This window comes from Parasteatoda tepidariorum, chromosome 10 (genome assembly GCF_982258835.1).
Source record: "Parasteatoda tepidariorum strain Cologne lab strain chromosome 10, Ptep-v5.0, whole genome shotgun sequence".
In the NCBI taxonomy this organism is placed as follows: domain Eukaryota; kingdom Metazoa; phylum Arthropoda; class Arachnida; order Araneae; family Theridiidae; genus Parasteatoda; species Parasteatoda tepidariorum.
The window spans coordinates 100,483,152-100,729,340 of NC_141764.1; the positions used below are offsets into that span (position 1 = coordinate 100,483,152).

The window sequence follows — 246,189 nt, forward strand, 5'->3', positions numbered from 1 at the left end:
AATTCACTGCAAAAACTGAGGAAAGTAATTATAGAAAATAACAAATGTCTTAGAATATCTCGCAAAAAGAAATGATCCAATATTAGTTAGAGCTAGTAAGGCCAAACGCTCCGTTCTTGAAGTAAAAGTGCGAGCTTTGCGCCAAAGTGACGTTACTAGAGTGACGTTGGAGGATCGGCGCGGCAAGAGATACTTCAAAGGAGTGAACCAGCCCTTCTATTCTCTTTAGCCCTGACCTCAGTCAGTTGTTTCCTTAACTCTTTAAAATCTTTATACGAAAGATTTCGTAATCGTTATCGAATTTATATCGAATTTTTAATAAATTTTATCAAATGTATATCAAATTGATATCGAATTTATATAGAATTGTTATCAAATTTTATTGAACTGTCTTAGAATTTAGATTGAATCGTTATCTAATCTTTATCGAAATTATAGCGCATCGTAATGAAATATATCGAATCGTTATAACATTTTATAAAATTTATATCGAATTTTATCGAACTTGTGTCAAATCGTAATCGAATTCTTATTAAATCGTTATAGAATTTTTTATTGAATTTAGATTGGATTTCATTTAATTTAACAGCGTCTCACTTCATTAACGATCGTAGGCAACTGATTTTTATTGGATCTAAGGTTATCACATTTCACCATTTGTGCTTTATAATCTAACTCAAAAAACAAGGGTACTCCTGGATGAAGCATTGGAGGACTTTTGGGGGAACTAGCTCGTGTTAAGAAGAAAACCTGCCACTGTTAGCCTGAAGGCAAGGAGAGTCTACCAGTGAGAATATTTTACGTCAGCACTGTCGTTGGTTGCAGTTAAGAAAACTTCGAATCGACTGTGTTTCCTCATTGGTCATTCTATTTCTTCAGCTATCCATCCTGGGGGATTCTTCTAAACTGATAACATCAAACTTGATATTGGTGCTATAAATAACAAACAAAAAAAATCTGTTTTATTTATTTATTTATTTTCGATATGACAGACATTTTTCGAAATGTTTCTATGTTAATCAATTTTTATTTCATTTTCATTTTGCAGTTACAACCCCATCTGTTGACTAGAATTCAAAGCCCTACTAGTGAAAAGTCTTTTTTTCTCGTTTTTTTTTCCAAAGGACCCAAACTTGGAAATAAAATTTTTAAATTTTAAAAAGGTGTCTATTTCTCGTTCAAAGAGTGAGCTTCAAGGGATTTAGTTGGATGGTGTTAATAAATGGAAATTTGCAAAATACATCAGATATGTTTTTTTAGATTTTTAATCAGATTCTTTTCAGATTTAAGACAATTTGCTTACTTTTTGGACATCCTATACAATTTTAGTAAATTGTAATCAGTGTATGTTTTTACAGTATTTTAAACTTATTTTTAAGCATCAAGTTTTAAAGTATGTGTGAAATTGGCCAAATTGTTGAGACAATGTTTTCCACTAATGTTGCTAACCGTACCCACCGTACTTAGACTGCTATAAGTATGAACCCATAAAAAATTTAAGTACATTTTTGAGAGAAAGCACTTTCATGCGTTAAATTATAGTCATTTCTTACCATTATTAACGTCTATAGAACTAGTTACGAAATAAGACGCTAAAACGTTCTTTCTCCAAATAATTTCTGCCCCTCAAAGGTATCTGGGGAAAATGTTCCCAATAATTTGGTCAAAAGAGCCGTAAAAAAATAGTAATTTTACTTTTTTCATATTTCACCACATCTCATAAATTTTTAAAGTGAGTCGAAAAAGTTTTAAAAACAATTATACAGTTTGTTTATCTAAAGATAATTCGAGAAAGAATAAAATAATTTTTAAAAATTATATATTTTTTGTTATTTTATTTATAAATGGTCGAATAAAATTTCAATTGTAAGTCATGCTAATTTTTGAATCATTTTAAAGAATGCAATTTTATTTTGCAAAATGCAAAATTTGAACAAAATCGGTCTTTTTTGAAAGTTCATTTTTCCGCTACTATTAGACTAATTTTGTTCAAATTTTGTATTTTACCGTATAAAATTACATTCTTTAAAAAATTTGAATTTTAAAGTATAGAATTTTTTAAATCACTTTGAAGAATGTAATTTCTCATGGCAAAATTCACACTTTGAGCAAAATCGGTTAAATAGTTAATGAGAAATTGAATTTTAAAAAAACTGCTACCTTAAAAAATTTTCGAGATATGGTAAAATACGTTAAAGGTAAAATTGAAAATAAGGGGTCCAAACTTTTGACCGCTCTTCTAACTATTTGAACCCTATTTTCCCTAACTATTTTTAAGGTCAGAAATCCAAATCGGTCGAAACCAAGGTTATGTTTCAGAAAAAGTACGATTTTGTGTCTGATTTCGTAACTTAAAATACCATATACACTAATTAGCATATTTGAGACTACCACCCCTCCAAACCATTCAGATTTAGTCCTTGTATGTGAAGATACGAACATTAGATCAAAAGTCATTCTGAGAAGTTATTTTTTGTTTCTTTTTGCGCACTATACAATAATCACTTTCAGGAACATTAAAGTACGAGTAAAATATTTTTTAATACACCAGTTGTGCAAATACTATTAGTTCCGTTGCCTTTTTTTATGGAATTCAAACTGTAGAATTTTTTAGCTCTCTTGTAGAGCATTTCGTAGCTTTCTTCTAATTCCACAGAAATGTTTAGATTTAGTTTGAGGTATATCACACCTTTTGGTGATCTATTTAAATCTATAAGGGGTAAGTTTTTTCAGAATAAATAAAATAAAATTATGAATTAGAAGTAATGAATAAGAATAAAATTAGAATTAATGAATTAGAATAAAAGTTATGAAATAAAATTAATGATTCCGAATAAATATTATGAAATTGAATAAATGAATTTGAATAAAAATTATAAACTAGAACTAAATTAGAAGTAATATTATGATTTAGAATTAGTAATCAGAAATAAATATTCTAATTCCTATAAAACAAACAGTATACAATTTTGTTTCATATACATTTTTATTTAATAATGCTGCTATTCGTATAAACTATTTTTGACATGGATGCAGATCTTTCATGGAATGCTCCTACTTTTCTAGGTGATTATATTTGAGTATTACAATTCTAGTAATAATTTCAGATGATTTCTAGCAGTTTTTGGCAAACTTTGCATTAGCTACTTTCGCAAATAATTTCCCGGAGTATATCATCTTTCACTATCTTAAATTATATTCCTTAAATCAACTGTTTCTCTTAACCAGGAAATAACACTCTTTGAAAAATAAATTAAGTTATAACTAATCATTTCCATACTCATGGATTTTGAAATTAAAATTTTATCTCTATTGTAGATAGAATCAATGATGATCTCTTTAAGTATCATTAAGTCTTTATTTACGCTTAATTTCAAAACAACATGAGAGCGAGCGCAAGGACGCAAACAGTTTATTTTATTTAATAACGGGCGTTCCACAGCCTACTCATTTTTTTTTTTTTTTTTGGTTTAAAACTATCGAAGTTTAGCTCCTTGTAATTTTAACCCAATCTTGAGGACAAGGAAACACTTTGATTAAGCATTGGGACAAACTAGCCTTCTTGGAGGACTGTTTGGTGGAACTAACCCTCAGTTGCGTTGAAGAGGCAAACCACGTAAACTTGCGCGAGTAGCACGATGGCATTATTCGCCTACCACTGAGTTTATTTTAACTATGATCAGTGCGAGTGATAGAGATCAGAATTCAGATCGACCAGCCATAGCTTAAATTTGAACCTAAGTCAGCTGAGGTGAGCGCGCCAACCCTTGAATCACTGTGACTGACGGAAACAGGTAAACTGATACAGTTATGAGCCGTTTTTAAGTAATAATCTAAAAGCTTTCTCATCCAAAAAATCATCCTTCCTTCTCAGATTATTAAAGGACCTTTCGCTGTCAGTCTGATGGCTGAGGGATCAACGGTGATTCATTGTGCAACGGGAAATTGCTCCGTTCCCTGTGGCATGCTGTAAAAGTGACAACGGCGGAAACAACCCCAAGAATCCTGTCAAAAGAGGCATTTCTATTCAATAGAAGACAAAAGACAGTAAAATTTTAAAAACCATTATTTTTATCATAAAGTCAACTTTTAATGAAGAATAAAATATTATTTTTAATCAAATTTAAAGACGAAGGTTTATAATATTAAAATTTAAATGCTGTTTACATTTAAAAAACTGAAAAAAAATTGTCTTAAAAATCTATTTTTTTAACAAGTATTTTTTTCTTTTTGCCTTCTCCAGAGCGTTATGCATATTTTCTTACTTTTTTCCCTAGAGTATCTAATCAAAGTGTTTTCGCCAGGCATCCATGCATTCCTTTTCGCCTCTGTCCATCTGTAACGTTGGTCTAGTTTATGGATAAAGAGTTGATAGAAAAAATGGAAAAACTTTTCTTCATTTTCACTCAATTTGGTTAAAAAAAAGACAAGAAGTTTCGTATGTGGTAAAACTTATTTCGACAAAAATTTATAATGCAGTGACAAAAATATTTGTCAATAGAATATTATGACACTGATTTAGATTATAACTTATCACAAGCCGAACTAATTCCATTTGAACACTTCTGATTCTATATATTAAAGAACTATTTTTTTTAAAAAAAAAACAAGAAAAAGAACAGAATTTTTCGGAAAATCGCTATTAATAAAGGAAATGTTATCTTTTTATTCGTAAATTCAAAAGATAAGTATCTTTAAGTTGAAAAGCTGCAAGTTAAGTTGCTAGTAAGTTAGTTTAAGTTGAAAATTTAAGTTGTAAGGTGGAAAGTAAATTAAGAAGATGTGCAAATGTATCATTTGCAATAATTTCATGTTCATAAATATTTACTATCCAGTAATAAGAGACTTCCGATGTATGTGTGCGTGTAGGATATTGATATCAAGCTATTTTTTTATAATACTTTTGCACAATTTCATTATCTTTAACAATTATGATTTCATAATTTTTTTATTCTCCTTTTATTTTATAACATGAAAAGTAAATTCAACTAAAATATTCGTAACTTTAATCGAAAACATAAGAATATTAAAATTTACAGTTTGCATTTACTTTATGTTAATGTAAAACATTTTTTAGTTATTCATTTTCAGTTTATGCATGCATTAAAATCAAATGAAGAACTCGACTAGATGCCGTTACAGTCCTATGAATTCAACTGTCTGCAATAAAACACCAATTTTAAGACTAATATTGATAAAACGACTTATTAAAAAAAGTTTCCTTTTTCACTCATTCATCGAATATTTTTAAAATAATTAATAAAATTTTGATCGTTACACAATTTCAAAATAATTAAGAGTCTTCCATTAATTAATGTATTCAAAATTGCCGATGAAATTTATTAATTGAATCTTGGGGTTCTGCCAAAAGTGCTCTATCGTTTAGGGTTCCAAAAGCCAAAAAAAAAATTTGGAACCGCTGCACTAGATCATTGTTTCAACAGCTGGATCGCTGATTTAAATTTATATTAGAGGACTAAGCCAGCTGTTCTCAACCGTTCACCAACCCCAATGATTGCTTCGAACTAATTGTTGTTTATTTGCAGAAAACAGTTCTTCTACTAAAGTTAAGATTATTCACTTTCATATATATATATACTAAAAGCAATTCTGTTTGATTACGCTTGTGCTTTCCCTTACTACGTCCAAATATTAGTATTATAAATAGTTAGATTTATTGATAAACAGAGGTAATTTTTATAAGTAATCATTTTTTTAAAAATAACATTTATATTGTTATAACAATATGTTGTTCAAACAAATGATCGATGAGTTTTCAAACAAATTTCGTAAATCACATAATTTAATCACTAATGTATAAAATCACGTAATTTAATATATTCGCTTACCAAATAGGATATATTAAATAAAATTTGTGCATGAAACTGATCGTTTAGTTCAAATTCACCTAACAGATCTTTATAACTGTTATTTATAACAGTGTATTAATGTAGTTTTCACTAAAAGTAATATTTGTAAAAAGGTAAATGAGATTAGACCACCTTTCTAAATAACTTTATCTTAAAATGTAACGAAGAATTATATTATAATAATAAAAAAAAACTATTTTCTTAGTTTTAAACTCTTGAATTAAAAGCTTAGTAATAGCAGTAAGTAATACTAATACAATACAGTGAAACCTCATCTTACAGACACTCCTAAAAAACGGACTACTCTCATATTTTTTATTTTCCTTGATTCTTCTATAAATATGCACCTTTACCGCAATGCGGACACTCCCATAACCGGACAGTCTGAACCGTTATTTTTTATCTCTTCCAACGGGATACCAATTTTTCTAAATTTTGAGACCAAAAATTATTCCTGCTTTAAATTCTAAGAAGAAAAAAAAAGGAATGTATCACAAACGGGTTGGTCGCTATGGCCTCCGGCCACGCACCAACCAACCAAAATCACCATAGTGATATTTTTCCTCCACTTGTTGCTGAGGGTGGCAACGGGTGACTGAGATGGAGGGGGGCATGTGTTTTAAAAATGTAACCAAGTAGTGTGTGTTTTTTAGAAGGGAGAAACTATCTCCTATAATTGTACGATGTATAAATTGTGTTTTAACATTTTTAATAAAGTCTTATAACTGAAGCTTTTAAAAAGTGTTATAAATGTAAATTGTTTGCCTTATCCATCACTAAAATATTGTTCAAGGCAGAAGAATTAATCATTCTATTATCACCTTCCTCTATCCTAGCAATGAAAGGAGAAAAAATAATACTACTCACATGAAATATTTCAGACAGTGGCATCTCTTGATCTGGAAGGTACTGGTTATGCGACCCCCCCCCCCCACAAGCTGAAATGACCCTTTAATGGCTTTTAACTCCCCCACATAAAATTTCTTTCTACTTCTAATCAATTTGAAGACTGTTTTTAACACAGCTAGGTGAAAAATAAAAATAATAAAAAACAAGAAAACAGAAATCTAACATTATGGCGTTTATATAAAGGGAACATTTTTTCAGACATTTGACTGATGATCAATTTTGAATTAAACAACTTCGCGTCATGCCGTGCAGTTATGCACTGCTGCTTTATTTTTTTTCTCTGCATAGTGGAGGTTTATCTTTAAGGAAGTATTATCAAGTGATGGGAAGGTGATTGGGGGGTAAAGTTAATAATTAAACTGATTGAGCAATTGACATAGGATTCAAAGCGCCTATTCGGTATTGACTAACTTCATTTTCTGTGTCACTAAGTGAAACATATTCATTTCTCTGTAGCTACATCTTAAACCAGGGATGGGCAAACGTTTTTGGCCGAGGACCAAAAGTCGAAAAAAGAGATTAATGGGCCAAGTGAAAACTTTTGAAATTAAAAGAAACGATACACAATTTTTAATTTAAATATTTAATGAGATGAATGAAATTGCGATATCATTTTTAAAAGTTCCTTATATGGAGGTTCGATGTACTTATTTTAAGGAAGGAGGAAAAATGTTTGTCAGTTAGTCTACTTCTGAAATGATTTTTTCTAAGATTCATAGTTGAAAACACTTGTTCACATATATAAGATGAAGTAAACATAGAACTGATATTCTGGGCATGATATATTAAAATTGGGAAACTAGCTTTTGGTAATGATTTGCAAAACTCAATCAGTACTTTATTAAAAAAAAAAAAAAACTAGCTTTTAACAAAGCAGACAAGTATGTATAATGTATATTGTTTATATTTGCCACGGATCGGCAAATTAAAATTCTATCCGCGGGCTGGATAAAACGGCCGTTGTTTGCCCATCCCTGTCTTAAACTATCTTTCATTTTCATCACATTTTTTAATTTATTATTTTTGTATTTAAAAAGTAATTTTTTTAAAGTTTAAATAAATATCATTACTAATAGCTGTTGTAGATTATTTAAATACTCATTGCAATTATTCTAGAAGCAATTTATGGTGTTAAACTTAGTTATTAGTTTACCTTTCCCATAAACGGACAACTCTCATAGAAGACAATTTTTTCACCCCAAGAGTGTTCGTTCAACAGAGCTTTCACTGTATATATATGGTACCTATTGAAACTGGATCAATTACCGTAATGCCTACTGCCAAAATAAATGAAGCATCAATTGGAACAAAGCATCATCAGAAAATAGTGTAAAGAATCGTTGTTACTTTTCTCCTAAGCGAATTCTTCATTATAATTTGCTTTTTATAACAGAGCTTATTTTTTATAGCAATTTTTTACGATTCCCCTAAATGAATAACTTCCTTTTTTCCATTAATTTTGCTTTTTAAAACATATGTTATTCTTTTTAAATACAACTTATTAATATCAAAGTTAATTAAGCGTCGTTAGTGTGAATAATAGTATGGCAATTTTTCATGCTCCTATTAAATGAATTAATACCATTTCCAAATAAATTTTGCTTTTTAGCACATACCTTTTTTGATTTTATCATTAGTTTTAAATTATTTAGTCTTTTAGAAACACATTTTAAACTTCTAACAATAAACAAAATAAACATGTGGTTTTAGGAAACTTGTGAAATAATTTGGTGTCATAGCATACTTCCAGCTTAAGTTTATCCGACATGGTAAGTCTTGGTCATAGACGCCTAATTTTTAGCACTAAAACATGTTGTTTTTTATTGCTATCTTTAGGTTTTTGTAGCAAATGAATGTTACACATGAATGTGTATAATGAATGCCGGACTTTTAGATAACGTATTCATTTTAAAAGGACAAAAATTGGATCATTTTCAGATGCAAAATTTAATTTAAAAATATAATTTTCATGTCATTTATTATTTTTATTGTATAACTTTATGTGATTTTCATATACGTTAAAATAAACTATTACACTAATAGTGTAACAATCACATTGCGAAAGAGTGTATTATACTTTCTAATTTTAGTTGAAAGAAAGAGTTTTGGCGGAGGACGAAATTATTCAGACAAAAAAAGAAACTATAGAACGAGGAACATCACAGAAGTCGATATTCCTAAAATAGTCGAAATCCGAAAAACACTGAAACTTCACGATTGCACGCCCAGTCTTTATTCCTTCTATGAACTGGATCCTGAAGCGATTATTGTAGCTGAAGATCGTGATGGTAAAAAGTGATCAACCTCACGAATTAAATAATAAAATGAAAATTGTGAATCTAATTCCAATTTCTTTCCAGGTAACATTATTGGAACACATTCTATGTTAAATTTCGCAAATGGATTGTATATATCCGGACTGACGTATGTTCACCAAGACTACAGAAAAAGCAATCTTGCACTTGAAGTAAGAGCAATACAACAACAGCAATTCATATATATATATATATATATATATATATATATATATATATATATATATATATATATATATATATATATATATATATATATATATATATATATATATATATATATATATATATATATATATATATATATATATATATATATATATATGTATATATGTATATATATATATATATATATATATATATATATATATATATATATATATATATATATATATATATATATATATATATATATATATATATATATATATATATATATATATGGTGCCAGCTCCTGTACACAAGGCTGTAATCTAATCTTAGTCCTCAGATCCGTAAGCTAGAAGTACCGCCAGTCAATGTAAGCCGTAAGCTGATCCCTGTGCACGACGAGGAAGCAGTGCAAAAGCATGCCTACTTACTTTTAAAGCATATGTCTGCCAGGCAGACTCTAATCTGAGATGGGCAAAACCTCGAGTTTCCTTATCGTAGTTTTTATTTTGACAACCTTAGTTGTGGTAAGGGAGACCTTAAAAAATCGTGGTGAGAAAATTCGAGACCACAGATGAACCCTTCACCTCATCAGTAAGTATAGGGAATACCGGGCAATGATACAGAGCAGGGGCACTTAACCTTAAAAAAAAGATCAGTGCTGGTTAAACCGAGCAATGGCTCTCACATCCCCTGATAAATAAGATTATTAAAAAAATGCACTTAGATTATTATTGTCAGATGATTATGTTTGATGTTGCATTTGGTGAAAAATTATTTTGGTGAAAGACATCACCTTTTAATGAAGGAGTACCTATTAGAAAACTTAAAGAGAAGAAAAAATGTGCCCGCGTAAACAAACAAAAAACCATTAAATTTCAAACGATGAGATTTAAAAAAATATATATCAAATTCAATCAAATAACGGCCGGAATACGCAGTAGAGAAATAATTTTTAATGTCGTGCGATAGAAAGATCACCTTAAGTGACAAATATATAATTCGCATTAAGATAATTTCCTTAATTGTAAATATCATTATTATTATTTCTTTAATTGTAATAATATTTCGAACAGTTTCATTCATTGCCTTGCATATCGAAGAGAGAGAGAGAGAGAGAGCGAGTCAGCAGTTCTTAAAGTTATTGATCCGTGGTCGGAAGTAGCGAGCTAAAACTACTGCGGAACTACTGTAAACTACTCTTTTTCTCGTTGTTTGTAGAGTGTAGTGCTCTACTTTTTAAAAGAAGTAGTGTAGTGAATGTAAAAGAAGTAGTGTAGTGTCTCAAAAAAAAAAATAGTAGTTTGTCGCGATGTCTGGCAACTACTTTCAGCGTTTGTTAAATCAAGTAACATAGTGAGAGAAAATATCGAATCTGATTGGTTCATATTCTTCGCGGGTCCGTCAACGTACGCAATGAAATAAGAATGCCACTGTGGCCGAGTGTTAATAAAATCTACATCTGAAGCTCGGGAAAATCGTTGCGAATTCGGTCGAGTTGTTTCTGAGAAATCGAACTTTAATTTTTCTGAGTTTCTCATAATTCGATTTCACAGGATTCAACTATAGGGGAGAGTGGGGTCAATTGTAACAGGGTACGATTGTAATAGAGCAAAAATTTCGAGTGTCGGGTTCTAGATTTGGTTCCTAGGTAACGCACAAGGTGTATTTAATAAATCTACATGTACGTTCCTGCTGGCAACCATTTTCATGTACTTTTGAAAGAGTTACAACACAAAAGATATTTTCACGCTACGTAAGTACTTTTTTTGGTATTAGAATATTATATTGTATCAAAGTAATTTTGTTTAAACAAATAAAAATTATTAATCGAATATGTAAGTGGACACCTTAATTAACATTTCTAGAAAAAACGATTGGTTTTGTTTATTAAGTAACATTGTTTTTAACAAATGAAGCTGAAATGGCGTCTTGGGGACGATTGTAACAATAAGTAAAGGGACGATTGTAACAGCTGAAAAATAATCTTATGTTTACAAACCATTACTTAACTCTTTAAGAAATACCAATATTTTCGTATGTCATTTATAGTATGTTGCATGTGCATTATTCTATTTGTCACCTTTCACAGCATAAACTGAAATTTTTAACCCCTTAAAGTTAAAAGTTTAACCCTTTGGGTCTCTGCTCATTATTATTTTTACTCCTAAATTGTCACTACTATTTTGATCAATAAAAAATGTATCACAACTATGATAATATGTATAATTAACTATGTTTTAGTTGAATTTATGAACTGTTACAATTGACCCCGTCAGTGGGGACAATTGTAACAAGTGCACGACTGTCAAAAATTGTTAATAACTAATATAATAACATTTAAAATAAGGTATTTAGTTTTTTTTCTAGTAGAGGATAGTCTACTTTACTTGTCTGTCAATTAATACTAATAATAAATTGAATTTTTTGTTAGTTAAAAATAGTTAAGTAAAAAATGTTACAATTGACCCCACTCTCCCCTAAAGTACATTTTTGTGTCTGATTTCGGAATTTAAAATATCGTCTGCATTCATTAATTAGCATATTGGCATTCACCCCCTCAAACCATTAAGATAGATAAGCTTGTCTTCTAAAAGTAGCGAAGTAGTAACTACATTTCGAAAGTCGTTTGAAGTCGCTACATTTAAAAAAAAAAAAGTAGTTATAGTTATCTACAATTGTAATAAAGTAGTTGCAGTTAACTACAAAGAAAATGTATAGTTCCTCCTACCATTGTTATTGATGATTGATTTCATCAACTGTGTTGATTGTTTGATTATAGTAACTTGTTTTTTTTAGAAAAGGAAAACTTACAAAATTAACATTATGTTAATTTAAGCATATAAAAACGTTGCTGGTACGTACTAAAGTAATATCTTATTTAAATATTAACGAGACCCTAGTAGGTTATGTGTCGATTTCCTAGATAATTTAAGAAATGTATAAAATAGCGATTTAGCGGATCAGCCTAATGAATCGGCACTTTAATTAAATAAAATGTGGAATAACTGATTTATGCACTTTAATACATTGTATACACAAAATCAAGCTTATTTTATGAAATTGTATTCATTTTACATCTGATTCCTTCCTGATATTAAGCATTTTGTTTACATGTATGCATTTTCGTGTCTTCAGATGATTCGTAAAGAAGCAGTACGACACAGACTCGAAAACAGGCTGCTCACCACATTCACCTTCGAAGGATGGGCAAAAAATTCAGAATATATTGTAGGATTTCAACTCGACACCGGTTTCACTATTAAGAGATTCATTTCAACACAAAACCTAGACACCAATCTTCTCTCTCACGATCTACCCGAAGACGTTTCAATTCACCGATTTGACGCAAAGCTCTTGGAACTTGTGTATGACTATGATTTGCAAGTAGCTGGTTATGAGAGACGGGCCTTTCTGGATTTGAGTTTCAAAGAACCGAACAGTAAAATCTTGATTGCATTGAGGAAGGGTCGATGTGTTGGATATGGTGGCATCAAGTTAACCTGTCCTGGTGCTAAGCGAATCGGACCACTCTACGCAGATGATTCCAAGATTGCTGAAGCGTTGCTGAAATCACTACTCAAGGGATTTGAAGAAGGAAAAGGAGTTGTCATAGTAATTCCTACTCCTAATTTAGAAGCTCAAACATTAGTAAGCAAATTAAATATGCCATTCAAAGACGGATTTTATCAACTTATCGAAAAAGGTTTTCCGCAAGGAGATGTGAGAAAAGCATACGCACTATTTGATTTGAATGGCACATCCATATGAAAATATATTTATACAACTCATAAAAATGCAGAAAATTATAATTATTAACTAGAAAAAAACGCGTTGCTTATTTTTTGCATTAATTACAAAATAAATCAAGTTTTCAATTGTGTTGTTGTAAATGTTTGAAGTCAAATTCTCTTAATTTCTTTAATTTCATTAAAACACTTTTCATCTCCTTCAATTTTATTAAAACATTATCACATATGTGCAATTTCACGATAATGTAAGCATCAGAACAAGTTACTTTGTATATGTTGGTCCATTATGAATCATTCCGAATTTCCATTCATTCCTGATTATTCCAACAATTGATTTCCACAGTTTCATGAGGGAAATTCTTGAGGGTCCAACATGATTAAACCATCAAAACAAGTTGTTATTCTTATGTTGGACCATCACACAGTGGGCCAGCATCCAAGGTTTCGTGGCCAAAATTAGTATTTCGATAAAATTTGTTTTAAAATTTGTATTTAGGGGTTTTAATGTGCAGGTTAATTGAATTCATAGTTGAAATTTTGAAATACACTAAAAATACCCGAAAAACAAACAAAAGGGAGGCTGAAATATGGCGAGCAAAAATAAAATAAAAATATTGAACCTTTAAATAATTATATATAGCAGTGGAAATATAATAATTTTCGTAATTTTATATTAAAAATGAAAAGCATATTATATTTTCGAATAATATCTATAATAACAATGGCTTAAAACAATTAATTTTTTATTAATATATAAAAAATATAACTCAAAATTAGTAAAACAATGTTCGGTCATAAAAATTAAGCAACATAATCAAGAAATTATTTATTCGTTGATTGTTTAACATAAGAAATGAAATATTTCACTGTTTTTGCTATCAAAAATATAAAAAAATGTGATTATAATGCGATATTTAAGTAACCAACATTCAACCTCCGTCATCTTCGTCTTCAGAAGCTGTTAACTCCATATTATCTGTCCAATTTTCTACTCCATCTTCATCTAGCAATTCTGCATCGCAATTTTTTTGTGGAATTTTAGGCAAATCCAATTCAGCTATCACCTCAGGAGAAAAAATTTCTTTTTTTTGCTTTGAAACTCGCTCCTGCAAATCCATACTTGATAAAATGGGGTCTAAACAATCCATTGCACGATTAAAAATATCTTGTAGTGTTGCACGACGACTACATTGTCTACTATGATGTGCTCTGAAACTTTTGTAGTTTTTATTATTTCCCTCTAAGGCTTCTTCTGCTAATACACCTATTGGCAATGTACATGATTGAATGACTTCACTACTGTGAATCAAAGTTTTGTGCAATGTAGCTGACATTGGAAACCATGGATATAAAAAAAACATAAAGCTTAGCAGTTGCTAAACAATATCGTTCAAAGGAATCTGGATTAATAGGTAAATGACGAGATAGAGACACTAAAATGTTTTTCAAATGGCACAATAATTTCTTATCGATATCGAGACAAGCAGCAAGTTTTCAGGATCATGAAATGCTCTGCGAGCGGTATTGCCATCGTTTGTGTTCCCAAAACCACCAACTTTGGGTTTGTCGACTTTCAAGCCCAGATTTTCCCACAGAATTCGCTGGATGTCTATCTTCCTCTGTGCAAATAACTTTTTATCAACACCAGATCTGACTTGCCATTTTTTAAATTGAATGTGGTAGGAGATGTGTAAGCAACACTCGAATATTCTGATCCAAGCATGTAGAGGACTTAATCCATGTTGCAATGATGATGAACTCGTAGAAAACTTGTCAGTATTAATGTTGGATAGATCATTAAAATATTTTGGGGTAGCATGACAAAACGGACAAGATTGCACAGATTTTGGGTTTGTTATTGTATTCAAGACCTTGCCATCAATCAAAGTTAAATATAATTTAAAATGCCCATGAACAATTTTGTCTTCCAAAGAAATCGTACATTTATCTAAATTCCTTATTTCTTCTTCAAAAGCGATCTTGTTTTGCAGAATAACTTCTTTAGATTCTTTAATAAACTGAAGCTTAATGGGACGACAAAATCTTGTGGATTGAGGTGTTCTATTATACCATAATATCTCACCATTTTGGTTTGATAGTTGAAGAGTAATTAAAGTAGTTACGAATAAGTGCTCATCATCTAAGTGATCAATTTCCTCTTTATGTAATTGCTTGTATGAAGAATATCCATTACTTCCGTCAAAACCCCATGAGCAAAATAATAAAACTTCTGTTTCTGCTGTATTTGCTGTTTTCATGAGTTGAAGAATCACTTCTGACTGATAACTACAAATTCTGCTTACGGTGTGGTTAAATAAACCTTGAAGTGATACTTCTGCAACTGTCTCAGTTATAATGATTGAGCTTGATGGTGGTCTACAAATAGTTTTAGTTTCTCTGATAATATTATAAGCAGGCCACATATCAGCCCCACTTTTTATGCTGACTAATCTCATATTTGTATACTGAGCTTTAGAAAGTGAATTGTTTAATAAAAAAAGTAAAGCTTCTTCAGGTGTTTTTTTTTTTTACTATTAAATTCCTGGGATCATCAAACATTTTCCTTGTTTTTGCTGACTGTTCTGGATCTTTTACAATTTTGTCTACAAATTTCACCATACCTTTATCTCCCGATTTTTTAGCAGCGTAGTGACACACTTGTAATAATTTATTTGGATCATTTTTAAGTTCTAAACTTACTGTAGCAATTTCTCGCCTCTTCGATCGTTCCGATTTTTCATAAAATTCGAGACTTGGTCTTCCTGGACGTTTTTTCTCGGCAGAAGTAGACGTTAAATCTTTAATCTTGATTCTCAAGCTTCCAACTTTAAAAGCAGATTGCAACCAATTCGGATTTTGTTTGAGAAATCTGTCTTTCATCCGACTTGATGCATCCCATTTTTGTTTGAATTTGCATAACAATGTATTCACAGACTTCGTTAATCTACTTAAGTCATCAGACTCTACCATCTTTATATCTACATTTCTTTTTTCCATAAGATAGTTCAATACTAAATTTGTGCATTGTGACGCATAACTGAATCTTCCGTGGACTAAATCAACCAATTATTGTTTTAAAATTATAACCTCAAAATCCGAGTTCATGTTTGTTTAGATCTACCAATGGAAATATTGCATCATTTCTATGCATTTCACCTGTAACTCACCTGTGAAACGTATTTATTCAATACATTTATATACGATAAATTATAAATGATGCTAAATCCAAAAATTAATAATTAAATCCGAAACTTAATGAGTTATTTTCACTATAAACATAACATAGTTGTTTAGAAGAATCGATATCCTCCATTGCATTATCATAAAATATTAAGGAATTGAAAAACAGCGCCATCTATACAAAAAAAAAGTGAAACCATTGTGTAAAACAAATATTTCAGACAGTAGAGGATGCAATTTTTACAATAAATAAACTTCATTTAGAACAATAATAATATTTTATATGAATATCTATACAAAAGAACGCGAAAAAATGAAAAAAAGAACATTTTTGTTTTTCGGTATATTTAGTCCACCTTCGCAATATGGGCAAAATGGGGCAGGTTTTTTCGAAAGAAGAAACACCAAATAAGACAACAAAAAAAAGTTTAGCTAATTACCTAGTGGAACTTTTTGGAGATAAGTTTCGAAAGTGAGTCAAACATTGTAAAATGTCAAATGATAAAATATAAACTATAAGTTTGTCAAGAGTATTAACTAATTCAACAAATTGAAAAATTGTACTAAATTGTAATTGTAACAGAAAGGTGAAATTTATATATATATATTTCTGAAATATAAATTTATAAGTTCTATTAAAAAAAAAATTTATATATATATTTTTCACTACATTGCACTCTTGTCGGTCCAAAAGGTAAACTAAAATGTTTGGAATGATTATGAATACTTAATTTGGGCGATATTAAAGCTGACTAAACATGTCTTAGTTGAAATTTAATTTTTGACTTTTGGCCAAAATTCAAGGTCTTCTGGCCCACTGTGGCATTGGGGTGATGGTTATTCATGTTGGTTCTAACAATAGATTTCCAAGAAATGCTTGATGGTCCTACAATAAATTTCCAAGATGCTACACTGGAAATTCGTGTTAATGCAGAGACAGACCATCAGAACAAGTTACTTTTAATATGTTGGTCCATTATGAATCATTCCGAATTTCCATTCATTCCTGATTATTCCAACAATTGTTTTCCACAGTGGCATGAGGGAAATTCTTGAGGGTCCAACATGAATAAACCATCAACCATCAAAACAAGTTGTTATTCTTATGCTGAACATAAGAATGATAACTACATTGAATAACAATTCCTACATTGGGGTGATGGTCACGTGTTGGTTACCATCAAAAAATAGGATGGCATATTATGGAATTACTTGATGGCTGCCATCATGATTATGTTGGTCCAACAATGGAAAACCATAAAACATTTTGACTTGAGATGTTTTAGCTTTGTATCTCCTCTTTTTCACCAAAAAAATATCATAAAGCCGTGTATTTGTAGAAAGTAGTTCCGTTTCTTATTGAGAACTTGGTGCTATTATACATTTTTTATCAAATTGAGATCCATTTTAGAAAATAAAAATTAAATAACTAATGAAATAAGAGCTAATTTCTCGTCTGCCGAACAGTCACAATTCGTATATAATAACAAGATAAACTTTTATTGCTAACTTTCTATCGTTTTAGCAATTCTGCAATTGTAATTTGATTTTATAATGTGAAGTGCGTAAAAAACTCTCTGAAAAACTTTTGATGCTAAGAATCGAATTTTCACGTATATTAAGACTCAATCTTAATGTTTGAAGGGCATTCATTTTAAGTATACTCATTAATTAAAGCAGACGATATTTTAAGTTACGAAATCAGACTTTCTCTGAATGAACAGACATTTCGTTCGATGGATTTGTATTTTTAATGCTCAAAATACAACGGGGGTAGTTGAGATCTGGGAAAGAGGGCCTCAATAGTTTGGTCAGGAAAACGGTCAGAAGTTATGGCCACTCTATTTTAATTGTACTTTTTGCGTATTTTGTCATATTTTTTTGGTGAAATTTTCAAGCGAATTTAAAATTTTTTGGGCACAATAATAAAATTTGTTTATTCAACGATTATTCCACTCAAAAATGATTTTAACCTGTAATTCATGCACTAAATATTTATTTCAAATTTATTATTTAAATATTAAATATTTGCTTAAGACTTATGTAGAGACTTACATTTTTTTATTTTAAATTTGAATTATAGAATTTAAATTTAAAGAATATAATTTTAACAAAGTAATTTTATAGGGCAATATACAAAGTTTGAATGAAATCAGATAAATTGTTCCTGAGAAATTTAAAGATATATCTTAAAAATTCGATTTCCCTGGAACCATTCAGAAAAAAGCAGGCAAAAAGTAAAATTACCATTAAAAGGGGTCGAACCAAGAGGTTAACAACATTATTAGTTATAACAGATACCCCTACACTTGGAAAATTCTTCATTCTTTAGGTTTTCACATGGAACTTTTAGATCCCTTCCATTTAATTATTCGACAATCTTTCTTTGAAATCTCATTTTAAAGAAAGTTTTCAATTACAAACAATAGATGACGCCACCACAGCTTGTAAAATCTCTCAAGATCAAAAATCACGCTACTTTCAAGTCCCTTTTAATCGTTATCGAACAAAGTGTGCTGTAAATGAGTAATAAAATTTTAACTGAAATTGCGCATGTCTATACGTATTATTACGGAACGTCGAATAAAAAAATTTTTGTCGCAAAAACGGGAGAAATAAGTAAATTTTGCAGTCAAAAATCAACAGCGCCGTGCAACAATTTATTTTTATATATTTCATGAAATAAACTTTTTTAACTTATAATTCAGGTATTAAATATTTATTTTAAAGTTATAATTTAGATATTAAATATTTGTTAAAAATATATCTACAGATTTATTTTTTTTACATTTAAATTTAAATTATATCTTGATTTATTTAAATTTTTGAACTTTCTTAGTTATTTTCGAACATATTATTATACTATAGATTTAAAGAACTTTTTTTCACAAAATTTTAAAGTTTTTTTGAAATGCTTCAATGTTTTTATTACGAGATATAGTTTAATACTGCATAAATAATTTCTGTTTGGACGTCCCCCCCCCCCTAATCTAAAATCTTATTTTGAATTTGAAACTTTTGTTCAAATTTTAATTTTACAGAATTTTGTAAAATATTTTTGCCAGTATTTAAGTTTTATATTAATAATAATAAACATTTTTTAAACGAAAAATCTATAGTAATACATTATGATTGAAAAAAAAATAATTTCAACGAATTATATTTCATCCTTCAATTAGTTTTCTTTCTTAAACGCTTAAATAAAATTTTAAAATTGTATTATTTGCTAAAGTTTTATTTTCAAAAGCATCTGTACCTACATCGTCAAAATAATACTAATACCAGGAACGCTAAGGGGGTAAAAATGGCAAGAAAATTGAAGGGTTGTAATCAAGTTTGAGAAGATTTTATAATACAAAATTAATTCTATAGTGAAACCCCCACCCAACCAAAAAAATTTTTTTCTCTATTATTCTTATTAAAATATTAAGTTATATCAATTTCTTATCTCGATAAACATTTTATTTTAACTCATCCTTTGAAATGTACGATTCCTTTTTTCAAAGAAGTAAAAAGTGGTAATAGTCGTGTTTTATTAGTAGGAATTATTTTTTTTTTTTTTTTTGAGAGAACAAAATTGTTCAGTCTGTAATGATATATATTTGCATCTGAAGTCAGAACATTTTTAACGGTAAAACCGTAGATAAAAAGGGAGGAATATTTTATTCACACATAAAGTTTGTTTACAAAATGCCACTAGATGGCGGCACATTTCAAACAATCCTTTTCCGCTATGAAAATCACTTGAATGATATTTTCCAACGAAGTGGGATAACAATACTCTTAAATAATAAAATAAATATACTTCAAAGAGTGGGGAAAATAAAATTTGTTCTTCAATATATTTTCGTTAAAAAAAGCTTTTTTTCTGTATGAAATTAATTATATTTTATTATATCATTTTATTTTATTAATTATATTATATTAATTATATTCTGTATGAAATTAATTTTAACGAAATCTATTGTTCATTTTAAAAAAATATATGATTTGTAGTATTAAAATAAATAAATTCAGTTTTAATTTAATAAGTTTATTACATGACTTAATATTATCTAAGAATGCAAAAAACCAAAATTCAAAATTAAATTAATAAGGTTGTTTCAGAGCAATTACGAAGATGCAATCTGTAATTAAAAATAATTTTAACATGGTTGGGGAAAGGGAGGCCTGATTGAGGCCAAATGCAATGCTCAAAATACCACTTCCCGGTACGCAATATTCCAATCCAGCGGCCTTTAACAACCAGCTCTGTTGTTTCGCGTATTAATAAATAAATAAATAGTAAAAAAAAAATTTAAAAAAAAAAATACTAATTTTAGAAGAAAACGTGATTTGTTGCTTTTTTTAAAGTTCAGGTAAGACATTTATTACCGTCCTTGAACTGAGATCCAATTTTGGGTTTACGACTACTAATGTTCAAGTCCATAGTCTTCTAATTTTGAACCCAATCCAGAAGACAAGGGAACTCCTGGATCAAGTATTGGGAGAAATTTGCCTTCGTGGAAGACTTTTTGATGGAACTCATCCGCATTTTCGTTACATGGTGAAGAAAACCACGAAACCTCTCAAGCGGTAACCCATGATCCGTCCACCATATAGGATATTTTAAATCAGCACTGTGGTCAATGCAAATCGGAATTCATATCGACGAGCCATCGGTGGGATTCGAACCCGGGTAATCTTATTAGATGTGCTCAATTCCCTGAGTCATCATAGCTAGGAACACATTTTATATAATTGGGACAAACAACAGCCGGGAGGAGAAAATCTCTAAAAAAGAATCGTTAAAGGCTGCTGAATTCCAAATTATCAATTCTTGCAATAAATTAAAATTATAATACTGTTTTGTTCGCAACAAATTTTACCCTTTCATATTTATCCCATGCCGTTATTTTCTTCCCAGATATTTGACAACCGATCCTAAATTGAAATCACTTTTTTTTTTTTTTTTTTTTTTTTTAAAAAAAAGTTATTCCTGAGAATTATTCTGTTGTAATTAATTTTTAAATTTATATTTTTTTCGTGACAAAACACGTGATTTCAGAAAACCTAATACATAAATCGTAATGGACCAATCAACATAAAGGGAAACAATACGAATTAATAAATATTTATTACATATCTAGAAAATTTCCGTAAAACTAACCGCTTTGTACATAAGGATTTCTTATTCAAAAAGGCTAAGAAAAAGGGGTGAGGCCGCAAAGGAAATGATGTTTCAAAAGCACTTAAGTAAAAAATCGCTTTTGTCAAGTGCTTCTTTCCTCGACAGAAACAGACATTCACGATTATTGACATTTAATTTCACGCTTTTAAAACATCTTTAAAAGTACTCTTTTGGTCCGTGAAAATGTAATAAAAGGTTTCAAACAAAAGTTTCAACAGAAACAGAGGTTTCGTCTGCGTTTTCTTCTCTTTTAGAATAATGCTACAAATTGAGAAGAAAAAAAAATACTATTACCGGATTTAAGTAGGTCAGCTTGTTAAGAAACGAAACATTTTTAATGACCGAGGAATAATACATATATTATACTTCTTTAAACAAAGATTTAATAAAAATATATATATATATAATTAAAAGTTAATGTAAATATTTTAAACTTTACGTACCGAATGGTGAGGTTACTTTGAGATGTTTTTTTTTTTTTAAATTGAAAATGAAACGTAGAACTCTGAATATTGTACAATATCTACATAACTTTTCTCTAATATGATAAGTAAAACTAAAAGATGAAGACATCTTTTAATAATATACATACATACATATATATATATGTAATGTTAAAACAATTATATATTAAATATAATCCATAAATAGAGCATTTATCTAAGGCGCAAACGTTTAAGAGCCTTTCCCACAAGAAAGTAATAATATTGATCTAATTATCTCAAAAAATGTGATGATGTGGCTTTAGCAGCTTGGGAAATTGATCAGTCCCACGCTACTGAGACCTATTAACATTTAAATATATTGTCCAGAAAGATATAAAAACCCTCTTTCCAAGGTCAAATGTGCTATTCTCTACCTATCCACCAGCATGTAAGGTTGTCATTCTGGGGCTCTGGCCCTTACTTTAATAAAATTATATTATGATTCCTGTATTTTCCTGTATCTTTTTCAAGAAGCACCGGCCACACTACGAACTTACAATGTTTAGGCTTTCAAAGCGTAACAGATAAGTCGGCAGTGATAGTTTCCTGTCGCGAAAAATTATTATTGAAAACTGAAAATGCTAATTAATTTAACAATGGAATACATCTTTTGATAATCGATTTTCGCTTCTAAAATGATTCGTAACCTTGGATTAGAAATTCGAATGCGTGGGCGTGGTTAAGAACGAGGACTGTTATTTCTCTCTTTGTTTTGTCTTCTTCTCGCTTTAATCACCGATTAGAACTTTATTTTGATGACTTTGGAATTAAGAAACAGAAAAATTAAAAGAATAATGTCTGATTCAGAAGAAAAACAGGTGGATGCTCCAGCATGCGTTAATATTTCTCCGTGTGAGGATAAAAATAATTTCCCCAACTGGATCAAGTATTTCAATAAAAAATTTGAAATTCTACATTTGGAAGAAAACTGGAAAATAAATAACATATCTGATTACCTGAAAAAAGACTTATTTACCTTCTAAGTAAATGAATGCATAGAGATAGAAGAATAGACCTACTCCCCAGCATCGGTACAGAATGGAGCAGCCAAGGCAGTGGATTCCCCAGCATCGGAACAGAATGGAGCAGCCAAGGCAGTGGATTCCCCAAAATCAGTACAGAATGCAGCAGCCAAGGTTTGTGAATTCTTTTAATCGCTATGGAGTACCTCAGCATGATTCCCAGCTTCCGAAGCCCAGTAATAACAACAGCTGTCCATCAAATGACTATTTATGTGTGACATCGCGAGTGACAATAAGAATTTACTAACTATATTGGACACAGGATCCAACATCACTATAATTCCGAAACATTTTATAGACAATCAAAAAAAAACATTTGAACTCTACTAGGATTTTAATTTCGCAATTTCAAGGAAATATCAAGGGAAACCTCCAAAAGGTAAGTGTTAAAATAGGAAACATTACAAAAGTAATAACATGCCCCTTTATAGACACCCCTCATTCTGTAACTCAATTTCCTCCTGCTTATTTAATGTATGGAAAATTACCTTGTGATTCTCTTGTAAATCAAAATATTTATCCTCCAGTTGATGAAGCAAGAAAAATAGCTGCTCAAAATACCCAAGAGTTTCTTAAGAAAACCAAAATTCGTTATGACACTCATTTTTTGGAACCTAATTTTAAAGTTAATGATTTAGTAATTTACGAAGAATTCCATTATCCTAACACAAGGAAATTAAGTTCACCATATTCTGGTCCATACAAAATTTTAAAGAAATTATCTGAGGTGTCATTTGAAATTGATAAACCTAATTTTCTTACTAAGAAAGAATCAGAAATAGTACATGTAAACAAATTAAGGAAATTTTATCCAAGTCAACAGTTTCAATTGTATGTAAAAAATTCACAATAGCTTTTCAATGCTGGTATTTTCATATGTTTTTCATTTTTATTTTCTGCCCCTATTTTTGGAGTCCCGTTATTTTTTTTTAATGCATCTATGTCTGAATTTTTTATTACATGATGTTTGAGAGTTACTTCGGAAAATTTAGATAAATTTCCTAAATTTTATTTTGCAAATGAAATATATAGAAATGGTTTTTTGAACCGTGGGACTCCTCACATAGAATGTTTCTTTACTGATGTTTTCTCCTCAATTAAGGATCAAGCATGAGTAAACAAACTTAAAACCCTATTTTTTTCCAACTAGTTGGGAATATTTTACCCAACTTAGACTATCAATTGTTATCAATGGATAACGCTTATATTTTTATTATTTTGGAATAAAGCATATCATTTTCTACAAAGATTTATTATGCACTTTGTATGTAAATTTTTATGCTATCGAAGAATTTAATTATTATGTGGAAAAGTAAACATTTTAAACTAGATTGCTTATATTATTTGTATTACTTGTATTATTTTATTTGTATTGATTTCTTCAAGTGTATGTCATATGTTGTGAATAATTCTACACAATATTTGTGAAAATACATAATTACTAATGAGAAAGTAAGAAAAACTATGTAAATGATAAGTGAATTTTAATGACTTCATGAATAATAATTGTTTTAAGAATGAAACAATGATGATAAAGACTGCAAACATTCTTTTCCTCTTCTTACATGGACGAATAATTCAATAAGTTTAGCAAACTATACGTCTGAACAATGGATCCAGTTTATTTCAAGAAAAGAACTTTTCACAAGTTGTGAAATTTTGGTTTGATTTATTTTTATTTTAGATATGTCATGGTATATTTTGTTTTAGATGTTCTAGAGTTGTTTTGATATTTTTATTCCTTTCACAAGGAAAAGGAAAAATGTACATAATCATTATTAATTATTATAAAGTTATTAATTATTGTTATTCAAAGTTATGCAGAAATATTTAGTTACTTTTATATAAATGTTATTGTTGTAATACTTTACTTATAAATGTATAATATTGGACAATATACCAAAAATAATAAATTTTAATTTGAAATCGCGTGAAGGGAGAAGTTCTGACCAATAGGCTAGCATATTGATCAGACCTTTCTTCAGAGGGGGGGAATATTATGTAATGTTAAAACAATTATATATTAAATATAATCCATAAATAGAGCATTTATCTAAGGCGCAAACGTTTAAGAGCCTTTCCCACAAGAAAGTAATAATATTGATCTAATTATCTCAAAAAATGTGATGATGTGGCTTTAGCAGCTTGGGAAATTGATCAGTCCCACGCTACTGAGACCTATTAACATCAGTGTTTTCATCTCAGAAAAAAAATGGGTGAGAATTTCTCACCCTTTCTCAAAAACAGGGTGAGATTTCAAAAAGTTAAGTGAGATTTCAAAAATTAAAAAAAAAAAAAAAAGAAAAAAAAAACACCAAGAGACTCGAAAAAAAATCATTTCTTTAATTATAATGCATTTTTAACATCTTCTAATTTTTAAAGCATTGAATATTTTTGCTGCATCATCATATGGAAAATGTTCTGCATCTACTTTTTCATCAGCTATTCTCATTAGGTTGCTCAAATGCGTATTTGTTTCGTTTTGATCGTTTCTATCCACATTTGCTTCATTTTCATTTATCCGTTTCGAAGTAGAAGATATTGACTTTACAAGGTATTTGTCCATCTTACATTAACGAGCAAAAAATTTGAACATCTTACATTAGGAAATGGTAAACACGTGATTGCAGAGAAATGCGTTCTGAAAGAGGTTCCGTGGGATGGTGTTCTGTTGTTCTTATAGGTTCTGAACAATACTGGTAAATAGGGAAGCTAGATAACGGGGCAGATGTTGAAAATAATAAAAGATCCAGGAAGAAAAGTGAAACGGATTTTATTCTAAATGGCGCAAATGAGAAATTTTTTACAAAATGCGAGAAATTCGCGAATTTTGAAATTGGTTTATAGAATGCGCGAATTTCTCGCGGTAATCATTTTTTTAATGCGAGAATATAAAAAAAATATGCGAGATTCTCGCGCTGTAGTGAAACATTTAAATATATTGTCCAGAAAGATATAAAAACCATCTTTCCAAGGTCAAATGTGCTATTCTCTACCTATCCACCAGCATGTAAGGTTGTCATTCTGGGGCTCTGGCCCTTACTTTAATAAAATTATATTATGATTCCTGTATTTTCCTGTATCTTTTTCAAGAAGCACCGGCCACACTACGAACTTACAATGTTTAGGCTTTCAAAGCGTAACAGATATATATATATATATATATATATATATATATATATATATATATATATATATATATATACACTGAGTGGCCAAATTATTATGACCACCCCTTTAGTAGTCTGCTTCCATACCCTATACGGCGCAATGTGTGTCGAACAGTACGTTCAGAGACGTTCACAGTTGCTCCTTGATTAAGATCACTTGCAATTTGTCGCACTTTTGCTCTCCTGTTGCGCTGCACAACCCTGGCCAGCCTTCTCTCTGATCGAGTATTCAGTACCCTGTGACGACCACAAGTCTGACATTGAGATCCGGTTTTTTGCTTGATTGTCCATTCTGTGTACACGTTAACAACTGCTGCTCTAGAACACTTCACAAGTGCAGCCGTTTTGCTGATGCTCGTTCCGACACATCTCGTACCCACAATCATTCCACGTTGAAATTCAGTTAAATCACTTTTCTTTCCCATATCTGAGCAAGCAACACAATATAACTGATGACTAACTTGTCCAGCATTCCCGTGTTACGGTTATCTTGCCCTCTAGCGGCAACGCTGTGACGCAATAACTCATTTGCATAAAACTCTGAGGTGGTCATAATAATTTGGCCTCTCAGTGTATATATATATATATTAGATGATAGATAACCTTCTTAACGAATACGGATTCAAATAATTCTAAAATGTCTTTAAAGACATCAACATCTATTTTTGAATAATTTTATGGGAAAATTAAAGGAAATCTGAAAAAAAGTACTGAATTTTTAATTGTTATGAGTAACTACAGTTGTAACAATTTTTTATTATTAACAATATCATGATAATTACAATTATTAAATCTATTGGTATTATTAGTTTTATTTTTATTACTTATCATCTCGTTTTTATTATTACTTATCATTATAATAAAACCTTTAATATCAACACGTAAAAAATTAAATTTTATTGGGAGGGGGGTATCTTCTTTTGATTTCCCGAGTATTAAAAAAAAAAATCAAGTAGTCGGATAATATATTCCTCTTTTATTGCCTCAGTAGAAACTGGCGTCCTCTCAGAGTAAAGTTTGCTAATATACCTAACTAATATCGATGACAACATTTTGGTGTTTCATTATCAGGTCAGGCAACTTTAATTATCTGAAATTATTTCACTGTTGTTTTGACGTCAGAATAATCATTGTGTAAAGCATGCACAATACATTTTATAAAAATTTTCATTAAGTCACTACATGAAAAGATTTTTTTTTCCTTACAAAGTCTGTTTACATATTTAAAGTGTGCTACATTTAGGAGAAGTTCATTTGCTTTCATTGATAAACATGTGACGGCTAAAGTGGCAGTTTTTGTACAGACAATCTAGCTGATGTAAATATTAATTAGAGGAAAACGTTAAAGTACCGAAAAACTGTTTCATAGGTAGTCTGCAAACAACCCAAATAACCTGCTTATTAACTACAAGGTACTGGTAAAAGTGGAAACAACATCTTTGTTTGTTTCTGTATGCATAAATTAACATATGTCATTTATTTATTTTTCGCTTTTTAAAAAATTCTTAATCATCATCATATGATAATATGCATCGATTATGCATTGTATGATCATCAACCACTTTTATAATATGATAGAGGGAATCAGACCGGGATAGACTGGTTGGCAGGGCGATGGACTCACGTTATTGTTAATGGGAGTTCGAATCTTTACGTTCAGCCTTACTTTCTACATAATGCGATTTACAGAGAAATATTCACGCATGCGTTCTAAACGTCAAATATCTTTACCATTGGAGTAAGAGTCCGAGATAGCCTAGTTGTTAGGGGGCTGGGCCCATGTCCAAGAGGTCATGTGTTCGATCCCTGTGGGCTGAAGACTTCCCGTGCAGTAAATGGTGACTGATGCACGTTAAATCTGTCGAGTAACAAAGTCCTGCATGTTTTCATAACTAATTATACCTCTGGGGGTACTGAATTGGAGATGGATCGTTCTCTGGTTCATGTCAAAATTACGATTTGAGGCTAAATGAATGGGTGCATGAATCGATTCTCCCTATAAACAGGTGTGAGGTATGGGTGTGGTAGAAGTCTAATTCTTGGCCATAGATGGCGCCACTAGAAAACAAGAACAATCTCACCCCCCTCTGATCTTATGGCAGATGACAACAATAACAGTACAAGGAATCAGTTAGTTTAAATTGTTATTTCAATTAAGGACATCAATGTCATTTATTTATTTTCAAAATCTAAAGAAACTAGGCAATAAACTCAATCAAACAATCAATGAATAAATTAACTTTTCCGATACGGAAATCATTAGTATTCACATTTCCCATATAAAATGATGAACAAACTTGATTCCGCACTTACTGGGCTCTGATTTTGCTAAACGGAATTTACGCGATACATAGAAAATAAAATTTTAAAAAATGCCTGTTTCACTTTCATATAAATACCAAAATAATGGTACGCCTTTTTTAAAAAAAAATATTCAGATATTTCTTTCTTTCTTTAGCAGACATTTCCTTTTTTTTCTCCTCAAAAAAGTGAGGTATTACGCGAGATGAAAAACTTCTAAAACAGTAGAGAGACGAGGACTTTAAACGATTTAAAATACAGAAAGTTCAACCAATATATATAGTCTAATTTAATATCAATATTTCGTTTTATAAAAAATTAAAAAGTTTTTTTTTTATAAATCGAAAAATAAAAAGACAAACAACAACAAACATGCAAGAATAACGAAAACGCTAAATGTCTACAAGCTTTAATTTGATGCTAAGCCCAGGTATATTTTTTATTGTCAAAAGAAAGCAATGCCTAAAATGTAGTCCAAAATAATCATTAAAGCTATATAGATCATTTAAGTATGAAGCAAAATCAATGGGAGGGGAATACCATAAGGAATTAAAGAATGATTAAATATGATAGTGAAACAAATGAAACTGCCCTCGAAACGTGAAAAGCTATTAACGAATTCTTGAAATTCATTCATTGTTATCAAGGAGCATTCATATCGTTGATGTCGAATGGTTTCTCAATCGTTTCATACTATTGAGAGTATTGATGGCGGTTAATGATGTTCGGATAACTGACATACAACGGCATATTACGAATTCACCCTTTTACAACAAATTTTCCAAAACACCGTCAAAATCTTAAGATTTTTGGCGAAACAGGTTGCGTGTATTCTATCGATATTTGAAATGCATCAATCGTCAATGATAAAAATAAAAGAGAGAAGTGCCGAATTCAAGCTTAACTTTAATAACAATTAAACAACAAAATCATGAGCACCATCATACAGGATTCCAGACCTCGAGCATAAGGAAAAGTGGAAAAAACGAAAGATTTCTTTATTGAAATGAGATACATTTGCAGGTTTGTGTGCTCAATTTAGGTTTACAAGCCTTTGTCCGGCAGAAGGAAAGATAGAACAATTTAGAGAAGGACACGAAGAATACATTCAGGGCTGCGGCAGGATTCGAACCTGCAACCTCCACAATTCACACAGCGTTTGGCGGGCAATACTACCCCGAAGCGAAAGATCAAACATTTGCATTAGTATTTATACATATTTTTATTAATTTGAATTTAGTTCAGTTCGTTTTAGTTCTTTGTGTAGAAGCTTACAGGTTCGTCAGGTACACAGGAAATGCGGTACTTGAACCTAGTATGTTGTTGATTCTACTGCAGAAATTTTGGTACTTGAAATTATGTTGACTACACTACAGATTAAAGAATTACAAATTATTAGCTTTCCACCATTATCACAAAAAAGTTATTTTCAGCATTTTTACAGTTTTGTAGCTATGAGTTGCATATGCAAAGAAAAATAACCAGCATGAAAAATTAAAGTTTTTCCTCTGATGCTCCTACCTTGTAAATTACGAAATAATTGGACAAGAGGTTCTTACAATCTAAAATAATCAACAGGCATGAAACATCGCAGTTTTCTTTTTGACTTTTCTGCCTTCTCAATTAAGTCCCGCAGTGGATTGATCGTTAAGACACGGTTCCCAGCAGATCACCGAAGTCAAGCATCACTGGCTACGGTCAGTGTGCGGGTGGGTGACCACTTGGATCAGTCTGCGTAGGGACCGAGGGTGTGCGGTATGGGTCCTCGTTAAACTGTGCTACAGTAAAGTGCTCGACTTCGCGTGCAGGTCGTCGGGCTACCGAAGCGGGGGTGCCATCCCCTCCGCAGAGGAGCAAAATTGTGATGGCATGTCTTCGGATCATCCTCCGGGATGTTTCCCAATAGCCCATTGTGCAGCTCTAGTGTGACGTAAATTAACAACAACAACAACTTCTCAATTAAGTAATAATTTGATAACAGTTTAAATTATTCAACCAGAATGAAACAGTGAAGAATATCCATTCCATTAACTCTTTTTTTCAAATTCACCAAAAATGTATTAACAATTTAGTGCAAATCAAAGTAATCAATAAGCATTAGAAACTGCAGTTTTATATCAGAGTCTCCTGTCATGTAAATTAAGAAATAATGTGTCAACAATTTATGAAAATGTAAATTATTCAACTAACATGAAATATTGCAGTTTTTGTCTCACTCTTCTGCCTCTGAAATTAAATCACAGTTTGTCAGCTGGTTCTGTGCATTCGTTTAAATCTCCGATCTGTAAATAATATGTCCTACAGTATATTCAATTGCAAATTTCAAGTTAAGAAATAATTTTTTAACAGTTTCTTTTTTACAATGCATCATTACAGTTTTTCATCCGACTCATCTTGTAAAGAAATAACTTGTTAGCATATTATTCAACTAGCATGACACATAACAATTTTCCGTCAGATTTTCCCTTCTTGTAAATTAAGAAATAATTTCTCAACAGTTTCTAACACTGAAAATTAATCAACCAGCATGAAATAATGTAGTCTTTTACCAGACTCTTTCGTCTTTAAAATTAAGAAATAATTTGCCAATAGTTTCTTACAATGTCAATTAATCGACCCGAATTTGCAGTGTTTTATCTGTTTCTCCTTTTTGCGAATTAAGAAGTAATTTATTAATAGTGAAGTGCATTTCAAATTATTCAACCAATATGAAACGTAGCAGTAATTTTTTCTCTCCCGTCATTTAAATTAAGAAAAAATTTGTTAGCAGTTTCATACATTTAAAATTCTTCAAACCGCATGTAAAATTGTAGTTTTTCCTCCTACTCTCCTAAATTAAGAAATAATTTGTAGACAGTTTCTTATTGTGTGATTGTTGAGTAAAGAATACGATTTATCTTTTATGTTGACAAAATGACACACGATGAGTCACGGAAATGTTTCTATTATTTATGCATTTATCACTAAGCTTCTTTTTATCTATTGTTAAGATAAAAAAAAAGTGAAAGAAAAAAATGGCGAAAACAATACTATATCTTCAAATGCAGGCAAATAAGATATTCAAGATATTTTACTTCCTGTGAACATACATCCTCGTATCAGTACAAATAGCCACATTGTTTTCTTCCGAAAAATTTCGTTCCGATTTTATTTTTTTTAAGAAATAGGTGTTTTGATGGTCCAAGCTTATTTTATGAACGCTTATTCAAGTAAAAAATCGAAGTAAGAATTTATTTAGAACTAGGAGAAATATTATATGAGCAGTCATCCAATTTTCTCAATAATAAGTTCATTGCTGAACAACAATATAAATACCTTATGCAATAAAAAAAAAATGACAGAATGCCTTAAATAACGTTTGATTTGTAGAAATCCGATTTTCACGAACGTAAGACTCAATGCATCGAAATGGGTTAAACAGTTCGCGAGAAATTTTAATGTTACGACTTTTTATGACTCAGATACTATTTGATCGATTTTCTAATCCAATTATATATATATAAATATATATACAGTCAATTCGCTATAACTCGAAGTACGATAACTCGAATATTACTATAACTCGATTTTTTTATGAGGTCCCGACCCTTTTATCTTCAATTTCATGTTAATTATTCTCGATTACTCGAATTTTACTCCCTTTAACTCGATTTTTTTTTTGGATCCTTTAAAGCAAGAAAAAAAACTTACGAGCTGATACCTTGCCCCTTCCTTTGCAACACACACACTGTCATTCGCACTCTTCATGGAGAAGCTAAAGCTGTCCCTCTTGAAGTATGTGAACAGTGGTTAAATGAAACGTTACCAAATTTACTTCAAGGATACAGTAAAAATGATGTTTTCAATATTGATGAAATGGGTTTATTTTTTAAATGTCTTCCAAATAAGACTATGATGTTTAAGGATGAAAACTGCTCAGGGGGTAAAATGAGCAAGGAGCGTTTGACTGTCCTAGTTGGAGGAAATGCGTCTGGGACAGAGAAACTTCCCTTACTTGTTATCGGAAAATACCGAAATCACCGATGTTTCAAGAATGTAAAAACGTATCCCTTGAATTACAAGTCTAACAAAAAGTTTTGGATGACATCAGTTTTATTTGAAGACTATGTAAGAAAATTGGATCGGAAATTCTTCGCTAAAAGAAGAAAAGTGATACTCTTTATGGATAAATGTACAGCAGACAGTGATCTACCTAATTTGAAAGCAGTAAATTTGCAGTTTCTCCCGCCAAACACAACAGCAAAGTTGCAGCCGATGGATCAGGGTATCATAAAGTGCTTCAAGCAGTCTTATCGTAAATGGCTTGTCAGAAAAATGATCTTAAATATTGTAAGCATTTAGAAAGTTTGTAATTAATAAGCATTAATTAAATAATGCGACAATATTTTGAAAGTCCAAAACCGAAACTAACGGTAAGTCGAACTTCCGATATGTCGAAGTTTTTCGTCAGTCCTATCAGATTCGAGTTACCGCGAATTCACTGTATATTGTTGGCCATTTAAAATTGCGTTCATCGAAACGTTATTAAATTTGTATGCCTTGCAAATTAAAGTTTTTCCGACTATTATTAACTAAATTAATAACAAATAATTATTTAAAATTATTTTTCCGTCTGGAACGACGGACAAATGAATTTTGAAATTGCGTGTGAAATTTTTTTAAGGGAGTGGTCTCAAATATCCTAATTAATAAGTGGAGATGATATTTTTAGTTACGAAATCAGACACAAAAACGTACTTTCTCTGAAGAAACACAACTTTTTTCAACTTATTTGGATATTTGACCCCCAAATTAAAAGGGGGGGTAGCCGTAATCTGAGAAATATAGTCCCTATAGTTCGGTCAGGAGAGCGATTTAAAGTTTGGACCCCTTAATGTTAATTTTACTTTTTGCGTATTTTACCAAATCTCGAGAACTTTTTGAGCGAATTAAAAAAAATTGCACACAGTTATAAAATCTGTTTATCCAAAGATAATTAAATGTAAAAAATAGATTTTAGTAAATGTTTATTATTTTTTATTATTTTATTAAATAATAGTCGAAAAAATTTGGCTTGTAAGGTATACAATTTTGTACATCATTTTAAGGTATGTAATTCTCAGGAACTATTCACCCGATTTTCTCAAATTTTGTATTTTGCTATGTAAAATTATCTTCTTCAAAATGAGGCAATAAACCTTATAACTCAGCATTTTTTTCGATCATTCTTAAATAATAAATATTTACTGAGTTATTTTTTACATTAAATTATCTTTGAATAAAAAAAAATTCATAGTTGTGAGCAAAACTTTTTCAATTCGCTTAAAAAGTTCTCGAGATATGTTGAAATAAGCCAAAAATGAAATGAACGTCAAGAGTTCTAAATCGTCGACTGCTTTTTTGCCTAATCGATTGGGCAACTTATTTTCCAGATTGCGGCTAATTGAGATTCAAAAATCCAAATTCGTGGAAAGAAAGCTATGTTTTTTGTTCAGGGAATTCGTGTTTCCAGTCTGATGTCGTAATTTAAAATTTCGTTTGCTCATATTGAGCATATTTCAGATTAGATCTTCGAAGCATTAAGGTTGTTTTTCGAAGGCTCCGTCATCCTATAAAGTGTTGCTTTTTTGCAAATAATATGCAATTTTTATAACTATTGTGAGCTAGCTACACTTACTCATGATTGTTCAAACTAGTTTGGAGCTAGCCTAAAGCCAGCGCTGTCCACGCTTATTCTGAAAATGGCTCAAGGACGTCAATATGGAGAGAAACAGTTTGGCAGGAAATTAAAAGCGTTTTTGGTCTATTTTTTTGATATTTAAAAACTTACTCCAATGTTGCATTATCTGGGTTCATAAAAATTTCCTAAATCTGAGAATAAGGCAGTGATTTTGACAATTTTCATGTCGCCAAATTGGCGATTTTTAAAAAAAGCTAAATAACTTTTTTAAATAATTAAGTTATTTGTCTATTGTAAAGCTCAGATAGTTCTTCACTGCAATGTGATATACTTAGTTTCAAATCATCTCATAACTTCAAGTGTAAGGGACCTAAACTGTGACTTTTTTTTTTATATTTTCCTTGGCGACAGAGCTTCGAAAAACCATGTTAAAATTGAGTCTTCGTATGCCGAATTTCGCAGGAAGTCAAGAAGATGATAACGTTGGGGAGATATTTGCCCTTGTGCGTTATGCTATCGTACTTTTGAAGATTTCACATCGAATTTATTTGTAGTTCTGACAAAGAATTTTAAAAAAAAGGCTTAATAAAGGGTTGATATATAGGTATCTTTTTAATTTGTGTTTCTAATTAATCATTTAAACGTGTTTTTATTTGGCGGCGGTAATTATAAGTAAATGCTACGCATTGTTTCAAAATCGTTTGAATAACAAATTATTAAAAATTCTCTACAAAAATTTTTTTTTCCATCCTACAAGTGATACGAATATGCAAATACGTTTTGAATAATTAAAAAGAAAAGACAGTAGTCATAGAATAATTTAAGCGATCTTCCATGTGGAACGAGATTCAAAACAAAAACTATTTTTATAATCGTCTGCGTCCACTAGATCGATAAATTAAGCAGAAAAGGAATCTTATTATTTCTAAAGGAGATTTAACGGTTCGTAATAAATGCTTTTCGCAACAATTTTTCAAGAAATAAATAGTTTTTGAACGGTTTTGATTCGCTCTACTTCGTATCTAATTTTATTTGTCCCGAACTTCTCATAATGATTGTGAACAATTATAAACACCCGAGAGCAATAAAAGTTAAACGGCATCTTTTTTTTTTATCTCCTTTACCTGAAAAAGAAGATTATATTAATGGAACTAACCGCCCGCGTCGACCAGGTCGGCCAACACATAAAACTCATCGCTTCGCATCTTGGTTAAAAAGATGTTAGCTAATATTACTGGCTAATCAACCCAATAATTACAATATACCCTCACCTTCCAATGAGATGAACCGAGCTCAAATGTCCGTGATGTCTGGACGATATGAATTCCGCATCCGGTTAACACCGACCACGGCGCTGACGTGAGATATCCTCAGTGGTAGACGGATCAAGGGTTAGAGTCCTCTTGTTGTCAGGCTAACCGTGGGAGGTCTTCATAGTTTTTCTCACCATGAAACGCAAATGAGGGTTAGTTCCATCAAGGAGTCCTCCATGAAGGCAAATTTCTCCCGATACTTGATCCAGGAGTTCCTTGTCTTCTGGATTGAGATTAAAAGGCTACTGAGTTGAACATTAGCAGCCGTAAACCTAAAATATTAGATCGGCTGCTCAACGAAAAATGAAATAAAATATATCTAAATTGATCCTTTTTTTAAATTTTTTATTTTTTCTTATTATATCTCATGAAGAACACATGTACCAAATTTTAGACTTCTATCTTTAGTTAAACGCGTTGTTTAAATTTACGAACCATTAGGCTATTTTCCCCGATGATAACGTTGAACGGTATAACATCGATTGACCGATTATAGCATTACATGGTATAACATAGAGTTTCGGTCCAGTGGGATTGAGATCTTAGTACCGCAAACATTAGTGCGAGATCCCGCATTATCCCGCGGAATTGCATTCCCCAATTAGAGATATACGCTAGCAAACATCACTGGTGTTATCTTTAAATTATTTGACAAAACTAAATAGTCTGTCGTTTAATTTAAAACAATTGCTTTCGCTATACCAATGAGCAAATTCCGTTTTTTAAATGTCTCTGAATGAAAAAATCTATTATATATAATTCTCTTACGTGGCTCCCAAATTTTGGCTGTATTTCTTTTCCGCCGGTGGCAACTTTTTTTCTTTGTTTTGAAAGCACCAAAGCATTCTGCCTTTTAATGATGTGTTTCTGATCTAATATATATAATTCTCTTACGTGGCTCCCAAATTTTGGCTGAAGTACTTTGTACAACTAAATAAGATTCTTTTCACAACAGTTAAATATTTACTTTATTTTCTTCATTCATAGAGAAAACAGTCGGCAAAGAATTCTGTTAGGTTAAAAAACATTTCGCTAAAAAAATAACGAATTCTAAAAGAAATAAAAATAAACAACTTAAAAAATAAAAATGCTGTTGCCAGCCATAGAATTTTTTGAAAGTTAACTTAGCAACATAAATCAAAATGACATAGAAGCGCAACTAGATCAAAATCTGATACCTGAGCGCTTGACGTAACAAATCCTTCAATTCTATAAGTGTTGTATCGCCAAATGCCCAGATTATCAATTGTGTTTTTAAAGAAATTCTATAAAAAGTTTTAAATAAAAAAAACTTCTATCCAGCTACTTCTACAACTGCTTCTTGAAGAACTTGGCTCATTGATTAAAAATATTGTTTTAATTTTACAGTACTAACTTTACTTCTACTAACATTATTGCTATGACCCTCTTTCATTACATTTTACAACTTCATGCTAAATTTGAGGACTTTAAGTTGTTTTGTGGCTGTATAATACTGACATTTAGAAATGTGTACATAAAAAAAATAATATTTAGAGGTTAAGAGTTGCCTCAGAAAAATTTGAATTGTTGACACTGAATTTAATAATAGAAACAATTGTTTTTGTGAAAAATTGAATTGTATTGCTGACATTAAAACTAAAAATATTGTGTTTCAACTTAACAATTCTACCTTAATTTTACTGACATTTTGAACAAAATTAAGGTTTAGAATTGCCTCGGAGAAATTTGAATTGTTAACAATGACTTAAACAAAATGTTTTATTTTAACTGACAAATACTATATTATAATTTTAACTTTTTCTATGACTATACTGATTTTCGTACTCTTTTCTTTGTTTTTAAACATTTTAAAAATAAAAAACTTATAATTGTTCTGCTTCTGAACACTGATGAAAACACAAAATGATGGGCTTCATCAACAATCAAAAATATATACATTTATTTTACAAATTCCATATTATTAGGGTGGCGCCTTTCAGAGAATTAGAAATACAAAATTATCTTCATCGAAGCCGATGCTTCACATCAGGCGCTCAGTGACAGACTACTATTTCATATTGTTTTGCAACACATGGCTTTAGCCCTCTGGTGGGAAAGACTATAAAACAAAACTTACAACAGTTACTTTTCTCAACAACTGAAATTTAGAATAGTGTGATTAAGAAAAATATGTGAACTGTTTGCAATTTCAAATTAATGTTGAAATGTACAGGTTTAGAATTTTCTACAGTGAAAAGTTGTCGGAACTTCAGTAGTCAAAAAAGTATACAAAAACTAGACGTTAAGAACGTATCCAATGAGCGAGCAAAGCGAGCATTGGATTGCGAAGCAATCCGAAATGAACTGTAAAAGCAGTTCCGGGGGTTGGTGAGCGCCAGCGAGCTGGGGGCGAAGCCTCCTAGTTTAATTAAAAATCGAAAATCGGTTTTCGTAATTTGTTTAAAAATGTACTCCAGCTTCACGCTGGATGTCGTATTTTTTGTACCTATGGTATCGAAAATTGCGTATTAATAAGATTATCTAATTCCCATTTGAACTCTTAGTTTCTTTATTTTTTTTAAATATTTCATATATTATAGTAAAATTTCGTGACAGTGTAAAATAAGTTTGTTACATTTAATATCCAGAATTTGAATAAGAATTCTCAGAATATTTATAAATTTTTGAATAAATCAGAACTCATCTATTTTGTTACTAAAAGTGACAAAGCTCCCATCTACTAATTATTGACCGTTTTATCACAAGTCTTAAATTCAAAGCACATGAAAACTGATATTATTTTAATTATATCTAACTATATTTAACCCATCCAAACTTTTTTTTTGAAGAGTTAAGAAGAAAAAAAAAGAGTTATATCATATTATGAAAGACGAAATGAGAAAGTTTTAACTTTCAGATAAAGCACTATTTTTCCTGAATGGAATAAAAACAAAATATATAATTTTGAAAAGAAAGAAAAAAGAATTAAAAGAAAAGATAGTAAATATTTAAGTTATCTTTAAGAATAATAATCAATAAAAAGTCGCGTTTTAGAATAGAAACTCACTATTTCTACATTGAAAGTTGCAGTCACAGGAGAGTTGTAGTCACCAAGATGGCGGAATATATAAGTATTCAGAGCTTTAGTTCTAACCGCTTCCAATTCGGTTAGATCTCAACATTTTTTAACATTATTTTTAACTTTTTTTAAAAAAATTGTTTTGTTAAATGACATGATGCAGTGGTCAATATATTGTGCTTATCGTTTTGAGTGATTTATAATTTGTGTTTCCAATAATACTATTTTCCAAGTTTAAGAAACACACTTCTCAGCTATATTTGTCTTATGTATTGCAATTCATCACTTCTTCGAAATGCGTAATATAATATACAAAAGTAAATAAAGAAGTCAGAATAATCTCCTCCTATTTCAAATATGAAATTGAATTAAAAGATGAAAGTACTCTTTTTTCGACGAAGGCAAACAATAATTCGGAGCAAATAAAATAAAATAATTTGCTGGATAACGAAAAAATATCATTAAATTTTATCTGAAGTAAAAAAAAAAAAAAAAATGCTATCAAATTAAATATTCACTCTCTCAATCTTATGACAATAAATTAATAATCGATGATATTTTGAATAAAAAAGAAATGTTGAAGACAGAATAAGGGGTATATCATAAATCCCAATTCATATTTCGCTTCAAACAAACGCATTTTAAATGCAATTTCGGAGGCAAATATTTGCAAAGGCGTTTAAAGATAATAAAAATATTCCCCTCTGGCATAATAGTGCTCACCAAATAACGTGTGAGCATTTGAGACATGAAAAATTAGAAGAAGTAATAATAATGGTTTTAGAATGCTGGAAAGTGCGTTAAATGATTTTAATTCTTACTTCATTTTACGATGTTTTAAAAATTTGCTTAACTGTATTTTATTGAGAGCGAAATGTTTTAATTTCTTGCGGGAGACATTGAAGATGCAGTTTTCTTTTCCTTTTTCCTCCATATAGCCAAACAAGACGCTATTTAACATTAAAAATGATGATTAAATGTAATAAATAAGGATAAAAAGAAGATGAAAAGTTACAGTAATACACTAAATTGAATGCTATATTTTAGTTAATTTAATTAATTGGTTTTTGAAAGCAAGTTATACCTAAAGTAATACATATAAAATAAATTCTTCCCAGCAACTGAAAAATTAAGTTAATTAATTATTAAATAATTAACTTAATTAATTAATTAATTAATAATTATATTAGTTAATTATTATTAAATCACTAAGTTATTATTTAAATTTTAATTTAATTTAAATAAAAATTAATTATACTAATGTTATTACTATTTGGTAAACTAATTTGTATCGCCTGATCACTTTCTTAAACGGGCAATTCAAGGGGAGTAATTGCAAGCGACGTCACACATGGGTCAGCCTATCGGGTTCGATGCACACGCGTCACGTCACTTGTGGATATCCAATTAAATTTGATCCAAATGATTCAGAGTAATACTAAACCTAAGCCTTAAAGATGTAATGACTAGCACGCCATACACAACTGCGTGATTAGACACAACCATGTAATGGGGTGCAAGTACCCCATTGTAAACGAGTCTGCCTGAAATGAAGTAAGTTTTGTCTACCGCCTCAACTGGAGACCCCTGAACTGAGATATCACCTAAGCAGCTGATTTAAATCCGCCCTTTTTTTTCAATGGAGTTTTTATGTCGCTAAAGACAGACATCATTAGACCTAGATGAGTATGTCTGAGTTTAATTAAATGAGTATGTATGACATCCTTGTACATATTTATATTGAATCTGTGATTAATAAGTGCTAATATGAAAACCTATGTGCAACCTTTCCGTTTCTTAAACATTACAAGACTTTGTCGCTCCAATTACAAATAAAAAAATTAATATCTTAAGTAAACAAACTCAAGATAAGCTATGCATTTCTTTTACACGGGGTCATAGAAAGTCCTTATTTCTTTCTTTCACATTGTTAACAAATAAATGAAATATCAAGCGTGTGAGCTGTCAAAAGCAGGAAAGCGTAAACGCACATATTTACAAATTTCTGAATGAAGATTCTTTTTTCGCGTGGACAGTGAAAAACTGAAACAAACTGAGCCATAAGTTGGGACAAATAAGGTTCAGAATAAATAGTTTGTACGATTCATATCAATAAACAGAGCTATAAGCTAACGCAAAGAGCTCGCCCTACTGTTCTACAATCAATAAACAATGTATTCTCCATTACATTTTAATTATAATCAGTCTTTTTTTGTGTGGACAATTAAAAGCTGAAGCAAACTGAGTTATAAGTTGGGACAAAGAAGGTTAAAAATGAACAGTTTGCTTGGTTCATATCAATAAACAAATTGTTCTATATTACGTTTTAATTATACTAATGCAGGTTCCTTTATAATATTTTTAATTGTTGTTCATTGAAAAATGAGCATTATACGTGCCGTTACGCTTTTTAAGTGTAATAAAATAAGCGTATACAAAGAGCAGAAAGAAGCGTTCAGTAACTTATTTTTGACCAAAAATTTTAATTTTTTAAAAAAAGGAATTATTTCTAAAATTTTTAATAACTGATTTAAATTCGTGAAATTTTTCTCTAGAATACATTTCAATAGGTTTCAACTTAGTAGCAAGCGAAGCAAGTATGGTTTGCAAAGCAAGTCATATAAGATTACATTGCAGCCTTCGGGGAATAGGGAGCATCAGCGAACAGATATGTGTAGTCCATACTAATAGCCATAACATGTAAGACTACTGTAGCACTTCTACCGTTACAATTATAGAAATCCACTAGTTTCTAACTCGATTCTATCTCGGAGTACCCTTAGGTAGAAGAAGGTTGATATGGTCGATAAGTCCTTCCCCACATTAGTGATCCGGACGGGATCTGACCACGCCTACGTCGTCAGTGAGTCCCACTTCGATTTGAACACTCCTACCTCGATAAATGGTCCGCATTGAACCTTTGCCTCTCTAATTGAGACTGCGACATGGTCCTCATCACCCTGTTGCTACTCAGTCTCGATCACCCGCAACGTCAGCCTTTATACACTCAACTATAAATGGCAAACCAGGAGCAACCATGACCGTTATGTTAATACTGATCTCACGATCAGCACTCGAAGTTCGGTGATCTTAATTCAGCTCTGCCGGCTTCTCACAAGACAGTTCATCAAATTCTACCGCATATAAAATTCTGGTGGTCAAGTACTTTAGCCTGTCTACCGCTACAATTATTAAATAGCAATTCACTAATAAATAAGACATGTTAACTCGATTCTATCTCTGGGTACCTTTAGATGGAAGAAGGTTAACATTGTCGATAACTCCTTCCCCACAACCACTATGAAACCAGCGTAGCTAAATTGAAACATTATTTTTTAATGGTTAAGAGATGACGTTTAATAACATGAAGATTAGAAGCCTTGTTTAACATTTGGCCACAAAATTTTGTTTCATACTACATTTATATTACTTGATTTTGTCTCTGCAATCGAAATTTGACTTTTGATTAGCTAGATTGATTTTGATTCTCCGATTCTACTCGAGCTCCGTGTCTGATGGGTTGATGACCCTACCAGCTTCAAACACTTCCTGACCGCTATAAGCAGAAATTTGCTCCGTATTATTGTCAATCCTAATTTACCGTCAATCGAAATTTCGTTCACTGTCCGACCAAAACTGGACTGTAACTTTATAAAATAAAAAGATTTAGCCATTTCTTGGGGCAAGATTTAACAGTACTGTAATTAGGATTTCAGTTGAAGCTCCATGTCTTGAGCCGTTGTAAAAAATTGCAGCGCCGTGGACAAAACATTTTATGAAGCCTTTTAAATATATATCATTCTGTAAGAATGATTGGATACTGAATCGCTTAGATCACTATTTGATTTTAATGTAAGTAAGTTTCTTTCTTTCCCGATGTATTCCAAAAAACGAACAACTTTATTTATTTATTTTTTTTTAAATTTTATCGATAATATTTTAGAAGCAAAACATTTAGCATTTACGAACTTAGTACTTACGGAAGTCATTGCATTTATCATAAAAAAGTTTTGCAGATATTTCCGATTTCTAAAATTTTATTTTCGTGTATAATTTCTAGGAATCTGTAGTCTTCAGAAACAATGCCTCAGTTTTTATTTAATATGATTAAAATAGTAAAGAATGTTTTTCCAATTTTCTAATCTTAAAATAAATTTAAAACAGATATTAAGGAAAAAACTCTTTTGAACTCTTCTATCCGCATTCAATGCCAGAAGAAATATATATATATATATATATATATATATATATATATATATATATATATATATATATATATATATATATATATATATATATATATATATATATATATATATATATATATATATATATATATATATATTGTGTGTGTGTGTACAATTGCTTACTTAGAACCGTGATGGCTCAGAGGATAAAACGCTGACACCTTCCAATGAGTTGAACCGGGTTCGAATCCCAGAGATGGCTGGTCGATACGAATTCTGCATCCGTCTTACACCGACCCTAGTGCAGACATAAAATACCCTCAGTGCTAGACGGATCATGGGTTCAAGTCCCCCTGCCTCCAGGCTAACTGTGGGAGGGTTTCGTGGTTTTCCTCTCCATGCAACGCAAACGCTAGTTAGTTTCATAAAAAGTCCTCCACGAAGGCAAATTTCTCGCAATATTTGATCCAGGAGTTCCCTTGTCTTCTGGATAGTGTTCAAAATTACGGAGTTGAACATTAATAGTCGTAAACCCCGAATTGGTTCGGCTGTTCAACGACGGTTATAAAATAAAATAAAATAAAATTGCTTACTAATAATGCAGGAAAACTCTATCGCCGTTTTATTGCCAATCTGTATTTCTGAATCGCCAATCGAAATTTCCTCAACTTTCCAATATAATAAATATAACTGACGAAAATATTTAATCAAAAATTTAAAAATAAAATAAAAATTCAAAACAACGCATTCGTAAAAATACTGAAAGGGAGAAAATAATTTCATTTTTTTTTTCAGGTTCAAAATGAAAATTCTGATAATTTTTCCGAAATAAACTTCTAACACCACTGGAAATTTTCTGTAGGCATTTTATAAGTGTTGCGAGTTGTATTTGTAACTCGTCAGGTTTAAAAAAATAAAATTCTTATTTACTTTTTAAGCCACATGGTAAACGTTGTTTTGAAAATAGTTATTTTATGCGTTCTTTAATTAGAAAAATATCGCTATGATATTATTACGTTAAAATTTTTTTATAGTTTTAAAAATGGGAAAAATTAAAGTCATGCTTAAAAAATAAAATAGTTCTTAAAGGAACATTTTTTTTCTCAACTTCTGGGAAAAAATTTCCCTAACGTTTATCCGACTTCAGATTCATTATTTTAAAAGGCTAAAAACAAAATGCTTTTAAATGGAAAAATATCGCATTGTCCAAAAATTCCATTAAATGCAAAGAGAATTACATTCGTGGGTGAACATTCCAAAGATGCATTGTTATTTCAAACAGTTTCTTTTTTTCTTTTTTAAAACAGACCCACTTTTTTCCACTTTACGGTATCTTCATTCTGTATGGACGCGAACGATCTGGTGCTAGATTTTGGCAATTTATCGCTCTCAGAAATTGGCGACAGAATCAATATCGGAAATAATGAATTATGTAACGAAGTAATGCAAACAAATTCTCATATTAATACCTTTATTTTTTTTACCAACAGACGAAGATTTCTTTACTTTACACATTTCACGAAATGATAACAAGATAAAAATGGGAACTAACGTAAATAGAATATAAATTTTAAAAAAATCATGTGTATAATAAATAATACATAAAAATTTATATAATTCTTATGACTTTTCGTGTAAGAAATATAAATGATGAAATTAAAAAATAGCTAAGGTTTTTTATTTCAGCTTGTTAATTCCCTTTTTCAGGACCTTTCTAACAATGTATTGTAAATTCCTGAAAATTAATCGTTACTTTTAAATTTCATCTGTGTACGCATTTAAATAGATGATTTTATTTTTCACATTAGTTCAGAAGTGTTTTTCATTACCCAAAAAAGAAACTGTTTAAGTTGTTCTTTTTTTATTAAATTATTATTATTATTATTTTAGCTATCAAGTCATATTTAGATATTTTTTTAAAATGAAACAAAGGATTTTTATATTGAAATACACCGTGAATAGATGAGGAGTGTGTATAAAATGTTAATAGGCCCGAAATTCATGCAAAAGAAGTGCTACCTCTAAATCTCGAATTCCGTTAATTTAGACATTATTTAGCTATTCTGCTGATTAACTAGGGTGATCCGTTAAAGTGCGGAATTAAGTGTTTTTCGCTATTCACATATTAACGATTTCCGTGTCGTTTGTGGGAGAAGGATCTTCCGATGATGTCGACCTATCAAAAAGTATCCCAAGATAGAATGTTCTATATACTAGTGAATTGATGTTTAATTATCGGATAGGTAGCCCCCATACTCTCCCACCAGGATTTTATCAGGGACGGAATTCGATGAACGGATACCACTAGTTAATTCAACGCGGTTTTGCGAAGGACCGGGAGAGCTGTATTAAGTTCACTGAGTTTTGAGCTTTTGTCGTGAGAGCTGCATAAAGTTGCACGTGTGGTCTCTCCCGTGTTGCTATTAGCAGTAGAGCGCGGTCAGGATCTCGTTGTGTGTAAATGAGACTGAGAAGCAACAACGCGAGGAGGACGATGACGCAGTCACAAATAGGGAGTCAAGTGTTCAATGTGGACCATCCATCGATGTAGGCGAGTTCATATAGCGTCCGGGTCACCCATATGGGGAAAGGATCTTTCTACTATGTCAACCTTCAAAAAATACTTAATAAAAGTTCATCAAAAGATAGCCCACGATTAAATCTAATTAACATGTCTTATGTACTAATGAATTGATGTTTAATTATCGGTGAGGTAGCGAACACCACACGTTAAAATTCAAAAGATTGTTTCTCGCGTTCAACTAATTTGTTGATCATTTGGTTGTATTTATTGTCTTGATTGTTTAGGTATTGCAGAATAAATAAATGACAATATGTTAATTCCTTAATAATAATACTATTTAAAACCGTTGGAATCTTTGATTTTAATTCTATCAACTAATGTGTTGTTAGTAGTCATATGAATTTTAAGATAGCGAAAAAAAAATTAGTATAGAATATTTAGTATATATTTTTAATACCGTGTTTGATCAAGCAAAGGTCTTATTTTCACTTAAATGAATTGCCTTAGTAAAAAATGTGCAGACTATCTAGGTAGTTCACAAATTACCTAGGTAATTTGAGAGGCAATATTGTGGGCACTTTAACGGATTGCCCAAGGTAATCTGCACATTATCTCGATAATTTAAAAAAAAAAAAAAAAAAAAAAAAAAAAAAAACTCATTTCTTCACTTTAGAGATAACTACAGCTAGCAATGCAGTTTCTTCGTGCAAACAATAGAATTTTAAAACTTTTTAATTTATTTTGATAATTTCTTGTAATATTCACACGAAAGAAAAAGCAAACTTTAATAACACGATCTTAAGTTATTCAAATCAGTAATTGATGCCTCGTTAATTTCGACTCAAAATTTATTTGATGATTTTATAAAACATTTTGAACATTGAATTTTCATACACGGTCAGAATTTTCATTATAAAATTACGGTAAAATAACCGATAGCAATTTTTACATCCGATGAACTGTAAATTTTACGGTAAAAAATATTTTTATGGTTTGAAAACCGTTTACACCTAGTAGGGTTAAGAAACCATAAATACGAAACTATAGTTTCTTTTAACCATTTCCGACTAGCAAGGTTTCAAATTCGCAAAAAAGACATTTAATAGGACATTGGATCTTGGCTTTATGTTAGTTGTGTTTCATTAAATGAACCGTGAAATGTGGTTTAATTAAGTTACCTGGTTGTTTCAGTAATTCATTCGCTAAAGTAAAGAGATGTAAATATGACACTTTTTAGCGTTAAGCAGCTCATGGTGCTACCATCTATGTGTGAATAAGAGTATTTGTATACCAATAGTCTAGTCACAAATTAGAGTCCTGAACACTGGAAACATTTCAAGTGTTGAAGGGAAATATTGTGGTGGTTAAAACTGGGACTAGAACCCTAGTTATTTCGGTTGTGAGATTGACAGATTAGCGCTCTTGGCTATAATATGTACCCAGCTGCGAGGAACAAAGTGACTTCATCAGGTGGGCCAAGTTGGTGCAACAAAATTCCGGTTGTTTAACAGTATTAGGTGAAAGCAATTAACAAAACAGTTTTTCTCACAGTTTACAGTTTGAATACTACCTTATTTGTGGTTATTGGACTACTTTGTTTGAATATTATGTAATAGTTTTTTCCCGGGAAATTTCCAGCAGTGTATAAAAAAAGAAAGAAAAAAAACCGAAAAATAAAGTACATTTTCTTATATAACCAAGAGAAAAACCAACTTCTGACATGCTAAAGTCAATCTGTGGAAAGCTGGAAATTCGCACTTCATTATGCAATGATTAAAGCTGTTCCTTTTCATAAAAGGGCAGTTTATCTTGAAAATATAAATTTTAAAAAAAATTTCTCTTCAACAATCCCGAAAAATTAATGTCATATTTTGTTCAAAACTTATATATCATATTTTATTCCAAATCAAAAATTCAAAATTTAGAAATAAATAATTTTTATAATAATAACAAAAAATAAGAATAAATAATTTGCGAATAAAAATAAATAATTTTTTGCTAATAAAACATATGGTTTTTAATATGCTAATTTTAAAATTAAAAATATTTCATTTTAATATGCTAATCAAAATAATTAATTTCAATGCTTCTCTTTGAATTATTATATTTAATGAAGCCATTCATATCACATATTTTTGAGGGGCAGGAAGAACCTTCTTAAGTTTGGCAATTTTAAAGGCTTTTTTAGTGTCTTTATTATTTTTTTTAAATGCAAACTTACCCCCAATCGTTACATTTAGTAAACTTATCCCCAATCTCACTTTAAGTTATTCCCAAACTTTACAATAAGAGCAATAGACTGAAAATCATTTAATCAAGAATGAATTTCTCCGTCACTTCAGGTTGCTGGATGCTCGGGGCAAACTCGGGCGATTACAAGAGTGAGAAAACCTTATTCAAATAAAAACCTTTAGAAAAATATTTATTTATGAAAATTAAAAACCATATTTTGAATTGAATTATTATGCAATTATTTGCAGAAACATATCAATAGTAAAAAAAAATCAATCATCCTCAAGCGAAACTTCTTTTCTCATTCTTAAATACTCCGCAGTGGACTGAAAGTATAGACACGGTTCCCAGTCAAACACCGAAGTCAAGCATCACTGGCTGTGGTCAGTAAGCGGGTGGGTGACCATTTTAATCAGCCTGCGTAGGGACCGAGGGTGTGCGATATCGGTCCTCGTTAAACTGTTCTCCAGTAAAGTACTCGACTTCGCACGTAGGTAGTCGTAGAATTATCAAAACAGGGGAGCCATCCCCCTAGCAGAGGATCGAAATTGCGATGGCAGTTCTTCGGATTATCCTCAGGGATGCTTCCCAATAGCCCATTGTGCAGCTCTAGCGTGACATAAATAAAGTACCTACCCAAATATCAAGAGTATTTCAATTTTATCGCACTTCTTCCTTTTTAGTATTTTAATATTTTAAAACCTCATTATACTTGTTCAGATTTCATATTATTTTCTTCTTGAAATTATAAATTTAAAAAAATTTTTTTTTTTGTAATAACAGTTCATTAGTCTTGAATCATTCAATTTCGTCAACTGGATGTCTTCTTATTGGCTGGGTGCCTGGCCGATTGTTTCTCCCCTCTTCTCTGCATCCCTCTGTTCTCCATCCCCTATCTCTCCTAATAATGAAAACGAATGGAACATCGTTTATGTGCAAAATATTTAATATAAATATTAAATAGCAAATAATCCTTTCAATAATCCGACTATAATTTTTCGCTTTGACGACGAAAAGGCAAAATTCATTCCTGGGGCTGTAATGAATGTGAGAAAAAGGGGTTAGAAACATTCCTTTGTCACTAACAAACCGGGATCACAATCGCTCCCAGGAAAATGTCACCTTCTCACCTCACATGATAGGACCGTGAATGATCGCCAAATTTCTCTCGCCAAAATCACCGGCAGCAACTGAAGGAGGGCAACCTTCTTCCCTCTTCACGGATCAAACATTCTCTTCCGAAAGAGAAGAAAACTCAGAGCAAGCAACGCAGTCGAATCGGGGAGTGTGTTTTTTCGAACGATTTTTTTATATTTATTATTCTACGCGATTGTTTTGAAGAAAAAAAAAATTGATTTGCCTCCACAGAGATTACTCGCGTGGTGGTGATAACTCTGGATTACACTTCGACACCCCCCCATGCGTTTTTGAACAATGTAAATATCTTCACTCTTAAAACATTAATTTTCTTTTGGATTACACTGAAGGAATTTGAGAGATGATTTCTAAACAGGTAGGATAGCTTTGACTCTAGTGATGCATCGTTATTTGATTTTAAAATAATGATCGATATAGCTCTGCATATATCGATATGCGTATGATTTCTCATTTGAAATGGTGTTATTCGAATTTAATAATGCCATGAATGTCAGACATTGATTTTGAGTTGTGCAAACGGTATTATGTGCCGTTTGTTTACTAGTCCGCTACAATTTTTAACAAGTTATTTTCAAATGAAGCAATATAATTTTTTAATTTTTAAAAAAAATGAAATAAGGAATTTTCGCCTAACTATAAATTAAAGAATATCTGTTTATTAATTTATGCTTGTGTAAGAAATTTTTATCTACTATAAGAAATGCACTAAAATATATTGTAACATTTTTCATAATTTACAAACAGTCTCTGTAGATATCTTATTTTTAACTAATATATTTTTACCTAAAAAACATGTTGATAGTTCTAATTCCAATAGAACTAAAGGTAAAATTGAAAAATAGAAAACAATTTGGAAATGCTACCATTTAATAAAATCGTTTACTCAAAGTAATGTGTTCTTTTTTCTCAGTTAATGAAGCACTATATAAAGTACATTAAGTACTATATGCAGTATTTAGTATCTCATTTGACACGACTTAAGGAATGTAATTTGTTACAAATAGGTTACCGAAAAATCAAAGTATTTGCTCTATTGAAGCTAAAGTTTAAAATTGAAAATTAGAAAACGATTTCTAAAATTCGCCATTTTATGGATCAAAGAAGTTTTTTTTTCTTTCTCCGCAGTTTAAATAAAGTAATATTATTACCATATATAAGTCATTTATAACAATCTTTTGAGCAATATAAGTAAAAAAAATCATGCAAGCGTTAAAGAAACGAGTTTTTTTCCTCAGTTATAATTATTATCTTCGAATTAATAAAGACATAGCATAGCTCGTTTTGGCTTGCGAATTATTTTAAAAGAAAGAACACTTTGTAAATTCAAAATTTGAGAACCCACTTCACCATGTTGCTTATAACAGGAGATTAAGCAAAATGTATTTGCTTTCAGAAAGAGATATGCTAAAGACATTTAACTATCATATTCTACGCTATTTTGTTGCACATAATATAGTTTCATCATTATAACTTTCTAACAACTTATTAAAGAAACGTTTAAAGAATCTGTTAAGATGCATTTACAACACTTTTTTGCAACTTAATATTTTTTTTTTTCTACAAATTAAAAATTTAAAAACAAATCTGTAAGGAACATATCCAAAAATTTGAATGTTTTGAAGGAAAAAATTCGTTGCATTTACACATCAGGAAATAGTGTTTAGCACTCGATTGTATTTGAGCCAAAACCGAGATTTTAAATTATTTTATTGGTTGTTTAAGTTTCCAAATTTTACTCTTAATAAAACGTGAATGCAATGAACTGCAGTTAACATCCAATGACATAAATGACACGATTCTAGTGTACTGATAAAAATTGAGGAATCTGCTTAACCACAATATTTACTGCGACCTTAAAAGGTTTTTAACTGAACACAACGTTTCCGATCAATTTAAGCCATTTTATCGGGTAATCTAATATAACTTTATATGGTTGGCAAGGGCACTTTAATATGGTTGCATTTTGACACCATATTACTTCAAATTCACAGGATATTATGGTTCTGTGTCCTTTAAAGTTTCTAATTGTATTATACAACCGTTAAACTATAAGTAAATATTAAATATATTTTCACTTAAATGAAAGTACACAAAGTAGTGCAATTGCCTTTTAAAAAGTAATTGTACTACTTTGAATTGAAAATGCTTTCAGTTCATCAATGTATGTCTTAATAATGTAAAGGACTATAAGTAGACACAATGGAAATTAGTGTTTGAATGATTATATCTAATTATAAATAAATGAAAAAAATATGAGGATATTCTTCGGAATCGATTCTCAAAAATTGTAAAAAGCCGAATGAATTATTGAACTGTCCAAATCTTTTCTTTGCCTCTATGCAGCAGAATTCTAATACAAGTATGACCATAGTTCTTTATTTTGCTTCTATCTGTTAGAATTCTAATGCATGTAAGCCCATAGGTCTTTTTTTTGCCTCGATATTTCAGAATTCTAATGCATGAATACCCAGATCCCGGTTCGCATCTACCAAAATTTTAATGCTTGTAAGTATGCCCATAGATCTTTATTTCGCCACTATCTATCAGAATTATGATAAATAAATATATCCAATACACCTACACATTAAATATGCATATATAGTGTCATAACTTATCATTCCGCTGAATGTCATACTCGAGTGAAAGTAACAAATCATTTATTTTTCACATGACTGAGTTCGAACATTTGTATCCAATCCTTTTCTACATAATATGTAGTGAAATTATTCGAAACAGCTTGCTTTTCAAACTAATCAACTTCCGAATGGATGTCATTGCAAAACAAATTACCACCTATATCCGTTTTTTTCAATTCCGAGTTGGAACAATGCTTTTTAATATATCTGATATATAAACTGTCAAAATAGAATTACTTTCATTAACGAAATTGTATTTCTTATCGCAATTTTTAAACTCGGATACCAATTTTTCAATTATTTTTACTGTGTAATGTTCTTTCGAATACTAAAATAATTACGGCAATTTCGTGTGCGTATCATATTGAATGCATTGAAATTGAATCATTAAAAATCTTTTTCAACTCACAGGGGTATTTTTTTAAAAAAAAGTTATATATAAGTGAAAATACTGATTAAAATTTAAGAGAAGATTCATATCACCCTAACGAGTTGGAAAAGTTGTTAGCAATGGTAGGAACAAATATACTAAAGCAATAAAAACGTTCGCATTGTAAGAATTATTGTGACAACTCAACATAACATGAATATGAGATAATTTTAAATCATTTATTTATTATGTAAAAGGTATTGAAAAGTATGTCTTTTTGTGTATTTTTTTTAAAAAAAGAGGATTAAAACACATTTTAAAATTATGATTTCAGAATAAAAAAACGTAATAATAAATAAGGGTATAAAGGTTTTCTATTACTCTGTGTTCTCCCTAAGTATTCTTAGAAGGTCGGCTTACCCTTTGATCTTTATAAATGAGCCCTCTTTGCCCTTATACTAAAAATAAGCCGTCATCTCTTAAAAACATTGTCTTTTATTTATATTCCGTTTTTTAAAAAATTAACTGTTACAATAATAACTACGCACACAAATTATCTGCGTTTATAGGTTTAATTCTGATTGATATATTACAAATATTTACTTTGTTAGGGTTATTCTCAACTGGTTAAAGTTTTTTAAGTTACTCTTTTTTCAATTGGGTACATTAATATTTTAGGTGATTTTAAATTTTTTAGTAAATACCTTTATTTTAAAAAAAAAATGCACCTGCAAATTTTTATTTTCTATTCATTTTCAGTATAAAATATAGAAAAATCTTTTAAGGTGCTTATCAAGAAACATTTTTTTCAGTTTACATTTTCTGAAAAAACAGATGTATGCACAGAGATTGTCTCTTAGCATGTCTCTCATTATCATTTATGAACTAAATTTTTTTCTCTTATTTTAAAAATGAGTGAAAATTACTTTTTGAAATATACGTATAAAATAGTATAAAACAGTAACTTAAAAATTTTTGAGGATCAAATTCAGTTATATTGCATGATATTACGCATTTTGATCAAATGTTACGGTGGTAATTGAGTACCTCTTTCAAAACTCAAATTGTCCTTTTGTGTGAGGAAGCACCTTTTTCTTATTTATAGGTAGAACTATGTATTAAGTTTTTATTGACTCGCTTTTGTACCCGTGTGGAATCTTTTAATCACAGCTAGACCAGCTAGAGTGCTCAAAATAAACTACCAGAATACTCTTACCCTGTGAAGTATGACAATGCAAGTTTAAATCGTTTTCTGACCAAAAAAGAGTAGAAATTAGAACATTATCGCCCAAAGAAATTTAGAGTCCATCAAAATTTTAGCCAATATCCTACTAGCTAGGGTGCTTTGATTTCTAACCTAAATGTTGTACTGGATGATAAGACAAGTTTCGACCATTTCTTGACTTCTTAAAACAGAATAATTATCACTAAACAGAATGATTCTCAATCGAATTTTTTTGATAAATTATTGGCAGACAGCGAAACAAAAATAAAAGCAAAGAAAATAAAAACGGAACTCTTAAAAAAAATCGAAGTAAAAAGAAGCTGAATATGCTTGTAGTATTATTTTACTTTCCCACAACGGGGATTTCAAGAACCAATAGTTATAAAGCATAACATAGGGCGACATTAGAAAATGTTGCGACTGGCCAGTGGGCAGTTGTAGTATTTTTTAGGGTGGCCATTTTTTCAGAAATAATTTGTTTTTAATAGTTTAAAAAACTGTTTATGTTAAGTATTTTTAAAGCATTTCTCAAAATAAGGTAACTATTACAAAAACCCATTCTAAAATTTTACGAAACAAGCCTGAAATTAAGTAATTTTCAGAATACTGTAAATTATTCATAATAATTTCATACTTATTAAAAAAACTGATGAAAAAAAATGCACATGGTGAACATTTTCGAAAAAAAAAAGGAAAATTTTTAAATTTACATTTGTTCTATTTAAACGCCTTGTAATCGATGGTGATCGTTCATGTCCCTCTATGAAGTATAAGTAATTATAAATATTCATTTTAAAAACTCCCAAGTGATTTTCCTTAAATGTTTGTAACATTTTATAAGGAAATATTTATCCAATGTATGTTTTTCAATGTTATTTCGTGAAAAACATTTATTTTTACCACTTTTAAACCAAAAAAAAAAAAAAAGTTTTCAAAAAGTACCGGTTTTTCAAAATTGGAATTTCAATTTTCAACAAACCCCATGTTTATCGTAAAATGTTTATGTATAGAACCTTAACACTACTTCGTTAACATATTCATCATTTGAAGTATTTTTTGTAAAAGCAAAATGTAAAAGACGTTGAGTATTTTTCTTCTTCTCAAGGCTCGCATATAAATTGCTATTTAATGCTTGGAAAGAAATAGGTGCGCCAATGATGTATTTCGAAACTAGGCACTTTGTCGCTGATGCATATGAAAGAATTGCAAAGAATTGTAGGGTCCATAAAAAATGAAGTTAAAAAGCTATTTGCCCTATACTTCTTACCAAATACCAAATGAAAATTCGTAGCAATAATTGCCGAAAGAAATGATCAAAACGCTACGTATATTTATAATAGAATCCGCATGAACTGTGAGATATAAAGTGAAGTTTAAAACTCGTGATTTAAAATTTTCACGTGCTAATGACATATTAAAAATATTGAATAGTTTTTATTTCAACCAAATAAAAAAAGGATAAATGTACCTCAATGATATATTAATTCTACTGCTACAGATCTAAATTTCTCATAAAATCACAACTTACAGTCATATTTTATTAAAATATAGAATAAAATGTTCTAAAATACGCTTCAAAAGTGAACTCTTTTTTAAATTTTCTTTAAAATTTTCCCATTTCAGAACTATTTTTTATAATAGCGATTTGAAACTCTATCTAAATTCTGTCATAACGGATTTTTTTATTTGCCAACATGTTAGAAGGGCATCGTTTGAGAATAATTCTTCAGAAAAGAAGGGGAAAAAAATTCGAAATCAAATTTTTTGCTTCCCAAATAAGTGTCGCAGCGACTCAGTTATAGGTCGCAGTCAAAATCGGATAATGAGGAAAATACAAGACTAAATTATAATTGATATTAATTTAAATGCAAATACGAAATCAATTTTATTGGGAGAAGATGAGACTGTCTTAAAATCGATATTAATTTTAATGAGAAATTGAGTTAATTTTAAAGAAGGATTAACAAGACTAAGTTAAAATCAATATTGATTTGAACTTAGGAATTAAAACTAATTGATTTTAACGGAATCGAGTATATTTAAATGAAGGAAAAAGGAACTTAGTGCATCAATTTTAATTTTAATGCAAATACAAAATGGAATATACTTTTGATGTTGAAAAAGCGAGATGAAGTTAAAAGCAATTTATTACCATTAATAGCTATATGATTTTTTTTTAAAAAGGTGGATGCATGACATCGTTTGATTTATTTGAGGAAAAATGTTTATTACGAGAATGAAGACACTTCCTAGATAAGTTTGTGAGTCGATTTTATTTAGGAAGCTTCTAAGTAACCTTACCTTAGTAAGTTTGTAGAGAAACTAAAGAACAAGCGTGCAATTGCAGCATTTTTTACAGTTATGTAAATATTCGTGGAATACGGGTAAAATTGCGAGACTTTTCAAAAATTATAATTATTCTTATTTGAATCTAAGAAAATCCAAGCTGTATAAATCGTAACTACGTAATTCTCTTTACGCAATGTTTTCACAATTGAGAGATAAATTGAAAAAAAAAAGAAAGAAAAACGAATTTTTTGCGAAACTAATCGCATTTAAATTGCGTTTTGACGCAATTACTAAGCATCCGTGCCCAGAAAAAGATCATGCATGCCCAGTGCATGTGAGATCGATTCAATGGAAAGAGAATTAAAAGTAAATTGCTACGCCAAGAAAGGTTGGTGATGTATCATTGCTTTAATAGCGATGTAGACCATTTTTCAGAAAAAAAAGTTTTCAAAACTGCCACCTACATCAGCCTGCACGATTAATGGAGGCGAAGTTTAAGGAAGAAAACAAAGCAGTTTTCTTCACTGGGATGGCGTGCCAAAACAACATTACATTACTGAAAAACTACCACCGGAGTTGGAAAACAAATAAAAATGGCTGGACAACACTTAGAAGAGTTTAAGTTTTTAGACCTTCATTCATAACGTCTAGTCATTTTTAAAGGTGATAATAGACCTACTAAAAATAAATTTGCTTCAAAAAACAAGGAACAAGTAAACAATTATAATTTAATAATTCGGATAAATAAAATATGCACTACGTAGGAGTTATCTCTGGCATTTGGTTTCAAACAAACGATATATAAAAAATTTACTATAATAGCAAACAAACAATATAAGAACTATCTACGGCGTTGGGTTTCAAAAAAACCTTACATGGGTGTTATCCGTTTTGTCTAGTTATCAAACAAATAATATAAGAATTATCCTTGCTGTCTATTTTGCAAACAAACAATTTAAGAATTATCTAGTTTCAAATAAACAATGTATGGCGTTTGGTTTAAAAATAAACATTGTGATAATCATCTGATGTGGGGTTAATCCAGATTTTTTCAGAAGAATCTGTTTTTCTGAAATTATTAAAGACTACTTTTAATCTAGTAAATGTGTCTAAATAGATTCTTGATTTAATCAAGATGTTTTTTGCCGGTACACGAATTTTTTTTTATTCGGCGACGTTTAACAAACTGCTTTCCTATTTCGCATTTTCTTAAAAAAATTTAATAAATAAAACAGAAAGGAAAACTTGATTCTTAACTGTTTATTAGTCCAAGTAACAAATTGACCTTAATAATACCTTATTTCACATTAAAAAAAACAAGTTTCTAATACAAAAAATAGAAAAATAAGAAAAGAGTCTATAAGTTTTAGGTATGCAAACATTGTATTAGATATTTTTTTTAATTACGGTAGCCCCATAATTTTAATCGTGTAATAATTAGCAGCAGTGTGATTTTTAATGTAATACAATTCTTGGATGAATTTCCGTAGTATCAAACTATGGAAAAATAAATGAAAAAAATATTCCCAGTGGCTTCTTATCTTAAAAGAGACTAGACAGGTTAATAATTGCAAAATACAAATTCCATGACTTTAAAATCCTAATTACTCATCATTATTTGAGTCAAAGATAAAAAAGCTAGTTATGAAGGGGCGTTGGCGAAATAAAATTCTTCGGGCACACCCCAAACGTCCTTCGTACTTTATAAGTAAAAGCCAACATAAAAGAAAAAGAAATAAAAGGGTTAAAGTATGTTAATAAACCTAATCATTTATATTTAATTGATATAATTACCTGTGTTAAAATATTTAATAAGATATAAAAGGTGTGAATTCCTGCAGTAAATAATTGGTTAAACCAATATATATATATATATATATATATATATATATATATATATATATATATATATATATATATATATATATATATATATATACATACATACGAAAAGGAATAAAAAGAAAAGAGAGAAAAACAAAGAAGAAAATTTAATAAGTTTTTTTACTGCTCATAAGCTGCAAGTATATAGAACTCATTATTAAGAAAATATTTTAAATCATTCTTGAAAGATTCATTTGAATTCACTACTCGCTTTATGGATTACGCTTTGTGTCTTGTTCAGTATTTTTCTTATATTTTATATTCTGTTTTTCGCTTGATATATTTTATTTCGTATATTTTTCCCTTAAGGTGTTTTATTTTATTTCAAAAAAATTTTGAGTGCTCCTCACGCTATTGTATTGATATATTTTGCTTTGGTTATATTAATGCAATATTAGAAAGCACTTCTTTCTGCGGATATAGTCGTGTGAGCTGATAACGAGATTATATCTTTTCTTTATTTTGCTTTCCGGTTTTGTAATAATAATTTTTTTCAAATAAATAAAATGCATGCGCATATATGTAAAGACAAGATGTTTGCATACATATTTATTATATGTAAAGACAAATGAGTTGATACAAATATCTATAGTTTTATTCATATATATATATATATATCAACAATATTTTTTAACGCCGTATAAGACGTAAAACATTTTCGTATAAATTCTTACACCACTTTTCAGCTTTTTATTTGTTTATTAGTTAATGAAGCTTGAAGAATTTTTTTTTTGTTGAAAGTTTGCAATTTGATTGATGAAACATTTTCTGCTTACTTAAACATGTATTCATACTTCCTTGTTTATGATTTTTTATAAATAAGAAAGTGGAGTTCTGTGATAAATAATAATATATTGAAATAATTAGATTAATTGAGAGTTGTAATAGAGAACGGAGCTTATATATTATGAAGAAATAATAAATATGAAGAAATAAATTTTATAGAAATATTAAAGTAAAAGAATGTACTGTAAATGAAGAAAATAAGGAAACGACTTATTTCCACTGCAGCTGTGTTGATCGCAAGAGTTTTTTAAATCTCTACTGTTTTCTTTCTTACTTTTTTCTTACGAAAAAAAAAAGGTTTTGAGATTTTCTGCTGTTAATGCGTTTCGGAGTAGTATATAGGTACCCCAAACAATATGGCTTTTCGGTTGAAGTCAAGGGATTGACGAATAAAAATATTTCTTACCTAACTTTGATGCACAAGAAATAAGAGGATAAGAGTACATTAAAATAATAAATAAATTGTGGAAGAAGAAATGATCTGTATACATAAACATTATATTAATCAGTAAAAACGGTGCAAAATTGCTTTACATTTTAAAAAATTACTCCATTTCAATTAAATTCAAAATTTTTAATGAAAGTTGTTTTCAAGTTCTTAAACTATCGTGACATCCATTCATTAGAAGCTAGTCTGTTTTGATTCGTAAACTCACGCAACTAAATGATTTTAGAGGTAAAATGTGGAAGAAACCAGTTAAAATTGTAATCATCATCAATTAAGTGTGTTTCAAAAGAATGTTATGTTGCACTTCGGTAGTTAAAGGGAAAGTAATTAAGGTATCCAAAATAGAAATGGTTTAAAGAGGTAAAAACTTTTCAATAGACTACGGAGTATATTCTTGATTAATTATACTTTTCTTTACCTTAAGCTTACATACTGTTAACGAAATTCCGTTCGTTCACTAACTATCCATTTGTACTAAATTTACAGAATGTTTTGAAGCTGTATTTTTCGGATCACAGGTTATCGGTATAACATCCAATCAACTTAGACAGAGGATTTCAGCTTCAATTTATATATTTTGAGAGCCCCCCCCCCCCTCAAAAAAAATATATTAACCTAATATCGAAGGTGAAATGTTGGCTTTATGCCGTAGAATCAAATCTATTAAATTTATAGAGAAAAAAACTGCCTTTACCGAAATTTAAGATATTTTTGAGGGTTGTTTTGAGGTATGAAGGTCGATATGAGGTTGTTGATTCACGGAGGTTGTTTTGAGGTGTCAAGGTCGATATGAGGTTGTTGATTCACGGAGGTTGTTTTGAAGTGTCAAGGTTGATATGAGGTTGTTGATTCACGCTTTGAGGTTGATGGAAATCTACTTAAGATCAACCCAGCTTAGGAAGTTTTCTTCTTTCTTTTTTTTTTTTTTTTTTGAGGTGTACGGATTATTTTTGCTACACTTCAAGCAAATACGTTTATTTGAAATGTGAATAATTTCACCCGATATAAACTAAATTCTTTCTGAGTTATGAGGTTGAATTTGTGAGGCGTAAATGAGATTGAAATCGAGGTTCATTAATGAGGTTATTTTTGGTGAAAAACATAACCTCATTTTCTATCTCAGGCATATTTTTTTACTTTTGTTAATCTCAAAATAAAATTATTTTTTTGTAAGGGTGGCAGCTGGTTTTAAACCGTTTATTTCACTGAAAAATACTGTTATTTGAAAACAGATACCTCTTTTTTTAAACAGAAAAGTAATGTTATTTTAACAAAAGACCTCCGTTATTTTAACAAACACACTCTCTTATTAAGAAGTACTGTTATTTTAACCAAAAACTCCGTTATTTTAGATAACAAACTTTATTATTTAAAAAAAAAGCTGTAAATTAACTGGGTCTGCATCGTGGTCTGTGCGAGCAGCATTTGTATGACCAGTCGAAACTGGGATTCGAACTTGGGTTACCTCATTGGGAGTAGAGCTCTCTGTCTTCTGAGCGATCGCAGCTCATATGTCTCAGTATGAAGACAAATCTTAAATTGTTTTTAACTCTTACTTATTGAAATAATTACGTTTTTAGCTATACTGATCCGTTTTAAATTAGAAAAATAGTTGGCAATTTAACTTTAGCAAACAATTACTTCTAATGCAATATGATAATCAGGTAGAGTACTGATTTGACAATAAAATCGAATCGATGTTCAACACTATAAAAATAATTTCTGAAAATTATGAGGAAGTATCAAAAATGATTTGAAAAAAGGTAGTTATCGCGCAGTAAGCAAAACCTAGAATTTGAATTGACGGTTTAATTTCGATTATGATTATGGAGTCGGGCTCCATTGTTAGGCGAGCACTGTTTCCCATGAACCACCTCGACTTTTATCAAGGTAATTTGCGTTTAACAAATCATTCTACAGAAAAATACTAAAAATTCAAACTCTAATTTAAGTAGTCTGTAAACAAAAAATTTAAATTCCTTTGCCTAACTAATTGAAATTTGTAGTTTACAACAATCTTTGAAGTTTCTTGCTTACAAAATATGAATATTCCCAATATGAATATTCATATTTTGTTTCCCTGGATATGAATATTCCTAACCTTTTTTTAAAAAAAGTACAGTTATCGTGGACTTCTGAAAAATATCCTCATAATTTTGCGAAATTGTGAAAATCGGATGCAGTTTTTGTGAATGAGTATAAAATCTACTCATAAATGTTTGAATCCATAATTACTCTAGAATGTTTTTTTTTTCTTTTTGAAAAGGTCCTGTTTTTGTAAAGGAAAAAAAACTTGCCCCTATTAATGGTTTAAAAATTGGTAATTTTGAATCCAATAATCTTAATTTCAAACCAAATTGATTTAAAACTAGAAATTAAAGACGGAATCGACTGCATACCATTTTAACAGTCCCTTTTTTGTTATAAAATATTTTATAAAGGATCCATTTTTATGTTGAAATATTTTGTGTAGTCCGTTTTACGATTTAAAAAAAATTGTGTGAAATTTCTGTTTTTGCTAGAAATATTTTGTAAAGGATCCGTTTTCACGATCAAAAATTTTGTGAGGTTTCCGATAAAAGAAAAAAACTTTTTTATTAATTTCTGATAATTGTTAAAAAAATACTACAAGCAAGAAAGTCTGTTCCGATTTGAAATCTTTTTACAGACTTATGCGCGTATGTACGTACAGACTTTCGTATGTTGGAATCTACATGCAGACGTTGTGTAAATGATATCCAATTTTCAATTCATACGATATAAGGAAACTGACAACGAAATTAGAAATGTAGTCTTTCATTTTATTATGTTATTTGAAGGGACGATTGTTCTTTTTTTCCAATTTTTTTTTTTATTTTTTATTTTTTAAAGACATTCTCTTCAACTTGTTTTTTTTCTTTTTTTTTTTAAAGTACAGTTTTGTAGAACGTTTTGATTGTAAAACATTTTTGGTGGATCCGCTTTAGCGATAAAACATCGAACATTATATCATAAAAAAGGTTCAAAATTTCTCCTAAAATGATTACATTTCTATTTCAATTTAATGGTTATATTTGTCCTTTTATACCGTTCTAATAAATATTATAATACATGCTCTTCAGTAAAAATAAATAAATCGATTCAGATGTGGAATTTTTTACATACTTATAAGTAAATTACACATTACTTTTCAAATATTTGAAAAAGACTGATTGATAACGAAATTAGAAACACAAAGAAAAAAAAAATTCGTAGAATTTTTTTTTTTTTTATATATAAATCTCACTGTCCAGTAAAGTCAGGAATAAAAATGATATAAGTCTGGCAACATTATTCGACTTTTGAAGAATGTTTTACCGTCTATTTAGAATCTTTTCGAGTCACAGTTATTTTTGGAGAGAGTAAACATTAGTGGCCGATAAACTTTCGCCTTTTTTGAGGACAATTGAATCGACCTACTTCGACCCTCATTACGACGGTCGCTTGGCGAAATTCAATGTCGGTAGCCGAATAAAATATGAGTTGGCGGTCGTTTTCTCTATTATTGTTACTTTTACTGGCGAATTCTTTTCTGTCTAGTCTGGGGATTAAATTTTAATTTATTATGCTTATTTCAAAATAAAGTTCTACAATAGATGTGAAAAAAATTTTAAAATTTTATTTTATTTTATGCTGAAGCTTTGACAAGTTTTAACGTCGCATTTTTTATCATAACAGCTTTACAAATATTTGATTTGAACTTAATTGCATGTTTATACAAGAAAATTTTTATAAATGCAAAACCATTTATGTAACATGTCTGTTATAATAACAATTATACTTATACAACATATATGTCCCATTATAATTATATTTATAATTATATTTATAAGTATATTTATATTATAGTTCTATTCTTACATTTCTATCATCAAATTTACGTTATTATATTTATATATTTATAAATAATATAATTATGCATAATATATAATTTTATTTAAAATTATTAAAGTTCCATGAAAAATATTTGTTGCAATTCTTTTTGTATAAATAATTTCTTATAAAAGAAATTACATTTATATGTTTTAGCCTAGCAATTTTTTTAATGTTTTTATAAGCATGTGCACAATAATGAAGTAGTATTTATGTGGCCTGTATTTATATTGTTATTAATATTAGTGTACTTAAAAGCGCATCTATATTTACATAATTTTACATAGAATAATTGAAAAAATATGATTATATTTTTTAGCACATTAGCTGAAATACTATTTATACATATATTAAAAAAACTCATTATAAGTAAAATTAAATTTATATGGCATATTATTATTTTTTAAAAAAAAAACAATTATATTAATAAAACACATTTATACAAAATGAAACATTCCCGCAACAGCCTGTCGTGAGCCAGGGTGTCCGTGAAGCTTTAGGCTCCACAATTTCGTGACCAATGGTATGATTGTGACAATGTAATCATCACAGCGCACAGTTTGCTTTTACTTCCCTGATAAGCTAGTACCCATCGATGTGAAACTGAGTGAGCTTCAAGCTGTCATTGGCTATCGAGCCCCAGTTCTTCACACCCACAGTTTAGAGCCACTGAGCCATCTCTGCTATCTATAAACTGTGGAAAATAACTGTAAATTCTACAAAAACAAAGAACATATTTTTTTCAGAAAAACTGTTGAAAGATAAAGACAGATTTAATCATTGCCTGCGTGTTGTTCCCGTTATTTTTACAGAATTTCTCCGCATTTTAAAGCTGTTTTACACAAAAAAAAAGTTTTTCTAGCGACGCAGGGCTGTAAGATAACTTTTCATAAGTAACTTAGCGTAATTTATTTTCTTCAAAAAATCATTTTAAGATTATTTTCTATACTTGCTCATACTTTTGAGAAATTATTTTATGGTTTTGAACAACGTATAAATAAAATTACTATTCGACTTCATTGTCATATTGATACTCTACCTGATTATTATCTGTATTTAGATAAACTTTGGGTAAAATTTTGGGAATCGAAATTTTTTTTATAAGGGTGCTCCAATGTAGTTATAGACAATTTTTACACTTAAATATGGTTTTATTAAGTAAGACTTTTAAGATAAAGACAGTTTAATATTTTCTTCATAACCAAACACTAGAGCTGCTGTGGCTCAGGGGCAGAGTGATCGCCTACCAATGAGAAGACCCAGGTTCGAATCCCTGCGTTGACGGGTTACGTGAATTACGCTCTCGGCTCGCACTGACTACAGTGATGACGTAAAATATCCTCAGTGCTATACAACTTATGGGTTAAAATTCACTTATCAAGAGGACCGTGAGAAGTTTTTACTCTCCATGCAATGCAAAGAAAATTATTTAAAGAAACTTTTTTCTCGTTAAAATAACGAAGTTTGTTTATTTAAATATCAGTATTTATCTTCCTAAAAAACTGGCGTTTGTTTTTAAATAACATTATTTTTCTGTTAAAAAAACGGTTTTATATTTGGCGCACTTGTAATTGTCTTTTTCTGAAAATTGACAGAATTTTTCACAGTGCATTTTTTGAGCATATTACTTGTAAATAGTGTCATGTTCATACAGCATATTTTAAAGCATCTAATTTTATTTACTCAACCTTTTTATGTATGACATTTGCTATAAACATAATAGTATTTGCTCAACTTATTTGTTTGTCATAAATATGATTATGTTTATGCAACACATATGATGTAAATTCAATCGTATCTGTGTAGCTTATGCTTAAAATGGTATTTATAAAAATATGTATAATAATTGAAATAAAGATATCTACACAATGCATGAATGCATATTGCTTTTTGTCATGCAAATTCTTTAAATACCACCTGCAACAATCTGAACATTATTTCTCGTCGTGTATTTATTCACGACTGAAATTAAATACACGAAATAAAGAAGAGTTATTCGACTTAATCACACTCCGAGCATTGTCACTTCTTTTGTTATTAGGAGAGCAGAAGAAGCTTTCCACTTGTAATCTCTATTCACTTCTCTCTATTGTCTTTCTCCAATAATGAATCCCTCTCCCATAGTCACTTCCGGCTTCCTATTCAATTTCTTCGATTTGAAATATTTTATAGATTTCTTCTTTTGTTTATGAATCCCTGTTTAAAGACATTTTTGTGTGCTGTCACAGAAGTAACAAAACGAAATGGTATCCATCATTTTTTTCGAACATAGTTTTATGTATGTATTTCTTCAATTAGCTAGCTATATAAAGTCAATTACATAAACATATTTGTAATAAATATGGCTATGCTTATACAGTAAATCTGTAATAGATATAACAGTATTTGTGCAGCTTATTTTTATGAATGTAAAACTATACACCACACTTTTTATGGATATAACTATATTTTTACAACACAGTTGTGCGAAATCTCCATTGTTTTTATCCGATAATGAATTCTGCATCATTGCTTCCGGGTTGAACATTCTTTTGTAAATATTGAATTTCTTTCATTTGAAATATTTTATTGATTTCTTTCTTTCTTCCCTTATTAAGAACGTTTATTTAAGCTCCGTTACAAGCATAACAACGCGAATGAGTTTTCCTTTACTTTTTACGAACGCTTATTGATTTTTAATCTAATCTGCTTATTTGTTCCTTACTCTTAAAATATAATGACTTCTATTCAAGAATTCAGTTTTTGTTTTTAAAAAATTACCCTACTTTTTTTTTCTTTTTTTCTTAAAAGAAGACTTCTGTAAATGCAATACTTTTTGCCCAGCATATTTATTATATGTTACATATATCGTATAACTGCAATAGTATTTATACAATTTATATTTTATAAATACAATATAACATTTGTAAGATGTACTTTCATTCAATCTTCAATGTATGTATATGTTACCGTGAATGATCGAAATCAAGAGAATGTCGACTTTCACCGGTGAATGTCAGCAATCACATAGTCGCTTTGGTGAGTGCCCGAAGTATTTGTTATATCTGATTTGATGTTAACTTATTCGTTGATATAATTATATTTATTCGATATTTTAACATTTGCTGTGGATAGATTAGGAGAGACAGTGTTTGGAGTACCGGTTAAATGCATACTGGGCAGTGGCACTTGATCTTTAAAAAAAACATTGAAGTAGGGCATACCGGGTATTGGCACCGAACCTTAAAAAAACATTGATGTAGGGAATACCGGGCATTGGCACCTAACTTGACCTAGTATATATTTTGGACATTCGCCAAAGCGGCTATGTGATTGTCAACATTTACCGGTGAAAGAAACAACCATCTATTTCGATCATTCACAATAATATATACAACACAAATGTAACATAATCAGGGGTCTGTCCAGCCATTTTGTGAAAGGTCCGTTTTTCCTGAAATTGTGAAAAAATTACTCACATTCTTTCAACTAGGGTCCGTTTTTATGCATTTGTGCAAATAGAGTCCGTTATTGCAAACAAAAACTTTTTCAAGGAGTTTTTAAATTGTAAAGACATACAAGATTATGCTCAACACTATAAAATTATAATTAAAAAAATTAAATTTTAAAAAATAAACAACAATTGCTGCTTCTAAACTGGAGATGCAACGTACAAATATTTGGTATTTAGCCTATACTGCTAAACGCAGAATATTCATTTCAGACGAATAATGGAAGAATCATCTGCCGAAGACAAAACTTAATTCGTTTACATCCATCTTTCTTGTTTCCTGCCCTGGAAAGGGTTTATTCGATTAACAAAGTAATAATGAAGATAAAAAAATTTGTGAAGGGTCCGATTAAAAGAAAAATCATTTTGTGAAGGGTCCGTTCTTAAGTTAAAATATTTTGTGAAGGGTCCGTTTTTATGAAAAGATATTTTGTGAAGGGTCCGTTAACGGACCCAAATTTCTTCTAAACAGACCCCTGATAATTAATCCCTAAAACTCGTTATAAATATAATTATATTTATACGACCTATGTGTTATAAATGTAAATATATTTATACTATACATTTGTTTTTAATGTATGATTATACAACCTATTTGTACGAATCATAATAGAAGAGTACTATTGTTTTCTCTAATGAATTCCTTTTTTTTGCAATTATTGAATTTCTTCGATATATTTGTAACGAATGTTTCCAAATGCTATAATGAATAAACATTTCACTCGAAATGTTTATTCATTTCTTTCTTTCTTCCTTTATGGATGATTAAGACATTTTTGCGTGCTGTGTCAAAACTTTTTCGTTAGCTGTGACAAAAATAACACGAAATTATTTCCCTCACTTTTTTTTCTAACATAGTTTTTATATGTATATTTATTTAATTACCTCGCTGCGTCGTTTGATGGACAAGAACCGATTTTTCCTGTCACGTTTGGTTACTTCCTTTAAAGAAAGTTCTGATGTTGTTGTAAGGAAAAAAAAAGAGTTCTCAATTGTTAATTTTACTTTTCTTCTTTCAATACCCTGTTCTAACCAACTCTTCCGCATATGCTAATGTAAATGAACTCTAGACTTTGTCTCCTTAATGAAGATCATGCGGGCCCAATTGCAACCAACTCCCTCCAGCCAGCGCAATGAACAATTATAACTTATCAAAATAAAACCTAACATATTTAATACTGGAGAATTAAAGCTTTCGAAGTTAGTACTGAAAAATTAATTCTCATTTGGTGAATACTAGATAATTAAATCCCCTGTTTGAGAATTTTTTAGGGCTTTCTGCACCATACCTCTCAAACACTAATATCTTTCTGAAAGATGCTTTTAATAATAACAAATATACATGTTACTAACTAAATTTAAAGTAAAGAAAACGTTGTGTTTACAAACAAAATAAATAATATAAAACCTATTTGAATTAAATAGAATTGTATTTAATTTTTAAATGAATATGTTATGTATGTATAGTTTAGGTTAGTTTATTCGTATCTCGAGCCGCCCAACTCAAAGGCACACGTATGTATATTTTGTATTTATATATGTATATATTTTTTTTTATTCTTATGTCATGATCGAGATTCTCACATTTTACTTAATAAAAAAACACACTAATTTTTTTCTTTTTCGCATCTTGTAAATCATCATCACATCAAACAAAAAAGCAAAAAATTAAAAATCGTGTCATCGGTAGCAGTGACTACCGAAAAAAAGATCGACGGCAAAATCACTCGAATTAAATATACCGCATGGATTAACGAGAATATTGGTTGAAAACAAGAACGTCAAAGAATGATTTCTTGAATCCGCGATTCGAATTTCGCAGGCCTAATAATATCGGTATATTTTAAAAATTCACGAGAATATAAATAATAGTTGAGCAATGAAAGACATCTGGATTTCGAAAAAAACAAAGCAAAAATTCGTAGCAATAACTGTCTTGACGATTTAAATACCTCATGGAGAATATCGGCGCAAAATGAGCGCGTCAAAGAATGATTTCTGGAGGAAAAAAAATCTTTCAATATTTCTACAGAAAAGAAGTATTTTCCTTAATTAATCTATATTTTTCATTCGTCGCAAATATGAATAGAAAAATCAAGAACGTTTCTTTCCCCTTCGATGTTCGAAAAAGGCATCTTTTAAATATAATTTTGGAGATAAAAACTTTCTGCAGAAAACCAAAATTCTTTACTTCCAAAGAGAAAATTCTTTTCTGCAAGAGCTCTGTAATATTCTGCGACAATGTCGCCTTTTCACCGCGATTCTGCGTAATTACTTATGTGAAGTTAATTCTTACGTAATTAATGATGAAAAGTAAAATCTGGCATATTTAGCACCAGAGAATTCAATCTAGTCTAGTTAGATATTAAGTCTAACGTAGTTAATACTGGAAAATAAAATCTGTATAAAGTACTAAAGTACTCGGGCATTAAATCTAGCTTTGTTACTACTGAAAAGTTAAATTTGAAGAAGCTTATGCTGAAAAATAAAATTTAACATAGTTACAAGCTGAGAATTGAATTTAGCGTAGTTAACTCTGAAAATTAAATTTAACGCTGTTGAATTAACGTAAATAAAATGAACGTAATTTACTGAAAAATGAATTCTTACTTACTTAATACTGGAACAGAAAATCTACATTTTTTAGTACATGATAATTAAATCTAGCTTAATTAGTATTGAAAAATGCTGTCGTTAACGCTGAAAAATTAACTTTAACGTGTTTAGTATTTACTATAGTGAATTGAATCTAGCTTATAGTTAGAACTGAAAATTCATAACTTAGTTAATATTAAAAAAGGAAATCGAACAGGAGAATTAAACCCGAGTATTACACCTAGCGTAGTTAGCGCTGAAAATTAAACCTAACTTTGTTAATACTGGAAAATAAAATCTAAGGCAGTGAATACTATAAAAGAAATCCGACATATTTATATTACCGTTAAATTAAAAATTAAATCTAATGTAGAGAATACTGCAAAAATAAAATTTAACATGTTTTATATTACCGCAGAATTAAATATAGCGTAGTTAATACTGGAAAATTCAATCTTATGAAGAATTAAATTTCACGTAGTTAATACTGAAAAATTCAATCTTATGAAACGAATTATGAAGAATTAAATTTCACGTAGTTAATACTGAAAAATTCAATCTTATGAAACGAATTATGAAGAATTAAATTTCACGTAGTTAATACTGAAAAATTCAATCTTATGAAACGAATTATGAAGAATTAAATTTCACGTAGTTAATATTGAAAAATTCAATCTTATGAAACGAATTATGAAGAATTAAATTTCACGTAGTTAATACTGGAAAATTTAATCTTACGAAACGAATAATGAAGAATTAAATTTCACGTAGTTAATACTGAAAAATAAAATCTAACATGTTTATGACTGGAGAATCAAATCTTACGTTGTAGATACTGGAATTAAATTAAATCGAATGTTGTAGATACTGGAACATCTAAGAAGTGAAAATCGGGAAAATTAAAAAAGGAGAAAAAGATACTAATACCTTAAAATGAGATCTAAAAAATTATTATTCTTTTTTAAATTGATCTTTCATACAATAACTGATCACCGTTATGTATACTGATCTTTTGAAGTTTCAGTTCGTAATCGTATCTCTTCCGCCATGGCCTGGATTTATTTGAACTGAACACTCAGTCGCAGTTCTGGAAGTTAATTCTTTTGCTTGGACACGAAGCTATTTCTATGGGACCTTAGTCTGAACAGTTTTTTTTTCTTTCTCCAGCTTCCTTTAAGAACACAAAAGCCGCGGATCACTTATGCATTGTAGCTTTTTTTTTCTTTTTTTTTTCTGTTCTTTACTTCTTTTGTTTCTTTGAAGTTATTTTTATGTTTTTATATTAATCTTTCGTCGCCAGATTCTTACAAGTCGATAGGTAATTTCCGCTCAATAAACAATAGAGCCCCCTGTCCCGTTCGAGAACGCCCTTCGCCATTTTTTTTTTATTACCTTACTTCCTGCGCATTTTTTAAAGAACCCGTGCGTCCAAGTAACGGTCGCGTAGTTTTTACCTTGTTTATTGTTTCTAAATTTGTACGGTTGAAAAATCATTTTTGTGCGGTGAATACATTTTATTTACATTGTCAAGAATAATTAGAATGGAGACTGTTTCGCCATCACATCCATGTTCTTTAATATTAAATTAACTTTTGTCTGCGTATTGTCCAGTGCATAATGTAAAATGTCAAGCAGTGCGTGTTTTCATGACTTTGAGTGAAGCCGAACATTCTTATTTTTAGGTGTAAATAGTAGAAATAAAAAAAAAACATTTTATTCTGTAACCCTTATAGCTAGGAAGTATCGTTATGACCACTCTGTCTATAAATAATGTTGCACATTTTTGAACCAATAAAAGAAATAAGAAGATATTCACCATCAATGACTTTCGTTTTAATGATCAAAAATTTTATGTACTAAGCGCCAATCTACACTATATATATATAGCACAATAAAGACAAAAGGGGAGGAGAGAAAAACGAAGAAAATTAATAAGTTTTATTTACTGCTGATAAGCTGCAAGTTTATAGAACTAATAAAATAAGTTAAAATTATAGAGAAAACATGCAAAATAAAGATTAATAAAAAGAGGAGAAGAAAAGTTATTAAATTAAAATATTTTTAAAAAATATTTAAAGACATTTTTATTTTTAAAAAAAATGTAAAAAGCCGAAAAACAAAATAATGAAATGATATAATCTCTAAATCAGCTCACAGGACACTATCCGCAATAAGAAGTGCAATTTACACGCAATTATAATTTTATTTTCCATGTTTTCTCTATGCTTTAAACTCTCATTTAACGGTGTTTTTTTTTTATACAGTCTCACTTTTTTATTTTGTTCGCTGTGGCATTTGAAACCAAAGAATTTTCTCAATAGAGACGTGTAAACTCAATAGAGATTCCTTATAAGGAATGATTTGATAGCAGTTTTCACTTACGAAATGTTAAAGCTCGCTTGAAATAAAGATGCGTTTATTTGTAGAATTCAGACACAAAAAATAAGTCTATTTTTTAATTGTTAATTTAATTATGCAAATATTGATGAAATATACAGAATTTTAAAATCTACTTATCATATTATTTAAGAGTCGGATTGAGTATTCATACTTAACAATATTTGATTGTAAAAATTAGCATACTGTTTGTAGTTGTGAATTCTGTAGGTAAGTTGTACATTGAGAGAAAAAAATTAAGGTCTAAACTACCAGAATATGGTAAAATGGACTGCGTTTGTGGCTCTATGGGACCACAAAAAACTCGGTAATTTTTACCGAAGCACTTTAGTTATAATTTTGGTAAAATGAACAATTAAATATGGTTTTATATTATGTGATATAGCATTTATATATATGGCATTACGATAAAATTTGATTATTTTATCATAATGCTTGCATAAATGTATGTAGAAAAAGTGCATTTCATCATGTTTTTCAGCTTTGTATTTTTTCTAAATGTGGCATATTAAGTTATATGGTTTTGAAAACAAGAATCTCAAGTAGACCTTTACTAAATGAACTAAAAAATTACCAAATAATTGGTTTAAATATCGTATATTTTGGTTTTTTATTAACTAGAATTATGATGTATTTCTTTACCAAAAATATTTATTACATACTTTACTGTCATTTTACCAAAATTTTCTTTCTCGTGTAGTATGTATGTTTAACATGTTATTTGTTAATTTAGTTGTATTATAAAATTTGATTCTGATATTTTAACAGTTCTTCATATAATTATAAAATAAGGTTTTGCTATTCTCATTTATGTAAAATGTTGGAAAAAAACAACATTTGTCGCAGTTTCTTTAAAATTTATTAAAAAATTTACTAACTTTTATTCCAGTTACTGTTTTTTTTAATTTTCCTATACGTTTATATGGGTTTTTTTTATTGCAGTTTTTTTATTTTCTACAGTGAAAGCAACTTACCAACCCTGATATAAACACTAAATTTATATTTAAAATAACGCTTGAAAATGTATTCTGAAGTCAACTTTCTGAATTAAATAAAAGAGTTCCATAAAAGATTTAACGGTTAAACTTCCTTTTGCGTGGTTTAACTTTAATCGAAGGCTGGGTAGATAACAGGCTGAAATACTAGCCTAGAGCCGAGTTGAAACTCTTCTTCTGGAAGTGTACTTTTTATAGTGGCAATTTACACTTCATGAGGATACTTCTAAAGTTGTGAATGAGTCTCGTAAAGTTAGTCCGCGCTTCTCCAAACGCAAACGACACTTTTTTTATGGTGATTTTTCCTAAACAGTTCGGTGTCGATATTTTTAAACTGCAAAAATCAAAGTTCTTTTTTTTCCTAAATCGCCAGTGACCAAGATAATTACGGCGTCTATTCCCATTCATTTTTCCTGATGATCTATAAATTATTTTAAAATTCAAAAATATTTTTTTCTTTCCCCCTCCCTCAAAATTAATAATGATGAATATTCAGAAAACAACTGAAGAGAAGAAATCTGTTTTTGGACAAATTATTCAGGCAGTGTTCAAGTTAAATCAGGTGATCCATTAAAATGTTGAATGATGTGTCGTTTCTTAAGTGACCCAATCTGCACATTACCTATTAGGTAGGGGAGAGTGGGGTCAATTGTAACAGGGTACGATTGTAACAGAGCAAAAATTTCGAGTGTCGGGTTCTAGATTTGGTGCCTAGGTGGCGCACAAGGTGTATTTAATAAATCTACATGTACACCCCTGATGGCAACCATTTTTATGTACTTTTGAAAGAGTTACATCACAAAAGATATTTTCACGCCACGCAAGTACTTTTTTTGGTATTAGAATATTATATTGTAACAAAGTAATTTTGTTTATACAAATAAAAATTAGTAACCGAATATGTAAGTGGACACTTTAATTAACATTTCAATTAAAAAAAGATTAGTTTTGCTAATTAACTAGCATTGTTTTTAACAAATGAAGCTGAAATGGCGTCTTGGGGACAATTGTAACAATAAGTAAAGGGACGATTGTAACAGCTGAAAATAAATAATCTTATGTTTACAAACCATTACTTAACTCTTTAAGAACCACCAATAGTTTCCTATATCATTTATATTATGTTGCATGTGCATTATTTTATTTGTCACCTTTCACAGCATAAATTAAAATTTTTAACCCCTTAAAGTTAAAAGTTTAACCCTTTAGGTTTCTGTTCATTATTATTTTTACTCCTAAAATATCACTACTATTTTGATCAATAAAAAGATATATCACAACTATGATAATATGTATAATTAACTATGTTTTAGTTGAATTTATGAACTGTTACAATTGACCCCGTAAGTGGGGACAATTGTAACAACTGCACGACTGTCAAAAATCGTTAATAACTAATATAATAATATTTAAAATCAGGTATTTATTTTTTTTTCTAGTAGAGGATAGTCTACTTTACTCGTCTGTCAATTAATACTAATAATATATTGGATTTTTTGTTAGTTAAAAATAGTTAAGTAAAAATGTTACAATTGACCCCACTCTCCCCTACTCTTTAATCGGCACTTTACCTACTGTGGCATTCGTTAAAGTGAAAATGAGTTTTTAGCTGATACAACAGGAACGTTTCTGTACGTTCAAATTACAATTAATGTTACATATTTATTTACTTATTACAGCAGATAAATGAAATGAATAAAATCGTGCTCTCAACGAATTTGTTGATAGATCAATTATGAATTAATACATAACTAGCGGCATTTTTTTCGCTTTTCCTTTAATCTACACATTACCAGGATAAAATGCGAAAACTTTTGATTCCGCAATTTAACAGATCACCCTAGTTAATCCGTCGAATATCCAGAGAAGGTGTATATTAACAGCTGTCGAGCTTTGGCGGTAAAATATAAATTTTTGAGTTGAGCCACATACAGCTGTAAATGCCGAGAACAGTATTAAATTTGGTAGAACAGTAGTTCTTCTACTAAAGTTGAATAATTTTATGGAATAATTTTTATTTAGTAATAAAATACTTTGATTCTATTCCTTATATAATAGTTCCTTAAAAGCAACTGAGAAAAAGTTAAGAAGCGTAATTTATCTTGTTCTTAATCGTAGAGAATAACCTTTTTTTTTTCTTTCTTATTACCTTCAGATTCAACGTTTAATGCTCCTTTATTTCTCTCTCTTGGCTGAAAGAATTCTGCAACGGATCGAACATTTCCTGCCTTTTATTTTCTTAATTAAACATCGGAAAGTGAGGACGGGCTCCGAAAAGAAAAACAAAGAAAGAGTATAAAAAAGCTCAAGAGGAACTGCTGAAGAGCCGGGCAAATAATCTTTTTTTTATGGCAGAACAATGAGATTCAAGTTAGGATAGTTATTTCATCGTTTGACCTTGACGGTGACGAAGGTCACGGTGAAGCGCCACAGTGTTGAACTTCAACCGTTATGCACCTGTGGGCACACATGCGAAGTGGGCATACCTGTTGTACATCTATCCATGTAATTTATTTATTTTATTTTTATCTGGATGACTCAACTAAAAAGCGGTATTTTTCATCGAAAAAAACTTTCTCAAAATTAAGAATTATTGTTATTTTAAAATTAGCTTTAAGAGTCTTAGTCTTATTAATTAGCTGACAAGTTTCAATTAGCCTAAAAATTAGTATCTTGATTGTTTTTATATAATAAAGATTATCTTACTTGAAGAAAGAAAACACAAGTCAGTCATTTCCACAGACGAGGTATAAGTTGGTTTCTTTTAAGTTTTATTCAGCATCTTATGATAAATTTTTAAGAACTAGGTTTCCTTGGGGTTTGGCTATTTGGACCGTAGTTTTGCTTGCAGTGACATCATGAAAAAGCGACGCATTTTCGATGACTCCCGCAGTCCCGCTAATTAAACAGGGATTCTAAAAGGGAATTTTTTTACAAGAATACCCTTCACTGAATCAATCGTCATTCAAACGGGAAAATTTAGAGATTCTGATAGGTCATGCATGACGCCATTCAGACGATAGGGAATTTTTGGGATTTTCTTAATTAGTATTTTTCTAAGAATTACTATAACCCATTCCCTTCAGAAAATAATCTTTGAATTAGAATCTTGATTTTTTTATGGTTCTTTTAAGAAGGAACGATTTCTACGTCTTAAAATTTGAATGTATTTTAATCGAAATCTATTTTAAGTTCACGATTTAATACAGAAAGACTCGTATGAGACATTCTATATTACATATATATGTTACCGCTAAAACTCGGAAGCCGTTAATATGCTCATAAATCAGGTAATCTGCAGATTTGCTAGGGTTAATCCTTGTAAGTGCGGAATCAATTGCTTTCCGCAATTCACCTATATATTATTACATCTGCTGTGTCTGTGTTAACATTGTCCGGATAGTTACCATTATGGATGGTGTTTTCTACACTAGGGAACGCTGCGAGCTCGGCACCGCCTAAATTTCCGGTTTACTGTTTCCGTTGTATTTTAAAGCCATTTGGCATCATTGTGTTTTGAGATTCTTGCAAACAATGCATTTGATTGCTTATTACTTGTGTTTACAATGCTAAAAGTGTTAACACTAACGAAAGATGGTGCACAGCTTGCAACAAGAACAAACAGGAATAAGCTTATGGAAAGAGGCCATATCAAGACTGCAAAAAAAGCGAGTTGTTCAAAATCTAGCAGCCATGTCACCTTTTTTAACAATATATCTCTAAATAACTAAAACAAATTTTCACTTCAAACTCACCAGAATTACATAATGGCATTAATATCTTATGAAATACGGCAAATTTGAGCTCAGAAATTATATAATTTCTTTCTTTTATTGAAAACAAAATTATCCGTTTGAAAATATCGCCTCGCAGAATAACATGTAGTAAGCAGCTGCGAACTTTCTAACCGGAACTAGAGCGGGCATACAGCTCGAGATTGTTATTGTTTACATTTCTACTGAAAACACCATCCATTGTAATGACTTGATTTTTTCGATACTGAAAAATAAAAAAAATGGCCTGATGTCAAATTCCTCATTTGTAATAATATTTTAAACCTGGTTAAAATAACCTTTGCTTCAGAAATATGTAAATAGCAAATCACAGTTGATGTGTTTCAAGAGCTTCAGAAATAGGCACAAATACGCTTTTTTAAAGAAATACGCTAAAAAATACACTTGTTTCAAGACTTTCTAGACGTGAATAAGAAAAAAACTCAAGTGATTTGAAATAAATAAAAAAAAGAACGTTAAGTTTCCAACGAATGTTGGAAAAATGAAGGTGAGAAGAAAAAACTAGAAAAACCACTGTAGACGAGAGAGATCAGCATTCATATAAGCTGATTCGTTATGCTGATGATGTTAACAAAAGAAACAAAGCGAGTGGAAATGCATTTTACTCCGATTTGCCCCTCTCGACCACTGTGGTTTTTCTTGATCTGTTTTTCTTGTTATTTTTTCTCTTTAGAATACTGTGGTTTTTCTAGTTTTGTTTCCCACTTTTATTTTTTCTAATATTCGTTTACAAATTTACGTTTTTTATTTCAAATCACTTTTGTTTCTTATCATTCATGTCTGGCAAGTCTTGAAAATGGGTGCCTGTTTGCTTGAAACACATCAACTGTGAATTGGAAATTTATATATTTTTGTAGCGAATGAAATTTTTAAATAGGTAATATATTAATGCTTCAGTTTCTTGGGATTATTTACTTAATATTTTTAATCGTTTGGGTCTCAATATTATAGTTTTCAAAGTAATTGTTTCTATCAACAAATGATTTGATTGTAATAACTTTTAGATAGCGGAATACTTTAGATTAAATATTTTAGATAGCTAAAAATAAATGAATGACATTATGTTTATTTAAGCATTGCAGAAATATAACGAATTATAGGTACTTTTATGTTTAGTTATTTTTGCATATAAACTGCGCCACTAACATTTCTTTGATTGTATGTTCTAAAACATTAATTTCAGCACTTGTTTTAGCGAATTAACTTTTTGTTTTATTTCCCATTAAATAAATATGTACCGTGGTTAAAATATAAAACTATTTGGTGTGAATTTACCCCGGAATTTTTTACAAGCTTCGCTTCGATTTTCAGGTAATTAAACCGTAACTTTTATTTGCTTTCTCTGTCAAAAAAAAAAAAACTTCAAAAGACAACCTCGAACATTAAATAAAACAAGATTAAAATAATCACTTTCTAAAAATAATTAAGTTTAAAGAGAAAAAAATTGAATCTTCGATTGATCGTTTGTATTTCTTGACTCAAAGCTCCAAATTACCAATTGTTTTGACTTCGCTTCTTATTGTTTGAACCTGGAAAAGATAAACACAAAAATTCAAGTTTTCTTTTTACTGGAATATAATTAGTTTATATTTAACTCAAATTGGATTTGAGAAACAGTAGTTGTCCTACATTTAACTTTGGTTCTAATCGTTTGATTGAGTATTAAGATTATTCAAATATATTCATGAGGTTTTCTTGGTAACGGGTAAGCTTTACCGTTAATTCACACAACCGTGAAATTTTATTTGCTGTAAGAAAATCGGCTTTTAGACTTGTCTAATAAACAATTAAATCGACTATCATTATTTTTTGAAGTGACAAATAATAATACAATAGCAAAACAGTTATTTATATATTTTTTATACGCAGAGAAAAAAATTCTAGTAAAATTACCGCACTGAATGGTAATGACATTTTTGGTTAAAAAAAACACAATTCTGGTTAAAAAAGCCAAACTATACGATATTTAAACAATTCATTTGAAAAAATTTTCAGTTGATATAGAAACAATTTACCGGAAATTCTAATTTTCAAAATTATAGTTCTTATTATCACACACTTGATAAAAATACAATACTGAAAAGTAAATTTAATCGAATACATTATTTTTATGCCATACTCTACTAAGGTATCATTATAAAAATACCAAATTTTACCACCCTTGCCATATTTTGTCACTTATTATGAAACCCTATTTGTTTGTTCATTTTACCAAAATTTACGAAACCAACCACTTTTTTTTAAAAATAACCGACCTTTTTGGTGTTCCCATAGAACCAGAAACACGATACATTTTACCACATTCTGTCAGTTTTGACCATACTTTCTTTCTCATTGTAAAATTGTTTAAAAATTAATCTAATATAGGAACTTGTACAAGTCGAACACTTGTTCCCCACTTGTTTTTTACCCACATAATATAAGGACAGGGTTTGTAAACGAACATTAAAAATTCTTTATTTTACTTTTATTCTTTCTAACTTAGACAATTGCAGAATTATCTGGAGTCCCTACTGAAAGAATAAATAGCTTCGTATTGAGAGATTTCCAAATAATCTTCTATATTTTCTCCATTATGAAACAACTAAAAGCATTATATGCTTCTCTTTTTAAAATTTTTTTTTCTCTTTTCTCTTCTGGTTCTCTTTTTGCAAAATGTTTTTGTTTCACGATTGAAGTGTCATATGGATTTGTCATTTGTTTATAATTTCTCTATCAAATTTCTTATTAAAACGAATGTTTGATCAGATATTTCAAAAATGATTTTTGTTCTATGTAAGATATCACACTATACGAATTGGAAAATTGGTTAAAAGCTCATATTGTAAATATTAATCTACAAAAAAAAATTTTTTTAAACCAGATTTTAGATTTTTAGCGAACTTGCTAAAGACTGATATTTTAATGCCTTTTACTGCTTTTTCCTCACTCGTTTAAATGTTGCAATGACTTTCATTTTTCTCACTGTACACTACTGTAACAGGAATTTATTTTTTTCCATAGTGTGCAATTCATTGCCGAAATGAGACAAAATAAAATTAAATGCATAAAAAATGGGCAGCCAAAATGATCTTGCTAACCAATAATTAATTTTAATATCAAACACTGTTTAAATAGTCATTATAAATTTCTTAAAATACAACGAAAAAATAAGTATTAAAAAAAGATTAAAAAAACTCATTGGTAACGGTTAACTAGGATGATTATTTGGAGAAATAATCATCAATCTCTACAATTTAAGAACAACTTTTAACAGAATTTATAAACAAAGAATTATATCATCTGTTAACAAAAATTAAATGGTTGAAAAATATAAATTTCTTCTTGAACCGAGGATGTTCAAGGTTTAAAAAAATTAATGTAATTTGTATTCTCCTAGAAGGTTTTGGCAACCCTCTGTCGATGATAGTGACCAACGTTTGGGTCTAGATCATTAGTGACCTCTCTGATCTAGCCATTATCATTTGCCTGCTATTAGTGTTCAGTTCACTTTTATGAGTTTTAACTTATTTTTGTATGAATTCTGAAAAGTGAAAAAGAGTGTCATTTCCTTCCTACAATCTTAACCCTTTATGCTTATTAAGAAAACATTCAAGGGAGATGAATGACCACATTCTACCTTTCTCATTACTAAATAAAAATTCTTATTCTACTTTTTGGTAACCTGCTGCACAACAACTTAAGAAATAAAATAACATAAAAGGAGCCATTTTTGTTGCAGATCTACTTTACCCCTTCATCTCCCATTTGACAGAGCTTCCAGTTTACTATTGAACAAAGAAGAACAGAAAAGTGAAAACGAATATCATTTCACCGCATTTCATTCATACAATCTTAACCCTTAATATTTATAAACAAATATGTATGATTGTTCAACGTCCGAATTGTTTTTCTCCTGATTTAATAAAAATTCAACAACTTCTAGGTAACCTGCTGCATACTTAAAAAATAAAATGCGTAGTAGTGCCAATAGTCATGATTGATTTAATAACGTTTAATTGATTTAATAACTTCATATACAAATGAAGTTGATTTAATAACTAATCATAACGTAACGAGCAAGTTAAGTTGATTTAATAACTAATTAATATTTTCGCAATGCATTGTCATTTTTTCAATGCCATTGTAAGAAATTATGAAATTAATTGTTTTTTTTTTCAAAATCTAAACCCAAAAGGGACGTAATAAGTAACTTAATAAATACATGTCGTTTGAAATTGTTTAAAAGTAAAAATAAAAATCGTCGAAAAGCAAACGTTGGTGTTCTGAAGTAAAATCGAAGTTGATTTTATTCTGACTCGTAAACTTCGCCAATGAAAGAACACGTGAAAAGGTTCTATTCAACATCCATCAAAGCAAACAAATTTAACTAACTTTCTTTTGGGCAAATTGGTTCAATTCTTGAAGAGATGGCGATTTACCTACGCTGATGAGTGCAACAGAAACTGAAAGTTCCATGGTTGGACAACAAACAAGAAAATGGCGCCGGGAAATTGCGTGATAGTTTATTCTCTCTTGTTGAAATGTTCTTATTCTTGTTCAAGCAATTGAGCACGCATACACCTTGTCAGAACATATTATGTTCGAATAAATTCGGTCGAGCGATTCAGGCTTTGATTACGGCTGGCTGGGGCAGGAAAGGGTCATTCTTTCGAAGGTTCCGCTATCGTGATTGCAATGATTAGAAAAGAATGATTGGGTGATATTTGGTCAATATGAAGATAATATACTGGCGTTTTTCTTTAGTAGTTCGTCCGAAATCCCGTAATGTCAGAATTTATTTGTTAAATTAGGCTACAGTTTAAACTAATTTTGTATTGTTGAAGAATTTTAGTCGATGAAAAATTGTCCAGGACCTTACAATCGAAAGATATTTTTAAATACCTACTTTTAAACGCACGAAATTAAAATTAAATAAAAATATTAAAAGTTTTGGAAGCGTATAGGGATATATTGTTGGCATAAATATGACGTAATAAATATTAATCTTAGTGGTGCTCTCTTGCTTTTTAAAATTGTTGCTGTACAGGCTATTAATGTTAAAATTAGTGACATTCTCATATATTTTACATATGTTGCAGTAAAGGCTGATAGTGTTAAAATTAGTTGCATTCTTATACTTTTTATATATGTTGCTGTACAGGCTGTCCATGTTAAAATTAGTGGCAGTCTCGCACTTTTTAAATATTTGGGCTTACATAACGTTCTAAATCTTAAAATTAGGGACATTCGTATACTCTTTAATACTGTTGGCATATAAGACGTTATAAATCGTAGAAGTAATGACTTTGCATTTGGATGCATTATATTTTTGTAGTTTTGAAATTGTTGTTTGTAAAAAATAAATAAACAATAATATGTTAATAAATTCTAATTTGTAAATATATGTATAGTGGATATATAAATATACAGAGAGAAACGGGTGTAGACTGCGGGTTTTAATTAGTCGAACTCGGGTTTAGATCTTTCTTTGTAAAAATATAAATAAAATATTTTATAGACTATTAAATTCATTATTTTATTAAATATTCAGAATGTTTTAATAAATAATACAGTTAAAGATTTTTCTAAAATCTTAATTAACAGTACTCTTATATTTTATTCTTGAAAAGTATCAAATTATAAATTAAGAGTGTCCGAAATACTAAATTCATTGACAATTTTCATACAAACATAAGATACGCAGTCAAATCTTTTTACTCGATCAATATTCAAATGTGTAACGCTTTTCTTTAAAAACAAATCCTAATGGAAGACAAATCTTTTACTTATACAGCTATTTAGAATGTTCATCTAACTCGTACGACTTAAATTTAAATATTTTTTGCATTATTTCACTCAAAACTATCAGTGGCGGTCTTTCTTAAATAAAGGAGAAAGAAAGAAAGAAAAAAAAGGAACTTAAAGGTATTATTACCATCCCTAAGTATTCCACGGATCGTTGGTTTGTTTTTCTTTGGAATATCCCGTCTTCCAATATCTCTTGTTGGTAGAAAGCTTATCCCAAATGATCTCAGTTTTTTTGCAATTGCAAGGACTTTCCGAACCTCATTTCAGGAAACCATTTAGACTTTTTCCACTGAAGCAATTTTTGTGGCATTATGCTGATCATGAAGAGACAACAGATAGCGTTTTTCTCGTGTGAATAAATCCATGAGTTTTATGTATTCGGAAAACGCTTACTAAAAATGAAGAGTTTTATTTAAATGGTTTCATGTTGTGTTTCTGCTGTAATAGTTATTACTTCAATACATTTATTTGCTACAAACTATGGAAGAAAAGTTTTTATTTTGAGAAATTTTTTTTTTAAAGAATTAGGTTCAGTTTGTAACATTTATTATTAAATATGACAAATATAAATGTATTTCTTTTGATTAAACCAGGCAACAGCCTTCGATAAAATAAAAAACGTCCGCGAACACAAAATCTCAAATGCAAAGATTTCTGCATGTATTGATTAACTCTTGTAACTATCGGTTTCAACCATTTCCTCTAAACCTCATTTTGGCCAATTTTTATTATTTTTTTTTTGTTGAAATCATGGATATTTAAAAAAACGTTTAGTTTTTACAGAATTACGTATTAATTCATACCACAGGGATGAGATCCAAATATGTCATGTACAAGTAATCGAAACAATACCTGAAATTCGAGCATGAAAAAGTGTATGTTGGAAGCATTAATCCACAGAATGTTGTCAACAAAAATATCGATGCGAGATTTTATTTATTTATTTAAATTATGCGAATATGAATCTCAATGTGTTATTTTTCAACCACGCAATATACGAATCTCGATATGAAATTTTAAAATTGCTTGAATAAAAATCTCGATGTTTGATTTTAATACGAATACCTGATTTTAAAATAGCGTGGATCTCGATATTTGATTTGAAAATCTCGATGTTTGATTTTGAAATCGTGTGATTACGAACTCCAATGCATAATTTTTTAGTCACTTGAACATGAACCATAATAGTGGCTTTTAAATCGTGTGAATATGAAACGCGATATTTGATATCAAATCGTGAAAATACGAAACACGATGACAAAATTATCTTAAAAGCAATCGCGATGTGTAATTTTAAATCTTGTGAATGTAATTTTTAATCGAGTTGTACTGGTAAGAAAATACTATAAAATCTTTTTTTCTCCTTCTTTTCGGGAAAAGGTAAGCTTTCTTTGAAGAAGCAGATATCTTTTTTAAGTAATAGCAAACATTTTCCCCCCATCAAATTTCCCGCATTCGTGTATATTATACAAGTCTGACAGACAAATAAATATGCAAAAAGATATTCAAAAGATATTCTTGTTGTTAATTGCTTTTGTGTCTTTCTTTTGAAACTGCGAGGAATTCCCGAACCTCATTTCAGAAAACCGCCTACACTTTTTTTCAGTCGAACAATTTTTGCGGCATTATGCTTAGCATTAAAATACAACAAATGTCGTTTTTCCCATATGAATAAATTCATAATGTTAAGGTATTCAGAAAACGCTTATTAAAAATGAAGCGTTTTATTTAAATAGTTTTATTCTGAGTGTTCGTTGTAATTGTTACTGCCTCAAAAATTTCTTAGCAAACACATTTTAAAAATATATTTAGTTTAAAAATCGATTCCACTAAATTATTTAAAAAAATCCCTTTTTTTATATAATTTTTAAATTATCTTTTTCTTGATACTATTTCTTTTCATATCTAATAGTCGCACTTTATGCAGCTAAATTATATTATTAACTTAATAAACTCAATACAACTACTTATATTAAGTTTATCAAAACTAAATTTCTTATTGAAATTAAACATGTCCATAAAATTACTAAAAGCATCTTTAAATAATAATAAACTTAATATAACTATTTATATTAAGTTTATCAAAACTAAATTTCTTATTGAAATTAAACATGTCCATAAAATTACCAAAAGCATCTTTAAATAGTAATAAACTTAATATAACTATTTATATTAGGTTTATCAAAACTAAATTTCTTATTGAAATTAAACATGTCCATAAAATTATCAAAATCATCTTTAAATAAGGGCTACATCTAACAATCACTACGACTTGAATTTTTTGTTAAAGCAGTAACCAAACTAATAGATAGGAACAATGATTAGTTTGCTTACTATTGAAATGTACATTGATGAAATAATACACACAGGTATATCAAATATGGGTATATCACCACTATTATGATAACATTATATATCGAATGTGACATTATCACAATTATTACCGATAATGTAACAAATCAAAAATGTTACATCGCAAATATACTTGACGATGATTATTGAATAATATTTTATGGTTAGTGTTGAGAATTTGTATTTGGGTTAACTAAAATGTGGATCAATGTAAAGAATAATGAAAGTTAGATTGGTAAAATATCGCGTTATATTGTTAAATATAGATAATTTTGACAAATTGCGATATTAAAAATTCATCACTGATCGGTTATGGGGATTTTGTGTGGGTGTCAACTCGAAAAAGCAGTAGTCCACAGTACATGGTCCCCATAACAGATAAGGTCTGAATATTGCATTGCATTCGCTTACATCTCTGTTTATTTAAAAGAATTAATACTTTATTACCGTATGTAGTTTTATTTATTCTGTATTTAAATACAACTTCAGATCTTTACATTTCAAGTAAACAAGCGCATAATTCCTAAATTCTCAATTTGAAAAGTGATAAATTTTTAAAAGCGTTACGTTTGTAAGCAAAATAAATAAGACAGTGATTTCGGGTAAAACTCTAACGATGGATATAACCTGTCATGAAACGTTACTGAAATGTTGTAGTATCACTATCATTCAACATTTAGAGATCTTGACAGTTGAACGCGTTTTAAATATTTATTTCGTACACGAAAAGGTTCCGCTTGGGAACTCAACCTTACTTAACTCTCTGGCACTTTCTAATTTGTATTAGCTGTCGTCTGGAATATCAATGAATTCGTTGAAAAACACGTTTCTATCTTCACTTCGATTTCAATGAAATTATTAAAAAATCAGAAAACGAGATTTTAATTTCTTTCATTCTGAACAAATCGACAGTTATGAAGCAATTATTTAAATATTTTGTATTGCTTTTAAGAAATTTAAACAAATATAACTTTTCTTGTGAAATACAATAATTAAAAAAAATTTCAGGCAAACTCGTATAACATTTCTTTGAATACTGAATGTTAATAATACTGAATTCGGATACTGAATGTAATGATACTGAATGTTAAAAAATACATTTTTTTAAAGTAATGTAAAGACATGTGATATAATGGTACAGGATGGTTTTCATTTAAGTTAGATTTGTATTCCTGTTGCCTTTGATTAAGAAACAGTGATTTTTTTGTCGTTATTTATTGGAAATGTCCCATTTAAAAATTTAAAAGTAATTATTTAGATAAATAGGGAGCAATATTCTTCAGTTTATTACTAATGCGAATTTCTTTGAGAGAGATTTACATTATTTTTTGTTGATAGTTTGGACTAGTTTTAAGTACACGGAGAATGCACTAAATATAACTTTACAGTGCTCAAACTTATGATTGTTTTTCTATTAATATTTATATTTATCAGTAATGGATGTTTTTTTGTGAGCTAAACTAAATTTCTTCTTAACGCATATGAAAATACGAGATCAGTTTTGCCCTCCCGCTACAAGTGATGCAGTTATTAATTGCAAAATTATCAAACTTTACGCGTAAATGTGCATAAACTATAAATTATGTTTTAAGAACCTGTTACTTCTCTTTTTCTTATTCAAAAATTCAGATTAAAAAAATAAAATTTAAATAAAAAAATCTGTTTTTACTTTCTTTTTTATTTTTAAATCATGATTTCTTTATATACTGCTTCAAACTTTTTAGTATATTTTCTTTGCTGAGTACAGGAATTTAGAGATTTTTTAATGATTAATATTCAGAATGTTGCTAAATTGTTTAAGTGCGTCCAGACAACATTTTCAGAACAGAATGCGCATAATATTATACATGAGTTTTAGATATTTGTACCATTCCATAAACACGCTAATAATTAACACAAATCTCGTATGAGTAAATTAAAACAAATTTATGTTTAAATTTTGACGTTATTATTTTTCAATACCTCTGAAAATATTATGCTCAGTAATAAAAAGAGTTTTTAATTTATTTCTATTTAAAATACATCGTCAAATCCTCGACCGCATTATTCGCTACTTTTTAAATGACAAGAAATCAAATTTTGACTAACGATTCCCTCACAAACTGTTCGTTAAAATTTATCACCTGCACACTGTGTCAATAATTTATACATAACTTTTAAACTATCCATAAATTAACTTCCACAATAAACGATCCATATCAAAGTGTCATTTGGAAATTATTATTGTATTTGCTTTTGTCACAAAAAGAAACAAACCATTGATACAATATTGCTGAATAATAAATAGAGCTAGGATGTTGATAACCTAACAGTTTTTCAAAAAGTTCCCTTAAAAAAGCCTCCAAGAAATTGTAAATCATTTAAAGATGAAAAATAGTGGCAAAAAATTTTTTAAAGAAAGGTTTTGTGCTCATTTTTTTAAAATTATAAATTGTAGCTTGTATTTATAAATTTTATATTTGATAAATATGTAATTTATGAATAAAATAAAGTGACCTGATAACCAAAGACCTAATAACCAAATGAAGATAAATAAAAATGCATTTATTTTTTGTTATGATCTTCAAGAACATCAGAATTGCATTCTATTATGATTTTTATTTTATTTTTTTAAATATTGAATAATTGAATATTGTCCGAAAACAAATTATTACATCTTGATAAACTCCATTTGCCATCAACGCTTGTTATTGTAACGTATTTAAAATAACAACCTAATTTTAAACAAAATTTACACCAATTTGTAAAGCGAAAAACAATTCATAAGCTGAGTGCTCTTAAAATGAAAAATATCACTCAAAATTGTTATATGAAAAATATCGTGAAAAATGTTTGAAAAAAAACTTACAATAAAATGAATTAACAACAAAAAAGAACACGAATAATGTTCTATAAGGGAAGAAAGGCATAAAAAATTTATATTTAGTTAAAAATGAAGAAAAAATGGAATAAAAAGAAATACAATAAATAAATAAACACAGTAAATGAAATTAACATGAATAATATTCTCTAAAGAAAATAAAATGCATGAAAAATATCATAAAAAATGTGAAAAAACATGCAATAAAATGAATAAACAACGAAAAAAATATGAATAATGCTCTTTAAAGGAAAAACTATGCATGAATATATATTTTGTTATTTATTCATGCATGAAAATGCGAGAATAAATAGCAAAATATACATGAATAATGCTCCATAATAGCATGTTCTATAATAAACAAAATGCATCTATCGTCAACATCCTAGTCCTGCTAATTTACAATGAAAGTTATTCTGTAAAATAAAATTATTTATTCTATAGTTAAGTTGACTCACAGTAACTATTGAGAACCATTATAAAAATAAACTTAATGCGTAATATGGTCACTTTTTACCCATTTAAGATAAGCATTAAAGTGTCTCTCTTTAAGTGATGGATAGTTGGTGTTTCATCTTCATCTTGGTCCTCCTTTGGGGATACTCCAAATCTCCTCTCTATTGCGCATGCGTCATTCTTATCGATAGCCAGTCGGGTTGCCACCAGGTCGGCTCATCCTTTCATCCCCATCTCCGATTCTTTAGAATTATTGAAAAAGCTTTTCAATTCTAAAGAAATATAATTCATTTTTCTGTTGTTGAATAATGAGTAATTTCTTAGTGATTCTTCATTATTTAGGTGATTCTTAGATAACTACTGGCATTTCCTGCCCCCTAAATAAACTTAAAACGTATTTAACTTTCATCAAAAATAAATTTAAAAAATTATTTAAAAAAATAATTGAAAAACAAATTTTATTCGCAAGTTTGTTTTGAAGGGATATTTGTTAAACATACAAGTTAATTAGTAATGTAGCTTAATTAACAAATAATTTATGAAAACATTATTTTGCTTATACAGATTTAAAATACAGAAAAATGTTATACAGATTGGTTATTTGAAAATGTAATAATGTAATTTTTTGTGTTGTGGTTTCTTGATTTATAAAATTTGTATCTGTTCATCTAAATAAAATAAAATGTATTTTATTGCGTGAAGCTATCATCCTCATAATTTAAGTTATAAATTACGTACTTAAATCAACTTTATTTGTATGTTACGTTATTGAATCAACTTAATGTGTATGACATGTTACTAAATCAAAACAATTTGTACGCTACGTTTTTAAATCAATTTGTTACAAAATCCACTTACTTCGTATGTTACGTTATTAAATCGACTTGTAAGCCATTTATTAAATTAATTTATATGCTACGTTATTAAATCAACTTAATGTGTACGTTACGTTATTAAATCGATTTGTAAGCTACGTTATTAAATCAACTTAATTAGTACTTCACGTTACTAAATCAATTTAATTTGTTCATTACGTTATTAAATAAATTTGCATGTTACGTTATTAAATCAACTTAATTTGTATATGACGTCATTAAATCAACTTAATTGGCATTTCGCTTTATTCATAATTTTAATTTTATGAATAACTTAAGATTTAACATTTTTGGCCATCCTGAACCCTAATATCGTTCTAATGTGCTGTAGCGTTCATATGGTGTTAATTTGAATCATATTATCGTACTCCTTAAATTTGAAAACACAGTTCTATGGCTCAACTTGAAGGAATGCATAATTCAACTTCGAACCCTATTTAGATTGCATCCTATTAACTCAAATGTGGTGTTAATTTGAACCCTATTATCGAATTTTTTCGATTTTACGACACTGTGGTTCAACTTGAAGAGAAACATGGTTCAATTTAACTCCTCACTAAGTTTACAGCCTATTAGCAGGATATTATGGTTCAAGTTTCACCTTTTATTCACGGTGTTCTAATTATAACATCAAATACTTTTTATTTCACTTGTTAAAATAAGTATATTTTCATATATCACTCAAGTTCGTATCAGTAAATATTAATATTCTTTTCTAGGTAAGAATAAAAGTTATCTTATGGAATATGTATTAGTGATGAGTTGATAAAGTAAGTTCGAAATTTTTAATGACTCATAATTCACATTTAGATTTAAATAATATTGCGTCTTCAATATAGCTTGCATGTCAAAATTTTACATGAAATTTTTTAACAAAAATTTAATATACCATTAGAAAAAACTTTTTTTTAAAAATATTTTTGATATAACACACTTTTAATCAAATCACATTATTTTATTCAAAATTTCGACTGACCCATGAATCTACATTTAAACATTTAATAGCTCAATTTTTAAATAATGTAGCTCTCGCTTTAAAATTATAGGTATATTAACTTTCAATTTAAATTTAAATATCAGCAAAATATTATATTTAATCTATTATATCAACTAAATATATTTTTTAGCTAACTCTTGGAAATTTAAAGTTAGTAGGAAAGTTTAAAAACCTTAAATCACCATAAAAAATACTTTTGATTTTTTTTTTTTGAAAATGTGTTTAATATAAGAAGAATATAACAGATGTTTAGGAGAAAATGTAGTCACACTTATGCGGAAATCAATTTGAAATAATTTCCAGTGAAAAAAAATTTTAATGAGCATTTTTTTTTCTTTTTCTATAAAGTTAATAAATAAATATTTTGTAAGAAAAAAATATAGTAACTCAATTGGATATTATTGGATGAATTTTTTAATTATATTTCTAATTTATCAGAAATTAGTTTTTTAAAACTTCAATTTAAAAAAAATATGTATACATAAGCTAGATTTAGAGCAATAAGTGAGATTTGCGCAGAAATTGAGAAAGCGTTACAGCATTAAAAAAAAAAAAAAAGAGCAAACGAAAGAAAGAAGAAGAAAAAGAAATTAATTGAAGATTTAATTATTATCTGTGAAGCTTTTTCGACCCATGACCCAAGATTGGGTTGTGACCCATTGGTTCATAAACCCCTGGAATAATTCCAATCAGCCTTTTCGTGATAACTTGCCTTATCCCACTTTCTCTTAGAACCGCTTTAAACATTCGTAAAAATAAACTCATTACATTCTAATCGTTGTTTTTAGGCTACGGTATGAACAGCGGTTCATAAATTGTAAACACTAAATCAGTAAATCAGTTTGTTTTTCCTTGTTGTTTTTCAAAAGTTAATTAAACCAAAAGCCACTGATCTATTTCCCTCGGTGAGAAGTCTTTCCAAAATATTTTTGAAAAGATTCTCGAAATAAATGCTAAGAAGTTTCAATTTTAATTAAATAGTACGTTTAAGTAAATAGAGAGGAAAGTTTTAAGAGATTAAATCCATGCAGAAGAGAATTTATTTTTAATTTAGAACACTAAGCTTCCATGCAAAAGACTTCTTTCTAGATGCATTTTTTGTGACGTCGTTGTCTCTTTTTAAGAAATTTATAAATTATATTGTGATTGTAATTTTTGGAAGAAATGGTTTTTACTTTGAATGAGAAATACAAATACAAATATAAATAATACAAATAATAATGCAGGATACAAATAATTTTATTTTGATTGGCTTATTAATCCTTGATTATATATTTAAAATTTGGCATGTAAAATGTTTTTTCCCCTCATTTTTCGAAGTTTTTTTCTTTAATTGTTTATTTTATTCCATTCTAAATTCCAGTTAGTCGTTTGCACTTCTCAGCCTATCCTTTTTAATGTCATTCCGTTTCCAATTCTATTTTATTCCATTTCACTCTCTATTCCATTTTATTTGTTCTTCTCTCTATTCTATTTTTTTCTATACCAATCCACAACTAATTCCATTTTGTTTATTTCAGTCCGCTTAAAATTTTATATCCCCACTACATACATGAACGAATTCTATATTGTACAGAAAAATTTTACCTTTGTTTTCGGAAATTAATTGAAAAAAATTAGACAAAACATGGAGAATAAAAAAGGACCTTTTACTTATGTTCTTTATTTAGCATTAAATAATTCAATGGCAAATACGCACGAAATTCTGTTTATAAAAGGGTGTTAAAATACCAGTTTTGCTTTGCTATGTTAAAATCAAAGAAAAAAAAGATCTCCCTTTTTACTGAAAACGAAATCTAGGAGAATCAATCAAAGATGTATTACAACACTATTTATTATATTAAATGTCACTTTATGTGATGAATATTAATTGTCACTTAATGTGATAAATATATATAATATTGCTTTGAGTATTTAAGGTGCGAACTATGATTTTGTGCTCAGCTTAAACTACAGGTTAAAATATTTTAGTGGATGTTAATGATTAATTTTTCAAAACTATTAAGGTGAATAATCGTAAAATATTTTGTACTAATATGTTTCGTTAGTCATGATAACTAATTATGGAGAATAAATTGTTATTGTTGTGTTTGCACTTCAAATGTTCTATTTCGCTTTCAAATTTAGACACACGATAGATATGTCCGTTTTCAAGAATATTAGAAATCATCGATTGCTGCACATGGTTGGTATCTTGCGCATAAATTCAATTTCGGCAATGTCAAAATTATTTCCCCTCCCAGTCTCATCAGCTCATCTTGATGCCTTGGAATCTTATTATTTTTTTTTCCACATGAATGCTTATTCCCTTGATAACGACATTATTTCCTCGCAATATATTTCTTTGCTTCTCTTACTCATTGTGGCTTTCTTGTTCCATTTTTTCATCCTTGTTTTTCTATCTTGACTGCGGTAGTTTTTCTCACCTTTAGTTTTCGTTAGCAAAATTATTTTTTATATTTCAAATCACTTTTGCTTCTTCTCATACACGTCTGACAAGTCTTGAAAATGGGTGCCTATTTTTGAACTCTTGAAGCTTGTTTTTCTAACTTGCATATTTTTGAAGCGAATGAAGTTTTTAATCAAGCAAGTGAATAAGTATTTACTTTCGAAAGTTTTATAGCACATAATTTGTGTACGTTTAATGCATTTAACTTCTATTGGTGACCAACTTCTCGTCATTGACAATTTGGACTATTTTTTTTTTTACGAATTTTATGATATTTTTATTTAAAGCATAATAATAATATACAGTAAGGAATAAAAATGTGTGTTTAAAAAAAAAACCAAAACATTATAATTATAATGAATATTTAGCGAAAAAAATTTTGGAATTAGGGTTTAATAAATGTTTACGTCTTGAAATTGAAATGCCGTTTGGATGAATATGAATAAACATATTTATGTTTTAGATTACCTGTGACAGTTAAACGTAGTATTTCTTTTTAATTTTTGATTACTTGTGTAAACGCGTATTTGTTTCTAACACGCGTTTATGTTTCAACATTTATACTGTAAGCTTTAATTTTGCATTCAGTTTCACTCAAGATTTTGTTTGCTTCCATTTTTTAAGCATCCAGTAAAGATGCTGCTTTTATGATTGCTCCAACAATGAAAAGACGCGTTTCTCACGATTGCATGCGAACAACTCAGCAGATCGGGATCAGTGAAATCTCTGGGGAGCGACACCACTCCTCGTACCACAGTAAAATGGTGGTTGATGGAGTTTACTTCCAATTGTCAACTTCAAAATTGTTATGGAAGGTACATGATTTTTCACAAGCAATTTAAAATTTAGTCAGTATCATTTTCTGGGTGCAGAACTGCCACTTTAGTTAGAGTCATGAAAAGACTAATCTATGAATAAAATTTAGAGTCTGTAAAAATGATCCCAGCTGATATAAATGTAAAATAATTATCTTTAGTGTACTCTGACTGCATCATCGTCAAATAAGAGCTCTCTAAATAAGATGTCTCACGCAAATATTTTGATCTGCTTATTTGTTTATTTACGTTTTTTGTTTCGATAACAATATTTCGTGTTTCCTTATTTGACCTTTTCCGCGTGTGGTGCAGATGTTTTACAGGTCACTTGGGAGGAGGTTTCAATGGTCTCTCCTAAAGGATTTCTTCAACACAAAGTCAGTGGAAAAAATTTGGTGTCTCTCTCAAAAGTGGTCGTAAATGGAGGTGGTTTTTCCTGCATGCTTCACTGTACATAAATTAAGAAACTTGTCAAAAATCTGAAAATATTAAGTTAGTTACGATGAAATGATCATAAATAAGTATTACTGAAATGTTAAAACTATTTTATTTTTCGTTAAGCTATTACAGTAAAGAAATCTTTTTCAAAGTAAAATTATTTATACCTGAAAAAGAAAGAGATTTCTATTGGCCTTTTATTTTGTAAAGATTAAAATTTATTCAAATAATGTTTTTTCCTATCCTTTTTTTGAAAAAAAATGGTTACTTCTTAAAACATTTAATTTACAGTATATCGTAAGGAACAATAGTTTAAAATCGTGTACTGAATTCATCTTGATTATTTTAGGAGTTCGGCAATCTAATTTGCATGATTAACTTCATGTAAAAAGTTGTCGAGTTGTTGTACATTAAAAACATTTATTAGACGTCTAGACAATATTGTTTTTAATAATTTTAACATGTTGTTTTTTACTCACTGAAATGATATTTCATTAAAAATGAAATTATAATGACGCAGTTAGATGAAGAAGAAATAAGTAGTTTTGATAAATATTCAACAACATTTTGAGTTTTAAAAATGCTATTGTAAGCTTAGAACATTCATTAAGTTCTTTAATTTTAAATTTCATGGAAAAAAGCGAAATACTCTAGAATTATGTGAGGAAGTAAAACATTCAATTTTTATTTTAAAATTAAATCAAAGTTGAAAAATATAAATGTATTGCAATGCAGCTTAGTTTTGACAAATAATAATAATTACATGTCTTTAAATGTTTAAATCTAAATCTAAATTTTTTTTTGTGTCCAATGCCTACCTTGGTTGCCATTTTGTCAATTCAGGCTTATTAGCGGAAATTTGTCGACCATTCTTTCAGGTGCACCGTATTAGGAGGGCCAACGTTGCTCCCACAGTAAGGACAGATAGCACAGAGAATGAAGGAACATTCATGCCTTGTCCGGGATTAGAACCCAAAACCTTTCTGATGTAAGGCCAGTTCTCTGACCACAGTCCGGTCGGCAATCAAAAAATGTACTCATGTGAACTCATAGGAATTACGGTCATCTTATGAATCGAATATTATAATGAATCGAATGAATGAATTATATCGAATTGTTTATAATGAATTGAATCCTGATGAATCGAATTGTGTTAACAAATTAAAACATTTTCAATAAATTTCCTCATTGTTTAAGCGATAAAAATTAATACATTTTCAGTGGTTTATATTATTGGTCTATATTATTATTATGAAATATGTGGGATAATTTTTATTCTTCCTTCCCTGAAAGGGTTGAAAATAAGCTTTTCCAATTATGGTTTCGAGATATAACTAAAAAATAATATATCCTTAATTACCTTTTACTAAAATATTCTTCATGTTCGCGAACTTGATTTGAAATGCTATTAATGAATCTCGTTATCACTAATTATCCACTAGTTTACTCGTTGTTTGTTATCTCACTCATTTGAGAAGGAAAATTAATTTTGCACGCGTAAAGTTCACTAAACCAACACTTTTACTTTCTGCAGTTTCACAAATTTAATAGTTTTGATGTAAACTGAAAGTGCCTTTAAAGTTTAGTGTTATTTATTTCGTTAAAAATTCGCACTTTACTGAATAAACGTTAGGGAAGATGGTTCGGAAAATTTTTCTTTTCCAGTTCAATAAATTTGAGTCTTATGCCTGAATTAATGTAATTAAATTTGTATTAATTCATTAATTTTATTTAAAGAACATTTCAGATTAGAGTTTCGAACTTTTTTTGTATTTTTCCTCAGAATTTGTATTTTTTTTTAAAATTTGGTTAAAATTAACTATAATATTATAAATGTAATTAGTATATTTTTAGCATTTTGATAAATGATTCTCCTAATAAACCTTTTAGGCTTAATAAAAATATGTTTATTATGTATATATAAAGGAATATTACCGGTCACACAGATTATAAATGTGTAACCTTTTTTGCTCTCGTTTATTTAAAATTAATTAGCATTTATACAAATCTACTTCGCTTATTCAATGATTTTCAAAATAATATGAAAATAAATTATATTTATAAATTTCAAATAAATTATAGATAAATTGTATATAAAACATAAAAAGAAATTATATAAGTATAATTAATCCACTGATTTTGACTGTGCTTATTTTAATCATAATATACGTTATGTCACACTTTGAAAAATAATATGAAAATAAATTATGCATATAAATTATATGTAAATTATATATAAAATATGAGAATAAATTCTATAAATATAATTAATCTGCTGATTTTGAATGTGATTATTTTAATCAAAATTCGCGTTATGTCACACTTTTCCCCACTGGTAGCAGAATATGTGGAGGGAATCTGCAGCTCTGTCTCCATTAATCCAAGTTTTCCTGCAACCTTAACACAGTCATACAGAGATTATTATTGTAAGAATTCAGCTTAATCTAACATGTGTAGCAAATATAAGATCCTCATACAGAAAAACTTTTTTGTTTAAATCTAAATGGAGTCTTATTCAATGATACCAATAAACAAAATGGAATTAGTTGATGTACAGTTAGGTCGGTTTTTGTTTTCGATGGGTTTTTTTTTTCAATGCAGCTTTTTAATTCTTTTAGAAACAAGTTTAGATATGTTTTAAAGAGGCGTCTCAACTGTTTTCTTCTATTCATTTGCTTGCTTTCTAAAAAGAAAAAGAAAACTTAGATGAAAACTAATCAGCAACGTCCGCTGCCGTTCTGAAAGTTTTCTGGCACTGGGTCCTCACTCTCTCCCTTTAGTCACAAACTGTTTCAATTTCACGAACTCCTCCCTTTTCTTCAAGTGTGACATCATTTGTAAACGACTCCTTAACTAAAGCACCATCTTTTTTATTGTCTCTCGTCCTGCAATCACTACACCTGTCATAAGTATATTAGCCTATTATAAAAGAATTTGAAATTCGTTCAATCAAAAAAATTTAACAAAATAATACAATTTTAAATTGAAAAATTAATTCATTAAAAAAAGAATTTGCAACCTAAAACTTTTCTTTCCTGAGAAAGAAAAAAAAATCCACATCATCCTACTTCACTCATTCGGAATTACTCTTCTAAATTTTTAAGGAAAAGTCTAAACTAACTGAAAAAAGTAACTTGTTATTATATAATTAAGAAGATGATATTTTCCGTTTTAATTTCTTTTCTTTTTTCCAAAAGGTACTGTTTTCTATAAAGATATTTAATTCATTATTTGAGAAAAAAACCGGAAAATAATGATGAAGTTAAAAATTTAAAATTTAGCTCAAAATTCAAGATGGCTTTAAGCTTAACAAAATAGCTTAATAAAAAGCAGTCTTGAATTCTGTGAACTTTCACTCGTTGCACGGTTTGTGATCGGAGTTTCACACACGTTTCTGCTTATTGGATTGCTAATAAGGAGCATCTTTCGCAATCTTTTTTTTATTTCTTTTTTCATTGCAAAATAAATATTTATTACGCGTGGTATGAATGGAAATGGACTGCTTTTTACTGCTCGGAATTTCCTTTTCCAAACAGGTCTTTTCCCAAGAAATATTTTATTCTGCTTTTCACCCAATAATCCTTCCTTGACCCATTTGATTGCTTTACCTCTCTAGTGTATACACACCGTATGTTGCAATTTAGGCACACACTGACAAAAAAATGTATCATATCACATTTGGTGTTCTTTTTTTTTAAAAGAAAAACTTCTGCTAAATTTTTCTTTACTTTACTCTTATCGAAATTCTTGAATAAATTATACGTCTAATCAGAGAATAATGTTTCTTTTTTCTTTTCAGATTTCGTAACTTTTACTCAGTGATCAGAAGTAGTGTACTACTCTTTTTTTTTAAAAAAAAAAGTAGTGTAATAGTTTGTTTTTTTTAAGAAGTAGTTTAAAAAAAAAAGTAGTGCGATACAGAAAACGGTAGTTAGTAGCGATTTCTGAGAAGTACTTTTGACATTAGTTTAGTAAAGAAACAAGCCTCTAACGTAACTTATTTTTCGAATTTGATCGGTAAAAATCTTAGCTTTTGCGTCAATGGATGAAATGAAAATGACCCTTTGGTTGCAGCTGAGCGTTAACAGGAATTACCTATTTAGAGTGACTCATGACTAATATTTAAACTAGCCAATACGAAAAACAGATAATTAATTATTTTGGTCACACTTTCACTTGCGAGTGTACACTCGTGAAACCATAGATGTTATTTCAAAGGAAGATAACGTATTTTCGATGTACTTAATTTCTTAGAGGAAATGAAAGGACATTAAAAACAATTTCAAGCATTTGATAATTTCGAATTTCTTGAATTAAATACGTTGATGCGTTAGCGGAGTAGCACAGTAGCGAGTGAAAGTGTTAACTCACATAAAGAAACTTGAAGATTTAAATATTTCTTTATTTCATACAGTACCATCTCGATACAGCGTACAACTGAAGATATTAAACATAAATACATCACCGGTAACAACAACACAGTGACGTGACATAGTGAAGAGACAAGAACAGGAAACAAGACAAGAACAGGGCAAGAAACTAAGACATGAACACATGCTTACAACAATGCATGCTTTATATACAGATTCCATAATCATATGCACGGATGACGTCACTTACGTTATCTGAAAAGAAAATATCTGTTGCCAACACGCGACCGAAACTTAAATCTGTTAACTTAATGTATTCTGAGGAGTAACAAACCACTCCAACAAAATATTCGCTGTCGAGAAAGGCATAAGAACTTGAAGGTGAAATGAACAAGTTCGAACGAAAAACATTTGGGAAAACAACTGACTGTAACTGTAAGCATGAATAAATATTTTAATGACTTCCTTACATTTAATGTAAGTTCGTCTCTTTAAGTGAGTGAAATAGTTACTACAATTACAAAGTAGTTTGCAGTGACTACATTTTAAAAAATGTAATTGTAGTTAACTAAATTTTAAAAAATTCAGTTGCAGTTAACTACATTTGAAACAGAATAGTTGCAGTTGTACAAAATAATACAGCTATTCCGTCCACTGCTTTTATTCAGACCTGTATATAAACGAACAATAATATAAACGAACCAGCGAGCACCATTCGTGGAAAATGTGTAAGCATTGCGGATTTTTTGTTATTTTTACTATTACTAAAAAAGAAAAAAATCCGCCTTTTCAAAGAAATTTTGTTTTCGTTTTCAAAATCCTTAGGGAAAAAAAGAATTTCTTTTACTCTTTTTCTTACCAATGGAAACATGATTTAAAATGACACATTTTCGATTCCTATTTACGCTATTTAAGATCGCACATCGTGTTTCGTATTTTCACGATTTTATATCAAATATCGCGTTTTGTACTCACGCGATTTGAAAGCCACTATTTCCAGCTACTATCAGGTGAATTTGCATTCCCCTGATTTTAAAATGGAACATGGAGATTCGAATTCATGCGATTTTTAAAATCAAGAAACCAGATAAGTCTTAACGGGATTTTAAAATTAAACATTGAGATTCATATTTACGCGAATTTAAAATTAAATGTCGACATTCGTATACGCGTAATTTGAAAATCACATATTGAGATTCATATGCCTATAATTTAAATTAATAAATAATTTTACATAAACGTTGATAACATTCTGTATATAAATGTTGCTTACACACACTTTTTCTTGCTTAAATTTCAGATATTTTTTCGATTATTTAAAAAAAGTTTTTGCTCATAACATTCTTGGGTTTCTATCTTTAGCTTTTTTAGTATTTTAACGAACTCATCCCTGTGGTATAAAACAATATAGAATTCTATAAAACGTAAACATTTTTTAAAAAAATCCAAGATTTTTAAACGAATTTTGACAAAATGAGGTGGCGATGAAAGGGTTAAAACCGGTTACAAGAATTAAAGCTATTTTTCCAAGCTCTGTCTCCAAGGAAAATAAAAAACCATAGTTTAAGTGCTTTACACGTGAAGCAGTACGATGGTTTTAAACTAACCTGCCGTGAGGAATTGTTTGGCCCTTAGAGCAGACAAATAACTTAAATATTTTAAAAGTTACTAAACTTTTTATAAGAAATTGCCAATTTGGCGACATTTTTCCACTAGATGAAAGTTATCAAAATCATTGCTTTATTTTCAGTTTCTGCAAAGTTTTAGGATCCCAGGTAATGCAGCATTGGAGCAAATTTTTAAATATTGAAAATTTAGACCACAAACGCTTTTCATTTTCACAAAACTGTGACGTATTTCCCTGTTGACGTTTTGCGCCATTTTCAAAATAAGCGTAGACAGCACTGGCTTTAGATAGGTTAAACTTGACCTAACAGTTATCAGTAATAGTTACAAACTTCCGGTCATTTATAAAAAAAGCATATTATTCGCATACTTTTATCATTCATTTAAAGCATCATTTTAATTCTTCAAAAAGCAGCCTCAATCAATGCGCGCAGAAAGTTTTTTTAGATTTTGTATTCATTTAATCTAAGTCTGCTTTTGCTAAGAATTTACAATATAACTGTCTACTTTGTGTGGTCACAGTCTATTAGATAATTCCCTTTTATTTTAGTACTTAAAAAAAATTTGTAAAATATCTTATTAAAAGATCACAAAAGACGCTTTAGTCGTTGTTTTGGTTGCTCAACTTTAGATTATATTTTGTATTGTTAGGTTTGAACTCTTGAAAATTGCAGAAAAAAATTACTGTGATGAAATAAAAATAATTATTTCTAAAACTGACTGTAAAGTGGTAGTAAAAACCACCCTCTCTGCAGCCCCCTTAAAAAAAGCGCAACTACAGATTAAGAATTTAATGCGCCGTATGGGCCATTTTTATTTATTAACTTGACTTGATTTTTATCTTTGTGTTTCTTTCGAAATTACAATCCGAAAGTAACTGCAATTTAAAATAATGGCTATAAGTTACGAGTTTAAATTATATCCATTGTTTTATGCCATTTTACTATCTATCTCGAGGTCTTTATTTTATAAGCTGGAGCTTGAGTTGTTGGAGAAAGTAATAAAGAAGTAGAGAGAGAGATTAGATGTTGCTGGGCATATTTCTTGCAGTTATATTGAATTTTATAAAAATAGAAAAAGCTTAATTCCAAAGAGATTAAAACCATTTTTAGTTAGAAATGTTATAATGATATCGTTTTGTATCATTAATGGCAAAAAATACTTATTTTTTTATTGTGTCACACATTCTGTGGTCCTAAGTATAATTTTCTTTCCAAGTTTACGTGGTTATTTTTAAAATCCAGATAAATTTTCATTTTGTTACGAGTAGAATATTGACAAAATATTCTACTCTTTATATTATAATAATTATACATTTTATTCACAAAGTTTTTATAAGAAAAGTGGATAGAGAAGCAATCACGAGAGTTGTTAAGCGGAACGTGCAGGTTGTGAAGCTTCTTTGTAGCAGAAAATTGTACATGGATTCCAGATTTAAGATTTAATAAACCATGAATTACAATCAAAATACAAAGAACCAAACACAGTAAAAATGATCAAGGTTTCTCAAACAAGGTGGCTAGGACATGCTTTTCGATATAGCGATGAAAATCCTATTAAAAAACACCTCTTCAAAAACCAGACAGAAAAAGAAAAAGAGGAAGACCTAGAAGAACAATATGGTTAGAGTAGAGAAGTGGTTAAATAACTCGGGAGTTAACAGATAGCAAAGCATAGCTTGTGAAAACTGATGCAGAATCTGTTGATTCGGAATATTTATTTTCTAACAAAATTCAATCACAGAAAGAAAGAATGTTTGTGAAATCTCTTAAAAGAACTATAGACTCAGAAATTCTTCTTTTAGCAAATAAATTCAATCACAAAATAAAAAAAAAATTGTGGAAATTTTTAAAAGAGCAATCTATTCAGATATTTTTCTAACAAGTCAATTTAATGACAGACAGAAAGAATATTAGTGGAAACTGTTATAGGAGCTATAGATTCAGAAATTCTTTTTCTAACAAGCCAATTCAATCATTAAAAGAAAGAACATTTGATTAAACTGGTGTATGAAGTATTGTCTCAGAAATTCTTTTGTAGATAAATTCAATCGCTAAAAGAAAGAGCATTTGTCAAAACTGTTATAGGAACTATAGATTCAGAAATTCCTTTTTTAACAAGCAAATCAATCACAAAAAGAAAGAATATTTGTGAAAACTGTTATAGCAATTATAGGTTCAAAAATTCTTTTCTAACAAGTCAATTCTGTCGTTAAAAGAAAGAATATTTGCTTGAACTGATGTATAACTAGTGACTCAGACATTCTTCTTCTTAATAAATTCAATCAGTAAAAGAAGGAATTTTTGTGGAAATAGATACAAAACTGATACAGGATTCCAAAATTCTTTTCTAGCGACCACAAGAATATTTGTAGAAACCGATATAGGAAATATAGATCCAAAAATTCTTTTCTAACAATCATCTTTCCTCTATTTCTCTTTTCTGTTAGTGCGGAAATTGCATCCCTTTCGTCAAAAGACAACCCATACTTATAGCCCCTCGGGGCAGGCAAGCTTCGTCACAAAATGACGAAGCCGTTAGAACGTTTTCTTATTCAACTTATTTTTTGGCACGACCTGAGAAGATGGAGGAAAGGAGAGAAAATCACATAACTGGTCTATATTTTTTGACTTTGATCGAGGGTGAAAACGTGTTTTCCCTGCCTCAGGGGCTTTTCAGAGATCATAGGAAAACAGATTAAAAAAAAAAGAAAGATTGAAAATACGTAAAGCTTTAGAGAGAGAGAGTGAATTGTTTATACCTTCACGAGTCATTCCATGTTTTCTTGCAATGTAGGTAGCATATTAAAAAGGACGCAATGTGTGATAAGGCATTTCGTGGCCGAGTGGTATTTTTTTTATTATACTTTTACTTGCGATTCATTCGCACCGACAGGACGACACTAAATTGCGGGATATACTTTTCATGGCAAATTCTGTTCCATTTCTATTGGTATTTTAGAATTGAAAGTGAGTTCAGGTGAACCTGAAGTGACCATGAAGCTCCAAATGCTACTTTAAACTTTAAGTTACTTATGTAGATGGAAAAGAATTTTCCATACATCGCTCTTCCCTTGGAATAGCGTCCTTTTAACAAATATTTTGGGATGGAAAAAAAATTATTCCTGTAGTCATTTAGCTAAATCTAAAAATAAAATAGATTCGATATGAAAATAAATTAGATCACTATACACTGTAAATTACGGTAAAATAACCAGCATCAGTATGTCTATCCAATTCTTTAAGGTAAAGTTTACGATAAAGAACATTTTTAACCTTTAAAGTTTTGAAACAGTTAAAAACTACTATTGTTAAAAAAAATCACAAATGCAAAACAATGCGGTTTTCTAACCATTTATAACTAGCATGGTTTCAAAACCGTAAAAAAAAATATTGGAGTTCTGCCATCTGTGCGTGACTATCGTATTCTAATAATTCAGGATCACAAATTGGAGAGTGAGGGGCACTGGAAACTTGTCATGTGTTGAAGGATATGGAGTATGACGTCAATGCTGGGACTCGAACCCCCGTTCTATCTGTCATGAGATTGACAGTCGGTCACGAGATAGCCTCTGAGCTGTAATATGTTCTTAATATGCAAGGAATTAAGTGGCTTCATTGGGTGGTCCTAGTTAATGCGGTCTAGGTTGTTTAATCGTATTAGGTGAAAGCAGTTAATAAACGGTTTTCCTCCCAGTTAACAGTTTGAAAACCATCTTATTTATGGTTATTTTACTGTTTCGTTTGAATATGGTAAAATAACAATGATGTAAATTGTTATTTAACCATTGTGCAGCCAAATATTTCTGTAGAAAAATACATTTTCCATTATAATGAACACTAAAATAAGCTATTAATATTAAATTTCGGTACGTTAAAACGAGTCATCGTCAGTGAGACAGCATGAATAATACATAGCGCTGAATATAGCGCTAAGAACAAAATCAGTAATAGAAAACAGAAATCTATTAACAAAATAATCATCCGTGGTTAAAAGCGCAGAATGAATATTACTTTCATTATTTTTGTCTCCTTATTTTGTTTCGAATTTTTGTCCCGTTTTATTATTTAAGTGGTTTTATTTCTGATATCATTTAAAACATTCGGTTTAATTGTATTCTGAAAAAAAAAGTATAAGGTCAAAATTGCCATAATATGGTGAAATTTACCATGTTTTTGGGTTTATGGGAATAGCAAAAAGCTCGGTCATTTTTATTGAAGTGCTTTGGTAATGATTTTGGTAAAATTAATAATATAATATGTTTTTAATAATAGGCGATAATATATGATAAATGTTTTTAATGTCATCATGATATCTTAGAATATGACATAAAAACCCTTTATTCGGTTCAATTTACTTTTCTGTTTTGTATTTTGTACTAAATGTGTAGTAATAATTATAATTTTGAAAATCAGAATTTCTGGTAAACTGTTACTACATGAAAGATTTAAATACCGTCCATTTTAACTTCTGTAGAATTTCGCTTTTTTTTAAAACCAGGAATATTATTATCATGGAGTTTGGTAATTTTACCAAAATTTTCTTCCCCTGTATAATTTGATTTTAACTGCTTTTCTAAACTTGGCCCATTTCGCCAAATTCATATTTAGTGTTCGGTTCTCTCGATTTTAGTATATTACTGATAGGTAACTCTCGCTGTTTTATTGTTGTTGTCTTTTGAATAGTTTAACCGCAGTCTGAAACCACAACCTCAAATCCGGACATTGTTCAACAAGCAATGCCATAAGAGGAGCGTTTGTTCTCAAGTGACTGTACTTCGTTTCTTTCAAAATATTTCAGTGCCTATTTTATGCTTCGGCTTTAAAGTAATATTAAATTTATCTCATTTTTGAGACATGATGTTTTAACTTATAAGAAATCGTATTTTCACTTCACGAGCCACATTTTTTTCGATTTTTTTTTATTTGAAGCTGTTTGGCATAAACTTCATTATAAAAATATAAACCAAACATTTTAGTAAAACCTATTAACATAGTTACGACTATGCTAGTGCTTTATTAATGAATTAATTTTTCTTGTCAAAACTTAATTTTAGAAAATTATTGGAAGAATCTTTTTCAGCAAATTTGGACGTGTGTATTTTTATAGGAAGCAGAATTCTAAGAAGAGAAAATATTAATCCGGATTTAAATGTACGTTTTTAAAGCCCTTTTCCCATTACATTATTTTAGAAACTCTATGCAAAAAACAGTTTATATAAAAATCACCGTTAATATATATATATATATATATATATATATATATATATATATATATATATATATATATATATATATATATATATATATATATATATATATATATATATATATATATATATATATATATATATATATATATATATATATATATATATATTTATATATATATATATATATATATATATATATTTATTATTGTGAATTGACTTTCGATTAACAATATAGTTTAAATGTAACTAAACTGAAAGAAAGAAATGTTCTCAATAAGTCTTTTTTTTATTTTGCGTTAAATAGCTAATTAGAGTTTATGTTAATTTAATTAAACATATGTAATTTTTAAATGGTAAGCAGTTTTGCTCTTTTGTATAACAAGACTACTTATGCATGTATGCATGCAACACATACAATATTTTTAGCTTTTCTCATCATTCCTTTCTTTTTAAAAACCTTTATTGAAAAAATACATTAACTTACATTTTTCATGAAAAAAAACATCACCATTTCATTAAAAAATTTGATTCAAATGATGTAAATATAATACAACTAATTAATGACTTTAAATTGCGCTTAAATATAACATTTCCACATAAACTACTGACAAAAAAAGGGGAACTCATCCGTTTACGTGCATTAATGACAAAACTTTTGGTGATAAATTTTTTTGTATGCAACGTAACTCTATGTATAATCTTAGTATTTAAAAGCTTTCATATTCTTTTTTATCGTATTAGCATGCTTATGAAAGAAAAAAGGATATTTCTAATTGTTTATTGATAATATTATTAATAGTTGAAAAATTTACTCTTATAATAAATTAATTAATTTTTATTTAAAGTATTACGTAACGTTTTGATTTTCTGTTTGTTTTATATAAATCATAAAAACTCGGTTTAAACCAAAAAAATAAATAAACAAATAAACCTAGTTTAAGCCAAAACAAATTTGATTTTTCTTGGTTTCTTTCCAACGCAAGACTCATGTTATACACTGTTATTCTTTACACACACTAGAAAAATTTTTGGATCACATTACCGTGAAAAGTACCGACACTCAGGGTGCCGGTACTTTTTAACGGAACATGTTGTGGCACAAAAAATCTGATGTGCCGTAATTTTTACAGTAATAATTACAGTAAAATCACTTCGTAACTTTAATTAAATAAATGTTACTGTATAATATTTTACGGTAAAAGTTGGGTTTTTCGGATGATGCACCCAAAGTGAAGCCGGTACTTAGTACCATATCTTTATGCTGTTTTGATCGCATAACCTATTTTTCTGCGTGTTACTTATTGTAATGTATGAAACATTAATATCGTGGGATTTTAAAAAGAATATATACAACATTTTCCCCAAAGGGCCAATATTTTTTGATAGGTGCTAGGGAGATTCCATACCTCCTGAAGGGAAATCATTGATTAGATTCATTTAATTTTTTGCTCTCGCTTTCTTTGTCTTGCCCACGCCACCTAGCTATTTGTAAAACGGTTTTTTCGAGTATTTTTTAATATACACCAAAAAAGCATTAATTAATTGGCATGTATTTTTTTCTAATCTCGGATAATACATTTTGTTTGCTTTTATAATGTTTATTCTGTGTTCGTTTTTTTTAATTGAACTTCTTACTCGCCTCACTTTAATTCAACATCAAGCACGGCCATTCCTGTCAATGTTTGGTTATTTTAATTAATGTTGCTAAGAGGGTGTTTGAAATGTGCAATAGCATGGTACCCAAAAAGATAAAATTATCTATTCAAAAATAACCTTACAACAGATGTTTACTTAATTTGTTGAAAAATATACAAAATATGAAACAAGCATTTGTTGATATACAAAAATATTAAAAAAATTTATTTTGTTGATTTCAAACATTTTTACCCTAATCAATATGTTGAATGTCAATCTTGTTGTTCCTCTTCTCTCTACTTTGTCACAAACTGTTTCTCCTCCTCTCAAAGCGTGGATACCTTTATAAACGGCCCTTCTTCTGAAATCAGCTAATACATTAAAAATAAAAAGATGACATTCTGGTAAACATTCCTTTCAGATTAGAGATAAAAAAAAAATTTAATCTTTCCTCTTTTTCGCCACTCACAAACCGCATCACTTATTAATAATGCATGTACAATTATGGAAATTATTTATGTTGAATTAAACACATCAGCCACGGGGGTTGTATAACGCGAATATCCATCTTTTTTTTCTCCCGAGAATGAATGGAAGAAACAACGCATCGTGATGTGGGTCAACTCGAGTGATAAATTATCGTAATTACGGTCATTTTTTATTCAAAACGATTTATGAACTATTTAAAGGTTCGGTAATGGACTTCCCATGATTTTTTAATGCCATTTTGGGCAAGCACGAGTTTAACACACTTTTCATCCAAGATTACATCAATCGGAGCTGTGTTGCCAAACATTACAGCTCATAGATAACATTATTACAAATATGTATTATATATTATACCTTATCTTATAGAATTGCATAATAATATTATTACCTAAACAAAAGAAAGAAACTAAAAGGAAAATAAGATCATTTTCTTTTCAATCTATTTTAACCATACTTTTTTTGTACTTCGTTAGTGATTGTGGATAATTACCGTACTCTGTCTGTGTATATATATATATATATATATATATATATATATATATATATATATATATATATATATATATATATATATATATATATATATATATATAACGTCGTTGCCGAGTGGAAGGATTAAAACAGGTCATAGGTCGGGAAGGAGGGTACAAAATTTATTTATTAATTATTAGACAAAAGCAGTCATGGGAGTGAGTAAAAGTGCCCATGAAAAGTTGCGCTCCTTGGTTATATGTTAGGGAAAATCTTGCAAAGTAAAATCCGTAAAACGTCTTAATTTAGGGAAAGAGGGAAATCTTAGTAGTTGCTATTGGTTTATGAAATAGATCGAACGTTTCCCACACAGAGCAAAGGGAAAAATGTCCTGCTCTTAATTAAATGCATACTTGAGCCAAAAATAGATTTAAGAACAGGATGTGGCTTTTAAAAGTGTGAGAAAGTATTTCGTCTAGAATAATTAATTAGGATGAAGTTTTATAGCAAAGAAACTAACATAAAAAGATTAATTGAAGCTTTTTATGTTACATATATATATATATATATATATATATATATATATATATATATATTATATATATATATATATATATATATATATATATAAAGTTGTATGCTACTCTGTTGTTTTGGATGTACGGTGCTTAAAAGAGAAAAAAAAAGAAAAAAAACAGATTACCCTGAACAACTTTTGATCAAAAAATCGGGTCTTCACGTTTTAAGACTTCATCATAATGGTTATCGGGGTAGAACTAAAATATACTAATTACTAATTGCAGACGTTATTTCAAATTACGAAATAAGATACACACTAAAACGTACTTTCTCTTGCACAATCATGCATTTTTTCGATGGATTTGGATTTTTGACCCCTAAAATATTGGCTGTAGCCGCAATCTGGTAAGTGCATGGACCCAATAGTTTGGACAGGAGTGGTGCGAAGCTTGGACCCCTTAATATTAATTTTGCTTTTTACTTATTTCACCATATCTCTAGAACTTTTAATGCTAATTGAAAAATCATTGCACAAAATTTTAAAATTCGTCTATCCAAAGATAATTCCATGAAAAAATAAATTTTAGTAAATATGTACCGTTTTTTATTATTTTATTTAATAAAAGTAGTGAAATTTTTGAATTATAAGGTATATAAATTTTTACATAATTTTACCTGGCAAAATACAGAATTTCAGCGAAATCGGTTGAATAGTTCCTGAGAAATTAAATTTTAAATATATGACTTTCTTAAAACTCGATTTTTCAGGAACTATTTGACCGATTTCGTTCAAATTTTGGATTTTGCCAGGTAAAATTAGTACTTTAAAATTATGTAAAAATTTATATACCTTACAATTCAAAAATTTTACTACTGTTATAAATAAAATAATAAGAAATAGTAAATATTGACTGAAATTTATTTTATTTTATTATTTCAAATATTTACTTAGTTATTTTTTGCATGTTATAATCTTTGGATAAACGAATTTTACAATTGAGTGCAGAAATTTTTCAATTCACTTAAAAAGTTTTGGAGGTATGGCGAAATATGCAAAAAATAAAATTGACCTGAGGGAATCTAAACTTTGAACCTCTTTCTTGACCAAACTATGGGACCCTATTTCCCAGATTGGGGCTACCCCCTATATTTTGACTGTCAAAAATCAGAATCCATTAAAAAAAAAGGTATGTTAATTCAGAGAAATTACGTTTTTGTGTCTAACTTCGTAATTTAAAATATCCTCTGCACCGATTAATTAGCATATTTAATAATATAAGGTCACCCCCTCGAAATATTAAGATTCAGTCTTAAAAAGTAAAGACCCTATCATGAGATCAAAACTTTATTATTCAATTAGTCGAGCGAAAATTATGTGCTGACTGGGGCAAATTTGTTGTAAAAAATAGCATGCAGGTTGCTCTGAAGCCCGAAGAGATGTTCTACCCTTAAAAATATCTGTACTACTGCTTTGAAATTGGACGTGCTGAAGGGCCATTTATATTTATGAACGTTAACTATTTTTTCCCAAATTGTTATTGAACTTTAAGCATTAAATATGGATTATTTATTTAACTTTGAATTAAAATTTGCATTATTCTCCCGAGTTCTTTATTTTATAAGCAACTACGCGTGAGTTGATGTCGAAAGTAACAAAAATGGAGACAAGATATTGCTAGAATATGGAAACTTAACACTTATACTGATTTTTTTAAAAGTATAAAAATCTTTATTCAAGAAAGATAAAAACTGTTACATAAATTTTCTAAAAATAAAAGTTTCATTAACGAGTAAAATGAATTCTCTCTGGTCTCTTCTCTTATTGAATTCTTGTTTCTTTTTATTGAATTGCACTATCTCTATTCATAAATTTTTTCTTCAATTACAATTGATTATTTTTCAAATCCAGGTTATCAATTTCACAACAATTAATGTACTCGTAAAACATGCACTCAAAATAAGTAAAAATTGGTAAAAAAAATCGACATGTTTTAAGTACTCAAAAAAATAGGCGCCCACTCTTATGTCTTGCCAGACGTGAATGAGGAAAAAAAAGTGACGCAAACCCCCCGACGAGAAATGAAAAATGAAGGAGAAAACCAAAACAAGAAAACTCGCGGTAGCTGCGAGTGATACAAAAAATAAATAAAGATATGAAAAAAAAGAAGAAAAAAACTAGAAAAAAAAGAAGAAGAAAACTAGGAAAGAAAAATAACACTGTGGCAGAGAGAGGCAAATCAGGACGAAATCGCATTAGTAGGTAACTTTACGTTTTATGTTTCAAATCACTTTTGTAATCCTTTTTCACGCCCGGCAAGTCTTGAGAATGGGCGCCTATTTTGTAAGCGCTTGAAACATGCCGACTTTTATGACCATCTTCATCTTTTTCGAAGCCAATGAAGTTTTTAACAAATATTGCTATTTTCTAGAGATCTCAAAAAATCTAAATCCGAAGGGCAATTAAAATCTCCTCGCAAACTCTTCTGCAAACGGGAAATATGTGAAAATAAATTGCATTTTTTTTTTTTACGTTGTTTGTCATTGCTTACGCAACGTTCAAATGATCCGCTTTTAATTTTCACATTACTATAAGGTACTACTACTTTCATCTATTACTATAAGGGGGACAAAGTAATAAAAGGTGTAAACGCACCCTAATTTTTAAAAATTTATTCCCATCTGCAAAAGTATTCGTCACGAAATTTACTCCGCTTTTCTGGATTTACATATTTAAAGCACCTGCGTTTTGAAATATAAATAGATATTTAAGAACTTTTTGTCAACGAATTTTTAGAGAAACTGGCATTTCTTAAAGAAAAAAAAAAGCTATCAATGTGCTATATGATTTCGTGCTTTGAAATCGTGTGCAATATATATATTTTATTATTATTTTTTTTTTTCTGCTTGATGGCTTTTGATCTACAAAGTAAAAGTTTGTTTCACAAAAAATGGTTTTAAAATTAAACTCTAACCCTGGATTTCAGGCTCTATCCAACTACTATGAACGGAAAACAATAAATAATTTTATGTGGCGTTTTCAATTTAATTAAAGCTTTTCTTTTTGATTTTAATATTTATCGGAATGCTAGCCATTATCAAAAAAATTCCTTACATTTTCATGAAGCTTTCAATCACTCCAAAATAATCTAAAGGGATATTTTATTTAAATTAGCACTCTAAGTTACTGAAAATCCTATTATAATAACAAATGAAACTTTTGTATGTTGTAACAATTTAGAAGAATAAATTTGCATAATTGTTTCTCAGTTTTAACTTAATAAGAAATGTGTACGTTTTTTAGAGCTTGAATGTTCAATTTAGTTAATAGGGCGTTTCGAACAATTTATGCGAACAAATGTGCCTGTCATGAAGTTAACGAAGTTAGATAAGCAAGAATATTTATTCTTTAAAGTACTGTCATTTGGATAAGCAAGAAGCATTATACAAGTCTCGACAGTATCATTTATCCCCTTCTGCCCCCCCCCCAAAAAAAAACATTTATTTTTGTTGTTAAACGTAATTTGCCATAATAAATCATAATGAAATGAATAATAAATAAGAAACTAATAAGCACGGATGCACAATTACAAGAAATAGGATTTTAACATATCTCAGGGACCGTACATAATTTTTTTTAACATATGATGACAATAGTATTACTATAATTCATTTTACGTCAATGCAATTTACGAACGATCCCTGAGCAATCATTATCTTTGTACTGAAACACGATAGTGTTTTGTCTTTAATCTATAAATACTGTAATTACCTATCTTCAGAAAAGATAAATAATTTTTTTTTTTAGAAAAAAGTCCGTTTAAAATCAGGTTAGGAGGAGTTTTTTTTTCTCCTCCCTTTCTATGTCTGGAAGCAAAATAATTTCTTTTTGAAAATAAAATAAATAACGAACCAAAATATGAAGAAATTTTTTTTTAAAAAAAATGAGAAGGTGATTAGTTTTGTGTATCATTTCTTGCTTAAAAATAAGATAAGAATATTTTCATTTTGTAAGTTTAAAAAAAATTTAGAAATTCAATTAAGCACGCAAATAACATATTTCAAATTGTTGGGGGGGGGGGGGAGAATGAGAATAAGCTTAAGATATACTTAAATCTCCGTTTTCCTTAACTTGATTGAATAACGGTTTTTATATTTAATTTCTTACCCCAAACATTATAAATGTTCTTAGAATCTTTTCATTTGTATTGTTAAAGAACGTCTATAAAAGGTATCGGAAATCTTTTTCTTTTACGTAGCGAAACGCAGAAGCGTTCACTTTTATTCAGTCATACATAAAAGCTTTTCTTTTATGTCTCTGACAGGTGAGACTAGGTAAGTGTGACTCGCAAATTTTGAAATAAACTAGTGGGATGTATGCCTTATGAGGAATAATTTCAGGGGGCAACATTCGTTTCGGCCCATAGAATGTCGTATGAGAGATTAAAAAAAAAATCAATATATAGAAAAATCGGTATTTTTTTACTTCAATGCAGACTATTAGTTATTGTAATTATCTCTTCCTCCAATTAATTTTGTGGTACTTTCACGTAATGCATATTTATTGTCAAAATTGATTTCGAAAATTTTATATATCTGTAGTTTTTCAGAAAAACCTGTTAGGTTAATTTAAAAAAAAAAAATTGGCATAATTTTTTTTTTTTTTTTTTTTTTAATTTTTCAATATAAAAACAAGTGAACAGTAATAAATTTAATTTATATGAGAGTCGAAATATAAGAAAAATTTTTTTTTGAAAAATTAAAGTCTTAAAAAAAGTGTTTTTTTCAGAAATCAATGTTTCATATATATACAAGATGTTCCTTTTTAAAGAACATTTTTTCAAAATAGGTATATCCTGCTTTTGAGATCAATTTTGACAATAAATATGCATTATATAGTACGTGAAAGTACCACAAAATTAATTGGCGTATGCGATAATTACAATAACTAATAGTCTGCATTGAAGTAAAAAAATACCAATTTTTCTATATATTGAATTATTTTTTATCTCTCATAGGACCTTCTATGGGTCGAAACGATTGCTGCCCCCTAAAATTATTCCTCATAAGGCATGCACCCCATTAGTTTATTTCAAAATTAGCTAGTCATACTTCTCTAGTCTCCCTTGTAAAGGTCTTATAAACATTTCAAAAATATTTTAAATACAATAACTTAGTCATGTTGCCCTCTCTTTATTAAATAGAAAACTAATAACTAGTAAGGCAAGGCCAGTGAACATTCATTGTGTTTATAAATAATTGCAGTCGAACCCCTCTATAACGAACACGAGTTATAATGAACATTTTATTTTGGCTAGCCTTTTGAGTAGTCCTTTCCAAACTTCTATTTAATTATCTTTATTTTATACGCTTATAATTGACAACTGAAAAATAAAAATTGGTAGTTTGTTTATAGTGCACTCTAGCTTCATTTCTTCTTCTTCTTTTTTTTTTTTTTTTTTAATTTCTCTAACATTAAAATTGCTTGAAATACTATTGTAAATGACGTCTTTCTTTCTTTGAATAGTGTGTTAAATCTTACTATTAAATGCTTTTTAAATTACGACTATTAAGATTTTGGATTTTTATTTAGAGATCCGGCGTTTATCGTGTGCTCATTCCTAGAACCGCAGACAGTTAACAACGACGGGATAAGCCTGTATTATATTTTATTCTTTTGAATGAGATTTCCTATTTTCCCAAAACAGTGTTAATCATAATCGTAGTATAGCATCTACAATTTCCTATCGAACTGCTTTTAAATGATGCATATTGAGTTTCCCTTGCGCTTAAATTTATTTTTATTGCATTCATAATTTTTGACTGATTATTTGTTTTGATTCCTACTCTTATAACAGTTAGTTTATTACTTGAATAATTGCTCTAAACTATGAACACAACAATTACATTTTTTACCTAATTTAAATTAGGTAATTAATGTAATTAGCAACAAATTAATTTTGTACTTGTAAAATATTTAAGAATAACAATAGTATCAACAGATAACCATGCAAAATCTTCCTTCAAAAAGATATTTAGTATTTTTTAATTTTATAGCTAATTATTACAGACATGGTAATAGTCTTTCGCAATCGTAACGGTTGCGTAGAAAACCTCTACTATTTAGTACTATATTAAATTTAACTTGTTTAAATTTAAGCTATTCCTATAAAGTTTAATCTTAAACTATTTTTAATACTTAAATTTATCCAATTGGGTACTTGCATTTCAAGCGGAAGAATATAAAAGATACCCACGCATGTGATCTATGACGTCAGCTCCAGTTGATCGTTAATAAGAAAAATGGCGAGTTAAAGATGGAATGTTAATTATCAAGTAGTTAATTAAATACAGCGTCGTATCGTACATCGGAATTGCTGAAATATATTTTTTTTTCTCGTCTACGTCTTTTACTTCACTTGGATTTACTACTTTTTATATATTTTATTATAGCCGTGTTGTATTTTTGTTTTGTGTACCTGACAACCTCGATGCATAATTAATTTGTTTATGTTCTACAAGGCTTCGTGCCAGTCTGTAAGTAAGAAATATATAATGAAAGAATTAAAATATTTGAGAACAAATCATGGTGAAAGAATATAGAATGTGTCACTTAAGAGAACAGATAATTGACGGGCTTATTTTACTCGAAATAGAAGGGAAAGAACAAGTGTTGACGTAAACAAATACCATGTTTCAACAACCAATTAGGATCAATCTGGTATTCCATTATATTGGACCATTTTAGTTTGTTAAATTTTTCTTTTCGTCAGTTTCTTCCGTTCTGTCCAGTTTCTTCCTATTTTATTTTCTTTTTCATTTTTACCCAGTGTTTTAGGAAAAATGCCAACCCTGATTTATTAAAACATAAGAACACAACAGCTCAAAAATGTTGATTTAAACTAATTATCAGAAGCTATCGATGGTCTCTCTTTTAACTGTATTTCTGTAAAAGATTTAATTTTACTTAAAAAAATGACAACTACATATATTCATTGTTAATTAACCCATTTCCGAATCTTCCTGTTGATCAAGTTTTTCAAAAAGAATTATTTATAAAAATATAAATTTTCTTTAATCATAAAATTAAAACTATCACAAAAACTTATTTAATTATTTTGACGTAGTTGTCTTCTTTAAATAACGTATTTATGAGAATAGTTCCAGAAAATAACAGCTACTAAGCTAATCGTTATGTTAAACAATTTCTATTTCTATTTATGGTTATGTGAATGCATATCGTAACTAATTAGAGAAGCCGCTTAACAAAGCTATTATTCTTTCTTAATGGGCTCTTTTTATTGGCTAATCAATACATATAATCAACAGTTACAATGCTTTCTCTTGAGACAGTTGTGTTCTAACCCCTTATTGGTGCTTAAGGTCGATTTATGAGCGGACAATCGCTATTTCTGAATTGATCACAAATTCTACTTGCTTCTCTCATTAATTAGCTTCCTTTTGTAAGAAGATAAAGAAGATACAGCAATAAACTTTATCATTAAAAAATCAGGTTTTAAATCTTTAAATTTTAGAATTTATTGCGATGAGGAATCAAATAGCTATTTATTATACGTATATATATATATATATATATATATATATATATATATATATATATATATATATATATATATTAAATTTAGATAAATGAATGCGTCGTATCAAAATAATTTCAAATCTTAAGACATTTTTTTTAGCACTTCATGGTAATGTTTTCAAACGCAATCACTGATAAGTCTCATAATTATTTTAAGTTTAACAACGGACAAAATATTATTTTTAACTATATCTTGGTCACACCGGTTTTTGACGTCAAAAACCAATTTTTGACTTGTGAAGTTTTCAGATCAAAAAAGGGTCTAAAACTTGCCAGCACGTCTTTGTCAGTAAATTTTACGTTTTTTTCACGTTTTTTAATTTAATTACGTTTCTTTACCTTCACGTTCTTTTCACGTTTTTAAATTTGATTACGTTTTTTTACCTTCACTTTTTTTCAGTATTTCATTACAGTTGTTTTTCTTTAATGCTAATTAACAAACAATTATGTTAGATACATCAGATAAATATATAAAAATATATTTTGGTTATTAAATATTATTTGTTTGTAGATAATAACATTATTTAAAGAAATCTAGAAGGTTTTCTAGCCTCTTAAAAGATAAATAATTAAATTATATTAAATAATAATAGTTGGAAATTGCTTTAAAAGAAAGTATTTATCTAAAAACTCTAGTGGTAGCTTAATAACTCTACTTCACAATTTAAAAAGCTAATTTAAAATTTTTTTTAAGTAAAATCATATTTTTGCTAGCTATTGGAAATGCAGGGGTGTATTTATAATTAAATAAAAATGTATTTATAATAATATGTAATTTAAATAAATAATACGGCTAAATCTAATATATTATATACTTAGAACTAAAAATAACTTCAATAAAAAATTCAGTGAAACTTCAGGGGAAATATCAATATTTTAGAACTTTAATTATTTATATCTGACTTGATGCTAATAAAATAATATCTATTAATCTTAATTAAAACAAAGAGGTATTTTACAATATTACCAACTGTAATATAATTATGTATTTTAAACTGAATAATTGAGCTATCATCAAATAAAAAAATCTATTTAACTTGAAATATAATATTATATATCGAAATAACTTGATATTTAATATTATATATTGAAATATAACATTATATTATATATTTGCAAGCTAGTAAAACTGAAATTATATATTTACTACTAAATATAATTAAATTGTTATAGATATATACAATACTCATAAATATTATATAGTTATATATTTTATTAAATGATATTTGTTTTATTTTCCCATTATAAACAATAGTTTATATATTGTGCAATTAAGTATTAAGTTCTTTTTTTTTTTTTGCTAAAAACTTAACAATGCAGAAAAGTTTTTAAAAGAATGTATCTTAAATATTTTTCTAGTTCATTTAATGTAAGACAAAGGTACTGAATTCTTTCTAAGTTACGACTAAATGATCAACAGCTTGATGTTGAGCTCATTATTCGAACAAGGAGAAAAAGCTGATTTACCTATTAGCGAGCATTCCCAAGAGGGTTTTTTTTAAAACTCTGATTAACAAATTAATTTCCTTACTTCAGAATCAATTCTGAAAGAATTTTTTTTATCAGTTCTCAGGAAGGAAATCTGTTTCTAATCGTCAATCACTTCACAGCAAACGATTTGGAAAAAAAGTTCCAATTTGCTTGAAGACTTCTGGTTAATCAGCATAAAGTAAAGAACTTTCAAGAGCCAAAATTCAATTACCGCATCTCACCTAAAATTGAATTTAGAATGTTTGAACTTCAAACGATAAAAAAACGAATAAAGAATTAAAGTGAGAAAGTTAACTTTTTTCTCATTAGCTGTTGCCAAACTCAGCTAACTAATTATCCATCAAAATAAAGAGACGTTTTCTTTTTTGATATACATAATCGCCTGTGAAGTTCATGGCCGAAATGGTTATGGCCAAAGGCTGTCTGTTACAATAGTGTATAACAATATTAAACGAGATTGAAAAAAAAAGAAAAGAAAAAAGAGAGATGATTACACGAGGCTAAATTGAAGTAGTAATCGAAGTTCTTTTTCTTTCATTAGAATCGTCTGCTTTTGGCCGACGAAAGGAGGAAATCGAAATCAACGGTCACGTCCACATTCGATGAAGTAACTTTTAGTTACAGGCTATTTACGGAAGTCTACTTCTTTTATTGGATTTTCTAATCAACTTTCGAATAGCTGAGCTGAATGTGGAGTTTAATGGCACAATGTCCAGACTCAATTAGGTGACAGAGAATTAAGAAATAAAAAAAAGTACCCGCAATGTAGTTTTATACCTAAATATGAATAGAAATCTTTCCGTTTAAGTTCTATACCTTAATGTGATATATATAAATATTTGTATGGTAAAAAAAAGTTCCTATTATGTTGCTTTCTTTTCTTTCTTTGTATAAATTTTCATAAAAATATAAGGCTACATTTCTCGACTTTGAAAGGAAAACTTACACTGTTAGAAATTTGCCGGAAGAAATAGTTAAATAACAATTTTTTTAATTGTTATTTAACTATATTCAAACAAAAAAGTTAAATAACCATAAATGCGATGGTTTTTAAACTGCTAAGTGTGAGAAAAACCATTTATTTACTTGCTTTCACCTAATACGGCTAAACAACCAGAATTTTATCGCACCAGCTAGGCCCACCTCATGAAACCACTTAGTCCCTTGCACATGGGTACATATTATGTTCCTTGATTACTTCTTTATTTCAGTCTTATCTTTGTCTGTATGCTGGTACTCTTTTTAAAATTAATATCTAAATTCATATTTCATTTTATAAAACATTTGATTTATATGCGTTTCAATGTTACTTGTAACAATGGATTCATTGGATTTCCACAAATATGAATTTCTACGTTTGGAGAAGCAGTAGTTTTAAGTCTTTTAATCACCAACCGGACATGGATGTAGTTTATCTCTCTCTGCTCTAAATGTCTTTTTTGTTAGGGTGACCAGTATAGTAAATGTGAAAAAATTGGTCAACAAAGTCACCCGTACTTTTTTTTTAAAAAAAAATAAGAAAGATCGATGAAAGATTTCTTTACTTTTGACGAAATCTATTTCTGCAAGAAGTGGCGATAGTCATTACGTCCTTTTGACAAAGTATTCCGAACATATACCAGGAAATCGTTTCGTCAAAAACGAAGAAAGTTTCGTAAGATTTGAGTATCCATTGTGTTTACAGTGCAGGAGTTGTATTGTATACCTGAGTTTAAAAATAAGTTTATTGGTAGAATCAGTGTGCAATATATTTCTGGCCAATGACGCTTCTTTCTCCTGCTTTAATTATAATCATTAAAATTATTGTGAAACTTTCTAATAAAGCATCATTAAAATTATTGCAAATTATTGATTAGATATGAATCGCGCTCTGGTTCAGGCTAAACTTACGATCTGTGGATGAATAAATAGATTTATAAATGGGTACGCACTTCAAAAAACGGGCTGTGCCATGTGTGTGTGTGTGAAGTCGTGTTCTTGGCGATCGATGGCGCCAATGAAAAATAAGAAACGCACCTTCTGCCTTAAGTTCGCTTGGTTTCACCAAGCAAACTGGCTGGTATTCTGCAAGTGTTATTAGAAAAAACAACAATAACATAAAAACAAGATTATTGTGATTCTTCTAGCTCTAAATTATTACGTAACTTTCATAAATTAAAAGGCATAATAACTAAAATACAGATTTTTTTCATATTTTAGCCTTTCATATCTGTCCAACCCATAAGCTTTTCATCTGATTTTCGATCAAAAGATATTTAATCAGTTTTGGGACAATATCTTCGTGTTTCATTTAAAATAGATGTTTTACACAGCAAATATAGTTCCACACTGCACCTTTTCAATTTTTAATCATGCATGTAAAAGTGGGTAAATTTCTTATTATTATCAAACTTACATGTTTATGAGCCACATAAAGGAATATAGCTTCCTTGTGAGCGATAATAATTGCCAGATGTCGCTGAACACGTTCAACCATCTTGTGTGTTAATAGCATCAGCGAATGAGAAAAGATGTTCGATTAAGACATGAAATTCCCTAGATGAGGGATTTAATGCAAAACTAATTGAAGAAGCTTTTATTAATGTTCAATTCAACTCTTCCTTTAACATGATGTACACTATGCTAGTAAAACGTGTTTTTAACTTAAATCAAATATATTCGTCGAAGATTAATTTACAAAATGCATATCGCACGTAATTACGTCTTATAACTACAAATAATTTATTTAGGGATGTCTGCCACTGTCCATAGTGCTGTATCATTGAAATCCCTTGACGAATGTGATTAAACAGAAGAAGAAATACTTAACGTAATTCGCTTAATATTTAACTGAAATTTTTTTCCAGTAAAATCTGACTAATCATGAACAAATAAAATGAAAAATTATTATGCAGGCGGGTTAAAAGCATCTTAACCAATTTTGTTACAGGTGTTTTGAATAATAAACTTCTACTGTCTGCCTTTCCTGTTTTAATCCTACCTGACTCTGATTATCCTCGATGATAATTCTTCAGATGTGTTAGTTTTTCGCATATTTATCAGTTTAAGATGTTACAAATGATTTAAATATTTTAGAATTTACTAAGTTTTTTTTTAAAAGTCACCAATTTGGTTCTTTTTTTTATCTGTAGGAAAATAATCAAAATCAATGCGTATTCTTCTCTTTTTGAAAATTTTTATGAGCCCACATAATGCAGCATTGGAGTAAGCTTTTAAGTATCAAGAAATTAGACCACAAACGCTCTTCCTTTTTTCCTAACTCTGGCTTTCTCCATACCGAGGCTTTGAGCAAATTTTCGAATAAACATTGAGGAGGGAGCTGGGTTAAGATTGGCTAAACTTGACTTCACAGTCATAAGTGACCTCACAGCAGTTATGAAAATAGCTTTCGTAAAAAAAGCATTATTTCATGCCATAAGAGAGCGTTTGAAAAACATCTATAAAACTTTTTCCGAAAAAGTGGTGACCATTTTGAAAAAAAAACATGGAAAATGTTTTTTAAATTTCCCCTACCTTTTCCACCTTAAAAATAATTAGGATAATTATAATGATATTAAATAAGTAGATTGAAAATAAATCTATAATTCATATTTCAATCTCAGTAAGTAGCTTTAAATTTTTAACATTCACATTTTCTGTTTTAATTGTTTTATTTATGTTTCTATTATTTGTCATGTTTATTTTTTATTATTATTTTGTAGATGCTCACCTGATGGACGCAATACTCAGCATCTGATATTATACTCTTCTGAATCAACTAACGCAACAACAGGTAAGATCTGAAAAAACTGTACATAACTGTAAAACTTAGGCTATATTAATACACAATTAAATAATTATCTCTTCCTAAGCTACCAAATAAAATCTTGGTACGCACACGGGTTATATTTTCTTAGCATTGCGTGATTGAAAAGCATTCTATCTCAGCATTATATTATCTAAAAGCATCCTTATCTTAGCATTATTGAAAAGCAAGTTATATCTCTTCTGCTACCTGTTAAAACTACGTGGGAGGTTCATTTTTAGAGAATGGGTTAAATTATGGATGAACAAAATATATTGATAGATGCACCTAATAGATTCGTTCCTGCTTACGTAACGTCAATAGGAATTATAAAATCTTTCTCAATATGTCTTGAATCAAGTTAGTAAAAATATTCATTATTGCATTTTTTTTTATAAGAAGAATATTTAACTTATAACAGAATATTAACTGTCTGACCTTAACTTTAATTTGATCGCAACAATTCATGATGAAAAGATTTTAGAATTTAAATTGTCCATATATTCCAAACTTTCCCTAAAATTTAATTTTTTCTTTTTTTTTTTCTTATAAGCTTATAACGTGCAAAATAATATTTTAAAATTATTTTTCGAAATTTTTCAGGAGTTTCTGTGGGTCTTTTTTTAAACGTATTGTAGAAGTTAACGAAAACAAAGGCCTAACTTAAGTAGTAACTAAGTACAGCGATATCGATAAAAAAAAAGTAGGCTGTTCAGAGTTGACTGATACGGGATGAATATTTGAGATATTTTTAACGGGGTTTTTGTTGAGAAATGAGGATTACCCATTATGGGATAAGAAAGTAAAGGATTTTAAATTAATATCATTACCTGAAGAATTTTTTTTTACTGTTTAATTATTTGTGATGTCATCATATGAAAAATCACCTGGACTGATGGATGAATTGTTTTAGTTAGAAATGATAAAAAGGGGCAAATATTATGTAAGCAGGCAGTTTTAATCTCTCCCTAGCCCTTGTAAAAATAAGCAAATCACTAACTCCCTCCCATATTTGCATAAAAAAATCTCTATTCCACCCATAATTTTTATTTTGACTTTTATTTTAGTAATCTAATTTAAGGATGAACTAAAATAAAAACTCTAACTTAGCATAAAACAAAATTTTCGTTTAAATTCGTTTTATAACATTTTGAGTTGAATATTCCTTAGGAATCTTCTGTGTTTCCTTTTTTGTCGTTTTTGTGGCTTTTTCTCCAACTGTCTGACGGAGTCAGACAAGATCCATTAGACCGTTAACTCTCAGAAAATCAAAAACCAGAAGGGAAGAAGCGTATAAGTCTTTTCTGCAAAGACCCAAGCAGTCCCAGATGTGTTCTGCAGAGGCCTGCTAAGCGTGACATTTAGAGCAGACTGCAAAACCTTCAAAGAACGAGAGATTCTTAGTGTGTCCACTTGCCATCCTTGAAGATGGCATTCGTGAGGCCCTGTCGCAGTTGAGAACAAACTCAAAGCCGAGTTCTTTTTCAGGTGACAGGAAGGCGTCTTCCATTCCTACGAAATTTCAGATTTAACCTTAGATTACTCTGAGTAGTTAAGGACTGCAGCGGAAGGTGCAGATGACTACAACCCTCTTTGGTTAAGCGATCCTCAAGATTCTGGTTCAACGTAGTCATAAGCAGGATGTGAATCGCAGCTTCTGTTGTTCTGAGGAATTTGAGAACCGTAAAGGTAGAAGTTTATCTTGGCTCATTTTAGTCTGGCACCTACCCTTCAGCCTGTCCGGCTTGGGAGACCCTACCAAGCTACTGCCGGCATGTAACTTTATGTTGTGGAACACAAACCTCTTTATTTTCACCTCTGGAACTCTTTTAAGAATTTTTTTTCTCAATTTTTTATTTTCTCAAATTCAACTTTCATTCAATATTTGAAATTTTTTCTCGGATAATACTTTGTGTTAAAATTTTGTATTTTGCTTTTAAAGTAAAATTTTGAAAAATAATAGGATTTTAACCACTTACGTAAGCATTGCTCTTACTCTTCTTCCTCCTTGTCAGCAAAAATAAACAAAAATCGGTCTGTGAGATGCTGACGTAATATTGGAATACCTCCAAAGCTACTTGGTTTTTTTAAAAAAAATATTATTTTTAATATCGTCTTCATCAGCAATTAAACACTCGTTATTTCTTTCTCTAAAAAAATAAAATAAAATATGTTTATTACGAATCACAGTTTTTTCCTCCAATTATCTTTTATTTAAAAAAATAAAGCATAGAGCCATTAAATAATTTTCTTCCGTATTTAATTGTACTTCTTAACTTTTTCCGCTTGTCTATAAGAATTCGATGAAATGCCATTACTCCAAGAAAACTCTCTGTCTTAAATTGTCTTATAAGCCCATGCTTTCTAATAAGAAAGGAGCTCCATCAAACGCAAAACAGGTGCTCTTTACAAGAACATTGAATCGATAGGCGTGTCGTTACCATGGCAACGAACTGACCCTGTTTTTTCTTCTTTACAAATCTACAAAATCCTAGAATCAGTAGTTTTTTTCTTCTTTCTTCTGGGTCCTCAAGCTGATATCCTTTATTATTGAATCAGCATTTTTTACTATCTTGCCGAATAATTATTTTAATATAATAGTATTCCATTTTTTTCTTCAGAAAGAAGACAATAGTAAATGATAGCTCCACGGAAAGTTTGAAATGCCTTCAAAGGTTTATTAAATAAAAAATCCCAAGAAACGGAATTGAAAAGATATTACATGTTTAAATTACTTCATTTACTTAAAAAATATACAAATTAGAAAAAACGGTCAATACGTTACAAAGCCCTTAAAAAAGGCAGCACATTTTCAAGACTTGCCAGAAGTGAATGAGAAGAAGCAAAAGTGCTGTTAAATATAAAACATAAAGCTGCCAATGAAAAATGGAATTAATTATCAAATTTTACCCTGATTCACCCATCTCAGCTAAAGTGGTTTTTCTTGTTCTGTTTTTACATCTTTATTTTCCCTGGGCTACTGAGGTTTTTCTAGTTTTGTTTCCAATCTTTATTTTCCATTTCTCGGTGGTAAACTTTATGCATATTTAAAATCACTATTGTTTCTTCTTACTTTACGTCTGGCAAAGTCTCCGGAGCCTATTTTTGAGAGCTTGAAACAGGTCGACTATCATTTTCAACTTGTATATTTGAGAAGCGAATTGAAGTATTTTTAATCAAGTAATGTTCGATGGTTTATGTTTTTTATACATGTTATTATTCGGCAGTGTTCGGGAGTTAAACAGAGTGCGTCAAATTTCCGTCCGGTATTTAGAAGACTTATAACAAGCAAAATATTACCGATACATCAAAAAATTACACTTGACCTGATAAACAAACGTCACAAGTTTTATTTTTGAAATGTTTAATATGTGAACCTTAGATGACGCGGCAAGCCTCTTAGAAGAGAGAAGACGTAGTTACTTCTTTCTTAATTTCCTCCACTACGAAGTTCCTGTTCGTTACGTTAGACTACTAAAAAAAGCATTACATCTCATATGATCTCTGCATTATAATTATAAAAAAAAACACAAACAGAAAAAAATAGAGGATATTTATGATTATATTAATTATGAGAAAATATCTTCTACATTTGGTAGGTAAAAAGTGAATTTTTAAGAGTTTTAAAAAATAAAAAAAAACATGATTAGAGATATTTGCCTTTTGAATTCAAACGTGGAATTAATAAAGCATTTCAGTGCTAAATATTGATTTTCTGTAAATTATTTTTAAGAAATATTTTTAAAATAATTTTTACAATCAATTTTAAGTATTCTTAACGTTACGTTTTTCTAAACTTGGAATTTTGAGTATTTTCGAACTTTTCATTCCAATACGTTTTTCAATTTGTTAACCATGCAAAGACCCGGAGCATTATTTTTTTCAGGAGCCTGGACTCAAAATTATCCCCTGCTCCAGGGCTCCAACAACTTCTGTCGCAATTGCTTGTCAACCATGTTGCTGTCGAAAGACTCTTCTCGGCGTTAAAATATATTTATAATGAATGAAGGAGGATTTATTAGATTCAATTTTTTTCTTTAAGAATGAATAAATAACTCAACTGTGAATTAAATGTGTATTTTCTGTGTGAGTTCATGATTATAGTATAATTTTTTCATGTTCCTTTCTATAATAGAAGTTTTAAATTGAAATCTGAAGCTGAAAAGCGTGCATAAATATTTCATATACAAATAGTATAATAAATATTTCATTTCAAGCTCGCATATGAAATTAACGTAGCCATAGTTGAGCCGGAGCTTTAGTTAGTTCAGTGCGCAGAAAAATAAACGGACCACACTGAATAACTTTTGATTTAATGTTCGGATCTTCACGTCCTATGACTCAATCTTAATGGTTCGAAGAGAGATTTTCAAATATGCTAATTAATAAGTGCAGATGCTATTTTAAGTTATGATTGCTCAGACATAAAAGCGTACTTTCTCTGAATAAACTTATCTTTTTTTAAACTGGTTCGGATTTCTGACTCCAACATATAGGGGGAAGCCGCAATCTGGGAAATATGATAGGTCAGGAGAATACGCCAAAGCTTGGACCCCTTTTTGTTAATTTTATTTTTTGCGTTATTAAAGGTATTATATCATGAGAACTTTTTGTGCAAATTGAATCTTTTTGCTCTCAATTTTAAAATTCATTTACCCAAAGATAATTACAGGCAAAATATAAATGTAGTAAATTTTTACTATTTTTTTAATAACAGTTGCAAAACTTTTGAATTTGAAGATATATGTAATTTTACATGGCAAAATACAAAATTTGAGTGATATTGGTTGAATAGTTTCTGAGAAATCAAATTTTAAATGTACGACTTTTTTAAAATTCGAATTCTCAGTACTATTCAACCAATTTCGCTCAAATCTTGTATTTTGCTATGTAAAATTAGATACTTTAAAATAATGTAAACGTTTGCATACCTAACAATTTAAATTTTTTTTGCTGTTGCCAAATGAAATAATAAATACTTACAAAAATTTCTTTTTTACATAGATAAGCGAATTTTATAATTATGTGTAAAGATTTTTCAATTCGCTCGAAACGTTCTCGAGATAGGGCGAAATACGCAAAAAATAAAATTAACATGAGGGGGTGTAAACTTTTGATCTCTCTCCTGACTAAATTATGGGGATCCTATTTCCCAGATTGCGGCTTCCCCCCCCCCCTATATGCTGGGGGTCAAAAACCCGATCCTTTGAAAGAAAGGTATGTTTATTCAGAGAAAGTACGTTTTTGTGTCTGATGTCGCAACTTAAAATATCGTCTGCACTTATTAATTAGTATATTTGAGATTACCCCCTCCAGCCAATAAGATGGAGTCCTAGAATGTGAAAATCCGATCATTAGATCAAAAGTCATTCGGGATGGTCCGTTTATTTTTTTTATGCACTGTACAATTACGCTGATTATGTATGTTGACAAATTACAATGGCAATTAAGATAGAATTTCGCAAACGTTATTTTTGTGTGTGTGTTTTTTTTATATTTATTTATTTATATTTTCGCTTCAAAGTGAAAGGAAGACAGTGACTTTCTGATAAGAATGTCACTTTCCTTGTGTATTTATACGTATGAAAAAAAATAAATAGCCTGACCTTTCCGGCGTAGTTTAATGTGTTTGCACCTGGATGCTTCGTTTAGCAGAGGTACTTTCCAAGGGTAATTGAGTCCCACGGTTGCAGATCTTCCTGGAATCATCTCTCTTTCAACGTAGATGGCACCTGTCATGCATTTTGCTACCTTAAAAAAAACTACCTCGTAAATTGAAAAGGCTGCGAAAGTGTTTTGACAATAAGGAAAACACAAAATAATTCCCGGATGTTGTTAACTTATCTTGACTTGACTGATTCGAATGTAACACTGTGATGCTGCCATGAATACAAATTTCATGTTCTCATTTTTGTTGAAAATAAAGATTTTTTTTCTCTCCTTTTTTTTGTATACAGCTGAATATTTATAATGAATTTTATGTAGAAGAAGAACTTGCTTTGTCAAAAAATAGAAGCTTCCATTTAAAACAAATACAAAATGATTTTTTCAAAAATGAAGAGATGGAAGAGCTTAATGTATATTTGTGAATGGCCGAAATGGGCGGTTGTTGACTTTCACCAGTGAATGTTGACAATGACATAGTCACTTTGGTAAATGTCAGAAATATATACTAGGTCTAAATAAGTGCCACTGCTCGGTATACATTTGACCGGTATACCCTTTATCACTGTTTTTTAAGGTCAAGTGCCACTACCCAGTAAGCATTTAAACCAAGGATGGGCAAACTTTTTTGGTCGAGGGCAAAAAATCGAGAAAAAATTTTTTGGTGGGCCAAGTAAAAACTTCAAAAAAAGTTTTTTAAAAAAAGCGATATACAAGTTTTAATTTAAATATTTAGTGGGATGAATGAAATTGCTACTTCATTTTTAAAAGTTCCTTACATTGAGATTCGTAATGAGATGTGCTTATTTTGAGGAACGAGGCTAAATTCTTGTCTGTCAGTTTACTTCTGAAATGAATTTTTCTAAGGTTCATAGTTGGAAACTGTTGTTCACATATATAAGATAAAGCAAACATAGCACTGATTTCCTGGGCATGAAATAATTAGATTTTGGAAACTAGCTTTCGGTAATTATTTGTAAAACTCAAACTTTGCCATATTTAGAAACAACTGCTTCAGATGATTGTTAGATTGTCCGCTTGTTAGAGCTTAAAATGCTCTGTTTGCCACATGTGAAAAACAATTCACCTTTATTAGATTCTATAAGTTTGCTCCTTGAGAAAGACAAACGCTAGTTGGAGCCAATCTACGGCTATTCTATAAAGAACTTCTGCTTTCACCATTTTACCAATTGAAGTTGTCTGTGCTAACTATTTCCATCAATTTATATTTTGTGGAACAAAAATAGAGAAAGTAAAAAGGTCATCAGTACTTTGTTGAAAAAGAAAGAACAGAAATAGCTTTAAACAAAGTCGACAAGAAAATGGATGTATATTGTTTATATTTGCCACGGATGGGCAAGTTAAAATTCTTTTCGCGGGCCGGATAAAACCTTCCGACGGGCCACAGTTGGCCCGCGGGCCGTAGTTTGCCCATCCCTGATTTAAACGGTACTCCGAACACTGATGTTTCTCCAAATCCATCCGCAGCAGCTATTAAAATATCGAATAAATATAATTATATCAGCGAATACAATCATATCAAAAAGGCTGTAACAAATATTTCGGACATTCACCAAAGCGATGGTTGACATTCACCGGTGAAAGTCGACATTCTCTTGATTTCGATCATTCACAGTAATATATCGACTGCATGATAATTATTCTATACCGTAAAAAAATACTAGAATTATTATTCTTGATATTTGTTGTTTCTTCTTTTAGAGATAAAAAGGATGAGAATAATTCACCTTTTGAATCGACCGTATTCCAGGATAAACTTTAAACAATAAACCCTTCGTGACTGATCTATTTTTTAGAGTTCTAAATATAGGATTTTCGAAAAGCCACTATCGTTTGAAGACCCCTTTCATCGCATAAATCTTCCTCCGACTCGGAAACGGGTCCATAACGAGGCCAAGGCAACTCGAAAAAAAAATTTGAAGAAATTTATACAAAATACTTTCAAGAATCATTTCTCATATAAAGATGCGAATATATCTTTTGGAATGTTTTTTTTTTTTTTTGTGTGTGTGTGTTCCTATTCTGATTCTAGAAGAACAGGATTTTTTAACCGATACGATTAAACCAAAGCGAATATTTTTATCCCTTCCTTAAATGCCTCTTTTTAGTTTACCTGAATAATCATAGATACTTAATATTCTTTTTGTTTTTTCTAAACTTAGGTGGATCATATGTTTCTTTTAAAACCGTGTTTATAAATTCATGAAATTTCATACTGTTATTATATTTTAGTTAATTCCCTATGAGTCCTGCATTTAGATATCTCAAGTCTTTATTGTGTGTAATTTATGTTAACATTTGGGAACACTTATTGTTTCACTATATCTAACTTGGAGCCGCGGTGGCTCTGGGAATAGAGCGCTCGCTTCCTGATGAGGTGATCCAACAAGGGCTGAAAAACATGAATTCTGCTTCCGCATTGCATGGACCACAGAGCTGACGTAAAATATTCTCATTGGTGAAATGATGGGTTAGAATCTCCTCGCTTTCGGATTTCCGCGTAAGGTTTTTATGGTTTCCCTCTCCACGTAACGCAAATTCGGGTTAGTTCCATGGGGAAATTCCTTCAGATTAACTCATTGACTGACTCAGAAGTTCCGTTGACTTTCGGGTGAGGTTCAAAATTACAAGGCTAAGGAGTTGAACTTTAATAGTCGTAAACTCAAAAATGGGTTGGCTGTTCAATTCCAGGTATAAAATTAAATAGTAATTTAATTAAAATCTTATTTAAATTCATTATTTTATAATTTGTTATAACTCATTTGTATTTAAATTTTTTTATAAATATTTTAGTAGTTTTTATATTAATAGAGAATATGGTGCGAAATGTTAAGATAAAAAAACATAGGTTTGTGTTTTTTTTCTCTTTTTTTTCTGTATTTTTTTTTCTTTTTTTGAAAATTTAAAAATTTATTCCAAGGATGCACTGAATAGTCTTATAGAAATATGCAAAATTTGAAACATATGGATTTCACTGATTTTTAACTTTATGAGAAAATGTTGCCGAATTTATAAAAGGTTAAAATTCCTATTTAATACTAAGCGATTTACGAAAAATCGAGAGAACTTTTTTCTGCGACATTATAGTAATGCCATGCGCTAATTGTAAAATAAGACTTTTTGCAAACTGCCGACATCAATTTGCAATAAGCCTCTAAATAAGGCTCTTGCAATAAGCCTAACAAATGACGTCAGCTGTTAGCGAGGAAAGGGATATTCTAATTATCCTACAGCATATGAATAAATTGGAAAATATTACCAAATCTGTCATGTTCTTAAAACTTTTTATTGAGACCAATAGATGATCTTTTTTATTTCCATTCCAATGTAGGTTTAACAACGCCAATCCATTGTTGAGCCATTCAGGGAACGCCATCCGTGTTTGAATTCCATTGTTGGCTGGTCGATACGAATTAAACGTCAGGTTCACACCGACCATAGTGCTGACGTGAAATATCCTCAGTGGTAGACGTCAGGCTAACAGTAGGAGGTTTTCGTTGTTTTCCGCTCCGTGTGATGCAAATGTGAGTTAGTTCCATTAAAAAGTCCTCCACAAAGGCGATTTTCTCCCAAAAAAATGAGAAATGTGAAAATTACAAGACTGCGGAGATGAACATTAGTAGTCGAAAACCCAAAATTGGGTCGGATGTTCAAAGACGGCTATAAATTCGGTCAACACTATATAATTATAATATAGTGTTGAATTTGAAAATAGGCCTTAAAAGAGTCTTGATTGACACCTTCTACTGTGGGTGTTAAGGACAAAGATAGGGGAAGAAGGCTAGCTTCCATAGACATAATGGGTGGTTATTGACTTCCAGTGTACGTTGACAATCACATAATCGCTTTGGTAAATTTCCGAAATATATACTAGGTCCAGTTGAGTGCCACTGCCCGGTATGCCCTACATCAATATTTTTGTTTGAGTTTAAGTGCTGCAACTTAACTGCCGCTGAAATTATTAAATACCAATTCCCTAGTATATAACAATTGTTAACTTGATTTCTTCTTGAGGTACCTTTAGATGGATGAAGGTTGATAGGGTCGATAATTATATACAAACAATGGTGAGCTGGACGGAATATGAACTCGGCAACATCGATGGATGGTCCAAGTTGAAGTTGATTTGCTCATTATATAGCTCTCAGAAATTCGTAAAGTAAATATAATTCACCCAGACAATAAATAAATAAATACAAATAATGATAAAAAAAAACAGCATTAACAACTAGTGGTATTCGTTCATCGAATTTTATCACAGATAAAATTTTAGAAGTAATGTGGCGTAACTACCACTAAAATTATTAAATATCAATTCTCTAGACTTGCCCTAGACATGAGACATGTTAACTTGATTTTAACTTGAGAAACCTTTAGATAGACGAAGGTTGACTTTGTTCAAAATTATGTCCCCTCAGTTCCACTGCTCAGTATGCATTTAACATGTATTCCGAACACTGATGTTTCTCTTCATCTATCCTCAGCAGATATTAAAATATCGAATGAATATAATAATATCAACAAATAAATTAATATCAAATCGGATATAACAAATATTTCAGATATTCACCACAGGGACTATGTGATTGTTGACATTCACCGGTGAAAGTCGACACTCTCTTGATTTCGATCATTCACGGTAACGTGTATTCTCCTTAAATCCCATCTTAATTTAGAATCAAAGAGAGAGAAAAAAAATATATGGATAGCAATCACTTATAACAGCATATTTCACCCGAAACCACGCCAAGAAAAAAAAAGTTAAATTCCGCTTAGGAAATAAGATATCCACGCTCCATCAACCAAGTATTGTATTATGGCAAATATTTGACACTCACCCTATCGAGAAAATTCTATAGGCGGAGGCAACGAGTTGTAGAACAAAAACGCTGACGAAAGAAACGCTGCAACTTTCTACAAAGGAAGGATTTTTGTTGCTACTTTTTCCATTATTTCTTTGATGCCAGAACTGAAGCAGAAAGCGACTTTTATTAGATTGTGAAATTCTATGCCTTTTTTCCTTCTTTTTTTTTTTTTGTTCTCCTGTCTGAAAGACGTAAGAATATAAAAAAAGAAATCGCTGATCTCAACTGATCGTTTGCTGTATGGTTGATGCCATTGAAAGAGGCGTTCGAGTGTAGATGGATATCGATATAGCCTTTGTTATCGATGGAAAGTTCGTTAAGGAAGTGAAAGAATGTGGACAAAAACTTTTGAAATGTGTTGGTGTTGCCAATTTGAGTTTATGTCTGTTTCGAAACAAGAAGGAAATTTTTATGAAATAAATTCTGAAAGTAAGCTTTATGGGTGGAGTGAATCGTTTCTCTGTTTTTTGTTTTGTTTAAACATAAAATTTTACCTTTATATTCCAAAAAAATATAACAGATTCCATATTATTTGGTTACAACTGTGCTGTACATATCACGAGATATCGATAATGGTGGAATATCGCGATAACGACATTTTAAAATGTATTTTCACGATATATCGCTAGTACCATGCCTTACAATCAGTGCCGTACATAGACCTATGTGCACACACCTGGAAGAATCATAAATGCACACTATCTTAGACGTAACACAATATTTTTAAAATTATAATATGAGACAAGAACACTGGAAAGAAACATTCGGGATTGTCGAAGTGTCAACATTGATGAGATATTTAAAACTTCCGAAATTCGTAGTGATAATCACCGAAAAAAGAGATCGAAACACTTATTTAGATTTCAAAAACTTAAATGCGCAATTCAAAATTCCTGATTTTGTTTTTGTTTGTTCCAGGTTTATGTGCTACCGCGGATTGCTGGTTTGTACACCCCTATAACATGTAGTCTGTATAATTTCTGGATCGTGCGTCCCCTCCCCCGAGCCTAGGGGGTGTTATTTACGCCACTGCTTACAATAAATATAGAACATACGATAATAATAAAATTTGCCACATTATCGCGATCTTAATCGACAACGATAATAATCGAACATGATAATGTCACAAATATTATTGATAACGATATTTATCGAATGTACCATAAAATCAAGATCAATATGTCCCTATCGAAGGCTGTTAAATATGCAAATTATCGATTCAGATTTCATGAGAACGATTGATTTTGGAAAGGTGACTGGTATTTGTTGCTTTACTGTGACGAAACTAAAGGAACAGATATCGTAAAAGAAACTAAAACGATCCATCATTTCTCAAAACTTCTTGCTCAAATAGCAACTTTTCGAAGAAGTAAAGTCACCTGCCTTTTTTTTATACATTTTGAAAAACTCTTTATCGTTCAACGGAGTTCCAAATGGAAACTTTATATGAAGAATAAAAAGCAGAAAATCTTTTAAAGAAGAAAAAAATCTTTCCAACTTATATAATTCGCTTCAGAGGGAAGTGGAATAGAAAATAGGCATTTTAAAATGGAATTTATAATAGAGTCATCCAGAAAAAGTTTTCTTATAGAAGTTTAGGAACATATTTAACGTAACTCTATTGAAAGGTTTAACGTATGTCTAGGGACACATTTAACTTGGATAATTCATGGATAAATTTTACACAACGCTAAGATAATATTTAACTTATCTCTTAGGCAGGTGTAACATTAATACACTTACGATTAACATATCTCTTGGGCAAATTTAATCTAATTCTATCATCGGACTTAACGTTTATCTAGAAACAAATTTAACGCAACTCTGGAGTCGAATTTAACAAAATCTAGAGATTTCACCTAACTATTAAGGCAGATATCTCAAAAATATCTGTCAAACTCCGTCTAAAAAAAGGCCTCTATCGCCCTATGCCAAAGAATAACTTTTCGTCTAAATTAACATCTCATCCCTTTTTTTTTTCAAATAGATTTAACTCTATGGTCAAATTTAAACTAAATCTGTCGCACGATTTAACATATTACCAGGTTCTGATTTAAAATATCTCTTTTAACAGATTTAAGATATCTCTTGGGACAAATTTATCATAACTCTAGAGAACACTTAACATATATATCAAGGAATAGATTTAACATTACTTTACGGGCAGATTTAAAATAACTATAGGAACTATAGGGATATATAACTGTAATAACAGATTCATTCCTATTTCTGAAAGAAAAGGCTTAACATGATTCTTGGGACAGATTTTACTTTAAGGATAGATTTAACGTATATCTAGGGCCAGATTTAACGTATATCTAGGGTCAGATTTAACGTATATCTAAGAACAGATTTAACATTAATCTACGGACGATTTAACGTTACTTAGGGATAAATTTTACGTATCCGTAGGGTCAGTGGTCGAAAGTAGGGCACTACAGGAAGTGAAACTACTGTACTCTTTTTCGTAATTTGTAGTGTGGTGTGCTACTTTTTTAAAAAGTAGTGTAGTGGGTAGTACGATACATAAAAAAACAGTAGTTTATAGCGATTCCTGTAAACTACTTTTAATGATAGTTTAGTAAAGAAACACGGCTCTAGCGTAACTCATTTTTCGAATTTGATGGGATATTCACGGGTCTGTCAATGGATGTCATAAAAATGAACCTGTGGCTGTAGCTGAGCGTTAACAAGAATGACGTATTTAGAGTTACGCGTCACTAATATTCAAATTAGCCATTATGAAAAATAGATAATTAATTATTTTGGTCACACTTTTACATTGGAATGTACACTCGTGAAACATGGATGTTATTTTAAAGGAAGGGAACGCATTTTCGATGTACTTAATATCTTAGAGGAAATATAAAAGCATTAAAGAATTTAAAAAAATTCAAGTATTTGATCATTTTGCATTTCTTAAAATAAATATTCGCTACCGAGAAAGGCGTTAAAAGTCGAAGGTTTGATGAAGAATTTGGAAGAAAAAAAACATTTTTTGAATAACAAACTGAGCTTATGTAAATATGAATAAATATTTCTTAATTATTCCCTTCTAGCTTGTAAGCCAATTAATAATTTCTTGTAAGCAATGCAAGCCAATTTATTATTCGAAACCATTTTGAACGTGGGTTTCAATTAAGTTCTTCAGCAAAGTTCTCGTCTCCTTAAAGTGGTGACTCATTTCGACAGTAGTTTGTAGTCACTACAACTAAAAAAAAAGTAGTTGTAGTTAATTGCATTTGTAACAAAGTAGTGGTAGCTGTAGCAAACAACAAAAATAATGTCATTTTTCTAACCACTGCCCTCCATCATCTAACTCTAGGAACAGATTTAACATCACTCTTGAGGCGCATGTCTTTTTAAAAATATTCCTCATGATTCATCGGAATAACACCTTTCCCGTTATGCATCAAAGAATAACTTTTCGATAAAATAATGCCACATTTTTTTCCTATTTTTTTTCTCGAACATATGAGAAATTCTCTACCGTCCAACACAATACCAAATAAAACATCCGTGAGAAGAAAAACAGAAAATCCATTAAAAAAGAAGAGAATCTTTCCAACTTATAAGAAGATGGAAAATCTTCTTCGGCGAGACGTGGGATAGAAAATACTGAACAGAGACGTTATCTAGTTTTTTTTTTCCCTTCCCTTCAACATTTCTGAGCTGGGGAGTATGAAAAATCGTTCTAGTCGAAGAAATTTTAAGGTCACGTGAGAGGATCTCAATCCACTAAAGTGTTGGCCAGCAGATCGATCGTTGATCCGAAGAGAGAAGTCTCTCTGTTGGTTAGAAAAACAAACAATTACAAATAAATGAGAGAAACAGATAATTCCCTTGATGATCATAAAAGTAATTTGAAAAAAAAAACGAGTTTTTTCTGTTTATATTTTTCTAGTACTGAGAGCAATCCTGCTGTTTTTACCCGTTATTTGCAAGAGTTGTTTTGATACAGGAGTTCCCAACCTATGGTTCTCGACCCGTTACTCTACGGGTTTGGTTACTAAAACTTCTCGGGGTGGGTTAATGGATAGATTGCTGACTTCCTAATGAGGTAGCCAGGCTCGAATATCCGCGATGGCGGGTCGGCATGAATTCTGCTCCCGGCTCGCGCCGACCACAGTGCTGACTTAAAATATCTTGATCTATAAAGACGGATCTTGAGTTAGAATTTCTTTGCTATCCGACATACCTGGGGAAGTGTCCGCGATTTTCCTCTTCGTGCCACGCTAACCCGGGTAAGTTCCGTTAGAAAATTGTTCGTGAAGGCTACAATGCTCGATCCAGTAGTTTCTTGATGTTCTGGGTTGGGTCTAAAATGACGTGGCTATGGAGTTGAGCATTGATAGTCGTTAACTCAAAAATGGGTAGAAGAGTAAGAAGATGAAGGGTATAATCTCCTAAAAGTGCTGCTAGAGTAAGTAATAAGAATCCAACTGGAACACATAATTAAAATGGAAATATCAAAAAGATGGGAGACTGAGGGATGGGTTCAACACATAGAGGTGCAAGAAAGAGCGTATTTTCAACCTTCCGTTTTTTTTCTTTCTTTCTTTTTTTTCCTAATTTTAATGGAAGAAAATCGATGTTGGTAATTTAAATCAAAAAATCTTAAAATATGTGCTGTTAATTAACATTCTAACTTATGTAGAGAAACTTAGCTCAACTTTAATACGCCTTTTTGCTGATAAAGAGTAGCTGGTGATTACGTCATATGGGCCACATGTGTGGGTATGGGATGTCTTCTTCTTCTCCAATTAGCTTACAATTTCTAATATTTTTTGGGTTTGATATGAACTTTATTAACTATACAGACCTAAATCTATAGCTCAATTTATATTTTTATCTAGGCAATATAAGAGCGTAGAACTACCATGATAATTAAATTTTTTTCAGTGTTAAAATTATTGTAAAAGTTCAGTAATATCCAGTACCACGATGAATCTAATTTCATGAAAAATCAGAAATGAATATGATCATTCTTTTTTAATTAATTGAAAAGCGTTGATTTATCCTTGTTTAGACTCCAAAAATATGGATATATCTGAAATTTAGTAGTATACATTGATTTTATAACTTCCACGTCATTCGCCAAATTGGCGATTTTTTTAATTATTAGTTTCTAAATATTTAAAATATTTGTCTACAAGCCGGAACTTTTCAAAGGTGACATTCTTACACGAAACTGTTCCTTAGAATTGCTTACTGATAAGTACTTTGGAAATTTCCTGAAAAGACTGTAACATCATTTTGCCAACATGAAAATCGTGCTGTTTTGTGTTTTATATATATATATGTAAAAAACGCTCTTTAAAAAACATTTGAAATATATTTTGAAAAATGTGGCTTATCATTATTGTTCAAAAACCTTCGTATGCAGTATAAAATTAAAGATTTACTCAGAGTTTAAGACACTCACTGTGATTTCGTTTTGTTTTCTCTTGGCGAGCGAGTTTCGAAAAAGAAACTTGATGCAATTTCGTCTTTACAGAATCAAAATCTTGAAGAAAAATAGAAAATCCATGGAATAATCCATTTCCCATCTGACAAATTCTAAATGTGATGGATTCTCGATACATAAAAGTACCGACAGAGACGATATCTGAAATAAATATTTATTTCTCTTCTCTTCTTCCATTGCGAAGGTGGATTTGAAATATCGTTCTTTTCGGAAGAATTTTAAGGTCACGTGACGGAACTCCAATCCACTCTCTGTAGTGTTGGCCAGCAGATCGATCGGTAATTCGAGCAGACAAGTCGGAACCGGGAAAAATAATGAGAAAAAAAAAAACAAAACATATTTTAAAGAAATGCTCTGTCGCAAAACATCGATTATTAAATGCTATGCGCAAATAATTTGTACACCGAACATCATGTCATTTTTAAAATATTTTGAAGGAAAGAAAAAGTAACATAGTTACTAAAAGTACTAAAAGTTTTTATTTAAATCTTGGAATTTAAATGAGTGATGAAGTTTAATTTCATCAACTCGTCTTTTTAGAGATCTAATATCGTTTGTCTTGATTTATTATTTACACTAATTCTAAATATTCCAAATACACGGAAAAAGTTTAAAATATTTAAAAAAAATTCAAATTTTAATGTTATTGCGCGCAATTTATTTTTGTAATTTACAAAACTTCTGTACTGCGAAATTTCGTTTTCAATAACATACAGTAATATACATAAAAGTTAAAAATATGGAGAAAAAAACGTGGAAAATAATAAATAATTATGGAAAGTGAAGAAAAAAGCTAATAAAATAAAATATTTAAAAAGAAATTTAAATTTTAAAAAATTTAAAAAGACGGAAAACAAAATAATGAAAAGATGTATCTCTTCATCACCTTATACGATTATATCTGCAAAAAAGAGTGCTTTCTAATATTGTATCAATATAGCCAAAGCAAAGTATACCAATACAATAGTGTGAGGAGCACTCAAAAAAATTTGAAGAAAAAAAATGGAACACATGAAATAAAAAATTTATGCGAAATAAAACATATCAAACAAAAAATTGAAAATAAAATATTAAGAGCACACAGAACAAAACAAAACACAAAATGAAGTCTATAAAGGGAGTAGAAAATTCAAATGAACTTACATCTACCGGAATCTTTCAACAATCTTGTAAAATATTTTTAATAATACGATTACAAAATACGAGAACACGAGCAAATAAAGGAATCTCTTATGGCGCGTTCTTACTGCATTACTGAAGCGTGTTTGATTTGTTAGTTACCTTTTATATATATATATATATAATACAAAAAGTAAATACTTTTGTATTAATAAAAGAATTAAATCTCTTTCGTTTTCATAAAATGTCTTTGTTTAAGAATAAGCGTAGAGAGATTCTATTTTGGAAATTCAAGGCTGAAAACATACCATTGAAATATAAATAGATTTATATTTCAAAGGAAGAGTTATTTTTAGAATCGTTCCTTTTTTCACTTCCATATAAGGAAGCAGAAATGATTTTCTTTAATGCGTAAGGTTACAAGGAATGTACGAAGTGTGGTTTTTTACCTCAAATCTGTGTTGGTATAAAACGTAAGAACGCATAGTTTTGCGTGTCCTTTTCATCATGATGTGATCCAAATAAGCTGTTCTGGAATTGGCCGGAGTCTTGTCCACTCCCCCTCCTTTGCAGGAGTGGGGAAGTGAACTGTTAGCAATACCAGCCTCCATTTAAATAAACCTGTTTAGAACGTCTGATGGCTTAAGACTGCAATTATTTCAAGTTAAATACAATACTGATAACAGAGTTGTAGCCGTGTTATTATATATATATATATATATATATATATATATATATATATATATATATATATATATATATATATATATATATATATATATATATATATATATATATATATATATAAGATACTCATTTTCTACGCTTGATGGGACCATTATACCTTAGAGTTTTCTCGAAAGTACCACTTAATCTAGGATATAAAAGCTTTATCCTTCTCAAATTTACAAAATTATTATTGCATATTTATTTTATCAAAAAATGAAATAACGAATGATAAGGTATGGATAAAACCTTCTTGTGATTTCGATTTTGATTGGAACTGTAGCTTCTCCAATAACCATTTGTAGGTGCATTTAAATATTATTAACTTTAATAGATTTCTGATTATTAATACATTTTTCTCTATCTTTAAATCGAAATTTTTATTTTCGAAAGCAGTTATATACATTCTGCCTGGAGACTTTAAACATTTGAACTTCACTTATTTTTGAATCATCGTCAGCCGAAAAAAATAAGCTCAACCCCATTGAATATTTTATCTTTTTTATTTAAATCAACAAAATTCTCGATTATAGTTTTATGAAATTCGTCTTAAACGTCACCTAACATTTGAAAAGAATATTCCCCTTGAGCAACATCCTATCTCATCCTAAAACTATGATTCCAACAAATTATATTTCTCCTTTTATCAGTGAAAACGTATCAAATAATTCGAAATTATTCTTCTTGAAAATAGTAGCTTCTTTGCACGCTTTATTAGTTTTTGGCGCTTTTTCGGAATGAAATCAGCGGTTTCTGTGAGCTAGTTAGCGTTACCTCTGAAAGATGAATTTAATCTTAAAGAGTCCCGTAGTTTGAATTTAGCCTTGAGATGTTTATCAAACTACCGTTATATTGCGTTGATCCATCCAAAAGCATTCATGAGTGGATAAAGAGAGTTTAAAGTTAGACATGGATGGATCGGTACCGTTTCCGAATCAGATAAAAGAATTTTATTCGGTTTGAAAAGATTTATGTTGACATTAGGACTGGGCGATATTAGAAATTATATATCGTGATATATCGTCAGTTTTGCATCGCGATATAGCGATGTATCGCGATATAGTATTTTTGAATTTCATTTACTTTAAGGCACAGAAAGTCAGATTTCTATCAAGACTTCATACGCATATTGATTTAAATCAATTTATAAATTTGAAAATATATATGTTTTGCTAAAGAAAGATATTAAATAAATTGACTAAGATGTACAAATCTTACTTAAAATATTTATTGAAAAAATGTGTGTAGATACAGAATGAAATATTTGCACTTCTTTATCGTTTATAAGGTATAAGCAGTCTTAATTTAAGTTCACCCCTAAAACACCCTTAATGAAAAAAAATATTGTTATTAAACAAAAGCTGATTTTAAAATTTCAAAATATATTTTAATTAAAATAAAAGTTAGATTGACTAAAAGCCGAAGTTTAAAATTAAAAATGTTCGAATTTTAAACTAAAAAGTAAACATAAGATTTGTAATAATTTCTTAAAATTTTCGTTCTCTGAAAGATTTCTCAGTTTAAAAATAAAAAGGGAATTTTATAAAGATATCTAGCTGAAATTATTGAAAGAAAATTTAAAAAATTAAAAAAAAAGTTTGTTAAGAAATTCATTATACACTTAAAACAAAGTGTTAAGAATATTTTTTTTTTTTAAAAAAGAAACTTTTTTTAACAAATCAATATTTGCTTGTACTTAATAATGCGTAAATAATTACAGAATTATTAAGTTCGATCGTAATGTTCAAATTCTTAATGAAGAAGTAAACACAAGTTTTGTTATATTTTCTAAAAATGATCACGCAAATAACAAAAGATTTCTTAGTTTAAAAATAAAAAAATAAATAAAAGTGAAATTTATCAATATATTTACCTAGCAGCATAGGAACAAAATTTAAAAAATAAGTTCGTTAAAAAATTATTTGTATGCTTAAAACAAAGAGCTAAATAAATTTTAGAAAAAAAATGCTTCTTAAACACTATTTTTATTATTATTTCATATAAATAATTAAATTAAATTAAATAATGACCGAATTATGAACGAAAAACAAAGTAAGGCAAAGTTTCTTAATTAAATTCTTAAAAATAAAAACAAAAGAATTGTGATATTCGGTAATATATTTAGCTAATTAACTAATAATATAAAACGAAAATTAAAAAAAAATAATGATTTTACTCTCTAATAAAACGAAGTAGTAATTGATAAAAAAAAAGAAAAAAGAAATGAATAAAATTCGCAAACTTTTCAAATTCTTTTGAACAAATAAAGTTTATTGACTTATGTCCAAAAAATAAGTTTTGTTTTAACTTTATTTCTAAAAATAAAAACAACTCAAGATTTATAAATTTAAAATCAGTAATAGAAGCCCATTAAATTATTAGAAGTTTTATCCGAAAGGTTTTTAATAAATTAAAAGAAAGTAAAAAAATAACCTAACAAATTTATTTACTTTGTAATTTAATTCCTTATGGGTGCCTTAAATTAGATTTCCGATAATTTTCACATTTAAAAATAAAAAAAAAGTTTTGTCAGAAAATAAATAAAAAATTTACCTAATTAATGAAGAAACTTTTCTTTATAAATTCTTTTCAATAATAGATTGCGTTCAGAACAAGGTTACGACGGCGATCACGAAGTTAATCCCATTGAAAATAATCTACAAGAAACGATTTCAAATCGCGAAGGTGCGAAAACGAACATGTGATATAACGATATAAGGTCTCAAAAGTGATTCTGATTCTACCGCTCATCAGTCAAGGCCGTCTCAACATAACGAAACAATATCGTCTTCCACAGCGCGAGTTGGCATCGGAACGTAAGAGAAAGTCCTTGCGTGTATCGCTATATCGTTATATCGTCTTCTTCACTCGAAGGCTTAAATCAGATTTCTGATGCATCGCTTGGAATGAAAGTTGCTGTATCGGTTTGCCGATATAGGCGTTAAATCGATATGTCGCGATATATCGATTTATAGCCCAGTCCTAGTTGACATAGAACAATAAATACCATGTAATGTGTTAAAAAATATAATTATTAAAATTTTTTGGAAAATTGGAACAAAGGAATGAGTTGAAAATTGAATTTAATATATTCATGAGTGGATAAAGATAGTTTTAAGTTAAACTTGGGTGAATAAATACCCTTCACTAAATTTCAAACGAATTTCAAAAAAAAAATCAGTAAATTTTTGATTAATTTTCTGCTAGCATAATGGGATACCTGCAAGTGACGTAGTGTGGGTATCTCGATCCTGATTGGTTGTTGAAACGTAGCATTTATTTACGTTGGCAACTGCTCTTTTGAATAAGCCAAGCCCGTCAAGTATCAATTCTCTTAAATGATACATTCTCAATATATTCTTACACAATGATTTTAATTATTTATATTTCTTAACACCAATACAAACATGATTTCGCGTAGAATATAAACAACCAAATTATGCATCGAAGTTGCCAGGTACACAAAACAAAAATATGTCACAGTAACTATAAAATGCATTATGAGATAATAATTTTAAGTTAAGTAAAAGACGCAGACGAGAAAGAATTACATTTCAATAAATTCCATAAAGGGCTGTATATAATTAATTTGACGTTATGCAACATGCTAACGTATGTGGATAAACTTTAACTCGCCATTTCGCTTATAAACGACAAGCTGGCAACGACGTCATAGGTCACGTGTGTGGGCATTCTGATCTTCTTCGTCTTGTGTGCAAATACCCAATTAAAACTACTTATTTGTCTTGAAATGATTTACATTTTAAATTGAAAATTTAATCTGAAGAAATGTGTTAAAATGATTTAATTGCAAAAAAAAAATTAGACTGCTGTAAAAAATAAACAGAAATATAAATTAAACATAAACTGTAACGAAATAAATTGTTATGAATCAAAAGTTGCTTCGAATCAGTTATCTGTATTCCTTAGTTTATTTTGCATAGAAAAACTGCATCGATTCTTTTTATTACAGCGTTTACTATTGTTTAAGAAATACAGTGATTCATTGGAATAGAATAGTTAGCTTAAAATTGTTTTATTTGAAAAAAAAAAATAAAACGATTTTTCTAATTTGAATACATCACTTCGCATAGAGTTTAAAAATAAGTCTTGTAGTAATTGGATTACAATTTCAATGGATTCTTCTACACTTAGGAAATAAATCACATCTTTGAATCCTACCAAATGACTATTCTTATCCTAACTGGAAACTTCTTTAATCCTCGTGTTATTTTTATTCCTTTCATGGCACTTTTTCGTTGATTTTTAATCAAATTATCACTTCACAGATGATAACTTAGAAAAACTAAATCACTCAAAACATTCATCTCGATGGCAAAAATTATTTTTTATGACTTTACTATTCTTATTATAACTATTCATTAATTTGTATTAATTATTATTATAACTATTATTATATTTTTATAATTATTATTATAACTATTATAATTATTATTACATTTTTATAATTATTATTATATTTTTATAACTATTATTATATTATTATTATAATTATTATTATAACTTTTACTATAACGATCCATTAAGTTATATTAATTTTATTTAGAAAATTGTCGAAAACATTTTGAATTCTAAGTTACATAAGTTTCAACATGATTTTAAATTTATGTTATTTTAAATAATAAAATATAAGTTATGAGTGCAATCTTTCTAATAGCTCTCGAGTAAGAAAAATTTTACAATGAGGATATTTTTAATATTTTATAACTCAGAAACTATTTAACCTATTTCATTCAAATTTTGGTTTTGTACCTAAATGTAATTTAGTTTTAAACTAGTTTGTATGCCGCTCAGATTAATTATTTTGCCATAGTTAGTTAATTATGCTTTTTACCTAGAATCTTTCTTTAATTAACAAGTTTTGTTTGTGGGCAAATATTTTTGTTGTTAAAAAATTCCAAAGATACGCTGAAACACAAAGCATGTAAAAATGACGTCTAGTATTTTGCTCTAAACTTTGACCTCTGTTATTGGTTGGAATAATACTTTTCAGATTGCTACTATCCCTCCCCTGGTAAACCGTGATTGAGGGGGAAGTGGTTGTTTTGAGAAAGTACGTCTTTCTGCCGTAACTTAAAATGTCGTCTGCATATTTTTACACGCTAAATAACAAGTGCTGCACTAATTATATAGCATATTTTAGTACAACCTTCTATTATTCGCATTCTCGCATCTGTGAATGCATGAAAATCTGACCATTTGATCAAAAGTTACTCATGTATTCCGCTTTTCTATTTTTAGCACTGTATATTGTTTTTAAATAACAGTTTTAATGAAAAATGTATAAAATAAAGTACGTACGATTTGATGCTTTTATTATTATTATTACTTTTAATTATTTCTTTTTTTTAAAGTTCGAAATACAACTAGAAAAATAAAATGTACAGCAAATGAATAATTATAAATTCCCAGAAACAATGTCAATCTGCAAATTAAATAGGAATAAAAGGAGAAATAATTTAATTAAAGCGAGAGTTTATTATTATTTTTTCTTTTTTGTTCCCTTATCTGAACAAATGATGTGTCTTAACCAAGTCCTTTGACTAAGTGCCCATTAATGTTTTTTAGGGGAGACAATTAACTAACTGATTACAAAATCGATGAAAGAAGTTTTTAACTGAGAAAATGAAAATAATGTTTTTAGCGGTTAATACAACAATTATTTAATGCTAAATTAATAAAATGCACCTTGTTATAAATAATTAGAAACATACATAATTTTAATGTATCAGACACAGAAATCTTTACTTATTTTAATTTAATTCAATTATCAAAATTTCCAATTTTATTTTTCAAAAAAAAACAAAAAACATATATAATATTTTTTTTATTATTACGTCCATTTTGCTGCTGCGGAACCACCCATCTGAAGCGTGTAGGTCGCAAGTTGTGCATCCCTAATTTAATAATTTGATGCCCAAAATTGAGAGTGTGGTCATAAAATATACGTTTATATGTGAGCATTTTGATATTGCTATCATTTAAACGTAACTTTTAATGTTCTTAAACTTGCCCAAATCTTCCACGATTTCATGTATTTTCCCGTCTCATGATTGATGGTCAGAATCAGTCATTCAAATGTTTTTAATATAGATTTAAATTTCTTGAGGATGAACATTTCCAGGCAAAATAACTATGTCACCATGAGTGACAAAAATCAAGAGAATGTCGACTTTTACTGGTAAATTTTAATAATCACATTGTCGCTTTGGTCAATGTCCGAAATGTTTCTTATATATCCGATTTGATATTCATTTATTCACTGATATTATTATCAGTGATATTATCATCAGTGTTCGGAGTACCGGTTAAATGCATATTGTGCAATGGAACAGAGAGGATACAATTTTGAACTAAGTCGACCTTCATCTATCTAAAGGTACATCAAGTTAACATGTCTCATGTCTAGGACACGTCTAGAGAATTGATATTTAATAATTTTAGCGGTAATTACGCCACATTACTCCAATTCAGAATTTTATCTGTGATAGAATTCGATGAACGAATATCACTAGTTGTTAATGTTGTTTATTTTTTTCACTCATTATTCGCACTTAACTAGACCTAGTCTATATTTCGGATATTTACCGAAGCGACTATGGCAGAGGCGCCAAAGTGGTCTATATATACCCCCAGGGGTTTATTTAACAAAAGCGGAGGTCGATCTTAGACAGGGGGGCGAATGGGGGTCGATCCGAATCGGAAGGGTCGATTGTGGGCCGAAAAAAAAACAGTTCTCAATACGAAAATCACACATACCTAATTAAGTATGTAAAATTTGTGAATTTTTTTTATAATTGTCTCAATATCAGTTTCTTTATAAAACATAAATTAATAAACGTATATTTATTGGGGTGAAACATGTATTTACGTATACCACCGAGCAGTGGGACGAACTCAGCTCAGTTTATAAGTCATATGCATATGTGCGTTTGTCCAAATGTCACGTGTGACGAGCATTGACGTTACAAATGCAAATATCATACGCAGTTTGAGCTATCTTTGCAAACTGTGTTGAATATTTGCAGTGTCATTATTAAAACTTTCATAGTTTTGGATAATTAGTTATTGTTTCCATAAAACCATTCGTTTGGTTTAGATATCAATTTTAATTATCAATGCACAAAAAAGAAGGTAAGCATAAATAATATGGATTAGTACAGCCCACGATAAAACTATAGCACACTTTGTATTTTTTTACGAAAATTACAAAATTGACAAATTTTGACGAAAATTAAAATTGATCATTTTGAACCCAATATAGCGAACCTCGCAAAAAAACACCAGGCACACCCATCTCATTGATCAAGAAGCAGTAAATCTTTAGTTACTTTACTTATTATATCTACTTATGCATAATTACTTATTATTTAATAATAAGGTATTTAAATTTCAATATTAATATATTTTTCATAAAACTATTGTTACACAATGTACTATTACTTCAATAAATGTTTAAAATCATAAAATAAAACACAGTATCTAATAGAGTTTTATTTTAATTAGCAGAAAATTACTTTTATGTGGGGTCGATGGAGATTTCGAAAGATTATATAGGGCTCGATGATCAAAAACGTTTGGCGACCCCTGGACTATGGGATTCTCAATATTCACCGTTGGAAGTCAACAACCACCCATTTCTGTCATTCAGAGTAACAACTATATACACTGAAAAGTGTGGCTTATGAGTAATATAAAAAAATCGAATGAAAATTTAATTTATATATTTTTAAACTTCCATAAATCAAAATTGCCTTTTCCGCGTCACTAAAACCATTTACAATGAATGTGTGTCGGACAAAGATAATAAGACCTGCATTGTTACAGGAATGATTTATATTAAAGTCAGAGGCAACTAATGGCATTTCAACTAATTGAGTATTGGAACTAACGGTGTGAACCCTTTCATGTCGGAATGCGGGCACAGAAGGCGGTGTTAATATTGAATAGGGAAAACGTTAATTTGCAATTCCCTACTCTGCACAGAACGTGCTTTGCGGTGATTATTCAAGTTAGAAAACAGCTTTTAGAATGAGGGTTTAGCTAAATTTACTTAAACGGATGGATTGTAAATCATTTACAAAATTGACTGTGGCTTACAGTTAAGTTTCAGTTTATAGTGTAGTGAGTGGGGTGACGGAAATGGTTCTTTTATCTGCAACCGTGTGAGAGTTTGACCATGAATAAATACCTTGCAAAAACTTTTGAAGTACTACAAAAGAGATTATCTAATTATTTAAAAATCGATGTCTTCGTGTTAAGAAGCTGAAGCAAGTTACAGTGGATAAGCGGTTGTTTTGGTGTGTACTTCTGAAGATCGAAATCCGTTAGTATTAGAATTACCTAGCTCAAACGAATCATCCTAATTAGCTAAATAATCTGAAGAATAACTGATGTTTATGTAACAGTGAATGGCCGAAATCAGGAGAATGTCGATTTTCACCGGTAAATGTCCACAATCATATAGTCCCTTTGGGGAATGTCCAAAATATTTGTTATGTCCGATTTGATATTAATTTATTCATTGATATTATTATATTCATTCGATATTTTAATATCTGCTGAGAATAGATTAGAAGAAACATCAGTGTTCCAAGTACCGGGCAGTGGCACTTGACCTTAAAAAAAACATTGATGTAAGGCATATCGGGCAAATATATACCGGGTAGTGGAACGTAACTAGGTCTAGTATATAATTCGGACTGGTGAAAGTCAACAACCTCCAATTTCTGTCATTCACTGTGACATTTACTCTAAATAGGTAACATATCTTGGATTCTAGAAAACGTTATCTAAAATTTAAAAAAAAAAATTTTAATTTTATTTTTATTGAATTTGAAAGTCCGAAAATTCTTGCATTTTACGTCCGATTGAACATTTTATAAACAAAGTTAAATTTTAAATCGATTGTTGCCAGAATTGCCCTTTGGATTTAAGTCTGGATAAAAAATGATCCGGAATTCGTCATTTAAAGAAATTTAATTAATTTGAAAATTAATTAAATTATTCTAATTGTTTTAAAATTGCCCTAATTTTTTAACTTACTTGAGGGATTATAATTACACACATTAAAAATCATTAAAATGTTTCGTACTTAATGTATTTTCCTGCAGCTAGACTTTCCATTTTGGTTTCTAAAATTAAAAAAAAAAAAATCTTTAACTAAATTCGAAATCGTAAATAGTTTTTATTTGCACATTTATTTGTATTGTTTTACTTTTTTTAAATCAATTATTTATGATAAGAATTTATTTATGATATGAATTTATTTTTAATATGAATTTATTTATGATATGAATTTGAGTTTACTTTAGTTGCTTTAAGTTTGCTTTCTCCTCGATTCGAATTTCGTTTATTTATGGTTTTAAAATTAAATTATTTTTAATTTACGTATTTAGGTGATTTGAATTAGAAAAAAAAAATAGTTTGCACTAACCAAAATTAACTATTTGCAAGGAATAAAATTGGAAACAATTTCCTTTCGAACACAGCATTTGAGAAATATATATCCAATAAGAATATCGATTCTTTTCTTCTGAATCAATTTTGGCAACAGATATTAGCAATAAAAAATATCTTCGATTCTTATTGTTTTTTAAATTGCTATTTTTTGTGTTATCATCTCAGTAGATAATAAAGATAAGTGCAGCTTTCCAACTCAACATCCAGAAAATAAAACCCCATCCATTTTCTTAATAACCGTAACCGTGATGCGACTCTTAAAATGTTTATAGTTCTTTGCATCCGATTTCTGTACACGATTTCTGTGTGAAACTCTTACCTACAATAAATATAAAGATCTTGTTACTTTTATTATCTCTATATAATGGATTTATACTGATAGCAAAGAATATATAATATTTTTATTGTTCGAAAACGTAGGGATAGGGTTGGATAAATTTTAAATAAAATGCAAATAAATTAAATTAATGGTTCGATTATTACGAAATTGACGATTTCATTCACTTTTGACAATTCAGCTATCCTTGAGCACTATTTCGTCAATTTTGAGACTTATTTCGTCACGAAATCACTTGATTTGTAACAAAACGCGAACTCTCAAATATATACGAAGAAAATGTTTCCTCAACTGGCAGCTCATCGTAGTGCATTGTGGGAGATTGTTAATTAGAATGCCGATGCTAGAATAAAAACTAGACGATCAAAAATAAAGTGATGAATTAAGCCGACTGGTTTGTATGGTGATGGTGATCAAAGAATTGACTAGAATGATCCTGTGTTCGAATCCCCCTTTAGGCATGGATGTAATTTATCTCTTAGTTCGAACTGTCCTTTTTGTACTACCCATAGGGTGGCCACGTTAAAGGATTGTTAGAGAGGCTCGATACTTTCGACACTACTCAGTCGTTTTTGAAGAAAAAAAAAGAATGACGAGGTAGTTCTTTAATTTTGACGAAATTCGTTTCCTCAAAGTGAAGATAAGATATTTCGTCCCTTTGACGAAATTTTCGCGCAGAGCATGTAATAGATTCGTCCGAAATGAGGAAAGTTTCGTGATATTTGAGCATTACATTTTTTGCAGTGTATTAAAAACTCCATTTTTTAATTATCTATTTAAGTCAGAACAAATTTTCCGTCGCCTATGGCGTCACGAAATTTTAAATTTGTTTATTTTAAATATTATTTTAAACTTATTTATGAGCTTATTTGCTTATTCAATGATTCGATTTTACCCCAATTCACTATTACACTGATTGATTATAATTTGTTCTTTCTTTTTTTTCATTTATACAATAATTTATTCATGATAATATTAGCAATACCCAACCTATAATAATGTGTCTTTATAATTGAAAGTATAAAGATATACGCGTAAAAATGTTTTTTAAAACTTCTAAGCTTTCTGATGAGCAGATATTTATGTAGTTGAATATCAATTACGATAGAAAATTATAATATTCACTAAATTTCCTTTCAACGTCAAATTAAATTCGTTATTACAATTCAAGTTTTCCAAATCTTAAACGTTTCCAGTTAAAACGTGGAATGATTTGAAGAAAACGCTTTGATGTCAAAGGAGATGTCGGATGTGTAAAATAAAGTGAGGTCTTTTGTTTCCCCCCTTTGTCATCTAGAAAAACATTCTCTTTGAGAGTATTGAAATGTTCCATTGTTCGGGAATTTCGAATTCCACCGTCAGTCTATAAATTGGTGGGTTGATGCAACGCGTCTTCATCATTCCCCATTCTATTTGCATTTCAAATGAGGTAATTCAAACAAATAGCAATCCTCATTCCTTCCAAATATCGTTTGCTGAATACCAAAATCTCATTTTCCTTCAATCGAACGCCGAAAAGGACTATTCGATATTCCATAGGAGGGGGGGGGGAGAGAAGTGTGTTTCCTCACATGTTACGAGTGAAATATATTATTTTTATGTTTTATAAACGTTGGATGCAAGATGTTTTAAATGCTCATAAACAGGCTGTAAATTTTAGAAATAAATTGACTGAAAATAGCGATACATATCGCGATTTTAAATTTACTGGATTTTTCAAGAAATTATCAAAATAAAAACTACAAAGGGCCCCTTTCAGTCAGAAAATGGATTCTGCTTTTGAATACCACGTTCTTTAGAACTCATTTCATCGAGTCATCTGTTTTATTGTTATTTGTTGAAATGTGTTCCATTAAACCTATGGAGTTCTTCCTTAGAAACGCGATTTCTTCATTTATTTGCAACTAACTAATATTTTTGAAAATGGGTTGCATCATTTTATCTAACATGTCTGATTGAACTTAGTTACCAAGATTCCTTTTTAAAGGGTTTAACAGTTTTTATAATTATGAAAAAGTGTTTGAACTTACAACTCTTAAAGTTTGATAACCGGATTCTATGAAACACGAAGCGAATAAAAGAAAATAATTTAAAAGAATAAAAAATTTTAAAAGAATTATAAATATTATTTATTTTCTGAATTTTCGATAATTTCTGCGTTTCAATAATTTTAAATATTCTTACACTATTTAAAACAAAAGTTTCGCCTTCTAATTCTCGTGCCCGTGATCATTCCGGCCTGGAAGTCTCAAAATTAAGAGAAAAATAAGACTGAAACAATCTATTTCTTATGCCCAGAAACATGTTAATTGAATTATGTCCAAAATCAGACTATTTGTAATGTGTTTAGAGAGTTCATTTTAAACAAAAGGTCAGCACTCGTGAAATATGTATATTTGCTATTTACCCAAAAATTAAAAATGAATACATATATTGTGCGTACACTGAATCTTATATCATTTTCTTGAATAAAAAATAGGCACTTTTATCACCGTTTTCTGCAAAATTATTCAACCATTAAGGGATTAAATAAGAGTTTGAATAATTAAAAAAAGATATATAATTGAAGGTCTTTCTTTAAAATAACGATAACTTAATAAATTAATTTAATTATATATTTAAACTAAACCTACAGAATTCTTAAAGTTATTTTAAGATGAATGAGACACTCTTTGCCATGAAAATTAGCACACATAATTAGAGTTGCCAGGATGAAACGACATTTTACATGCGAAACACAACATTGATATGAGTGAGTGATAAATGAAAGCAAAATGATCACTTATTGCGAATGACAGGATGTTTTACTACCCTCTTGGCCTATCTCTTACGCAAATGCAGGATGCGATACGATCGGGGCTTTGAGACATGCAACTCTCATATGACTTCCTGCGGCATCTCGTTCTCCAGTTGCTGTAAAAAAAACATCGCCAAATCGACTTATCTTGGAGGCTGTCTAACGTGTTGTCCCAAGTGGTCCCAGATATGCTCGTTGGGTGACAAATCTGGGGATCGAACATACCTGATGAGAAGGTTGACAATGTGGCGAAGGCATTCCTGGGACAATTTTTTCGTGTGTGACCGAGCATTATCTTGTTGAAAAATGGCTTCTGTGAACCCTTCCATGAGGATTTGAAGGATGTCACGCTGGGATCTCATAGGTCCGTGAATCAATATTAGAGGTGCGTCGTATGCAATGGCACCACATATCATTACATTAGCTGTAGAAATGGTGTGCTTCTGTTCAGGAAGGCAAGATTGAATTCAGGAAGGCAAGACTTTCTCAAAATAAACGTATCTTTTTCTGGCAGATTTTATTCCGCAATTTTTAGCACATGGTCCAGTTGTTTAATCAAAAGTTAGGGCCTCTTAACGTCAATTTAATTTTTTGGGCATTTCGCCACATCTTTGTGAGTTTTTAAGCGAATCACCTTTTTGCTTACAATTATAACATTCGGTTATCTAAACTTAATTTGAGGGGAAAAAAAGAAATCTAATAATTATTCAATATATTTTTGTAAAAAATTATTGATCATTATTAAGTTTGTTGCTTAGATCGTGAAAATACGATCATTAGAAAAAGAAGTTATTCGGCGTGATATCTATTTTTGTACACCGTACGATAAACTGTCACGATTTAGTTAACTGATTTGTTTTATCGCTTCCTTTACCTTAAAATTTAAACAATTTGTATTTCCGAAAATAATCCTCTAATCGACTTTTAAGCGAAAGAATCTCAAAACATTTGTCCTAAACAATGACGCGATACAGAAATGAATCTTTCATAATACCTTCCAAAAGAATTCAGCAGATTGCGGATGTAATTATTAGTGTTACAATACAGCGATTGGTAAGCGAAACTTCTCAGAGCATTTAGCGGAACAAAAACCCATTAATTTCATCCATGGTCGAACACAGCCCAATAATCTTAAATGTATATTCAATACAGTAAAGAAGATATGAAAAAGGAAGGGACGTAACGTACTTGTGATGCTTAGAAGAATATTGTTTAAGAGAGGTATTAATTGCGATAAGCAAGTTGCGGAAGTTTTTATTTTTAATTGTTTTATCGCTTAATGATTCCTTTATTTTAATGCACTCTCTACGTGGAATATTTAAAAGATTATGATTAAGAGAGAATTCTTTGGAAGTGATACGGGAAGTAGATAAGCCTAATTAATATATTCATGGTATTATAGTTGGAATAATGTGTACTATGAAATTCGTGATTTGCACTTGGCGCAGTGGAATACCTGCAAGTGACATTGTGGTTATCTTTATCCTGATTGTTAGTTGAAACGTGGCATTTGTTTACGCAACTGTTCTTCCTCCTCTATTTCGAATAAGCCAAGCCAGTCAGGTATTAATTCTTTTAAGAGTCACATTCTAAATTCTTTCACAAAGATTTCTTTCTCCAAAATATCAATTATTCCACTATATTTTTACACAGAGACCTAACACAAAGACAGACACGAATCCATGTAGACCCTAAACATACTAATTATGCATCGAAGTTGCCAGGTACAAAAAACAAAAATATATCACGGTTACAATAAAGTACATAAACAAATAATAAATCTAAAAGAAGTAGACGAGAAAGAATTATATTTCAACTCATTCGATGTGCGATACGGCCCCGTATCTAATTAACTTATCGTTAATTAACACTCTTACTTAAGCAGAAAAACTTAGCTCAACTTTAATACGCCATTTTGCTAATAAAGATTAACTGGCGCTGACGTCATATGTCCCATGTGTGGGCATGGGAAGTCTTCTTGAAGTGCAAGCACCCAACTGAAATACGTTGCACTATAGAATTGATCATTGTTGCCTAGAAGAATTAAATTTCTAATCGGAAGATTCAGCTGCGTATAGTTGATAATTTGCATTTGGTAAAGTAAAAACACTAATTGAAATTTTCTCTATGAAATCGAACATTTGAATATGAATTTTTAATTGGAATACTCAGCTCTACAATACTGATATTTTGTTCTTGGTATAATTTCAACTTTAATTTAACCGCTTTGCGCTAATTATTGAACAAATGCACTTGAAACAAATAAAACTCGAACTACAATACTTTGCGCTAAAAATTTTTTTACTTGCATGCGGCATAGTTAAAACTTTATAGTTGGAATACTTTGTGACATAAAATTGACACTTCAACTAAACACTAAACTATGAACTATTTAAACTACTTATTCAGCTCTATAAAATAAAACATGGACTTGACATTATCACCCATTGGAAACTTTAATTTTTTATACCTTGAACTATAAAATTGATAATATGTAATTTGTTCTCTCCGGTGAATTGAGTTTTTCAACTACATGCATCATTAAATGACTTTGCACTGTAAAATTTATATTTTTCAACTGGTACAATAAAAATCCTAAAAAAAAAGTATTTTGAACATGAATTGCTACTTTTAAACCATATTTTCTTGACTTTATACTGTAAAATTTAAATTTCCGATTGGTAGAAATAAAACTTCAAGATAAATATTTTATTCTATACGCTCGATAATTTTAAAACGTATTTTCACATTATAGGTTGGTTCAATTTTATTTTCATTGAGTAAAAACAAAGACTATCTTAGGCATTGTTTTAACATTTTTCAAGTGGAGCTACATTAAATTGTTTACTACACGCTTGATTCTGGTATAAATTATTTTTATTTAATTAAATAGGTTCACACTTAAGTTATAATTTTCTTAAAAATATGTATCTTGATTCTTGACATAATGTTACGTTTTTATTATCACTATTATTATTATTTTATTAACTCAGCTTTCACGAAGCAGAACGTTAATTTTATGGATTTGGAAGAAAGAAAAACAAAAGATATTCAACTTATTCATGAGGCAATCGTTTGTCTAAAATAATAAGAAAACTTTTATCTCTTAAGTATCTTAAAGTTAAGCACCTTTCTTCATAATCTTTTAAAATAACAATGAAATAACAATGCCGTTTTTGGAATTATCTATACATAATAATAAACGCGGCTGTGTGTGTGTCTGTCTGTCTGTAATCACAATATATCGCCCCAGAAGCCTCGCCAAGGCACGAAACTCGGCCCATAATTGTGTTTTGACATAATGAAGAAGTATTTTTTTTCTTTTTCAAAAATTTTGATTAGTTATTTAGTTATCAGTCATTTTGTAAGTCTATGCTTTTCGTCTGCTTTTTCGTCTTCAAAGAGCCATATTCAAAAAACTATTAAAAAATGCATATACTTTTCCCCACTCTTATAAATGTATGCTAATGCGAACCTCACAATTGAAATATTAATTTTCGACAACTTAAACCAATAATATACGAAGGAATTAATAATTTAATTGTAAAGTTCGCATTAGTTTATATTTATTAAAGTGGAGAAAAGTTTAACTTTTGTATTAAAAATGTGGCAACATATTCGATACGTAAATAGAACGCTTCGCTTTGATATATTTGTCGCTGTTCATAATTGTTATAATAAGTTTTTCTTCTTCTTTCCACGCTCTATTTTTTTTCTTAAACGAAGACGATAATTTTTATAGCGATATTGTAGTACTTTGTACAACTAAAAATTCTTTTCACACTTTTCACTTTATTTTCTTTATATATACAGAGAACAGTCGGCAAAGAATTCGATTAGGCTGAAAAACATTTCGCTAAAAAGGAACGAATTCCAAAAGAAAAAATAAACAACTTAAAGAATAAAAATGCTGATACCAGCCAATTTTTTGAAAGTTAACTTAGAAATAACAAACCAAACGATGTTAAATAACAAACCAAACGATGCTAACAAAATGACGTAGAAAGCGCAACTAGATCAAAATTATACAAGCACAACTAGATCAAATTATAATACCTGAGTGCTTGACGTAACAGATATAGAAATAGAATTTGATACCATAAAAAATTATATAGAAATAGAAATTGATACCATAAAAAATTTATTCGTTTTCGTGTTCTTTTCATGCATTTAGCATTTTAGTTTTTTTTTTCCTTAAGCGTTGTAGCTATATAATTTCAAACATCCTCAAGAGCTATAACACATCTGCAGCAGTACTGGATATGAAGACAAAATTGCTGGACAGGAACACTTTAATTGTCCACTAATCTTCAGATTTCCTGCTATGTTTTGAAAAACTTTTTTTTGTGAAAACCTTCAGCTTGGCGGACAGATGGCCGCCTTAGGCGGCTAGTATTAAATAAAAAAAGGAATGACTTTCTTTACTTACAACAAAAAATTCGCATTTTACTTCCATAGAAATTGATTTGTGTCAGAGGACTTAAAATTAATACTGGCGTCAAAAAATACAGTATTCAATTTCCTAATTAGATTTTTTTTAAAAGACCAAAAGAAATTATTTTTGCCGAAAGAATAAATATAGCTTTCCGTGAAATAATGGATGGTGTAAGTTTTCCTAAATATAACTATATTAAAAATTAAAAATTTTTAATATGAGAGAAGCATTAGCATTAGCACCCCTTTGAATTAGCAATAGCGGACAAAATTTTCAGTATTTAATTCCCAATACAAGTTTCTTTAAGGGAAAAAAATGTATCGCAAGAAAATGTAATAGCGAACCACGTGAAATTAGCACTAATGGGCGGTATAAGGTTTCCCTAAACATATTTCCTTTAAAAAGGTAGGATTTTGACTGTGGCAGAAGACTTAGTGTCAGCGCCTTCTAGAATTAGAGCAAGTGACAAAAAATTTACGGTACTCAGCAACTTAGTCATGTTTGTTCTAAAATTTCAAGAACAAAATTATTTTTGATGGAAGAGAAAACAAAGAAAAAATATATAATATTAAATAATGTTTAAGAAACATTTTTTGCAAAAAAATGAGAACCTGGAAAACAAAACAATGAAAGATATAACCTTGTCATCAGCTCACACGATTATATTATCAAAAAGGAGTGCTTTCTAATATTGTATTAATATAGCCAAAGCAAAATATATCAATACAATAGTGTGAGGAGCACTTAAAAAAATTTAAACGAAAATGGAACATATTAAGTAAAAAATATACGAAATAAAACATATTAATCAAAAAATAGAAAATAAAATGGCAGAAAAATACAGAATAAAATGTAATCTGTATAACGAATTCAAATGAACTTACACATTCCAGTATCTTTTGAAAATTATTTATAATATTTAGGTAACTAGTTTCCTAGATTAGAAAATAAGAAAATAAAAGCGTAAATATAGGTTACAAGCGTTAGCAGAGGGCTCATTTTATGACTCGTTCTTACTGAAGAGCGTTGGATTTGTTTACCTTGCATTGGCCAATAAAGGGCTTCATGATTTTTATTTCGGATATGGCTTTAATAATTATTCTTCCTCTTTTTCATTTATCTTTATTGCATTTTTTCCGTGTTCTCTCTAGATTTTTAACTTATTTTATGAGCTCTATGTTCTTACAGCTTATGCTCTATAAACAAAATTTATTATTTTTCTAAATTTTCCTCGTTATTCTCTCTTTTCTTTTTTTCCTAATTGTCTCAACTGTGCTATATATGGCATCTAAGAATCACCATAAACTAATTCGTTTAAACAAACACTCTATCATGTGTCAGTAAAAGAGAGGGCGAAGATAAATGGACCCAAACCATGCGTGTTATTTTAAATTGAAACAAAAAATATTCAAAAAGTGAAGCGCGAAAAGTACTTTTACGAACTGTCAACTTAGTATGCTCGTCACGTTCTCTCCTAATCCCAACTATTGTTTTACATCTCTTTTGTCACCTTTTTGACCGACGAATTTTTTAAAATGGAAATTCCTTTAGAAGAATGGCAACACCATATCTTATTGTTTTAGCTCGATTTATCCCATGAGAAATAGCGAAAAGAAGATTGATTCACAAAAGGCGTGCGCGCTAGTGTTCGAATTCGAAAATCAGAATTCTTCGTGCTTGGATGACCCATTTACTATTGAAGATGTTACTTTAGAAACAATGATATATTTTATTCGGCTCAATTTCGAAGAAGGGAAATTCCATTTGAAGTTGGAAATTCCTGAGTAGATTTTCTGAATTGGTTTTTTTCCTATGGAAAATAATTTAAAAAAATTATCTGTGACTTAAATTGGTTAAAAATAGAATATATAATGGAAAATATAGTGGAATGAAATTTAAAAATAATTTTTAGAAACTGAAATAATGGAAGGGCTTGTGTACTTGGGGTGATACAAACGATAAGCTACAATTTTATCAACGGTAAAATTTTGCATAAAAGAGTTTCTTAGTATTTTTTCCACATAGGTAGTTAAAAAACTTCCAAAAGCATAACGCACAAATAGAATTTTCTACCGGATAATCGTGCCAGAATGTTTTCAACCAGAAACCTCTCCTGAAAAAGTTGAAAATATGGCTTATTATTATATTACTTCAAGTTATTCAATTATTTGCGTTTCCTTTTTCAATTAAGTGTGGAAAACTTAAAGAAACTTGATAATAATTTTTTTTTAAATGCAGTTCTCAAAAAAAGCAAACTTTTTGAACAATTTCTCTCGCCTAATGATCGGAATCTCACATAAAAGGACCCAATCCTAATGGTTTGAGGAATTAATCAGAGCAATTCTGTCATACAAGGAACAGCATTAATAAAAAAAACAATTAAAACATCTCTCTACTTAAAAATTTCTTAATTTTTTATTAACTATTTTAGATATAAAATCAAAAAATTTAGTTTTTAACAATTTTGTAATATTAGCTAATGAAAAAAGTTTTTTAAGATTTTAATATAATTCGTATTTGTAAAATCAGTCACTAGAGCTTTTTTTCTACTAGCTCCTTTCTATATGTTTTATTTCCTGAGTACTTTCAACATAATATATTTTAAAAAACAATCTCATTATTGCTTATAGAAAAAGGAGAATTTAGAAATAAAATATAGTGTTTTACTTCTATATTTCTACGTAAAGTCAGTCACATTTTATACTTTTATTCTAAATAAAACATTTATAATTTTCATCCCTTTTTCTTACATGCATAATAATATTTGTCTTATGAAAAACATCCCACATTATTTTCAAAAATATTATGAAATATTTATCAGTGAAAAGAAAGTTTAAAAATAAGTGAATCTATCAAAACGTAACGAAAATCCAAATTCGTCGAAACAAATGTTTGTTTTATCAAATAAAGTATATTTCTGTGTCATAAATAAGTTATTGTATGCAATAATTAATTAGCATATCTAACCAAACTAAATGAAGCTTATAAATACTCAAACCAAATGAATCTTATTACTTGAAAATATTCATTCATTAAAAAGTTATTCAAGGTGATTCCGATCATTAAATCCAAGGTTATTCAACCCCGTAGCCTTATAGTTTTGAACCCAATCCAGAAGACAAGGGAACTCCTGGATCAAGTAGTGGAAAAATGTTGCCTTCGTGGAGGACTTTTTGATGGAACTAACCGGTATTTGCGCTAGATGGAGAGGAAAATCACGAAAACCTCCCACGGTTTGCTTGAAGGCAAGGTGTCTGTAACCCATGATCAGTCAAAAGTTGAAGATATTTTACGTCAGCACTGTGGTTGATGCAAGCCGGATGCGGAATTTGTAACGATCAGTCATCGCTGGGATTCGAACTCGGTTCACCTCATTGTAAGGCGAGCTCTTTCTCCCCGAAGTCATCACGACTCTCCATTTAGGCATTCTTATTTTTTGTCATTTTTTGCATGTTTTAGACTTAAATCATTTTTATGAATTTTGGAAAACATTTTTCATTTGCGAGAGTTTGCTTATGAATTAATTTTTTTATTTGCTAGAATAAATATTGCACACATTTTTTTCCCTTCAAATATCCTCCCAAAAGAAGTCCTCATAAACAGAGAGTTTTTCAAGTCAAAAGAATTTACTTTCGGAATTTTGTCGAACTTTAACAAAAATGTCAAAAAAATCTTTGATAACACAATGCAATACTGATGTTCTTGAAGACTGTGGCAAGAAAATTTATAAAATTCTTATTCATCGCTATCGGGTATTCGTTCAAATTTTAATTTATTCTTAAATTGAATTTGTGTTTTAAATATTACGTTATTTCATATAAAATTTATCAATACAAACTACGATTTTCAATTTTTTGGGGGGAAAAAACAATCGATTTTTGAAAAACTTTAATGACATTATATTTTATTTTAAGATTATTTTTATTCCAATCCGATAATAAAACAAAATATTTATTTAGTCAATATTCTATATTTTTATCCAATTGGAAAGATGAGAAAAAGTTTATTTTCTCCCAATTATCGCATTTAATAGAAAACCGTGAAACAATTATTACTTTATATCCCTGAGCGATGTTCGTAATTATCTCTAGAATGTGGGTGAGTGCTTTCCTGATTTATTGTTGTTGCCTTTGGAAAATGATCGCAATTTGATGCTTTATCTCATTTATATCAAGTTGCGAAAATTAATGAAGAAGTCATAAATTAATAACTCATTATATTAACTTCGGAAACATGTGTGCTAAATAGAGGTTATGAGAAAAAATTACTTATAAACTATAAATTCTTGATTTAAAAGAAACACATTAATCATCAATGTCAAATATAAAGGAAAAAAATCGTTAATGGTCTTTGTATCTTTTTTTTCCACTGTATTCATGCATATTTTCTTGACTTGAATTTTTTCAATAAAGAAACTGTTTTCTTTTATAAAAACTTTCGAATAACCTTTTCTTACGTACTTTTCCTATTCAAATTAAATCTTCTGCAGTTGTATTGGGAAACGTGCCAACTTAATGCATGTTTTCATTTGAGTGCGACTCAGAGTCTAGAAACCACTTGAATTTACTTTCATTCTACGATTGTTTGTTAACTTTTACAAAGCAAACGAATCAAAGTTACGCAGTTAGAATTTCATTCTAAAATTATGGTAAAATAACCGACAGCAGTCTATGCTTCCAATTAACCTTAAAGTTTACGGTTAGGAACATTTTTCTACCCTTACGGGTTTGAAACCGTTTACTACTGGTATGGTTAAAATCTATGAATACCAAACTGTTTAGCTTAGTGACCCTTCACAGCTTTATTTGAAAAGCGTAAAATTGAAATTTAGCTAGACACTGGAGATAAGCAATGTTAGACTTTTTGTAAGATAATGAAAATGGAAGTATGGTAGTGGTTGAGTTTTGTCGAGTGAACCGTGGAATATGGCTTTATTATAGGCGCGGTCTATCGTGAGAGATAATAAATGCTAGATTTTTTTATGTTAAGCCACTCTGCTGCTGCCCTCTATCCGCGAAGGAAAATTTCACGTAACACTATTCCAAGGTCACCAATTGAGGAGTACAAGACACTGGAAACTCTTGAATGTGTTGAAGCAATGAAGGAAGTATTTCAGTGTCCACGCTGGGATTCGAGCGCCGATCAGCGATCAATAAATTGACAGATTAGCCCTCTTGGCTAAAGTACATCTGCAAGGAACTTTAAGAGGCTTTATAAAGTATTCATCACAAATTAATCACTATAATATTATTATACATCCGTTGTTGTGTTACGCATCCGATGATGGAAAATAAACACATGAATTCGTAATCCTTATCGGCTTAGCATCCAGCTTTCGATGAACATGCTGTGGTTGGTTCAGATAAAATTCTGGTTATTAAACTGTATTCGGTGAAAACAGACAATAAACAATTTTCTCACTGTCAACAGTTTGAATACTATCTTTTTTATGGTTGCTTTGGTTGAATATAGTAAAATAACAATAAACTTAATTGTTATATTTTTTACAGAAATTTCTTCGTGCATAGAGTCAAATGTAAAGGGTCAAAATAATGCTGAGTAGACATTGTCACAAAACTAGATGAATAACAGGAATAAGAGAACATTAAAACTTCAGAAATTACTTAACATTAATAGTACTTTAAGAAGATATAGGGAAACAATCAAAATGTCAATTGTATCAATCAGTTAACTCTTCGCTGTAAAAAAAAAAAAAAAAAAAAAAAAAAAAAAAAAAGCGGAACAAATACAGATGCAAATAGGAAAAAAGGGAAGAAACTCTTTCTCAAAAAATAATAAACTAATGAATCAAATATTCAAGCAATTTTTAGTTTATGCTTTTAATCTAGTATTTGTTTGATAGATACTTTTAGATAATATATTTAATATTGGATAGATTTAATACTTGAAAAAGTTAAATTTAATGAATAAGATTAAAACAACTATAGTTTTTTAAAAATATTTTTAAAATATTATAAATTTTATGACTACATGTGTTTTAAAAATTTCATAACTAAATTACATTGAAATAAATGAATTAAGAAATCACATATTAAATCTTCACATTATTACAAAATAGCATAATAGTGTTTATAATCAAATGCTAGAAAGTATGGATAGTCGAACTGACTTTTAAATTATATGATATCAAAATTTTTAAATGATGTATAAAACTGAAATAATTAACGTGAAAATCGTTGTTTTATTTAAAAAAGTAAATGTGAGAACTCAATTTTTGCTAATTTATTACATTTAATGAGTGTAAATTTCACTTTAATTTATAATATATATTATTAAAACAATTGTATCGATCATTTTTCAGTTTTTCCAGTCCGTCCATTTAGTCTATTTTCTGCCTATTTTTTTCCAATTTCTTTCTGTGTTCTAGAAGAAATAGTCAGGGTTCTTCCTAACCCAACAACAAACCTAATACAACTATTAAATAAATAGCGGAAACCAAAAGTTGTAAACAAAAAACGAAATAAAAATAACTTAAATAATTTCAGCTTTTTCTCATTTTAATGAATGACCTTATAGCTTTTAGTATTGAATAGTCATACATAAAAATCTACTTGATATCTACTTGTTACTCTACAATATTTAAATCGCGTTTTTTAGGGAATAATGTGCCGTTGCATAACTGCTATGCGTTTGTTACAGTTATTCATGACTGTTAGGATAAGTTTTGTCCAATTTCCGACAGAGCCCTCTTATACGAGTTACGAAGACGATCTAGAGAAAAGCCACAATTTAGTTGAAATAAAAAAAGTTTGTGCTCTACTCCATGCATAGTTTTAATTTATAAAAAATATGCCGAAATTAAAAATTATTCATTGATATTAGTAATTTAAATCAAGATGAAAAATTCTTGTCAAATTGGAGATTTTTAAAAAAGTTTATATATCTTTTCTTTAAATAGGCTATTTGTTCCTTTTAAAGTCCGAGCAATTGTTTTTCTGCACGTTAATGAAAATTGCATAGCTTCCAAATGAAGGTGCACTTACTAAGGCGAAAAAACTTATTTTAATCGAAAACAATAATATTTCACAATCCCTGATACAAATTTTCAAATCAATTCACTATAAGAAACAAAAGACTGTTTAAAAATTTCCTTCTGTGACTCGCTGCAAATTTTAATGTATCTTTACATAATACCGAAAAAAATACAACTATAGTTTATTTTTTTGGTACCGCCTGTTGTTATTATTGGAGATAAAAGGTTATTCTTTCGATTCAATTCTAAGCAAAGACAGGAACAAAAAAATTCGGCTATGAATTAAGTTTTTTTTCCTTTAAAGTATTGTTGATCGACTAGGGTTGCAGTTAAAATTTAAAAGGAGAAACGTTTAGCATTGTTTACTGTCTCTGAGAATTTTGTGCTAATGAGCGCCATTCAGAAAAAGAAGTCATTTTTCAGTGATAAGGATTATTGTTCCTGTTTGGTTTATTTGGAATAGTTAAAGGCTTTCTTTTCCCTTCATAAAGATATTGTTTTTTTTTAACCATTGTTCGATATAAAATGGCGATTATAACTCAAATTTGCATTCTTTCTTTCTTGTAAAACTTGAATAGAACTTTAGAGAAAGGAAAAATATAATTAGGCATATGTGAAATTTTATGCTTCGTTATAAATTTATTTTGTAATTTAATTGTCTTATATCTCATTCTTTATCATACTTCTGATTAATTCATTAAATAAAGCGCGGTAAGGAATATACCATGCTCATTTTAATTAAAAATGTGTTGGTAATTTAATAAAAAATTATTAAGGCGTTGTCTTTTAAAATTAAATAAAAACAAAAAATTATTTTTGTTTTATTTTATAACCGTCGTTAAACAGCCGACCCAATTTTTAGTTTACGACTACCAATATTCAACTTCGTTATCTCGTAATTTTGAACCGAATTCAGAAGACAAAGAAAATCCTAGATCAAGTAATGGGACAAACTGTCTTCATTGAGGAGTTTTTAGATGGAACTAACCCACATTTGCGTTACATGGAGAGAAAAACCACCCACAGTGAGCCAGTCTGACAATGATGGGACTCTAACCCATGATCCAACTACCACTGTAGATTTTTACGTCAGCATTGTGGTCGGTGTGAGAAGCAAAGTGTTAAATAATTTCGGTCGAAAAAGTTAAATGTTTTTTTTCCTTCCACGCTATCATTTTCGCCAAAAAAAAAATTTCATACAATTATTTTCGCCAAGGATTTTTTTTTTATGCTATCACTTTAGCCAAGAATTTCTTTCAAATTAGTTTTCCTAAGATTTCCTTTCATGCAATCGCCTAGAACCATTTCCAGTTAGTGACATCGTGGTTTCTCAGTGATTATTGTCAATTGATTATCGACATTTGATTACTAATTTAAAAGAGAGAAAAAGTGAGTTCAGGCAATCCTGGAGTTATTAATTTGAAATTTAAAAGAGAGAAAAAGTGAGTTCAGACAATGCTAGAATTATTAATTTAAAAGAGAGAAATAGGGAGTTTAGACAATCCTGAAATTACTAATTTAAAATTTAAAACAGAGAAGAAGTGAGTTCAGGCAATCCTGGAATAAGTCATAAAGTTTCAATTGTTGAAAAAAAAAATTCGAAACGCAAGCAGTAGAAGAGAACATCTCCATTTCGTAATCCGAAATTTTCTTCTCTTAATTTATTTTCATGTTCCTATTTTAAAAATTTATTTTCAGTATTTGAAACTTCATGACTTAGTCCAGGTGTGTCTGAACTCACTTTTACTATACTTTAAAAATTTTAATTAGTTTCGAAGGTGAAAGAGAATTTGCGACGAAAAGTTTCTCCCTTGACACGGCTTCCTCTTAACGATGCCACAATCTGGGAAAGAATGGCGTTAAATTAGAACTTTAGTTATAAATTGTCTTTCAAAGAATAGAAGCAGCAGCTGTATCAAAGGTCTGATCTTTCAATTTAATAAAATGACACTTTACTACAATCATATTTCCCACGCGCTGCACCTTACAAACAATAACTTTGATTAATAAATTAGATAACGTTACTTAATGTTAAAAAAAATCTCCATCCAACCCTTAATCAGTGTTATCTATAGAAGGCTTTAACAAAAGAGCCTGCTGTGTTAACAGCTAGAAACAATGACAATAGTTTTTAACAATTGGAAGATCCTTTGTTGAACTAATTGATCGAGCTCCAACCTCGTTGTCTGCATGTCCTAGAAATTATGTATAAAGAGATAAGATCGGAAATTATTCTATAGCTATTCTACGAAAAGTGTTACAGAATTGTGACATTTTAATCGAAGTATTGTCTCGGCATTTATTTTTTAGTTAGGATTTTTATATTCAAACAATTACGTCATCGAAAAAAAATATTTATATTAAGCTGTTTTATGTTAATAAACAACGAATAATGATCATAATGTCGGTGAGTGTTTCATAATGGATACAGCTCAAAATGAAAGTTTAAGAAAACGGACCCATCTTGAAATGCGTGTTTACAAAAAGGGACGTAGTAAAAAAATGTGCCTTTTCAGTTTTCAATCCAAATTTAACAACTATAATTATAATGACGGACTTACTTTTCCTTATTTATTTAAACACTAAACATATTATCATAATGGTGAATGGTCTCAGACTTCGGTGTCTGAGTGGCAAGGTATATCACATATCTAACTTTTCAGGTTGTGTCTTCTTATTCAGAACTTTGAGCGATCAATCGAATTTTAAAACTTTAAACTAACAACGTAAATTTATTACCATTATTATAAATTTATAGGACCCCAGTCAAACCTAATAAAAACAAAATTTAACTTTTTAAGTCTTTTCAAAAAAAGACTTAATTAACAAAATGTACTTATTGATTTATGCAAATACATGATATCATATGACGAATTTATATAGAATTTTTATTTTATCCTATAAAAAGAACAATACTCATCAGACTAGTTTGAAAAACGGAATCAAATGCCATCTCCATTTACTTAAACACGCATTTTAAACTGTTTTCAGAATAAAACGCTTACCGACAAACTGTTTTCACCCATTTTAGTCAATTCATTGTGGCATTTTGCTGTGGACTCTTAGTAATTCAAACTCAAAAGTATAAAGCTCGAATAAATAAAAAAAATAATAATTTGTTACAATAAGTACTTTAACACTGAATTGTATTTAACTAACATCTACAATCAGAAATAAACTTTCCGCAACATTTGCATAATTTTAATGATGACGCATATGTTCGATAGAAAAATTCGTGGAAATAATTTGATTTAAAAAACTCCATTTACATATATGCTATTTAAATAAAAAAAAAAACTGTTATAGTTGTTTGTTGAAATTTGGCTGAATTTTACGATATTCTTGAATTCTCCGATTTTAAAATCGATTAATTGGTGGTAAAAAAAATTCTAACCCTCTCGCTGCATATCCCGCAATTCTAAAGGGCAACGAAAGAGTAGCAAAATTTGAGTTACCAGAGATTTCAGTGGATATGCATTTTTTTCCCCATTTATTCAGCTGGGCAACCCGCTCTTTTTTGAGTTCATAGTTCAATGATACTCAAAATGCAAGACCAAATAATGATAAAATATTTATAAAAGGAATTTACAGCTGTTTTCTTCAATGATACTAAAAATTCAAGACCAAATAATGCTAAAATATTTTTAAAAAAAGGAATTTACAGCCGTTTTCTTCAATGATACTAAAAATACCAGACCAAATAATGCTGATATATAAATATTTTGAAACAATTTAGGGTGGTTATCTCCTTCAATAATACTAAAATATATAAATTAAATAATCATGTAAAAACATATTATAACAATTTACAGCGGTTTTCGCCTTCAATGACGCTAAATAATCTAAAAATATTTTTTTAAATTATTAACAACTGTTTTCTCTGTCAATGATGCCAAATAATGCATGAATATTTTTTTTAACAATTTACAGTCATTTTCTCCTTCAGTGATACCAAAAAAAATATATATAATACACATTAGACCACGAGTAAAAAAAAACAAATTTATCTTTCCAGGTTTAAGATAACATTTTTTAAACTTGCAATAACAAAACTCTCTACGAGAAGTTCTGAAATTGCTTCCGGTCTTAAAACTATAAAATTAGAAGTTATGCACACGAAGGTAATGCGACTTACCTTTCCTGTTTGAGTCAGTTCATTGACACAAAAGCAAAGATTATCCGCATAACCTTTTCATCACATTCACAATTATTTTGAAAACTCTTTATTTAAAAAAATCAAAATGTTAATTAAAATGATGTCCTTCACTTAATTAATTTGATAATATTTTGATTTTCCATATGATTTCATATCATTATCATTTTCCACCTATAGGGGACGCCATTTTAATCACCATTTTAATTTTCAATATAATTTGATAAAGGAGACACAATTTTAATGTTTTCATTTTCATTATAATTTGTTAATATTTTGAATTTTCAATACCGACGATTAATTTTCAAATCGATGTAATTAAAAGATTCTTACACGAAGCTGCAATAATTGTCTATTTTGAAAACAAAGTGTTCTGTATTTTTGCAGAAATTATTGACGCTTAAAAGGAGAAAAAAACAGTGGTGACAGATAAGCATTTACGGTGATTGGAGAGCGATGCCTCCAAGTAATATAAAAATGTAATGAAATAATCATAATTGCGAGTCATTTTACTCAATAAACAAATAAGATGCACTTATGTAAAGATGTCATTAGCAGGTATTTAATATTATCGCTCTATCTTGAAGGAATTATTCACGGGTGAATAATTCGTTGTTTTAAACTGTTGTAAAGTTACCTTTTGATAGTACTGCTACTTGTTGATTTGCTTTATTAGTGAATTGTCTAATTTGTTTTTAAATAGAGCGCTCGCCTTCCAATCCTGGCGAAGGTCAGTGTATTCGAATTCCACACCCGGCTCGCACCGACCACAATGCTGACGTAAAATATCCTCAGTGGTAGATGGATCATGAGTTAGAGTTCCCTTCCCGTCAGACTTCGTGGTTTTCCTATCCATGTAACGCAAATGTGGGATAGTTCCACCAAAAAGTCATCTACGAAGACAAATTTCTCCTAATACTTGAGTCAGAAGTTCCCTTGTCTTCTGGATTGGATTTAAAATGACAAGACTACGTCGTTGAACCTTGGTAGCCGTAAACTGAAAATTCGGTTGGCTGTTTTACAACGGTTATAAAATTTGTTTTTAAAGGATCCTATACATACATACATGATTATTTTCATAAATTAATTAATTAAAATATCATTTTTTAATGAATTAATTTAAATATTACAAAATTGTGGCTAATCAGCAAATTGTATGGAAATCAACACAAAATTAATAAATTAAGTAGTAAAGATCAAGAGAAAGTGTTAAACGTTATTTTATTTACTGCGCATGTATGTTGTAAAAATCTTTGGTGAAAGATATTAAATATGCTTTTTGAATGACCGACAAAACAAAACGATCCATCATTAAAGAGCAACACGTCATCCATCAAGTTGCTTAATATTACGTAAAGCAAACTTATCAGTCACTGTCGGTAAATTGCCATTCATTATAAAAACGGAAAATCATTGTTTTTAAATATTTTTACGAAAGATGTTACAGAGAAGATAAAAGTGAATTGGGATTAATAAAGGAATTTCAATAAAAATCACTCAATAAATCATTTGAAGATAGAAGTTAGTGTCATGAGTGACAAAATAAAACAAACAAACAAAAAGTGTAAGTTAACATTTTCACATTTTATTGAAAGAATCTGTTTTACATCGAGAAAAGTCACTGAGAAGCATTGAGTGAGCAGATGTGAACAGGATACATTTGTTCTCTTGCTAATGCTAAACTGCAGATATCTGTTATTCTGCCAACTAACTAGGTAATGTACATATTAATTAGGGCGATCCGTTAAAGATCCGAATATTATTTAATTTCTAAAATTAGCAGATAATCTACACATTACCACGATAATCAGCACATTTACCTCCGACCACTCTTTAAAGTAAAAATAAGATCTTTGCTGGAACAACAGCAACTTTTTCTATAAGCTTTATTTACATAATGTTATTTATTTATATATCATGATCTAAAAAAATTAATCAATCAACACAGTAATTGATGGAATCAATCACTTTAATGACTATAATACAAAAAAAAACAGTTTAAAATATTATTACTATTAAGGGGGAATTATAATAATGTCATTAAGAATCAAGAAAAAGCAATTAAATAATCACCTAATTAGTTGAAATGTTTAACTTTAACGATACGAAAGCATTTAATGTACACATTACCAAGGTAAAATTCTGAAATTTAGAACTTTAACGGAGCGGATCAGTTAATCAACGAATTATCTAGGTAATGTGCACATAAGCGGATTTCAAGATTTAGCTGTGCCATATCAATCAATATAGCTATAATAATACTATTAAGAGTAGTGATGGCTCAGGGAATAGAGCGTTCTTGGACATGGTCCCATCGCCCTACCAACCAGGCTATCCCGATCCGGGTGCATAACCTTTGTAACCTGACCACATGTCTATCTTACATGTTGACCACTGGAGGATGTCAGGTTAACAAGGACTGTTATTCTAAACTCTTCATAAGTTGGATAAAGAAAAACGTTAAGAACGTTTTCAAGAAATTTTCTTTGTTAATATGTCATGTACAAGAATTTCACAGAATCAGTAAAATGGTACTCGAGAAACTAAAAGCCTTTTGGAGTTGACTATATGGAAACGCTATTACGAGCTTTTATAGATAAATAAAATTTTGAAGTTACGTTAAAATAATACAATTATATTTAGCTTTATTATAATTAGTTTGTAAATAAGAAATAACTGAATAGCTTGATATATTTGAGAATGAAATGAGGCAAGGAATTATAGAAAATAATGACTCATCCATCCATAATGATTCATATAATTTAACAACAAAACAGCGGCCTCTGGCTGTCTACTGACCGCACAAAAGCAAAGTATAGTTTTTGTGCTCTTCAGGTACAGTTTTTTTTGCGGTAGTAAATAGGTATTCTAGACAATACAGCTATACCGACTACTGACCACGCAAAAAATGACCATTGATCTCTATAAGTGGACAACAATGCATAGCAAGTGTTTAACTTAACAGTTTTAGTTGTAATTCCAAAAAAAAAATATATATATATATACCAAAAAGTAATTTTTTTAAATAAGAAAATTTTATTTTTGGAGTTAAAGGTTTTTTTTTTGTCATCAAAATATTAATTTAAACAATTTTACAGGTGGAGTTTTTTAGGAAAAAAAACGTTTGAACTTTTGGGACCCAGTTTTGTCCGACATTCCTCTAATTCTACGACACATACCGAGAGTTACTTGATTTTAAATAAACATTTTTCTCATTAAAAGTTTATTTCGTATGGAGCAACCTTAATAGTTCATTTCTGTTTAATAACACGTCCTGCATAAATGTATCCACCTCGTTGAAGGACATTCTTTAATCCCTGGCCTAATTCCCATTCCATACCGTTCAGTTATTTTAATCGGATTACTCCGTCAAAAGTTTACTGCGTCCGTAAATGTCATTTTGCAATGGTGGGACCGTTCATAATCTCGCCGTACGTTCATCGATGTAAACTCACATTTCTTGCCTCCACTGAACTTATTTAAAGAAGATTTAGCTTTTTGAAACTTCCTGCAGGGAGAGCATTATCGATGACTGCAAGGATTAGATACGATTAAATATCCGATACTAACCTAAAGTGAACTCTCAAATATTAGAAATAATACTTAACGGTTGAAAGATTGGGTTCCATTAGAAATGTATTTAACCTTTATGCCATGGAATTTATAAAAACAAATTTACTTTTATTTAAAATACTTTCATCTAATTGATAAAGCACAAATGTTGTTTTACCCAGAAATTCATCCCTTAATTAAATATATAGTTTGACCACTAAAATCCGCAACCATTCTCTTAATTTTCGTGTGGTTGTAGTAATATTTATAAAATGGGTGTCTAGATGTATCGAAGTGGCTATGCTATGGGATACAGTGAAAATTATGGATATTTCTATTTCATTCTGTCTCACAAAATGCCTAAAAAAGGAGCGCTTAAAACGCATTTTTCAAAAATTTCTACAGTGTGATTATGTTACCGTGAATAATCAAAATCAAGAGAATGTCGACTTTCAATGATGAATGACAACAATTCGCATGGGTGAATATCCAAAATATTTGTTATATCCGATTTGATATTAATTTATTCGTTGATATTATTATATTTATTCGATATTTTAATATCTGCTGGGGATGGATTTGGAGAAACAATCAGTATATGGAGTACCGGTTAAATGCCTCCTGGGCAGTGGCACTCGGCCTTAAAAAAACATTTATGTAGGGCATACCGGACAAATATATACCGGGTAGTGGCACTGTACCTCAAGAAATATCTGTGTAGGGCATACCGGGCAAATGTATACCGATCAGTGGCTCTTATTTAGACCTAGTATTAAAAACAACTATACCGTTATTTTCGATGTACAACATTAACAATGTACATCGGATCGTTTTCGAGAAATCAAATTTTAAATATACGATTATTTAAAAAATTTTATTACTCAGAAATTATTTGACTGATTACGTTCATATTTTGCATTTTGTTATTTAAAATTACTTTCTTTAAAATAATGCTTAACTCATATTCCTTACAGTTAAAAATATTTTACACAACTATTAAATAAAAAATAAATAAATTTTAAAAATTATTTTTAACGTGGAATTATCTTTAGAAAAATGTATTTTGAAATTGCTTGTAAATTGTTCAATTCATTTGCATAGTTCTCCAGATATTGCGAAATTTGCAAAAGTGAAATTAACACTGATGGATCCAAACTTTTGACTGCCGAAACATTTTCCCTGATTGCTGCTACCACCCCCTCCCCCACTGTATATTTTGGATCAGGAATTCAACTTCATTAGGGGGGGGGGAAAGACATGCTCATATGGAGAAAAAAATACGTTTTTGAGTTTGATTTTATACCTTTAAAATGTCGTTTACGGAATACTTAGCATATATTAGGTTAAGTCCTCTAAGCATTAAAATTGATTTTAAATACGTGGAAATCTAAACAATAGATTAAAAGTTAGTCAGGGTGTTCTGTTTTTGCCCCTGTATATATCTATGATGAATTTAAAAATCGAAATGAAGGGTATCTTATGAAAAGTAATTATTTCTTTAATAATGTTGTTTACTTAAAATTTTAAGAGTATATATATTTGCAGTTTGACGCATTTCTCTGTGGCGAACTTTATTATGAATGATTCTCGAAATAACGAATGAATAAAGAAAAAGATGTAAAAAAACCAAATATAATCATCATAATTTACCATTTAGTCAAATCATTGAATTTGAGTATTCATAAATCAGGGAGTCAGTGTATTATTGAATCAGTGAATTCGTGAATAATTGAATTGACTTATTGTTGAATATGAGAGTGTGCATATGAATCGGGGAATCAGCTAGTAAGTAAATGAGTGTATTATGTACTTAGCAAATTTCTGAATTGGCAAGTTAGAGTATTGGTGAATTGAAGAATCGGCTTATAAGTGAATCGGCGAATAAGGTAATCGCTATATCAGTGAGAGGGGGAAGAGGTATGGGTAATGGTCCCTTCCCATGTCAACAATGTAGGACTCTAATTTCTTATTATTATTTTTTTAAACGCAAAATAAGTGTTAATTTATATAATTATATTAAAATTTGGAAAACATTATATTTAAAAGAAGTTCAAATTTGAAATAAAAGTCGAATTTTTGTGAAAAAAATGTTCGAAAAATATCTTTAAGGGATTTTTAAAATTTTAAATAGTAACTTTTTTTATAAAATTAATTTCTAGCTTACGATTTATTTTAGGCAAAATTACTTCGTTTACTTAAAGTTAATCCTAAAATTCTTTAGTTAAATTTCTACAGTAAAAATCGAAGTAAGAAACTAGGCCTAATTTGGGGGGGGGGGATCTTTATTAGGAATGATTCTTAAAATAGCGAATGAATAAAAATAAAAAATAAGTTGGGAAAAATCATCATAATTTACCTTCTAATGTATCACTTAATTGTGGCATTAGCAAACCTGTGAGTCGGTTAGTTGTGACATTTTTACGTAAACAAGAGAGGGGTTTCTAATATGACTAAGATCATTCTTAATATTTGAACAGCCTTTTTTTGCGATAGAATCAAATATTTTATTGACGTCAATCTCTAATAAAACTTCAATTATATTGCAGGCTTCTCCATATTTCTACTAATTTTATTAATTAAAGGTTTTTTTTTTCCTGCAGGCACCATGATGAGGTGTAAAATGATATCTATTATTTTGTTCCTCCTTCTCATGGAAGGAATTGTCCAATCACAAGACTTCATGTCTGAGACGTGTCCATCATCAGAACAATCATATTATGCCGGTATCGAACCCGAAGCAGATGTTACCATAGGTGCTGTCCTCAAACTACATCACCCGGGTGAAGGAATATTCGGATGCGGTCAATCATCTGCTGATGGTGTCGAATACTTCGAGGCTCTCAGGTGGGCTATTGGAGCTCTCAATCAGAAGTCTGGGGATGTTGCTGGCCTTCCAGTTACAGACGCATTTATTCCTGGAATAAAGTTTGGTAAGTGTTTTCTTTTCTTTTAAAAATCAAAATGTGCGATTGCTTCCTATAAAAATCAAGCAAGCAAAATAATTTGAAAGTGAAATTTGGATGCACATTTTAACATCTATAAAAATAAATCTTAATATCTATGAGTTCGTACGTAAATATATGCATGAATGCTCTCACTTACGCATGTATCTTATACAAATTTGAGCCGACCCGTAGCGAATGTGGTGTTAATACGTTTAAAAACACGCACCTAACTTTCTAGTTTATAACTCCTTCCAACAACCAGTTTACACGCTGCTTCCTATCGAAAAAGTTTTATTTAGAATTTTATAAAAGTTTTATAATAGGATAACTTTGCTTAATCAAGAATTATTACCATTAGATCCGTATTTACAACTTTTTTTCTCTTTGGTTTTATGGTAGATTTGCCCCAATCAAGATCCACATTGATGATTTTGCCTGCGAATTAGGATTTTGAAAGATCTATGAAATCACGCGTTTATTTTCATATTAAAAAGTAGTTTCTAAAAAAGTAAATAATTTGATGTCCACAAGAATCAAAAATAAAAATTACATTTAGATAATTCACAAATGGCCAATTCATAGGAAAAATTGTGATTGAGGCTTAAAAAAATACTTACTTATTCAAAGTGATTTTTTGGTGAGTTACATTTATAAATAATTTTATTTATTAATTTTATTTCTTTTTGTTTTATCTTGATAAACAAGGCAATGTTATAAAATCGAAAGGAAATATAAAAGAATAACAAAAAATAAAAGTTTTGAAGTTGGTGATAATTCAGCAAAGATAATTTTTAGCAGGGTTAAAAAGTAATCGTAGTACTAGCACACTAGTTCGGAAAAAAATGATTCTAGAGATATTAGAGAAATTAAGACTCGTGCCAAATGATTCTGAACGAGAGTTGCATGGGATCAACTTCCAAAAATGTGTTTCTCTTAATCTAATAACGAGCCACCAAGAAAACAATAATAGATAAAAAAAAATAATTATTTTGTCTTTATTAATTGGGTCTTTCAATTTTATGCATGATTTCGCAGTGTTGATCAATACCAATTTATCGATTATTTACTTTTTTTTCACCTCGTACGAAGAACGGGTATTCAGCTTGTATCTTATAAGAAACGCTATGAATTTCAAAATAAGCCTTGAAGTAAATCAAGAATACTTATGAAAAAAAAATTTTTTTTCAATTTAGGATGAAAATAAAGTTTTGGTATATTTGACACTAAAAACTTAATTTTTAATTATTTTTATAGTTTTCAGTATATTGTGCATTTGTTAGTTTTGTTTAAAGTTTAATTTTTATGAGAGATGTGTACTGTCGTGCAACTGAAAAATCAACGTAAGCGACAAAAAAAAAATTCTAAATTGAGAATTTTATGTATTTTGCATCGTTAGTTTGCGTTAGTTTGCGTTGCACCGTAAGCTACATATTGCAAAAAAAGTTTTCCAAAATAAGTTTTATTTTATCAGTTTTTTGAAATTCTTATTTTAGCGTTCATAGCATTAGCAACAGAAAGAGAAAAGTTGTTAAGCAATCGTATGAATCGTGAAGCACTTACATTGTGTTTTCAATTGCACGGCAACGTACTAATGTCATTTTAAAAGTAATCCATATAATCATATTATTGATAAATATCCCAATATATAATAGTGATTTTAATAATGTCATTATTTTTTTGGGGGGGTTGTACGATATTTACTTTCTGTTCTACTCACTGTGCATCACTTTTACACTACTAGTGCAGTAAAATAATGCAAATTTTATGTAATACAAATGAATTTTTTACTTTTAGAATACTTTTAAACTTGCAGCAACAATTGTAATTATGGTGTAAACTTTTTAATTACCCTTTCATTTTAATGTCCGTGCTTTTATATATTATGTGTGTTTTCAGTGTAATATTTATTTTGAACATAATGTTTTACCTTATAATGAACTGTTTGAATGAAAAGTAACTAAATTCTTTTATTAAAACTGTTAACTAAACTGTTCTATTATGACCTTTTTATGTTGCATTGAACATTTTTTCCATAGTTTATCACACCCATGATAAATACTTTGAAGTTATTAATGTTGTTACGCAGGTATTCAAGCTTATGATTCGTGTGGTCACAAGGAATTGGCAATAAAGTATATGACCGATTTGTTTCCAGTTATGAAATCCGGTCAGGATGAGTGCAATGAACAAAGTGAAAATTCAACTATCATTGGTAAGTGATGAACAGAATTTTCAATAACATTTCTATTTACGGAAATTTTCCTAAAATAAGGATATATTAAGACAATGGAATATACACAAAATTTATACAAAAATATGTATTTTTATCCAAAAATGTATGTTTGTAAAATGTATAAAATACAGAATTTATACAGAAATGTATTGATGTACGCCTTTTTTCTCCACTGAGTGTGCGCAAAAAAAGCGCACATAATAAATAACTTTTGATCTTGCGATAGCATTTTCACTCACTAAGACGAACTCCATCTGAAGGGTCCCCCTGGATAGATGACAGCACCGCTCATTTGTGAGGCCACTTTCACAATTTAGACATTGATCTGAAAGGGAAGGAAATTTTTTTGATTCCTTCCTGGAATTTTCCCAGATTTTTGACCCTATGATACTACTCATCTACCCATCACAGGATTTTCGATTCCACAGATTTTATGAGCACTATGTATGTTGAATATGTTCTGTGAGTTGTTAGTTAGCCCCTCCAGACCGATACTCCAACCCAATGGTTTCCAATTTCGGCAATGAAACCCTAAATGATTTGCCATCTTTCGGAGGAACCCCAACTTCATCGACTTAGTAAATAAAGACAATTGCGAACGTATATTCAAATAAAAGACTTCATTTTAAAAGCATTTACTCGGAAAAAATTTTCGGGAAATTTACTAAGAAAATTTTTTACCTTTACGGTTTTGAAACCGTTTACAACTAGTATGGTTATAAAACCATGAATACAGAATTTTAACCATTTCAGGTAGCATGGTTTCAAAACCATAAAAAGTCAGATTAACTGGAGAGGAGTAGGAGCTACTGTTTGTCTACGATAGGTACTCTGTCCGCCATTCGTCTGGAGGGGTGGCGGTGACTATGGTAACGAGGTATGATTATTTCAAGTAGGGGTGCGGGGTCCCTCTTTAAGACTGGTTTCGGTGGGAGAAAAGGAGACTTCTTTCTTCGATCTATTGTATTAGCCCTAGAGTTAAGAGAAATGAGCATTCGCGCCTGAAACATCGTTTCGAGCGTTTGATTCCTTTTTTTTTAATCTTTTCTCTTTTTCAAAAGCTTCTGTTTTAGAAAAAAAATTAAAAAAATTTATTTGTGTTGTAAATTTTTTATTTTATTTTTCCTCTTTTAACTTTTTTGAACTTTGAAAAATGCCTTTTAAATTTAAAAAAGGTGAAGTTCTGAAATCACAAGCACGTAAAGTTGTGCACAATGTGTTTGAGTTTTTTGCTAATGAAGCTAAGGAAAAAGCCCTTAAATTACCTCTCCATCAACCATCTGATAGAGCATGTCTGGCTACTGGGGTGCCAGACTTCACACTCAGAAAAATAAAAAGAGAAGTTTCTTGTTTAGGAGAAGAAGGTGTGTTGCACACTCCCGGAAAAAACAGGAAAAAGAAATCTGGTGGACTTGCTCATCTAGATGATTTTGACAAATGTGTTATTCGTCAAACCATCCAAGAGTTTTATATAAGGGAAAAAAAGGGCCATCGCTTCGAAAATTAATTCCTGTTCTTCGCGAACGAAATAATTTTGAATTTGAGAAAGATTCATTGAGGAAAGTCCTTTTGAAGAAAAACCCCTTTGATGTTTTCCCTGGCCTTCTAATGGTTTTAAAAGAGATACCGTGTTTTTACAAAAGAAGCATTAGTAACGAACATTTTCAAAATTTCTGGAATTCTTTCATTAATTATTAAATTTAATAGCTTGAATAAATTGTTTCTTTTTATGTTTCAGCTCTCTTCTGATTTTCATCGATGCTATTTGTCCAAATACAATGACAAATTGAAATTGTTATTTCTATGAATAACGATTGATAAATAGGATATGTATGGAAATTGTATAAAATTGTTTAAAGCAGCTCAATGTTTTATTAATAAATAACTCATCTATAAATTTATCATACATAGTAAATTGGTTATTAAGAAAAAAATAAATTTGCTAATAAAAACTGTTTTTAATGAATAGTGAAAAAAAACTGTACAGGTTACAATAAAATATGAATAAGAAAACGTAATTTAAGCAAAAAAAACTTCAGATAATTTCAGATGGTTTGATGGGTGCTGATAAAAATCATCGTTGATAGTTTTAGATTTCATCCTAGTTGCGGTCACTTGCTTTCAATTTCAAAAAAATAAATAAATAAATAAATAAAATATTTAAAAATTAATAATCAAAACAACGATATTTAATATTTCTCCGTCACAGATAACGTGAACTATTTTTATTTTCAGCAAAAGTTTTATCTCCTTTTAAAATCAGAGTTATTAAGTTTAAGCTCTTCACTTTTTCCAGAAAATTCAAGTAATAAAAGAAATTAACTGCTTTAAAAAATGTGCAAGTTTAGAAATTAAACCATCTAACAATCAATGAACATTCATAATAAATATCGTAAAATTAAAAAGTAATATTAAAAAAAACCTGTACTACCCTTAATGTCAGAATTTGTTCACTTTTTTTCCTTTGTATTTAAAAAATAACAACTGATTGAATCGAGAGAATTATTTTAAGTAAGAAAGAAATATTCATGCGAATCTTAAAAAAGTTCTTGAATCAGATTAAATAAGTCTCCTACTGGTGGCTGAGTCAGCCAATCTGGTATACTCCCCATACAAGCTATCATCGAAGGCGAAAGAAAAGGAGACCTCTTCATCGAAGCCACCCTCCCTAAAATGCTCTCTTCTTGTTTCCATAGCACCAGACTGCCGCAGACTTTGTGGCGGACAGAGTACCTATCGTAGTACCGTTAGGTAAAAGGCGTTGGAAAATGCAGGACACATGTTGAGGAGCTCAGGTCATTGGAAACTCTTCCTTTGTTAAAGGGAAAGGAGGAAATAGTGTGGCGTCAACGCAGGGACTCGAACCCCTGTTCTGTCGGTCGTGAAAATGGTTAATTAGCCCTCTCGGCTATCTACGCAGCTATATGGAACTAGGTGGTTTCATTAGGTGAGCTTAGATGGCGCGGTAAAATTCTGGTTGTTTAATCGTATTAGGTTAAAGCAGTTAATTGTGGGAATTCGGTCTGCTTCTGATTATGATGGTCCAACATTAAAAAAATAGTTTTGATGGTATATTCCAGCTGAACCAACAAAATTTTCAATAAACCATCACGGAAATGTATAGTTGGAATCATTATGGGCCATCACGAATTTCCATAGTATACTAGAAATGAAATATCGGAACGATCATGTACGATTGGTATCCCAATATAGGAATTCGGATTGATTTATGATGGGCTATCATAAAAATACCAAATTGCTTTAATGGTATATTTCTGAGAACCAACAAGAATAACCATTAAACTATCATGGAAATGTATAGTTGGAACCACCATGGACCATCACGAATTATCATGGATTGCTGCTTCATGATGGGACCATCAAGAATTTTTACTTGGGATATTACGTTGTTTAGATCTTAATGTTGATTCAAATTAATGTGTAAAAGATCTACATTAAAAGACCGAAATACTCCGCAAAATATTTTTTTTAAAAATTGGACTATGTTATTGTTTAGAATGTTTTGTTACCATAACCAGTCGTTTAAATTATAATATGAAATATACTTTATGTGTAGTATAGGATTAAAATGTTTAAGTATAGCTAATTACATATAAATAGAGAATCTTTAATGTTGTATTCAAATCCAAGGATAAAAATGATTTTATTTTATTATTTAAGATTCTCATCAATCTTGCTTAGAAAGAATGACAAAATCCTGATCTAGAGAAGCAAACTCTCTATTCATTTTATTCTCAGAGAAAGAAATAAATTTCAATTGATACGTTTTTGGAAAACTGCCAGCTCCACAAAATCCAGGAACAAGGTTTAAAAAATAAAAATATCTTTAAAAAAAAAAGGAAACAGATTTATTTCAGGATTCAAAAAAGGTCAAGTTAGATCAAACGCATAATTGAACATCTAATAGAGTTTTCTTTCCTATCTATTTTCTGTGTGTTGTACCTTGCTTTGGAAAATTTAACAGCTTCCAATTTTTTTTCATGACTCAATTTTTTTTTTTATTCGACATGGACTAATTAATCATTTTTTACAGTTTAATTATATTTTAACTACATTAGAATTTGTTAAGCTGCTTTTGTACATCGATTTCAGAAATAGGAATTGTTTTTAATAAGACTCCAGCAGAGAAAAATTACGAATTAACATAATTAAAATGCTGCTAATAGTAGATTAAGCAAAAAGCGTTGTTATGCCTTTTTACGCAAGAAACTGTTATAAATATGTATGTTGTATATAAATGTGTCGTCTTGAACAAATGTTTTGAGATAGGAATGCTAACTCCTCAAGTTTCTAAAAGTTGGCATTGTCTCTCCTTATTGTACAAAGCCACTTGACTATGCCTATACACCTCTTTCATTACTATTATTGACTCCATTCATAAATTAAAAGTGTTGATGCAGACTTTAGACGCGCGAGATGACTCGACTTCCAGTAAACCTATTAATCCGTTTTCGGCAAAAGGTGCGTAAACGCACTATTTTTTTTTTTTTTTTAAATATTTTTCTGACCATTGTAATGTATATTTTTTACTAATTTTCACTAATTTTTTACTTAATTTCCACTATTTTCAAGGGTTCTGAAAACAATTATAAATTTTTAGAAATTCAATTGCAGTAAACACTTTCTGAAAAAAAAATATGTAAACAACCTTTTTTTTTTCTTTGTGGAGGTTTTGAAAAAATTTTTAAAACTGTAAAATTATTTAAATTGGGAATAATCATAAGTTTTAATGATAGTGAAGGTCATTTAAGCATATTTCAGTAAAAATAATACCTCATTTTATAACTCTTCTATGCTTTATCTAAAACGGGTAAAGTTAAAACTTGGCAACTGGTGTGAGTACAGCATGTTGCTCAAATTCATTCCAGCACGTGAATATAGGTGAATATTTGATATTTATTTTCGGTCAAGCAACACTTTTATCGAAGTCCAAAAAATTCAGTTTTTTTTTTAAATTTAAAAACTTATGATATTTCACACTAGTATTTGTATTTGAAAAGTATCTGTGCTTATGTTAAACCTCTGTAAAAAAAGTCAGAATCCTGAGTTCAATTTCATCTAAGTAACTAAAAGGTTAAAAAAAAAAAGTTGTACATTGATGCTTTCTCATTGAAATCAAATCCACCTGGACCTCCTTAATTGTATGTATTATATTCCACTACCAGTGAGTAAAACAAGAGTTATTGTAGGTACAGAAATGGGTCGAAATCAAACGGCATTTTTTGTAAGATCTGAAATTACTTTAACGCGAGCTGCAGTTTTTTTTAAGGAGCTTGCAGCACAAAAACTTGCAACAGATTAATTGATTAGAAACCATTTTTATGTTATGTTTTACATTAGTTACCGAGGTGGATCAGGGAATAGAAAGTTCGTATTTCGATGAGCTGACCCAGGTTCGAATCCCAGCGAAGACTAGTTCATTCGTACTCAGTTCCCTACTCGTCGACAGGCTTACAGCTATTCACGGGAGATTTCCCTGTAGTTCTTATGCATGTAAAGCGAATGCCTGTTAGTTCCATCGAGAAAGCTACAAAGGCTAGTTTTTCTCAATGTTTAGTTTAGGAGTTCCCTTGGCTTCTGGGTTGGATTCAAAATTACAAAGCTGAATATATTAATAAAAAATATCTATAATTGAAAAAGGGGACACAAATATGCTTTTTGAGAAAGAAGTACAATTCATAAATTTATAAAATTAATTAGTGAAAAAAAGGAGTAAATTCAAGGTAACTGTAAACAAACTCATTAATCATCAATGAATAATATGCCCCAATATCGTTTACAAAAACAATATAAAACGTAAGCCATCCTCTAATGTCATCAACATGTCTATTCAGACGATTCCAAATGAACAGTATTCTAAACATCAGCTTATTATTATTAAGACAAAACATAGTGAGTGTTACAATAAAAGTACAAAGATTTTCTTTGTGGATGAGATATATACTGTCACCATTTATTTTTCAAAAGATAAAAAGATTGCTTTTTTTTTTTAAATATTTCATATTATAACACTTTTTTTCCTGCTTTTTACCCTTTTATCTTTGATGTTTGGAAAATATACACTATTCCAGGTTTTATATATGGCTGTAACATTACAAATTCATTTTATGTCGGAGAAAGAAAAAAAACATTTGGTGGTTTTCGAGAAAGCTAAAAATAAAGAACGAATTTTTTTTACCCCAAAAATAAATCTCCGAACATTTATTCCATAATCCTTTGAAATACCATACATAAATCAAAAGTGAAATCGAAACATCTCCCCTTGAGGAAAGTACTTTTCTTTAAGTTCGGGAAATTGATTTTAAACCTCACAAATGAAAATTGCACTATAAAATTTATATGGGCTTCTTTGCCATTTTCAGTATAAATAAGTAAGTAAAGGGGAATTTGGTTTAACTTCCACCCCAATTGTGGGAAAAGTTTTACTTTCATACAATCCAGTTTAGATAAAAATAAAAACTAAGAAATTTCGGAGTGTATTGAACCATAATATATGCTACAATCTTAATATGGATCTAAATGGAACCTATTTATATTTAGCCAGAAATAAAATGTAAATCAAATTATTAACTTCAACAAATATTTATTTTTCTATTTAAAATTAAATAGAGAAATTGAGAGATTTAAAAATTTTGCATTTTAATTCATTTTATCAGTTAAATAAATAACTAATTTCAATAAGTGTTAGAGAAGTTTGGAGCGCATTGAATGATAATATCTTTCAAAGTTGATACAAACTCAGTATAGTGTGCTGAGTTGTATAATTTTGAAACATAATTACGTGGCTATTACGGTTCATCGTGAACGGAAACAGCGTTCGATTTCTCACCTTCTTCAGGTAGAAGTAATTACACGAAGCACTTAGATCAACCTGAACGTAAACAATGTTCAATTTAACATCTTACTCAGGTTGCTGCAACTTTGCACGATATTAAAGTTAAATGTGAATGGAAACATTGTTTAATTTCTCATCTTGTTCAGGTTGCAGCAACTTATTATAATTCAATTATTATAACAGTTAAACAATGGCTAAACGTGCTACCAACATACCTTGTTTCGGAAACGGTGAAAGAACATAACCGTTAAACAACATCTAAACGTTCTTCTATTGCTAACATACGTCGTTTCCAAAATAGTAAAAAACAAACAAAAAAAAACAGTTAGAGAAATAATAAACGCTCTTCGATTACTGACATATGTTGCTTCAGAAACAGTGAGTGAACATCATTAAATAACAAATAAATGTAATACTAACATTTTATTTCTGAAAAGTGAAAAAAAACATAGCCGTACAGCAACAACTAAACGTTCTTCTATTTCTAACTTATGTTGTTTCTGAAGCAGGGAAAATAATATAAATACCAAACAAAAATTATGCGATCTTCTTTTTCTGATATATGTTGTTTCTAAAGCAGTGACAAGCATAACCGTTAAACAACAACTAGACGTTCTTCTGTTACTAACGCATGTTGTTTCTGAAACAGTGAAAAAACATAACCGTTTAAAAAAAACTAAACGCTCTTCATTTATTTCCATATTTTATTTCTGAAACAGTGCTAAAACATAGCCGTTAAACAAAAATTATCTCAGAAAACAAATAAAGTTCGAATGTTAGATTTAAAATCACGATGACGGGCCCTATATATAAATTCAGCAAATGTAACACTATTCTCATTCTACAATAAGCACTGCACTGTTAATAATTTCATTCTATCGCAGCATTCCAGGAATCTAAAATCCATGAATTACATTTATCTTCCTACAGGGAGCCGTCAAGTCATTTAAATTGGCAGAAACATTCACAAACTTATTAAATTCGTAAAGCTTATTCTCGTGTTCCACAGTTTCTCCCATTTTCATAATCTTGCCAAAAATGGCAACAGAAAGCTTCGAATCTTTGATTTATTCTTACAACAGAATCCATTCTTATGGCCCAGATCTAATTAACTTTCTATTACGGAACCCCCCTTGTATCCGGATTCGAAGCAAAACCAGTATTGTTGCAGATTCGAAGGAGGAAATGACAAGAATTCTTTACCCCGATTTGGAATCTCCGCTATCACTAATTCACTTGTGTTTCATTTAATCACGTTTTCCTTCGTTATTTCATTCCAAATTATATGAATAAGCCAGCATAAAAATAACTTTAAATCATACATTGTTCTTTAATCAATTATTTAATTTATAGGTGTTTTCTTACGTTTTTGTTTCCAACGGAAAAATGCATTTAGCTTAAACTGAAAAAAATAATAAGAAAAATAAATGAACTCTACCATAATACCCACGGTTTTAATTTGTTTCTTTTAAAATGCAAAAAATCATGGTTTCATTCCTTTTTTTAATTAATTATTTTTCGCGATAAAATTAACAGAACAGTTTGTTTTAAAGAAAGATACCAAATTGAATTTCGAGAGAATAATCTTTATAATTTCATGCCAAAAATAATCGCAGCTCGAACTGTAAGTGTTACAGACATAAGAAGATTACTATTTATGTAGGATAAAAATGAACACAAAAAAATATATCAGGTAAGTTAAAAGTCAGGTTAGATGAAAAAGTGTTAAAAAGGAATAAAATGTCATTCATAAATGTTAAGTTATATGTTTTAAAAATGGAGATAAAACACCCAATGATAAAAAAAAAGTTTCATATAGATAATGATATACAGGAAAAATGTGTCAAAAATAATGAAGCTAATGTTATTCGCGATACAAATAAATGTAATTCATACGCGTTAAAGGAACACAATTTTATCCATTTGTGTTAATTCATACGTTTCAAATATACCCCATTAGCGTATGGATGATGCAGTTTAGAAGTAATTCTGCCGTCATTTGATATTTTGAATATAAAATTTTTGGGATTTAAAACTTTACGGTTTACAGTAAATTTTCGCGAGCTCACTTTTTCTAAAACTTTTAGTTACCAATAGAAATGAAACAGAATTAGCCACGAAAAATATCTCCCGCGTCTGTCAATAATTTCAGCCGTTAGTAATAAAGCCACGGATTTATCAAATTCATTTTGTGTGTTTGCAGGGATGGTCGATATGAGTTCCAGCCTGAAGGATGCACGGGTTGCAGAAACCGCAGGTCGATATATCATTCCAGTTGTACCCCTAAAGCAGGATACATCAGTTCCCCCAGAGCAGCTGGCAAAGGTAAGATGGAACCATCGAATGTCAACTAATGACTTCCTTCGTTTAATCAGATAAATTAATCTCAGGTTTATTTCACCAAATACGGATCCACGTATTCTGTTCATCGAATGAGATTATTTTTATGACTGGATTTATCCGCCAAATGTTCTCCTTTTGGAGAAAATGAAAACAAGACTTCAATTCATGTTAAAATTGATTGATATTTTTTATGCTTTAACCTAACATTTTATTAAATAAAAGTAAAAATGGTTTCTTAATCTTTGGGGAAAAAATGGATATTGGATGGTGATTCGTAATCACTGCCCTTAGTATAAATAAAGTGATTCAGTACGGCTGTTACAAACTCGAGGGAGAGGTAAGGCACATAATAAGGTTTAGGAATTTCATAGCAACCCAAGGCCAGAAGTGTCATCGTACGTCTCTAGGCGCGCACTTTTATGAATTAAATTATCCTAATTTCATGCTGATTGTATGTTTTCAAAAAAATATTCTCAAAAATTTCATTCAAACAGTCGTAGAAATAGCTCATTTGCGCAATTTAATATTTGGACTATTGACTTGATCCATTGTGTGTCCAAATCTTAAATTCCGATTAGCAGCATTTTTTTAGACTATTTGTATAGGATTTTAAACAATTCTTACTATAAAACGTGTTATTCGAAGAAAATAAAAATTATTTATGTAAATAATTGTATGAACATGAAAAACATGTTTATGACAGACGAAGGATGACTTTTTCTGGTTCTCAATCCTTATGACGAGTTCAACCTCCCGTTCAGATTTTTAATTGCTGTACTGAATCATCCTGTTCGTGCGTATTCGTATCCTTGTCAAAAATGAAGTCAAAAGGTGCGCACAAGAGAGATCTCAAATTAGTATTCAGAAGAAGAAAAAAAACGATATCGAAATCTATCAAACCTCGGATGGGAAAATCGAGATGAAAACATCGTTTGATTGTCTAAAAATGCTTAGACGTTTCTAATACTATTCTTTTTACTCCTCTCTGTACCCTTAGACAATCTATCAGGTTTTGATGTTTCTAATATAATATTCAATACGATAATGTAATCAAGAAGCATTGTTACCCGTGACATGCTCATAAAGCATGCTAATCAAGGATATTAGCTAATTTCAATTCTTTTCTACTAATTTAGTTCAGAAACCTGTTAAGACGTCAAAAGCAATCTTTTTCAGAACGTGACAACGTTTTCTAGTTTATATTACGCTTATATTCAAGATGAAAAGTTCTTTTTCTTTTAATTTTTTAAGTAAAAAATTATTCAATTCAATACAATATTAATTGTGATATTGCAATACGAGAAAACATTGCAAACCGTATCATGCTCCTAGATCGTACAATAGAGGAACATCCGGTAACAGACGCGGATCACGAAAGTCAAAAATTGTACCGGGTGAGTTTTTCCAGTATAAATTGCTTCCGTTGTATGTATTTTTCTGTTGATAACAATTGGAGAAGATTTAAAAAGAAAAAATTACAAAGTAATACCACCTTTTATTCTATGCATCAATAAAAGTTTTCGAATCCCACTTAAAATGACTTGCCCATATTTTTAATAGAAGATTTCTTTTATATTATTTGGTTCAGGATACCAAAAACGATCCTTTTAAGAAAAAATCTCAATATTAAATGCTCTCTATTTCAAGTAAACAATTATTGAGATTTAATATAATATAATTGTGGTATTGGAAATTGAGAATAAGTTACCAATGCATCTTGCAAAAGAAAAGATTCATCAAAAAATTGTCTTCGCAAAAATAAATAAATTAATTATTTAATTAAATTAATAAATAACTGTCAAGCTTCTGAGTTGGAAAAAAAATCTAATATGTGGTTCAAAAAGTCGTCAAGACGACATATAAATAATTCTTAGACGTACTTGAAAACTTTTCTTAATTTACGATACAGTTTGAGTAAGTTTTTCAACTACATCTATTATTGTGAATTTTTGTGATTATGTGGTTGTGATTGGTTTTATTCGTTTCCTTAGTCATTTAAGAATAAGAAAAGTGTTGGTGTACTGATTGGACTTCTGATCTATTGTCTTATTGAATCGGGTATGATTTATTTAGATTCAGTGTAAAAAAAAAAAATACATCGGAAGCAATACCTCACTTGTCTTGATAGCAATTTCACCTTCCTCTCCCCAGTCGCGGGTTTATTTTGTCATCCGTTGCGTTTCTTCTTCTGCAATGAATAAAAAAATTCACAACCCTTATGCGGGATGTAATTACAAAACCTACTCATTATAAAAATATTTATAAAAAAAATTTCGAAAGTTTTTGTTCTCTGTTCTAATCAGATCATGGCTTCGATAAAATATTCAGTGAGTTGCATTGCAGCAGTTAATTTTCCAGTCTTTCCAAAATAACTGACGAAGTAGTTCCGAAATTTTCGCTATTCTAAAAGTACTTTAAAGAAAGAAAAAGTTTTCTTTCTTAAATCATTTTCTTAGGATCACTGAAGCCGAGGAAGAACATTATGATATCAAAATCTATTCCTTATTTTTATGGATCAGCAACAAAAAAAACTTTTACGAATTGTTTGAACAAAACTGCCATTGACATAAATCAGGAATTCCAGGAGCTCATACGTAAAATATGGGCAAAAAAAACGGTGATAAAAATAGATAGAGATATAAAAATAAAAAAAAGATGCGAAAAAGTAAACATTGAACTAAAGGTTGCATTATTTTTTCTGAAATATGGAATATCTGCTACATCACACCATTTTGTAGAAGAATGAAAAATATGCGGAAAACATAAATATAAATTTAGATAGCGGCATATGTGGAACTAGAGTCAAAACGCATTTTATTACAACCTTGTTACTTTGTACTTGGTGTCAAGTAAATCAAACTTTAAATAATTTTCACGTTATTTTCCACTTGGTGCAATTTATAGATAAATTTCAAAGCTTTGCCTTGTAAAATCAATATTTTACGCTTGGTGTAATTTATATTCGAATTTAAAAGCTTTGCATTGAAAGTGTTTGTTCCATTTTGTACATTGCTAACTCATTCTAAATTGAATACTTTGTACTTCAAATTTCATGCTATACGCTTAATATTATGTACACTTTCATTTGAATAATTTACACTCAAACTTGATTCTATTCCTGATTCTATTTTTCTTTCCATTCTATTTCGAGTTAGACAAACCTGTCAAGTATCAATTCTCAATTTTCTTCAGTGATACATTTTATATTCTTACACAAAGATTCTTTCATAAAGATTTCAATTCTTTCACTATATATTTCTCACTTAACACAAAGCCAGGCATGAAGCCACGTAGAACATATACAAACTAATTAGGCATCGAAATTGCCAGATACACAAAACAACAATATATCACGGTTACAATAAAATACCTAAACAAATAAGTAATCTAAGTTAAGTAGAGGAGAAAGAATTACATTTCAACAAATTTCATGAGCGATACAGAAGCTCAACTTTAACACGCCATTTTGCTTATGAACGATCAGCTGGAGCTGACGTCATCGGTGACATGTGTAGGTATTGTGATCCTCTTCTTGAAATGCAATTGGTGATGTAAATATATATTTAAATGGCAGAAATAAATTTATATATTTCACTCCGGATGCATCAGCATTTTTAAGTGGAATACTTTGATCTCCAAATATAATGCCTTTCACTTGATGCAATGTAAACGTAAATACTTTATACTATAAGTTAGATATTTTATATTAAACGCAACGTAAACATTAATTTGAAATTTATGACCTGTAAATTAATTACTGTATTCTACGTGCAAATGTACATTGGTTCAATGTAACTCTGTGCGTAATGTTAAATTTGATTTGAAAACTTTATCTGCAAATTCCATACATAAAACTTGGTCCAACTTAAACACGAATGTTTTGCATTGTAGTTTTTCTATTTTGCATTTGGTTCAATGCCAATTCTGCAAATTTAATGTTTTACACTTTGTGCAATGTTGCGTTTTAATTTGAATGTTTTCCACTATTAATTATTTACACTTGATTCAATATAAATTTTCATTTGTATGCATAATAATTTTGTCAGCAACAAACTTTATTTTGAACACTTTACACAAAAATTGTAACACAAGATGGAAATTAAATTTTTAAACTTTGCTTAACTAGTTTGCTTTTTATTTTGTAAAAGTAAACCAATTCAGCAATTGTTTTTTTAAAAAAAAAGTTTTTAAAACTAAAGTTTATACCTTTAAAAAGTTTATACCCAAATGTAAAAGGAAATGCTTCCATAAAGTTTAATTTAATTTTTTTAATGAATATAATCGCGAGGGTGAAAATTGACTCTCAATAAAAATCCACAAAGGATCCGGATTTAGAAGCTTGTATGAGTTTCTTAATGTATGCTATTATAATATCAACAAACATAATCGCTAAATTATATTTGTTTAGAGTATTTTAAAATGTGTCCTTAAATTTCGGAAAGTTTACGAAATTTGTAGTTTTACGAAAAATTTTTTTAGTCATATTATGAAATTTTTTTAAAAAACAAACCTGTACTTCATAAATGTTAAAATTAGATTTTATGATTACAGGTCCTTGCCGAAGTCATCCATGACATGGATTGGGAACGTGTGGCCATACTGCACGCCAGTGACGAATACAGCATTTTTGTCACCAAAGTTTTCAGCCAAATAGCCAAATCGGGACATCCGTGCATTTCGGCAATACGATCTCTTCCGTCATCCGACAAAAAAGATTTCGACGTGAAGACCTATCGTAAACTAGTGACGTCATTCGCCGCAAAATTGACAGATAAAACTGGCATCATCGTCATTGGTAAAGTGAATTTTTATCGATAAAGTGTAATACACTTCATATTTCGATTGATTATGGCGATATATTGAATGATAGTTGTAGAAGTCCATATGTCAATGAAATGAATCGTTATTATTAATATTTTATTTTATGACCTTCGTTGAACCCGACGTTGGATTGACGGCTACTCATGTTCAACTCCGTCATTTCTAAACCCCAATCCAGAAGAACTCCTGGATCAAGCATCGGGAGAAATTTAAATTCGTGGATAAGTTTTTAGATGTAACTAACCCGCATTTGCGTTACATGGAGAGGAAACTATAACTCCCGAAACTAACTGATGATCCGTCTACCACTGATGATATTTTACGTAAGCACTGTGGTAGGTGCCAGCCGGATGCGGAATTCGAACCAGATTCATTGGAATGCTCTATCCACTGAGTTACCACGGCACCGATTATTATTAGTAATCGGGAGTTATTTTTAGTAATTACCAATGAGTTTGGTCTATGTAATAATTTCCAACGCTTTGTTGTTAATATTAATAATCGCCGGTTATTTTTTCTAATAGACAGATTTATCACTGTAACCATAACATATGTATCTGCTGAGGCACTGACTCAATGGTATCCTCAATAATGATATCCCACCTAGAATCTACTGACTTAATGGACTCAGAGTGGAACGCAACTCCACTAATGGAATGTAGTGGAATGAAATGCCACCATTTTTTTAAAAATGAAGACCCGTATTCTTCCCAATAATTTGCTTTTTAAAATACACTCATTAACTTAAATAAATGAAGAAAAATGACGTGAATAAAGCACAAATAAAGGTACAGAAATGGACATTCAACCAGTTTCGTTTCTATAGACAAAAACCCAAACACACAGTCGTTGCGGGTATCTTTGTTCTACCGTAAAAATAGTGTCATTTTATTATCAATCTTTTCATTGTGAAAACGAACTCTTCACAAAACTTCTGTTTTGAGAAAAGGAGACGGTGACGACATTTATTAATAATTCTAGAGCTTAAACTCCTTACAATTATGCTCTTTTTTTGCATTTTTTTAAAAAAAATACAAAAAAAGAGCATAATCAAAATTTATTTTCATACAATAACTAAAAAAGTACCCTGGCTGGAAAAAAAAAAGATTTTACGCTAATTTCAAATTCAGAAAATTAAGAGAAAAGTTTTCACAAAAACAGCACCCTTGTTATCATAAAATGAGTCTCTTTTTCACGTTTTCACAAAACAGCACATTTTCACAAAAAAAAATCTATGTTATCTTTTTTTACAGTGATAAATTGTAACGCTGCAAATGCTACTTTAAATGTGGCTGTATCACATACGTACGCTTTACACATTTAGTCGACCCTTATATATGTTTTCTTTGGTAAATGTGGCTTATGAAAGTTTTTGATATCAGTTAACTTTTATTATCATTATTAGGATGCTTATCCCCCTGTTCGCTGATGCTCACCAAACCCCGATGATTGCTTCGTAATAACTGTTGTTTCTTGGCACAAAACAGTTGAAATGATTCAACTAAAAATATATGTACTTTGCCGCAACATCCTACGTCCAAATATTTAATGTATGATACTATCAAGATCTATTAGAGGACATAAACCATTTTTTAAATCTAACTATGTATATAACATGGGAAAAATATACTTGAGGGTGCCCCTCGGCGAAATTGGCGACTTATGTTTGGCTCTTTTCCTGTTTGCGCGGAACACCGTGGTAACAGGAATGGCAACCAAAACATAATGATATTTCAATAAAACATTGGAAAATTTCAGCAAAACATCGGGCGAAACTTTCAATGAACCCAATATAAGCAAAATTAATAAAACTAAGGATTTTGAATCGAAGCAAAAATAGAAAAATAAAAAGTAGGCTCAGAAAGAAAAGGGGAAAAAATAGCTCATTTCTTCATTAAGCTTGATTCTTCTCAGATTTAGGTTCACAGAATTCTCTAATAACAGTTAGATACTCTCTAAATTTATCATGAATAGAATCTGTGTACCTCCATCGCCACATAAATTCGACGAAATACGAATCGAAAGTGGCATCTGTAATACCGGACTAGCGGTGAAATTTTTTTCTTAAATACTTTTTTATGACTGCCCACATACCTTCGATCTTATTGACCAGATTCAAAAGTAACCTCACCAGCCGGTATCCAACGTAGAGCTAACGGACCTCTGAAATTACATATACCGTTGAACATATAAAAATAGCGCTAAAATCTAAACCAATCAGAATCACGATTGGGTTTCAATATCGTCCAGTTTGGCGATCAACCGCGATCACAACTTGGCAAGAATCAAGGGGCACCCTCAAATATAATCTACCCTATAACATTTATAATTATTATATTTGCTTCGCAAACGGACGGATATATTTTAAAAACAATTTTTGCACTCATCACTTTGTGCATGAAGCTAAAAGTTAAGTTCTAAATCACTCAACGAATCTCTTTAAACGTCATTCGTATTAGTATGTAATTTGCACCAAAAAATAACAATTGTAAAATGGTTAATAAGACCAGACACCGATTTAAATAACTTTATCTTAATAATAACAATCCTCTTAAACTCTTAATTTAGAAAACAAACAAAATTAAAAACGAAATAACGGCGGTAGAGGTAAATACCCTTAAATTAGGGATACAAAAATATTTATTGGGAAAGAATACTAAATGAATTTTATGCTGATGACAGCCAAACCAATATGAGAATGAACGTAGGAAAACTAGATCCTACCATGTGATTTTTCCGGCCCATAAAAATGCACCGTCAACAATAGAAAACTGCGACACCATCATTAGATTTATTATACATAGTAAGATTTTTTAAAGATTCTTTGAAAGTGTTTTATTTTATTTTCAAACATAACTTCAATTATAAGATTTTTATACGTAACCTAAATCTCAAGCTTTCCTTTGCTATAAAAATATAAAAAGGTAACTTCTTACGTATTTTTTTCTACCTGTCACGAAAAAAAAAACTCACCATCGGTTTTTTTTTTGCTGCTCTTTTTTTTATCTATATTTTCCTCGTTGTTTTTGTATTCCCTGCTCTCACGAGAAAAGTCCTTATAACAACTTTCGAAGATTAAGTTCAATAAATCGATAATCCAATATGCCAGTTATGGAACATGTTTTTTTTTCCCTCACCGGGAAAAACAGGAGCAAATCTTTTTTACCCTTAATTGATTTAGCTTTCATTCCAATCCTTTATTTCGAGTGCTTTCCAACTCGTAATAATAACATGGTTGCTTTAATGATTCTTTGTCCGCAAAATAATTATCGGAGGAAGAGTTAATAAAGAGTTTTTGATGGAGGAAGAACTTTTTAAAAAAAGTTGAGTTAAGCTTAATGGAAGAAGTCTTAAAGTAAAAATTTTTGAGAAAAAACTGAGATTTGTCAAGAAAAATTCTTATTTTAATCCTGTTTAACTATAGAACATTTGTTTCTTCTGCCAAGTAATTAAGTTTTGCAGATCTAAGTGGATGAAAGTACTAAGCGATGTAAAACTTGCACCACAAATCCAAAAAACAAGAAGTGTTGAAAATTGGTATCAGAAATTTTGAGTCATACTTTTATTTTCTCAAAAGAAAAACACAATCACAATGATAACTTACCGATTGTTAATATTTTTGTCTTGAATTGCGTTTGCGTGGTTCGTATAATACGAGTTCATGAAGATAACGTTGATCGGATTTTAGATAAATGACAACAAAAATAATCAATTGCGGATTAATAATTAATATGTTTATTATGCATTGGTCTATCTCGGTAGACGCAATGAAACCGACTAAGAAGTAACTTTCTGTTCTAATTAATGTAGGTGGCGCTACTAGTACAACATGCATACCGGCTTCAAGCAACACCTCCTAGAAGTAGAAAGGCCTCAGTACGGATCAATTAAGTAGTCCGATGTGACGAAGTTAACTGCGCAGTAGACGAAAAATAAGAAAGATGTCATTACGTTAGGGGTACTAAGCTGCGCATTGGTTGAAAATACAAAATATGTCATTACGTTTGGACTACTAAGGGATATTTATGGTAACCCGTGCTGAGGCCTCTTCTTTCTAGGAGGTGTTGCTTCAAGACTGACAAAAGTAAAGCGCTCAAATTGTTAACGAGCCGTCGCCAATCAGGCAGCCATCTTAGTGACTTTGGCAAAATTTTTGGAGATAAAAGCCTTGTCTGCCTTCCCGAAGTGTCGAGACTCGATGCATTAGGAAGTGAGATATCGGAAAACTCACTAGAAGTTTGGCAATTTTTTTTTCTAACAAAAATGGTACGTGGTAGACCAATTTGGTTTTAATATATAAATCGAGCATCTTTCGTTTTACAGAATCACATAGTTTATCATATCACTTGGTTGCATAGTTAGAAACCCATAGAATTCATCAAAAGGACAGAAAAATTTTCAAATTTGTTACCTTCGTTTGGATTTTTTTAATTCTCTTTTTTCAGAAATTCAAAACAAAAAAGGATTACAAAATATTAAAAAATCTATCACTTCTTATGTACCGATATTATTTTTCTTCTTTTAACAGGACACGAAGAAACCTTCAAATTAGTTCTCCAAGCTCTTAAAGAATCACCCAGTTCGGTTTCTCGTCTTCAGTGGCTGTTTTCGTGGATGCCGCCATTTTCTGATCTTCAAGAATTGGGTCAAAATATCAACAAAAATCAGATTTACTCTCTGTCACCCTTCCCGAGCCAAATCTCTACTTTCGAAGACTATTGGCGCAGATTGGCTGACACGACGACACTTTACGATGAAAACGATCGCTTCTATATGGAACATGTTATGCAGAAGAAGAACTGCAGGATTGTAGGTTTTAGAAGTTCTGCTTTTAACAAAATGGTGGTGTGTGAAAATTTAGTGTTGAAAGATACTTCTACCGACATCCTTATGAGAACTGCAAGGTTTGTTCATTTTCTCTAACCTCACCAAATACCAATTCAACAACTTTTAACTGTCTGTAATTTTTGTGCTATGCTAACATGGACTGCTGTTACTTCTTGGTTACTTTTCCGTAACTTCTAACGTTGTATAAATGGGTATCTTTTATATGCTCATTTTCTGTAACTTTTAACGTCATTTTGATAACGATGTCACATTTGATCATTTTTTGTAACTTCTAAGGTCGTGTTAACAGGGATGCTATCTTTGTCCATGTTCTGGATCTGGGTTATAATGGAGATTTTATCTTTGTCCATTTATTTATATCTTTGCTAGTGTTTATAACTCTCAGAGATGAATTATTATTAATAAAAAAACTGGTGATTTTGAAAATTTACCATGGCTGTTTGCGGTAGCCTAATGGAAGTCGAAAATATTTTTTTAAAATTTTTGTAGCCTTTTGTTTAAATTTACTACGTCTATTAGCCATTTTTTTTAATTTGAACTTTTTGTGATGCTATCAGGTGGGAAAGATGCGCAATCGTGTATATCTAAATGAAAAATACAAAAACTTTGTTTTTCCTAGATGTGTATTAAAGGGGATTTTTCGTCACCTCAAGCGGCGATTTGCGAAACATGTTTACAGCTTTTCAGGGCCCCCAGGTAAAAGAACATTCCTCTAGATCAGTGATTCTCAACATTTTTTTTTTGTTGCGGCACACTTTTAACGATTTCGAAGTTTGACGGCACACAATGAAAAAAATTAGATTTAAAGTAATTTAATTACCTATTTTATACTGTGTTAAATAGTTTGTGATAATAATTTTGAATGTGAAATAAAATAATGTGAAATAAAATAATGTGTACTACAAAAGCAAATTTATTAAGGGATTAATTATTTCTTTCAACCAATTTTTTATTAGTTAGTAACAGTTATTTATTTTTTGCTAGTTATTAATTGTTAGCTTGCTTTCTATAGTAATTAACTGCTAGTTTTTCTTGCATTAACTGTTATTTTTTTGTGATTTCTTGTTAACTAGTTCTTTTGCTAATTATTAATTGTTAGCTTAATTTTTGTAAGTTATCCTTTGTTAATTTGTTTATTAATTGCATAACTTACTTTTATTAATTGCATATTATTAATTGCTGTTTATTAATTGCATAGCTCTTATAACATTTTTTAAAATTGTGTGTCATATATAATTTAAACACTTCCATCTTATTTTATTATTGTCAGAGACAAGACAATCGCAGACAAAGATGTTCACGTGGTTAAATTTTGGAAAAAATACAAAATATATATATTTATATATATATATAAATTTTTCTTTAATTTAAACTTTACTCATAATAAAAAAAAGCATTATAATTTTTATTGTCATTTCTAATATTTGGCGGCACATTTTAAGAATTTGGCGGCACACAAAAGTGCCGCGGCACAGTGGTCGAGAATCACTGCTCTAGATTGTCCCGGCCCATCGGGCACGGAAAACACCGACCGTCAGCCCGAAGCTCTGAGTGAGGTCTCGTGCTCCTAGTGCCTAGTCCTACGATCGTCCCGGCCTACTAAATCCGTTTCATTAGGCGTGCTGCAAGGGAATGGGGAACTTTATAGCTAGTTTAGATTTTAGTCAATTTTCTTGTTATTTATAATTAGGTGAAAAATTTAAATACCTCCACAATGTTCGGTTCTTCATTACTGAAGCAGAGGGAGGGAGGGGGCAAAAAAGTTTGTGCCCCTCGTCCCAATTAGGCTAAGTCGGGCCCTGGACACCTTCATAGCGGTGTATCTACTCTTTCGTGTGACCACGCCACTCCAACTCATATTAGGAGATTTAGTGAATTCATCACTAAATTAAAACATAAAAAAGGAATGAAAAACGCTGTTGTTATCTAAAGGAATGTTGATACAATCAACAGCACGCACGTCCTCAGTTGGACAACCTTTTGTCGACCAATATTCCCCTATCATCCACTGTAGAAGATTCGCCCACCTTCTCTGATCCCATCAACTTGATTCTTGGAGAATTTGGAGGTGTTCATTAAGAAATTAAAAGTGTATGAGTGTTGCGGATTTATTTTACTAGTCAAATGACTTTTTTACAGGTTTCTTCCAACTCTTCATGCGGTTTTAACTTTTGCCCACGCCTATCGTAAGGCTTGGAGTGAGAGATGTCACAACATACCCGGGATGTGCGATGCCCTGATGCGTATGTCCAGGAGAGAATTCGTCGAGACTTACCTGGAGCCACTGGAGTTTGAACACAGTCCGGAGAACAGAAGTCCATCGGACGTCCAGGGACAGAAAACGCACCTGGGTGCAACAGGTGAAATGGAAGGAATGCAGCTCGCTTTGAATGTCTACTCGTTTTCGGACAACGATGGTGTACAGCTCAAGCAGGTAAATTCCAAAATGTATTGAGGATAGTTAAACGTTGGTCTAAAGTTATAATTGAGCCTATAATAACAATATTTTTAATAATTTTTTGTTTAATTTATGTTTAAGTTCAGTTTAAGACCAAGTTTGGTTAATTTTGATAGTTTGTTAGGCCATTAGAGTGATTTTTATGCATCAAGGCTGCAATTTTTGCATATCTTTGCCAAATTCAAAAACGTTTTATGAATCGTTGTTTCTTTTTATTCAAAACTTTAACTTTCCTTCCAATCTATTGCACAGATATTCAAAACTTTCTTTTTATCCATGTTTCTTAGCAATATAGTAAAACTTGTCGAACTGACCACCCTGTGTAAGTTGACCATTGTTATCAGTAACCTCATTTCTCTAATGTAGAAAGTCGCCAAAATCGTTGTAACCTGGCTGCTTGTACAACTTGCATTTTGACATCCAAAATTAGTCAAATTTGTTCAGAGGGTTCTTTGAATGCTACAATAAACCCGTCGCAAGTTGACTTTAAATTATTTTTTAAGTCTGTTGAACTACTAATGAATGAAATTTCATAGGTCATTAGAATGAAATTTCATAATAGTATTAAGCCTAACATTTATTGAGTTGGTCATACTAGAAACTATTTAATGTAAGGGGAAAAAAATGTATATCCATCAGTAATTAATCTGTGGACCGTTAAAGCAATGCACCACAAGAGGACAATTTGTACACGTTTCAATGCAATTTTTTTTTTCTTTTGCTTTAGTCCAAATGCCTGCTGTTTTAATTAACAACCTCATTTTGATAGTTAATTTCTTTAATCTAATTTTAATTTCAATTTAATTTTTCCAACATTTTTAACATAAATTTCAATTATTTTAATTGTTAAATTTAAAAGAGTTCTAGAAAAATTAAGATATTTTTTTGTTTATTTTTGAAAATCATTTTAGTATTTGCTCAGATGAAAAAAGCATTCTCTAAATTAACCATTTGAGCAAAGGAAATGCTAATAAGAAAAAATATCTACGAATGAATGCTGAGTAAAAACGATGACAAAAATTTTGAAAATTGCTTTTCATTTCCTTATTAATACCTTATAAAACTTGATTATTGTAATTAAATTCGTTATAAAATGTGCTTTACAAATTACTTTAAGATCTAAATGAAAAACAGTTAAAAATCTAAAAAAAACGGATATTTTTTTTATAAAAATTCGCCTGCTTCAAAAATAATTTTTTCTTAATAACCTCCTTATGTATTAAATACCTATCTATATAATAATATGTATTTTCGTAGGAATAAAATAACTTCGAAAAGCATTTAGCTTTTTTTGTTCTCCAGAATTTCGGGACACTCTTGAAAATGATTACTGTTTACCCTACCCTATCCATCATCTATTAAATTCTCATTCAATCATTCTACGTTGTCATTTGCACTTCCAATCTTTCCTCCACACAGTAATGAATTAAATTTATTTCTACAAAAACATTTATTTTCAATTTTGCGAACTTCACTTTTCTTTCAACCTTGGCTCGAAAACTCATTTTCTTCATCGAAGAAGAAGAAAAAATTATCGTCTGAAAACAAAAGCGATAAGCTGACTTTTTCCGCTATTTAAATGCCTGTCAGTTAATCCATTCAAAGACTTGATTTATTGTGATAGTAACTTACTCGAACCCTAGAAGCGGATATTTGAAAACGATATATCTCATTGGATTTTTGAGTAAATTACTGACTTCGAATACAATCGATTGGCTACAAACGAATAATTTTCCTACGTTAATTTAATAATATGCAAGTCGTAAAAAGGATTTAAAAAAAGTTTAGATGTATAAATGTACTCATTTCTGTCGTGAGTATATAATCATTATCCATGCCAATAGTGTAATAATATGTAACGACTTTTAAACTGTCACACAAAAGACGATTCATCTGCATCTTAAATTAATTTATTTAAAGCTATGGATGCACAATACAGACATAAATGACGACACATGACAGATAAAATTTAACCAAGACATTTATCGAAATACCGCCATCATCATTTTTATAATCTCGACTCTCCTCTCTTTTTGGAAACAAACAGAAACCTAAAAAGAAAATTAGTGTGCCATCTAGTGGCCAGTTTCTTACAAATAATTGGAATACAAGTGTAACTGAACGATTGATTTGCAACTAACGAATAATTTTCTTTTGTAAATCTAAAAGTCTGCAGATCGTAAAAAATGATTTTAAATCATTTTAGCTGTGTACAGTGCTTTGCCAAATTATTGGACACACTATAAGATTCTATGTGCGGTCAATCTATGTAAAATCTTAATTATCAGGTGATACTATACAGCTTTATAGTTTTTATGTGACTGAAACCGGTTTGTACTTGTTAGTGTATCTATTGATTAAATTAGACGATATATTATATAAATATGGAATATATAATATATCAAGCATTATATTAGTATATTGTAATAATTAAATGAAATTATAAGTCGTACTGAAGTTTTTTAATAATGACATGATTTGCACGAAGTTATCGGCAATACTTTTATATTTAAACATACATGTAATGGGTTTTTTATATGCTTCCTATTTGTATTTATTTTTAACGTATTGCATTATAATGTTAACCCATTGATATCGGAGGGTAAACAAATGCTAACCAATTACATCCGAGTAAGCTGTATAGTATCACCTGATAATTATAATTTTACATAGAATCTTATAGTACGTCTAATAATACGGCCAGTGACTTTTTTTTTTCTTTTCTTCCAGACGTGGACACGCACCTAGGTTTGCAAAACCCTTAACCTTACAGTCCAAGTCTGGCCGACAGTCTAGCTCGCACAATACACAGCACATAAGCAAACAATTACAAAATTCATAACTGCACCACAATTACAAAGCACAATTGCGCAATACAGATGACAATATCACAATAGTCAATTTTTAAAAAAAAAAATGAAACAACAAATGAAGCAAGAAGAACAATAAATGAAGCGAATTTTGTTATATACGTAATAATTGAAAAAGAGAAACAAAAAGAATAAAAGTGTAAACGAGGACGAAATGTATAATGAAGGACAAAATCAAAAACTGTTAAACTCTTTCAAGATTACTTAAAAAGTCAAGTTTAGTTAAAATTTTAATAAGGAGTCGTTTTCTGCTAGAATATTCATTACGTTATTTAATTTAGAGTTTAATGCTTTATTTGTAAGAAAGTTTTTTTGCCAAATATATAAATTATTAATGTTCGGAAGGCGTGTATGCCATGATATTGTGTAAAGACAAGTTGATAAGTAATGCTCTGGTGTACCTGGTTGACCACAGGTACAAAGGTTTGTATCCGAGATATTAAGGTAATGAAAGAAAGAAGGAAAAGGTCCGTGACCTGTTGGGCAGGGCTAAAGAGAATAGAAGGGCTGGTTCACTCCTTTGAAGTATCTCTTGCCGCGCCGATTCTCCGACGTCACTCTAGTGACGTCACTTTGGCGCAAAGCTCGCACTTTTACTTCAAGAACGGAGCGTTTGGCCTTACTAGCTCAAACTAATATTGGATCATTTCGTTTTGCGAGATATTCTAAGACATTTGTTATGTTCTATAATGAGTTTCCTCAGTTTTTGCAGTGAATTTACAAGAATTTAAAACTATTATCGAAATGCCAGTTTGCGCGATTGCAACCTGTAAAAATTCTGATATAAAAACAAAAGGAAAAAGTATAATTTTTCACGTGTTCCCTAAAGTAAATGAACAACAATGTAAAGAATGGATTCCGAAATGACACAGTTAATATAAAACAGCAATACGTTTATTCTGTCGTAAAGAACTTTTATAAAAATTCATTATCTAAATAGAAACCGCCTCGTTACTTCATAAAGAAAGGCAGGTGAAAAGAATTAAAAAATAGATAAAGTCAAAGAAAATTAAAATGTAAGTAAAAAGTATAAATAAAATATATAGTATATAGTTGAAATTCTCCTAATTTCATAACATATTTTTTAGTGTAGTTATTCTAAATATTTATGATTTTTTTTAAAAATTATATTCTCTTCAATTTAAATATCTATAAATTATATCATCGTAAATTTAAATGTCTCTAAACAATTGTAAAATTTCTAATGTCATTATGAACCTAAATTATTATTTTGTTTCAGTAATTAGCGTTTAAGGTTGATGTTTTCTAATGATTAAGTATGAACAAATTGCTATTAACGGCATATTTTAAAATCAGGGATTCTAAATTTAACTTAACTTATCTTTATAGAAGAATATGTAGATAAAAAAAGTGTCGATATATGCCTTCATTTTTCTTAATAGTTAAAGTTAAAACTGAACTTTTTAAAATAAAGTATTTATCGTGTCATTTTCACCAGCTAGCAAAACATTTTTATAAGTTTAAAATGGTATTTTTTTAATATAATAACCAAAAAAGTTTTTTTTGAACTATGTTTATGAACGGAAATAATGTGTTAATTACGTAAAGTTCGAAGGCTAATAACCAGAAAAAGTCTAACTTATTTTTACAAAGAGAAAGATGCAAAGTTATCATATCTTTGCTTGCGATCTCCGAGATCTGTGGACACAGTGACGTCATGAGGAGGGAAATCGTAGCTTCAGCTCTAAGAGCGGAGTGAACTAGCCCTTGTATTCTCTTTAGCCCTGCCTGTTGGGTGCCAGATAACTTGTTTAATAGGAATTGATTTGAAGAAGTTGACATTATTGATGATGTTAAACAGACTCTATCAGAATTATTCCATTGGTTTTGCCAATTGGTTTTAAGAGATTGTTTTAGGTGTGAAACAGAAAGAGGAAAGAGTATGGCCAGGGATTGTAAGTGTACTCATTTCAGTCACGAGCATTTAATTTTAATTCATGCCAATAGCGTAATATTAATTGTAACTAGCAACTTCACCCGGCCCTGTTCTGGTACAAGTGAAATTTCATTTTAAGTGATCTGCCCGTCAATATGCTACCCTAAAGTGATTCAACCCATTATCTAGCTCATGTGAAGATTAACTAGGTTGATCCATTCAAGTGCCAAAAATTTTTTTCTTTTCTGAAGTTGTTTACGTAATCCGAAAACTACCTAGATAATCTGCACTTCATCTACTAGGCACTCGTTTAAGTGAAAATAAGATCTTTTCTGGAACAACAGCTGCGTTTCTGTAATCTTAAGTTGTTGTTGTAGTTAATTTACGTCGCACTAGAGCAGCACAATTGGCTATTGGCCTGGGAAGCATCCCGGAGGATGATCCGAAGACATGCCATCACAATTTTGATCCTCTGCGGAGGGGATGGCACCCCCGCTTCGGTAGCCCGACGATCTGCGTGCGAAGTCGAGCACTTCACAGTAGCACAGTTTAACGAGGACCCATACCGCACACCCTCGGTCCCTACGCAGACTGATCCAAGTGGTCACCCACCCGCACACTGACCGCAGCCAGTGATGCTTGACTTCGGTGATCTGCTGGGAACCGTGTCTTAACGATCAGTCCACTGCGGGACTCTGTAATCTTAAACTAATGCCATGTCATTTCTTTCTTTTTCAATATCTAAAGAATCAAGTGAATAAATACAATCAAGCAAACAGGAAATTCGATCTTCGAATCAGAGAAACAATGTTTTGAACTTTTATGATAGGGAGACCGTAACCGATCTATTTTGTCGCAAAAATGGTTGCCAAGTGGGCAAAAATGTCTTCCAAACCGTGTCTGATATTAGTAATACATGAGGCGTTATTTTCCCTTTAAATGACGTTAGAATTGCGCGAATTTCTTGCAAATTTTCTAACGAAATTGTATATTTAGAGTCCGTTTGAAATATTTAGCCTCAAAACAAAAGAATATTCACAAAATTATACGCATATTTACAAATTCATAACACTATTATACGAGGTATTATGTACTTTTTAAGTAAGGACTCTGTCTGCTGCATGCATTCACTGGCAGATTTTTGAAGTTACAATTTGTGAAGTAACAAAATTCCCTGCCATGTTGAAAGGGAATTTCGTTAGCCTAAGACTCTTTCCGCAGTTCAGATCCCAGATTTATTGGATTATTTGGGTTGGGAAGTTTTGGACCACCCTCCTTACAGCCCTTGCTCTGAGTGATTTTCATCTTTCTCGATATTTCAAACATCATTTTTGCAGCAATCACTACGTTGAGCAGTATCACTCGAACTTATTGTCTGATGGAGTTTTGATCTAAACAGGGCCGACCGCCATTATATGGAAACGTATGTACAGTGGCCAAAATTAAAAAGTGCACACCACAAATAACTTTTGGTCTAATGATCGGATTTTCAACTACGAAGGCTCAATTTTTATGGCTCAAAGCCTTAAATAAATCTAAAAGACTTCAATTTTTGAATTTTGTAGTTCAAAATTATATTCTTTAAAGTGACGTAACAATTTGTATACCTTACAATTCAAAATGTTTTAGATCATTATAAAATACTTCAAGTAATTATTTCTTTCTTAGAATTATCTTTGAATAGACAAATATGGTTGGTTGGTTCTAATGCCACTTGCCACACGGGCAAGCTTGTTTGGTGAAACCGAGTAAATTTAAGGCAGAGTGTGCGTTTCCTGTTTTTCAGCGGCTCCATCCATGGCCAAGAATACGACTTCTGCAGCACCAAACGTCACACCCGTTTTATAGGGCAGTCCCATCCATTCATTCATCCACAGATCCCTGAATCAGAGAACGATCGATCTCCAATCCAGTACCCCCAGAGGTTTTGATTTGTTATAGGAACATGGAGGACTTTTGCGACTCGACAGATTTAACGTGCATCAGTCACTTTATTACACGGTCTTCGGCCGGCGGGGTTCGAACCCATGAACTCTCGAACATGGGCCCAGCGCCCTACCGACCAGGCTATCCCGGCCCATAGACAAATATTATAACTGCATGCAAAAACTTTTTGATTCGCTTATAAATTTTCCCAGATTTAGCGAAATATACAAATACTAGTGAAATTAACCTAACCAACTGCTCTCCCGCTTAAACTATTGGGACATTATTTTCTGGATTATGGATTGATTTTGCGAGTCCAACATCCAATGAGAATTGTGGTCTAATGAGCGAGTCCTAATGAGAATTGTGGACTTATGCATAAAAAATATTTGTATACGTTTTGTTTTATTTATATACATTGCAACTATCTCTCTATATTAAAGGAGTTTTCGGGTAAACCTTGCATTTGGTTTTGCTTAGAACCTTGAAATTACATAAGGGTAGGAAATCGAATGAAATTAAAAAATTAATTCAGTATACTCTAGATATCTCAAATACCTTGTTATGTGAAAAAAAAGTACTTAACCTTTTATTTATCCACCTAATATTAATTTGAATTCCTATGGCGAAAATTTTTGTCAAAACCTTGTTACTTTTCGAAATAAAAAATGAATTTTTTGGGGGAAAATCACCATGTACCACACACTCAACATTACTGCGTCTCAAAAAAAAATACTGCCCATTTGTTAAGAGGCCTCATAAGTTGTTCACCGCAAACTTATTTCTGTGAGAATATTTGACCTCTGTTAGGCAATCGATAGTGGGAAATAAAAATGTGAATTCATAATCCTTATCACATGACTTAGCTTCCAGCTCTCAATGAACGTGTACTTGATTTTCATTGGCTGTATATCTATTTAACGCGGATAAAATTCTGGTTGTCTTACCGTATTAAATTAAAACAATCAATGAATGGGTTTTTTTCTCTGTTGAATACCATATTCATTATGGTTAGTTGGCAATTATGGTTGAATAGGATAAAATAACAATTAAAGCACTTGTTTTTTAACCATTTTCCCCAGAAATTTCGAATCGCGTATGATAAGCCACTATTTTATTTTATTACTTTCGGTAACATGACATCGTCAAGTTATACCGTTTCTGGGTAAGTTATACCGATTAACGTGGTAAATTAGTTATGCAGGATGTTCCGTGAGGACAACCCTTCATATATTTTTTTAGAATCCTTCTGAAAAATAAAGTTAAATTAAAGGCACACAAGCGGACGTGAATTAATATTTAAACGATAAAAAAAAGTGCTGCCAAAATGTAACGATCTTTACTAAGGAAGATATGACTGAAAGCATCAAAACCTGTTTTCTTGTCGAGAGCGAAGTCGAAAGGCGATAATGGAAATACCAGCATCAAAATTGACATAAAGCACAGAACTCTAGTTGAAATTTGCTCTAGGTTTAAATAGTCGAAATTTCATTTGACCGCGTTTTGGCCATAAAAGAAGGTACTGTACATTCTGATTGTAGTGATAGGAATTAAAGATAACTTGTATTATCATTCAGCAAAGAACTCTGTTTCGAGCATTCTAACGAAACAACAAGTAGTCACAATTTGTATTGACGATTAAATAAGTTTTGCGGCGGAGGGAAAATAAATTCTACTTGCAGCGATCGAAAAACGATTTGAACTTGCATTGTCATCAGGTACGAATGTCTTGCAGCGATGCGAGTGCTCTAGCTAGTCTGAAAGTTGTCCAAATTTTGATTGTAACATTTAGATTTCAAAAGCACAAAATCGAGTCAATAAAAGTGTAGTAGTGTTTAAGTAAAAAAGAATGATTTGTTCTAAGAATTGGTTTAATAATTGCACTGTTTGCGTACTTATTACTACGCATCTTGACAGAAATTTTCATCTTCAGAATATTTTTTTTTACAAATCTCGTGTTTAATAAGTTTACGAGGTCTCAAAAGTATTTATATATTAGCATAAAATAAATAACAGTTTTTAATGAAATGGCCGAACTGAAAACTACTTTCTTATTCCTTCCTCTTTAATACGAATGTCAAACAAGGATTTCTCTTTTCATTAAATCAATTGTTAATATCTTTCTGGTTCATAAATATTTATTTTCGAATTCATCTTACGTAGAAAATGTAAATTTTGTTTGAATAAACACATGGCAGTGAAAAAAAAATTATCTTGTTGAAACTAAACTGAAAAAAAAAGAGTGTTTAGAAAAATAAAAGACAGAGTAGAAAGTCTTTTTACTTTGACGGGATTAAAATTTTTAATAATCTTCCAGAAAATCGATTTTTTTTTTCCTAAAGCGTAGGCGGCTCTGAGTCTGAAGACGTTTTTCTCAGCGTTAAAAGATAAAATCAGCGAAAATTAAATTAAGAAAAAACTTTAAAATGTTTAATGAGATTATCCCAACTCTTTTTTCTAACTAAAATAAATAAACGAATAAATAAAATGCCTTCATTATAATTATTTAGTTGAGTGGTTTCTTAAGATTTTTTTTCCTATCTCGATGACTAAAGAAAAACAATATTTTATAGGCGTGCTTAGAAAATAAAAAATGTAATATGATTATTTCTATTTAAATAAAAATTGATTTGCCGAAACTTAGAATATATGGAATCGTAGAATAAATAATAGAATTGAATGAAACAGGACAAATAGAATAGAATATATAATGAAATAGAATAAAACAAATACAATAGACCAAATCATAAAGCAAATACAATAGACCACAACATAAAACAAATACAATCGTATAAATAATAGAATAAAAGAAAACAAATAAAATAAATCTAAACATAAAACAAATATAGTCATTTTCTTAATTTATTAAAACTAGACATTTTGTCTATAAGAAACGTTAGGTTTCAGTATAGGAAACGTAGAGTCATTGTTATAGATTTCAGTGTTTTAACATTGGACCTGTATACAGATAACAAATATTTATTACCTTTCAGAGTCTTTTGTATTCGGCCTATCTACAAATTACAAATAATTACTACGTTTCTGAGTTTGAGGTATTTGGCCTGCTTACAGATATTCACGAGGTTGCAAAGATTTTATGCGTTTGACAAATGTCTAAAAATAACAAACATTCACTAGGTTACAATGTTTTTGGTATTTGACCTGTCTCACAGATCAGAAATATTCACTAGATTTTAAGGTTTTAAGCATTTGATCCTGTTTACAGGTAGCTAATATTTACTAGCATTCAGACTAATAGATATTCGGTCTGCCAACAGATATTCACCAAGTTTAAACGCTTCGGGCATTTGATCTTTCTCTAAATATTCAATCAATAAGACAAATATTCACTCAAAGCTAACCTTTGTGCATTACCGAATATACAACAACCTGCTTTCATCATTTTCTAATGGTTCTTACTAAACAACGCTTTTTATCACCAAATTTAGAGAATTTTTAAAATTAAAAAAAATTAATGTTAATTTAACGTCATTAGAATAAAACACTTTTACTGAAGATGAGTCAAATATATAAACCAATATTTAATTCTACATTTTTTCCGATTCACTGGAGGCTGTACTTTTTTTTATAGGATTAAGACAAATGAGGAGTAAATTGATGCGTGTGAGAATCTACGCTATGATAGCTATCCGTAACAAAACCATTCTTTATAAACAAAAAAGTATAAAAACATGATTAAGTAGTTCTCAGTAATGTAAAATACTAAAATAAATAGGCAAAAAAATAGATAGTGGCAAAGTTCTAAACCACAAGAATAAAAATGTTTGCTCTAGATAATCAACAAAGACTACCCCAAGATATGCCACGTATAAACCAACCATAACCATTCTTTTATCGTCAACGTTCACGATCATACCTACTAATTAGTGCTCATTTTTTGGTCTGGACTTGTTTTTGGAGTATTATTCAATTCAGTCTAAATAAATACGCGAGAAACAATCCTGACTTATCTAGGTAGTAATGTGCAAGTCTCTCCCCTTTTTGACCCCCTTCTCCCACTCAATCAATTCCAGATGAGCTTTTAATCGCTATGCATGAGCTTTTATCTATTTTTTTTATTATCTATGAGCTATCTATATCGTGAGTTTTTATTCACAAATAGAAGCTAACTTTGGCATAGGAGGCAAACTTCAAATATCCATATTAGCCCGAAATTATGTCTTTTATAACTATTTACCTGAACTAGTTATTCCCGTATTCATCTGCATCGAAACTGTTGATGGTTTCTTTGTAAAAAGTCGAGTTTAGTTAAGCCTTTAAGGAGATTAACTCGACTTCTAATTAATAAAGGTGCACTCTGTACTATTTTTTCCCCTTCTTAACCAGAATCTTTCTAAACCGGTTCAGATTATACAAAGGAAGTACTCTGTCAAATGATTTCTTTTGGGTTGCGGCAGAAACGCGATATGCTTCGTTAAATTTCATTACATGATTTTTAAAATAAATTTGCTTAATTATTATTTTTCTTACAGGTTTTGGCTTACGATTCCCATGAAGCTAAGGTTTTGGACACTTCTTTCCATTACCTCCCATCTGTGTGTCCAAAGGGGGCTTGCAAAGATTGCATCAGGTAAGATTAGTTTTTTTCTTCTGCGTAATATAAATACGGAGTTTATAAATGTGCTTAAAATCATCGGTTTTTTTCTCGTTTTATTAACCTAACATAATTTTTTTTAAACTGATCCTCGTGATTTTGACATATGAACCTCAACCATTATCTATTCACTTTTGGGTGAAGGTCTTTCTCCACATTTTTCGAAACATTCGATTTCTAGCTTTTTTAATCTTATTGGACTATCTTTTTCAGGGTCTCTTTTTTGAATATCACGTGGTATTAACTTTTCCTTCAAGAAAGATGACTCTTATTGTCACAGTCCAAAATTGTTTCAAATTTCTGCGTCTTTCTTTTTTTTTTAAATCCAGTCTTTCAAACTATAGGGTTATTCCATTGCTATTTTAAGTGTTTCATTTTTCCCATGGCATCGAAAACTCTCTCTCGATGTCCGTGGATTCATTCTACTCACTTTCTCTTAAAGTCTGACAAATATCTTCTAACAATTCTTTTAATTGTATCGAACTGTTATTGAGAATCTAAATTTCTGCTTTATGTGGGTAACATACATTCATTAAAAACTCTACCTCTCAGAAATATTACTCCTTATTACTTTTATTATTATCTTATAATACTATTTAGTATATAATGCTGTTTTGGACCAATGAACTGCAACTGGTTTTAATTCCTCTGTTATTTTCCTGTAGTTTCGTGTACTGTGCATGATGTACGTGTACGTGTAAATTGTTAATCACTTGCGTACTTCTTAAACTTTCATTCTTTTGACTCTTTCCCTTTTTTAGGAAATCAGCACTAAAATGACTTTTTTTTCTAAAAGTTCATTTTAAATCCTGATTCAGTGTTGGTAATTTCCTTTTTTTCTGTATGCGTGTGTTGTTTAAGATAAAAGAGCAAAGCGAAGATGACATAGGTAGTCTCCTTTTTTACTCCAATTTAGTGCCTTGATCTCCATTTTTACTCCAATTTAATGTTTTGAATACTTCTTTAAACATGGACAATTTTGATTTACCGTGTGTCCGTCATGTACTTCTTTTTCCTCTTTGGTTTTAGACTTCTTCCACATTCGATAAGCAGAAACTAGAGTACGAGATTAGGTTATGTTGAAGCATATCTCGTACTCGAAAATTTAGTGTTATTATCTTAGTTTGGAGTAATTATTTTAAGACAACACAGTATTTTTAAAAAACCTTAAATCTTTTCTCTTTGTCTTAAAAGATACTGTATTGCATTTAAATGCTGTTATACAACTTCCGGACTTTAATTGGTATATTTAATTTTTACAGCATTCGCCAATCACGATTTGAAGATTCATACATCGGCATGGGTTCATCCCCGGATTCTGTGTCCGTCAGCTTGTCGGACGAGATCTCAATTCCCATACTACTACCAATTCACAAAAAAGGTGAAAATCCTCTGATGTGCAGCGAGGAAGTCAACCCACAATCCATACAAGATCTCGAAGCAGCCTTGTGGACCGTCGATCAAATAAACAGGGACACCGAGTTTTTACCGGACATTCGTTTAAATGTTGTCGCAATTGATACTTGTTCCACACCAGTACAGATAACTCAAAAATTATCAAATTACCTCGTAAATGCTAAGAAGAAAGAAATGGAGGAAGACTTGGGACCTCTCCCTACCTCTTTAGCATTCGTTGTGGATGGAACGTCCGAAGAAATTAAAGCGGCATCGTCAATAATATCTCTTTTAAACGTGACTACTGTTTCCATAAGGGATTCTATACCCGTGAAGGATATGGTCAAGCATTTTCTTCAAGTGGCTGTACCCTTTGAGAAGAAGATTAAAGCAACAGTCGATACTCTGACGAACTTAGGTTGGAAGTTTATAACTGTTATTTACGATCTTGAAGAACGTAGCCATCAGATGTTAGAATCTTTCAAAGTTCTTGCCAAAGAGAAAGATATCTGCATCTCGTCAGAACTATCTGCTTCAGGCATGGATGACTTAGAAATGGAAGATTTGGTAAAGAAGGTGGTCGAAGCTAAAAAGCTAGGAGCAAGGGCTGTGATTATGTTTACCAGCGAACGAACTACCAGATCATTTTTACAAGGTGTCCATCGTGCCGTCATAGCTGGACTCATTAGCAGAGGTGACTTAATTATTATTTCAAGCGGAGATTGGATCGTCAATCTGCAATCTTTTAAAGCATTCGAAAATGAAGCCACTGGAGTGATAGTTCTTAAAACTCAGCAGGGGGAAGTCGAAGATTTTACGACGCACTATCAAAAACTGCAACCGGAATCCAATAAGAGAAACCCTTGGTTTCAAGAGCTGTGGGATCAAAAGAAACATTGCGTCGGAGACAAATGCAATTCCGTACCTAACAACAATGCAATCATTGAATATGTCCCGTCTTCGAGTACAATCAACATGATCCAAGGATTGTTGGCGGTTTCAGCGGGTCTTGCTCGACTCAGAAATGAACTCTGCCATCCGGAAACAGGTCTTTGTCCTAAAATGCTACAAACACCTGGTCTGAGAGAGCATTTATTTAACTACGTTAAAGAAACGGCATCGTCGAGATTGGATGCAAAGGGTGAAATGTTTTCTTTTACGAAACAAGGTTACGGTAACCTTCCCATTGAGATTTTTAATTTCAGAAGAGCTTCTGGCAAGAACTTTGTTTATCAAAAGGTAAGAATTCATTTTCTCATAAATCTTTTTAAAACTTAGCAGTATTTTCCACTTGAGAGGCCGTGGGATAAATGCTTCGCGGAAAATTATTTTTCACCTTTTAAGTAGTAGTTTAAAATTTAAAATATTGAGTTTAGTTAAACCTAGAATAAACCATAAAGTTTCAAATACTGATTTTTTTTCTCAAAATGCAAACAAATTATGGCAGAGTTACTTATGGGTATATCACACGATGAAAATTATCGGTAACGAAACCGGCAAGTATTTGCAATTGTATCTTCCACTTTCTCCCAAAATTGTACGAAAATCCTCGTGTGATCTAGAAATCACAGTTGCCTGAAATATCAGCAACTATTTCTCTCCGCTGAGAGAAAAATTGCCTAGAAATAACTGACACTTGGGCCCATTGGATAGTTTGCTTTTTACGACGTTTTAATTCTATGTGATGACGTTTACAAATGTAAATAAAACGGCAGCGTCGTTGATAAAGAGGATGATTGGAAGAAATGTTGTGTTAATACATAAAATTAAACAGATATCAATTCTAGAGTGTCTGTGATTTACTTTTCCTTCCTTTACAAACATCGTTGAAAAACTATGAGAAAATAGCATTACATGAAAAAATAATAATATTAGCCAAATGTTCAGATAAGTAACGAAAAATGGTAACCCTATTACGAGCAACCATTCGGGCAATAAAGCAACCCTATCCAACTGCAAAATTGCCTTCAGAGTTGAGGATAGAGTTTACAGTAGCTCTTATTTTTCTATTGTGTTCACAGTGGGGAAGTAATTCTGGACTAATTTGTTTGCATTTTAATATTTTAAGAACATCTGCTGAACAATGCTGAAAAGCATTTGAAACTTTAAGTTTATTTGAACTCATTTTTAAAATGGAGGTGCAACAAAATTAGTCATGAAAAGTTTTTATTGCGGAATCGCGTCCTATTAAGAAGACTTTTTGCCTTCCGCCGTTGTTGCTTTCTCTTATGTTGAATAAAATTTCTTATTTTTAGTTTATTTAACATAGTTTCTTAAAATCTTTTATTTTGTTATTATTATTATTGTTTTTTAGTTTTATGAGACTTATTTTAGTTTTGAGATTTTTATGCAGTTGATGGCGAAAATTTCAATTGGTTATAAATTCGTTTTGTTACATGAAAATGTCAATGACTTTAGATCTTAATGATCGTAAAGCGATTGAAACTTGTATTGTTGTATAATTCCAGTTTTAATTTGAACACTGCAGCTAGTCGGAAATTTTCGATTAACGATAACTTGTAACGAGCAAGTATCGATAGAAAATTGTTATCCTTGACAAAGCTTCAGTTGAAATATTAAATCTCTAGTTAATCGGAATCTGATCGATATTTTGATTGACAATTAATAGTACAAATGAAATAGACTTCCTCTGGGTTGCAAACTGTAAATATTCTTCTGTTGGTTATTTCTTCTCTACGTCTCCATTCTTTACAATTTCAAAAGTACAGTGCGCAAAAAAAGAGTAAGGACCTCCCTGAACAACTTTTGATTCAATGATCGGATCTTCATGTTCTAGGACTCCATCTTAGCTGTTCGAAGGGGTGACCTCAAATATGCAAACTAATTAGTGCAGTACGAAATCAGACGTAACGACTTTCTCTGAATAAATGTACCGTTTTTTTAGGACGGATTCGGATTTTTGATCCCCCCCCCCAAATATAGGAGGTAGCCGCAATGTGGGAAATAGGATCCCCATAGTTTGGTCATGAGAGCGATCCAAAGTTTGGACCCCCTCATATAAATTTTATTTTTTGCGTATCTCGCTGCATCTCGAGAACTTTCAAAGCAAACTGAAAAATCTTTGCACATAATTATAAAATTCATTTATACAAAAATAATTACATGCAAAAAATAAATTTTAGTAAATATTTAATATTTTTTATTATTTTCTTTAACAACAGTCGTAAAACTTTTGAATTGTAAGGTATATAAATTTTTACATAATTTTAAAGTATATAATTTTGCATGAGAAAATACAAAATTGGAAGGAAATCGGCGGAATAGTCGATTAGAAATCAAATTTTAAAAATACGACTTTTTTAAAATTCGATTTCTCATGAACTATTCAACCGATTTCGCCATGTAAAATTAGATACTTTAAACTGATGCAAAATATTATATACCTTACAGTCAAAAAAAATTTCAACTATTTCTAGATAAAATAATAAAATATAGTAAATATTTACTAAAATTTATTTCTGCACGAATATATCTTTGGATAAACGAATTTTATAACTGTGTGAAGATAATTTTCTATTCGTTTAAAAAGTTCTCAAGGTAGGGCGAAGGAATAAAATTAGCATCAGGGGGGGTCTGAACTTTGGATCTCTCTCCTGACCAAACTATGAGAACCCTATGTCCCAGATTGAGGTTACTCCCTATATTTTGGCTGTCAAAAATCCGAATCTGTCAAAAAAAAGGTATGTTTATTCATAGAAAGTACGTTTTGTCTGATTTAGTAACTTAAAATATCGTCTACCCCAACAAATTAGCATATTTGAGGTCACCCCCTCAAATCGTTAAGATGGAGAAGGTCCGATCATAAGATCAAAAGTTATTCAGTTATTAATTTTAAATTTTGCGAACTGTACAATTCTACCCTATATCTGCTTTCTTCACTCTATGCCAAATGTAGGAATCATCTTTATATCTGTTACTTCATTTTGTTTTGAGTACATCTTGTCTACCAGACTTATTGATAAAACTCCATGTTAGTTCACTGCGTATCATATGTATTGATATCATAAACACTTTGTTGATTAAGATCTGTAAATATTTTAATTTATGCGGATCATTTTGTTCGAACTGTTAAATCTTTCCTAACACTATATGTTTCCACAATTTTTTAAATTACAATATTCTTGGAATTTTGTGATCTTTTGGTTTTTATGTATTTGAACTAAACCTCAATATGCCCCCTGTGGAAGCAAGTAGGGGTTAAACAAATAAATAAATTTTTATTGGCAATAAATTGTATGCCAAGATGATGAAGTGATAAATTTTGCTAATATCGGTGGGGGGAAAATTACATTGTCATCGCACTGAATTCTTCAGTACATATTCATAACTTATTTCATCTAATATTCATAACGTAATTCTTATAATATTTATAACTTAGCTAATCACATATTCGTGATATGGATCATATAATGCTCTAACTTTATTCGTGTAATATTCATAATGATGTTAATCTAATATTAATATCATAGTTTATTTAATATTCATAATGTATTTAACCTAAATTTTATAACGTAGTTTATTTTTTACTCTTATTTTCGATATTTATATACTCATAGCGTAATTTGTCACTTGTAAAAAAAATGACTGTGTATTTATATATTATTTTTCTTATAAAGCATTGTACAACACTCTATAGTAGTTACCAATTATAAATCCCTTAGACAAAAAATAACCGCTAGAAAGGGAAAAAGATGTGAATTTCCTACTCATAAAGTTACAATGTCCCTTTTAAATACAATATTAACCAAAAATCTTACCAAACTAAAATTTCAATTTTATGGGATCTTGTATAACCTTTCAGTTAGAAATATATTCAAAATCTACATTTTACGTTTCAGGTTGGTACATATGACTCCCACCTCAACAAATTAGCAGAAATCGTCGTCTACAACTCTAACGGTCAAGAAATAGGTGTCGACAAAATGACATCAGATTGTACTGAAAATTGTGGAATGTGTCAGAAACGTCCCACTGATTTTGTCATACTCGATTCCAAAGATCACCTTTATTTGGCGACATCTGTTGACATTCACGAACCCTCATCCAATCCTCTATCATGTAACACCACCGTTGCCACCTCCGGTCTTCAAAGTCTCGAAGCTTTCCTCTGGGCACTGGATCAGATCAATAGCAGTCCACAGATTTTACCTGGCATCAATCTTGGAGCAATAATATTCGATACTTGTGGCAGCAAGGAAAAAGCCGCCAGAGATGTTGCCAACTTTTTCAGTAGTTCATTGTCTTCCAAAGAATTATCCCACAATATTCCTGGTGTGAAGCAAATCTTAGGTTTGATCGCTACTCAGTCGGATAATGTCATTCAACCCATCATAGATGTTGCCATGCCATTTGGCATGATGACAATCGCGCCAAAAATAACCTCTACCAGTTTCAATGACGAGGAAAAATTTCCAACGCTCTTGAGGTCTTCTCTTCCGAATAACGTTAGAGCTGGTGCAATAGTTGACCTTCTGAAACACTTCAAATGGGATTATGTGTCGGTGCTCTATTCTGATGTTGCTTGGAGAGAAGCTGATTTGTTCAGTTCGTTCAAACAAAAAGCAGAAACACGTGACATTAGTTTTGCTTTAGCTGAAAAAATTCCATCGACATTTACCAAAGCAGCCATGAAGATACTTGTAAACAAACTCAAAGAAAAGATGAAACAAGGTGCCAGGTATGTTGACATTGACCCATACAAAATCGATTTTAACATTGCTACAGACCTTTATTAAAAAAATACTTTTTCGTAAGTTGTAAATATTAAGCACGGATTTAATTTCCTTAATCTCTAAATTAATCGATTTTCATTGAAAAAATAAGTTTTATGAAGAACTTCCCAATGTTATGTATCATTAAGCTCTTTTTCCTCAAATTTATTAAACTTTCTCTTTCTATACCGTTTTACTAACTTTTCTATTTTCATCCGTCCAAAGGGATACCCTAAAATGTTGCAGTGTGGGTATCTCGATCCTAATTGGTTGTTGAAACGTGGCATTTGTTTACATTAGCAACTATTCTTTTCATTCTATTTCGAGTAGGGCAACAATGTCAAGTATCGATTCTCTTAAATGATACATTCTAAATTCTTACACAAAGATTTCAATTTCAAAGATTTCAAAGATTCAAAACTTGCGCTCACCTGTTTAACTCTCTTTATTGACGCTATTTTGTGAAAACATTATTTAAAGTGAGCAAAGGCTAATGTCATGCGAGTGTGCGGTGGAGTGAAAAACGCGGGTTTCTTTTTACTTAATTATTCTATTTTTATCAGTTTCAACAAAAACATTCAAGAAAATGTTTTTAGAAAGGCATACTTTTGAATTACGCATTATGGTATGTATTTACCAAGTTCTTCGAGGTGTTTGGAGTTTTGTCATATTATGATGAGAAAAAAATAAAATGTGTGTTCATTTGTTTTTTTTTTACAAAATTAAATTTTTGTTTGATATTTTAGTCAGAGTCTGCCCTCCGGAAGAAAACGATTGAACGCCAAATTTAAAAATAGAGAAATGCATTTCACCGCATCGAAGGGAACTCCCTATACCTGTGTCAATCGTTTTCTCCCAGTGGTTGAACTCTGTATTTATACGAATTTTTCTTGCGAAAAAGGAAATCAAGAGAATGTCGACTTTCATCGGGGAATGTCCACAATCGTAGAGTCGCTCTAGAGAATGTCAGAAATATTTGTTATATCCGATTTGATATTCATTTATTCGTTGTATTTATTCCATATTTTAGGATTTCGCTGAAGATAGATTAGGAGAAACATCAGTGTTCGGAGTGCTAGTTAAATGCATACCGGGTAGTAGAACTTAACCTTAAAAAAACATCAGTGTAGAGCATACTGGGCCAATGTATACCGAGCAGTGAAACTGAATCTTAAAAAAAAACATTGATGAAGGGCATACCGGGAAAATGTATACCGAGCAGTGGAACTTAACTAGACCTAGTATGTACTTCGGACCTTGCCAAAGCGACTATGTGATTGTCAACATTCACCAGTGGCAGTCAACAATCGGTCATTCACAATAACTTTGATAAGAAATGCAATTGTTTCTTTTCAGAGTTGTTGTTCTGTTCCTGACCAACAAAGATTCTTCTCTTTTGTTCGATTGTGTTCGAGAAGACTTGGATACCGGACGGTTAGAGATTGGAGATTTTGTGTGGGTTACCTTTGAGAACATGGATTCTTTTCATGAGTTCCCACTTGCTTCCCTCGGTGCCATCATGATGCAGCCGGGATACTCTACAGTCTTCCCTTTCAAACAATACTTCAGCAGTCTGGATCCCAAGAACAATTCAAGAAACCCTTGGTTCAGAGACTACTGGGAACAGGTATTGTCTATCACCTTTTCTTTAAGTAACGTTTATTGAACATTTTGGGAACAGGTACTTTACCTCAATATTTTTCAATATAAATTTTTACATGCAGCCTGATACAGGCGAGAAAATCTTACATTATGTAGGAGAGAAAATACAGGGTGTTCCAAAATTCTCTTTACAACTTCAAAAATTCATAACTTTGAAAATAAACAAGATATTTATATTCTGTCTTTTGCATGTATTACTGCAACTAATAAAGTTTTGTTTAACACACTTCAACATGCGCACCATTGGTGGCCCTAAGCACTTCCAGTCTGTAATCAATTTCAAGCCAGGTGGTGTAAAGATAATTTTGGAACACCCTGTATTATGATATTAAAGATTATTTAATTTTAAGATATTCAGAAATGCCAAAGTTATTATTTTTTATGGCATTTCATTTTTTTCAACAAATCTTAATGACTTTTTATTTATGTATTTATTTATTTATTTCGATTAAGGTACAAACCTTTTTTCCCATTAATGGGATCCTTCCATTTCGATTGAGCCGATCCCGTCAAGTATCAATTCTCTTAAATGACACATTCTAAATTCTTTCACAAAGATTCTTTATCAAAGATTTCAATTCTTTCACTTCATATTTACACAGAGAATTTACAAAAAGACCGCCACGAAGTCACGTGAAACATAAACAAACGAGTTACGCACCGAAGTTACCAGGTACACAAAACAAAAATATATCACGGTTACTATTAAATACATATATAATCTAAGTTGAATAAAACAAAATGGACGAGAAAGAATTATAATTCAACTCATTCGATGTGCGATACAGCTCTATATTTAATTAACTTTATTTTGATTAACACTTTAATTAAAGTTGAGCTCAACTTTAATACGCCATTTTCCTGATAAAGATTGGATGGCTCTGACGTCATAAGCTATATAGCTTATATGACGTCATAAGCTATATGCGTCATAAGCAAGTACCCAATTCTAAGTATTCCTTCAGATGGTCTAACATATTCTGATTATTGATAGTATTTTTGTTATTAAATACATTAAAACTCATTTTGTTGTTTGGACATAAGCAAAGCTCTCACAAAAAATAAAAAAACCAGCCGGTTGATTTTTTAAAAAAATAAGGGTTCCTTTAGTTTCCGAGGACACTAATCTTGCTAATAATATCAAATTTGTCCAGTTAAATTAGTGCCCTGGAAATGGAATTAATAATACTCAAATAAATATGAGAAATAATAATATTTAAGATTAACTTAGCATAAAAATAATTTGCAGTAGTTATGCTAATCTGAAATTCCTGGTTTCTGCTATTGCAATTACTTTTCTTAAAAAAAAAAAAGAGCATTTTTTCAGAGTGAAAGGGAGAGCACACTTATATAAAGAAGGAGGGTGTATTTACCTCTGTGAAAAGCCAGGCAGGGTAGGCCACCCTTCTGAAAAGATTTAGAGAAAACTCTGATATAAGTTTCATTTACAACGGAGGGGAGCTGCTTAAACAAAAACAAAAAATAATAATTGAAGGCTATGGTATAAAATCATCACAAGTTGGCCTTACGGATGCATTGAAAGAAACTTTCTATTCATTTCCCTTCAAAGTAGAGCAAATATTATTGCTGAATGCTGTTTTATTTAAAGCGAAGCATACGAATTAATACCCCGAATCGCTCTAATACTATTGTTGAGGAAGGAACAATGACATTTTAAAACAGCGATAGATCGTCGAAAATTGATCTTTAACTATATATTAGGATATTATTTCAAATTTAATTCTTATATATTTATGGATTATTTTTACCTCGCTCAATATTTTTTTACTCAAGCTTAACATATCACCACTCACTACGATACAGCGTTCGATTATATCCGTTATAGATAATACTCGCGATAGTGTCATAAAATTTTATCCATATTTATCGTCACAGTTTATAATCGTGATAATATTGAAATTTTAACTATCATTATGGTTAATACTCGCTACAATATAATATTCGATGTTAAGATCTCAACCTTTTCGTTACCAATAATTATCTAATATTCGGTATTTATATTAAGACATGATTTTAATGATAAATCTTGATGAGTTATTTTTAAACCATTATCTTAATGTTTAAAAATTTTGATATTTTTCTATAAATAGATATATTTTTGAACTCTATTTGAAACCAAATAAAAATGAGTGGCAATCGTGATAATATCGAAATTTTGAGAATACTCGCTAAAATATCGTATTCGATGTTTATAGTTATTGATATTGAGTTCTTCATTATCGCTGTAAATAATAATCATATATTCAATATTTATCTTAAGACATGTTTTTAGAGATATATATATTTTTTGAGAATCTTCAAAACATCGCTATTTTAAGTCGATAAATCGATATATCTTCGAACTCTATCGAAAACGAATGAAAATTGTTGTATCTAACATCCAATTACAGCGCATTAAATAAAATTCATTTCTCTTTACCTTGTAAGTAAACTCTATTTCACTTCATAAAGAACATATTTTTACAGGTATTTAAATGCCGTGGCAACAATTGCGACGAAAAGCGTCATACCCTGGCAGACATCACTGTCATGCAAGACTCCAGTGTATCTAAAGTCATCAATTCCGTTTTGAGTGTGGGAATTGGATTGGAGACTCTACGTCAGCAGCTCTGTCCGGGAATGGATCGAGGACTTTGTCCGGCCATGTCCAGCGATCCCCAAGTGAGGAACCTTCTCTTCAACTTGACAAGGGATGCATCGTTTGCCGGAGCCGATGGCAAACTCTTCAAGTTCACCAACCGCAAGTTCTACGCAAACACTCTCGACGTTTTGAATTTCAGACAAGTTGGAAGCAATGCTCACGCTTTCGTAAACGTAAGCATTGTTTTTCTTAACACTTTTCGGTGTTTATGATATTAATTTTTAAGAATATTTCAGTAAAAGTGATCCAAGTTTATGAAGTAACTTGCATATTTTGCATATTCAATATTCATGATAACTACTACGTATTTAATCTTTAAATTTGGGATGCAGGATATCCATTAAAGTTGACATACTCGCACTTAACTATTCAATGACTCAAACTGATATATAGGTACAATAAAGTGGCTATACGCCACAAGAGAAAGTCAATTCCCTCTTAACATCCATGTCCGCTAGGTAGGCACCAATTAAATCTATGATGCTTTACAACCTTGTATTTCACTTCTTCTTTATTTTTCAAATCGAAATCTTCTTATTTTATCTTGTTGCACCTACCCACTTTAGTATACCTACACACCGCCTTTTAAGTTTATCTGGAACCGTGTAGCCGTAAAAACGTTAGATACAAATTTTAAAGAGAGCAGTTATTATTAAAGCAGTGTTCCCGATTTAACCAGTTAACAATCTATTATACACTTAATAATAAAAGTGACAAAATAGAAGCATTAATTAATACATATTTGTAAGCCTTGATTAATACTGATTATTACATGCTTGTGCTAACAGCATAGTCAATATCAGACCTAGTACCTTAGAAATTAATTGTTTGTTCACTTACAATAATAATATTTTTACAAAATACACTGATATCTAGTGTTCAAATTAGAATTGGGTATTTTCAACTCGAGAATACGTGATTAGGACCAACCAAGTGATTTACACGTGGGTGTAGTCGGTGGTTGGGTTAACGACACAGCAATTAAGCTTGGTTTATTATCACTCTGAATCAATTTTCTGATCAGATTTAATTGTAAGTGAAGGCACGCGTGTGTGTCAATCCTTATTGGCTTCTAATTGGTGGCTTGAACGAATGCCATGATTTTCCAACGATTTATGTCGCTCTCTGATATCCAAGTTCCATTATGCACAAATGTTATAACATCATAGCGTTGCTTTTGTTGATTCTAATGTCACTTGCCAATATCAGCATGCCTGCTTGATGAAACCAAGTGAATTTTAAGGCAGATGGTGTTTTTCTTGTTTTACAGTGGCATCATCTATGGCCAAATCTACGACTTCAGCCACACACACCTCACATCCCTTAGCGCGAACCCATTGATACATCCATTCATTCTTCCACAGATCGTAATTTTGACCTGTACCAGAGAACGATCTGTCTTCAATGCAGTACCCCCAGAGGTTTAATTCGTTATGGGAACATGGAGGACTTTGTAACAGGACAGATTTATCGTGCATCAATCACCATTTACTACACGGGGATTCTTAGGCAAGCGGAGAACGAACCCACGACCTTTTGGACATGGGTCGACCACCCTAAAAACCAGGTTATTCCGCGACATCATAACGTACAACTAGAATATATGTTAACTCTTATTATGTGTAAACAGAGTACATATTAATTGTTTTAAGGTACAAAGTAGAAATTATTATAAAAATATTAATGAATTATGTCTGTAGAAAGTATGAAAATAGTCAAATCATACTGCATTTCACAAAATATTAATAATTTTTTTAGGTTGGAACCTATTCACCAGATGAAGGCCTTGCACTGAACTTCAGCAAGGTTAAGACATACAATGAACTCGGAAAAGAAATAAGTTTGTACAACGTGATATCGACTTGTTCAGATTGCGATAAAAAATCGACCGACATCTTTACGTCCACGATGCAAATTGTTCCAAAGCAAGACTTTTCGATACTCATCGCCATGCCTGTGCACCAGAAGGGAAGCAGTTTCTTCAGCTGCGGTGATCTGACAGATGAAAAGATGATTCATCACCTGTCTGGAATCGCCTTTGCCGTTGACAAGATTAACAAGAATACCAAAATTGTTCCTGGCGTCGAGGTTGGGGTCATGACTTTTGACTACTGTGACAGGTCCCAGAGAGGCGAAGATCAACTGTACAGTTACTTTTCAAAAGAGAATGAGGTCATGCCCGACATCAAAGTCCCTCCAAAATCAGTTTTAGCAGCCCTCACATTTGGTAGCGAAATATCGAGGGAATCTTCTCCCATATTTGATTCCTTGAAGATCATGCAAATTGCCATTCCAGTGGACAGGATGGAAACCAACGAATACAACGATCTTCTGTACACAGCGCCCTCTATAATGTCTCAAATACAAGCTCTCATTGGACTCATCCGAAAATTCAGGTGGAAATACGTGAATGTAGTTTACAGTAATACGGACTTCGGTCGCTCTGGATATTACAAATTTTCGAAGGAGGCTAAAGAACAGGGAATTTGTTTAGGGAACGTTGTTATAGTTGAGCCAGACAGTAACAAGGAATCTCTGCTAACAAATATCCAAAATGGCCTCAGCAGAGATGCTAAGATTGTCGTGTCTTTAGTGGACAACGACCAAGTCGTTCAGAATATGATCGAAGCAATAAAAATCAGTTATGTCTTATCCAACTATATCTGGATCGGCACAGAAACGTGGGGTAACAATCCCTATGCCATGGAGAACTTGAAAGGAGCCAGTTTCGACGCTTTGACGTTGAAAATGGAAAGTTATGACATGCCAGAATATAAGCAATTCTACGAAAAGCTAACTTTGTGGAATCATGCTCCCATTCCAGATTCTTGGTTCGAAGAATTCTGGCAACGTCGCTTCCAATGCCAGCTTCCAAATAGTGTAGTCCACCAAAAACAATATACTCCGGTATGTACGGGTAAAGAAAAACTGTCTTCCACTGACTTTACACATAGTGAGCATATTTACCAAACGGTTAAAATCATAGAATCGATTGCGGAAGGATTGCACAATTACCTCAATAAGGATTGTCCTTACGGGATGGCGGCCATGAATATTGACGACTGTGGTGCAGGGTCCAGGAAGAGTCTCCAGAAAGAAATCCAAATCATTCTTCATGGTGCTTATATTGAATGTGAAGAATGCACTTCCTCTTCTACAATCTTTGGATATGAGGTATTGCAGCATTCAACAACGGAAAACTCTACATTTTTGAATATTCAGGTAAAGTTAAAGATCTTGATTACTTTCATTGCAGGTTAATCAGTGCCCATGTATTTAGATATGTTGACAGCAGTTATGGTAATTTTTATACAAATATCAGTGTTTTAGGTACTAACTATATTTTTTATTAGATATATATTTGTATAAAATAAAAGATTTTTCAATATCAGATTTCATATATACATGGCTAACGGTGAATAGATGCCCCCCCCCCTAAATATTTAGAATTCTCTAAAATTCCTCAATATTTTTGACAGAGAAAATTGTTATCAGTTATTATCAATTTAAATTCATTGAAAGCACAAAACAAGAAATGTATTTATCTTTTTACAGATGTTTAGCAAATTTAAGAAATTTATTTTAAATTTACCACACAAATTTATGATGCAATCTGTGCAAATTGAACCTGTTCAAAAGTAACGACTGAGTAATTAAAAGTTTTCCGATTTTTTAAAATTTTTTTAATGTATAGAATGCTTTTGATTCTATTCAGGTACTGCCCCAGTGCAGCAGGTTGTTCACCCTATTACAGAATGCATTCAAAAATTACAGAATGCCAGCTTTTAAGAAAGCATTGTTACCTGGTTTTCAAAAATAAACTGTAAACAATATTTTCATATGATTGCATCTATAACTATGATTGCGTCTAAAAAATACCAAATTCGTCATCTTACCCCGCTTTGTTATCTTACCCTACTTAGCATCATTCGATTTCTCGGCAAACACTGAATTTCATTTTTTTTTTGTATTATTGCCAGATACAAAAAAGTTTTCAAGAATAAGCTGTAAGCAATCTTTTCTTATGATTGCGTCTAAAAAATGCTAAACTCGTCATCTTACCCTACTTTGCATCATTCGATTTCTCGGCAAGCACTGAATTTCTATGCATATTTTTTTTTGTATTGGTACAAACAGGTTTTCAAATGTAAGTTCTAAACAATCTTTTCCTTCATATTTTCTACTTGATGGCTCATAAATGTTGTTTATGCTTCCTTGTTCAGATCGGGAGCTGGAAAGATGGTATACTGTACATCGATGACTCGAAAGTATCCTTCACCGGCAATGAAATTCCCATCTCTGACTGCAAAGAAGACTGCAACGCGTGCGAGGATCAGCTTGGAACAGCTGAGACACTTCTGGCATCCGAAACACCCATCTATGCCAACTTCCAGACTGTGTGGGGCATCATCGTGACTGCACTCTCCATCCTCGGCATACTTCTAGTCATCATCTGTGCCCTCTACTTCCTCATGTCTTTCCCTGTCACGGTGGGAACGACGGTAAGACTGCATTTATCTTTTCCGCAACAGTGTATTTGAAATTAAAGCAAAACACACTTTCGTCCAGCAAAATAAAAGAAAAAGCCACAGTTTCTTAAACTGGAAGTAGAGCTGTAATTTAAATTACAGCTCTACTATATTAAATACTATTTTTGCTTGCATCTCATTGTGCATAATGCTGATCGTTAAGTTCAAAATCATTAAATAGATCCCTTTAATCGTAATTTATAACAGTATATTAATGTTATTTGCACAAAAATAATAATTGTAGGACGGTTAATAAGATTAGACCACATTTCTAAATAACTTTATCTTAAGATGTAGCGCAAAATTACATTATAATAATAATAATAAACAATTCTCTTAGTTTTAAACTCTTGAATTAAAAGCGTAATAATAGCAGTACAGGAAAATAACTTTAAATTAGCGATACGAAAATATTTATAGCAAAACTATACCTTGATGACCTTTATTGATTTTATGTTGATGACAACCAAAACAATATGGAAAGAATGAGGAAAAAATATGCTTTATATGGTAAACTACATATAAAGATGAACAAGATATTACAAAAGAAAAATTTTCAATAATAAAAATTCTATTAAATTCTATTTTAGCGTTCATAGCATTAGCAATAGAAGGAGAAAAATTGTCTAGCCATTGTCTAGTCTCGAATCAATCGTGAAACACTTACGCAGTTTTTTCAATTGCACTAAAGTATAGCATCGCTCGCTTATTTAAAATTTCAGGGCGTTATAACTTAGCAATATTTTTTTGTTTAGCTAGAAAATATGAATGCAAAATAATAAGTGGAAACATTAAGTACTTGAAAAATTATGATCAATATCTAAAAGTTTTTTATTTTCCTTATAAATAAATTTCATTATTAAAATAAATTCATAAAAAGTTGAAAGATCAAAATGATTCATGATAATCTTCCCCTAAACAATTTAAGCAAGGCCGAAAATTACTATATACGCCCACGGCCGTCTTAGAGGCAAGCAGGGCCCCCGGGCACAGAAATGTTTTGACTGTAGCTTGTCATACTGTTAAAAATCGAACTAAAAAACTTCACATACATAAAACAAAGCATTTTTAAGATATGCAATAATTTTAACTAACTTAAACATATTTTTATTACCCCTAAACACTCAATGAAAAGCATTAAAAAAAAGCATTTTTAAACGTGTGGTCCTAAATAAATAATTTAGGATCCCCATATGCATCATTTTTTTTTTAAAATTGAGATTTGAGGTACTAACCATCAGTTGCAATCCTCAAATAATGGAATAATTTTGATAAACCAAGAAGCTAATAAAAAATAATTTAATTAGAAAAACTTGAGGGTATAACAAATAAAAAAATAATTCTAAAAGTACGAATTATTTCGTCCAACTATTAAAAAATTGGTTATTTAAACATCTTTCACTGCACATCAGAGACATTCAGTTTAAAAGTTGCTGTCCCATTGTGCTCTGCAATTCTAAACTCTTTCAATTATTACTTTATTTAACTCATTATAAATACTAAACAGAGTGGATGGCGGTCAAGCATATTTAGAGACATTGACTCAAAGAGTACCGAAAAACTTCATTTTAACGTAAAAAAATAAATTTCGGTTGGCTTTCTAAACTGTTCAAATTGTTGGTGTATACATGATAAACAATCACTATTGATAGAAAAAAAATGCTCACTTCTTACACGAGAATATATTTATTTTAAAAATTATGCGGTGTTGTTTATTCATAGTTTTTTTTTAAAATTCAATTTATGAAAAATTAGATTCTCAAGGGCCCCCTTGAGTGGTTCAGGCCCCCGGGCACTGCCCGGGTGTGCCCATGCGTAAGGACGGTACTGTATACGCCCCCTAGTGGTAGAGAACAGATTCTGGCCATAGCGAACAGGCACAACATCATTTCTTTTCCTGGAAATTTAAGGACTTTCCTTACAGCATTTATTGTGTAGTAGACTTTAATATCATGAAAATTGCGATAGGTATTTTCACCATTCTTTTTATATTCTAATTCATTCTTTATTTAGGTTCTAGGGTATATGATATTGTTCGGACTCCTCTTGCTGTACGCTGTCAACTTTGCATTCATTCTCTCACCCACTGAAGGCACTTGTGGCATCAGAAGATTCGGCCTGGGGTTGGCCTATGCTGTCATCTTTTCGGGTATGTTGGTGAAAGTGATGAACACTTGGAGACTCATGGGATACAATGGCAGCCGGATACTCAGTGACGGAACCAGGCTGTCCAGTCCAGCAGGACTCCTCATCATAGCAGTTGGACTAGTTATCATTCAGGTGAGATTCTTCTGTTGAACTACATTGACATAATGAGTTTAAAGTAATGTCAGTGTATAGTTCACTGCAATATCCACTGAATAAAAAATAAAACTTCAAATTAACTTTCAACTCTTCATAATAGGATGAGCAAAATATGTATTTTTGTAAATAACTTAATGAAAAACAAACTCTTGAGAAACTTGTAGAATCTTATTTATATCTGATAATCACAGGAGAAAAATAGGCAATATGTGTTTTCGTAGATGAATAAAGCTATTCACGAATGTGAACAGATATTTAATTTAATTAGCTGTTGGAGATAATTTAACCAAATTATGAAGAAACAGCAAAAACATTGTGTAACGAAACGCAAACTTTTAGCTATTTTTTTTTCATGATTGTTCTCGACATTTTATTTTATTTTATAACCGTCATTGGGCTACCGATCCAATTTTGAGTTTACGACTACAAATGTTCCTTTCTGTAGCCTTGTAATTTTGAACTCAATCAAGAAGACAGAAGAAATTTCCGATATAACGAAGATTTTTGTATTCACTAAACTAATTTATGTTGCATTAAAAATTACGAAGTGAATTCTTCGATTCAATGCAAGCAAAAACAAGCAGCATAAGCCGTTGATAATTTTTTCCAATGGTGTGAACACCGATTCATAAACTAGTTCAAGTTATTCTTGTTTGATTCTATTTATAATAAAGCTCTCTAGTAAAAAAAAAAAACATAACGAAACTTAATTTTGCTATCTATGACTTTCGTTCAAATTACTCAATTTAACTTGATAAAAAACTTCATTGGCTTCAAAAAATATGAAGATGTTAATAAAATTCAACATGTTCTAAGAGCAAAAAAAATAGGCGACTATCTTAAAAGCTTGCCAGGCGTGAATGAGAAAAACAAAAGTTATTTGAAAATCATAAAACAATAAGTTGTTGGCGAAAAATGGAAAATAAAGATGAAAAACAAGACTACAAAAACCGCGGTAGCCTAGAGTGGAATAGAAAAACAAAGATGAAAAAACAAACTAGAAAAAACAACTGTGGCAGAGAGAGCAAATCAGAGCACGATCAACTTTATTTTCAGTTTTTCGTTTTTGCGTTTTAGGTTTTAAATCACTTTTACTTTCCTCATTCAAATCTGACAAGTCTTGAGCCCCTATTTTAATAACTCTGGAAACATGTCGGCGGCTTTTATTACCATCTTTATATTTTTTGAAGCCAATAAAGTTTTTAAACAAGTACATCTTTCAGTGTCAGTTTCTCGACATAATTTATTTGATTACCCTATTTTAGGTGCTTCATAAGTTTGTATTGAACTCCCAATATATATATTTTCTACTCCTGCAGGTTGTTTTATCGTCTGCTTGGCTCATCCTAATGCCGCCCAAAACAGGAGCCTACGAACAAGTCTGGAGATGCGCTCCTCCCACCACTTTCGAAGAAGGTTTGGTCGTCTCCCTCATTTACGTCATGCTCCTTCTTGCCATCACGACACTCTTTGCCCTACTCACATGGCAGTGCCAGGACAACAATCGAGAGTCTCGTTGGATACTGGCTTGCGCAATCCTGGTGGCCTTTGTGTGGCTCGCCTGGACCATCCTGTCCACTCAGCTCTCTCCCCACTACAGGGACACGACAATCGCTGCTGCTAACTTGGTCAATTCTACAATCATCATGATGTTCTTGTATCTGAGGAAGGCCTACCTGTACAGCAAGCTCACTAGGCAAGCCAGGGATCAGGACATGAAGGCACATCTTCAGCCCAGCTCTTACAGCCATTCCATATATGGCTCCTCGCAGAAGACATTCTCCACTTTGGCACCAGTCCTCTATGGTACGTTTTCCTTATCATTAGATATTTGACTAAACCATGGCAGTCCAATGATAAGTAGTCATTATCATTGAGTTTTTGTATAAACTATGTGGGTTAATGATGAGTATTAATTATCATTACATTTTGAAACAAATCATGATAGCCCAGTGGATGTAGTTCTTGCTTGTGGTGGCGGGTTGAATCCTGCCTGTATGTGGTAGGTTTGTAAACTACAGTCCATTGATTCACAAAATAATACATAACATCCTCAGTGGTTGACTGAGTCAAATTTCCGTTGGTCTAACCGAGAAAGGTTTCAGTAAGCAAGAACTCTCAACATTTTTCACGTATCCATAATAACATGAGTTGCCTTTCTTGAGATGTATTCTTCGAATTAAAAAAATCGAAAAAACTTAAAATTTAATAAAATATTTACAATATTTAACACAAGACGTGAAGTAACATTCTAGTCTATAATCGTGTCTCGGGCAACTAAAAGATTCAGACCAGACTGACTTCTTGTGTCGGGTGGTGGATATTTCAAAGACATCTTCTTGATGCGAGCACACCTGGTAAGAGAGGCGAATATAATAGGCGGACATCATTGAGTTCGCGCGTACTAGCCAGAACAACCTTTTTTTAAGCTATGATCCAAAACCAATGGACAGAACAGTCTCCTAGCTCAATTACCTATTTTAAAATTATATAATTGATTAAATTATTTGAAAATACGTTAGATTATTTAATATTAAACTGTTTATTAAATAGCTTGAAATTACATTGCTAATTATTGCATGAAATACAACAAGGACTTGTGTTTTCAAAATGAAGAAGACTAGTGACTTTAAACTTTTAATAATCATTTTGTATAAATGAAGCTAAATTTCCTTAGTTCGGCCCTCAGTCATGCCCTACAAAGCGTGACTGATCATAGGGATTGTTGATGTTTTCTTGTAATTTTGCGTAGGGAGATTTTCTTATTTATTTATTTTTGCTGACAATACACCAATAAGGTTCAAACATAGAAAAAACATGTTTATTTATTGAAACAAATAATCCAAAGAAACTGAAGAGGAAAGGTATTACTTGATTAAAAATCTCATTCGCTTCAAAATATACAAATTGTAAGTCCACATACTTCAAGCGCTCAAAAATAGGCACCCATTTTCAAGACTTTCCAAAAGAAACGAAATTAATTTGAGATATAACACGTAAAGTTGCCTACGAAATAAGGAAAGATGAAGGTGAGAAACAAAACTAAAAAAAACAACAACAGTAATCGAGAGAGAAGAAAAGATGAAAAGCAGATTAAGAAAAACCTCAGTAGCCAAAACTAAAATTATTTGTATCCCTGTCACATCAGCTCAACTTGATGCCTTAGAATTTTGATTCATTCATATGGATGCTGATCTCCTTATTAGTGGCATTAGCTCCTCCTCACCTTCCATCCATGGCACATGGAAATGCATTTTACCTTGATTTGCCCCTCTTGACCACTATGGATTTACTTGTTCTGCTTTTCATCTGTTTTCTCTCTCGGCCACTCAAGTTTTTCTATCTTTATTTCTCTACTTTATTTTATCGTTGCCGACTTTCGTTTCATTTTTCAAATCACTTATGCTTCTTCTCATTCACGTCTGTCTGGTCTCTTGAAAATGGGAACTTATTTTTGAGCACTTGAAATTTGTCGACAGTTGTTTTCGATGATATTTTTGAAGCAAGTTAAAGTTTTAATTTTTTTAAACTTTATTAAATTTATTTAACTAATTATTCAATTATTAATTAATTATTTAATTTTTAACGACCCCTTGACATGCGTTTCACTGGATAAGCACATTGTTTTTTTCTTATATTGATGAGCATTAACCGTGTCGTTCCTCCGCAGGTTCACAAGCTTCTCTGACAACCAAGAAACTCTACAACGTTCCATCTTCCAGAGTGGAACTCATCAACTGTCCGGAAGATAACAAAAGTGATAGTTCGGGTTCGGTTCAAGTGCAGGCGACTGATCTCTATCCCTTGGACATGTATGACGGGGGTAGTCAATTCCAACCGGTGACATCTCTCTACGGAAGCAATCACACCCTCGTTCTAGATGACACCTTACCCTTTGGAAGGTAAACACATTTTTATATTCTCTAACCAATATTTATCCAACACTCTAATATCGCTACTTTAAACCAAAATACGACGCAATTTTTCTGTAACCATCATAAATCAATAGACAGAATCATGTTTCTGTACAAGTTGAATCATGTTATCGTGCAATAGAAATATTATGATATGGTTGAATTTAGTGTCATATTAAGCTTGCAGCAGACATGAATGATATTATCGTTCAAGAGTATAGTACAGGGTCACTCTGTCAGGGCTGCTATTAATTTTACAGTTCATCATTGTGTCCGTTGTTGTGTACGGGTTCGTAGGCTAATTGACAAATCCATGACTTTGCATTGCGAATACAGTAAGCCTATCAAATATCGGTAGCTTGCGAAAAGACAAATTTTCCAATAAACCTACGACATAGACCATGAGGTAGAGAAATCTGCAATAACAAAAATATTTCAAACTTCGTCCGTTAGATGGCAATTTTTGATATACGTTAATGAAATGTGGAGCATGTTTAATAAGCCGTTAGTCGTAAAATCATTTTTTACCATGTCTGGACGAAATATCGGAAAAAGATTTCTACTTAGAGGTATGCTGCAAAATGTTCTTTTTCTTTCAACAGAGGAGTTTTGAAACAAAAATGAACTGCATAGCACATAATTAACTTTGTGTTTCCAACTTTTGTTTTTTTCCTGTATATGCTCCCTTATCTCACCAGATATTTCCGTACCGATACCTGTTCAAACCAACTTGGTGCTGCCACCCTGAGGGTCTAGATTTGTGGCTGGACAGCTGGCAGATCTCCTCTGACTGTGATTATGGTGTTCAATGCCAGACGTGACTCGAAGCGTTGTGCCTGTGAGTAAATGCTTAGCACTCGGGGCGGGATTGCTTCTTGCTACGAGCCATCTATTTTTAGCATATGGGCCCTGAGGGCCTGGGTCACCGTAAATTTACTTTCGCTTCATAACAAATAGGATACGAGAGTTGCTATTTATATTTCTGGCCTAATAATGAAAAAACAAATATGTAGGATCGAAATTGATTTTATTGTTTTTCAAAATATTCTCCATGATGATCAATACACTTTTGCAGGCGTTTGAACCAATTTTCTAAGCACTTTTTCCAGTCCGATTGAGGTAACTCCAAAACATGCGTTTTGGATGCATCAACCACTTCTTCGGGGGTCGAAAATCGTTGTCCACGTAATTTATTTTTGATGTGTGGGAATAGGAAGTCATTGTGTGCCAAATCAGGGCTGTACAGCGGATGACCCATCAGTTCGATCTTTCGCTGCATCAGAAATGCCTTTGTTTGAGTCGATGTGTGAGAGCTCGCATTGTCATGATGAAGAATGATTCGCCTGTTCTTCTGCTTTTTTCGAATTTCTCCGATGACTTCTGGCAAACAAATGGTCGTGTACCATTCAGAATTGACCGTCCTGCGTTGCTCTAACGCCACTGTTGCACACATGACCGTTCATGCTGAAGAAACAGGCAATCATTTGTTTCGATGTGCTTCTTCCTCGAGCAACTTTTGTTGGTTTTGCCTCGTCTTGGAAGACCCATACAGTTGATTGCTGTTTTGTTTCCGGCTCATATGCATAGATCCATGATTCGTCACCTGTGTAGATGTTATACACAGCCTTTGATGTTCCTTGAACGTATTTTTCGAACATTTCCATGCACCAATCGACACGAGCCTTTTTTTAGCGTTTGTCAGATTATGCGGGATCCAACGCGAACAAATTTTTTTTGCGCTCAAATGTTCATGCAATATTTTATTGATGCTAGTCATACTAATGTCCAAAGACACCTCTATCTCACGGTATGTCACATGACGATCTTGCTTTATCAGTTCACGTACAGCATTGATCTTTTCTGGCACAGCAACGGATTTTGGACGACCTGCACGGGATTCGTCCTAGATCGAACATCGACCACGATTAAATTCGTTATACCAATTTTTTACAGTGTTGTAGGATGGCGCTTTATCGCTGAATAAAGAATTAAGTTCATCAAAGCACTCTTGTCTTGACAGTCCACGTCGAAAGTTATGAAAAATAATGGCACGAAAATGTTCACGATTCAATTCCATTTTTTGAAAGAGAAGAACTTTTCAATTTACTGTCAACAACACAAATGAAGCTATAATGGTAAATCGTCTACTGTATTTATGTTTAAAAATATCAAACTCTCGATTAAGATCATCTGCGGTCGCCTAGCAACATTTACTGTTGCCAAGGCCAGAAATATAAATAGCAACCCTCGTACCAGCTAGCCACGTAATGGTAGGTAAATAGTAATATTCGTCTATAACACGCACACGCGGGCGTGGCTTCGCTTGCAAGTAACAAATTAAATCAGATACGAAACTTTATTCAGATTAATAATAAACCAAGCCAAATTACTGCAACTTTAAAAAGCCAAGCACAAACTCGTGATTTTTTCCAACTATGTGATTTAAATCACCTGGTTGGGCCAAATTCAAAAATTCTTTTGCACGAACTGCAAGGACTCAATTCTTATGTATGTTTTCCTTTTTCCAGATAACAACATTAACGGGAAGCCAAATGAGTGCAATACTGGAAGTGCATGATAATCTCTCTTCAAATGAGATTAGAGAATGATTATGATGACTGACAAATCATAAAAACCTGCAAACAAAATCCTCTCCATAAATTCCAACATTATTATTGCCAATCAGACTTCAGAAAAAGTCCAATTTCTTTGATACTTGTAAACTCTTGGTGAAAATTCCAATTGCATTTAATTGGTGTTTGAGTAACGAAGAAAGTTATACGATTATTGCTGCAATCAAAGTAATTTAGTAATGTATATGGAAAAAAAAGTATTTTCTTCCTTGCTGTAAACACAGATATGTGCTATATTACGTATTTTGATTCTTAGAGATGTGCCAGCTTATTCTACCACAATTTTACTACCGGGATTAAAGAGTTAAGCTCCTGATTTTAACCCATCTGAAAAAGTTAAGTAAATGTTCCTGGATTTGGCCAGATTATAAATATAATAAGGAGATTTCGTAAACTTACATTAACTCCTGTTCGTATGATTTTAAGTAATAGCACATGTTTATCCTTAGTGCGCATGCGTCAATTCTGGTGAAATGCACATGCACCCATGAAAAAATATCAAATTTACGTAACTGAAAATAAGAGAATAAAAATCCGTAAGTTAAAAGCCACTAACGTAGTGGAATGTCGTTTTAACTTTGACTAAAAAAATCAAAACAAACATTTACAATGGGCATACATTACAAAATAAACATTACGATGGACTCTTCGTTCAACCAATTGATATAATATCACTTGATTCCTTTCTAAATTTCATCAATATATTTCTACAAATTTGCATTCCATGTCCATGTCTTAAGTTATAAGGTAGGATTAAGCAGAAAACGACATTTAACAGTTATTAACAGCTTGCTTGTAGCGTTAATTACGCCAACGTAATTATCTAAACGTAATCTAAACGTTACGTATCAACGTAGTATCTAAAGTAAGCACGAGTACGTGCGCAGTTGCTTCAAATCTTGCGTAGGGATCGTACAGAAGCTAACGTAAAAGTGCAAAATCTCCCTAATTGTTGCAGAGTACCCGGAACCAGTTAGTTCAGTTTTTCGGGGTACCTGGTACCCGAATTCAGCAAATGTCAATGAAGCGGTACATCTCTAATGGATCTGTAAACACTTATAATGTTAGTGATTGTATGTAATGGTTTTATGGTTATTTATTATGTTAATGATTGTATAACCACATTTATAATGGTTCTATAATCATTCATGATGATTGTATAACCAACCAGATGAGATTTCTGGAATATTTAAAGGAAGGTCGTTTGATATTTCATTTCAGATGCAATATTTACAAAATTTTGTAGTAAAACATGATTCTTATCATCCGGTATCACGATTCTCTAAAAAACAATTTTCTCAAAATATATTTATTTTGGTTGCAAACAAGCATTTTTTATTCCTCTTACTATTGCCCAATGAAGGTTCTGTTTAGTTACTACTATTATAAAAATATGCAGTGTCCTGAAACAGCATGAATTTTTCTGCTCTAACAAGAATAAACGAAAAACCAACATTATTATTGTTTGCATAGAGATTAGGCTTTCGTCATACTTCAGTAGTTCGATCTACGGATTATCTTATTTTATAAAGGCATACTGGAAAATACCTGTTATGGCTCCGTAAATCCCAGCTTTGCAGTTTTCCGCATTGTGTCCAAAGTAATTAAATTTTTATTTCTACCTCAGAACTTCATTTCTTGCTGTTTTTCGTTTTTATGTGAAATTGTTTGGCTTAAAATGTGTAAATAGGAGTTATATTCGTGATTCTGTTACTAAATGAAATACCGTTAACCAGTCCAACGTTGTCTTCATTTTAAATTCGAAACTTGGGTGGCGTAATAAGTTCTGGATTAAAACAATAGAGAACACAATTGCTTCGTAGCTGGAGAAACCATTCTCCCCTTTAATGCTTGGTTGAGAGTTATTGTCTCCATATTGAGGAGACAAGTACTTTTTCGATTTCATACCAAACGAAACCATATACTAGTGTGTTTCTTGAACTTTTCTAGGGGATAGAAACTCTTTTTTGCAATTTTTTAAATGACGACCTGCGCAGAATATGCGTTGCGAGGTTACGTAATTCTACCACTCTCAACATTTCCCCCCTGTCTGTTAACTAGGAAACGAAAATCTTGCTTACCTTCTACGCCAGTACGTTTTAGTAAAAAGCTGGAATATACTCGCGTAGGGAAAAAAGGAGATTTGTAGATACCATGGAAACGGAGAGAGAAAAGTATGAAAATCGCCTATTATTTTTACAACGATTGTTGGGCAATAGAGAACCGATTTGAGGAAATAGTTGTCATTTTCATTGTTTCAAATAATCTATTAAGTGTCAAGAGACATTATCTCCGTAATTAGGAGACAATAGTTTTAGTAGAGGAATGACTATAACTTTGGTACAGAACTGTTGTCTTCCGATTGAGGAGACAATTCCTATTTATATTGTTTGTGAAACTTGTCTAGACTCAATAAATATGCTTTAAAATGTTAGGAAGGTCTGGCCAGATATCAAAGATATGCCTGTTAATGACGATCCTCACATTGAGAACGTTAATTTTTTAAACTCATTTTATGACATCCCTGATTGTTTGGAAAAAATAACACATTTAACTCTTTATTAATATTTTTATTTCATGAACAGAAACCATTCTTCCTTCTATTTTCGTCACCGAATAGAATTTAAATTAAAACAAAAAATTAAAGCACAAACTAGAATTGTAAATTTAGATAATGTAATAAAAACTTGTATGAGAGGAAAGGTAAAAATGCACATTGATTCTAACAGTATTATTCTTAAGCATTCTGCTGAGTAGAGAGGATAAAATGTAGAACACATGTTTTTAGTTTTTCAATTTGAATGTTTCTATGTGGTTTATTATTATTTTTTTATAACTCTTTTATTAAGCGAACAAATATTTTAATGATTTGTATCATTCCATTTTTTCATATTATTCCGATTTTTGATCGGATGTACAATCGAATCTCTGTCAGATGAAATTTGCTCTTTATCAGAATCACGTATCCATTAAAACAGAGTTAATTGAACATCAAAATTTAATTTTATTCAGATTTTCCTCTATTTGAGCTATGGGAATTTTTCTTCTTCTTCTTCTAACTAAAATGAAGATTTTTACCTCGAAATTTATTCTTAATCAGAATTTTTCCCCTTGAGCTTCATGATTTTTTTTTCGCGAACTAAACAGACGAAACTATTTCTCTTAATCAGGTTTTATTCCGATGAGCATCACAATTTTTTTCTTATAATTAAAAGAAAATTAATTATCTCGAATTTTTTTCTTAATCGGATATTTCTATCAATGAGATTGACTGTTTTTTTCCCTGCTAACTGAAATGAAGTTAAATACCTCACAATTTCCTCCGAATTTGATTTCTTTCGCGGTAGTGAGTTTTTTTTTCTGAATTATATCACAATTTTCTCCTGATAAGATTTTTTTTTCCTCTCCGTTAACTTTAATGAAGTAAATTGATTTCTCAATTTTCTCTTAATTCGATTTTTTTTCCAATTAATGAAATGAAATACATTGACTTCGCCATTTTCTCTCATTTTAAATAGAGTACATTAAGCTATCAGTTTTCTCTTAATCTGACTTTTTTCTTTATAATAAATTGGAAGACAAATTCTCTAAAATAAAATGTTTTTGATTTCAACAGATTTTTAAAATTTTATACAATTTCATAAGGGAATTTGGTCTAAAGTTTAAAGAGTTCTCATGACAGTTTCGATTGAGCTTCAAGGTGCCAAAATTATCAGTTGAAAACTTGATAAAATCTGTACTTACTAAGACTATTTCATGCATCATGCAAATAATAAAATCCAATTAAATTGATTTTTTTAAAGTACAAATTTCATACTTTAACTTCTTTCTATTATCTAATTTCATACTTTAACTTCTTTTTATTATCTTTTTTTATGTGTAGAAAAACTGAGTAAATTTCAAAAGACAGAGATTCGAAAGTATTCTATAAAAAGTTTATTCCAGTATTATCATCTTTGATACTGATATATAAAATGCATACTACACGTCCTAATTAACTAAAAAGGAAATTCAGATTTTAAACGTCCAATTGTAGGTGAAATTAGAATTGTTTACTAGGCAATGACCTCTTGGCACCCCCATTCCACTATCACAAAATATTGAACAGCATCTTATTACAGTGAACAATATTTGAAATATTGTTTAACATTTAGGAGAATATTGTATATAATCGTTCGCACTGTTATGAAACTGAGAAATCGTCGTCATAAAAATTGATCTTGTTGTTCGTTCAATATTAAAATTATTTGAACTGATTTAAAATGTTAAGTTTTAAAATCTGAAAAATTGATCTTGTTGTTTGTGTGTTTTCAGTTTACCATAGAAATATAAATATTCAAAATTCGTTGGATTAATTTAAAATGTTGAGTTTTACAAATAAATATTTTGTTGAGTGGTGAAACAATGTTTACCATATATTATGCAAATGTTCCGATAAAGCTCAAAACTGTTTCAATATTAAAACTGATGTGCAATACAATTTCTAAAAATATATTTTTCATGCTTTTTTTCTTTTAAAATAACGAAATTTTCTTTTCTTTCTTGTAAAGAATTGTAAACATAATTTATGAACTGTAAAGAATGCCAGATTGGTTAAAGGTGATGATAATTTTCGAACAATTCCTATGATTTTAATTAGTTTATCATCTACAAAAAATTATACTAGTCGCGCTTTATTTCTTTTAAACGATTATTTTAAGTCATTTCTTTCTCACAATTTTTTTTAAGAGCAGATCACTTGTAAATAGCTGACATTACACTAGAAAAAATGTTTTAAAAACTTATAATAAAATAAAACATATCATTTAGTAAAACGGCATTTATTTAAATTTATTTTATCTCCATATATTTATCATTAAGTTTTTAATTTCGAATAGGCTGATGAGTATATTTCATACATTGTTGAGACAGTGTTTTTCAATGTTATTAGTTTTCTTAAATTTTAAACACGCTTAGACATTATTTCAAGGGAAAAAATCGTATCTTTTAAAATGAATATTTGTGTTCCAAAAACAAATAATATATCACCCATACCTCAGTTTCAAAGTGCATTTTGTTTCGTAAGAAAGAAATAATTTTTTATTCTCGATTATAATAACAAACCAATAGTTTCAATAAAAAAAAGTAGTAAAAAGAAAGTTTTGTCTATAACAAAATGTTTTACTAGCTATACAATTCAATATTTATAAAACGATTTTGGTATTAAATAAACATTAACATACAGTTTGTTTAACATATATTTTTTATTTAAATTTTTTTCAAAACATTTTTTAGATTATACTTTATAGTGTTTCTTTAAATACTTAAAATATAATGAATAAGTATCTATAGTAATAATTGGAAATTGATAGTTGTACCCATAATTATTTAACCCATGTAATTAAAACTATAATTTCATAGACAGATCAGACTTGTTTCAATCTGACTATATAACTTTAGTTTAAATTGTAAAGGTTAATTAATTATAGTTCAACTACAAATCTGCAAAATGTTCGTTTTTATTAGTTTTCATTGAATGCACTATTATCAGTTTGAAATGTTGTTATTCGTCATATCCTTACCGAAGTTGTTTTAGAGGGTGAAATTTATGTACGATTCTTTTCATTTATTACAAAAGTTTAAAAAAAAGAACGTGTAGTACTGTTAATAACACTAGTGAAAAACAACCTTACCTCTGAGAAAAATCTTCCCCTTGGTAAAGAATTCCTCAGCTTTAATAGAGTTCTCCAATGATATTTGCCAAAATATTAGAGCTGTTGTGAGTCATTATAGAAAAACAATCACGTCAATTTTTCCAAGCATGTTTATTGTTGGTTATAAATGCTTGTAACTGTATTGTGAAGCAGCAATGAATATGTTGCACAATTATTACTTGTTAATTCTTTGAGAAAAAAAAAACCATGTGAAGATTTTATGTACATATTAGAAATGCTCATGAATAAATTTCTTTTTAACTATGCCTCTGTATTTTCTAGAAGAAAAAAAAAATAAATAAATAATCGAGTGTAAATCATAATAAGTGCTATTTTAGCCGTCACCGTTAAAGTGAAAAGAGACGTTTTTTCTAAAGGATAAGTAGATTGTGCACAGATTAACTACGACGATCAGCACAAGTGCCAAAAAAATGTTTCAGCTCTTAAATTTCCTAGATAATCTGCACTAGGCACTCGTTAAAGTGCATTGTGGACACATTAGGAGTTGCAAATGAATATATAAGGGTTACCTAAAAGAAAAGTAATAAGGTTGAATAAAAATAATACCTTTATTGAAAATTTAAAGAAATTGTCATTGGTGTTGTAACACATGCCCCATTGTTCAGGAAAGTTTAGGCCTTTGGTGTATAAAGATTGTGGTTGATTCTGAAGGAAGTCCAGCGCAACTTCCTTCACTTAGGCATCGGAATGGAAACGCGTCCCTATTAATGCTCCCTTAAGTGGTCACTAGGTGACAAATCAGAACAGTACGGCTGGTGTTCTAACACTTCCCAAAGAAAGTTTTGGTAGGCTGACTGCGTTTTATGGGAGAGGTGTGGGCATGGAGATGGATCACTTCCTGACCATTTGCATTTTATTGTTTTCCATAGTTTCACCAGTTGAATTGATAGTGCTCCCTTGGAGCAGAAGCTTAAATAATGTTCGAATCTGAACGCATCCATGTATTTATTTTCTATCGATTTCACTTACAGCTTTTTATGTCCCTGTTCGCTGCTGTAATTGCAGTCATTCTGGCATAATCGCACGCGTTCATTTTTAATTTAGGCAACCCTCATCGATAAGAGATAAGCTTTTAACATTTTCAGTGGAGTGTAACAATAACTTTTCGATTCGCAAACCTTATAAAATCAGTAATATCTTGGGTGAGTGCTTAGTTATCCAGAGTTAATAGAATAATAGAGTTAACAACAGCTTCGCTTAGGGGCAGTCAAATCCAAATCAGACACTGCTTTCTTTTTTAAGAATACTGGGCTAGTTTTAAAACGACATTACTAACTCGTTAGAAGGTCAAATAAAGCTAATACTGGATAAAAGATCATTGCTTGACTTCAAATGATAACGAGTTTCTAACTCCTTAGATGAGCCCGGATTGCCTGTCTACAGATGAATGCCTACGAGATCATTTAAAGACAAGCCACCCAATAATTCCAAATTGCATCCTTAATGGCTAACATTTTTTAAATCTGTAGCAATTTGAAGCCTCAATCACTGAGGATACGGTTTTAAAGGTTTAAATATTTAATAAAACGATGACTTTTCTTTTAAACATGCCCGAAATTAGACATAAATTTAGATTATAGTAACGTAAATAAGCACTTTAAAGAAAAACTTTTAAGAAATTCAAAGAAACGAAGAAAACAAATATTTATAGTTTGAAATATGCTAGCTTTTTAATTAGCTATAAAAAATTAAGTCATTGCTCCTGATACTTATTTCAAGAAGTTTTCAATAATTCATATCATCCGTCAGAATGATGTTTCATATTTAGACATCAACACAAGAAAATACAGAAACCCTCGGTTCGATTTAAGTTCTCTATACTTCGCTGTTTTCTTCCATAACTGGTAATTCAGCTTTCTTTGCAATTTCGTTTTATGTTTTTCCACCGCCGACTGAAAAGACAACGACTCAAAAACAACATCAACTCTCAAAAGTTCTAAAAAACCATTTACTTATTTGATGCCAACCACAATTTTTTTAGGACTTACAACTGCTTACCCGTTGTAGAACTTTTCTTGAGTAGTACGAGGGAAAGGTTTTCTTTTCTTTTGATAATTTCTTGCCTTCTTGAGAGAAAGATGACATATTTTCTTTTCAGATATCTCAATGCGAGATTTTGTAAGTACTAACAATTATGTTGCAACCGCAGAATAAATAGTACTACTTATTTATACATTTAAAAGAAATCCTAAAAGATTATATAATTAAGAATATCTGAATTATGCTCTAATATCTCCAAAATTTTAAATAACTAGAATTTTTAATAGTTAAAAATTTCTTTTTAATAAAATATTTAGATATGTCAAAGAAATTTAAACAAGGAATATAAAATTTAATATTTACATTTCAAACTTCAGTAAACTGAATTCTATGCGATTTAACTTTCCTTTTTCAAAATAAATGATAATATATGAACGAGAAAATAAGATTAAACTGTACAAACATCAATAAGAGAAAAACATTTTTATATACCTTCTTATCAATTAACAATCGATACAGCACAATTCATCCAGTAGACGTCCAGAATTGTCCGCATGACGTCGTTAATTAAATACCGACGTCGAATATACTTTTTTATAGCTTATTTATGGATAATTAAGAATGGCTTAGGTATCGACGTCTTATAGATAATTATGGTAGACGTAATGTGGATGAAACACTCAGTGGACCTTGTTCGACGTCTACAAGACAACTATCAAAAGAAGTCTCTTGGATTGTTTCTCGCAATCGAAAATTAGACGTAGGATTGAAACGAAATGAATAACTTAATCAATGAACATGTTTAATAAATACTATTTATATTTATTCACAATTTATACTTAATGCGTTGTAGTTAAATTGAACATTAAATATTCATGATTTTAGTACGAAAACCAAATATAAAGAACAAGAAAGGCAATTCCAAAATTAAGAATGAAAGTTGGTGTTAGAAATCGCGATCTTTTTAGGTTCACGTTAAATATATTTAGTTTTTTTTTTTCTTCCAAGTTTAAATGAATTGTTTTTGAAATTGTTTTTGGAGTTCTAAAAGCTTCAATGTTGAAAGTAAGTTGCGAGTACTGAGAAAGTATTTTTTGAATTCAATGCGATATACGAGTATGTTGTTAAGTGTTTCTCTCCAATTAGTCATTGTTATTCTATATTCTTAGTCTAAGCTCCAACACAATATCGAAGATTATTTTCTAACGCTTGCAATGATTTTGACAACTAGCTATGCTTTGGGAACTATTTTAAAAAATTGATTATGATCTAAATTTGGATAATCATGATTAATTTTCGTATCTATCACAAGCCACAGTGAAAGAAAGCATTGCTCAGGAGTTGATTAAAAGTTTTCCGCCATGTAGAGATGAAATGCATGAATTAACTATAAGCTATCTTAAAAATTAGATTTAGAAGAGAGGATCTTTTGAATCAAGTTTATGTAAGAGATCTACTTTCTCTAGTCCTTCAAAATAATTGCATGCGTTGGAAACCTTAAGCATAACCACAGATGAGTATGTTTCCATGTTGTTCACTATGATAATGAGTAAACAAAATCTGCAAAGTTCATGTTAATAATGTGTATTTTTTACACTAAAATATTTAATGTTGTACTAAGTTTCATTGTGTTGTAGTTATAAAATCAGAAATTTTTGTCGGTTTTAAATTTGTAATTTAATTTTAATGATTACTTCAAACAAGTATGGTCACATTAAGTTAGTTATATTCCTTAATTCCATTAAATTTAGTCTAGATAATTGACCAAGAGCTAAAAAATTTTTAATGTTAATATTCAATAAATCAAAGAGTCAATAAATATCATCATATAAGCGAATTTTACTGATTCAACTCAAACTGTAAATAGTTCTTTTTATGTTCATATTATTAACTAAAAAGGAATACATGATTTTTAAAAAATTTAAATACTAATTGCAACACATTTATGCTTAAAAAGCCCATTTTGATTTTAAAAAGCTTGTAATTGAGATGATTTTTTTTTTTTTTTTTTTTTTTTGCTGAGTAGTTAGAAGTCAGATTTTATAAATCGACATTCGATTCGAAACAAATTTTTTATTTCCTTAAAGTTTTCGATTCTTAAAGTTTTATATAGAAAAAAACGAGCGTATTTGCTCCGGTATAACTGAAAAGTTTAAGTGAAGACGTGTAACGAAAAAGCTCTTTGTATATCGTTCATACACAAACTTTGCAATTTAAAATTTCGCAATTTTACATCCTCAATAGATGTGAGAGTGAAAAAAAATTATGGTTTTTACACTCTTACATCTATTTGAGGCCATAAAAATGCGAAGTATTACATTACTGAGTTCATATACGAACGATTTACTAAGGGCATATTCGTTACACGACTTCCAGCATATCAGAAAAATTCCTGTGGCTGTCTATGAGGCGTCCATGCCTGGATAAGCTATGAATCAAATTAGCCACGTAAAAGCTATGGCGGATGTCTGTTGGACTTCTACTGCATCTTCCCTAGAGCAAATAAATATGTTTTGTGGACGTCCATCAGGCGGCCACGTGAACCTTCGTGGATGTTTGCGTAGACGTCTAATGGAGATCCAGTGGACGATTATGGGCTTGATCACATTGGACTTCTCAAGGGAAACCAGTTCTACAAAAAAATGTTAAGTAGTGCATCCGTAACATACATCGATCATTCATTGGCAGGGTATTTTGATGACAGTAAACAAGTATTTCTTTCCACTTTGCTTGGTAAGCTGAGGAACAACTGCATAACTTTAGCTTTGAGAATATTTCCTGTATGACTTGAATAATTCTTAAAGGGGTCTTTATTATCATTTAGTTTCCTAGATCTTTGGCAACTATCATATATCAGTAAGAATTCCCCCATCTCTTCATAGCATTTAAACCAAAAGTAATATCGTGCTAACCTATGTTTGGATTTGGTAACACCACGGAGAGCGGATGTACTTTCATGGCATAACTTTAAAATTTGGCTTCGAAATTCCCCAGGTAGAAGATTTCGTTTAAAGATTGACGTTTTGAGCTGTTTTTAAAATAAGCGCGTACAGCCCTGGCTTTAGATAGGTTAAACTTGACCTAACAGTCGTGAGTTGCAAACTCACAGCAGTTACAAAAATAGCATATTATTCACAAAAAAGCAGAATTTCATAATACGACAGAGCCTTCAAAAACAGCCTTAACATAGAGCAGAAACATATGCAACTAATTATTAAATTTTACTCATATTTTTTTAAAAAAAACTTCAAAATACTAAAAAAAATCAGTTCTCTTCGGTCAATCGGGCATAAGCTAAAAGTCGCCAAATATGTAAAACTTCACCACTTTTTTCTCTATTTTATTGATTTTTTAAACACACAAAAATTAAAAAAAAAATATTTAAATTTCATTGCTTCTTGAATTTTGCTCCATCAAACACTTACGATTACATAAAATTTTATTATTGGTTGATGATTTTAACAGTTCACTGTTTTCCCCATAACGGGTAATTCAGTCTTCTTTACCATTTCGTTTTATGTTTTTCTTTAGCAGATTACTAAACTTCTTCATCAAAAACACTATCTTTACCATCATGAATACTCATAAGTTCCAAAAAAATCGTCTGTTTGTTGTGTTGCTTATTATTATTTCTGAAGCCAACTAGAGTGTTTTATGATTCTTAAAATATGTTTATAAAAGAACTAATTCCTTTAATAAAACAAAATTTTAAAACAAATCTTGGTTTCGTAGACTTAAGAATTTAAAAATCGAAAACAAATTATTCCATACTGAGAAAATAAATACTAATTATAATATCCGTAATAAGGTCAATTTTGATAAATTTTTAAGGGTAGTTATAGTTTTTCTAAAAAAAATTTTCTTGAGAAATTTTTGTTTAAAAATACTATTTTAAAACTAGCATTTCTTTTACATGTTAGGTCGGTAGTTGACATTTTTAAGTAAAAATAATTTTAAAAAAATTTATTTTCTTACATATATTTTTTTTAAACTTTAGGGTTAAAAATTATGGGGTTCCCATTCAATTTCAGAAAAAAAATTCCATGAGTTTTCCAGGTATATGAGGTAAATTTTTAGCTGTAATATCTAATATTAGATTTTGTTGTGAGGAAAAACATACAATAGAATGAGAATGGAAACATGGAAAAGTTTCAGTAAAAAGTGTAATTTTATAAAATAACTAGCTGACCCGGCAAACGATGTTTTGCCATATGAATTATTTCTAGAGTATGAAAGTATATCTTATTTATTGTAAATGTGTGCGTATGTGGTATATGAGTGGAAGAGGCATGGAGCGCTGTGAACGATGACGGAATGTGAAAGTAACAACACACCAAATAATTTTTTTTTTTAATTTATTGCAACTTTTTCTTATAAATTATATATACAACGAATTCTGAAAATATTAGTCATCAATATTAATCTCTTAGTGCAATGGAGTGTACAATATTTTTTGTCACTCCATCTTTAGCTAACACAAATAAACTGGATGGTTTGCCCACTCGAGAGTATGCCACGTATCTGTGCGAAAAACATGGTGTGTTCAAGTCTAAGACGCAAACAGACATTGTTTGGCCTTATCTTTGCGAATGCCAATCTAATGGGGAACTGAATGCGTTTAAATTGAATTGGCACATCTGTGGGGGCATAATAGGGATTGGCACATAATAGGGATTCGTGGAAGTAATATACTTACATCCCGGAATTTGTCATTTAAAATAATGAATTCGATGACGTTGTTCGTTAATTTTTTAATGACTAATCGCGTGCCGTTGCACAGCCAAGGTGGGTTCAAATTACAAAGCAAAATAACCAACTTTGAGTACTAAATTATGCGGTGAAATTCCAGGTAAATCCAATGAGTTTAAAAACTCTGTTGGAAAATTTGCAGCTTCAATGGGATCGCAAACTGCATTAACGGATTTGCATGTCACCAAGTTACCTGGCAATAACTGTTGCATCTACAGATTCAATTCGTTGACGTCCACATTTTTTGCTGCTAAAATCACCCTTTCTGCCAGCCACTCATGATGAATGCATTGCGTGTGTACATCGGGAAATATTAGGCTAATGAGAGCATCTTGTGAATCAATGATTGTGCAGAAATCGTCCGGTAATTTAAGCATCCAGTCTCATCCTTAGTAACCTTTCCATCACCGATATCTAACAATTGTTTTGAGAATGTTTCAGCAGATGGATCTTGAAGCATTTGGACGCGCATATTTACATTTAGTAGAACTTTTTCAACATTACGCCAAAGTGGAGATGATCTCAAGAAAGCATTGATCTCATCAGCGTACATTAAACGCGGAATGACGAAGTGTTTGTCTGAAATCACCTGAAAGGAGTAACAGAGTGCCGCCAAATAATTTGTCATTATTTTTTTTATATCTTTCAATGTCCTGTTCAACGCCTCAAGCGATTTTTGTTTTCCATAGTGCAATCATCCCAGATGATAATTTTACTGTGTTTTAACACTGTGGCCATAGAAGAAATATTTTTTATGTTGCACACTGCATCTGGGTTGTTTTGAATATTTAGTGGCAGCTTAAATACTGAATGAGCTGTTCTGCCTCCGTCCAATAAAGTTGCCGCAATGCCAGATGATGCAACGGCCAACGCGATGCCATTATTTGATCGTATTTCACCGAGTAATTAATGTTTTGCCAGTTCCACCTGGTGCATCAGGAGAAAAATCCACATTGTCCTGCTGAAACTGCGAGCATAATGCGGTCATAAATGCTCCTTTGTTTCTCATTCATTAGTGGAACATTGCGAGTAACAATCACTGCCATTTTTATCGTATTGTATTGAAGTTCACGATTCATGTCAGTGTTTAATAAATCAGAAGCACTTCGATTTGGCGAAAGCATACCGAAATGACTGAGTGGCAATTTGGCAATAATAATGCAAAGATCCTCAATAACAATCAGTGCTTCTTTGTACATAGCATCGCTGAATACTATCGTTAGATCGTTGCAACGTGTGCGATATTGATACCGTATATCATCAGTCATCGAATCTTTGTGATATTCTCATAACGTTTCTATACGGGCCGGGAAACATGTAGCTAATACTATAGCAAATAGTAGACGATTTTTCTTTGCAGTACAGTTCAATGCTTCTTCAGCAAGCATACATTCCCACTGGTTGTCGTCTTCCAGCAAGCCGAGTGCAAAGCATGCATCTTCATACGTTGGATGCTGATTTCCATCGACTTTACATATATCTTGAAATGACAATGAGCCGGTGTAATTAACCAACAACAATCGAAAATAAAAGCACTGTCTGCCTTGGATTGACTGTTAATATTCTCCCCAAGGCGTTTGATTTGAATAAACCGGGACATGCATCAACCGGTGTGCCTTGCTTGTGGGGTGTCCATTTTTTTTGAACCCATGTGAAATAGGGTGGTACTTCTGAGTAGAGTAATGTCCGTGCAAAGACGTCAAAAGCATCCGTACGATTACCCAATTCAAAAAAATTTGGCGAGTGTAGTTTTTGGTGGATTTATAGCTCGGTCAATCGCTGTCTCGTTCGTGAAATATACGCTCTGACCGTTTTTAAGATGGACAGCTAAATGAATAACGGTTGGATCCCGTTCATTAATTGGGAAACCAAAGATACGCCAAACAGCTTCATTGGAGCTGATGTACCGGCCTGTTTGGTATAGCGTTATTTCGTCGTTGTTATTCACTGGAAGAGCAGTCACATTGGTATTTTCAACTCGAAGTACTGCTATATCATTGCCCTTATTCACATACTTGCAAATATAT

At 30.4% G+C, this 246,189-nt stretch overlaps 2 protein-coding genes across 3 annotated transcripts; both read left to right on the top strand.

Annotated features, from left to right (window-relative positions):
• Nucleotides 1–2,568: 2,568 nt before the first annotated feature.
• On the top strand, nt 2,569–13,137 carry LOC107438416 (uncharacterized). The gene is made up of 4 exons (XM_016050707.4): nt 2,569–2,719; nt 8,870–9,067; nt 9,140–9,246; nt 12,383–13,137. Exons 1-4 carry the CDS (start codon nt 2,659–2,661, stop codon nt 13,013–13,015), a joined length of 999 nt encoding a protein of 332 aa, XP_015906193.3. The 5' UTR covers nt 2,569–2,658; the 3' UTR covers nt 13,016–13,137.
• A 35,312-nt stretch (nt 13,138–48,449) lies between these two features.
• Nucleotides 48,450–232,320, top strand: LOC107438423 (uncharacterized). 2 transcript variants are annotated; one of them, XM_016050716.4, is made up of 19 exons: nt 48,450–48,792; nt 119,381–119,451; nt 171,677–172,006; nt 174,108–174,233; nt 183,314–183,435; nt 188,005–188,248; nt 192,803–193,178; nt 195,262–195,556; nt 206,767–206,864; nt 208,151–209,522; nt 213,143–213,981; nt 215,372–215,642; nt 218,165–218,512; nt 220,098–221,561; nt 222,563–222,841; nt 224,882–225,148; nt 226,492–226,978; nt 228,843–229,074; nt 231,615–232,320. In XM_016050716.4, exons 3-19 carry the CDS (start codon nt 171,682–171,684, stop codon nt 231,616–231,618), a joined length of 7,149 nt encoding a protein of 2,382 aa, XP_015906202.3. In that variant the 5' UTR covers nt 48,450–48,792; nt 119,381–119,451; nt 171,677–171,681; the 3' UTR covers nt 231,619–232,320. The 2 variants fall into 2 exon arrangements, with proteins under 2 accessions (XP_015906202.3, XP_087009629.1); XM_087153503.1 differs by lacking the exon at nt 231,615–232,320 and having other exon boundaries at nt 228,843–229,078.
• The last annotated feature ends 13,869 nt before the right edge of the window (nt 232,321–246,189 follow it).

Excerpts from the sequence above, each read along its gene's own strand:
- LOC107438416 (XM_016050707.4), top strand. The coding sequence starts at position 2,659 with ATGTTTAGATTTAGTTTGAGGTATATCACACCTTTTGGTGATCTATTT. Across the intron at positions 2,720-8,869 it reads TCTATTTAAATCTATAAGGG|TTGAAAGAAAGAGTTTTGGC; the intron begins GTAAGTTTTTTC and ends TTCTAATTTTAG. Across the intron at positions 9,068-9,139 it reads TGTAGCTGAAGATCGTGATG|GTAACATTATTGGAACACAT; the intron begins GTAAAAAGTGAT and ends ATTTCTTTCCAG.
- LOC107438423 (XM_016050716.4), top strand. The coding sequence starts at position 171,682 with ATGATGAGGTGTAAAATGATATCTATTATTTTGTTCCTCCTTCTCATG. Across the intron at positions 218,513-220,097 it reads ATGCTCACGCTTTCGTAAAC|GTTGGAACCTATTCACCAGA; the intron begins GTAAGCATTGTT and ends TAATTTTTTTAG. Across the intron at positions 221,562-222,562 it reads CTACATTTTTGAATATTCAG|ATCGGGAGCTGGAAAGATGG; the intron begins GTAAAGTTAAAG and ends TTCCTTGTTCAG.